Source organism: Corvus kubaryi, unplaced genomic scaffold, assembly GCF_017639235.1.
Source record: "Corvus kubaryi isolate FWS band 111438036 unplaced genomic scaffold, C.kubaryi_AGA036_p1.0 135, whole genome shotgun sequence".
In the NCBI taxonomy this organism is placed as follows: domain Eukaryota; kingdom Metazoa; phylum Chordata; class Aves; order Passeriformes; family Corvidae; genus Corvus; species Corvus kubaryi.
The window spans coordinates 1,836,654-2,125,011 of NW_024580669.1; the positions used below are offsets into that span (position 1 = coordinate 1,836,654).

At 46.4% G+C, this 288,358-nt stretch overlaps 2 protein-coding genes and 2 long non-coding RNA genes across 8 annotated transcripts in view; 1 reads left to right on the plus strand and 3 right to left on the minus strand.

Moving 5' to 3' along the window:
• LOC121676187 overlaps positions 1–1,934 on the minus strand; it is a 31,922-nt gene extending 29,988 nt beyond the window's left edge. The window contains exon 1 of the long non-coding RNA XR_006020386.1: positions 1,852–1,934. This is a non-coding gene — a long non-coding RNA (uncharacterized LOC121676187). The remainder of the gene's footprint in view (positions 1–1,851) is intronic.
• An 84,170-nt stretch (positions 1,935–86,104) lies between these two features.
• On the minus strand, positions 86,105–92,129 carry LOC121676192. The gene is made up of 2 exons (XR_006020389.1): positions 90,715–92,129; positions 86,105–90,631 (listed from the first exon to the last, which is right to left on the minus strand). It is a non-coding gene; the product is annotated as an uncharacterized LOC121676192 (long non-coding RNA).
• Positions 92,130–92,670: 541 nt separating this feature from the next.
• PODXL (podocalyxin like) lies at positions 92,671–137,745 on the plus strand. Of its 4 annotated transcripts, none has more exons than XM_042052410.1 (9): positions 92,672–92,793; positions 120,382–121,221; positions 123,349–123,503; positions 124,001–124,066; positions 130,293–130,449; positions 131,262–131,323; positions 131,415–131,579; positions 132,884–132,940; positions 134,157–137,745. In XM_042052410.1, exons 1-9 carry the CDS (start codon positions 92,748–92,750, stop codon positions 134,349–134,351), a joined length of 1,743 nt encoding a protein of 580 aa, XP_041908344.1. In that variant the 5' UTR covers positions 92,672–92,747; the 3' UTR covers positions 134,352–137,745. The 4 variants fall into 4 exon arrangements, with proteins under 4 accessions (XP_041908361.1, XP_041908344.1, XP_041908351.1 ...); XM_042052417.1 differs by having other exon boundaries at positions 134,160–137,745; XM_042052427.1 differs by lacking the exon at positions 132,884–132,940 and having other exon boundaries at positions 92,671–92,793.
• Positions 137,746–140,006: 2,261 nt separating this feature from the next.
• Positions 140,007–241,097, minus strand: MKLN1 (muskelin 1). 2 transcript variants are annotated; one of them, XM_042052384.1, is made up of 18 exons: positions 240,973–241,097; positions 226,881–226,950; positions 219,225–219,367; positions 217,719–217,807; positions 211,816–211,925; positions 207,810–208,002; positions 200,590–200,667; positions 199,374–199,439; positions 190,483–190,595; positions 174,855–175,067; positions 172,752–172,973; positions 171,093–171,222; positions 163,045–163,192; positions 161,944–162,058; positions 160,177–160,316; positions 157,841–157,943; positions 149,535–149,589; positions 140,007–147,631 (listed from the first exon to the last, which is right to left on the minus strand). In XM_042052384.1, the coding sequence occupies exons 1-18, from the start codon at positions 241,065–241,067 to the stop codon at positions 147,510–147,512; spliced, it is 2,205 nt and encodes a 734-aa protein (XP_041908318.1). In that variant the 5' UTR covers positions 241,068–241,097; the 3' UTR covers positions 140,007–147,509. The 2 variants fall into 2 exon arrangements, with proteins under 2 accessions (XP_041908318.1, XP_041908328.1); XM_042052394.1 differs by lacking the exon at positions 226,881–226,950 and having other exon boundaries at positions 240,973–241,033.
• Positions 241,098–288,358: the final 47,261 nt, after the last annotated feature.

Below are 288,358 nucleotides of genomic sequence, written 5' to 3' on the forward strand. Positions count from 1 at the left end.
TGCTGAACCTCCTTGGAACTTCATTTCTTCATCAATAACTCTCACAGAGGATCTTATTCCTTATTCCAGGCAAGCAATATTATATCATTGGTGAGATGGCACGAGCAAAGGCCAGAGTCATCATGCTCATGGAGGTGCCATTAACAAGCACAGACACAAAAATCAATGCACTGCACTTCATGCCTTTGTCTCCAGATCCACAGTGACCCTGTTATCTGACTCGCCCTTTTCAGCCCTCCCTGCCAGTGGAGACAGACACCTCCCAGCACACTGGATACCCCTTCCCACAGCCCCATTCCTGTAAAAATAAAAGCTCAAAAAGAAAAGAAATCGAGTTTGTAAACAGCAATGTGTCTGTAAGGCGAGAGGCACGGAGACAGAGGCTTATTTAAAATTAATGTCAGCCCCAAAGGACTGTCCTGTCTCTGTGGTCCAGGGTTATTGAGGAAATGCTGTGGTTCCTGTAGCCTTGTCGAGTCAAAGGGGACAGAACTTGTTCATATTTAGAGGAAATCACCATCTTTACCCTATTTTACTGTTCTTCTTTGTCCTTTCTCGTGTCAGGAAAAAGAGGCAACACTTCATCTCTCCCTCCCAGGTTTCATTTTTTGCACAAGAGTGAAGGGCTCTTCAGATTTCTCACTTGATGTTTTGTAGTTGGCCTCTTCTGCCTGGGCTAACTGCAAACCATTAAAAGTCTCAAGTAATTCACAACCAGCAATTGACAGAAATAGAGTCACCTCCTGCCTTCCATTTTCTGGTGGCATCCACAGTTTGCAAGTACAGCTAAAGTATTGCTTGATATGTCTGTCTCTCTCTTTCTCCTGCGTTTTCCAGGAGTTTTGCTTCCAGCGGATCTCTCAAATGTTCCACTCTACACCTACAAAGTGTTTATTTCTTTTTCTTTGCTCTAAGTACCGTGAGCTGTTCAGAAAGCTGACAAATGGGAATAGCTTGGCACAGGTTAGACTTTTCCCTTGGTGTCCAGATTCTCAGTACTGCAAAGCAAAGGGATAATGTGGGTTAATAAACTCATCCCAGATCTGTGGTGGAGGTAGGGATGCCCACAGCTAATGAGGAAGCATAGGGAGAGTGAGGGGAGATGGGAAACGAGTCATGAGTGATTGTTTTGGGAAGCTGAGTTGTGTTTCAGCAGAGAGAGGAAAGCAGATGAACTTGCCTTCTTCATTAAAGGAATACTTCTTAAAGGAAGAGTCCTGAAGAGTCACAGCTTCTTTCCTGCTCCAGGACCCTGTGCACCAGGTTTGGCTGGCCAGTGCATCCTCAGATATCCTGGCATGGAGGTCCTGGAGTGGGCAAGCTGCAGGTAAAGGCAACTTCCCTGTCCACAGGCACTTCAGAGACCCTCACTTATGGCAGGAAATACAACAGATTCTGTCGATGCTGCATTTAGACTCTCTCTGGAGATGCTCCTCGGTGCTGGCTTAAGAGAAGAAATTTGGCTGCATTAGGGAAAAAAGCAGGGAGAGGCTCTGGCTCATTTTAAACTCATGGTGAGGCAACAGCTCATTATCTCACCTCTGCCAAACCAGCCACAGGGATCAGGATTACCGCTAAAGCCTTGGGAGGAAAAAAAAAGGCTGCAGGCACAGAGTGGTCACTGCCCAGCCATGAAGACAAACATCCCCCAGTAATTCCCTCAGCTCAAAACCAGGAGCATCCCACTGGGCACCCAGACCAGCTTCACACCCACACCCAGTAACTTCTCGGGGAAGCCAAGTCAAATCACAGCTCTACTCAAAAGAAATAAAGTAGAAATGTACTGTCTCACCTCAGCCTAAAGGTATATGATGGTCAACGAGTCTAGGATAGAAATACAGAATGACTCACCAGGGCATCTGCTGCCATTCCCTCCACAAGGTCCCCAGCCTAGCCCTCATCCAGCTGCCTCCATACCTCCCTGCTTCCCAAACCCATCTTTTATAATGCAAAATAATAACAGGCCTTGTTCCCTGCCTTGCCTGCTTTTCATCTAAATTAAAACTCGGCTAATCTCATTAATGAGCTCACCCTGGTGCCACCGTGTTCTTTGGATGCCCCCTAACATCATTAGGGACTTATCCAGGGAAACAAAAGGGCATTACTCCATGCAGGGAATGAAGAATTAGTGCAAGGGTGGGGTGTGCTTTGCGATTGTCCCCCTAATCACTTGTTTGTGTGCAATTAGTGGCTGTAATCTCCATCTCATTGCCACTGTAGCAGCGTGCACGTGTGGGCAGGGGGGGATGCAGGGATGGGCAGGGACAGCAGCACACGGGGCAGAACGGCATCCAAAGAGGTGAAGCGTGTCCAGGTGACAGGAAAGTGGAGTGAAGAGGCCTCAGAGTGGGCTCAAACCAAAATATTCAGGCATTTCATCAGTTGGGGTGTCAATTGGTGGCAGGGCAAGGCTGAGAAGGAAGTTGCTGCGGTGTAAAGACATCTTGGAAGGGACAACAGAGCTGCAGACCATGCTCCCAAGGGATACACCTGGGAACAGGTGGGGAGGGCCACATGGCATCGAAAGAGAGGAGAAGATGAGATTTATTTATGTCCCTGTCCTCATGAAAAAAAAATCTGGATATCAAATACCAAGGAAAAGGAGGAAAACAGAGTCAAAGGAGGAAAATACTTTCCCAGATTCACCCGCGGAAGTCACCATCCTGATATGTCATTGAGCTTCCAGCCTTAATCCAGTTGGACAAACAGTTCCATTCTCTTTCATATAATTTGAGAAAGGAAGTTTCTTCATATCTCACCAGATTTGGAGCAATGCAAATGAAAATAGTTTTCTCTTTCAGGCTCTCCTCCTGAGGGCCATTACAATCGCTCACCTCCAAGCTTCTGGCTGTGTGTCCTTGGGGCAAAGACGAGGAACAAGGTCATGGTTTCTGCTGTTGGGATCCAGCCTGCAGAAGTGAGGCATCCAAGCACTGGTCCATTGCAAACCAACTCCTTGTTTCCAATTGGATCCTCCCAGCCTCCCTCAAATTAGATTTTTATTACTATTTTTAGGGCCTGTTCCCAGGACAGGAGCGTATTTGTTGCTTAGTGGGGCTGCCACCATCAAACAGTTCAGCACTAACGTTGTTTTGTCTCAGAAGTGCAGCTCTGCCGTGCTTGAGTGGGTTTCCTATTGAATTCCTGGGTTTGATCTGGCAGGGCTCTGTGATGAGGGGAGCGTATGAGGCTTTGCCTGAGATCAGAACCACAGCAGCACTTTGTGTATTGATTAACTGAGGGGATTGCCATGGTTTGGCTTCACAGCCCATTGCAGGAGAGTTTCTACTCCACAGTCTCATGCAGGTTTGCAATTTTGGGGTAGCAGCAATCAAAGTAAGATTGTTTTAGCCAGAACTTCAAATGGAAGATCCCCAACATCTCCTTCCTTAAAATAAAACAACATGGCTTTATCATTTTGGGATGTTTTAATCCCTGGGACTAACTTCTTCGGAGTTCTTGGTGCCATAAGAAACCCTCAGAGGTTTTCAGTGTAGTCATTTATGTAGATACACCCTGCAATAGTTTGTTAGTCAATGCTCAGCTCTTCAGGTGGTGTTTTATATTTTAAATCAATGTGAAGACGCAAATTTTCATTTCTTCAGTACAATGTTTGAGGGGTTTTTTTCTGAGAGTTCACGCTGCCCCATGAATCCAACTGAGAACAGATTTGAGAAAAATTAATAAAACCCCTAAAATCACCACCTTCTTCCTCAGGTTTCCACTCATTCAGGCAGATTCACAAACAACCAAACTAGAATTTGGCAAAAACAAAAGATCTGGCAGAGATTTTGAAGGGGAAAGGCAAGAGGGAAGAGAGGAGGGACAGGGAGAAAGATGGGTCTGTCTGCAGTGGGGTGGGATGGGCACGGCGGTGTTTGAGTACATGGTGAGGAGTTAATCCATCAAAACAAGGCTGGAAGTTGGAGGCAGGTCTGTTAATGTCAAACCTGCTCTGCATGGAGACCTGGGAGGGATTCCTGGGAGTTATGGAATGTGAGTGAGCACTTTAGGGTGTGTTTACAGGGGTGAGGATCAGTCGGGTGTGTGACACCCAAAGGTGACTGTGACTGTACAGAGCACAGCTCAGACACTCAGTACACAGACAAGCTGGAGAATGGTTTGGGGTTATTTTTCCTCCAAGCTAAATGATGCTGTCCCTTCCCAGCTCCTCTCCAAGCACCCCCTCCCTCCTGAGAAAACGCATTAAAGCATGGGAAAAGTGATACTTAACATTGAAAGTCATCATTAATTCCTCTGTCTTTTATTGTCGTAACATTAGCCATAATGAACTCCTCTTGCACTGATGTCGATTTGGTGTGTCACTTTCCCTAGAAGTGCTTCATAACTTAGCATTAATTAATGGTGACTTCTTGCAAATTGTGTTACAGAGCTGATAGCACTTCTGGGTAACTAAGTGTCACCAAGTGTGGCCATCAAACTTGCTGTGGTAGCCGGGCATCAGGCAGGATTAATTGCTGTATCACACAAAGACTTCACCCGTGGATCTTCCTGGGGAAGGAAGGAAAGTTCATGGCTTGGGAATTGAACTTGGTTCAATTCTCAGCTTTGTGATTGACCTCCAGCACTGGGCAAATCAATGGAGATGTTTGCACCATTCTGTGCTGCCACAGCTGGGGCTGCATGAGGACGGGGCAGGTGGAAATCCCAGGGACTGGGTGATCACTTCACGGTGTTTGCAAAGTTCTCCCCAGTTTGAAAAACAGACATCAAGGTGTCCCCACTTCACGGAGCTTTGACTTCCAAAGGGTCTGCCTACCTTGGCTCACCCAGGCTTTGTTATGTCACTTCTTGCTCCCAAAGCCAGCCAGGTGCAAGTCCTCCACTGGCAGCTTGGTCAGGGGAGTTTGCCCTGAAATTACATGACAAAACCAGTAGGATTTTATCCCAAAAGGCAGGAAGTCCCATTTGACTAGTTACTGAAGGAGCCTGAAGGGAAAAGCTCATTTGTAAACATCTACAGTTTTGATATCAAGGCTAAGGCTGGGGTCACAGATGGAGACACCCACATTTAGTGTCTCTCAGAAGTTGTTTCTTTGTGAGCTCCCTGTTTGAGCTCTTGGGGTGGAGATCTGGTTGATGCAGTGTATAATCTGACCACACAATCTCTTGCCTAAGACTAAAAGATAAAACGAGAGACCAACTTTCATCTGCAATAAGAAAGACGCTAAGAGGGAAAAAAAGTTTAGTTCATTATAAGCTATTGTTTATCAGATTGAACTGTGCCTTTTGGCTCAACAGGATGGGGCTCCAGTCCCAATTTTAGAACTCCTTTAAATATAATATAATACTAAACAGATTTGTTTTCCTTGGAGAAAAGACTCAACCACCTTCCTCACAGATATTAAAAATGCAGAGAGAGGCTGGTGTTTAATGAGTTCACTTGCAAGGTACTAAAGCCAGCTACCACCTGTCAGGATCTTCAGATGTGCTCCTAGGCCTTAATTAAGAGCTGTTCTTGGTTTAATTTCATTCCTTCTTTCCCCAGCCCCACGTACCTCCTTCCCCCCTTTTTGGTTTGCGTTGTTTCGGAAGACAGAAACCAGCCCCAGAGAGACACCTTCCAAAGTCAATCAAAAATTAATTTCAGGTGGCAGCCAAGTCACAACTTCTCATTTATTCATCAAACTCCAGTGACTTCCCAATCTCCTAATCACAGAATCATTGAATCATTCAACTTGGAAAAGACCTCTAGGATCATCAAGTCCAGCTATCATATTCCTGCTGAACGATTCCAGCTTTTCCAGCTCCTCCTGTTTGTTGCCTAGTGGTGGGACAAAAGCAGCCAGCCAAGCATGCAAATCAGATTAACAATTTGCACCTTTGTGAAAAGGATTAGCTGCTCTGCCTGGTGTGGATGCTCTAAGAAATCAGTCTGCATCTGTCAAAATCTGTAACCTTACTTGTGTCCCTGACTCCATACTTGGGTTGGTTAAGATAATAATAATAATTAATTAACAGGCTGCTTTAGATTGCATCTTCTCCCATATGGAATTAATCTTGTATTTCCTTAGGGAGCTGATTTTCCGGGCTGGCTGTGAATTTATTCTTTGCTGCTCTAATACATGATGGTTGTTTGCATGCTTTCAGGGTCACAGCTACAGCAGGGAAAGCATTGGAGTTAAAGCAGTGCAGCCAGTTTAGGATTGTGTCCAAATCCCATAAATGCCGCATGTGACTTCAGATAAGTCACTTAATCACCCTTTCTCACACCCTATATTTACCAGATCAGCCAAGGCAAGCGGATTTACAAGGATGATTCATCCCAAAAAGGGCCAAGGGACATCGCTTCTATTCCTGACTCCGCTCTGAAACTTCAGCGAAGTCACTTTTCTCACACCATCCCGATTTCCCAGCTGCAGAGAGAGGGCAGCATCTTCCTGGCTCTGAAACCTGACTGACAGCCCTCGACTCACAGACATTCCCAGCCCTCAGTATCCTTCAGGGAGAAGGTCAGCTCTTGGGTGGTGGCTCTTCAGTGGACACCATGAGGTGTCACCTGAGGTAACAACTCTAAATTATCAGCTCCCCTGAACAACGATTAGGTCTGAATTAAATCTTTTGGACTAAAAGTAGTGATAAGCCTGAACTTCCCCTAAAAATTGGAATAAATTCTTGTCTGAGAAACTGTCTGCTGCACACAGTAAGGAGGAAGGGATGAGTATAAAACTCACAGGAACACTTGCAATGCAGTCTTGGGATGCTGCGAAGCCTCCCCGAGCCCCATTCCCAAACAAAACAATGACGTCATTAACTGAAGTATTAGGGCAGAACAACCAACTTTGCAATACCAATGAGTTCTCCCAACTTTTGCTTCATTGTTGACCTTGGCAGACCAATCCCACCTACCTAAAGGGAAGAGAGCAGCCCTGCTTGGAAGGTGTAATCTCCTTTCTGTGGGTGTGACAGCCAGTTTAAGGCCAGCAAATGTCATCTTTCACACTACACCATCCCATACCTTGCAAAGCTTTCCCCCATGGACCTTCTGCATTTCCGTTCCACCCAGTGCAGAGTGGGATGGCAGAGAGATGCTGAGCAGCCTCTTTGGAGACGCTCTGGGCATAAGGATTGGTCTTGATGGTGGGGTCTGGAGCCTATCACCATCAAATTTACCCCGTGCCTGCTTTAGAGGCACTTTGGGTGAGGGAACTCTGCATCCCATTGGATGGGCACAGCCTTGGCCACACAGCAAGTTTTCGTTTCCAGTGTGTACATAACTCTTCCATTAAAAGTTAATTTTCTGTATATTTAAGTTTTCAGCCTTTCCAGTCAAGTTCTGATTTCCCAAAATTACTTGAACACTCCCAAATCCTCAGTTTTCTCTTTTTCCATGACAGCCTCCCCCAGAGGAAGAGTTGTTCCCAGCATCCCTCACACAAGGGACAGGGGAGTTCAGCTCCGTGATGCTGCTCTGCCATGCAAACAACACCCACCACCTCCTGTCTCAGTCAGACTATTGGTGACTTGATGTCCTCTATTTCCTCTCAGAAGGCTCCATCATCACAATCCTGACTTGTCTGGCCTTGAACTTGTGTACATGACAAGGACAGGAACATTGTCCTCGTACCACAGGCTGGTCATGTCAGCCTGGGATCAGCAAGAATCTGCTTCTTGGCACACACATGGAGCTCCTAAAATGTGTGTTCACCTTCATCTGCAGATGTAGAGTGAATCTGCGAGAAGAAACAGCAAGACAGGGTTGGGGTGGGGTGGAAATGCTGCAGGAAAAGGAGCCGAGCAGGATTTGTGATGAGCTTGTCAGGCAAAGTTGTAACTTCAATCAGGGAAGAGCAAAGGCCTGAGGGAAGTCCTGGGTGTGCTCACACACCAGGACCAGCAGTCCCTGGGACTATTTAGGTCTTGTCAAGCAGAGAGTGACTTCTCCCTCTGAGCAAATGTCCATCCCTGAAGCTCTGGTGACAGCCCATCCCTGTCCATCCATTTAGGGTTTTGTTTTTGTGACAGCTGACATCGTGATTGCTCGGTATGAATTGCAATCACAGCCCAAGCACAGTGAGTCTAAACTTAACAGGGGGCTTTAACTAACCAACAATTCTGCTCAGAGGGATGGGCCTCCCTCTGGGAGAAAAAGGCTCCTGAGGAGCTAAATGCTCTCTTCCAAAAGGGATGTGTGCCCAGACAACAGCAGGGCTGGGCTTTGTAGGGCAGGGTGCTCAGGTGTTAGGCAGAGAGAATACTTTTACTTGTTCCTTTGCCAATCACTGAGAGAAACAGGAGGACCCCTGGACTGGTGCCATCCCACTCAGTAACCCCACATGTAAACAGGGAAGGGCTCCCCCATACTGAGGGAACCAGATGCTAAAATCTAGTGGGAGCTGGAATAAATTCAGATTTTAAAAGAAAATTAAATATTATACTAAGTATATAATAGCTACATGTATTTTAATAATATTTTTTAATTACATGGGAGGGGTTTAAGTGTGTGAAATCTCACACCTTTTAAGTGTGTGAATTTTGGTGGTGCACTTTTTGGGTTTTAATCCTACAACATCTCCAGTCTCAAACATATACAAGGGTCACCCTTCAGCCCCTTTCTGCCAGCTTTCACTGCAGGGCACAGGAGGGAGAGAATTGCAATCCTGCAAAGCCAAGAGTCCAAGGATGTCCCACAGAGACACCCCAGAGAGTTCCCATATGGTCAGATAAGCTGCTGGAGCTGATTTCCTGGCAACAGCCATGGTGCACAGTTGGAACAAACCTGTCCCAAAACGTCTCACCTCCCTCGTGCGTGCCAAGCACAGCTGAGCCACGGTGGATGCCAGAGCTGGAGCTCATCAGGAGACCTGGAGCTGAGCTGGGAACTGGTCTGGCTGCACACAGGTCAATTCTCCAGCAGACGGGAAGGCTTCTTCTATGGACAAGACTTTCCAGAGCACAGCGAGAGTGTGGACATTGCACAGTCCTTTCTTGGGAAAACCAATGAAAGGAAGATGCATCCAAGCTGCCAAATGCACTCGCAGACATAAACTGTGCTTTTGGGCAGCACTTTCTGCTGTCCCAGACCTCAAGGCCTGAGTTTGCATCCCTTGTAGGAGTAGTGAGTCTGCTCACTGAATGGGACAAGAGTGGCAGGCCATTATCCCTGCTCTCTCTCATCCTGGGGTAGCCCCATATCACCCATAGGCTGATGCTGAAGGGTGACAGAAGCACTGAACATGGAGAAAGAGGCTGGATTTGCAACCTCTGAGTGGTTTCATTCTGCTTACCCCTCACTTCACCTCGCCAGGCTATTGCCCTTTGTCTTCTCAAAGAGCCACCTGAAGTTCTGTCCCTTCCTTCGGATGCTGTTGATGGCCATGGTGGAGATGGGAAGTGCCCAACCTCTGTGGAGCCTCTGCACAGCCTCCAGCATTCCTGGCTCTGCTTCACCCTCTGCCTCAGTTTTCCTTCCATCTTTGCTGAAAATACAATTCCTGGGGCAATAATTGCCAGACAACGAGTACACAAGAAGGTTTTGTTCTTCGGAAACAGCTTTTTAAATTCACCTCCCTCAACAACTCTTTCCAGTGGTTTTAACTGGCCAGACAGACAATTTTAACCTCTTTCTTGCAGCGTGCAAAGTCCACTGCTTTGATTTGTCTCTCGGGGTGGGATTCATCTCACCTAATGTTTGATGCACACCACGTTGATCGTCTGCAGCCACACTGGTCACCTTCAGACACCTTTAGAGTCTGCAGAGAGAAATAAGCCCTGCCAGGACATGAGTCATCTGACCTATTTGAGATGTCTGCTTTAGAATGAGATTAATCATGCCCTGGAAGCACCTGTTTTTCTCCAGCTAAAGCAGGAGTCTAGACAACCAGCTCATGAATTCAACCTCGGTGTCTTTTTAGGTGCTCATCTCCCCAGGATCATCGGCTCTAATGAACCCTCCAACAATTTTGTCAGTCGTGCTTTAGCTGAGTTGTACTTTGGCCCATGCTGTGTGATGACAGCTAATGATGAGCAGTGTGACCTAATGAGAGCAAGGGCTGCTGTTGTCTCCTGAAAAGAGAATTCTGCCCTTCAGAGAAGGTGGGAGAAGGTGTGTAAAGGTACCAGACTAGGCAGCCACACTCAGGTTCTGGATGTGGGTGGATTTGGGGGTATTTTTATACTGCCCAGATGGTGAGGATCCTGCTCAAACAGTGCAGAAGAGATATCAGAGAGCATAAGTAACTTAAGGATATGTTCAAACTGTGAAATGCTGAGCATTCTTCTTGTGCTCTGTCTGCTTTTCCTCACAGTGCTGGCTCTCAACCTTGCCAAAATCAGGGCTCAAACTGGGAAAAAGGAGCAAATCCAGAGTCGCAGAGATGGGGAGCATCTCCTTAGAGCACTCAGTGCCAGCTATGCAGCATCACAGGCCACAAATACCTACACAGAAAACCTTTCGAAGGAGCTCCGGGTATGAAAGGGGCAGGTGAAGAATTGTAGCCAGCACACGTGCCCATGAGCTGGGCAGAGACTTGCCCACTGTGCCCACACCTAATAAATACATCCAGGGCTCAAAATGAAGGGCTTGGACCCACACAAAAACTCACGTTCACTCATTGCTTGCTGTGTTTCCAGAGCTCCGGCACCATTTGTGTCTAAGTGCATTTGAGTCCTTAACAGTGCTGAGCCTGAGGTTGCAGAAGGGCTTTGACCTCGACTTAATTAATAGGGAAGATATAATCTTGATGTATGGCTTGCTGTTAGCATCCCTGGCTTGATACAAGTTAATTTAACTACAGCGGGATCTGTGCTGGAAGCAGGATCATGGGATTTGGCTCTGGGGAAACTTTCAAGTTTCATTATGCCACTGATTAATGGCCATCACAGAACCATGGAATGGGTTGGATTTAAAGGGGCCTTGAAGATCATCCAGTGCCAACCCCTGCTGTGGGCAGGGACACCTCCCACTGTCCCAGATTGCTCTAAGCCTCATCCAACCTGGCCTTGGACACTTCCAGGGATCCAGGGGCAGCCACAGCTTCTCTGGGCAACCTGTGCCAGGGCCTCACCACCCTCATAGTTGAAAAATTCTTCCCGATATCCCATCTAACTCTACCCTCTGGCAGTTGGAGCCATTTCCCCTTGTTCTGTCCCTCCATCCCTCACCCCAAGTCCCTCTTCAGATTTCCTGGAGCCCCTTTAGGCACTGGAAGGGGCTCTTAGGTCTCCCCAAACCCTTCTCCTCTCCAGGCTGAGCCACCCCCACCTCAGCCTTCCCCAATTTAAAACCACAGGGAGAATCTGAGCCCAGCGGAGTCTTTACTTGGTGGGTTTGACAGTCAAAAACTTGCAGCCATTCCCATCTCTGTCACAAAGATGAGATCCTTATCCTGTCAGTGGAGCATGAGCTTGTAAAATATACAACTTTTATTGCTCTTGCAACTAGCCACGACCAAGACAGCATAGGAAACATGCAGGGAGAAGTGAACTACTTCTTTCCTGGCACTCAGGGCCGTTGCTTCGTGGAGAGGAAAGGAATTTCCCTGAAGTGCCTCACAGAGGGCTTGTTCTCAGCTTGCAAAAACAAAGCTGTGTTTAACATCAGATGAAATCAGTGAGCAGGAGCACAGGAGTGGGGCCAAGGGTGAGATGATGTTTTGTGATACAGTTAAGGCTCGCAGCAATCTCAGTATTTTGGGAACAGATAATATGAGGTAGGAAGTCTCCCATACATTTTTCTTTTCAAGCATTGCTGTTCTTAGAGGAGTCACTAATCCATTAGGATAAAAAAAGTTATTTACACAGCAGGAGATGAAGAAGGGCTTGAGTCCCTCTGTCCCAGAACTTGGCTGAAGTTTCCATACAGCCTTCAATAAAAGCAAACCAGCCCTGGGGACTGCCTGATTCTTTCTCAGGGGCAATAAAACCCAAGTTAAATCAGCCAACTTGCTGCTGTGACAGTCCCCTATTGTCTTTTGCATCTCTCATTTCAGGCAGAAAGGGGAACATGAATGTGAAAGTGCCGGGAAAATATGGAAGAAAAGGAGGAAGAGGGTTCAGATTGGAAGAGAGCCAGTAAATGTTGTGGCCACAGGCAAGGTCTGAACCAGAATACTCTGTACTGAGCAGGAGGGACCACTCTGTCCATCCAAGGGCTGCAGTGATTTAATCCACTCCTCAGCAAGATACGGAGAGGAGGAAGGAGGGAAGAATATTTACTTTACCACAAGAACACAATCCAGGACAGATCGACAGCATTTCTGAGAGACTTTCTTCACCCAAAAAAGGCCTGCAGTACATCTGCTCTCTGCTCTATTTTCCCCACATTTATCAGAGGACTCCAAGCAAAACACCCTGGGGACTGTGACAGAGCAAAGGTATGCAAAGGTGAAGGCATTTGAAGCTATTTTTCCACTGGGAATATATTTTAAAGTTGAAAATCTGCACTGGCCACCACTCCATCCTCTCAAGACTCTTTCATCCACACCCACGTTTTCACTTGAAGATAAAAATTCCCTGTGTAGTGCTGACATGCAGGATGCTGTCTGACTCCAGCCTCTGTAGGCAGTTCCCCTCAGAGCCCATTAAAGTGATTTGCCTGAACCCCAGAGAAATTGGGCAGTGAGTCTTTTCACCTCTATCCTATTTCTCCAATATCCAATATCACCCCTTGGATCGATCCCTACATTTCTGTGCTTTTCCTCCCAGCACTGAGGTGTTGCCCCTGCCTTGGGGATTTCTGGGATGGTTCTTTGCACTCCCTCCAGATCAGGCTGCAGATGATGTTTACAAGCTCAGATCCTCTGCAGAAGCTGTGAATCTGTGGCTGTGCCCAACAGCATCCAGGTACACAAAAATCTGCCTTCCAGCACCATCCTCCTCCTCCTCTGCAGCCACCCTGGGCAGGAATTTTAACTGCATTAATTAATTAGTCACTGTTTGCACTCCCCAGGTCTCACATTATCACTGGAATACCCATCTAAATCTGGTGGCCAAACAAATTAGAGCTAATGAGGCCATCAGGGTCATATTAACATAGGAGGAAGATGGGAGAGCTTCCAGAGGAGGTTTCATTGCCAGACCAGGGCACGTGTGGTGCCGTGTGCTGCCGTCAGAGCCTGACTTCCAAACAGGCCTGGAGAGAACAGGAGCAGATGAAGTGGATGCAGGGATGATCCAACACCAAATCTGGGATGTAGCACGATGTTGCAGGATGTGGCAGCAGTTCCTTGCTGCCTCCTGGGGAGTTTGATAGTGGCAAACATGGTGGGAACAGCGGGCTTGGATGGGGGGTGAGAGGCAGGGTTTGGAGTGGATGGATAGAATTTGGCATATAGCTCCAGGGGTTCTTGTCTCAGCTCCCTACTCTTGACCTCTGCTGGTAAACGAACCTGGTGCTTCAAGAGAGACTTCAGAAAGGTCACCTGAATGATTCCCATGCAGGTGGCCACCCAGCCATGAAGCCAAGGGAGCAGAGGGAATGGGATGTGAAGCCAGGTGCATCCTTTCTCTCCCATGCCTTTGGCTACAGACAGGCTTCCATGGCATTTCTGCTGGCCCAGGAGCCCACCTGGGCGGAGGCTGTTGGAAGAGACAAATTCAACGGGAAGATGAGCAGTTCTAAAAGAAATACAGCTGACACAGAAATGGGGATGGCTCCTCTAAGGGGTAACAGACCCAAATAGAAAGCTCATCCATACTGAGATCCACCCTGTCCTGCAGGCACTCCCCTTTGGGAAGTGCCAGTCCCCATGTCTCCTTGGAAAGGGTGAGAAAATTCCATGCCACCCCTCTGAGACAAGAACCAGAGCATTCCTGCTCCCCCTCTGCCCTTGAAACACAGACAATGGGTATCACGAGGGCAGATGGTGCTTAAACGGTCACAAAATGAGGTTATTTGAGTAGAAGGGGCATCTCAGAACACACACAAGTGTCTCAGAGCCTTGATAAGAGCTTCCAGCCATCTCCTCAGTAGGTATTCTGTCCTTCCTCAGGCACCAGAGGGGCAACTGCTTAGGAGAGGCAGGACAGAGCCTTTTGAGAGAAGTTGGAATCTTCAGCAAGCCTCAGAGAGCAAGACAAATGCTTTGGTTAATACCTGTAAACTTGGCTGCTGCTTTCTGAGATTTATGTATTTTATATTTTTATTTTGCGATGAATTTCTTTCCTGATGTAGAGGTAGCACTGAGAAGAAATTATTTGTCGATCAAGCTGGTGATGTACCCAACACCACGGTGCCATTTCTGTTTTCTTGGATGGATGAGGGGCACTTTTAGGACCCCTTTTTGTAGGAACGAACACTTAAACAAGACATTTTAAAATGTATTTCCCATAAGCGTTTATGCTAATGAAGAGAGCATTTACAGAAATCTCCAAAAAGGAGCACTGAATCATCCCTGCTTGTCTTGTTTCCTGGAGATCATCCAAGACTGAGATAATGCTTGTGCTCCTTTGCAGGGTTAGAAGGTCTTAGAAACATCTCCAGAGGTTCTTCTGCTTTCACAGCAATACTTGAAATCTGTGTAACAGCCAATAAAGAGCAGTGATACCTTCTGATAATAAAATTACAGATAACTGAGGTGTCTGGTGGTGGTACCTTGGTCACAAAGCTTCACCTTGTGCTACTAACCCAAATGTGGCCTCAGGTGACCAAGAGAAAGCCACTGTCACCTCATGATACGAGAGTAACATTTTATGGGACACTAACCAGCTCTTAGGGTTCTCAGTGAAGAAGTCAATGATATAATTGACAATTAGGAATGAAATATTTTCTCACTACCAGAGGTAGATAAATGAACATTGAGGCCTAAAGATGAGCTGATACTGAGGGAGGAGTTTGTGACATTCTTTCCAGAGACACAGCAGGAAATACAGGACCCACACATACAGAATCTATGTCCTTCACAGAATCATGGAAGGGTTTGGGTTGGAAGGGACCCTTAAAGATTATCCAGTTCCAACCCCCTGCCATGGGCAGGGATGCCACCAAGGAGAGCAGCTCTTGAGAGGACCAAAGCCAGCTTCCCTCAACCATCAACAGGAAACACCTTTCCGGTGCTTAACTGGTAAAAAAGCAACACAGAGTTTAGAGAACCAGTGAGAGGCACAAACCCCTCCATCAGCTCTTCCACCACACAGAACAACCTCCAGGTGCCCTCAGCCGACCTCAGCGCACGGTAGGGCTGTGGGGAGGGTTTCACACCTGCCTGATCCCCCTGCCCCAGCTCCCTGGGCACTCTGAGTGCAAAGGAAGAAGAGAAAAGAAACGCTGGGACGGGAGAGAGAGTTAACTTTTAGGCTTCGTAAGGAATAAGGGAGCTGGATGTCATTGTGCTGCAGAAGTGACCTACTTTCTCTTTATCTGGCTTATCTCTGTTTGCATTGGTTTATTGATGGCAGGAGATACTGCTAAGTGAGTGGTGCCTCCAGAATACAAATGAAGGTTGAATGCAGCCCTTCTGCCTGGGGAAAACTCTGGCAGGGACCAGGAGCAGCTCCTCCACCCAGCTCCTGGCAATTAGCAGGCAGAACTAATGCAAGGAGATGATGGGCTCTGAGGCAGTGACCAGAGCAGTGCTACTGCTGTGCCTTCTAATGAACAGGCAGAAATTAGGCAATGAGCCCTGCAGCAGATTGTGACAGGGGAAATGCTGGTTTAGTCCCACAGAAAGCTTGGTCCAGCTAGGGTAGACTTTTCCTTGGTCATTCCTTGATTTCATCAGGCTGGGAGAGCATGGAGAGGAAAGACAACTGCTGGAGAGCAGCAGCTCCAAGTGAAATTCTCTCTCGGAGGGACAGTGAGCTGGAGAGCACCTGCATGTTTCTGCATGGTCACAGCTGTGTTAGCCCAGGGTTGCCATGGCTCTCCATGTGGGCAGGAGGCTGTCCTCCTGGTGTGCTCTTCATCCCCCTGCAACACCATCCACCTCTGAGGCTAAGCCTGTAAAAACACACGGTGCAGGCCCAGGGGAACAGCTGCTGGCACAGCCCCTGGCACAGCCTTGGCCACTGCCACCTGCACCCTGACAGCAGTGCCCTGGCAGGGTTGAGGAGATGGCAGGGACACCGCCTGAGCCCATCAGGCCACGTGGTGGAAGAGAGGAGAAGGAGATTTGTGGATATAAATAACTGTACTACGTGCCCTCAGCCTCGGAGCATGCGCCCTGCTATGTTTCATTACACGCGTAGCTACGCCTACGAAAAGTGTCTTTAGTCACACAAAAAACTTTCTTTAGCCCACATGGAGAGTATATGGACTGTAACACTCTTGGTGCTTCAACTCTCAGCATCCTTTTGCCTTTCTACAGTGACTGAATCCCTTTTCCAAGCCAAATCAGGCTGGCTGGCAACCACTGAGACCAGGGGTCAGCCCCACTTTCCCCCCTCTCCACGCCTTCCCTCATCTCTCTCAAGTGCCAACCTGGCTCCACAACTTGTATCCAGGATCCTGCTTCCCACCTGCACAGGGCTGGTGCCAGACTTGGAAAAATCTCCTCATCCTCTCCTCTCCTCCTCCCTTTTCCCTTGCCTGCCACACCTGTATTTGCTAATCAGCTCACAGCATGCTCAGTAATTGCCCACGAGAAAACATGGGTGCAGATGTGGTGGGGAGAGAGGTGCACGCACAAAATGAGATTCTTGTTTTCCAAACAGACACCAAAATTTAATTACAGCCTCAATAAACGGTTATTAAAACCCTCTTCGCTTTATTGTTGCTCTTCCCCCCATTGTCTGCTGGCTCTGCATTATTGAATCATCAGCTCCTGTTGTCTTGTTTGGATGCTTTGAGGAAAAGACACAATGCAGGAAACTGCAAACACAGTTTGGACCCACACAGTGTCTTCCCCTTCTCTCCTCCCTTTTCTTTTACCATAAATTTTCCCTCTCCTTCTGATAAAAAGATGTAGCAGAGAGTTGTCACCCACATTTTCTGCCTGTTTTCATTCCCTGTCAGGCAAATATTCCCAACCCTTGGCACAGGGAACAGAGAGAAGGAAGGAAAAGGGGAATTTTCTGCTGTCTGTAGGGCAGTGTGTCCCAGTGAGGTGTGTTGGAGCCCAAAAAGGGGCACTGCCTGCTGCAGCTCTCCACGATGAGCTGATCTCCTCATCCTCTGCCAAGACTAACATTCCCCAGGGGTCTGCATCCTAAGGGAACGTCCTCTAGCCTGAAGACAAGGGAGCATCTTCCCACCTTGGGTTTGTGCAGTGTCTGGTCTCCTGTTGTCCTCTTCTTTGAAGCGACCATAATGATCTCCTCAACCGTGTCAGATATCCCATGGAAAGGTCTGGATGTCCCTTTTCTTACACCCCTATAATCCTGGGGTAGTTGTGCACTCTTGGCTATTTGCAGGAACCCCTTTCAGCTTCCCTGGGGACTTGTGCTTGTTTTACCCTCAGGGTATGAGTGAGGATTGGCATCCCCCCTGCATTTCTTCAGGGTAAGGAGGACAAAGTTTTTCCTGAAGCTGGAGCCTGGTGCTTGGTATTGGTCCCTGGGAGGATTCTTTGCTGATTGTACCATCCCAAGGACATGGAGAGGTTGTAGGCTGTGTCTCCACAAGGGCCCTGTCAAATGGTCCAAAGCTGCACTTAAAAAGGTAAGAATTAAATCCTGTCCATGTCCATCTTCCCTGTGAGGCTGTTCAGGGCAGAGGGCACTAAGAAAGCTTTGCTACTACACCAGGATTCATTAGCACACCATGTTAGCCCTGGGCACGCATCAGAAATGTTAATCAGACGTTTCCCCCTTCCCTCCTCCCGGCTTTAATCCCTCTATCAGGATCCCTAAAGGTTTGACATATGCACCCCAAGCCTGCTCACAGAGCTTGGTGCTATCTCTGGCTCCATCAGGAGGAACCAGCCGGTGTTCCTAAGCTCCCCTGCTGTCTGCTGGGTTTTCATACTTGATTCCCTCTCCTCCCTGCATAATCCCTGCTTGTAATTACAAATATCAGGCATGGGGGGCCAGGGGGGCCATCTGTGGAGATAACAACTGCCCTGTTTGCTGACCAGAGCAACCAGAGATGGCTCCAGCTATTTGCCAGCTCCGTTGCATAAATCCAAAGGGCCTAAAATTGTGTATTTACACAGCTCCTTAACTCCCTTCTTGTCAAGGGCAGCCTTCCCACCCCGGATGGAAATAAAAAGGTGTTTATTTGCACAAGCCCTGAAGCCCGGTTTGCCTGTCACATGGGTGGCAGATTTATCTACATCCTGTTCATCCCTTAGAGCCAGACGAAAACACACGGAGATGAATCCTGAGGGTGGGCAAGGGGACCTGGATTCAGGTACACCCTCCAGAGAGCATTTTACCATACAAAAATGCATGGGGCAGTGCTGGAGAAGATTTAATCTGGCTGAGAAAATCCTGTATGAGTGGGAGGAAAAGAGGTCCCTGAAAACACAGTTGTGAAGCGAGGTAGGACCACCCCAATGTTCCAACTCCCCAAAGCCTTGGCTTGAATTCACTTCCAGGAAGAGGTGCCTTCTCCTCTCAACTGGGCTTTTAAAACCATGGCAGATTTGGCCCCAGAGGTTCTCCCAGTTACAAACCCACCAGCCAGGACATTTCCAATCTCAGTTACCCCCAGAGACCATGATGGGCCCAGTTTTGTACCAGGTTGCAGGGAGATACACCAGAACCCATTCCCCCATCACAAACCTCCCGTAATTCCAGCCTTTCCCCGGTGCTCCCCACACCCTCACACTGAGCCCCCGGTCACATGCCGGTACCTTCTTTCCCCACCCCGATACCAGACACTCCTTGAGGTGCTTCCCTGATGGACTACAGCACCTTCCCTGATTTCCCAGATGTGCCTTTACTTAGCTCTGCCTTGGAACCCAGACAGAAGAGAATCACTGAATCATTTAGGTTGGAAAAGCTCTCCAAAATCATCAAGTCCAACCATTAACCCAGCACTGCCAACGCCACCACTGACCCATGTCCCCAAGTGCCACATACAGTTGGCTTTTAAGTCCCTCCAGGAATGGGGACTCCACCACTGCCCTGAGCAGCTGTGCCAGGACTGGACAACCCTGGTTGGTGGTGAAGATCATTTGACAGGAGGGGAAAGATTCACCTGAGTGCCTTCAGTGCGGACAGCAGTGTTCGGGCAGTGGTTTCTCTGCCCTAGGAACCAAACTGGGACTGGGTGTGGTACCAAGCACCAGCCACAGCATCCACTTTATTTTGTTCTTAAACATCTTGCCACAGGTGAAGGGACCTGCTGGAGCTCTCACAGACAGTGCCAAGTGTGATTTAGACTGCTCTGTTTGCCCTCAAGGCTGAAGAGGGCAAATCCCTGGCCCATTTTATTTACCAGTACAAACGATGTCTGTGATCCCTCAGAGTCCCTGGAGAAGTCTCCTGTGCAGAATTCACAGTGCAAGTCGTGTCATCCTGAAACAAACACCCACTCCTGGCCCCGTGACTCACACCCCCAATCTGATGACAGCGTTCATTAGATCCCTCTTGTCTGCAGTGGGAACACAGCTCACAAACCACCCACGCTGGAGACACTCCAAGAGGTGAATCCCACCTGAGCTCTCAGTTCAAAGGGGCCCAGTTCTGCACCAGGTTTCAAGGAGATACACCAGAATCCATCCCTCCATCACCCAGCTCCCATTCTTGGCACAGTAAGTGGATGAGCTCTGAAAAAAAAAACAGATGTGAAGGACAACAGGAGCAGCCTAATGGGACGTTCCAATATCCCAAACAGGCTCTTCTTAGCACATCACAGCTGGGTCCTGGCTCTTGCTCCTGAGGGCAGAAGGAGACATAGATGGGTAAAAAAAACCCAACCAGGCCCAAGTTGTCCCCTCCATCTGCTCTGGAAACAGTGAGTTCACAGCTCCTACTCATGGCTTTTGGACAGGAACTGAAGTCAGAGTTTCTTCTCTTAGCAAGGGTCTTTAGTTCCTGGCCTTCCCCACACTCTTCCCTCCCCACTGCGCTCCCTGGCCTCTCAAATCTTTTCTCCTGCCTGTGCTGAAGGAAAATTCCTCTTGCTTTTGGAAGGGTCACTGTGTGAGCAGCAGAGAGATGACAGCAGCACTCTGAGCAGTCACCAGAGATGTTCCCCAAGCATTCCCATCCCCTTTCCCCCTCCCTTTCTCCAGAAGTTCCAGTCCTTTATCACACTAATTTCCGCCCAACTATTTATTGGGCAATAACTCATTACCATTCCTCCTAGGACACCTTTAATAACAGCCTATGCTTGCATATTAAATATTAAATTTATAAGATGTATAATCCTTCTAATTAAGTTGAATTTAATCTAGAGCTCTAAATTAGAAGGAAAAGAGTGGGGAGAAAATAAGAAGGGGAAGGAAAAAAATCAGAAAAGCCAAGCATGGCACAGAATATCTGTGTGTGCCAACCACCCTGTGGTGCCATTGTCTGAGAGCAAACACCGAGGGGCTGCCACCACTGAGATGAGAGAGGGCAGGGGATCCACAGAGCCCTTTGAAGAATCATTTCATGCCACTCACGGGCAGCACAGCCAGAGGCGAGGTGTCCACCCATCACAGAGCCCTCCTGGAGTCTGACAGACCTGGTTCCCTCTCCTGCTCCACCACAGACTCCCTGCCTGAGCCTGGGTGTGGGAAAAAGGCTCAGAGGCACAAAGGGGCTTAGGAGCTGGGTCTTGTTTGAAACAGGGCTTAGCCACCAGCAAAATGATTCTGAAAGCTCCTGACTTTGGGGAGTTTTGATCCATGTGGCTTTCCAGCCTTTGGATTTCATGCAATGTTTGGCTTCCTTATAAAAGTCAGAGAACAGAATCCCAAATAATTTGTGTTTTGTATCGGTCCTGAGCTGCAGTTCCTGCACACAGGGGTATTTCCAATTCCTCCTGCAGAGGTCCTGTGTATCTGCTAAGACCCTACAGCTTGAAAAGCAACGGGGTCATGCCTGGATTCTTCAGGAATGGAACCTCATGGAATCAAAGAATGGTTTGGGTTGGAAGGGAACTTAAAGACCATTCAGTTCCAGCTCCACTGACGTGGGCAGGGACATCTCCCACTATCCCAGGCTACTCCAAGCCCCGTCCAGCCTGGCCTTGGACACTTCCAGGGATCCAGGGGCAGCCACAGCTTCTCTGGGTACCCTGTGCCAGGGCCTCAGCACCCTCACAGGGAAGAATTTCTTCTGTAGACTCCAATTTCTCCTCCTTGGTTTTGATATGTTCTTCTAATGTCGAGGGGAGACAGCAGGTCTATGGGAACTGCCACTAATGAATGACTTTTTTACTTGTGAAATATCTTATTTTGTTCTTAAAACATCTGGATTTCCCATCTCACCAATCCCACAGCTATATGACTGCCTTTGGTAAATACAGTTATGAGTTTAACACAGCTCTTGAACACCCCTCCCAGACTTTTTCCATACAGAAACATGGGATATTTAAAAGCGAAAATAAGGTAACCATCACTCCTGGCCAGAGGCTGGAGAGTGGGGGAACTGTGCTGTTCTAAGCAGAGTGTGTAAGTGCCAGGGCAACTCTGCCCAAGCAAAAGCAGTTTTAAAAAGTGGTGGCAGGTTGAGGACAAGAGCAAAGGACAAGGCAAACTGAGCTCTCCACTGGGTTTACTGGATTGTTGGACACGAAGTGTCCTGACCTATCTCCACATCACCTGGAAGAAAACTCCCCAGGGATGTTCCCAGCACAGCTGGAAGAGAACTCCCTTGGGGTATCTCCAGCACTTCTGGAAAAGAGCTTCCAAGGGTTGTCCCCAACACCACTGGAGGTCACCAGAGCTCCTTCAGCACACCAGAAAGAAGAGGTGATCATGATATTCCCAGCATAACCTAGCAGTGTTTGAAGACAATCCCACCAGGACACAGTGGCACATCTGGTGCCACATTCTACCAAAATGCTCCGAGGCTGTCTGGCAGCACTAGAGGAGTTAAAAAGCACAAAAACTGGAGTGCTGAAAAACAGGAATATGAATTATCTCTCCTGACAACCTAATGTTCCTTCCTACCCCACTGGCTGAACAAGACCACGGCCTGCAAAGCGTGGAAACCTCTCTCCTTGTTGTCTCTTATACCCAAGTTGTGTTCTTGCCTTTTTTTCTGTCAGTAGGAGACCCTTGCAGGGCCATAAAGAAAATAACTCACTTACTGGCATTTTCTTCAAAGTCCATATTGTATGCATTGCTTTTCACAGGGAATTGGATTTTCAAATTCACAGGCTCTAAAGGTCAAGGATAACAGGCTATCAGCATTTAATATGCATTCCAGGGAAAAGGAAAAAAACTATAAAATTTGAAATAAAGGCTGCATGAAAATTCATTTCCAAAAAACTCAGATCACAACATCTCCCTTCCCTCCCTATGAATCGGCATCTGCTCTTTGTTGTTTTATCTGAAATGTATTAAAAGTCTCCTGCTAGCACCATGGCTTAAGTCAACATCTGCAGCATTGATTCCTGAAGGTGATCCAGTAAGGAGGGGGGTTGGAGCCAGGACTTTTGTTCAGCATCAAAACAACAGCAATGGCAACAAAGACCATGGTAGCTTTTGTGCCTGTGTGTGCACGTGCCTGCTAGAGATGCTGAGGTGGGTGAAGGTGTTGAAAGAGACTCAGCACGGATTTCAAACAGCTCCCTGCTGCTGGAGGGACAGGGGGGAGCAGAGAGAAAGGAGAATATGAAGCCCTAAAGCTGTCTCTGTTCTCATTTCCATCACACCAGCCAATCTCAGGAAGGGCAACCCACTACTCTGAGTTTTGCTGCGTACCCCGATAAATAAGATTGAAAAGGAAAGAGGAAGGAAATTTGCTCAGAATCCCATATTCTGACCAATTGGATGGCTGTCTTCTCCCTCAGTAGGTGCCACAGGTAACACCCAAAAAATGTTCCACATTTTCTTGCAGGTCTCCAGCACTGAAACAGCTCCCTCCTCACTGGAGGAATTCCCTTTCTGTTAGGATCCAACAGTGTCACCTAATTCTAGAATTCAGCACGGTAAGTGTCCAGGCTGAACAGTCACTGGTGTCCTTTGATAGCAGGTAGATAGAGATGGACAATTCCAGAAGGTTGTTAGCCCAGCTGGAAAGGGGCAGGACCAAAACCTTCCCTGAAAATGCATTTGTCTCTCTGCTGCCACCTCCTCCAAGAAGTTTAGACAACTTGCTTATACAAGAAGTTTCACTTTTCAACAGCTGAGAAAGGCCTCTCCCTTTGAGAGCTGCCCAAATCCTGCACTCCCACATCTTGCTTTCACCAGCAAAATCATTCCCTGCCTTTCCATCAAACCCCACCCTGTGACAGACCTCTCAGCACCAGTTTCCACCTGGATCACCTCATTCCCTGGATCAAGGCAGCAAGGACACAGGGACTCACACCCACACACAAACTTCGATTCCAAGAGTAGAGCAGGGCCAGAGCCCAAACCCTCATCAGAGCTGTCATGACTCATAGGGTCCCTCAGGTGTGGAATCATCTCAAGTTTAGGCAGGAACAGAAGCACTAGGAAAAGAATTCCCAAATTCCCCAACATCCCCATTCACAGCCTTATCTGTTGTGCCACATGTCCCATAAAGCCTTCAGCTGGAGGAAAACCCATCAAAAATGTGCTGAGTGACTTCAACACCACAGAGTGCTAAATAATTCACTGTGACTCAGTACTTGGTGCAGAGAAGGAGAGGGAGGAAAGCTCGATGGGAAAGATTTTGCGATCACTCTTTCCAATCATCTGCAAGGTGGGATCAGTCTGCCCGTGCTCCCCTTGTCTGAGCAATGATGTGCCTGGGAATCACTTTGGCACAGGAGCTGCTGGCACAGCTGTCTTTGGGTCCTAGAACAGGAACATCACATTCCTCCCCAATGTCTCTCAGGATTTCCCCTCCATCAGGTTTCTCCAAAGGCCCCAGTACCAAACCAGCACAAGTCCTGGTGTCCTCACACCTCATGGGCTGGGGCTGTGCAGGGCATGAGAACAAACTCTCCTGCAGGAGTTTCCCTTGGGGAGTCTCTGGGCACATCCAGCTTCCAGGGGGTGACAGCTGGATGGAGCTTTCACAGGAGTTTAGAACCTGTGGAAGCTCCCTGGTCCCACTCGTTTGAGACTTGGCAGGGAGCCCCTCCAAGCCATCTTGCAGTGATTTCTTATGGTCTACAGAGAAAACAGACCCAGATCCTTCTTGAGAGAGCCCAGGCATTACTTGCATAAGAAAGAGTGGGATCTGAACCAGCCTGAGTCCAGCTTGATTCATAGAATCAGAGAATATTCTGAGCTGGACAACCCCCAAAATGCAACCGTGTGCCTGAGAGCATTTTCCAAATTGTTTCTTGAACTCTCTAAGACTTGGAGCCATTTCCACTTTCCTGAGGAGGCTGTCCCAGTGCCCAGCCACCCTCTGGGTGAAGAACCTTTTCCTAATACACAATATTACTTGGTGTGGTGGTGCATCCTTCCCTCCCCAGCCCCGGGACACACCAGTATCAGGAGTTTCACCAAGGAACCCATCATCCAGGTGTAACCAATGTGCATAAGCATCTCCTGGTGTCCCTCCAGGGTAGCTGGCTGCCAGTCCCCATAGCCCAGGATATCCTGGCTGGCTTGGGTACAACAGGGACCTTGTGCTTCACTTTCCCTCCTGTCCACATGGATCTTCAGAAGGAGGCTAAGGCATTTCTCAGATTATCCACAACTGCAATCCAGGCTAGCTTTGCCAGCCCATCATCTCCAGCAGCCTGTACCCCACTCCCATGGAAAACAGCCCTTCTCCCTTCCAATGCCTCCCACCACGCCCAGGGCAGGGTGCTTGGAGAAGGGGTTAACCTGCCCCTCTCTGGGACAGAGCCAGACACCCAAAATCAATCCCTCAGCAGCTGATATGAATTAAGCCAATTTCTGCATGAAAGCCAGGGAAAAGCTGGTTGCTGTTAAAGGAGCATTTATGAGGGGTCTGGAAGTGTTATTACATTTGGAAGGTTTCTCCTCCCCCAAGATCAAGGACTCCTGGACAGCAAGTCTAGAGACCAAAGCAACACCTTGTTGTGAGGGAAAGAAAACTGAGACAAACTGCTGGGAACAGATTAGAAATCAGCTACAGCTGCACAGAGAGAAGGTCTGGGGGTTGAATTGGTTGGGGTTGTGCAGCACAGCATTCTCCAGTAGAGGAAAGAAACACCTGAGGCTTTCTAAAGGTCTGTCTGCTGAGGTGGACTGAAATTAATTTGACCTCACCATGCAAGGGCTGAGAGGTTCCCAGTGAAACAGTCAGACCATCACAGCTGAAGCCAAGGGAGCCTTTTTTTCCACAAAGTTCTTGGTCCACCAGAAGAACTTCTTGCCTCAGGATATCAGGTACCAGTAAACGTGCAACAGAGAGAGAGCCGTTTGCATCATCCCTCTGTAATTCTGAAACACAGCCAGGCCACTGCTCCATCTCCAGTCAGGCAAATCTGGCTGGATTCAGAGTCAACATTTCCAGACACTTGGAGGTGTTTGGATCAGGAAAACATAGTTTATTTGGGAAAAGCCATTTCCCTCCCTCACTCTCACCTGCTTTGAATTCTGCCCAGTGAGATAAGGACTGAAGTCAAGAGGAAAACCCACCAGTACTGCAGGGATGGTGCTGAGCACAGCGCTTCCTTTCCTCTTCCAGGACAACAGCTCACCAAATTTTTGCCCCTTGTTGCCAGTGCAAGTGGCTGAACTTATGAAAGAGAACTGGATATGTCTGAAAATGGGAAATGATGGGATAGGCAGAAATTTGGAACAGAGAATGGAGAGCACTTGGAAGTTGAAAGCAAATTCATTTTGGGAGGTACAAAGGAGAACATTCAGCATTTCTGTACTTCGTGCAGATAGGAGGACAATTCCTTTCTTTTGTCCCTGGAGCTCTCCAAGAAAGTCAAGTTGCTTAGTTTGCTTAATTTCCAGCAAGGGTTGCTGACATGAGGAAAATTGTCTTCACACCCAGGCTGTGAAACACTGGAAGAGGCTCCTGGGGAGGGAAAGCAGCATCATCTTTTGTCCTGGGGCAGGTTATTCTGCCTGCTCACATCTGCACAGACACCAGTTCCGTGGATCTCATGGGCACAGGCAATCCCATGGAGTGACAGTGACACTCATTGGGATTTCTGGACAGCAGAAATCCATGTGTTGCTCTGCCTGGGCTGGTGGATGGCCACAAAACTGTAGGGCTACCCAAAATGGCAAAAGATCCTGAGAAGCAACGTTTTCACCCCAGAAACAGAGACAGGAGGATGTTTGGGGAGATCTCTGGTAGGTGCAGAGTACAGGGAGGTGGGATAAGGTGTTTTCCCAGCCTGTGTTATCTGGAAGCTCTGGTTTCTTGAGGATAACAGGGAACCCTGAGATCCCACAGCCAGCTCATGGGCCATGGCACTGATCCCCTCTGACCCTCAGCTCCTTCCCTGGGAAATAGGAAGGAGAATGTCCCTTTTTTCATTCAACTCCCTTGTTTCCACATGGAATTTACAGGTGGGTGATGCTTCCTGCTGCCTTTGTCTGCCAAGTGCTGGGCTCCAGTAATGCCTGAGACTCTGAAGCACTGCTGTGATCTCTGCTGTTACAATGACTGCCTTGTGCGTGTGGTTTAGGTGAAGGAAGAAGTTTAACCCTTCCACGTCCACCTGAAAAGCCACCAATTCTAGTGAAAACTTGCAGGGTTTATGCTGGAGTGCCTGATGGGAATAGGGGAGGACCTTGGGCACTGCAAGCTGAAGGTTGGTGGCAGGCAGGTGGTAATTGCTCTGTGCTGGCCAAGAACCAGGTCTCTGCTCCCTTCCCGAACACAGCAACCACACAGCTTCCAGCCTTCTGCTTGCCATCTGCTGTGGAAATGCTCCTGGATGCTCTCCTGATTTCTCCCCTCTCAACATGGAGCAGACTGAACCAGACGTGATTTCCCTTGTTAATTCCTGAAGAAGAACAAGGCCCTGGGTAGAAGATGCCCCCTCATGCACCCCTGCGGCTGTGTCTGGATTCTGCTCCAGTTCTTCCCACACCAGGGACATCCGAGCTGGTTCCCATCATGTGTGGGTCGAAGGACACCAAGACGGCATCACATCTGCATTGCATAACCGACCCTAAACATGCAAACCTGGAACATCTCAGCTCCATCAGACCCCAGCACAGTCCTCGCTACTGAAGGGAGCAGAGAACCTGCCTCTCCTGCTCCATCTCAGGCTTCTCCATGGCAGAAGGCGAGAGACAGAGCCATTCCTTGTTCAGCCATCAGCAGAGAGCATAGCCCTGTTTTGGGACCAAGAACTGCCTGGTAATCCCTGCACAGACACCCTTCCATGGCAGCCAGAAGTGCCTCTGTGCAGAGGTTTAGCTTTCCTGAGGAAGCAGAGAAACAAATGGTAAAAAGTGTTTTTCTTTTGCTTGGGCAAATGGGCTTTTATTCAGTTGCTTTTTTTTCCCCCTTTCTTTTTTCTTTTTTTTCCCTTTTTTTCTTTTCCCCAGCAATAGCACAGCCGTTGCCTGCATACTAAGCACCCTGCAGCACTCTAATTATCCTGGCAGCACACACAGCCCCTGCTTCTGCTGATGGCTGCAGGGAACCACTGGGAAGGCAGGTGGAGATTAGAGGGAGACTGTGGGCAGAGGGAGCAGGATGCAGGACACAGCCCAGGAGGTCAAGCCTGAAATCCCTGCACCCTGAGTGGAGGGTTGGGATTGGAGTTATGCTGGGAACAGAAGGGATGCCCTGGGTCTGCTACTACAGTCTGCCTGGAGGCCCTGACTGCTCACTACAGATGATGCTGGATGATGATTTGATGGTGGCTGGAGGATTGTGGGCCAGTCCCACATCCCACTGGCCATTCACCAGTAAATGGAGGCTCTTAAACGCTGAGGACTGGGGCAAGAAATGGCCTCATCTCAAATACGGAGTTCGGTTTTTGGTCCCTCATGACAAGAAGGACATTGAAGGGCTGGAGCATGTCCGGGAAAGGGGAAGGGGCTGGAGCCCCAGGAGTGGCTGAGGGAGCTGGGAAAGGGGCTCAGCCTGGAGCAAAGGAGGCTCCGGGGGGACCTTGTGGCTCTGCACAAGTCCCTGACAGGAGGGGGCAGCCGGGGGGGTCGGGCTCTGCTTCTGGGGAAAAAGGGACAGGATGAGAGGAATACAATCATTAGGGTTAGAAAAGCCTTCTAAGATCAACCGTAATTGAGAAAATGGCTTCAAGTTGTGAGGGGTTTAGCCAGAATATTCAGAAAACTTAATTCACCAAAAGGGTTGTCCAGCCCAGGCACAGCTGCTCAGGGCAGTGGTGGAGTCCCCATGCCTGGAGGGGTTTACAGCCATGTGGATGTGGCACTTGGGGACATGGGTCAGTGGTGGCCTTGGCAGTGCTGGGAATGGTTGGACTTGATGACCTCAGAGGTCTTTCCCAACTCAAATGTCTCTACGATTCTATGGGGAGCCAGGAGGACTGAGTTGAGCAATGGGGCACCATTTTTTATGGTAACCTGTGAGAACTTTCCTATGGACAGAATGTGTCTGTTTTCGGGAACAACACAGACCTCCAAAACACCCAGGGGCACACATAGTGTGGAGCACTGGGAGAAACAGCCAGGAATTTCTGTTGGGGAATTGTCTTCTGACAGGTGAAAACCAAGTAAAACTGGGCCATTTTCTTCCCTCTTTCCTATTACTCAGCAAAAGCAAACTGGATTTCTGCAGTGATTGTTTCTCATTTAATCTGTCCTGGTTCCTAAAGCTTTAATTAAAGCCCTACTGGGGTCTCATAGGAGGCTCACTGTTACTTCAGTAGAGTCCTAATGTATTTCCAGATTCAGACCAAAAAAATGCTAAAATGAGGGAACTCAGGCTGAAACCTGATGGGATTTCAGCTGTCAGGACCAGAGAAGGGAACCCTTCTTTTCAAGAGACTCTAACTGTTATGGGTGTCAAGTTCTGCCTGCAAAGAGGCCATGGCCAGAGTCCAGTTCTGTGTGTCTGATGCCTTCAAAATGAAGAGAGATCCTGGCTGAGGGAACACAAGAGCCAACGGACTCAGTGGAACAGGGAATAATTCAAGGCTAAAAAGGACCTCTCAGATCACTCTGAGCTCCTACAGTGCCCACAGCAGGAAATCAGTCAGTGCTTGTTGTACAAACCATGTCAATCTCTCCAGAACTTCTTTCTACATCCACTTTTGGCTAGGGTACAATCCACTGTCCCTTCGGGGCACGGAATGCAGTGGCTCCTTTGGTAGGTTATTCCAATAGTTAATCTTAAAATGGGTTTTTAAAATAATTTCCCTCTATTTCTCACTTGTATTTGTCTATGTTCAGTTTCTAGGAAGCAGCAACTTTGCTTTGCTGTAAGAGAGCCCTGAGCAGGAACACTGCAGTGTTGTATTGTGTTCATTAGTCCATTTAAAGGCAAGATTTTCCACATTTTATGCCATCCACAGCTTTGATTTTGACAGTGAAGTCTTGGAGGAACCTTGAACTGTGTTACCACAAAGTGCCAAGCCTGGGCACTTCCAGACTCATGTGCCTCTAACCTGCCGTGAGATTACTCCAGCCCCTCCCAGACCATCTCCAGTGTTCCCTTAGGAAATGATTCACAGGTCATTACTTGAGCCTTCCCTGATTTTGTTGTAGAGCTGCAGAACTTCCTGACTCATCCCATGGAGAAGAGCACATTCCTTTCTCTCTCTGCTGGTCTTCTGCAGATTGAGAGGTGGTGCCATGCCCCCACCTCAGTGGATGAAACATTGCTAATCCTCCCACCTTTCCCCATGGACGGGGAGCCCTGGGATCGCTCTCCTCTTGATTTTTTTCTAATGGGTCCATCTAAATGTCATAACCAAGCTGAAGGCCTCACATTGATCCATCAAGTAGAAGAATTGCATCGAGATTAAGTAACCACAAACAAGGCCATTGCAGTCAATCTTCCCTCCACGGAGGCATCAGCAGGGGGAACTGTCAGCTGAAATGCCTCCAAGCATTTTAAAACCCAAAGAGCTGCGTGTTTTCATCTTCATAACCAGCCTTGCATGATGCATCCAAGCTACTGTTTATTACCCTGGCAAGAGCAATCTACTGCAGTCCCAACAAATGTAAAACAGACTGGCTTTTCCTTCTTTTTTTTTAGTTTTTTTGTTTTGTTTTGTTTTCGTTTTTTTCCCTTTTCTTTTCCCTTTTCATAAAAGCAATAAACCCTGAATAATCTCAACATCACCATTGGCTTTATTGGTTAATCAAAAGCCTTTTTTTCCCCCTTCTGAGCCTAAGCCAAGCTCTTAACTCCATGGTTAATGGGCAGATATTTTCTCCAAATGCTCTTTTCTCATTCTCATAAGGTAACTATGCAATGGATAATGGCTTCTTTTTCCTGTTGAAGTGGGCTCTTTATCTACCTATTGGTTCCAGCTGATATAAATCCCTCCTTTTCAAGATGTGTAGACAGACAATATTCCTAAGTGGGAGACTGGCTGCATCTGTCCTCAAAACCTCTCCACTGTCTGTTTTTCCTTCTTTTTTCCACAATCCATATGAAAATATTGGAATTGTTGTCCTTTAATAATTTCTTTGTATAATTATAATTACTTTATCTCTGTATTTATTTATTTATACACGGAGGGGGTTTTTTTTGGCTTAAGTTCTAGTGAGTATCCATCACCAGACCTGAAAAGACCAAGCTCCAGCCTTCTTGGTGAGGAGGGGACACCTCAAATGACCCATCTGCCACTTGAATATTACCAGCCCCACGGTGGGTGAGTTCACTGTGGGTGCCAACACCACAGGATGGGCTCTGGGTGCAGCATTTTAGCGCAGAGCAGGATGAAACAGGGAAAAGCTCTTCTAGACAGACATTCCCAACAAAGAAGTCCTGTGCTGCACATGGAGTTTTTGGGAGGAAGGGGTTGGATAAGGGCCCTTCCTGCTACTCCCAGTGCTGGGTCCTCATTCAGCTCCTTGCACCAATTTCTTTTCCTCTCTTCCCCCACTGTCCCACCAAAGCCACCCATGCACCTGTGAAAAAACATAAGAAAAAAAACACTGGGACATTCTCAAAAAGAGAATTGAAGGTTTGGATCCCCCAGCCTGGAGAGCCTGTGTCACTGCTCTGCCGTCTGCCCTGAGCCCATCGGCCCCCAAACCTCCTTCCAGCTTGGTTTGCCTGAACCACATCCTGGGAATTGTAGGCTCCAAGCTGTCTGACTCAGGCTTCCAGAGGCAATGAGAATATCTGCACTTTAGGAGGCTTCAGAAGCACTTGCCTTCTGCAAAAGAGCACTTCATAAATGGATGTTTTTCACTCACATTATTTTTTTTATCTCCCATGCTTGTGTTTTTTTCTGAGCTCATTACTGGCTTGGCTGTTAATCCCTTCCACGACTCTATCCCTCATCTTCAGGGGCAGTTTAACAGTCCCTCAGCCTGTGAAAGGGCCTTCAGATCTGGGATCACAAAGCATTAATTATGGATCTGCAGTATCAACTCCGTGCCACTTGCTACATTCACGAGCTGCCAGAAATCAATGGGAAGTTTGCGACAACTGCTGGCTGTGATTTAAGGCTCCTTCACAAGGAGGAGTTGGGAAACCTCTGCATGACTTTTGGGAGACAGGTCTGGTGCACGGGAGGTCACTGATGGCTTGTGACACCATTATTTCTAGGGGAAAGGATGGCTTTCCACTAACCAGCTCACTTGTGGGGTTGTCTTTGCACTTGAGCGTCCAGGGATGAGCAAATCCTTGGATATGACCCCAGGCAGCAGCATCCTGACCATGTGAAAATGTAGCTTCACTGCACCAGCAGAAATGGCCTAAAAATGCTCTGGCCTTGCCCCTTCCTCCCTCCGACCAAGTCCTTGGTGTCACTCTGGCACTTGCACAACACCTCAGTGTGTCAGTCCAGCCTCTAAAGGGGAATAAAATAAACTCAACTGAAAAAATATTTTGTTTCTGGCAGATTAATGTCTTGAACTGGTCCAACACAGGTCCAGGTAAGCATCCACACCTGATCAGAGGGAAGTAAATCTGTTAACACTTTTTTAATTGTTATTTATTGTTGTTGTGTCCCAGTGCTGCCTGGAGTCCTCACACAGCCCCTCCTGCCTTGTGCAAAATCCTGCCTGAACACTTCCCAAACTCCAATCCCAGCTCCCAAAGGGAGCTCACAGCCCTCCCAGATCACACTGGGAAAGGTGTTACAGCCTGTGCATGGCCAGGTAAAAAGCTAATGGTAAATGCAGGACCAGAGGACAAGTCTCGTGCATCCCCACCATCCTTGTCCTCCTCCCAAGTCTGGGAGGAGGTGGAGGAAGGTGCTCGATGGTGGCAGGAGATGCTCCATGGGGTCCGGCCCAGAGCTGCTGCCCAAGAGAGAGCAGCGAGCAACCCACAGACACTGCAGAGCACAAACCTTGAGGCACCCGTGCCAAGCCGGGCACCAAGTGCAGTCACACCGAACACAGAGGGTTCTGCTGCCCTCTCCTGCTGGGCTGAGCACCCACATTCCGCCTTGCCAAAGCCAAGGTGGAGCAGGGTCTTGGTCACAGACGCCCACGTCCCTTCACTGTGAAGCTCTCAGAAGTGACATTTCTCCAAGATCTGCTCCACACAAAGCCACAACGGCCTGAGCTTAGCAGCTGGGAAAAAGCAGGGGCCGAGCGACAGGAACCCCTTGGGTGCATCCTGGAAAAGGGGGGAATTCTGCTGCAAAAAGCTCCATTTGATGGAGATTTGCTTGCAGCAAGGAAGCAAGGTCCCAGCTTCTGTCCAGCCTGGCTTTCTCCTCATCACAGGGCGTAGGGACAGGTTCAGCTGCCCTCTGAGTGTTTCCAGCCCTAGGCCGGAATCTTTCAGGAGGAGGCTGAATTTCTGGGTGGGGGAAGCCAGCACCTTATGCCTGGCTGTGCTCAGCCGCAGCGCGTTGCTGCCATCGTGAGTCCAGAGGCGTGGACTGTCCAGAGGCAGGGAACAGAGGCACCAGGACACCTGTGAAAATCTTCTAAATAACTCCCCGGAGCAGGGACTCCTTTCACTTCACTCCTGGGGAAAGGCGCTGCAAGAAAAGCCTCGTTCTAAACGCAAAGGATGCAGGAAGGTTTTTACCTGTGCATCAGCTTTGCCTATGTCCTCCCTAATGCAGGCTCTGAACCACCCTGGTCTGGTTTAAATGCCCCATGGAGCAACAGAGGCTGTCCCACCACCCAGAATAAACCTCTAGGCAGCACTTCTGGTATCCCAGAGTTTCACCAAACAGTTTTTCCCTGCTTTTGAGGAGGGAGGAATTCCCTGTGTGGAAGAGCTTCCCCAGACCTTCCCATCCTTGCTCTGCTCTCAGCTCTGATCTCAGCTCCTAAACCAGTTCCTCCAGGCCATTCTCTTCTCCCCTGTCCCCTCCTGTTCATCATTGTCCCTCTCTCTGGGGACAGAGTCTGTGGTGGAGCACAGGCATCCAGCTACTGTGGGGGAATCCAGAGCCTCTGAAAAATCAACACATCCTGAATTCCCCCGATTTAAAAGGCCTTTGGAACAGCAACAGCAGTGCTGTGTCTGTGACAGGGAAAGGGAGGGAAATCGGAAAAGCCTGCAGTATGTGTTTCTGCTTTTAACAGCATTATTTCAATAGATATGCATTCTTTTCCTTGCTTTTCCAATCCTGAGAAAGAGCAGGGTGGCATGAAGATTTTCCCTCCCTGGGGGAATGTTCCTCTGGGAGGTCAAAGGCAGAAGCTCCTGATTCCAACCCAGCCCTTAACAAGGAGCCAGGGTGTTTGGTTTGTAGCAAAAATGCTTTTCCTCTCAAGCATCCCACGGGCCTTTCAGCTACATGCAGGTAAATGAAGAGTGCAAATTAAACCAGGGCTAAGAAAAAAATTCTCCACCCTTAAATATTAGTCCCTTCACACTTCTCAGTGTTCAATATTGCACCCTCATCAGTTTTCTGGTCACCCGTGGTATCTTTCAGGAGTGTGAGGCACATACAAACAGGATAGGAGAGGCCAAAATTATTCCTAATGCAAAAATCAAATGGGTAGAAAATCATAACCTTTCACATCAGTCTCAGACACCATAAGAAAGCAGCAAAAAAGGATTTAATTCAGTTCTGCTTTTCCTTCAGGAACAGCCCTTAAACATAAGCACTACCTGTGCTGATTTACCTGGGAACATCAATTAAGCACACTGATTTGCTGTTTGCCTGTTAATCCAATTACTTCATTAGACAGAAAGGTTTTAGTGAGGGAGCCTTGAGAGGTTCAGTACAGATAAGGCTGGAAAAGCTCACATGCATTAATGACAGGCAACCCCTGTTCAGGAGGCAGCTGCTGAGGAAAAGCCTCAAACCAAAGAGCAGATCCTGCCCCCAGCACAGAAGTGGGACTGCTACCGTCCCGTGGCTCTGCAGGGAAGTGATCATTCCCTGCTGAGCTGTGAAAGGATTCAGGAGGTCTTTCTTTCACACTCTCACTTGAATACCCTATATTTACCCATGGAAACTTCCAAGTAAAGCACCACTCTGGTTCCTATCAAAAAATCATGTCTGGGACACATGTCCTGAGGCACTTGAGCTTAAAGGCAAAGCCACCAGTCTGATGGCTGATCACTCTTGTGGCTTTCTGGAAGCCTCTGCTTCTGGAGTCATGAGAATATTCTCAGATTTTCAGAGTTTAATTTTTTAAAATTTATCTTCAAGTTTTTGCTCTTGTGGTTGTAGAATCATGGAATGGTTTGGGTTGGAAGGGACCTTAAAGATCATCCAGTTCCACCCCCCTGCCAGGGGGAACATCTTCCACTATCCCAGTTTTTTCCAAGCCCTATCCAGCCTGGTCTTGGACACTTCCAGGGATGGGGCAACCTGTGCCAGGGCCTCACCACCCTCACAGGGAAAAATTTCTTCCCAGTATCTAATCTAAATCTGCCTCCTTTCACTTTAAAATCATTGTCCCTTGTCCTGTCGCTCCATACCCACATAATAAATGAGCCCTCTTCCTCCATTAATTCCTTTAAGTTATGGTGAAAGGCTGGGAATTTCAATATTTACATAGGTAAAGGTTAGGTATTAAACACTGATAGTTTTTGGGTTCCAGAGCAGAGGATGTTGCTCTCCTTTAGCCAGAAATCCCATTGAGTGGCTGCTCCTACCAAAATCCCAGCGTGTCACTTGGTTCCTTCCCTCCCAACATGTGAGACTTGAGGTTCCCTGCCACAAAGGGGTTCCGGGCTGAGAAATTCCCTCAGGCCTCATGACAGGGAATTTGACTGCCTGCAAGCATTAGGACTTCTTTAATCACAGCAGCCCAGCAACCTTCTCCCACCTTACAAAACACCTGGCAAAATATCCCTGTCAGTACAGCGTGGATCTGCTCCCCCAGCTGTGTCTGACACGGGGTCCCAGAGCAGGAAAGAGGCTTTAAATGTATGTGGGGAGAGTGGGGAGGGGACATCAGGGGGTGTCCCCTGCAGGGCATGAGACTCAACTGCCTTTGAAAGTCAACCTGAGCAGCTGTTTAGCTCCAGCAGCCGATTTTTCCCTCCTGCTTGCACTTTCCTGGAGTGTTTGGTCTGTCTCGGCAGAGAGCTTTTATTGCTGAGATGGTTACTTCAGCCTTGTCTCAATTTGCTTTTAGACTAACAAGCAATGTAGCTGCAAATTAAAAAGATGGAAAACAACAATAACCAAAGCTCTGCCTCTCTCCCCATCCCTCCTCCCTTCCAAGAGGACGCTGCAAGATTGAAAAGTGAATCACTGAAAGACCTTTCTAGGTCACGGAGACCTTTTCCTAATGCGCTGTGAATAGAGGAAGGAAGGGTTTGTGATTGCTGGGCAGGGACCTGGCCTCAGATCCTCACTTGGCTACAGGCTCACAGTGTATTTTGCATCTATTAATTACAGAACTCCAGGGGATTAATTTATACAAAATGGGTAAACGATTCCCCTCTTTCCTGTCTGGCTGCTCAATTTAGAAGGTCACGTCTTTGGGGCACAGATTGCCTTTTTGGGGAGAGTACAACCCCAGGTACCCATCAACAGGCTGTAAATCACAGCCACAATGAGCAGCATGAACTACAAGAGCATAAAACACCATTCCCTGGCCCCAAACCCCCCATTCTTTATAATTTCAGCCAAAAGAAATTTCACTTTTTGGCATTGTGATCTCACTGCTTGTAACTGGGGTGGTTGAACTATTTTTGGCAAGGGCTCTTTTCTGAGGGAGCAAAACCCTGGTATCTAAAGGAAGATCATGTTTTGAGCACAGACTCTGTTCTTCAAGTCTGAAACAGAAATTACGAGCTCAAGGAAAGATTTAGTTGGGTTCCATTTTTGGTAGAAAAGGGAGACAATTTGAAGCTACAAATCCTGGCTTCAGGTCAGCTTTCCATCCCTGCAGAACCAAACAATTTTGGCCAAATGGAAACAACCAAGGGAACATCAGCTGAGCATGAGATGGGCGTAGGTTGGACACAGGAAGTGGGATTACTCAGGAAAACAAGAAAGGCATTAACAGGTTAATGGGCAGGAGTGTGGAGTTAAAATATTGGATGGCTGGGAAAAGCTCCCTAAACAGCCTCTTGGATATTTGACTGTTTTCAAAGGGAAGTGCTGGAAGCAGCTGTTCCTGGAGATATTTTCGACTTTGGGGAGGCCAAACACTGTAGGACATGGTGAAGGGAATATTTGCATTAGCAGGGAGGGACAGCTCTTTCCCGAGTGTTATTTTTCTGCTCTGCTCCTCTTGCAGTAACATTTCCTCCCTCCTTAGCTTTGAACACCGTGACACAGCAGACACCCCACTGTGCAGAGGAATGTCCCCAGGGAGATTCCCAACCTTCCACATCCCTCAGAAGTGGAATTTGCAGCATGCTGGGCCTCAGGACGGCATCTTGGGCTGGGCCTTGGAGATTGCTGATGGTTCCACAGCCTCTGTTCTCTGTACCGTAGGAAAGGCCAGAGAAGTCGAAGAACAAGAACCACAGAATGGTTTGGGTTGGAGGGACCTTAAGGCCCATCCAGTGCCAATCCCCTGCCATAGGCAGGGACACCTTCCACTAGCCCAGGGTGCTCCAAGCCCTGTCCAACCTGGCCTTGGACACTTCCAGGGATCCAGGAGCAGCCACAGCTTCTCTGGGCAACCTGTGCCAGGGCCTCACCATCCTCACAGGGAAGAATTTCTATCTAATACCTAACCCAAACCTACCCTCTGTCAGTTTGAAGCCATTCCTCCTTGTCCTGTCCTCCAGACCCTTCTCCAAAGTCTGTCTCCAGCTCTCCCAGATCCCTTTTAGGCACTGGAAGAGGCTCTAAGGTGGCACTGGAAGGGGCTCTGAGTTCTCCCTGGAGCCTTCTCTTCTCCAGGTTGAAATCTCCAAGTCTCTCAGCCTGTTTTATAGCAAAGGTTCTCCAGCCCTGTGTTCAACTTAGTGGTTTCCTCTGGACTTGTTCCAACAGGCAGGAAGGTTCCTTCTTGTACTGAGGCCCAGGAGCTGGATGCAGAGATGCCTCTGAAGGGGATCCCAATGAAAATGTTAGAGAAAAGGGAAACCTGGGAGAACAAAAAACATTCTCAAATCTTCACCTCTTCTCGTGCACACTCACTGCACAACCAGTGCTGTGTTCAACACACCCACTTCAGCATTTCCTCTCAGGAGGAGGGCACAGGTTTTTGAACCCTAACTCCCTGTGTCACAAAGAAGGAGTGCTTTTATTTTTCTGGCATGTTGACTGAGACATAGAGTACTGAACTCATGTTCTGACACAGCTTCTCTCCAAATCTCAGCATCAAATGGGGTCAGCAAAAGGAGGTTAAAGGGACTTGGAGATTACCTAAACCCTCCCCTCTGCTCAAAGCCAAGGCCCTCTATGCCTCTGTTATTCCCAGCTATTCCCAATATCAGTTGTTTATTGCTTTTAGAAGACCCAGTGTTAAAAGCCTCCAATTCTCCTGCATTTTCCCCCTATTCCTGGATTTTAATTGTTAGATGAGCAGCAGGTGCATTTCCTCTCACTTCTGTATTTCTCTATTCTTCCAGAGGATAGAAAAAAACAAGGAGAGACACAAGGTTTCTTAATTGTCCAAAGATGCCACTGACAAATTGGTTAGTTTTTACTGACTCTCAGTTTCACTGCCGTGGGCTTTTTTTTTTCCTACAGAAGAAAAGGCCACGCCAGAGGAATATTTATGAGCCTGCACAATGGGGAAATGGCTTGTAAAAGTATCTACAGCAAAGCACAGCACAGACATGTCTATTTGCTAAGGAGCAGGACCAAGTTACTGAATCTGGGGAGCCGCTGATGTATGCAGTAATAGAGTGAAATCGAGCTCCAGAATAAAATGTGCAGTCAGGCAGAGACCCAAATGAAATGCCATTGCTGGATACAAATGAAAAATTATCAAAGGATAAAATGAAACCCATCAAAACACAATGTCCTTCACTTTGTTGTTTTTATTCTAATTCAGAAACATTTGGGTTTCATCTCCAGCCAGGCCCTAAACAGAGGCAGACTTGCATGTTGTATTTCAGGCATTCTTTCCTCGCTCTTTTGTTCTTCTATTTCTCTTTTTAATTCAATTTTTTTAAAGCAAATCCTAAAAAGGAAAAAAAAAAAATTCTGCCTTTGTTTCTAATCTGAGCAGTTTGCCCTTTGCCTGCAGGCTCTGCCCTCAAACCCCAACCCATATTCTGACCTTGCTCCCTGACCTCCCACATCCCTGTGGCTTTGCCTTGAGCATCCTGGTGTTAAGACCAGAGCCTGGCTTGGGACAAGAGCATCTGCACAAGAGAGATATCCAGGTTTTCTTTCCTTAGAGGACAATCCACCTGGTCCCTATTATCTCTTTCTCCTCCTCCCTCCATCAGTACAACGTTTAAATAGTGTAATTGCCCCAGTTTTAAACACTCACAAGTGATTTTTTCCCTGGCCATGGATGCCAGCTGCATGGATCTTTTACTCACTGAATGGCCAAGCGCTCTGCTCTAAGAAATCATCCCCCTGCACCCTCGAAGGGAGTCGCAAAGAGGAATGCAGTGGCTTTTTACACCATCATGCAGTGGCTTTTTACAGCATTTTGTAGTGATTAGGCTGAATCCTTTACTGAAGCACAGGATTTCCAGGTCTGGGCACCAGCCCTGTAGCACTGACAGACATTGCTGCTGACTCCCTGGGGCAAGGAGAAGAAAACCGGCTGTGTTGTACTAACAGAGAAGGCAAATTACTTCCTAGAGGTGATTTAACTAATCAAGCGCAGTCAGAAGATGCAGATGTCCTTTCCTCTGTCTGTGCATCACCTGGGATGCAGGTTGGGCGCAAGCCATGCTTGAAATGATGGCAAAGAGCTCTGGTTTGGGTACTTTTCATAGGTATTTGGCTCTGTGTTACAAATGTTACCTGCTGCACCTGCACGTGCTATTCCTGAGATGATTTGGGCAGAGCCCTGCTGGGGTGTACCTTCAAACTCTGGTGCTGGTGAGCAAAACCAAAGAGACTGTAGAGATTTAGAGGGCAGGTTTAGATTGGATATCAGGAAGAAATTGTTCCCTGTGAGGGTGGTGAGGCCCTGGCACAGGGTGCCCAGAGAAGCCGTGGCTGCCTCTGGATCCCTGGAAGTGTCCAAGGCCAGGTTGGATGGGGCTTGGAGCAACCTGGGACAGTGGAAGGTGTCCCTGCCCATGGCAGGGGGTTGGAATGAGATGATCTTTGAAGTCCCTTCCAACCCCAACCATTCTGCGATTCCATAATTTCTATGGTCTGGGGCAAAAAACTCTCTGTTGTAGAATGTGGGGAGGTTTCCCAGACTGAGTGCTGAGGGAAGTCCAAAACTTGATGTCCATTTGACACAAGGAAACATTACAAGGATCTGATCAGCACATCTTGTTCCAACTCAGGCCAATCACACTTCAATTCACCACAGAAAATCTCTGTCGAAATCCAGGCTTAGAATATGCGGAGTTATTTCCCATCAAGGTTTTATCCTCAGAGCATCCTGAAACATCACCCCAGAAAGTTCCCAACAGCCACCTCTCTTTAAACGTGCTTCTTCAAATCTTATGTTTCCGTAGTTGTTTCCTAGCCCTTCTAGCTGAGACATTCAGATATTCTGCTCTTTTTGACCACACGGATCGTTTCAAGTACATGTTATTGCGTTGCTATGGTTATATTAGGATTGCAGTTTGCCTTTGTATTTGATTCAAACCCGAAATGAGTTCTTCCTACATAACCAGTTTTCTAATATAGAGATATCACAGTTGTGGGGGGTTTCTTTGTAGCCAGTATCAAACATCATTTCAACATTTCAATGCAATGGAAGGGCTGATGTCGATGCAAAATTCAATCTACTCTCTGAAGGAAATTTTGTAATCGGTTAAAATTTGGCTGCTTAACTTTTAGGTGAGTAAAATTAGAGAAGATGGATGCTGGTTGAAGCACTGAAAATACGATATTTCCAAGAGAACACATTTTTGCAAGAGCACATAAGATGAATGGTGAACTGTCATTGCAAAAAGGGGTCAAACTATTTAGGCCCCTTTCATTTGGGTTGATTTCTTAGTTAACACAAGTCCCAGAACTGGATTTGGGAGAAAGGCCAATTTTTGCCAGAGATTCAAAATTTTGTTCCTACCCACTAAGGTGAAAATACTCACAGAAGGTAGCTATGAGACTCCTGCAAACTCTCTGGAACAAAGCTGAAGGAAAATGTGGATTGGTAAAGCAATTTTGAAGATCAAAGATTAATCTGAGGGAAAGATAACTGATAAAAACACAAAAACCTTTAAGAGTCTGGCTTAATATTAAGGGTATAAGATCAAATTTTAAGTACCTTTCTTGTACGTCATCTTGGGAAGGGAAAGGAATACAGAAGAACCACTACTGACAGTTGTTCCCATCACAAAAACTTTACTCATTGCCTGGCCAGCATCCTTCCATTGGGAATAGGAGATGCAAGGATATCATGTTCCATCTGCCTGCCTGGAACTCATTATCCACCAGTTGCTGGGGTGGGATAGTCCCAGCACCAGCCTGAGTCCCTGAGCAGGGCTGCTCCATCTCAGAATTTTTGGAGAATGACCCCTGGGGCTCTTGGGGACTCCTCTTTGTGCTTGAGGGTGACGAGGCCCTGGCACAGGATGCCCAGAGAAGCTGTGGCTGCCCCATACCTGGAAGCATCCAAGGCCAGGCTGGACAGGGCTTGGAGCACCCTGGGCTAGTGGGAGGTGTCCCTGCCCATGGCTGGGGGTTGGAATGAGATGATCTTTAAGGTCCCATCCAACCCAAACCATTCCATTTTTCCATTATGACTGTGCAGTGCAAAACCCCAGCGCTCCTTCTCTTCCACCACTCCAGCTCTGGGGTGCTCAACACCACCACCTCCCATCTCAGCCTCCCTCCAGGCCCTCTTTTGGGATCAGCCTGAATTGTGGAGATATAAAACAGGGGCAGGAGGCACGCTGTAAGGCCGTGCCGCTTTATTCCTTCCCCCATCTCCCCCTCCTCCTTCTCAGTCAGGCTGCGATGCACGGGCTTCTCCTGCCCTCAGCTGGCTGCTCCCCGCAGTGCAAAATGCCCGGTTTCCAAAATCCCAGCCACCTCGAAGTCGGGAAGAAGAGGGGATTTCACCTCAGCATCCCTCCAGCACTCCTTGATGCCGCCCCTCTCTCCAAACCTGACGAACCTCTGAGACACAGCCAGACCTGGGAGCATCAGAGTGGAGGAAGGCTGAGCTTTCCATGATGGTCTATGTTAGCTCTTAATTACAGTGTCACAGCTAGCAGGGAAAGCACTGGAAATGCAGGAAGAGCTTAGAAAACAGAGGTCTGATTTGATGGTAAACAGGGAAAGAGTGATTTGTCCTTGATAAGGGGGTGTGAGGTGTGGGCTCCCAGAACACAGGGCACTAAAATGTGTGGGATCAACTCCTGGGCAAGAGGAAAGGGAAAATTCCTTCCACAAAACAAGATATTTAATTGAGTGACTATGGCATTGCAATCATAAAATCACAGAATACCCCGAGTTGGAAAGGACCTACAAACATCATCCAGTCCAATTCCTGGCCCTGCACAGGACATCCCAAAAATCCCACCTTGTCCAAGCACTCCTGGAGCTCTGGCAGCTTTGGGGCTGTGCCTATTCCCTGGGGAGCCTGGTCAGTGCCCCACCACCCTCTGGGGGAAGAAACCTTTCCTGATCTCCAGCCCAAATCTCCCCCGGCACAGCTGCAGCCGCTCGCTCAGGTAACATCCCTCGGACCATGACTGCATTTACAGCAGTGCTCTTATTTAACGTCACTATGATGCCATGTGTCTGAGAGGACATGGTGTGCCCTCCTGGCTGCTTGTGGGTCCACATGGAAATGAGTTTAATGATTAAAAAGTGTGTCAGAGATGCTTTTTTTAAGAGCAGATTCCCAGGAAAATGGAGGTGTCATTCAGGTGGGTTTTGCCATGCTGGGTTGTTTAGAGAATTTGCCAACTTTTGTTTCTGCAATAAAGCTTTGCATGGGTTGTGTAGTGGAAGGAACACTGTGAACTCAGCAGAGTCAAAAATCAATAATTACACCATCTTCAAACAAGCTCCTTAGGTCTCGTTTGTTTTCCTCACAGATCTTGGGGCAAGCCTTTCCCCTGTGCCTCAGTTTCCCTCCCCTGTGAAATGAAGGTGTTGTTCTGCTTCTCTTAGGTGCACACCGGGGTAACCAGTGGAGATCTGACCTGGCCCTGCCATTTGTAAGGACTTTAATGCCTTCTGCAGATGTGCAATGGATAGAGGCTCATCCCTGCCTGATTCTTCATTTCTGCAGAGAACTGATGTGTTTTCCTCCTACTCAGACCTCAGCTGGATCAGCCCCAGCAGAGTCTGACACAGAAGGGTCCCTGCATTCAGCTGTGTTGTTTCTTCATCCCATCTACCCCCACCAGGCATCTCTGCAAAGGATTGGGAACATTGCTGTGCGAGAAGCAGCTGAGATCCCTCCCTGCATCTTCTCAGTCTGGGATTGTCACCAAGGAGATTGATGCCTGTAGAGGCCACCTCAAACAGAGACTAGACAAGAATAAGGGAATAAAGGTAGGTATTTATTTGAAAGGCCTTCAAAGGTACACCCTGGGGAGCCAGAGGCTACTGCCAAGGTGGACCCCAAGATGGGCAACAGGTCAGGAGTTCTTCACACTTTTATAGGTTTGGTTCATTTGCATGTCAGGGTTAATTCTCCAATTAAAGCTTCAGTTAATGATGCAGTTTCCCCAAGCTCGCTCTCCTCTTAGGATGTTGATTTACACATTTTGGGCCTAGGACAGTCTGGGTGTCCTTGGAGAGCAGGCCCAGAGAGGCTTTGTTATGTCTGCCTAGCATGAGAGAGCAGAAATTAACAGGCCACAAGAAACTTCAGAGTCACACACCAGGCAGTACAGGATTTGAAAAAGGTAAAAGTTAAAACCATGTCCATCAGTACTCGAGGGGCCAGGGGTTATAGGCAGGAGTGGCTGCCACCAGTTTTCCTACAATTGTGTCCCTGGTCCCCTCTGCCAGCGCCTCCTGCTCTTCTGGAGATCTCACAGCTGCAAGTGAAGGGAGAAAGCTTTAAGATGCCCTTGGGGAAAGCGTGGCAGGAGAGGGCTGCTAAGGAGGGGAACAAAAGCTGCTCCACCTTGATAAGCAAAAATACTGCCTGGGGATGCCATGAGCATCTTCTTGGTGGGGACATAGATGAATGTTCTCCAAACCAAGGCTCCTCAGGAGCATTTTCTTCCCTGTGAGGATGGTGAAGCCCTGGCACAGGTTGCCCAGAGAAGCCGTGGCTGCCCCTGGATCCCTGGAAGTGTCCAAAGCCAGGTTGGACAGGGCTTTGAGATGGAGCTTTGAAGGTGTCCCTGCCCATGGCAGGAACTTGGAACTAGTTGTTTTAAGGTCCCTTCCAACCCAAACTGTTCTGTGGTTCTGTGGGTTTTGGAGGTTTTTCCCACATCTATTTCCAAGAGTACAGCAGGGCATAGCGAGGTACCAGCAAAAGCAGAGGCTGCACAGGACATTCAATACCTTTGGGAAAAAAACCAAACCTGTGACATGAGCAAGTTTCTTCATCAGAGGCACCTGCTGTGATATGATCTTGCTTTGCTCTGGAAAAATCCTCTGATGTTTTTGTTTGTGGTTTGGGGGTTTTTGGTGTTGGATTTTTCTTTGGTTTTAATTTGACCAACACTAATTCGGAGTGTTTCTTTCCTAGATTAACTTTGGGAGAAGGCTATTCCTTCACTCACCTCTTGAATCCCCAGTGCTTCTGGCTGGAATGCAAATGTGACCCAGGGAATGCCCCTCCAGAGTTTATCTTTCCCAGGGAATCCCCTGAACTTGAGAAACCCAGATGTTAGAAAAGGATGTTTCGTTAAATCTACCACGCGAGGGCAGCCTCTTCCACCGTCCCGTATTAAAAATCCTCCCAAATCCAGGATAAAAGGCTCTTTCGTTTGTTTGAAGTCCCTTGGTGATAATATTGCGGTGGTGACACCGGCTGCTGGATGATTTTCAACGAGAGATGTACAAACAGTTGGGCTCGATGATATTAAAAGTGCCTTCCAACCTAAATGATTCTATTATTCTATGAAATATTGTTCTATTATATTTAAAAAAAAAAAAAAATTATCACAGGTCTTCCAAAAGGATGCCTGGAGCTATAGGAACATTGCTTAAGGACAGGGTTGAAAGTACTCCCACACCTCAAACTGTGACCACTGAAAGCACGGGGTTAAAACAAACGTGATGACTGTAATCACTGATGAGTCCTGTGTGTGTAATGCTGAGTTCCTGGGCAAGTCATCTCCAGCAGGCACAAACCTCATTCTTCTGGCTCTTGCATCAAGAGCCACCACGTACAGCAGATAAATAAACGCTGATTTTTGCAGCCCAGAGGCAGCAGCAGCAGATTTATCAGCCGCTGTTTGACGGAGTCACTGCTGCGTGGGGAGAGAACATCCCACCAAAGGCAGTGAATTACACACATATTTTGCCCTGGGTTGTGTCCTCTTCTTGATTTGTGCACTCACAACCCAGTGGAGGTAACAGAGCTGCTTTCCCAGAGCAGAGAGCAGCAGGAAGAGCCAGAGTGGTTTCTTCCAGTGGTTGCAGCACTGCTAAAACCCTGCTGTGTCCAAGCTGGCAGCCCTGGGTGGGGATGCCAGCCTTGCAGTCAGAATCTCCGGAGAGAGGAGGAATAGCAGTGACTATCATTAAGTGAACTTGCTTCTGTGATCACTCCTTAAGGACTGGTCCCAGATTTCTCCCAGGGGTGCCTTTAAAGAATTTTATTTTTATTTTATTTTTATGCTATGCTTAAGCTCCGTGCATAGGATTAGCCTCTGGAAGATTTCTTCCTTCCCCTCTCCAGACAGAAATGGTGTTTTCCCATGGACTGAGCCTTCATCTAGCAGAGCACTTAGCATCCTCCCAGGCTTGCCACAACCTGAACACAGCAGATTGGCCAAAAAGACCAGAGCCCAACCTGATGAACTATCACAGCATGGTTTGGCAACCTGTGGAAGCTGAATTTGTGCAGAAATTCAAGCCCTGTGCTTGATTCCCCAATGCCTCAGCTCTGCAGACTGTCCCAGCAAGTTAATCAGGAAGATTATCAATTTACACCCACTATGCTTGAACGTGAGCAATTGACTATCAGAGCAGGAGTGAATTTGGCACCAGCCTTAACATATTAAGCAAATTAAGAGCTGGGATAAAAATCATTATATCTGACAGAGCAATTTGTGCATCAGAAGACGGTGTGCTTTTAATTCGTTGACAAGAAGGAGGGCGGTGGGGGGAACATCCATTCGCTGCAAACCCAAAGATAATTGGGTGTGGTTTATTCTGGTGCCAACCCTTCCAAATAAGAAATAAATTATCAGGCAACTGCCACAGACAGATAAACATGCCAAAGAGGAATTGGCCGTTTGTTGCAGAGAAATTCGTCCTCTTATCCTGGCACCATGCTGAGGGAAAATGTGGCATGGAATAAAAGCAGGTTAGCTCAGGACACCCCAGGGATGGTTTGTTCAGGCTGAAAGAAGAGCTGTGAAAACCTCTCCTACTTGACACCCTCATGGCTCAACCAGGTTAAAACCAGAGGGGCCCAGAGCACAGAGAGATTTCTGGGGTGGGAGTAAAGGCTGAGTGATGGAAAGATGAATATTGGCATTCCCTTTGATCCAGTCTGGGACCTCAAATGAGAGAGATGACACCCTGATTTCCACCTTACCTACCCTTCATCTGTGTGGGAGGACATTTATCAGCCTGAGATCACAGAATTCCAGAATCACAGAAGGGTTTGGGTTGGAAGGGACCTTAAACCTCATCCAGTGCCACCCCCTGCCATGGACAGGGACATCTCCCACTATCCCAGGGTGCTCCAAGCCCCGTCCAACCTGGCCTTGGACACTTCCAGGGATCCAGGGGCAGCCACAGCTTCTCTGGGCACCCTGTACCAGGGCCTCACCACCCTCACAGCCAAGAATCTCTTCCAAATATCATATCTAAATGTCTCATTTTAAAATGTTCCCCTTTGTCCTGTCACTATCTGCCTGTGCCAAACCAGTCTCCCTCTTTTCATAAGCCCCCTTTAGATACAACAAGCCCACACTGAGGTCTTCTCAAAGCCCTCTCTCTCTTCTCCATGCCAAGCAACCCAGTTCTCTCAGCCTGTCAAGATAAACATTGCACCTTTGTTTCAGCATTACGGAAGCAAATTTCTACTTAAGACCTATCTACGTTCACAGGTACTTCATGACATTGAATAGGTTCTGCAGGTTGGGGTAGATCAAGACAGAACAGGTAAATTTGAAGTGACAGGGAAAAAAAGCAAATTGATGGGTTACTGTATCACCATCGTGAAGGACGTGGAGGACAATTCATAAGGCTGCCCAGCAGAGCAGCTTCTAGACATCTTCTCTATTCCTCTGCCCTTTTTTCTGTCCCTTCAAGTCTGAGACCCCACTGAGGACTCCTTTGAGCCTACGGTGCCATGATAGGAAACTTCTGTGAGGCTCAATGCAGAAGTGTCCTCTGACAAAGAGGACACAGGACTCTGCCGTAGCATCTCTCCGTGCTACCCTTTTGATTTAGGGGACGAGATAACCCAAAGCTGGCTCAGAGGTTAATGTTCTTTCTGCAGGAGTGGCAAGCAGCACAAGGGCTTTGATGAAAGGGGTCTCAGAGCCTCTGCAGTACTGGGTGCTTTGAAGGAGCAGAGCTGAGTTGGACAAGACACCAGCAGAGTTCAAACCAAGCTGCCCTGAGGGCTGGAGCTTCCCCTCAGCTCACAGTGATCTGAAAGGTCTGAGCTGCTCCTCAGGGGTTTTCTCCTGCATTCAGGGCTTGTAAAATAAGGGACAGGCAGGGATGGCCAGGTATAGAGCAGCTGCTGAGATGTGATGCCTTGGAAAGTAGAGGGCATGGCCGAGGGGATGGGCAACCAGCTGTTTTGATTTTCCAGCTCTGAATAATGATCTTGAAAAAATTCCATCCACTGTTCTCAGACAGGCTGAGAGAGCTGGGGGTGCTCAGCCTGGAGAAGAGAAGGCTCCAGGGAGACCTTAGAGCCCCTTCCAGTGCCTAAAGGGACTCCAAGAGAGCTGGAGAGGGACTTTGGACAAGGGATGGAGGGACAGGGCCAGGGGGAATGGCTCCATGCTCTCAGAGGCCTTTTCCAGCATTCTATGGTATGTGTGGCATGGGCATTCCTGACACTCCCACTGCCTGGGAAGGGGTATCTGGAGGATGCTGCTGAGGTTGGCATGGTGGGACGGGGTCAGGAAGGGCCAGTTCCTGCCCTCTGGTGGACTGCAGCCCCTCCCAGATCTGCCTCCTCATGCCTGTGCCTGCTGAAGGATGGAGACTCAAACATCTCCATGTTTTTATAGAACCACAGAATGGTTTGGGTTGGAAAGGACCTTAAAGATCTTCCAACCCCTGCCATGGGCAGGGACACCTTCCACTAAGCCAGGTTGCTCCAAGCCCTGTCCAACCTGGCCTTGGACACTTCCAGGGATGGGAATCCACAGCTTCTCTGGGCAACAAGCAAGCCAAGGTTTCCATTTTCCTTTGTCTCCTGACACCAAAGGAGAGTTGACCATTTTTCTGCTTTTATAGCCAACATCCTTCTCTTCCCCATGCTGGCTCCTTGGATACATGAAGGCTGGGAGGAGAAGGCCTCTGGAGCTGTACTACTTTAGGAAGTATCTAAAGCCCCTCCAAACCATCTCAAAGACACATTGAAGCCACACAGGCCTCAAGACAGATCTCCTCCTTTTAGGAGAAGCTGGCTCACACTCAATGCCAAAGGAGATGGCAAATGAAGAAAGAAAAAAGCTTTAACTCCGTAAACTCGTAAATCACCAAAGTCCTGAAAGAGGAGGGGAGAAAAAAAAAAGGCAAGAACCCAACATGGCCTTTTTGGTTTGCAGATAAGCACAAAGTTTGGCAGGAAGGAGATTAGGGCTTTTTCCAGTGTGCCTCGCAGTCGATAATTCCCACAGCAACACAGCCCCAGGCTGCAAACAGCCACACGTGCTCCCTGCAGAAAATGGGAGAGAGCAGAGGGGCAGAGGGGCAGGGCAGGGGACAGCTCGTGACCAACTCTGCAGACACTGACTGATCCCCTCCACACTCCTTCCTCTGCCGAAGCATTTTTGCTGTCTTTGCTCGTTCCAAGTTTTTGGAAGCCCTGTGATGCTTCCTGGGAATCTCCAGCCTGACACTATCAGCTCTTGCCAGCAGCCAAGAGTCGTTATGATTAATGACAGTAGAAAACCATCAATGGCAGATGCGAAGAATTAAGTTGTCACCAACATTTAAAAATCAGCATTAGGCCATGGGAAGGATGGGGGAGGAAGACGACAGTTGTATGACATCTGCAGCTTCTCACTCTCTCCACAGTTCCTCCTGGGGTGGCCTAAATCCATCCTGAAAAGGAATTTTTTTTAAATCATTAAAGATAATAATTTTAATATCAAAACAATTTTATAAATAACACAAATTATTAACTTTCTAAATCATGCCTCGTGTCACCAGACATCCCCAGGGTCCTGCCAGGCACCAAACTGCTACTCAAAGGATGCATGGTCTTGTGTCACATCTGCCACTCCTGGATGGACAGTGGTGTCCTGGTGGACACTGCAGGACACTGCTCTGGGACATCTCCAGTGACATCAGTTGTGTTCAGGTAGCTTGGTCAAGTCCCTGCATTTCTTCCTGGGATACAAACACCGGAGAACCAAGTGAGGGAGAACAAATGTCACCCAGGTGCCAAGTGACAGGATGAGAGGAAATGCCCTCAAGTTGCACCAGGGGAGATTTAGGTTAAATATTGGGAAAAAAAAACCATGAAAAGGGTTGTAAAGGATTGGAAAAGCCTGCCCAGTGTAGTGGTGGTGTCACTAGCCCTGGAAGTGTTAAAAAACCACATGGATGGGGCACTTGAGGACATGGTTTAGTGGTGAGCATGGTGGTGGTGCTGGGTTGATGGTTGGACTTGATGATCTTACAGATCTTTTCCAACCTAAATGATTTGATGAAATGGAAAGGACTGGGGATGGTGGATAAACACAGCAAAAAATTCAAGCAGAGTTAATTGGAAGGAGATCCAGAGCAAAGTGTCCCCAGGCTCCATGAAACATCTTCCCACTGCCCACCAGGGCTGAGCCTGGAGATGCAGGAGGCCAAGGGAGAGGTAGCAAAAATCCTCTAAAACCAAGCATCTCTCTCCAGGCTGTGAGCTCAGGGCAGGGGAGATGGAAAAGACCTCATGACTCCAAGGAAGATCTCACTGTCTAAAGCAAAGGTGAGATGTTCAGCTGGAGCTGCAGAAGTTTCTTCCTTCAAGAACAGAGGGTGCTCCTCTCACTTCTGCAACTCTTTGTGCCTCCCACCCCCACAGTGAACACAGGAGGATGGACCCTCCAAAGCCCCTCCTGTCCATTCCCACATGCCCTGGCCATGGCAGAATTCCCACCCTTCCAGCTCAGTAGCCTGAGGAAGCTTCATTCTGTCATTCCTCACATCTCTGACTTCCACAGGTGATGGATGAAGCAGAGACAGGGAAGGGGACTGTGGACAGGCCCTCCCCTTCCACAGTGGGGGGTATTTTCCTATCAGGAGCTGATTAGATTTGGGCAGAGTGCTGCTTCCCACAGCATTCCTTGCAGGAGGGGTCTGTGGGAGCTGTGTGATGCAGCCAGAAGGGCGTGGTGGCCTCGGTGGCAGTGACAGGCTGTGGGACGTCAGGTCACACTCCATCCCCGGAGCAATCCCAGCCCTCCACGAGGCACAGATGGCTCCTTTCCGTCATCTGACCTCATTGTTTAATCTGACCTGATCCGGTGCTCTAATCTAACATCCATTTTAATCACCACTACGAAGCCGGGATTGTTTCCCTCGGCTCCACCCTGAGTTCCTTCCCTCCAAGGGCACACGCACAGCCCGGATCTATCGTCCATCTGAGGGGACATCCTCAGCTGCCTCCTGTGTGGGGTCTGTGTGGGGGCTGCTCCCAGCTGGCGTAGAGGAGATGCTGCTGCTCGTAGCCAGCACTGCAATAAAAGGATATTTCCACTTCATGAAGTCAGCAGAAGTTTCTCCTATGGATGCTACAGGTCCCAAGGACTTCTAAGACCTTTGACAATTTTTGATCAGTGCTTTTGTAGTGTTTGGGGACCTTTAACAGATATCTGCTTGGTCACAAGGCTGTAATTATAGAATCCCAGAATGGTTTGGGTTAGAAGGGACCTTAAAGACCATCCAGTTCCACCTCCTGCCATGGGCAGGGACACCTTCCACCATCCCAAGCTGCTCCAAGCCCCAGTGTCCAGCCTGGCCTTGGACACTTCCAGGGATCCAGGAGCAGCCACACCTTTTCTGGGTTTGCATCATGACTCTGCATGACCTTGGTCAAGTCACTTAGCCTTGGTGGCAACACCTAAACTTTTCCCACTTTCCTGCTCTGCATTGTGTCCTGGTCCTGCTTTGGCTGTCAGTTCAGACAAAGGTATCCAGAGGTTATTCCCAGCTCATTCTTGGGAGGTAGCAGAGAGGACGGCCCCAGGGAAGCTGCAGTGATCTCCATTTGGGTGTTTGCAGATTAAAACCTCCTCGCCTCAGTTCTCCCTCTTTGAAAGTCTCAGCCCAGCCTCTCCAGGTTGAAATCTGTGGATAAAAAGATCACAGCAGGCAGGCACAGAATGCAGCCAAACAGGGCTGCAGACACTGATGAGTTCCGAATTTGTTCACCCAAATCAGGTCTCAGCCATCTGTAGGTCTCATGGTGGGGCTGCCTGTACCCAGGAAAGGACAGCCACACACACATCCTTCCCTACAGCCAGAAAGGGCTTATTCCACACAGTCCCCCCTGCCCGCAGCCTCAGAGGGTGGGAAGGGGCCTGGAAAGGTCACGCAGTCCATGACATCCCCGCAAGGCAGGATCAGCTCTCCTCTGGCCCCGCTGACAGATGTTTGTGTAACCTGCCCTCGGAGACCTCCTGTAAAGGAAGGCCACGTCCTCCCCCCAGCCACCTCCTCCTCCTCTCTCCGGGGTAACTCCGAGGATTTTCCCACGCTGCCCGAATTACACTGCATCCCCCCGAGCTGCAGAGAGCCCCTCTGCTCTCAGCTGCAGCTCTTTTCCCAGACTGAACGAGTAGAAACAATTTGCTGCTACCTTTTCAGCATGGAAAAAAAAAAATTCATCCCAGGCTGTCTTTGCCTCACATCAACACAGAGCCCCTAATTCACAGCCCTTTCAGCACCTGGGAGAGGATGTGGCTCTGCCAGGATCTTCTGGCAGCAGAAGTGCTCCCAGCTCTTGCTCTCTCACAGCACAGAGGGAGATTCCCTGCAGTCTGATGGTGAGAAATGAGAATAAAATGTTACTTCTTTTCCGTCCCTACCCCAGGCTACTCTGAGATGACGCTTGCTCAGGTGCCTTGTTCTGCACACTTCGTCCCACTGTGGTCTCCCAAAATCTTCTGTTTCAATAAATTTTGCCTCCACCTCTCTCTACAAGCCCTTGTGAAAGGGCACTGACAGCTCTGCTCTGTGCTCCTGCAGGGAAGAGCCCTGGGTGAAGGTGGGCTTTGCACGGGGAAGGTCCTGCTTCCAAAACACCTCAGAGTTCTCCATCTTCCTTCCTTCCACCATGGGTAATTCTTCCTCTAAGAATAAAGAAGTTGGCAAGTGGAAAGCAAATATTTATGCCCAGACTGATGGCTGGTGGTAAAACTTCTGTCCAATGTTTGAGATGACCCTTTGGGACCTCGGTGTTGATCCCCATGTGCCTCTCAGGGGCAGCATCTCCTCTTCCCCCTGTTTAAGTTTTGTCACTGCCTATTTTAAAGACACTGCTGAGACCCTGCCCAAGAGGTTTATTTGCCTTCTGATGGGGAAGTTGTCCTATTTTGCCATTTTTCTCTGCAGTCAAGTGTGCTACAACTGCAGTGCAATTCTAGGAACTCCAAGACACACCAATGCTGCAGCAGCTGGGGCTTTACATCCAAAACACACATGTGATCAAATTGAAAGGCTTAGCAACACCAATTCTTCTATTTCCTCTGGTATTACATTGACTTTCTCGCTGAAACAATTTTCACTGCAATATCCTACCAGTGCAACTGCTCCCAGATGCCTGAGCTTAGGCTGCACATTTGGCTCTGAAGCCAGGTTTCACAAAATGCTCCTGGTGATTTTCTACAGAGCTTGGAAATCCTGGAAGGTTTCTTTTTTTTCTGTGTCAAGTTCACTTTATTTGATTTGGTAGGCTGAAAAGCAAAAACTAGATCTCTCAGTAGCCCTATTTAAATGTTATTTAAATGTGCTGTCATGTGAGCCTCAGAGCTGCTTGAGAAATACTCACTCCTCTGCCCCTTGGAAAGCTGTGGCTTCCAGGAATTGCAGACAGGAGGATGATTTCTTGGTGCAATGCACCAAGGGATTTAAATGCTATGTGCTCTTTTTGTTCTAAGGCACCTCCTAATTAAGGACTGAATAAACTTCAGGGATTATTTTGTAACATAATCCCTGTTTTGCAGGTACTGGTGCTCTGCCAGGGCTGGCTGCAGGGGTTACACCCTGGGCATTCAGGGATTGCAGGCATCTGGGGCCAGGTTCTTTTAAAGGTAGATGTGCTTCTTTTGCAGAAGGGGTTTTATACCCCTTGTTCATCTCTCAGCCCTGTGGCACACTTTATGTCCCAGATGTGGCAGGAAAAGCACGCTTTGTGTCCTAGGTGTAGCAGAAAAGCTGTGCTTAGTTAAATCAGAGAATTATGGGTTTGGTTGGAAGGGACCATCCAAATCCCTCTAGTCCAACCCCCTGCAATGGGCAGGGACATCTCCCACTGGACCAGGTTGGTCCAAGCCCTGTCCAATCTGTCCATAAATGTTTCCAGTTATGGGGCATCCACCACCTCTCTGGGCAACCTGTGCCAGTGCTTTACCCTTCTCATCGTAAAAAATTTCTTACTTTTATCTAAATGGAACCTCTTTTAGTTTAAAACAACCACCCCTTGTCCTATCACTACAGACCCTGCTAAAAGCTCTGTTCACCTCTCTCTTATAGGGCCCCTTTAGGCCCTGGACAGGGCTCTGAGTTCTCCCCAGAGCCTTCTCTTCTCTAGGTGAACACCCCCAGCTCTCCCAGCCTGTCTCCAGAGCAGAGGGGCTCCAGCCCTCCGAGCAGGTCCATGGCCTCCTCTGGACTCACTTCAGCAGCTCCACATCCTTCTGATGTTAAGAACCTCACAGCTGAAGGCAGCTCTGCAGGTGGGGTCTCACCTGAGCAGAGCAGAGGGGAAAAATCCCCTCCCTGGCCCTGCTGCCAGGTTTGATGCAGCCCTGGACACGGAGTTCCCTGGGTGGAATGAGCAAACCCAGCCCTGCTCCCAGAAACCACAGGAACAATTCCCTCCTTTTCCTGCCTTTTCCCATCTGATTCCAGGTCAGCCTGCCACTGCCACACCATCCAGGCATGTTCCTCACACCTGGGCTTGTCCATGTTGGATGGACAACAGCCACAGGGCTCCTTCTCCTCCCTCTGAGGCTCCTTCATGGCCTCAAATCATCTCCTAACCCACAGCAAATGTTTTTCTCTGCTCAGCCTCCTCCATCTCATCGTATCTGCTCTCCCATCGTGGTGTTTACGCTCTTCAAAGAACCCAAAGCCGTTATCCTATCTTCGCCTTAGTCATAACTTGGCCAGGACTTACACATTTCTTTCTCCTTTTATTTCCTAATCTGCCCTCTCAGGTCTCTCCCGTCAGGAGACTGCTCTCACAGGCTGCTTGGGTTTCTCTGTTTATCTTGGAGCAGGAACAGCATAGATTTTGCAAAGCTAGCTGTGAAGCAAGAGACTTTCACACTCAACAAGCTCACGGGTGGCAAAGTGCCATGGGACAGCTGTGGAATGAAAAGGGATTAGAAGAGCTAAGTGGATGCCCCTGGGACATAACCCCAGTCCCTCAAGTCCCTTCTCCAGCAGAGGGACTGATGTGGGCTGTGCTGCCCCACCCTGATACAGCTCGGCCGGCAGGATCAGAGCACGGATCTTGGCAAGAAACTCCTGTGAAAACTTCATGAAAAGCACATCATGGGGCTGTAATGGGAGGGCAGTGTCTGCTCTGCAGAACCCGGGCTCTCAGGGCCTGAGAAATGTGTCTTTTCCTGGGGCTTTCCTGAGGCTTTTCCTGAGCCTGGCATATCAGTTGATGGGGTGCTTTAATCTCACCCTTTGTCAGATGTGGGATCTGTCAGAGCGGGTCCAGAGGAGGTCACCAGGATGATTCCAGGGCTGGTGCACCTCTGCTGTGGAGACAGAATGAGGAAGTTGGGTTGTTCAGCCTAGAGAAGAAAAGGGTCGAGGGAGACCTTATTGTGGGCTTCCAGTACTTGAAAGGAGTTTATAAAAGAGGTGGAGAGGGACTTTCACAGTGCAGATAGTGATAGCATGAGGGGGAACATTTTTAAACTAAAAGAGGAGAGATTCAGGTGTTAGGAAAAGATTCTTCATTCAGAGGGTGGTGAGGCCCTGGCACAGGTTACCCAGAGAAGCTGTGGCTGCCCCACCCCTGGGAGTGCCCAAGGCCAGGTTGGACAGGGCTTGGAACAACCTGGGATAGAGGGAGGTGTCCCTGTCAGAACTGGGTGGCCTTTAGGTTCTTTCCAAGCCAAACAGTTCCATGATTCCATGATGTCAACATGCAAACAGGCTGGAAGTCACAGCTCACCCCGCTTGGGTCTGGCTGGTGGGGTTTTGGAGGGAACGACGAGCGGTTACAGCAGGAGAGAAGGAGGGCATCAGCTGTGCAAGGATCTCTCCATGCGCGAGAGATCACGGAATCGTAGAATCATTTAGGTTGGAAAAGATCCCCAAGATCCTTGAGTCCAACCATTAACACAACACTGCCAAGTCACCACTAAATCATGTCCCTAAGCACCACATCTCCCAAATTTGGCAGGTCGGGTCATTGACTGGTGGGAAGAACATGGGAAAAAGGCTCTTCCCATTTTAAGATAAGGGTAGATCAAACCCCAGAGGAGTTCATGGAATCAAACTGCTGCCAGAAAGCCCTGAACCATCACAGCCCTTGGGGCTTGGATTAAAGTTTTAGGCTGCCTGTGACATTATTAGTACTTTCTGTCCATGCAAACTGAAACCTCTCACTGTTCACAGCAAACTCCCTCAGGTTTGGAATGGATGGGAAAGTGAAATGAGAGCGAGTGGTGTGTGGAGGTGCCCTCTCTTGCCCTGCAGAGCAGTGACTTCTGGTGGCATCAGCACTGGGCACAGGCTGTGCAGACTTGGCATGGTTGTGCCATGCTGACTGCCCAACAAGAGTGGCAAAAAATGGCATAAATCTGGATTGGGGGAGGATTAGGCTGAATATCAGGAAAAAGTTCTTCCCCTAGAGGGTTGTGGGACACTGAGCAGGCTCCTCAGGGAATGGGCACATTCCAGAGCTCTGGGGGTGCTTGGACCATGTTCTCAGGGATGCACAGGGTGGGATTGTTGGGGTGTCTGTGCAGGGCCAGGAGCTGGACTGATGATGCTTGGGGGTTCCTTCCAACTCAGGATATTCCCTGAGTCTATAAAACATCATTCCTGTAGACACTGTTCGTGTTATAATCCTTGTAAAAATAAAGGCAGGCAGGGGAGCAATGTGATCCCAAGGGAAGAGCCAGGACAGGGTCATGGGATACCAGAAATCCCTCTCTTGGCTCACCACAGGCTTGTGGTGAGACTTTGGCCAACTCCGCCGCTCTTTTCCATTTTTCCCCCGCTTCCTTTTGTGTTGCTGCATTGGAAGTTCACGGGAGGGTTTCTCTGTGGGTGTGTGTGGGTGCCCACATGTGTGTGCAACATTCTGAGGTCTCTCAGTACAAAGGCAACATAAATTATATCGTGTCAAATTCTTGGAGTGGAGGTATTGGCACTTTCCTCCCTCAGAGACTTTGCAAAACAGCTACCTGTGAAATTAAATTAAACATTTCTTCTCCTGGGGTTTAAACAATACACTCCCTCTAAGTTGGGCTGAGGATTTCTTCATGCTGTACTACTTTATAGATTAATACAGTGCAGAAAATTAATTACCTTTTATTCACTAAGACACTTTTTTTTTTCCCTTTGCAGATTTTAGATTTTCAATTTGCAAAGAAAACTGAGGGGGGACCGCAGGAAATCCCACGTATGTGAGGAATGCAATCTTACGATCTGGTTCCTGGTACCTGGTCTGCTCTGCTCCTGGGATCTGCTCTGCCTCCCCCAGCTGATAAGAGCACTGCTGGGTCTGCCTGCCACGCTCATTCCATTACTCCTGACACTGCCTTTTGTCTCTGGTGGGCTCTGGACAGGCACAAATCAAAGCTGTCACGTCCTGCAGAGCCCTGGTTTGGCCTGGAGTGCAGAGATCTCTGAACTCTGCCTTGTACAACCATTTATTACAGGCAGGAGAGGTGCAGGGTAGAAATCTGGATGCCTCTTTTGCCTCTTTTCCCAGCCTCAAACACTGATCTTGAAGGGTGAGGTTTTGCAGCCCTGCGTCAACCAGAGCTCTTTTGGTGGTCCAGGGAGTGCAGCTGGGAGGGGAAGAGCAAAGCACCACTAAGATCTTATCGTAGCAAGGATTTGAAGGGCAGTAAAACATTTGTGAACACCCTTTTTGTCTTCCAGATCATCGGGTAGAGATCCCAAAGGATCTCAAACACACCAGAGGCACAAATTCCCAACATTTCCCCATCAGGGATAAATAAAAATCTCTCTGTCTCATTTTGCCAGGATTTTTTTCTGTTTGTTTCTACTCTGCTGCTATAACTTGAAATCCTTTTGGGACCAGCTTGATGCCCACCTCCACTGCCACCACAACACCTCTGCCCATGAATCTTCTGACCAGAGCTGGCAGAAGGCAGCCCAGCTGGAAAGACGGCCAGGGATGGATTTGGCCAGCACAGGTACCACCACATTCCAGAGGTCATCCAGCCACTGCCAGTATTTACCGTGCAGAGCTGGCTCAGGGAGGGCCTTTCTGAAGTGCAGAGGGCAGCAGTTTTATCTGTTGCAGCTGGCTATCTTTAGACAATTTTAATAAATAAGTGAGATTAAAAACATTCCAGCCTCCGCTGAGGTGTTTAACCCCGTCAGGCTGGGTGACGAGGAGGAGAGCTTTTGAAAACTGATTGCGTTAAGAAGGGAGATCTGGAGGAGTTTGCAGTTATATCCTCTTGAGCAAGTGCTAAAGGGATGCTGCCAGCTTCCAAACCATCCTCTGGGGTTATTCACACTTGTATCAGCCCTGATAAAGGTGCCAGAAATCACGCACAGATGGAAACCTCTGGATCTGTCCTGCCCTGGCTCCATGGCACATTATCTCCATTGAACAGTGGCAGAGACCTTCCTGTCATCTGTTAAGTGGTGTGAATCATTTCCACAGTTCTCCTCTGGAAGACAAGGCATTCCTTCCTTGATTTTGGCAGTTTGGGAAATTTTTCTGGGGACCTGGAGAGGAAGGAGGCCTTGATCTTCTGGTGAGCAAAGCAGGGGCAGAAACTGTTCCAGAGATGGCCTCTGACACCCATCCAAGGAAGTCCCTGATTATCCAGGTCCTGTCCTTCTGTGCCCCTGACAGGTCAAACAGGGCTCCGAACAACCTGATGTAGTGGAAAATCCTTCTTCCACTCGAGAAGTCCCTTCTCATTGCAAGAGGTTGGACTAAGTGACCTTTAAAGGTCCCTTGTAACCCAAATCACTCCATGCCTCTACGATTCCATGACCCAGAGGGCCTTGCAGAGTGTGGGAGCATATTTCTACAAAGTGGCCTGAAAGGAAAAATCCCCATTAATTGCCTTTGCAGGGACAGTCTTCAAGCCTCACAATTCCAAGACTTTGCATTTATTAGACCATGACAGAGGTCCTGAGCTTGACATTCCACATTGCAACCCCAGGGAATGCTGTCACTGGAGTGACTCTCTGCCATCAGGGTATTTGCAGTCTGGGTCCACACTGAGGACCTCCACAAACCATGACCCTAGGCTTGCCTGCCCATCATCAGGCATTATCTAATCATCCTTTGAGATTGTTCCCTAAGGAAATGGGTTTCTCTTCCCAGCAAAGCCTTTTCCACTGACAGAGATGGAGCACTGGTGAGCTGAGAGGTGCAGGGGTGGCTACAGAGACCTTTCACCTTCCTTCCTGGGTCTTCATGGAGAAAAGCTGCTCAGTGCAGCTCCTTTTCCAGAATTAAGCTACATCAGGGAAAAGTTCTGCTATTTCTGAAACAACTGAATGTTGAAAATTCACCGGTATTTTCTGCTCAGAATAGTCAGCATGTAAAATAAGGACAACTTCGACTTCCGTGGGATTTAGAATCTAATATTACATTCACTTCAATATTTTTTTCCTAGAAATTCTCAGTTCTTTGCAGACAAAACCCAAGAATCTCATACAGCAGTCCCAGTGGCTGAGGATGAACAACAAACGGTAACAAAGCACAATAAAATTTGCTGAAAACGTGGGATTGCTCCCTCATTTTTCCCTTTCCCATCTCTCAGGATACATGATCTGAAGTTCCTGACCTATGACTATCCAGTGGCGTGGAGCAGGTTCTGCCTCTGTTTGCCCCAATAAGCAACACCAGGTGAATTTTTCATGAGCTCAGGGTACATTTTGAATTTAAAATATGGTCCAGACATTGCCTCTGCAGCAGCCCTGTGTTTGTATTTTCCAATTAGCTGCAAAAGTGGATACAGCCTCGAAGGGGTGACTTTCCCTGTTGCTGCTCTCATACACATGGGGCCCTAAGCTCTGAAGAGCTGCAGCTTCAGTCACTAATGCAGAAGACAATAAAGAAGAGTTTTTAAATGGAGAAAGAGTTTGATCTCATAGCTTTATTTGTCTGTTCTTACTGTCCATTGCTCCTGGTTCCTGCTCAGCTGTTGATCACGTCTATGGGGGTGGCCAGATCCAGCTCTTGGTTTGGGTGCTCTCTCCAAGGCTGGTAAATGCCAAAGGTGAGGGTGCAGCCACCTCTGGGAATGCAGAAAAACAGTCACAAATGCATCTCTGTGTGTAACAAACTGCTACCAGATCCAACAAATATTAGCTGATTGCACCATGCAAACCCTGACTGCATGCAGGACATAAGCATCACTTTCCTTGTGGAACTCGGATGAGTCCCCAACATGGAGCCCAATGTGATTTCTGATTGTAGAAGAATCTCACATCCTAATTAAGTGAAGGAATGAGAAAAAACAGCTGCCTTCCTGAAAAGAGACCCTCCTTACAAATCTCGTGTTAACAGGAGGAGCAGGAAGATGCCAACAGCTGCACGGAATCACTATAATTAAAAAAAGGAAAAAAGAAAACTTTCCAGTAAGCAGAGAGCTGTGGGCGTCCTGCAGTGGGGAAAGGTTAATTCCAGCCTCATCTCCCAGCTGGCTCCATGAGGACAGAGGTTAAAGATGAAGCTGTAACATACACATGTCAACACAGCTTAGATCTCTGCCTAACAGTCACCCTCCCTGAGTCTGCCTTGAAAAAACCACTTCCCTCCTGTTTGGTGAAGAGAATCCACCTCCCAGCACTTTTTAATGGAGTTAAAAAATAAGTGTTATTAAATATGAATGCTTAAGAATCTGTGTCTCCACTGGAGACGTCTGGTCTCAGGCTGTAGAAGACAAGTATTGAAAAGAGAGGTCCCTTGGGGGCTCCCAGCAAGACAAACTTCTGAAAATAACTGGAAGCTGGAAAAGATCTGAAGGGGGATATTACATGTGCTTGCCCTGCCTGGACCTCTCCCCTGGGGTCTGCTTGCAGCCACACTTCTGTTGCCTTTCCTGTCACAGACAGGGTTAGCGTGTCCTACCAAAGCCAAACGCCTCTCCAAGAAGAGGAAAAAACTAAAGGAAGAGAGGGAAAATCTGAAAAAAATTAATGTTTAAAGCCCAGGAGCTGGTAGGGTGCCAAATGGTGCTCTGGTGCTCCTGGCTGGACAAAGGAACAGAAACTGCCCCTGCTGCTTCTCTCGCACCCTGGTTTGCTCCCTTGCTGAGGTTGTTCACAAGGAGATCCTGTTGTTTGCTGAGGCCTTGGAGGAGGAAGGTATAAATACAAAGGTGAAGGAGAAGGACCTCAACAAGGAGCTGTGGAAGGGTGGCTGCTCATTTCTGCACTGCAGAAACAACATGGGTCAGAGGGTGGTGCAAACCATCTTGTGACAACACCCACATGCCCTGCTGGAACATCTTCCCCAAGATAAGCATCCTCTAGGTTGTTCTCTGGCTGGCTGTGGTTAATAGAGATAGGTGATGGAACATAGCTGCGACTTCACTTACACATCTCTGTGGCAACTGATACAGAGGGTCATGGAATCATGGGATGGTTTGGGTTGGAAGGGACCTAAAGATCATCCAGTTCCACCCCTCTGCCATGGACAGGGACACCTTCCACTGTCCCAGGTTGCTCCAAGCCCTGTCCAACCTGGTCTTGAACACTTTCAGGGACGGGGCAGGCACAGTACTCCTGGGCAACCTGTGCCAGGGCCTCCCCACTCTCACAGGGAAGAATTCCTTCCTAATATCTCATCTAAATCTCTCCTCCTTTAGTTTAAAAATGTTCCCCCTTGTCCTATCACTATCTGCCCCTGTAAAAAGCCCCTCTCCCTCATTTTTACAGCCCTCTTTAAGTACTGGAAGCCTGGAAGGCTGGAATGGTTTTACTCCCTGGCTTTGAGCGCACCCTCAAAACCAATTTAGAAAGATTCATCACTCTCCCCTATTTTGACAGCAATTCCTTCTCTCAGCCCCTGTCCTGAACTTCGCTCCTCAAAAGCCTGAGGTGTGCCTCAGCAGAACCCCAAGATCTACCCTCACCCATAGTTTTCTCCATGCAGCCCCATGCTCCAGCATGCCAGAAGGCTGATGTGTTAAAAAAGTGATGTATTGAAGCAACAATGCTCATTCTCAGGTGTCAGAAAGTCTCTGCTGCTCTCCTGGAAATCAGGAAGCTGTCCTTGGAATGACTGGAAGGAAAACAAATTAAGCAGCCCTTACACATGTGTTTCCATGAATTTAACTGGTGTGAGCTGGTGCTGGAGTGCCCATAAGCAGATCCCATTCTCATCCCCTGCAAAAGTGTTTTTACCAAGAAAATTAAATGATTCCTTTACTACCAATCCCAAGAAATGCAATTTAAGTTTAGAGTTTGAAAATGGGATAGAAATGTAGGGTATAAAAACATGGATAGTCTGAGGAGAAGTGTGTAAGCTACAGAGCAAACTGAGAAGGACATTTACTAAATCCTTGGAAGATTGCAGAGCAACATAAACCTTACACCGACCTGAAATGTGATTCCCTGTATGGGGGGTCTGGGTGTCCTTTATCTCTGAAGGTTTCCTGTTGGCATCCAACCTCTTGTACTTTGAGCTTTAGACAGCACAAGTCAGGGAGTGGATTTTTAGTTCCTTCTAAAATTTTATGGAAAACAAACCAGTGTTTTGAGTGCTTTTTCAAGTGACCAAACTTTTCTTTGTTTTGTGGGTGGAAGTGTTTTCTTATAGTGGCTTTTCAGTGTGTGTTTGTTTGTTTGTTTGTTTGTTTTGTGGAACCACCAGAAGGGGAAAAACAAACAAAATATGTTTTTTGCCAAAAAGGCTGAATTCTCTATTTGACAGATTTTGGCAGGTTTTTTTTCTTTTGAGGGGGGAAGGTGGTGTGTTTAAATATTAGAAGTTAGAAAATTAGAAAGCTGTGGTGAAGTGTTTGCCTGCAAAGATGGGGACAGACTTTTTACAAGAACCTCTATTGATAGGACAAAGAGTAATGGTTTAAAACGAAGTGAGTGTAGATTCAAACTACATATAAAGAAGAAATTTTTCATGGTAAGAGTGTTGAAATACTGGCACAGGTTATCCAGAAAGGTGGCAAATGTCCCATCCCTGGAAGTGTCCAAGGCCAGGTTGGAGCAACCATGGCAGGGGGTGGAATGAGATAAACTTTGAAGTTCCCTTCCAACCCAAACCATTTTAGGATTCCATGATTCAACGAATGAAACTCAAGGAATGTTCTTGGAGGATTCCCTTCTCTATTGCCTTGGCCTGTTGGACCCATCAAATGGGATTGAGGACTTCCATGGTGGGGTTCTGGGACTCAGTTCTGTGGCTGGACCCTCTCTTTCATCCCCAAAATGTAGGACTGAAGGCTGACATGATGTAAAGAATGTAGGGGGACAATATTCCTGCAACTCCTCCCTTGCAACACAGCACAGACATTGAGTGTACACAGCTCCTTTTCTCCAACTCCTACCCTGTGATATCACAGCCATTCTCAGTTTTCCCTTCAATTCTGAGTCATTTCTGTTGCTTTTCTTCAAAATAGGAAATAGAGGGGGTGGGTTTGCTTTTAAAAAATTATTTATTATTAAGCACGTATTTGCAGCAAAGAAAGAAATGAGAATTTGCACCACACAAGCAGAGTAATGCTAAACAATAGCAAAAGAATTATTTCAATCCTTTCTGAGAAAACAAGTTTGAGGTGACCTCTGGGAATCAAATAAAGTGCACATACACATGAACAGCAAAAACCAAACATGCTGCATATTAATTCAAGCCGACTTATTTTACAGAGTAGAACTCGGAAAACATAAACAAGTTACTATAAAAACAGAGGAAATTGGCTGGCATTTCCCAGTCTTCCTTTCACAGCTTTTGAAGATGTTTGATAAGAGATCCTCTCAGTCTTTTGAAGCCAAGGACAGTCCAATTCCAATGCCAACCAAAAGGCAGAGTCATCACTTTCAAAGGAAGTTATGGATTCCATCCCTGCTGAATAAAGACCAATCTCCATCCTATGGATCGCAGCTCCTCCTCCAGTGGGACAAAGCAGATCAGAAGGTGTCTGAGAGCTCCCAGACAGAGTTTTTCTGATCAGGGGGACTTGTTAAAGGACAAATACCCAGAGGAAATGGACTCAGGCTCTGCAAAAGTGGCCCTTTCTGAAGACAGAATTTTTATCGTGACACATTCGATACTTAAAGCCTTTTTTCAGCCTCAAGTCCTGATGGCAAAGCCCCATTTTCAAGTAGAAGCCTGGTTCCACTGCTCAGCTCTTTCATTGATTTTCCTTGGCAGCTGAGTGGATATTCCAAGGACTGGGGTCACTGGGAAGGCTTAGCTCAGCAGTTCCCAAGTTGTAGAAAACCCTAAGGTCGTTCAGAGTGGTCTGCACGCACACAAACACACACACACACATACACACACACAGAGGCTGAACCAATGTGTGCAAATGGACAGATTTTTAAACCTGTCTTGGCATCTTTTCCTGGGGCAGCTCTTTGGGCAGCAAACACAGCTGGAGTATCTCAGCTCCTTCTGCCCCTGCTCACAACACGGTGCTGACTCAGGTGTCACTGCCAGCATGCCACATCTTCCTCCTCCTGGAGGTTTGTGTCCCTGAAAGCCACTTTAGCTGGCAGATAAAATTACTTCTGGCTTGGATAGAAGCTATGCTAAATCCTCCTCTGTGGCTCATGGAGGTACACAAGAGCTCAGCAGAGATATTAACCCTCCCTGTAACGAGCACATTGCTCTCCTCAGGGTGTTTGTGCTCCTGCCTGGACTGAGCTGAGTGACCTCCACTCTGATCCATGGAATTTCACATATTCAAGCCTTTTTCCATGGCTGTGTAGATAAAGTCTGTTTTTCCAAGTGTAGACAAAGCTGTCAGCATCTCCTCTTGAAGAGCATCTATGCTTGGCTACCCAGCCAGGAGTTCCTGGGGAAATCCATAGAGAGAGAACTCATAGAAATTTTCCAAACTCTTCCCAGGGATATCAGGCTCTTAGTTCCCATTGACTACGGTAAGAATATCTCTCAGAAAATGTTGGCTAAAACACAGCAGTGGACCTCCTTTTTATCTTCTGAGTAGGTGATGTGTTGTCCCTTCTTGCTGCTGGGTTAACTCTCGGACTTGATGACCTTAGAAGTTTATTAAATTTTACTAATTCTATAATTCTACTAAAGTCAGAAGCTCCTGGTGGTGGGAGTCTTTCTCTTGCTGGTCACTGATAAACATCAAGATCACCTTGAAATAAAGTGGTGGCCTTGCATGCCAATCTTTGCTGTCTTTGTACTTAACACACTAATGTGTTCCTTTTCCAGGAAGCTCAGCCCATTTGCAGTGCTCCTATTTTATAGGGAACATCTAAAGCTGTTAATGGCACAAGGATCAGAGAGACTCCACGAGGTCCCTTTCAACCCTTAGAGTATCACCCTGGGAGCTGGCTCCTACCAAAACTTGAGCCAGGAGCAAACTGTTTTGGACCTGACAGACCTGCTTCTCCCAAAATTGCCCTAAAACAGATTTTAGAGATTTTGCCTGGAAATTAAGGCAATCATCTAGGCTGCCAGCACAGGACGAAATGGGCAATTCCAGGACACAATTCATCTCCTTCTACACCAGACAGCCAAACCTGTGTGGGTAAGCAAATCCCTACAGATATCTGTTCCTCACCTTTAAATATTCAGGCAGCAAACATGAGCAGATCAAGTGGAGGAATCTGAATTTAGTGAAAGTAAACTCTTTATCTTTGTCCTGCCAAAACTACAAGCTCTTTTGCCTCCCAAGAACTCACAAGTCTCTTTTGGTCCAGCCCCTGGAGATACCTGTCAGAATATTTTTTCAGCTTTTTAAAAGACAAACAAAAAAAAAAAACCCAAGCAACTTTATGGCAGCTGCTGTTACAAATGCGCTTTTTTCTGCAGCTGGGGAGGCCAACTCACAAGTCCATTGGTATAAATCACTCTCACTCTCAGCTGATGTTTTGTCAGGAGCTGGTTAAAAGCACTTTTAAAGTTCAGAAAGAACTTTGTATAGGACAAAAAAGCCCTCACTGGGGTGAATCACCATCTGCTGTAATAGGGACACATCCTTCCCAGGGCTATGGGAGGACCTCTGCTCAGGAATGCTTTATTCTTGGAGGAAGCCATTTAAAAAAAAAAATATGAGGAAGGGTGGGGTCACAATCTCTGATGTTATAAATGAGTAAAATCTTTTTCATTAACCCATCATCTGATCTGCAGTAACTAAGGACCCTTAGTTGTCATCTTAAAACTTAGGGATTGCCAAAGTGAAGGGCTGGCTCAGGCCACTCCTACATTTCTCCAGGTGGGAAAGCCCACCTGGCATGTGCTGATGCTGATCAATAATCCTTCAGGACTATGGGTTTGTGGGCTTAGAAGAGACAGACAGGGGTCCAAGGCTGGCAATTTTTCTGTCACTGCTGAGTTGAGAAAAGGCTGCTGAGCTCTGACTTACAGAAACCAATGATCCTCTGCATCACCCAGGAGCACAGGAGGTGAAAGTGAGGTGCTGGGAAAAGGAGATTTAGGTTTCAGACTGAGCAAGTCTGAGGGAAGAACCTCTGGGAGCCATCAGACCTGGGCTCTGCTATTTACTGTGCATTTCTCGTCTAACTAATACAACTCCGAAGGCTGGAATGTGTAGTAGCCCGAGAGAGAGCATGTTTTCATTGTATATGAAAGCATAATAAAAGCAAAGCTTGCTCCCAGAGAGATTTAGAGACTTAGAAACAAATGCTGTTCATATTTGAGAAGACAGAAGAAGGATGAGAAGGAAAACAAAGACACACCCAGGAGTACACAGATGGTAGAAGTAGGCAGGAGATGAACCCAGGTATCCTGGCAGCCTGGTGCTTTGTCCTCCTGCCCTCTCTGACTGACAGAATTGAAAGCTGGAGGAAGAGAAGGGCTGGCACATGGCAAAAACAGGCAGATGTGATTTTTAGGAAGGACACCTGTTACCAGGAGCGGCAGATTTCCTTATCTCATTGATGCTTCTGTTCTCTGAGCATAATTATTCACTGTCCCCTTCTACCACCAGTATCAAAAGCAGCAGAAAGCCACTGATCCTCTTTTTCTGTGCTTCCCATCTCCATCCATTTTCCCCTGACGTTTGCTGTGGGCACAGAGTGTGCAGCCCAGTCACAGAGCAATGGCCCTCTGTGATGAACAGCATCTCCTTCTGTGACGTGTTTGCTCTGCCAAAGAGACAGCCCTGAACTGGGCAAGGAGCAACAAAGAGCCCATAAAGGAGATAATTTATCCCTTTCCCAGACACATCCATGAAAGCAACTTATCTTCCCCTTCATCCACCCAGAGCCAGGATGTGGCTCTTATCTGCCTGTAAACCAGACAGAGTGGAGCATGTTGCCCTTTAAGGTCAACCTGTTGAAAAAGGAAAGAAAAAAAAAAAAGAAAAAAAGGAGAAGTAGCAGCATTTTTAAGCTTTGTTTTTTTTCCTAGCGGCTTGGGTGTGTTGGACATGCCTGTCATCATGGCAGTCCCTGGGAAATGGGACCTGTGCCTGCTTTTTGTGCTCTTCTTAGAGTTCTTATCTCTGATGTTTGAGCTCCATTTGCTCAGAGTGAGCTCAGAGGAGGCTACGAAGATGCCCAGAGGGCTGCAGCACCTCTGCAAGGAGGAAAAGCTGAGGGCTTTGGGGTTGTTCAGCCTGGAAAAGAGAAGGCTCCAGGGAGACCTTATTGCAGCCTTTCAATGCATGAAGGAGGTTAAGAGATGGAACAAGACTTTTTGCAAGGACACATAGTGGCAAGACAAGGGACAAGAGATTTAAACTAAAAAGGGTAGATTTTGGTTCAATATAAGGAAGAAACTCTTCTCTATGAGGGTGGTGAGGCCCTGGCACAGGGTGCCCAGAGAAGCTCTGGCTGCCCCTGGGTCCCTGGATGTGTCCAAGGCCAGGTTGGACGGGGCTTGGAGCAGCCTGGGATGGTGGAAGGTGTCCCTGCCCACGGCAGGGGTGGGACTGGATGATCTTTAAGGTCACTTCCAAAGCCAATCATGCTCTGATTCCATGGTTTTGTGTACGGGGAGCTCGACAATATGGGCAGTGGACAATGAGGTGTTGCACAACCTCCGCTGACAGAAAGCTCTGTAGTGGGTGAGGTGAATCACATTCCTACCAATCCTGGCTCTCTGTTGACTGCCAGTGGAGCCTCAGTCCCCAGCTCAGGAGTGGCCTCTGGCACAAAAGATGCCCAGTTCAAACAGGGTGAACCCACTCTTAAAGCTCAGTCAGATGAATCCCACCCTGGTGACTCAGAGAGAAGGAATTGCACTTATACAGGCATGTGTGATGGAGTATTTCCTTTCATTTCTCTTCCAGTCTGACTCCTGGTCATTTTACTGGATGCTTCTTGGTTCTCATGTTATGAATAATAGTGAGTAACCACTTCCTACTCACCTTCTCCATTCTTCCCCACTGTTCATAGTTTTAAAATGTGATTTTAGAAAAAAAACCTAGAATGATTCCACACAAAAGACATGGATACAGTGCAGATTTAAGCAGCTGTGTGCTGTTATTCTCTGTTTTGTTCACTATTCCCTTCCAGTAATTCCTAACATTCAGTTCCCCTGGGCTCTGGTGCCAGGATCTCTTTTGTGAGTGGAAATAGCTACCTCAGAGACCATCACTGTGTATAAATGTTTAGAGCTGCACTTCCCATATGTGCATTACTCTGCATTTACTAACACTCAGTGTCACCTGTCTCTTTGTTGCCCGGTGTTGAGATGATCCTACAACTCCTGATGGGAATATTAGTTTCAATTTCCATGAATAATTCTGTGTCATCAGCAAATTTCATCACTCTTTTATTGTCAGTCGTTTCCAAATCATTTACAAGTGCGTTCAGAGCACAGTTCCCAGTGGAAAACCCTTCAGGACTCTCCTGGCAACGTTTTCCATCATCCAAAACAATCAATTCTTTGTTTCTTACCTTTTAATAAATTAATAATCTACAAGAATAATTAATCCCACAACTTCATTGTTTGACTGCTCTGTGAAAGACCGTGCTGACAACTCCTCCATTCCCACTACACCAGCTGGGTGGTTTTATCACACGTTCACAAAGTCCTTCAAAACAGTTTGATTTGTGGGGATTAATTCCTCTAAAAGAAGTGTTGCCTTTTCCCCAACGTGTTGCATTTAGCCCTGGGACTATGGGTGCTGCTCCTCCTTGCAGACCCCACCAGTGAGTTTAATTCCGATGGCAACATTAATTTCCCAGGTCCTGCATGGTGCCCTTCTCAAGAATTCCCAGCACAATTGTTATTTTACATTCCCCTGCAGCTAAGTCTGATTGAAGCAACAAGCTGCACACCATGATTAATAATACAGTAGTTTTGTATCTCCATTCCCTCTTGAATCATGTCTCCTTTCTTTTCATTGATTTTTTTTGTTATTTATTTTACTAACCCTTCCGTTAGGGATCATTCCTGTGATTGACTCATTCCCTCTTCTTCCCCAAGATGAATGTTGGTGTAGGAACCATCTGAAACTACTCCACATTTAATAGGATTGGAAAAATTCATCAAACCTTTCTGCTGCACGCAGTGACCATCTCTTCCTTGCACACCTCCTTTACTCCACTTAAAAGTCCCATAGAGTTCCAGACAGATTCTTGTACCAATAAATTGCAGTGAGGTTTTATTGATATTTCATTCCTTTAGTAAAATGTTTCTTCAAATCTTGTTGGCATAATTTATTGATGTTCTATGTTAAACTTCCAGATATTGACTTTTTCTATGCCTCATTTCTCATTTAGGTATTTTTAAGGATTTTGTTTTGCTTCAATCACTTTTAGTCTTTTACTAACCACTTATTTATCTAGATTTAGTCTTTTTCCAAAATCTTTTTAATACATGATATATATTTGTCCTCTGAGCATCCAGTTTGTTGCTTTCAAAGTATTTACTCTGCCATATATAAGAACTTTGCCATTTATTATATTTTCTTTTAAAAGTTTCCCCCTTTTTGAATAAGTTAAGCCCCTTTTGGAGCATAAAGTTTCTTTAGAGGACTTTTTTATCTTTTCCTCCCTTGCAAATATTTGTGTGCATTACTTTCACTGTCAAAGTACAGTGTAGGTTGCCTTTGGAAGCTGCTGGAAATTCCCAGGCTTCAGGAACAAGGAAATAAGATCTGGTGATCCCTCCTGTATCATGCCATTCTTTGCATAGCTTTTATTTAACCACCTTTATACCTCTGGTAGGGAGCAGGAAAAGCTGCACTCTGAGAGGTGAGAGTACACCAAGGATGATCCATCATTTAATCATAGCCTGATTATAATGAGAATTAATTTCAAAGTTAGATTTTGTTGTACAAGATCTCACCTAGTCCAGCTTTTAACCTCTCTAAGGATAGTCTGAAGCTGTTTCAATAATCAGTCATGCCCATGGTGAAGAATTGCACCTTAAAAACAGACAGAATTTCTTTTTCTGCATTTTTTTAACTTTTCTCTTGCCATCCCACTGCTCACCTTTGTCTTCACTGAGCAAAGCCCATCTCCTGCTGCAGCCTCACACTCTGTCCATCCAGTCCCCATCTCTCCAATCTGTATACAGACCTGTGAGACCACATCAGAAGCCCTGCTTAAGTACAGGTAGGAGACATCAGCTGCTCTTGCCTGTCAGCTCATCCCAGAAGTCAAAGAAGTAGTCCAAACACAGCCTGCTCTCAGTAAGTCCTGTTCATAATCCCTTTTTTTTTTTACTTCCCATGCTTGTAAATAGCTCCCAGGGGAACTTGCCCTGTTATTTTCCCAGTGGCTGAAGAAAAGTCAACCAGATTTTAGTTCCTTGGACACCTTTACCTGCCCCTTTGAAGCTGAAAGGGATGTTTTGCCTTTTTCCATCAGGAAACCCCAGGAGTTGCCACAGTCATTCAGACATTGGCCAGCTCCCTCAATCACCTCATTCTCTGCTGTCTCCTGGATTTGTAATTGCCTACAAATGTTCCTGATTTAATCCTCCTCTACTCTGAGTAGTGTCTCTCTTCCCCTGCCACAAGGCAGGTAGATCTGGGGAGTTTGGAGAAGTTTCTAGTAAATACTGAAGCTAAGAAAGCCCTTGGTTATTTCCTTATAAAGCATCTTACACAGTTTTGCTGCAACAGAGAAAGCAGCTGCCTCTGTGGCCTTTTCCTGGAGCACTTTCAATCAGAGACACTCTTTTGAGAGTGGCTTTTCTGTGCAATGCCATCATCATTAGAACAGAGCTATGGGATGCCTGATGATGATATCAGCTGCTTGTTTTGGAGCTAAAGCTGTTTTCCTCCACATGTTGTACAAGGCTCAGTAAATGCTAACCCTTCCCACAGATGTCAGGTATCAGCAGAGCTGTGATCAGAGAGCCCTACCAACAGGTCTGATATTGCTGAGTAGGGGGCAGGAGGCAGAGTATCCTCTTCATCACTGCTGCGGGACGCAGAGTCATCCATCCATCCATCCATCCACTGCTAACCCACAGTTCGGGATTAAAATCCAAATGTACAACAACCACACGCTGCCTGCAAAGCTGGGCTGCAAGAGAGGAGGAAGGAGTGTTGCTGTAGTCCATCCTGTTGGTTGTTTTTTGTAGGATCAGATTCTGACTTTGGTGTGGGCCAGTCCCTTGTCCTGGTTTGTCTCGTACCCCAAAGCAGAGTCCAGCTCTGAGTTTGCACGGGGTGAGTTGGAGGAGGTTGGACTGACACCTCCTTGCTCAGAGAGCCGTGTCTGGAGCTCCTGGGCTCCACTACTAATTGGAACACAGGTACATTTTCAGTCTGTTCCTCTTTCCCCACTGCCAAGCTCTTTCCTTTCCCCCTGCCCCACTGTTCCTTCCTTAAATCCAGCCCTCTCTTGTGGCTCTGGTCTGAATTCACACTGAAACCTGCCGTTCATTTCTCTGCCTTCCCACATGCCAGCTGCCCTTCCCTCCCTCTGCTCCCTGTAATTTACGTTCTCTCCCTTCATTGACACAGATGGGATTTCACATTTAAACAATGTTCCACCATGTACCATTTCCCCCCGATAAGCAGGCTCAGTCCCAGAGTGACTCAGCCCCGTGGCACGCAGGTAATTTCTCCAGCTCCCTCCCATGGCATTCCTCCCTGGTGCCTGCCTGTGAGAGATTCCCACATTCTGGATGTCTGTGTGTGCTGTAGGTGACTGGATAATCTGTTTGCAGTGCAAGAAGATGTAATGCACAGATTTAATAGAAATCTTCACAGCAGCTCTGTCTTGAAAACCTCTAATTGTCCTCATTAGGAGAAAAAGCATTGAGCATTCCAGGGATGGGGCAGCCAGAGCTTCTCTGGGCAACCTGTTCCAGTGTCTCACCACCTTCACAGGCAAGAATTTCTTCCTAATATCCCATCTGAATCTCTCCTCTTTTGGTTTAAAGCCATTCCCCCTTGTCTGTCTCTACATGCCCTCGTAAACCATATTGCAAAGTGCCGCATCTTGTTTTTGGAACAAGGATTCCACCACATCCCTGGGCAGCCTGTTCCAATGCTTAATCAATTTTCTAGTGAAGAAAATTTTCATAATATCCAACCTGAACCTCCCCTGGTGCAACTTGAGGCCGTTCCATCCTCTCCGTCCCATAACTACACATCCATTTTTGCTGATGAATTTTGAAGATTTCTCTGTGATTGTTTTTGGGCTGCCTCATCTCTCGAGTGGTTGAGATGGGTCGGAATAACACCATGAGGGACTATGCCAACATGGATAGACATAACCACAGGGAGAACCGCAGCTTTTTTCCCCCCAAACATATGTTCCTCTTGTTGCCATAACTGGAATCAGCCTGCTGGAGAGCCAGGTGGAGTGTCCCAAAATAAGTAATAATTCACTCTGCGGATCTGATGGGTTTGCGTCAGGATTATGAAGGCAAAATCCAAGACAGTTACAAATCTATGGAGTAATGGTGTGCTGATAAAAGCAAAGAGGGAGGAGGATCACATTCCTCCCAGCCCAGCAGGCTGACAGTGCAAAAAGAATAACAACATATAGTGCTCTGTACACCGAGTCCTCAGCCTGGCAAAGGGTGTGAGCCTTATCAGCTGGACAGGGACTTCATATCTCCCCGAGTGCCTCACTGAGACAGGTCACACCTCTGAGGTGTGATCCCCATCCCAGGTTTGTTTCTGCTTTGTATTTCTCAGCTGGGCACTTCCCCATCCCGAAAAACCCCATTGGATGGGCTAAATTAACTGGTTTTGCTTCCAAAAGCAATATTTTGGGGTTTACCCGCAAATGATAGGAGCTTTAATTGTCCGTTTTCCTTCACCTTTTTTATTCTGCTACCACAATGTCTAAAAATGTATCTTTTCTTCTTTATTTTCCCCTTCTTTTTTTGAGCTTTGAATACTGACTAGTCCCCTTTTTTCTAGTTGCCCAAGCGAGGTTTAGAGGGGTCAAAAATGTGCTTATTATAGGTTTTTCTCAAGGCTGGCAGATCAAGATGGTCCAATCTAATTATAGAGGAACATCCTCCTCCAGACTGAGTTGTGGTGGCGAGAGTCTTGCTAGAGGGTACCACAGATCTGCCTGTGAACTGCTCCAAGGAACACTGTCAAATAGGAAAAAAACCTATATGTGAATAAATAAATAAGTCAGAGATGTTGAAAAAACATTTTTTTACTCATTTTCAAACCGAAATGTTGAAGTGCTAAATTGCAAACCTGGCGGTGATTTAAGATGACCTTTCCTAAGAGCTTGCAGGGATAAGCAAAAAAACCCACCTGATTTGAAATGTTTCATTTTAGGACAAACCCAAAGTGATGACTCAACCTGATAAGATTTTTGCCTGCTTTTCTATTTCTGTGACAGAAAAAAAAAAAGAAAAAAAAATTCATTTTAGTTCAGCCAATATCCATATTTTGATTTTTGACTGACTATATTTTCTGAGAACAGCTTCTGAGCCAAAAATCTCCCAGATGAAGATGTAACACTCGTTCTGACTGTGAAGCAGCTGATAACCACCAGACACTTTCTCTGTTTTTATGGAGGTCACCTACATTTAGATAGGTGTTTCTGGCAAATATCTATGAAAACAGGAGTCCTCAATTCCCTGCATCAACAACAAAATCAGAAATCCCTCCCAAGTTCCTGGGACATCCTCCTGTGCTCAGTCTGCTGTAAATGACCCTCTTTGGACACATCAGAACATAGGGAAGGACCTTGAAAATGAAGATGTGCCTTGGATCCAACTAAAGAGCCTGACTGAACACCCAAAGAGCAGATATCCTGCTCTCTTTTGGATTTATTTCCCATCTGACTCTACTTATTAACTTTATTTCTAACCAGCCAATCTCCAAAGCTGACTCCCTTCATGCCCTGAAGATGCGCTGAAAACTGTGCAAGTGCTTAAGAGCTGTTTTCCATGTCTGCTCTGCATTCCAAGAGGAAACTTAGACCAACTCTCACATCCCAGCTCAGCTGCAAAGGTGAAGAGATTTTCAGGCAAAGCTTCAGAAAGAAAACCAGGTTCACCAAAATAAGTCTGTGCCTGGCCTTGTTACCTCCACACACACTTTAAAGCAGCTGAGAGAGAGCTCTGGGATCAAAGTTAGGGATCTGTTTAAATTTTACATTGCAAATCTGTCTGGAGAGCAGGAGTGTCATGATGGTGTCACCAACCCATGTCCCCAGTCCCTGAATGATAATAAATCATTCTCCCTCAAGTCCCCCTCAGTGCTTTTTGAAAACAGAATAATCTGAATGAATACTTTATAATATTTACCCCATGTGGAGGAAAAACTTAGTCTGCAGCACTACAGAGGGAAGATACAATCAGATTTTTGGGAAAAGATCATTAGATGATCTTTAAGGTCTACAAGATGATTTTTGGGGTCCTTTCCAACCCAAACCAGTGTCTGGTTCTATGAAAAGACGGTGTCTGCTCTCGCACTCCCTAGACTGGTACAGAGGAGGGGCACGGAAACATCGTGCTATTTGCCTGGAGGAAACACACCACCAGTGACTATTTGCTTTACCTTTGTGCAAACAAAATGTAGATTCTTGCTCTGAAGCTGATTCTCGGTCACTTCTAGCATCCACCTTGCACACAGTGCAGATGCAGTCCCTGCCTCATGCATTAGCACAGAGACAATAAGGTGGGACATGCCTTAGGATGGTCACGAAGAAATACCAAGGCCCTTGGGCTGAGCTTTCTCCATCTGATGGCTCACAGTCTGTCCCAGCAAGCAGCCAGGTCACTGCAGTGCTTGCCAACAATGCTTGGCACAGGAATGTGGTGCTGATCACACCCTCGTAGCTTCCTGCAGCCACGGGCACGGAGTCAACTCCCCTGTGCCAGGCCAGCACAGCAGCTCTGTCAGCCAGGATTGAATCTTTGCCCTCAAATCCTATGTTTCCCTCACTTAGAACCATGGACTGATTTGGGCTGGAAGGGAAATCAAAAACCATCTCGTTCCAAGCCCCCTGCCATGCACAGGGAGACCCTGGCTGTAGGGCTGCGCTTCTCCAGCTCCAGCTCAGCAAACTGGGAAGGATTCTGGTCACCCAAAGACTAAATATCACCATTCCAAATCTACAGAAGAGGGCTGGAGTGGGCACGTGCCTTGTCACAATCCCACCACAGCAGGAGAGCTGATCTTACCCAGCTCCTCAGCTCCATGTCAACCAACAGTATTCCTAGCAAGTCTTCCCACTGTCGCCTTTTGGCATAAAGAAATCTTTGTGGATCCCTCTGGATGTTTCCCTCAGCCTTTAATGCACGGTGTGGAATCATGGGAATGAATGTGTGGAATACATTATGCCTTGATTCCTCTGAATTTTGAACTCGCTTGGCTTTATTTGCCATGTTGCTGTGATTATTATTTCATCAGCCTCCCCCAAAACTCCTCTTCTGACCCCGTCTTTCAGCCACGCTGACTGTGCAAAGTTCATTCTGGCTTTGTGGCCTTGCCTCTGAGTCTCTCAAGAGGTTCTCCTTGCAAAGAGGGGTTTGTATAAGTGGGTATAAATTGTTTCCTTCTCATGAAGCAAATTTTCTTTGATTTCTTGAACAGAAATTGTGGAAAGGTAGACCTGGTTTCAGTGATCAGTGTGTCCCTTTAATTTTCACATACTCTTGTCCTAGGAAGGGCATCTTTTCAATTTATCCAGCAAGAAAACTCCAGCCACCACCTCTTAGTTTGAAACTTCTTTCAAGTAGCACCACTAAAACAAAGCTTTCACTTAACAATGCATTTCCTTATGTTCTTTAACTCTCAAGAGCATGGGAGCATATAATCAAAATCCTGGCTAAACAGAAGTTTATTTTAAGTAGAAATATCTATAGAAATTGTCAAGAAGGGTGTTCCGTCAAACGTCACCGCTCCTGCCAAAAATATATCTCGGCCAGTATTGTATGATGGCCTCAAACCCACGGAAAGCTCCTTGAGGATAAACAATGCACTGCACTGCACTTCCAGGCTGCAGGACAGATGGTGACACAGGAGCTGTTAGCTGTGGGTGAAGGAAAAGATCAAAGGTCTCAAGAACTCAAGATAATTGACGTGTTGGAACTTATAACAAGATAAAATATCTCAATTCCAATTCTTTAGCAGAATTAGGCCTGGACACACTCTTCATTGAAGGTTCGGGAGCCTGCCTGCTGTGAGAGCTTGTATGCAGAGCAAGACTTTTGGGGGATCAGAGAGGTGCCTCCAGTGGGTCAGATGATCTCTGCAGTCCCACTGCACAACTCGTGCTACCTCAGCTCTAACCTGGGCAATTCTTCCTAGCCAGGGATATGGAATACCCAAACCCTTTGGTTTATAATTCCCTGGCCCTGTTGGATGAGTTTAGACAGGTTTGAAATTTTGGGGGTGGTAGTTTTGCTTGCGAGCAAGTTCAGAATCCAAAATGTGATGTTCTGTTTGGCCATGAAAGCCAAACATGGTGTCATTTAGGTGCTCAGATTGACAGGAACATGACCCTTAATTAGTTCAAAGCAGCCTAGAAAAAAAGATGGAAAGGGACATTTACAAAAGCCTGGAGTGACAGGACAAGAAGGAATGGCTTCAAATGAAAGGGTTTAGATTATAAATTAAGAAAAAAATCTTTACTGTGAGGGTGGTAAGACACTAGAGCAGGCTGGCCAGAGAAATTTTGGATGCCCTATCCCAGAAAGTGTCCAAGGCCAGGGTGGAAGGGGCTTGGAGCAACCTGACCTAGTGGAAGGTGTCTCTGCCCACGACAGGGAGTGGAACTGGATGATCACAAAGTCCCTTCCAACTCAAGCCATTCTGTGATTTTGTGATTCTATTAAAATAAATATCCAGTGCAAGTGCACAGTTATGTACATACATATGGCAAAACATGGAATTTTTGCCCCCGTGACTGGAGTTTTCTTTCTGTGAATAAATAAACATCACATCAATAACAGGTATTACACCCTCATTGCACCAAACACATGCTAAATGAGTTTTGAAGCACATTGCAGCTCTGACCTAATCAGTAGCATCCAACTCCTGACCCAGCAGACTTTTGGTTTAGGATCCACCATGACAAAACCGTAACTGTGAGGCATTAGCTTCCCTCAGCAGGAGGGTTTGAAAAATATCCTTATTTGCCATAGCTCATCTCCATCACTCAAGATGGCTTTCAGTGTGACAAATACTCTGGGAATATCAAGATTTCCTTGTCTGGTGTCCATTAATTTCAGTGATGTTTCTAATTTAAGCCTAGAGAGAGAGTCCTCAATGACAGTGAGTTACCCAACCACAAGCAGATGATTTAAGAGCAGAGGCAACAACCTCATTCTCTGAAGTTTCCTCTCTGCCTGCCTGCCTGGTGAGTTCAAGATATCCCACAGGATGCCAGTAGATAAGTGCTTCCTTTGACTGGAATCAAAATATGCCCTAAAATTCTGCCCATGACACAAAATATGTTTGGGGTGATGTCTTTAAACAGATAGAGGGCATGTTTAGAATGGAAATTAAGAAGAAATTCTTCCCTGTGAGGGTGGTGAGGCCCTGGCACAGGGTGCCCAGAGAAGCTGTGGCTGCCCCTGGATCCCTGGAAATGCCCAAGGCCAGGTTGGATGGGGCTTGGAGCAACCTGGGATAGTAGGAGGTGTCCCTGTCCATGGCAGGGGGTTGGAATTGGGTGAGTTTAGGCTCCCTTCTAATCCAAATGACTCTTGTGATTCATTCTGTGATTCCACCCTTTTGAGCTGGGTATTTAAACCCCCATGGAAGTCAACAGAGACTGAGGGCTCAACTCAGCTGAGCTGTGGCACCAGCTGAGGTGCTCTAGGACGTCACAGAATATCCTGAGATGGAAGGGATCCCTTAGGATCATCCAAGTCCAACTCCTGGCCCTGCACAGGACACCCCAAGAATCCCACCTTGTGCCTGAGAGTCCTCTCTGTGGGATACAGAAATATTACAGATGAATCAGACACCTCCCAGAGACAACTCAGATGATCCAATAAACCCATGACAAGGCAGCTGAATCCCACCTACTGTGCATGGCATGGACAGGAGACCAAAGGGAAGCTCAGCTTGAGGAACAAGCAGCATGGAGGATACCTGCACTCAGTAGGAGCTTCTTCACAAAGGGAGCAGAGACAGGTCAGGAATACCAGACATTATACAGGATTAGTTTGCATAGCCAGAGACAGTTCCCAAAACAAAACTGGTCTGGATCTCATCGCTTTGTGGGGGGCTGGTCCAAAGCAGTGGCTAAAGGCATGATCAGCTGTGTGCTGCCCCTGTCCCCATCCCTCAAACCCCACCTCCTCCCTCCACAGAGGCAGCTCCTAAGCCTCAGGGACCGGGAACCCACCAGTGGTGTTTTGCTGCTGTTTGTTAGTGGCCAGCAGACCCCAGCAATGGTGGAAACTAAATATAAACTGGCTCAGGCTCACAGATTTCGTTATCGAGCTCAGAAGAGGAAACACCTGGAGCGAGGGGAGGAGGGGCTGAGCACAGCCAGCTCTGGAGCTGGCAGGGAATACCCGCCCCAGAGGCAGCGGCGTTCCCATCACAGCCTCCTGACAAACAACAAACAGATAGTGTTTTCCATCCTGGTAGCACATCCCTTCGGAGTGACTGTCCAACCTCAGGCTGTAATTACTGAGCCAGGCTGCTGCAGACTCCTCAGAGAGCTCTGCAGATCCATTGCTCATCGAGGGACTGGGGAGGATGAGCGAGAAACATTCAGTCCACCTGCCAGCCCTTCATCTTCTGCTGGCCAGGATTCCCCTCACAAGGGACAGTGATGTCTTGCACAGGTTGGATCCCCATCCCACTGTCCCCACCACCGCCTAACTCATGGCAGGTGCCTTTTCTCCCGTCCCAGCCTCCAGCTCAATCCACCTCCTCCATCCCTGGCCTCGACTCATCAAAGGGCTCTGTGTTGCCCCTCCCGCTCCCATTGAGGTCGGCACTACAAATTATCCTTTCATTGCTGCTGTCGTCCCCTCGGCACAGCACTGAAGTCCCTGTCCCCCCCTACTCTCTCCAAGTTCAAAGCTGAAAACAAAAATTACATTCTGTTTTTCCCCAAGAAACACAGTCCACCTGCTCTGATTTTTGTCCCCATCTCATTTTCTGCCCTTCCTTGGTGTGGTGCCTGTTCTTATGGGAAAACATCCACAATGGAAGGGATCAGAGGCGGTGGGGAGGATCACACAGGAGCCAGCATCCGTCCAGACAGCTGCTCCTGCTCCACCAGCCAGCAATAAAGATTTTGTTTTCCTCTCTCCCTTCGCATGCTAATCACCCAGCAGTGATTAGAGCTGCAGCCTGACTCCAAGGGAAAGAAACAGAGGCGAGGGGCCGAGAGGAATTTTTTCAGCTCTGAGTAGAAAGGGGGGAGAAATCGGGGAAGGGAAAACAAAACAAAGCAGCAAAACCAAGAAATGGGACTTGAAGAAGCTTCATTCCATATGGTTGGTCACGTCCATCCCTTTCGGCATTCAATCCCAAAGTGACCAGGCAAGGGACCTATTAAGATCCCTATTTTGTTATTAGTATTCCTCCCTCCCAGCCGGAGGAGGTGGCGGGGGGGGGGGGGGGGCGAGGGAGAAGGGAGCAGGTCTGGGGAGGGCGCTGGGAAATTCCTGGCATTTCTCTGCCTTTGTGTCTGGGGGCTGAACTGAAAGGGAGGGATGCCGGGCTGAATTAAGCCTCCTGCCCCCTCCAGCAGAGAAGGGATTGCGCTCCCAGAACTGAGAGCCTCTTTATCCCCTTCCTTAGACGGCTTCCAAGAAAAAAACCTACAAATTCGGTGGGGTTTTGAGGGAGAAATCGCTCTGAACGGAAGTCTGGGATCTCCATGCCATCTCACTTGGTAACACTGACTCCTTTCAATCCCCGTAGGAAAGCAGATCTTCTGCGTACATCCCTTCATTTTTTCGGCTGGTTTCACTTCATAATTGCTGTTTGATGGGGCTCCCCTGGCTCCTCTTTTGACACGATTCTACAGTGCTTCTTTTCACTGTCAGATCCCAGCTGGTCACACGCCTCAGGGAATAACAGCCACCACCCTGGAGCTCAGCAAAGCCTGGTCTGAGCCAGCACCGCGTCCCCAAAATAACCGGGGGTGGATAAAGGGGGAGAGTGGGAATGGAGGGATATTCCTAGAGAGCAGAACGAGAACTGCAGCAATAGGTGATCTCCCCAGGAACTCCAGCACGAGGGTGGTGGTCCAGAGCATCATGTTCATCAGCCACCAGTAGATTTGTCCTCCATGAATTTTTTTCAGCTTTATTCACGTCTCTGCTCTTCACAGCATGCTGAGGCAGCAAGAGCCATACCTGAGCTCTTCCTGGCTCTTGCTTGGCTGAGGGATGCTGCCCAGGTGCTGGAGTTAGGCGAAGGAGCTGATGCTCCTGCCTCCTCCCCCTCGCCCTCCAGGTGCTGTGACCCAGGGGCTGCTCTCCTGCTCAGCTTTCTCTGCTGCACACAATGGGGACCCAGTCTATTCTTACACAGGAGCCAATTTAGGGCCTAGAATTGTTCCTGGTGCTTTTACCTTTTCCAGCACTATTGTATCCTCCTGAGGTGGGGCATCAGCATTGTACCCACCACGCAAGGGGTCAGTGCCATGGGGGTTTTTTAAATAATATTCTTCTTGTCCAAACTCTAGACTCCTATTTGACCTTTTTGACTCTGGCTGAGTGCAGTGTTGACATTTCACTCAACACTTTCCAGGGACCCAAGGATGACACCCTGGGAATGGCTAATTTGGGGTCTGTGTATTCTCAGGCTGCTTTGTTTTCCATGTGCAAACTTTTCCACTTTTCAACATCAAACGTAGGCTGTCCCTTTTCCTGCTCACTTCCTGCAGACAAGGAAGAATATCCTTCAGCAGGTTTTCCTGGTGAGTTTTCAGTTGCATAAATCTCTGCTGGCTTCACTATTCAACCCCTTTGCCAGACCACCCCTGAACGGTCTGGGCAGAACAAGACCAGCATCATGACTCTTCTGGGAAAATCAGCCACGCATTCCTGTCCTTTGTTCCCCAGCTTTAAACATTTAATTAATCCACTGCAGCTTCTGAATAAGGACAGTAGGATAGCCTCTCCAGGAACTGGATCAATCCCATCAGATTGGATTCTGCCCATGTGCCAACTCACCCATGTTTTTGACAGGATCCAGCAAAAGAGGCCAGAAAGTCCCCAGTGGCAGGATGGCCTCACTCCTGAGGCTCAGACTGCTGCTTTTTGGTGGCTGTCAGGAAGAATTCCCGCAAGAGGCTTTCCTGTAGTCCTGTGAGAAGATGAATGTGCCTTATAGTATGAGGCTCAAGCATTAAGTCATAGAATCAGAGAATAGTCTGGGTTGGAAGAGACCTTCCACTAGACCAGGTTGCTCCAAGCCTGACCTTGAATGTTGCCAGGGATGGGGCATCTACCACCTCTCTGGGAAACCTGTGCCAGTATTTTTTCACCCTTATTGTAAAAAATTTCTTCTTTACATCTAATATCAATTGACCCTTCTTGTTTAAAACCATCACCCCTTGTCTCATCACAACAGGCTAAAAGGTTTGTCCGCATCTTTCTTTCAGTATTGAGAGGCCACAACCAGGTCTCCCCAGAGCCTTCTCTCCTCACTGAGTCCCCAGAGCTCTGCCTGGATTGATTTTCCCTGGGGAATCATCTCACTTATCCCACCCAGTCTACCTGCAGGACACATCTCCAATCCTTCTCCCCTCCTTCATCCTGCTGGCACCAGGAGGAGAAAATGTGCAGGATTTTACATCATGGGGAGCTATAAACTGTGTCCAGGTCTGTTGCATGGAAAGAATTACAAGGAGCTGAAACATCCACATGTCATCAGATAGCTAAAAATAGGAAGTGTCCACCAGGAATTGCCAAGCCCCACCTTGGCGTGCCCATGGAGCACCGGTGGGATGTGTTTGCAGCTACACAATGGGAGATGGGGAATGCTAAATATAGAGAGAGCTGTTCTTTAGCACAAAGGGGTGGGGTGGGACATGTGCAATGCCAGGAGAGTGGCTTTTGGCCAGTAAATAAAAGATGGCAACAGTCAAGGAGGAAGAACTGCATTTATTCCTGAATATGTGCTGTCTTGTGCCTCTGTGTCCTGCCAGGAGTGACCTCAGGGAAACTGGGAGCTCCTCACCACCTCCTGCTCCTCTCCTTCCCTACTCCTCTTTCTGCTTTGGACTCCTCTGCCATTCTCAGAAGAATCTCCCTCATTCATTGACAAATAAATGTCTCATATCAAACCCACAGCACACTGGAGAGGAAACTCTCCATGACTAATACACCAAGGGAGGTTTCAGGATTCCATTTTCTTCCTCACTATTTCCTGTGATTATTCCCTGTGCTTTTCAATGAAGATGAGCAGTCCAACCCTGCCTGGTGCTGTAGGAGCTGGGGAAGCAGATGAGGCAAACTCAGTGATGTCACATCAAAATAGGAAAAGGGAGATCCCAGCTTGGGGTGGTCACTGCAGTGTGGCTCTCTGGTTCTCATTCCTCTGAGGTTCAGGCCTCAAAAAGGACAACTAAGTTGGGAACCCACTCACTCAGTTTTGAGGATGAGGTCAGGCCTACCATATTTTGGTTTGTTATCTGTAGAATATGGCCATAATATTTCCTGTTTTCCATGTTTGCCCTCCTATGTGCAGGACTACATGCTGTTCTGTAATACCACCCATGCAGACATGTGAAAGAGAAAACAGTTTGAAGAGGACAAACAGACTCTTTTTGGAGAAAATGAGGGTTTTTTGTGATTCTATGTGTGAACTACAATGTTACAACATCAACCTGTTCTTTAATCCAGCGTCTTGAAAAGCAACAATAGGTGTCAGCATCTGGGTTTGTCATCTACCCTGTGAATTCAGTAGCTTTGAAGGAGGTGAGGCTCTTCCTGCAGGGAAGATTCTCACGGGACAGCAGCTGTGCTCACAGACCTTGTTTCAGAGGGGTTTCTCCACATTTTAAAGCAGGAAATTTGCATTGATCCAGGATGAAGCCTTAGACATTAACTAACCATGCTCCTTAAGTCTAAGGAAGAATTAATTTTGTTCTCAAGACCTTGGAGACAAAAGGGCTGGGAGTTCTTCCAAGGTTGCCTAACTCTTCCCAGTCCTGCAGCTCCTTTATCACCCTTGTGAGCCCACCCTGCTCCTTCCACTCTCTCCTGGGTGCTCCTGGACATCGTGGCTGCTACACATGGATGGGCAACCCTGCCTTCCCTGCTCATCTCAATGCTTGAGCCCACTGTCCAGAGGCTTAGAAATACAGAAACATTACGGACTTCACATTTTCCTAGTTGACTCAGGATCCTAAATATTTCCAAGTATGAAGAAAGTCAGTATGGCACTGCCTTCTGGGGTGTGTGGGGAAAACTGTGCCTCATCTCACATTTCCCAGAGGAAAAAGTGAACATCCATGTTAATCTCTCTCTGTTCATCCCACCCAGGGCAATGGAGGGAAACATCTCCATCCTCTCCAGTGATTGGAGAGACCCTAAATGGAGAAACACACTTGAAAAAGTCCAGCTGCTGCTGACCCAGGAGCCTCAGGAACTTCACAGTGGGACGTGGAGCACTTGCTAGTCAGGGGTCGATTGAGGATAAGCCTTCCCTTTGTTTCAGACCAAGATATACTAGATGGAGACCAAGAGTATTGATAGAGATCAATAGTGTCGATTCCAGTTCCACACTGCTCTTGGCAGGTGTGGGATCCAGCTCTGATCCTGGAGTAGGTCAATCAGACAAAGCATGGAAAGCACACCCTCCTTATCCCATGCTGCCTGGTTTGCCGAACCCACAAACCTGATCCATCATCAGAGCCATGGGACCTCTCCAACATGGTCACTGCTGGTGGTGAGCTGAGGGCTAGCTGTTTGCAAGCCTGTTGGGGAAGAATTGCACGTTTTCTGTGAGTGGATTTGCCATTTGCTAGCAGGAAAACCAATCAGGTTCAGCCTGGAGAGAGAGGTCAAAGCCTTGTGTGTCCTTTTGCATCTTTTGCAGATGTTCTCCTCAGTGGGCCGTGGCTCTCTCACACACAGGATGCAGCAACATAATGACAACTTCCTTTGATCGCAGAAATGTCAGCAAAGCTGTCCCCACAACTGGAGCCTTCCCACCATGTTTCTTATAGGAGCAGGTCCAGCCCAGCCCCCTGTTCTACCCAGAATTTCCTTTTATTGTTCATCTCAGCAGAGTGAAACACAGACCACATCTGGAGTGTTCTCCTGGACACTCAACCATCCCACCAGCCACCCTTCTTTGTGATGTTTATTGCCTTCTCTGGAAGGAGAGATTCAAGCTGCCCCCTTGGTTAACTGTTATTTTAATTGACTCCTGAGGAATTTCTCTGCTTTGCTGTGTCCTGCTGTGTACTTGGCACGGAGCTGAATCCTAAAAAAGTCTCCATGTCTCTCTGCAGTGTCTTCAGATCTCTTGCCCTTCTGTGTGCACCATTGCACAGCTTGCTTGGTATAAATACAGAATGTATTCACTCAAATGCAGAATCACCAACAAAGCAGCCACATCTTTCACCTCCAGGAGCACAGCGTGTTTCTCTGGGCCCTTCAGAAAATGCAGTGTCCATTTGAGAAGTCCCAGAGAACCCCCCCTGGCTTCCAGCTACTGCATCTGTCTCCTCTAGTTACTGGGACACACCTGCCACTGTGGGTGGGTGCCCAAAAACCTGACAATTTGAATCACATTCCATCCTTAACTTGTGCCCCAGAAGTGATCACATTTCAATACAGGGCAAAGCTGGATGTGATGTGCACCCTTCCAGGTTCCCAGATCCATATTGCAACCCTCGTGTAACTGCAAGGACTCCTGGAGAGAGGAGACCAGGCCACACAAACTGCAGATTGCTGGGGATTTATTAATTCTATTAATTTTCTTCTTTTTCTCTCCACTCTGGCTTTTAACTCTCCTCTTTTTATTATCTTGATAGAGCTGCAGCCCATCACACTGCAGAGCAGAGGGGAGTGGGGTGTGCATCTGACTGGTGCAAGTGTAGGGGTGCCCTTGCGGAGCACCCTCCTTCAGGATGCTCAACCTCTGAGCCAAAACTGACATTTTTAGGACAAAGCAACTCCCCTGCCATCACCCCCTGCATCTGTGAGCTGAATCCCTCCTCCTGCAGGTAGCAGAGAGCTGAGGCACGAAGCAGGGCTGTATCTGATGTAAAATACCAAGGTGGAGGGTTGTGAATGCTGCTAATTGTCCTTCACGAAATGTCAGCTCCCCAGGTACCTCATTAACATCCTTAACCCAGCCAAGAGGATGTGGCTTTATGCTGTGCTGGGACAGGGATGCTCTCCATGCCTGTTTGCACAACACTGAGCAAAAGGCAGCTTTGAATCCATTTGAGCTTTCTTAGATCAATCTGAACCACAAGAATGAGCAGTGATATTCCTCAGGTAGAAATAAATCCCATTTCATTGCCAATACCCCAGGCTAAAAGGAGAATTTCTTTTTACTCGTTGAGGCTGCAGGCATTCTGCCTCCAGGCTGGCTCGATCTCTAGGGGGTGAAGTGTTTGCACAAGGTCTCCTGGCAACAATTTCCCAGTGTCTGGGTAGTAGGTTTGGCTTAAGCTGAATCAACAGTGACTCCACAATTTGGGGTGATTCAGGTTAATAACTCCTGCCTAACTTATCTTAGATCTGAGTGCCAGAGAAGAAGTTAAAGCCATCACAGATCACCAGTACCCAACTGCAGCAGGGAAACACCTCATAAGCCTTCCCCAAGGTCAGCACTTCGCTGGCAATCCCAGCACTGTCAGAGGGGAGATGATGACAGGCTCTCACACCTTCAAAGTCTTTCCTTTCCCAGCTGCTTGGAAAGCCCTGAGATGCCTTTTCTTTTCAAACACCACTCAAAAATTGTCATGCTGGGGGTGCTGCTGGTGTGGGCACCTGCACAGAGCTGCAGGAATGGTGAGGAATTGGCTGGATGGAGACTTCCCCTGCTCATTTCCCCTTTTCCCCTGGCTATTTATTGTGGAAGATTCTTTTGCAGAGAGAGCTTAGGCCACATGTTTTGGTGCAAGCAGGAATTCTCCTGTCTCTGCACTTGTCCAGCAGGGAAATTTATCTCCATCTTTGTCAACCTTGCAACCAGCATCCTTCTGTAATTCCCATTACTGCTGATGAGAGTGACGCATTTCCACTAACTGGGTGAATGCCCCTTAAATTAGTCTTCACTGAGACATGGGAGCAGGGAAATAAAAGGGAGGCAGGGTTTCAATTAGCTCCTAGTTTGTTTTCAGCCTTGTCTCTAAATAGGAGAGCTCCACATAAAGTGTTTAAAAACCCCTCACTATTAAGGAAGAAAAAGAGCAAATTTGTTCATCTGTACAAAGCTTTAGTTTGTGAAAATAACAACATTTATTATTTCCACTGCATGTTCTTTCTGTAAATGTCAAAACCTTTCACAGACCCAGCCCATGACGATCTTGTTAATCTTGTTGAGATGCAGGATGTAACTTGGAGCTCGTGTTGGGAAACTGAGGAACTGGAAGGGAAAAATACAGGTTAAAAACTAAACCAGTGTGAACATTAGAAATGAGACTTAGGAGTGGAGTTCACCTCATCTGATTTCGAGAAATAACTCACCTGTCCTAGCCTGGGTTCCCACTGTACAAGTGAATTCCCCTGCCCAAAAGCCCATTTCTCACCTTAATCCACCACGAACAAACACCAGCATAAGGATGGGAGGTGCTGGGGTGACACGGGATTCACACCAACTCTGCCGTGCTGATATCCCAGGGAGGAGTTTTGGGGGTGGAAGGAAGCCATCTGAGGTGATTCACGTCTCAGCAACCCATAGTTTGCACCAGGCATAAGGGAAACTGCTCACAAGGGCACTGGGAGCACCAGCCCCACTGTGGACATTGGAGTGGGGAAGAGGAAATGAGATTTTTGATAGCGCTGGAGGAACTGGAGGGGTCAACCACTTCTCTGGGACATGAGGCTTTAATTTGACCCCTTCTTTCCTCTTTATTTTTTATCCATGTCTAAAAAAGCACAAGGGAAAGCAGGAGGACACCAACTGAAACACAGTCCAGGACAGGGACAGGGAGACAAACAAACAGGGATTTGCCCAAGGCTACCTGACCCAACCCAAGCCTCTGGCCCTCACTCCCTGCCCTCACTGTCCTCCAGGCACCCTCAGAAAGCCCCAACCACATCCTAAATGCTCCATGGAGGGGCTCCACAAAGACAATCCACAAGCTCCCTCCCATCCCTTTCCCCACTCCAGGCTCCGAACAATTCCCCTCATCTCTAATAATTCAACGAGCTTTGTTATGACAGGGCAATGCACTTAATGGAGAGTGAAATTGAAGAAGAATGTGTGGAAGTTGCAGCTTTTATCTCTAAAATAAATAGTGAATTCCTCAGGGCTGCTGCAGCTCCAAACAATGCTCCAGAGCTGCTGGACTTTTGCAGGTTGCCCTGGTAACTTCCAGGCTTTTTTGGGGGCAGGTCCTTGTCAGAGGGAAGACGTGGTGGCAAAGCCACTCCAAAGAGATGTGGAGTTGGTGTTGGGAGAGCAGTGTGGGCCCAAGTGGCAGAAGATATTTAGGTTGGAGAGGTGTGCTGCACCCAAGGATCATCGTGGGTAATTCTCACTGAAAAATCCAGATTGGGATTTCAAGGAGTTTCCTCTCCCCATGTTGAAGGAAGTATTTCTGGTCTCTTGTCCAGGAAAATGGAGCAATCCCTCCCAAATTTCTTTTAGAGGTTTCCTACTGGTCCTTCACATCCCACAGACCTCTGCAGGAGTTTGTGGGGAGGATGAACACAAGGGATTTTGGAGCAGCAGTGGCCACTCACTGTGGCCTTGGAAAAAGGGTTATCTGTATTGGTCTCTACCCCTTCCTGAGGAGGGGAAGTGGGGAGGGAGGTGCTGAGCTCTACTCCCTGATATCCAGTGACAGAACATGTGGGAATGGTTCAAAACTGTCTCAGGAGAGGTTCAGACTGGACATGAGGAAGCATTTCTTTACCCAGAGGGTGGTCAAACACTGCAACAGGCTCCCTAGAGAGGTGCTGCATAGGCACTGCAGGAAGGTTGGCAGCTTGCTGAAAATGAGGTTCCTTGCTTTTTCTCTTAAAAAGTTAAACTCAAGAGAATCAGAAATTACACCTGTCTGAGTGGTCAAGTGCAGAGAAAAGTGGAAGAACAGAAGTTCTTCAAAATAGGATCACAGCTGAGACAGGAGATTATTTCAGAACTGAGGGCTGAACCTGGATTTTGTAAGTCTTTGTCTGATACCAATGGGATTTTTGCCTCTCCATTCGCAGAAGTTCGGGAACAGACAGCTGGCATTGTGAGCAGTATCTCAGGCTGTTCTTGGCTTTGTCAAGACGATTCCTGCTCCTGAGGCTAAAAGCTGCATTTTGTTTCCTTCTTCTGGGTCAGGTCTAGGCTAAGGAGCAGATTCCCATGTGACATTTCTGACTCCCCAGCTTCTGAAACATAAATACAAACATCAGACCTCTGGTATTTTTGTCTCTTGATGAAAGGAGGGTAGTTTGGGTTTGGGTTTTTTTGCTTTCCTTCCTGGAATAGCCTCTAACGATCCTCAACCCAGGAGCCCACAGGCTGCTGCTCACACTGTTACTCACGTCAGAGGTATCAGCCCTTCATCTTCCCCATCGTAGCCCCAGATCTGAATTCCAAACATTATTACTTGGTGCCCAGTTGCACAAGGAGATAGGTGACGACATTCAATAAAATCGGATTACTGGCAAGTTAAATGATCCTAAGCTGGATCTCAGCCCGAGGATTTTTGAGCTGCACAGGCTTCCCTCGGTCATTTTCTGTGAGAAGAGGTAAATATTGCAAGGCTCCCTGGAGATGTCAGTCAAATGTTGTGACGAATTTGAACGCAGCCGAGAAGGAATTACAAGGTGCAGAGAAGATAAAACTGTCTTGGGGAATTTATCCCAGCATTGTGAAGCACAAGAGCAACTCCTACTTTATGTTTTCTTCTCCTTTGTCCAGTTGGCATTAAATTGCAGAGAAATGGGGTGTCTGTAGCCTTTGGGGAATCACAAAAACATCTTGGGATTTCTCCAACAAGGAAATCTTGTGTCATGTGGAGTCTTCCTCCTCCTGAGAGGGTTTCAGCCCAGCTGACTTGCATACCTTGAAACCAATGACTCCCTGTGCTGCTCTTTCACAGCCTTACGTAAATATTTGGCTGGAACACACAGACGCAGGTACATGTGAACCTGTGTGCAACCGTATTAATGTCAGGATTGAAAAACACACTTGACTGACTTAAGCCCATGAGATTTTAAATAATCATAATGTCAATAATAAATTTTAAAGTGAATTCTTATTTTTGACTCCCACTTCTCAGAGAGATGTGCAGGCCATTCTCCAAAGGGTTTCCCTACACCTCTAAGGCATTCATGTTTGGAGTTGAAAGCAAAAGCCTCTACATAATTTCCTGGCCCAGTGATTTTGGTATTTAGGAAAACCTCCAGAGCTGGGATACTCGTGATAAAGCTCCCAGTTAGCAATGCTGCATGTCTTGGGGTGTCAAAGACTGTTTCCATCTTTCTGGGAAACACCGATGCCTTTTTGACACCCCCAGAAAGTGCCCAGTTTCCCAAATTAGGGTTCTTTTCCTGGCCTTTCCCCCAGCTGATTGTTGGGATGTACTTTATCAGACACCCAGCTTTTGAAGCAGTCTTGCTAAATATCCCTTTATTTTTCCCTCAGCTGCTCATGATTCACAGCCTTGATCTGACACCCTCAGTAATTATCCCCTTTGCAGCAGAGGCAGATTCAGAGCTGGCGCAGGTGGGAAGGCGCCTGTACCCTGCAAAGCAGCAGGAATAATGGGAGACCTTCCTGCTGCCCTCCTGGAAAAGGAGGCTTAACTCCATGTTTCTGGAAGAATCTGTTTTTCCAAGAAGCGGAGGCCATGCCGTTGTTTCAGCCGCAGTGGCGATTGCCAGCAGCCGAGGCTTGAGGAGACAAAAGAGCATTGCGTCCAACAAGCCTCTTGAGAACTCACAAAACTGCCTGTGTAAGTGCCAGGGTGCCTTTTGTGATAATTAAGAGAAAACCTACGTCCCAACTCAGCAATCTAGAAGGATTTAGATGCTCAGGGGTGAGGCTCCTTCCTCCTCCTTGCCCAAGGCCAAAGGACCAGCACAGCCCAGATCTGCTGATGGGACCAACCAGGCAGAATTCTTCTCCTAACTCTCATTACAAACAACAAAACCAAATCCAGCCTGATTTCTAAGTGGATTTCAGGCCGTTCTGTTTTCCTTAGGTTGCTGCCAAGGCAGCTCTGTTCTTATCTGTTATTCCCACAGCCCTCACTTTGAGAGGACACCCAGCACACCTTGGGGAATCCCCCATCTCCCAGGCACTGCTACCCCTGAGCAATGAGCCACGGGATATTTTTGCAGTGTTTTAGGGGCACTGGTGCCATAAAGAGAGAATTTGAGGAGCTCAGCATCACCTCCCTCCTGTCCATCCCAACCTGTACTGAAGCAGCTCAGGTTTTTCCCCGGGCTGTCTTGGCTTGGCAGTTAACAACAAAAATTCAGAGAGACTGTGTGTATGAATGGGATCTGGTATTAAAAATACTCCTCAGGGAGAGAAGGAAGTGCCTCTCTGATACAGGCAGGATTAGCAACGTGCACCAACACATTCATTCATTTATTGCAACTCGAGTTTCACAGCTTTTGGGTGCTGTGTAGTGCAGAGTGGTAGCAAGAGGAGCTGAGTCTGGGCTGAGGCACCTGGAAAGTCTCTCTGCAGTGGCCCAGAAGTAAATCAGGACAAGAAGCCTTTTCTGGGGACAACATGTGAAGCAGGGAGAGCTGAGCCAGCAAACCCAAGCATCTCCTCATCTTCTGAAGGTGACCTTGCAACAAGAACAAAGTCCACCTTTAACTGAAGGCATCAAGAAAACCAGATTTGAAAAATCCTTTTTGGAGTGAAGGTTACCTTCACCACCTCTGGGTCCAGGCTGGGAAGGTTCCTGGATCCAGCAGAGCCAGGAGGAGGATCCAGTGCAAAGGTCTGACCTTATTTTCAGTCTCCTCCCAGCTGCAGTGAGCGCTCCTTGCCTGAACACTACAAAACAACTTTTGGTGCCTCAACACAAAACAATGCTGAGATTTGATCATAGTTTTGTCCTTCGTACTTTGGACACGTGGCTGCCTGTGAGACATTCTCAAACAGGAGCTAATCTTTCCCAGAAAACATCCTGGGAAAATGTACATTCTCTGGGGGGAAGAGGAGGGGTCAGTGTGTGTGTATATGTGGTGTATATGCAGAAGGTGATCCCAAATTAATCCCACCTTCTGATGAAAACTCCAAATAAACCCCCAGCCCTGCTGAGAATCCCAGAACTAACCCAATCTAGATTGAAATCCCCAAGTAACCTACACCTGGATGTGAATCTGAAATCAAACCCCAAACCCCCATCCAGATGAAAATCCCAAATCCACCTCCAAATGCCCATCCTGATAAAACTCACACATTTTTGCTGTGCAGGTGGGAATCCCAATGAGATCCCCAAGTCTGCATCCAGACAAAAATCCCAAATCCTTGGTCATGTGGGTGGGAATCCAAAATCAGTTTACAAAACCCTATCCAGATTAAAACTCCCAACCCCTCACAAGTCTTCACCATGACAAAAACCCCCAAATACTCCAGTGAAACCCCCCAAATCACTCCTATGTATGTTGAAATACCAAATCATCCTCACGCCTCTCATTCCAATAAAAACCCCAAATCCTCCCCAACATTCCAAATCCAACCAAAACCCCAACCACCCCCCCATAGATGGGAATGACAACAAATCCCCCCTCAAATGCCCACACTGACAAAACCCCAAATCTTTCCAAAGTCTTCATCCTGATGAATACTCCAAACTCCCTCCACGCAGGCAGGAATCCCACCACCCTTCAAGTCCCCATCCCATTGGAAATCCCAAATCCACTCCTAAATCAAATGTAAACCCCCATGTAGTTAAGAATCCCAAATCCCCTCCCCAAATTTCCACACATCTTCACCTCAATGAAACCCCAAAGTCCTCCCCAAGCCCCCAGCTCTAACAAAACCCCTGAATCCCCTGTGCAGTTGAGAACCCCAAATCCCAATAAAGCCTCTAAATCTTTCCAACCTCCCAATTCCAATGAAACTCCCAAATCCCTCTGTGCATTTGAGAACCCCAAAACTTAATCCCAACAAAACCCCCTAAACCCTCTCTCACCTCCTAACTCCAACAAAACCCCCAAATCCCGACAAAACCCCTAAATCCTCTCCAACCTCCCAACTCCAATGAAATCCCCCAAATCCCTCCATGCAGTTAAGAACTCCATCCCAACAAACTCCCCAAATCCTCTCCAACCTCCCAACTCCAACAAAACCCCCAAATCCCTCCATGCAGTTAAGACCCCCAAATCTCCATCTCAACAAAACCCCCTAAACCCTCTCCAACCTCCCAACTCCAACGAAACCCCCAAATCCCTCCATGCAGCTGAGAACCCCAAATCCCCCAGACCCCAATCCCACCAAACCCCCTAAACCCTCTCCAACCTCCCAACTCCAATGAAACCCCCAAATCCCTCCATGCAGTTAAGACCCCCAGATCCCCCCTCCCACACCTCCACCCTAACGAACTCCTTAAACCCTCTCCAACCTCCCACCTCCAATCAAACCCCCAAATCCCCCCCAGACCCCCATCCCAACCAACCCCCGCCTCCCCTCCGGTGCATCCCCCGCTCCTCGCTACCCGCTCCATCCCATCCCATCGCATCCCCATCCCACGGCGCTCTCTCCCCCCGAGCCGGGGGCGGAGGCGGGGGCGGGCCGGGGCCGTTCTGCGCCTCCCCCGGCGGCGGGGGAAGGGGGGGCCCGTGGCCGGGGCCGGGGCCGGGGCCGGGGCCGGGGGAGGGAGGGAGGGCATCGCCCGCCCGCCCCGCCGGGACAGAGCGCCGGGAGCCGCTCCGGGACGGCCGCGCCGAGGCACCATGCGGGCTGCGGGGCTGCTGCCGCTGCTGCCGCTGCTGCTGCTCGGTGAGTGCCGCCTCCCGCCGCTTTCCGTGCCTTCCTGCCCGCTTCAAGCATCCCTCGCCCTCTCGCCGCGCTCCGCTTTTCCCGTTGCTATTGGCGAGTTTGGCGGAAAAGGAGCTGCGGGGCCGCCGGGCGCCCACCCGGCTCCTGCTTGCAGCTTATCGCGCCGCTTATCGGAACCCCGGGCACATCCAGCGCTCCGCGGCAGCGCAACTTGGGGCGCGGGAGCCGCAGTGCTGCTTCGTTCTGCGGCGGGATGAGCCCGACCCTCCGGCACTTCCCTCCCGCATCCCTCTCCTAAAGCCCCCGCTCGGGGCTTGGGGCTCTTGGGAGAGCGATGCGCGGAGCGTCGAGCCCCACACCCCGCTTTTGGGGTCCCATCGAGCAAGGGGGGACCTTGGGTTCGGCGTGGTGGGGCTGTTCTTGCCGCGGTCCAGCGCGCCAGGTGCTGCACCCATGGAGCGTGAGCCAGAGATGGCGCGGGAGGAGAGGGGGGAAAACTGCTGGAGACAGCAATTCCCTGCTGGAAGTTGATGGTGGAGTTGGGAAAAGGTTAAACTGGAGACTTAGGGATGTGTCGTGCTGGGGAGGTTTGGGAGAGGAAACAGTGCCTGGGGTCCTGTGGTAGTGTTGGGGTTCAGGGGTGATGGAGTGGGAGTTCTGGTTCTCTGGTGGGGTGTTTTGTCGGAGAAGTGGCCATAAACCACATGGAAAAGTATCAGGGAAAGGAAATGCACCGATTCTTTCCAGAGTGAATAAAGGTAGGGAGGAGTGGGGCATTTCTTCCGTGTAATCAGGGAAGGCGAGGGAGGTGCGAAATGAAAGTAAAATTTAAAAAAATAAAATAAAATAAAAATTTAAAAATAGAGTAAAATAAGAGAAGGTGAAATCCTGCTCCAACCCATGTGCCACAGAAGAGCCTCTGCAGAGCTGAATGTGCTTTTATTCAAGGTAACAAAAGCTGGGGGATGCTCCGGAGGTAAAAGCACAAGTGGAGGCAGGGCCCTGGGGATTTAACTCTGGGGTGAATTCCCAGAGGTCTGGTTGAAATCTCTGCCTGCTCTGTTTTCTTTCCTGTTCCTCTCAGGACTCACAGGGTTTGGTGGTGAGCAGGTGTTAACCCCCATCTGTCCCTGATGCCAACATGGGCTTTAAAAGAGATTTCTCTTCCCATTAAAACTCAGGAAGCCCTGAGCATCGTTAATATTGGCATAAAGTAGGAGCTGTTAATGCAATTCTTCTTGAGCTGGCCAGAATTTAGCTGAGTTTAGCTGACTTTGCCTGCTCAGAAGGTTTTGATCTGTTTTCCAAAATGAGGTGATAAATGCACTGGGATTGGACAAAACGGGCTGTTAGTTGGAGGATGGTGTTGGGAACCTGTTTCTCTAACACTCTGGAGTGATCCTATTACATCTTTCTCAGAAATTAATTGATTAAATCCTTCCAAATGGTGTTTTCTGCTATTCGTTGCTGCCCTTAAGTTTTGAAATAAGCTCCTTAGAGACGCTTTTATGTTGCTCCCTGGGTATTGGCAGCAGGATTTTCTTTCTTAGGGGCCAAGATCGGCATCCCTATTTGCTGAGTGTTTGGGCTCGGAGTCCCAGCAGTGCTTAACCCCAGGACTGGTATCTGCTGTGATCATCTGAGTTACTCAAAGCCTAAAATTCATCTTTTTTTTTTTTTTTCTTCCTCCTTAAATAAGAAGTTGGGTTTGTAAGTGAAACTGTAAGATTCGGGGTATCTTAAGAAATAGAGATTGGGATGGAGCCTGCATGATTTGCTGTGTTTAAATTGGATGTGGAATGAGAGTTGGGATTTCAGAGCTTGTTTTTGGATGGTGACAACCTCGGTGCGTGGGGCAAAGCAGAACCAGCCCAAGGTTGATGAAGTTTTTTGAAAGCAGCTCTCTGGGGTAGAGCAATTTCCCCTGAAATACTGACTTCCAGGCTTGTACATCCCAATCCCCTGATTCTGGAGAGATTCCCCTTTATATCTCTGCTTAAATCAGAGGAAAATCAGCCTCAGACAAGGTACAGCCAGTGTGTACAAAGAGAGATGCAGCAAATATGGCATTAGGCAAAAAACATCTTTAAATTCCACCAGCCAGAGAGAGGCTCAGAGTTACCCACTACAGCATCTTCACGGGATATTTTATTTTATTTTATTTTATTTTATTTTATTTTATTTTATCTATTGTTTCTCTAAGTTGCATCTCGTATTCCCACAGGGGATCTGATAGCAAAATTGCATCAGGAAGAGACAAACAATACTTTTTATTCTCAGGGGATTCAAAAGAGCCACAGCTCAAACCTGTCCTGGGGGCAAAAAAGGGCAGGAAGGGCTTTTACCAGAGATCAAGCACCCGGCTCAAGGCAAACCACGGATTGATGGGTTTGAAATCCTTGTTGCCAAAACACCGCTTTTCATTCCCAAAGCTGAATTCCCAGGGCATCTCCCTGGTACTGGGAGTTCTCTGGTACTGGGAGTTCGTGTTTGTCCAGGAGCTGTCAAAGATGTGCGTTTAAAAAAAAAAAAAAATGTATCCATTGAATACTAATCCTGACACGGGCAGGAGGAGGCAATTGGGGCCATGTCCCTAGGAGGAGGAAAAACATGTTTAACCAGAGGGTTTTAGAATCAGCATCAAAGCTGAGAGCTTCTTCTAATATATTTTGTCTCGGAGGAACTTTGATAAGATTTTTGCAACACTTTTGCCATTTTAGCAGCGCAATGTCTTCGCACAGACACAGTAACACTACCCCGGGGGCTGTTTGGGAGGCTTAATTAAAGAATTGTTTGCAAATCATTTGAAGATTCCTGGATGAAAGGAACTGGAACCATGCAATATACCGATTTAATTCCAGGGAGTTGCTCTAAAGGCTTGTGACGAGGGTGATCATTCATGCTGGTGTGACGGGAGACCGGCTGGAATTATCTGCCCTCAGCATTTCCAGGGAGGCTGGGGTTGCGCTTTGGTTATTATTTTCCCTATAAACCATGCATTTTCTCTCCCCATCTGCACTTCTAAAAGGTCTAAAGCCACCAGCATGAGTTCTGGGGTATTTCTGGGGACTCAGGGAGGTCAGTTACAGACAGTGAGTATCCCTCTGGCTGTGCAATGCCCCCCTGTTATCCTGGGGGTTTTATCACTCTACAACAGCAGAGAGGAGCTGTGGGGCTTAGATGCCCTAAATTTTGCCCCTTTATCCATGATGCTGCTCTGGGTGGCCCTTTTGCCCTGTCCCCAAGGACCCACCACAACCCCCAGAGCCCCCTGAAGCTCTGCAGGGCCAGGGAGGATGGGGTGAGTGGGGTTTTATCCTTACAGGGTGATGCTCTGTGGAGGTGAGACGCTGCTGTAACATCTGCCTGAGCTGCTCTGTGCTACGGGGGCTCAAACATCAAGCTCAGGTGCCTTCAGCAACTTCATCTCCAGGTGGTCCAGGTGGGATGAAGCCCATGGCAAACCCACCTGGGGATGTGCAGGAATTCCTCCCTCCCCGCTACTGAGCTGGTGGGGAGTGACACTTAAAAAAATGTGCAGGTTGTGAACCTGAATATCCAGCTGACTTCCAGTGTTGTTCCCAGCCTGACAGCACTCCTGCATGACCAAGAACCACCCTCAGCTCTGCCCAGAGCGGAACAGCACGAGAGGGTTTGAACTCTGCAGGAATCTGGGTGGCCCGGTCGGGTCCATTCCCCATGTGCAGGCATGTGAAATCTCACCAGCCCTCTCCAGAGCTTTCACATGCTCCTGCCAACTTCCTGCTCGAGAGCCTGTTTACGTGCTCAGCTCCTTCCACAACTGGCCCATCTCCACCTAAGGATGTTGTTTCTGAATTCTTGCAATGCCTGCCCTTTCCTTCACAGAGAGATCCTGAGCAAACCTTGCTCTTTTTTTTCCACTCTCTAAGCGATGCACGCAGTCATCTGGCATTTGTTGTTCTGCAGCTACCTGTGCTCTGCTCATTGCAGCCCCCAGGGCTTTGCCAAATACTCCACGTTGCAGAGAGCAGTTCCTTTGGGCTTGGAATTGCCAAAAAAAAAAATCCATCAAGTCTTTCTCTTGCAGTTTGTGAGACCACCCTGACTCTGCATGGGGGTCTTGCTGGTCCTTTGGGGATGTGCCACCCATCTTTCCCAAAAACCTCTCTGTCTGCCATTGGGGCTTAATAAAAAAAAAGTCCCTATTTTTTTTCCCTGAACTGCCTGGTGGGATGGTGTCCCACACCCCAGGGTGAGGGTGCTTCCTCCTGTGCTTCGTTATTTGGGAGGTTTGGGGACAGTTTCTCTGAGCTTTGTTGGGTTTTAACTGCTCTGATAATGTACTTGTTCGGCTGAAGCCTCATGGTGTTGTGCTCTGGGGATCCTTGAGGAAAACAAAGACCCACTCAAAACAAGCAGGAGGGATGTGCTCTGCCCATATCACAGCTCCAGAGGTGCCTAAGCACTGGGGCTATCCAAAAACCTGCTGATTTTTATGCTAAAAAGCCCTGTCTGGAAGGCAGACAGAGCTGGGGAGAATCAGATAATCTTCCTTGTTGCTGTACAAAAATCATATAAGATTTTTTTTCAGCTATGAACTGAAGAGGTGAAATGCTGTTTAAAGGACTGGCTGTGGTGGAATTTCTCTCTGTATTTTTCTTGTGTTTGGTGGAGAGACCGTGCAGTGAGTGGCGAGGGGTGGGGAGATTCTCTCAGGTGGGGCTGCTGCGGTACAAATAATATCGAGAAACGTTCAAAAATGTAGATGTGGTGCTTAGGGACACGGTTTAGTGGTGGACCTGGCATGTTAGCCATCAAATGATTCCATGATTCCATGGGCAGGGACACCTTCCACCATCCCAGGTTGCTCCAAGCGCTGTCCAACCTGGCTTTGGACACTTCCAGGGATCCAGGGGAAGCCACAGCTTCTCTGGGCAACCTGTGCCAGGCCTCACAGTAAACCTGAGGTTCCTTCAAGGGTGACTAAGCCTGTTTCAAACCTGCTGGCTTTGAATTGCAAAAAATGCTGGAAATGGTGATTATTTAGGGGAATCTTAGAAAATGGCAATAGTAACCTTACTGCTTTCAGGGGGTGCAGAGCTCTGTGGTGGCTTATTTGGGGTGACTTTTGGGGGTTACATGCCTATATCCACTGGATTTGAGCTGTTGTGTGTCTTAGAGCCAGCCTGTGGCACTGAATATTGCCGAAATCCATTGGGAACCAGAAAATGCCAGGATACCCTAAAGAGAAAAAAAACCCCTTTCTCCTTCAAGAGGTGAAACAAAGCTGCTCCAAACTCCACAAGCAGCGATATCCTTCATTGCTCATCTGCCTGTTGGGTCCCAGGTCTTGCTGATGGAAGTTTCATCACCACCAGATGTGCCTGTTTAGCAAATCTTTGCATCCCTGCAGCTCTGCATGTTGCAGGCACCTTTTCTGCCCCGTAAATAACGTGCGTCTCACGCCTCGCTTGGCCGCAGGCCAGGCGCTCTCAGCAGACACCGGTGACAGTTTGGTGACAAAGCATTGCAAGGACACAGGGAGAATTCAGACAACTTATTAAAGTCAGCTCAGTGTGATGTCTCAGCACCCAGCAGAGAGCGGGAGGGGGAAGGAACGGGGGTGAACGTTTTTTTTTGGGCGATGGGAATTCCAGCACTGCTGGAACTTCTACTTTTAGATGTGCAACCAGCAGAGGGAACAGGCCAGGCTGAGATTTAGTTTTCAGCAGGACTTCATTTGTGAATAATGTCCAGGACTCTGTGTCTTGGGGTTGGGTAGCAGCGGGAAGGGAATGGGATCTTCTTTGGACAAACTGAGACGACTGGACTTGAGGAGGAAGGGAAAGTTGGAAGTCACAGTGTGACTCTTCTGTGTTTTCTTCCCACTGAGGGACCCAGGGTAAGGCCATGCAGGTTCAGATATTTAACTAAGATACTTAAGGTTGAAGCTGTGTTATCCTTGAATCCACCTGCATCTGAAGGCAATCCAGATGTGTCTTGGGATGAGTTATCCAGTAGAGATGCTTGTTTCCATAAATGATCCCCAACATGGCCTGATGTCACACCAAAAATATCCAGGATCTGCCCCTGGAAACATTTATGTTGTGTAACACTGTCTGTACGTGCTTAAAAACATTTTAAAAATTTAGTTTCGGGATTTGGAAGAACTTCTTGCTGGTGGGTCAGGAGTGCACCCTAAGGGCTGCAAAATGAACAGGCAAATAAGAAGAACACGGTCCTTGGGCTTAAAAACCAAATCTGTGCTTGCTGTCAGGTGCAGGACAGATCCTTAGAAATAGGCAGAGATGGGATCTGCGTTAAAAGCTCCTCCAAAATTGAAAATGTAGTTTTTTTAATTTCTGAGTCAGTCCCATTTTAAATGTTGCTTTGAGGTCCGGTTCATATCCTTATCATCCTTCATAAAAATTGGATTAATCCAGTGGCTTTTTCTCTGTTTCACAGGCTCTGTGTGCAGGGAGCTTTGGTCTGAGGCCGCATGGCTGACGAGGGTGGTGAAAGGGGGAAGGAAGGTCATTTTGCAGTGGAAGAATAAGGCCTCGGTTATTAATGGCAAAGGCTGAAATGTTCTCTCTCAGCCTTAATTGATTTTGGCAAATTTAACTGGAGGAGGAGGAGGTAGAAATTGGCTTAGAAATTAAGCTCTGGTACCTAAATATGTATCAGATCTATTGTAGAGAAATGAGGAGACTGCCTTGTTAGGCATTTATTCTAAGTGGCTTCTGCTGGATACAGGCAAAGAGAAAAATACCCAATTTCTAACTTGGACAAAGGGGACTTGAAAGGCTCTTCAGAAAGGTTTGGAGAAACTCTGAAGGAGAAAGTCCTTCTTTGAAACCTAATAGCAAAGACCACTTTTTTTTTCCCCTCCTCCCTGGAGTCCAAAGGCAGGAGGGCAAGATAAGACATTCCGCCACGTAGGCAAATGGGGGGAAAAAAGGGAAAAGTTTAAATGATACTGCTGCAGGCTGTGGAGAGTGGAGAGCTCTCAGGGTGACTATTATGTGCTGCTTATCAAAATACCGTGAGCCCTGACTGTGAGAAAAAGCAGAGTATTTAAAGAGATGCTCTGTGCCAGCATGGATCTGGTTAGCAGTGATTTTACTGGAGTAACACCAAGTAACCAAGGTTCTTGAGATATATCTATATCCACATTAAATAAGCAGTAAAGTTGTCCTCATTGGACATTTCTAATTTATCAAGCAACAGAAGAAATGTTTAAAGCACAGGTAAGGGGAGAAAGTTTTCTGAGACAGTTACTAAGGAGCAGCCTCAAAGAGGGATGTGATTGCTCAACTCCGAACCAATATTCTCATCATGCATTTTTTCAGCCACCTCTCTGCTGGCAACCTGGTTTGGTTTAGGAGCCTAAATGAATAAAAATAACAAATAAACCAACAAGAATTTGTTCCCGTGGGTTTTTCTTGGAGAAAGTAGCAGCACTCAGTAAAAGCATAAAACAGCCTCCCCCAGTTTTATTTTCTTCTCTGTTTGTTTTTGCTTCTAATATTGGTCTCATTTTTAGATGGATCAGCCCCCTGATCTGGTTGGACACAATGCTAAGAAGTGTTTGTTCTCTCCACTGCCTCATTCTAAGGGCACACAAATCACAGCAACGCCGTAAACACCCCCAAAATCCTGTGTGACGACAAAAAGCTGTGATACCTGTGCTGCAAATGTGATGAACAAGCAATTCTGGGGCTCCCAAAAATCCTGATCCAACTGAGAGACAATCACAGAAAAATATAAGCAAAATGGGACAGGGCATCCCATCAGCTGTGAAGCCAGAAAGCAAAATTCACAGCCTTGAGCCCAAATTTCAAGCGTGCAGGAGTTAATCTCCCCATCACCTCTACTTTCCCAAGCCTCAGGGTCATTCCCATGCCAAAAAGCCAAGGAGAGATGCTGATCTCTTTGACATAAAGAATAAATTTTCCTGCCCCGTGCAGCATGTGGAATACTGTGGAAAAAGAAAGTTTAGAGATTAATGCAACACCCTATTAGAGACAATTATTTTGTTTCCTTAAAATTTTCCCAGATGTCTAAAAAAAGCCCTCAAGGCTCTCAGCCCATGTGATTTTTTGGGCTTCTAAGACAGTTTCTGCCCATGAATGGCACCAATAAATCCCCATTAACCGTATTTAAAAGGAGAATGATCTTTTTTTCTCATTAAAGCCTCGCAAAGGGTTCAAAACCTCATTTTACTGGCAGGGTGCTTTGATTTAAATTGATGTGGCTTAAATTATGAATTTTAATCACGACTTAAAATACGGAAGGAGAAAGTCATAATTTGAATGATTTGATTTTAATCATGTTTTTCATTTACAATTCATAGCTGTATCTCTTAAGCAGGGCTGAATCTCCTCATTGTAAAGCTTGGAGATTTACAGCCCACTCTTGCCTTTCAAGTGTGTTTTCTAACCGGGCTGGCACACTCTGAACATATTTGTTGAAGGAATTTTATAGCCTGAGACCTCTCTATTTTGATTTCTAATTTATGCATCTCTGGAGCCATCCTTGGTAATGATGAATAAAACTAATTTAGGGTTTATTGGTGGAAATCACTCTTTGCTTGTAGAGGAAATTTATGTTAAATTGACAAATGCAAAAGAGCATTTAAAATTCCTCTGAGATACATCAAATAACCGAGGACCTGGGGACCTTATGCAATAAACTTTTCAACAAACTTTTGAGTTTAGTGCTAAGCAACTCACTGAGCAAATCTGGAGCATCAATCTGTGATGGAGTTAGTGACTGAAATGAATTGTTCTGTGTCTCTCGAGGGTTTCAAATAAACGGGAGTCGCTCTCTTAAAATTCACTTTTACTGTTGAAAATGGGAGAGGAGACAATTTTATTTTTTGGCTGCCAGTTTCCAGTTGTTTTCGCAGCTTGGAATTAACTGTTGGTGGAGCAGCTGAATGCACCTCTCCTTGACCTGCAGAGGGAATTTCAGTGGATAGCTGAGGTTTTTGCACATAACTTTTGTCTGTCTGGCTATCCCATGCTGAATGTCTGGATACCCTGGACATCTGCCCATAGCGTGGGCAGAAAGCAATTAAAGAGAAGCAAAAATTAACAAGGCTTTCTTTAATTGACTGCCCTGTTTTTGTCTCACATCCAAATCCAGCCCCACTTAGTGTTGGAAAATCCGAGTTCCCCAAGTGCCACGGGTGTCCTGGTTGGCTTTAGTCTCACTGTAATGTATTCAATGGGTTTTTTGCTGCTAGATGATAAAATCTGGCCTCTCAAAAGTTAGGAAGAGATTTGGCCTTGATGGATTGTGGCCCATTCCCCTCATCCAGCCTGTTCTGATGTGTCCCCTTGCTGATCCAACATGAGAGCATTTTCTCCAGAAAGCTTGACAAATGAAACTTCTCTGTTTAAGGCAACAGTCACAGAGGGGAGAAGAAGAAGGAAAATAAAATAATCCTGTGGTGATTGTGGTTGCCACTCCTGCTGTCACTGCTTTGCACGAAGCCATTCCAGTGGAAGGGATGCCCCTGCTTCTGCTGCAACACATCAGTTTAGGCTGATAAAGGTCTCTGATAAGCTGCAGTCTGACCCAGCTCAAGGTGGAGCATGCACTAACAGACCCTGGGCAGGTCCCTGCAGCTCTCACTCTGCATTTCCTTAGCCCAAATCCCTCTCAGGCTCTTGGGAGGAGCAGCATCCCATGATGGCCATGCTCCTGAGAAGCTCTTCCATGGAGAGTGGTTCCTAAAACCTGGACAATAATTCACCATCTCACCCCAAACATTATTTTGTGGGGAGTTTTCCAGCCAGGAGAAGGTTGATAGTGGATGGGGTGGTGTTAAGCAATTCCTAATGAGGACGAGGGTGGACAACACATCCCCCACTGTCAGCTGCCGAGTGAAGGACAAAGCCTGTCACCCATCACTGTCCATGCTCTCCATTCTAGGTTTCTCCAAATCATGGCTTCAGTTGCTGGGGGTGATTAAGGGTAGCCGGTTTGGGGAAAAAAGCTTTTATTTTGGCAAAGGAAGTGGCACAAGAAGGGCAGAGTGGTGGGAGGGTGGTGAAAAGTGGACAAGTGAGGTTGGGTTGGTGGCAAGAGAGGTAGGAGATGTCATGATCAGCGTGTGCATTTATGAATGCCCTTTACAAAGGGTTAGAGAGGGAAACACAGGAGTCCAAACTGATGAGCTGAGAAAGGAAAAAGATGCTTTTCTTCTTTAAAAAATCCACCTGTTTGTGTGCTCCTATTATGCATCTGGTCACGGGTAGCTGACAGCTGCACTGGGTAAAATTTTGGGGGTTTAAAGGAGTTTGGGTGTCACAGGAAGACCCCAACGGAGCAGTGCTCTTCCTCCCTGATCATATCAGAAATGAAAATTCCAGCATCTTGTCACCATCCCTGATGGAGGCAAAGTGACCTGTCCTGCCAGCAGCTCCTGCTCCTGCAGGAGCCTCTGCACTTAATCCCTGGCCAGTGCAGAAGATTCCAGCATTGCAGGACATGCCATGGACAGTGGGATAGGCCTCGGGATGGGTACAGAGCCCCAGCACGATGGTTACTGGTGAGAAATTCATGGGGGTACTGTGTAGAGCAGGTTATTTTGGACCAGACCCAAAGCCAAGCTCTGGAGTGGTCCCACTGCGTACAACTCTGCACGTCTCAGCCGTGCTCTCACAGAGAAAAATCCCACTGCCAATCCTGATAAAATAGTGCAAGGAGGGAAAAAAAAGAAAAAGAAGTCAGGAAATCACCTAAAGAAGCTGCGTGTGCCTTGGGGGTTTGGTGGGGGGACAGCCACGCCGAAGGAATGCCGCTGTTTCGGGCCGTGTTTGTGTTTGAGCGGCAGGAGGAGGAGGAGGGTTGCAGCTCCACACTTTGTCTGCCGTGAGAGCCTTTTGCATGTCTGGTAGGATGGCTCCAATCTGATTAGAAAGGGTCTTGATTAGGAGGGGTCCTGATTAGGAGGGGGCTCGCTGTGGGGGCAGCAGCAACGATGGAGGTAAAGCTGCTTTCCCTGGGAGCAGCAGCCAGGGGATGCCCTGAGCCCAGCTGGCCTTTTGGGGAGGGTTCCCTTCTAATCCAGCTCAGGAGCAGTTTTGGGGCAGGGGTTTATCTCTGTCTTGGCTGGTCAGATTGGTACCCTGAGGTGCTGGAAGAGGAGTGTTGATAAAGTGGATGGGAGAGGAGGAGCTGCACAAGGAGTGCTCTGTGGGGGAATTGGCTTTGAAGCTGGGTTTTGGAGAGCGCTTTTGGGATTGCACTTTATTTATTTATTTGTTCCCATCCTGAAGGCTGACACTCCTCACAGTGAGGGGAAGGGTAAGAAAAGTGCAGTCCATGAGCTGTTCCTGCAAGGATTTCCACTCGGTCTGAGCAGACACATTCACCCCGCAGAGGGACAGCAGAGAGAATGGGCAGTAAGATTTTGTCTCTGCCCAAATCTGACAAGACCAGATGCTTGCAGCCTATGTCTGAAGTAATTAGAAGCATTCCCGCCACAGGAATTTCTTCCTTAGAGGAATTTTTTAGAAAGGAAATAGAGGGATTATTGAAGGAAATATTTCTTAGAATTTATTTCTCATGCTCTCAGATCTCTCAGCCCTTGTTTTAAGCACCAAGACTGCTCTTTGCTGAGATGGACCGTTGTGCCTGTGGGCAGATTTCCCATTTTTCTCCTCACAAAAGGCAAGAAATGGCTTGTTACAGGAACCTGGTGCCACCTGCACCTCTCAGGACTCCCCAAAGCCAAAGAGTTGCAAATTTTCCCAGCCTGTTCAACCTATGGCTACCGTCATGAAACTGCCAAGAGTGGGGAAAGGCATAGCCCTCTGCTTGATAATCTAGATTAGGAATAATTAATTTGTTTTGTAGTAATAAGGATCAGCTTTTGAATCTGCTTGGATTTGGATTTGAGCCATCTTCCCAGGGGTGAGGGTCTAACATCCAAATGTCCTGGTACTGTAACTCATCTCCATCACAGGTTTGTGCTGCCCTCCAAGCATCAGGGATTTGCTCCACATCTTGCTTTCCTCCAACACTTTTCTGCTCCTGTTTGGGAGAGCGGATTCCAGTCCTGCAGCAGCCCAGGACCTGGCCATCTGCTGCATCATCCACAGTCCCAAAATGCAGTGCCTGGATTCCAGCATGTGTCCTATTTATTTGGCAGCTCTGCTGTGCACAAACTTACTGGGCAAAGGACCTGGTGCTGTTGGTTTGCATCACTTGAGCATTTCAGCCTCTCGTCAGTGACGCTGTTGCCCACATTGAGAGGTCTGGGCACTGCAAGGGACTGGTGATGGACAAGGAGAGCAATTCAAGGCCAGGTTGAATGGGGCTCTGGTCTAGTGGGAGGTGTCCCTGCCCATGGCAGGAGGGCTGGAACGAGATGATCTTCAAGGTCCCTTCCAACCCAAACCATTCTGTGATTCTGTGATGATTCTGTGCCAGTACCAGGGGCACGAGCATGCCTGCACCACAGAGTAGTGTCTGCAGTACATAGGCTTGCAAGTTATCAATTATTTAAAGCAATCAGCTGCTAAGAATTTAAAGCAAACCACAATCAATTACAGAGAATTATCAATAAGAATTGCTAGAAGTCGTCTTTTGCTTTTGATGGCTCAGCTCTTTCTTGCCTCCATGGTCAGCTTGGGGCTTAATTTCTGAGTGGTGTCCAGCAGCATTTTGCGCAATTACAATTTCCAGAGACATCAGGAGGAGATGGGGCTCAGGGCAACGAGAGGGTATTTTTGCACAGCTGATGGTGCTTCTCCAAATGCACATTTGAAATCTGTGGGGGGATTTTTCAGCTGTCTCTTCTGCCTTGCTGTAATCAGGGATGCTGTTTTCAGGTAGTTTTGGCAGCAAAGCCATGCTTTGATTTGGCCAGGGATCACTTGCAGACATGCCAGGAATGTTCATGTAGCTGCAGCCTTCACCAGTGTAGGGGCTCCATCTCCACTGCCCAGCTCCAGGATTACAACCAGCAGCACCCACTGAATCCCAGTTCAGTGCCCACTCTCTCCTCTGCTCTGCTGATGGATTTCTGTGGGTTCCATATGTCCCCACCCTCTCCTCCCATCTCCAACCCCACCATGACTTCAGCTCAGCTTCCTGAAAGAAACGTCCAAGCTGACATGTCAGAGTTTTCCTGCTGAGCCCAAAGCGGGACCTGGTGTCTGTCATCCCAGGAGCAGAGGAACTGGGATATTATCAGCAAGCCCAGCCCCACAGCTCCCTCCCGTATCCAAAGCTGCCACTCACCTCTGTGGATCCCCTCCAAGCTGGGAACTCAACCTGGTGTTTACAGACCTGATGGCCTCTTTTAGGAGAAAGAGGAGGATGATAAACAGCAGGGAGGGGATGCAGCTCCTTCTTCCTTCCTGCTTCCTTTGCTCCTTTCCCTTGCCCTGCTGTGGCCTTCCCTGCCACACAACCTCCAGGCACTGCCCTGGAGAGAAGGGTTTTGATGGCAGGGAGATGTTTTGGTGACAGAGAGACACTTTGGTGGCAGGGAGATGTCAGCAAAGCCCTGAGCTTACAAGGTGACAGGGCCTGTTCCATCCAGACCATCCTGGGTGCAGTTGCTGTAAGCTTTGCTTTCCTCTAGATACCATTTAGGATTTTCCTCCCTGATCAGTGAATCTCTTCATGCTCAAACTCACTACCTGTCCAGGCAGTTTTTGGGGAGCAGAGTATGACCATTGTTGTGTGCTGTATTTTTTTCATATATTACTTTTTTTTTGCTGGGGTTTCTCAGCACACAACTGTGCCATTGAAACCTACTGAGCGCGAAGCGCTACAGCCCCAACCCGGTGACATCCCACAACTTCCCATGCTCTTCTGCTCAGCTGTAACCACGCAGGAATCTCACTCCTTGCTGGGCTGCTGGGTGGACAACATTGTTCCCCTATTGAGTCATTAACAATGAGGTCATTGGGCTGGAAAGACAATGTCATTCAGCAGCCAAGAACCCAGCTGGCTGATCCCCGTTGTGTCTCATCTCCTATGACAAAGCCACTTTTAATTGACTAATTAAAGCTTTTGCAGGCTCCATCTTGGAAGGGATGACCAAAATACGCATTGCTCTTTGTCAGTATTAAGTCAGGCCAGTTGGCTGATTAAGAAGCAAGACCTTTCTTCCTTCTCCACTTTGCTACTTGCTATGAAGCCCTAAATTCCTGGTCCTGGCAATGGGAAAACCTCCTCAGAGGATTCCTCAGAGATATCCCACCATGTGTGTGAGCTGCTTGAACAAGGACCCATGGACCTCAAGAGAACTCACCCAAAGCCCACTCAAGCCACTTTGGGATGGCCTCTCTGCATTACCATCAAAGCTTTTGTTGGACACTTGTTATTTTGGATTCTCAGCTCCTACAGGAATTTGATATTGCACCTAAACCTACGGCACTGGGGTGCTTTCCATACCCTATAGACCTTACAAGGACAATTTGGTCCACTGGCTGTGGGCCAAGGGCATTTTTCTTTCCATTTCTGGGCCATCTTTCCCTTTAGGCACTTTTGGGGTGGCACAGTGTAGGCAGAAAGCAGGGGAAGTCCAAGCACTGGCAAGAGATGTGCCCACAGTAAATCCCTGCTTGCCTTAGCTGAGTGCTCCCACACTGCCAGGACCCTCACCACTCTCTGAATGAAGATGTTTTGAGCCCTGAGACCAGTGGGCACTTGACATTTCTTGCTCTCATTGCCACTCTGAGGAATATCATCCTGAAAACAGTGAATAAATGTGCCCTGAGGGACTCCGCAAGACGAACACTGCTCAGTGCAGCTACGTTGCTGTTTCCATTAAACCCTCAGGGCTTTTTCTGCCTGCACTGTGATTGTCTCAAATCAGATTTATCTCCTCTTTGCTGCCCAGGCCCAGCTGAGCAGGAACGCTGGGTGTGTGTTTACCAGGGCCGGTGTCCCAGCCCTAAAGCACAGCAGCCGCTTCTTTTGAAGAACACACAAAGCAAGGAAGAGGAGCAATTGTTTGGGAGGAAGTTGAACCATAATGTGATAGACTCCCATGGGATTTACTATTAGTAATTATTTGTATTGCTCTGGCACCTGACCAAGGTTGGGGCCCCAGTTAGAAAGGTGCTGGATCAGCCAGTAAACGAAGACATCTCCTCTATACAAAATCTGTCCACTCTTGCAGGTAGAGATGGGGAAACTGGGGCAGGGAGAGGTTGACAAGTGTAACGAGGGTTGTTTTGGAGAGTTGTGGCTGAGCAAGGAGGTGAGCCAGCATACAGTGCTTACAGGAGCATCCTTCCTCTCTGGGGGTAAATCCTGGAACATGGAGTTGCAGAATGGTTTGGGTGGGAAGGGACTTTAAAGACCATCTCATTCCACCCCCCTGCCCTGGACAGGGATACCTTCCTCTGGACCAGGTTGCTGAAATCCCATCCAACCTGGCATTGGACACTTCCTCTACTTGTGCTGCTCCCAGTTCCACGTAAGAGGCCACTCGGTTACAAATATGCTGTGCTGGAGATTCCTGCACTGAGACAGCACTGGAAAGGGCAATTTCTCACTGTTTGTGCCTTTAATAAGTGATTTCTGTGACCATGTGTATTATTTTAAGGAGGGTCAGAGCAGGAGCTGTCGAAGAACACAAGTTCATCAAATGGAAACTGAGTCCCAGTGCTCCTGAAAAACAAAATCAAACAAACAAACAAACAAACAACAAAACAAAAAGCTAAAATGGATTTTTTTTTTCAGTAAAACTGACTGTTTCAGGAGAGTTAAGTAACGAGGCAACTACAAAATGACCAACAATAGAAGCTGATCAGATTACACAGGCCTGTAAAGCCAGATCGTCACTGGAGTCATTTGGTGGGAAAGAAACTCAGTGCCAGACAGTCTTTAAATAGTATTGAATAGGAGGGAGGGTTGGCTGTGTCCTTCCCTTCCGAGGCTCTCCCCACCTAAAGAATAGCACCGAGCCTCCTGCCAAGTCCAGCATGTCCAGTTCATGCCCGAAGGCTCCGCTCGCAGGCCCAGTTATACAAATATATATAGGTGCTCGTGCATGCACATGTGTATATATAGAGCTCCCAGTTATCCGGGAAGACCCCACCCTGAGGGAGGTGAGGGTGTGGAACTGGAGAAAAAATAAAAATGGTGGGACCCAAAATAGCACCAACACACAAAGGATTCCAAGGAAATGTGGAGCTCTCCTCACGGCATTGACAGGAAACCTCCGGGCTGCTGGCTCAGTAACCCTGGCTAGCCAAGGTCATGGGGGACTGATCACAGTGGAGGGATGGATCCTGACATCCATCTTCTGCAAAAATCATGGCATGAGGGGTGTGAGGTGGAAGCTTTTATGTCAGTGAAGATTTGCCGGTGTCCCAGATGTGCCTGCAGAGGAATCTGTCTCCAGAACAGCACTGAACAGTGAATATTTAACCAGGAATCACACAAAGTTTTACTTAGAGAGGCTGGGATGCCTGAGGAAGTCACCAGTGCCTCTTGGCTTCTATGTCACTTGGCATCACTTGTGTGTTTCACATCACCTTAGAGTGTCAGTGGACCAAAGATCACAGAATCACAAGATATCTCCAGCTGGAACAACCCACAAGGATTATCCAGTTCAAGACATTTCAGCTCATCCTCTTTGGGTCCATCCTGACCTGGTGGTGGGTGGTGTGTGAGATGGGCTGAGGGACACAATGTGACTCATGACCCCCAAAAAGTTTAAAAGTAAATTTGCTGGCTGGAGGGCGTAAATTTGGGCTGATTTGTGACTCATCAGAGGTTCTGGGAGCACAAAGGAGGGTGAGGCTCTGGGCCTTATCGTGTCCCCACCATCTCTTTTCCGCTGGTGCGTTCTGTCCTCGGGATAGGCAAGCAGTGTCTGAGTGCTGCCCTGAGCATGGCCCCGGCAGACTGGCAACCTCCGCACGACAACCGTGGTGACAGGAGCAGGCAGAGGCTGTTGCGTGAGGGCGATTCCTGCTGTAAATCTTCAGGGGAGGTGGAGAGGAAAGGGAGGTACAAGAAGCAGGGGACAATGTGTTGCAGTGCCACAGCAGCACTGTGTGCCAGCACAAACTGACCTCCCACTCACCCATCTCCATTTTTTCCCCTTGTACCAGAGCAGCCTGTTACCAGGCCGAGGTCTCCTTATTCTTTTGGGTTTAGGGTCTCTCCTCTTGTTTTCTGCCCCTTAGGGCTGTGGCTTGGACCTCCTGCACGCTGGGCCTGCAGCTTCAGCCTCCAGCTGGGGATGGCATCCTTGGTTTTGGTGGCACAAGTTTGGGCATTAGAACTCAGATGCTAATACCAGCTCTAATGCCTCTCCATGGCCTGGCTTTGTCAGGCTGTGAGGTCCCAGAGAAGCCAGTAGTCCCTCTTTGGGTTTGAGGTTGATCCTTTTTCTTCAGGAAGAGCCCCCACCACAAGAGAGGGAATATTTCCTCCCTTCCTCTTCCTCACTGCAAAAATTAGAGTGACACTCCCAAAAAGTGAGGAGAGATTCGGCTACACAACTAATCCACAGGAGTTCTGCTCCACGAGAGCCTTGTGGCCCTCATTGCCCACGGATAAAGTCTAGACAGGTCTCCGATGCACAGCACCCAACTTGAGTGACATTGGATGTGACAACTCTTCCCCGGTGCCGGCCAGCTGGCAGAGGTTCAGCTGGCAGGACGAGTAGCTCATGGCCAGCTCCATCCCTGCCTTGCTCAGCATGAACCCAAATATGGACCCAGCCAGCTGGAGAGGAGAGCAAGGCGAGGAATTTCATCCCCCATGCCACCTGACAAGTTGTAGGGTGCTCTCTCCACTGCCTTCTTGTGATCCTGCCTTTCTCTGTGGCAAAAACTGAGAAAAACTGAGTTCCAGGGAGATCTGATTGTGGCCTTTTTGTAGTTAAGGGGGCTTATAAGAAAGATAAGTGAACAAACTTATTAACAGAGTCCGTTGCAGTAGGATGAGGAATGATGGTTTTAAATTTAGATTAGATACAAGGAAGAGATTTTTGATAGGAGTGCTGAGATGCTGGCACAGCTCTTCCAGTGAAGCTGTGGATGCCCCAACACTGGAAATGTTCAAGACCAAGTTGGACCGGGCTCTGAGTAACCTGATCTAGTTGAAAATATCCCTGCTCATTGCAGTGGGGTTGGACAAGATTTTAAACATCTGTTTCAACCCAAACTAATCTATGATTCTATGATGTGACATCAAATCTGACATCAATCAGAGCTTTCCATGCCCAGGAATTAGGGCAACCTCAGCTGGGGAGGAAGTTGTGCCCCATCCCTAATGTTTGGTCAATGCAACATTTAGGAGCTTGTTCTTGTGGGGACCATCACCAGATTTCTCCTGAATTGTATTTCTTAAAGTGCATCAGCTCCCCATCATCAGCTTTGAGAGCTGAGGAGACTTTGATTTGATTTAACCTACTTCATTTAGGCTAAATTAAATAGAGACTGATTTAAAGCTGAACAAGAGTGGCCACCTGGTGGGTTGTGTGCACTTTGACTAATCCACTCTGAAATCATACCTCCTTTTAATTTTAGATTAATTTTTTCTGAGTACCCCTGTGTAGACAAGCCATCAGGCTGAATAAAGATCAGTTCCTGTCTCGTGGGCTCACGTCCTCACTCCTTCCCAAGCTGTCTGGAGTGAAGTCCTCCAGGAAAAGCCAGCAAGGGATGATTCATCTTTCTGGGGTGAAAAGCAGGGGGAGGAACTTTTCCTCTGTCTTAATGAATAAATCTGTGTCCTCAGACACCCTCGATGGTGAGTGGCAGGGCTGGAGAAAGGAGGTCAGGTCCCCAGGAGGGGCTGCTGCGATGTGACAGTTCAGCCCTCAAGAGCAAAGCTGATGCTTTGGCCAAGCAGCTCCTTGTGTTGGCTTCTCCAAAGGTCTCCTTCCCACCACCTTGCAGGCAGCTCCATAGCTCCTTAGTGCTGGAATCAGCTTATGGCCCAGCCCTCAACCCCAGGGAGAGGTGGTGAAGTTCCTCCAACCCTTCTTCCACCCTGGAGAGAGGTGGTGAAGCTGGGTGGGATCCTCATGTGGTCAAGGTGGAACCCCCAATCTGGCAGCCCCAGTCTTTAGGTCCTTCCCATGGACCTGAGATTCCTCTCCAAATTCAGACAGATCGAGACTTTGAACGTATTTGCCTTTTCTTAAAAAAAAAAAAGGCTTTTTTAGCACTTGTTCACAGACAAAAGCCTGAAAGACCATCTTAAAGACTTACAACACTGAAGAAAAATCCCAGATATTCAGTGTGTAACAAAGTTCCTTGTTCTTATGGTTTTCCTGTGGTTTTCAATGTTGTGTTGGTTCATCGCCACTGTTTTGGGGCAGAAGCACCTGGGTTTTACCTTGATATAGAGAGACTTTTCTGGTTCATCACTCAGTGTAAACCTTGAGTTTCTTCCAAAGTCCTGTGTGACTTTTGCAGAAATAGAGGGGTGTCAGGGCTAAATGTACCAGACATCGTGTCCTTCAGCCGATGGGTGATTGATGCTCGCTTGATACAGGCCACAAATGGTCCTTCAAAGCAGCAAGGTCATTGTGGGATAGTTCCACTCCAGTGATATAAAGGATTCAGGAGCAGGACAGGAGCATGGCCACGCTCTGTGTTGTGGAGGGCCTGGTCAGGCTGGGACATGAGGCTTTTTTGGCTCATGCTCCTCACGTTTCCGCTCCAGCAGCTCCGGTGCCATTTCCTCCATGACAAGGTGTTTCTGGCTGCAGAGACCCCGGCTCGTTCTGCAGCCCAGGGAAGGGTGCAGGGCTGCAGTCAGGTCCTTTAAAAATACCATCAGCTGCTGATGGGAGAGGATATTTCCAGGCTTAGTCGTGAAAAATGCCTGTGGGTTGCATGGATAGAGGTGAGCATGTGTGTTTGTGTTTGTTTGCCTCCTTGACAACCTCCTGTGAAGGATTTCGGAGATTTCATTTTCCACAGTGGTCTTCCTGTCTCCTTCTGGTGGTTTTTTCATCTTTCCCTTCACTTCTTGGATAGCCACAGATTTTCCATGAGAAGAATTATGGAGACACTATCCTAAATAGGATGTCCTATGTTTATCCATAAGAGAGGCTGGACTTCCCACTGCTGGCATTCCTCACCTCTGGCCATGGGGTGCAGAACTGCCTGGGATGGTCCAGTTGGGTCCATTTGAGTGAAAAATGCCCCTGATCACAAATTTCTGGCAAACCCCAGACTCTGAGGAGAAATTCAGGAGTGGTCCAAGCGTGGCACAGAGGGCAATTCAATGACAAAGCTTTTGAGAAGGTGAGAGTGAGGAACACTGAGATACTCCTACTCCCTCAAATCCACTGTCTGGTTATTAATTAGTGCAGCAAATGAACCCATTTCTACCTCCCCAAATGTGGTGTTAAGAGGGATCAAGGGAGGGAGGAGGAGACAAGCCAGGGCTGCAGGGAAAGAGGAGTGTGGGGAGGTGTGCCTTGGGATGATTATTTTTAATATTTGTCGTACTTCCAAATGAAACAGCAGATGAGCTGAGCTGGCTCAAATACTTGCAGAAAGAGCTGATGGGGAATTTGTTAATGAAGCAGCTTTCTCATCAGAAAATGCCTGTTCATCAAAACCTGGGTTCTGGGGACATGTGTTGCAGTCCTGGCAGGAGAAGCATACCAGGCTGCGGGTGGGTTTCTTGGTTGAAATCAAGGAGGTTTAAAGGCTGTTGTGCGAATAAAATAAAGCCAGGCAGATCTAACAGAGAGGATGAAGCAGCCAAAGCTCGCGTGAAGTTTGCTTCAAGTCCTACTCTTTGGGCTTAAGGGTTACTTGTACTTGGTAAAAATAGGGACAACTTGAATTTTTCCCGGTTCTGGAAGCAGAGTGGCCTTGTGGCTACTGTAGGGATGTGACTCACTGCAAAATGCTGCAGACTTAGAGTCCTCAAGATTATGCTAAAATGCTGTGAGGACATGTCCCAGATCTCCTGCCGAGGGGTATCTCCAGGCTGGCAGTGGAGTAGGAAGCCCTGGATGCTCCTCTCCATCTGGAGATGAAGCAAATCTGCTTGGAGCTTGAAGTCCATCCATTCCCCCCCTGCCCTGCTCCAAGTCCAGACAGTAAGGGTTTATTGTGAAGGTTTTTCAGGGCAGAGGCTGTGGCTGCAGATTCCCTTAATTTGACAGCAGAGAAGAGGGCACTCGTCAGCATTATTGCCTTGGTCTCACTGTCACTTCCATGCACAATCTAAACAGCAGCAATTTGAAGAGTTTTTTCAAGAGTCTTTTCACAGCAGGGCAAAGGAGGTTCCCTGCTGACAGTAAACCCGGTGGCTCTAAATCACAGTCCAGGCACACTCGTTCCATAGAACCATAGAATGGTTTGGCTTAGAAAGGACCTTAAAAATCATCTCATTACAACCCCCCCTGCCATGGGCAGGAACACCTTCCACTATCCCAGGCTGCTCCAAGCCATGTCCAGTCTGGCCTTGGACACTTCCAGGGATCCAGGGGCAGCCACAGCTTCTCTGGGTAACCTGTGCCAGGGTCTCACCACTCTCACAGCCAAGAATCCTCCCCCCTGACCTGCTGCCCACACTTCTTTGATGCAGCCCCTCCCCAGGTGTTCCTGCAGCACTAATTAGACCCAGCCATTCCATCTCACCTTTAATATTTTGCAGAGCAATTCTATCAAAAGTGTTCTGCAGCAGCTTTTATTCTGGCAGGGGTTTGGAGAGGATATGTGTGCACTGGATGATTGGTCTGATGGATTAGAGGCTAATGCTCTGGCAGCTGATGTTGGATCTTTCCCCATTCTCTAACCCAGGAAGACAAGCTGATCTTTGGCCTGGGTGAAGCCATTTCATAGAGCTGATGGTGAGCCTGGCAGCAAAGGGGTTGGGTGATGCTCATTAGGAAATGCATCTTAAGACATGGAGAGTGCCAGGGTGTGTAAACCATCCTTGTACCATATCCCTCACTAAAATCTCCACCGGCAGCTCAGGAAGAATCTGCTTGGATCCCATCTATCCCTAAGCCGATGGAAGGGAAAGAGCCTCTGCACAGGCAAAATTAAAAACTCTGTGAAGTAACCATTTGCTCTGGTAGCCCAGCTTAATTCCAGGATAAATAACACTGCTCTGTGATATTCTGCCAATCTGATCCCTCTCACAGTTTCAAAAGGAGGTGACAGATTTCCTCTCCTCTGCAGCGACTGGGCTCTGCTGCACCTCAGACACGGCTGCACTGCAGCTGGTGGATAAAACCCTCCTTGCTCCCAGGAGCTTCTTGCAATGCAAAGGAACGTCCAGGAGCTTCCTCATTCACTTTGGCAAATGCTGTCTCCTAGGAAAGGCCACCCCCGGAGCCTCAGCCCCTGCTTTGCCTTTGATGAACTCAACCCGCTGCCCCTGTTCAATCAGGAAAGGCTGCAAAAACGAGGAGGAAAATAGGAACTTCCTCAGGGCCTGGCTCACATTCCTTCCCCTTCCCTGGGTTGCTCAGGCTCCTTAGCTTTCTCATCCCGCCTTGGGAGGAGCAGGAGCTGGCTGGCGTAAGGCTCCGAGCCAGGCTCAGCCTGCTGGTGTGGGGTGTGTCACCCACCATTTCCTAAGTTATTCTTTTGAGTTTCCTTTTCTCACTATTAATAGAATTTCAGCCAATATCTGAGCTGTTTCAACGAGGTGGACAGAGGGGAGACAGGGGGAGGCGTTACCAAAATAGGAAGCAGGAAGCTGTTGGGCAGGGAATTAATCAGAGAAGCTGCGTGGAGAGGGAATTAATTGCTGGCTTGGGGTGGGCTGCAGGAGGATGGACAGGACATATCCTTTCACTTTGCATTTTGAGCCTGTTTAATTCTCATTTTGTGGTCCAAGCCTTGACCTTTCCAAAAAGCTTCTCCTCTGAGTGCCTTCCCCAGCCTGCAAAATTCCACGTACTCGCTGCATGGAGGTTACAACCAGAGCATCACTCCATGGCATGGTTAAACTGCAAGAGAGTCACTTTAGGTTAGATATTAGTAGGAAATTAGATTAGATATTAGTAGGAAATTTCTCCCTGGGAGGGTGGTGAGGCCCTCAGAGAAGCTGTGTCTGGTCCATCCCTGGAAGTGTTCAAGGCCAAGGCTTGGAGCAACCTGGTCTAGTGGAAGGTGTCCCTGCCCAAGGCAGGGGGTTGGTCTAGAGGGTCTTCAAGCTCCTGTTTAAGCCAAACCATTCTGTGATTCCATGAGTCTGTGGTTAGAGGTGGTGCACAGCAGCTCAAAATTGTGTCTGTAACTGCTGTTGCGAGGAGCTGTGTTGGCACAAATCAGCTCAGCTTTCCTTTTATGTTTTGGGTGACTTTTCACATCCCACCAGCCCCTGACCAGAGAACTCCCACACCAACCCTATCCACGAGCGCCCACAGGGCCACTTCCAGCCTCCCACATGGGGCGAACAAGCCCACGTGGGTAATTAGCAATAAGGGAAAGTTCTCTCCCCTCCTGGCTGTCCCCATCCCAGACACACCATATCGCAGGCACAGTCATGGGATACACGTATCCGGACATGAAATCATGTTTTTGTAGCGGACTCATTTCCTCCTGTTTGGCCGCCGAGCTCACGGATGAGTGGCGGGCTCGCAGCCTCCTCCCACAGACCTACCCCACACCCAGCACCAGAGGTCTGGGGTTTCTGAGGGATACATGAAAGAAGAGAAGTGCAGACCAACCTTTAGACTCTCTGCAGCCAGTGCTTATCAAAATACCTTGGTAGCTGATGAATCGCTCTCATCTTCCCTAAAATGTGGAATTGGTGACGGTCCAGAAAAGTGAAATCAAAAAAGCAGCCTTGGTGTGCCAAAATGCAGCCAGGAAGGTCAGGGGCAGGTGGTTTTTTTCTGCCTTCTGGAAAAGAGGGTGAGGGACTCTGGTACAGTTCAAGTGGACTTTCTTCTGGAGAGGGTCTCCTCTGGGTAAGGGGAGTGATAACTTGGAGGATCTTTCCTCTACCCTCCTCCTCCTCCTCCTCTCTCATAGATGTGTTAAATCCTTTTATCTGTGGGGCTCACGGTGTGAAGGGATCACTTGTTCCCTGCAAAAAGACTTACTGTATCTTTTGTGAGTGATTTTCATGCTGAAGGGGCCCTGAACATTATCCTGTCCTGTCTGGCTGTCCTTACCAGGGGTTTTCTCCTCCTTCAACCAAATCCTTTTTGTTTCTTCTGTTGGGGACAGTTGTCAGGCAATACTGGCGACTAGCCCAGGCAAACAGGGGCTCATTACCAGTTATTACCCCTGGGTCCACCACTGAAATTTGGCACAGGTGGCCAGTGGCAGAGAAAGAGATTAAAAAAACATTTTCTGGCATTTGAAAGAGATACAGTACGTGTGGAAGGAAAACAGTGACTCCTGGGACTGTGGTGCTTGTTCCGTAGTTGTTTCTGCTTTGGAAATAAGTTTGCAGTTGGTTTGCCTAAGCCAGGTCTTCTGTGGGTGGTGATCCTGCAAGACACCAAAAAAAAAGCAATTTTTCTAAATGAAATACATTTTTTCCCAAACCTTCAGTGAGAGAGAGTCCCTGGACAAACAACAACATTAAGCTCAGAGCAATAAAACTGCTGGAAGGCACTGAGCCCCGTGACTGCAGCAGCACCTTGTGCAGCAGCAGTGAGAAAACAGTTTCATTTAATGGAGAGAAAAGGTAAATTTTGCTGACAGAAAGGTGCCCAAAAACCTGCAGGAGGGGTGTGGGGATGGATGCTGTTGCTCATCACCCAGCTGTAGCAGCAGCTTCTCTCCACTGGTGTGTTGTGGGTCCAGCCCATGATGCTTGATCCCACTTAAATCACTGGACCTGGCTTAATGAGGAAGAATAAATGGATCTTTTAGCATCTCTTGACCTTAGTGGAGAGGAACACTAGGAGTGGATGCAGAGATACAGAAAGACAAAACACCAGTGAGATTTTTGGGTGCCAACTTGAGTCTTGGTTCTTCTCCCAGTTTCTTTTTTTGGGCTGTGTCCCTGTGTGTGCCCCAAAAGACGCCCTGCTACCACCCCAACCAGGACAAGCCTGGAGGATCTCACCAGACCTCTCCATCAGCAGAACAACCCCTTGGTTTGGGCTTTTGCCCTCAGTTTTTGCTAAAAGTGGTAAAATCTTAGCTTTATCTCCCTGGGGTGGGACAGGGAAGTGCTGGGGCAGGGATCCTGGTTCCTTGGATCACAGGGTGGTCCCAGCTGGCCACCAGGACTGGCGTAGAGCCAAGCCATGGTCCTATCCCTTTCTCTTGGACTGAGTTGAATTGAATTGTCTTTTTGACCTCTCTTTGGAGCCTTTAATTTCTGCCCCTCTGGGATGGGGCCGCGGCATGAAGAGGAAACAAGAGCAGTGGGGGATTTCCTCCTTCCTTCCTTCAAACCCTTTCTTTCTTTATGTCTCTTTTATTGGTCCTACCTTCAGGGGATTTTTTGTGCCTCCTTTGTTGTCAACCCCCTTGTCAAACTTTTACACCCTATTTATGGGACAGACCCATCTTGTGGCTCACTGCATGCCTGGGCTCTCCCCAGCTTGGTACAACCATCGCCGACAATTCAAGCCACACAAATTGATAACACAACTAAGGAGGTGGGTAGATAAAACCCTCTCTTATCTTCTGCACCTGGGGTTTATCTGTCAGGTCCCTGTGATGGTGTTTTGCTTCCTTACCTGTTCTTCTCCTGCAGACAGTGGTCAGCCTATAGGAAATATGACTTATCTCCACAAAAGCTCTTTTCCTGCAGATGTAATGGAAATGTTTTCTCGCAAGCCAAGTGTTTCCTAAAATAATTCATGCTGCTACTTTCAGTTAAACTCACACCTTGTCTTTCCAGGAGTGGCTGCTCCCAGTGGCTGGTGGGGAAACCGTGTTTTGGGAGGAGGTCTGAACTTTTACAAGGGCATGGAGGGACAGGACAAGGGGGAATGACTTTAAAGTGACAGAGAGCAGGGTTAGATGGGACATTGGGAAGGAATTCCTGGCTGAGAGGGTGGGGAGGCCCTGGCACAGGATGCCCAAAGCAGCTGTGGCTGCCCCTGGATCCCTGGAAGTGTCCAAGGCCAGGCTGGATGGAGCAGCCTGGGATAGTGGAAGGTGTCCCAAGGGGTTTGGAATGAGATGAGCTTTAAGGTCCCTTCCAACCCACATCAGTCTATGGTACTGTGATTCCCCTGAAATGGTGAGACAGTTGTATGAGCTGATCAGTGTAGGTCCCTTCCAACTGAAATATTCTATATTCTATTCCATTCATTTCCATTCCATTCCATTCCATTCACTTTCTGGATGGCTATGCAAGGCCCAGCTGTAGCTCCTCTGCCTTCTCCAAACCCACTCTGTTCCCAGGCATCTCCCACAGGACCTCAAACCTGTTGCAGCCTCCTCATCCCAAATCCCACTTCCCAGGCTCTTCTCAAGCCAGATCCTGACATGGTGGAGTTAAATTTTCCCACCAGAAACTTGACCTTTCATCAGATCTTCCATGCACAACCAGTGTCAATAGACAGGCTCTGTAAGAGAAGATACTTTGCCTGTGTGCCAGCACAGAGGAACAAAGCAGATCTCTGGAGAGCAGCATTAGGCTAAAAATCAATCCTTGAAAGTGTGACTCCTGTTTTAGAGAGTTGGAAATAATATACTAGTGCTTCATGGGGAAATAAAAAATAATGGCATTTCTTCTGCACAGTTCCCAAATGGAAGAACCTTCTCCCCAAATCAGGTTGTTGCCTTGACTGCAGAGGGATCCACGGATAAAGTGGCTCAACGCAGCCCATGGTTCCTGAAAGGTGAAAAAGTGGTCAAACTTTTCCTGGGGTGAATTGGAGCAAGAGCCCAGAACTGGTGGTCACCATTTGGGGAAATTCTCCATGGCAATTCTGGAGCTCCTGCAGTGATTACAAACAGAAGAATAGACACAGGTTTTTATACTGGTTTAGCAGCGAAAATACCCCATTTTGGCATTGCAGCACATTGCAGAGCTCTCTGCAGTGGGAGAGTTCTCTCTTGTCAGGTGAGTTGTCCTTCAGCTGCATCCCCCACTGAGAAACAGGGTCATTATTTGAAAGTTTAAAGTATTCTTCAGAAGCCAACTGCACATCTCTTTGTGTGTGATAATGTGAGGTAATTGGTTGGGCTTAATGATCTTGGAGGTCTTTTCCAACCTTAATGATTCTGTGATTCTGTGTCACCTTACGCTTTCAGGGACGTGAGAGACCTTTATAACAGGGAGGGACAATTGCAGTCAGTGCATCCCTTGGCTGTCCCCTTACAAGGGCTGGATCTACTTTATTTTGGGAACCACTTGCAGAGCTCTGCATGGAAGCTGGTGGACCTCCCATCTGAGGGAGACCTCTGTCCTGAGACCCAGCAGGTCTTGTCCTCCTGCTCTTGCTCTGAAGTCCTGTGAGTTTGACTACATTTGGAGGTTCCTCAGGCTTCCCCCTCTTGTCCTCCTCTGCTCTCCTTCCTGCTGGACACAGTGATACCAGAACGTGGAATTTGATACGACTTTGGAGAGCAGGAGGCAAGCCCTGAGTGAATGACTCGTGGTTTATGCCAGTGTTTATTTCTACAAATACCTGTTCTGATGGGAAACCAAGGGCTGTTTCCTTAGTTCAGAGTTTACCTTGGCATTTTTATTTTTCCCCAGGTGTCAGGTCTCAGGATGATTCGGGCCTAGGACAAAGCATTACCACAACAACCATCACAGGGACTACCCCTGCAAACACTACAGGGATGTCACCAACCACCTCTGCATTGTCACCTACCAAACAACCCCAAACGACCACCACCACTACGACTGACAAAGGACCCACTCAGATCGCTGCGACAACCACTGCTCAAAGCACCGCCACCAATACCACCAACGCGGGAACGTCATCGCCCCCCGCTGCAATGTCACCTACTGCAGTGAGAGGGACCGCCCCCACAGCATCAGGGACCACATTGGCTAACACCACCACCACCACATCAGCCCCCACATCTGGGCAGGACAGCTCTTCACACAACGCCACTAACCCCACAGCCGCCCCTGCTGCAAGCGCCACTACTTCCCAGCAGCCCAGTAATACTACAGCCAGTTCGGGAATCTTGGGGACCACCACTACTGCAAAGACTGTCCTTGCTGGTGCCATCAGTCCTCCAGGAGCCGTAGGGACTGCTACCGCATCCTCTCCCAGCACACAGCCTCAGGGAAAACAGCCTTTGGATCATTCGTCCAACACCACTGTGAGCACCACAGTGCCGAGGACTGACCCTTCCCAAAGCTCCAAGGATTGTGCTGTCTCTCCTTCCTCATGTGCCACCAAGCAGCCTCCTTCTTCTTCCAGTTCTCCAGTCCAGGGACTAATCCCTTCCACCAGTCCTGGAAGCACTGGCACATCTGTTATCCCTCTGATTACATCCCCGTCCCTCTCCACCACTCCGACATCACAAGCTGGCAGCAAAGACACAGTCCGAGAGGCAGCCACCACAACAGCTCCTGGGGCAGGTAACCGAAGACAGGAACCTTGGTTTCTTGTGCTGGGGAGGCTTTTTTGTAGTCTCTTCCTCCAGCTACCCTAAACACCTCCTGTCATGATGGGCTGTCACTACCTTGTGTCATTTTAGGACTTTCCAGCGCACTTGTCTGTGTGACAAGCAGGCGTTTAGGTCCCTGTTGTCCTCGGTGGGGGTCGAGTCAATGCAGTCAGTGAAATTCAAGGAATGAATCAACTGGCAAAGCACAGGCATTGGCTTTTGGATGGACCAAACGGTGCCTGAAGCACCATCAACTGCAGCGACTCGATCCCCAGTGATGGCAAACGGGAGCGGCGGCGATGGGTTGGGGACTGACGCGGGAGAGCTGGGGAAGCAGCCTGACAGCCCCCGGAATGCTGCCCATGGAGGATCCCTGGTGCAGCTGACAGCTGAGGGAAGGCTGTCTGGGCATGCACAGAAAACGAGCTTTAGGTGACTAAGGAGATTTTGTGGCTAAACTCCGAGTTTACAACCCCTAAGGAGTCTGACTTTGGTAGGACGTTCATCAGTGCTGTGGGAGGGCTTTAGCTGCTCACGGCTGTCTAAGCAGCACTAAGAGTGTCCACATGCTGTTTAGGACCTTGCTGAACACTGTTAAGGTGTTTTCTCCCACCTCTGGAGCTTTACAGAGTCGTGCTAGTTCCTAAGTGTCCCGGTGAGGCACAGTTTAGCCTCCCAAACCAGCATTTTGTCTGGTGGCATTTACAAAGAAGTCATCACCCTGTGGGACTGCCAGGGCTCCATGGAGCCTTCCAGACTTGGCTGGGATTGTGGGTTCAGCTCACGTGGCTCTGAATAAAAGCTGTGATCACGCTGAAGCCCTTTATTATCTTCCCCTGGAAAATGATGTTCTTGACCCAATTTCCAGTTACCTGTAATTAGAAGCCACTCAAAAACCATCTCCACCCCATTCAGCCTCCCAGCTGTTGGCATCACTAAATGGGCCAAGGTTTTATTGCAGGCCCATCTTCACTGTCTTCTCTCAAGTCATGTTTTCATGTGTGGGCAGGAATGAGGTGAAATGGGTATTTTCATGAAGGATATTTCTTTTACCTTTCTTTCCCCTCCGGCTCCACAGGACTGTTCTCCAGTGAAGGACGATATATAAAATTATGTTAATTCAAATTTGACCCCAAGCATTAAGCCTGAAGAGGTCTAAAAAACCCTTTATATTTAATAAATAGCTGACAGAATGCAAGAGAAACAGATGGCTTTGGAATGAACTCTCTCCTGGAGCCCTCAGAATGTTTCTGGGAGAGAAATAGCCCTCATCTTTGCTGTGGAAGAGGCAGGAGTCCCAGAAGCAAACAGGCTGTGAACATCCTGTGGCATTTTAATTCTCTTTGCCACCACTTAAGGATCAATTAGGAAGCTGGGGATGAGGGTCCTTGCCTTCAAAGGGATCTGGGGAGGCAGGAGGCTGCTGTGCTCCTTGCACTACTCCTCTGCACAAATAATTCTACGATGCTACAGACCTTAACCAAGTCTTCAGAGGTGACCTCAGGTATCAGAGACACCTGCATGGGCCTGGCAGATTTGGGACTTGTGACCTTCTGGAATATCAGGCAGGACACCCCAGGCTGTCTCCTGTAGAACCAGGCACCACTTCTAAGCTTGGGACCCTGGAATTTTTCCGTGGAGGTGCAGTCAGCAGAGGTTATGGCATTACATCCCCTCCTAACAGAGGTGGGTGGCAGGCCCTGGAGAGCCAGGTCTGCCCCTGTTGAGGAAATTTCCCTGGAAGACATCCCAGATAAAGTGAAATGAGGGTCACTCCATATTTCTAAGTGATTGCCCAGCTACCCACACACAACAATCCAATAGCCTTTGATTCCTCTTTCCAGAACACTCTGATGGGTTTCAGCAACAGAAAATAAAATCAGTAATAATATTCTTTCCGTATCAAAGTTCATTTAAAAAAAAAAAAAATTAAAGAAACAACTTAAAGACTCTCCAGCCCTTGACACAACGAGCTTTGATGCAGGGCTAGAGCTAAAAACTGATTTTGAGCTGACCCCTAACAGAGCTGTGCCAGCTGTATCCTCTATACTGTGTCAGTGTCTCTCTGCTTGTTTTTTGGTGCATATTGGGGAGCCAGACCAGAGTACCCACGATGCTGGATCTGCATCAGCCAAACCCACCAGTGCCTCCCAGAGCCCTGCCAGTGCCCAGACATCGGCCCCAGCCCCGAGGGAACAGACAGACAGCTGCAGTCCTGGCCACCAGCACCCCAACATTTCTTCCTCAAACAAGGTAACAGCACCAGAATGCGAAGGAGGGCACTTGGCAGTGGGGCTAATTTAGCTGCCATCCCATGTGCACGTGAAGCCTGCGGCTCTTCTCACTGTTTCTGTGTCAGAGAGAGAGAGATCTGCCAGGAAAGTAATTCCAGGTTGCAGAATCACAGAACTGTTTGGGTTGGACAGGACCTTAAGAGGTCATTTACTCCCATCCATTTCTCCTGCAGTTTTCCAGAGAAGAGACAATGGGGATGGAGGTGAAGGGGAGCGTGTCCAGGGGAGGGGTCTGGAGCACCAGGAGCAGCTGAAGGATCTGGGGGGGCTCAGCCTGGAAAAAAGGAGGCTCAGGAGAGACGTTCTCCCTCTCCACAACTCCCTGACAGGAGGGTGCAGCCAGGTGGGGGTCAGGCTCTTTTCCCAGGAAACAAATGATGGACTGCTGGATTGGTGACCAGCTGTCCTTCCAATCTTTGTGCACCACTGAGAATTGCTTTTCTTCTGCCTTTCCAGCTCGTCTGTAAAGACAGGGTGCAACATACCGGGCCCACCATTTATCTGAAGGAACCCAGAACCTGTGTAAGTACCAACTTGTTGACTGCCATGGAGGATTAGCAGCTGTTGGATGTTCAGCTTTTAACCTCTGGTGCTCTGAGCATGTGAGAAAATGCTCAGAAATGAGGAAATTTCATCAAAGATGCAACCAGTGTAAAATGGCGAATGCAAACCCAGGCTCAGCAGTGTCACCAGTGGGGGATATGGCAGGAGGAGAAGAGGCTGGTGTGGTCTTCTTCAAGTAGAAGTCTCAGCTGAGCCCACTCAGCTCTTACAGAAAGATAAATGGGAAATTTTAAAAGGTAAATCTTTCCCTATACAAAAGCTAGCAGGAAAGCTTTTTGCCTAAATTGAGGGGCTGGAATTTTGTGCCAAAACTCAAGAAAAAAAATGAGGGGTTCTTCCACAGTTATTGTGTACTTTGTGAGATCTTGTAGCTCACACTGGGGTAGGGTGGCATCCAACTGCAGAGCAACTGGGGAGGACAGGAGCCCAGAGTTTGAGACTCACTGTGCTCCTCAGTGCTCTCACAGAACCCTAAAGTGAGAGGAAAAAACTCCATTTCACTTGTTTCAGACCCTCTACAAGACCAAGGAGAAGTACAATGTGGTGGAAAGTCTGGGGACAGGCAAGCCCAACCCATGACCACACACCAAGACCCCTTCTGGTGGGTGGGCACTGTCTGCTGGTGTTCCTGAGGGATATCCACATTCAGAATGGTTCTTGTGGAAGCTGTGAGCTTCCTGCAGTAGTGAAGATGCACTGTACTGATAAGTTCCAAATAGGAAGAAGTTTTAAGTTGGTGATAAAGAGGAAGAGACACCAGTAAATGGCTGGCGAGGTCCTGACAGAGTGATTGTGGGCAGGGCTCAGGGGTGGGTTTTGGCATGATAATGCTCTGGTTTCTGGCAGTGTAAGCAATGGAAAATTGGCACTTCAGGGACCTTCTCACAGCCTGTGCCATGGGCAGGGACACCTTCCACTAGACCAGGTTGCTCCAAGCTCTGTCCTGCCTGGCCTTGGACACTACCAGGGATGGGGCAGCCACAGCTCCTTTGGACAACCTGCTCCAGTGTCTCACCACCTTCACAGTAAAGAATTTCTTCCTAATATCTAATCTAAATCTCTCCTCTTAATTTAAAACCATTCCCCTTTGTCCTGTCACTCCCTGTCCTGTCCTAAGTGAACAGAATCAGCTGAGTTGGAAGGGAAGTGAAGCCACACTGTGTTCACAAAACCCCTTCAGACACACTGTCAGCACAGCAGCTCTTGAAATTCCCTGTCCCTGGGAAATGGCCCTGCCTGGCAGCCCTGGAAAGGGCTTGGACCTCCCAACATCACCCACTGTTCTCCTGGAGGAGGGAAAGCACCTGCCTGCTGCCTGTTGTCACCTTCTGACTCTGGCTGCTGCTGCGTGTGAGTGCTCCTTGCCCACACGCCTGCCGAAGTGGTGATGTCCATAGTGATGCTGCCCTTAATGCTGAGGATGATTCCAAGGAGGGACCTTATTTCCATGAAGCCCCAGCAGGACAGTCTCTCCTGAGACCATTCCTTTCCCCATGTAATGTCTGGACACAGTTGCAGGTTCATGCTGGGAAAGCTTCTCATTGAATTTTGTATTGAATATATAAAAAGATTCAATCAGATTGGACAAAATCCAATTTTGGAGACTAAAAGTACTTAGGACCATGCTGGTGTTTAAAGCTTCCCCCCTCCTCCTGAGCACTGGGATGCTCTGTCTGGAGCTGTCCTTCCCATGGAGCTGTGCTGGGAGGCTTTTTGGAAGCAGGGATGGTGAGGCTGGGAAGCACCAGTGAGCTGAGGGATGGGCAGACACCACATCTTGGCATCATCCACCACTCCCCTGTGCCCTCTCCAGGGCCGTGGAGCGTTGGAGCTGGCGAGCCAGGGAGTCTCCCACCCTGTTTCCCTTTGATTCCTCTGGGTGTAACAACGAGCCAGAGCATTGTTAGCACAAAATGCCAATTACGCCCCAAAACAGCCACAGAAAGGCTGCAGGGCTGCAAGGGTGCATCCTCCCATCCCATTGCCCTCCTCGGCTGCCAAAGCGCCTCCCACACGCTCGCCCTTAACTTTCCACTCGTATTCCTGAGAATTGCAGCCCATTTTGTGCCTCCCAAGCTGAGCAGATAACAGAGAAATGGCACTATCTGGTTTCCCTGTTTTGTAGGCCCGGTAAACACGTCTGTAGCCAAATCCTGACAGCAAAGTGAAAAAATCCTTTGCGTTTCACAGCCCGTGGGAAAACAGGAAAGTGTGTGCTATAAGGAGGAGTGTTCCAGAAACAGCTCCAATCCTGCTCTGAGAACAAGCCAGAGTCGGGGTGGCATTGTACTCAAAATTCAGATCCAGCAAGAAACCAGGGAAACATCAAGGGCAACGTGGGGAACCAGTGATGGGGGACATGTCTGAATCCCACAGGGCAGGGGAGAGGACACTGCAGAGCCACACACCCTGTGCACAGCTGGGCTGGTGGGGCAGCACCAACAATAGGGGGACACCAGCAACTGTTGGGACTGAACCCAGGAACTGCAGACATTTCACCCCACCACACCTCACTTTCTCCAGAAAAAAAAAGGAATTCAAGCCATAAATCCCCCAAAAAAGCCAAATACACAGTTGGCACTGCTTTGTGGACTGTAGGCATTTCACAGGCTGGTTGGTTCCCTGGATCCTTCCTCTTCAGATGATGCTTTAAGCAGTGCTGAACAGTTTGGTCCATGTTCCCCCACCTTCTACTTCTCCTTCCTTTGCTTACAGAAGGATCTTAATGAGTTTTTTCAGTAAGTCTTATTAGCTCAATGCCTCACGTTCCATAGGATGACTTCTCCCAAGGTCTGGCTCACAAATACATTTTCAGTTGGGTTGCTCCTGCCTTGGAAGGGATGGGTGGATGGATGGATGGATGGATGGATGGATGGATGGATGGATGGATGGACGGATGGATGGACGGACGGATGGATGCTCTGCTCTTCATCCCAACCCTAAAATAAGTTAGGTGAAGCAAGAAGTGATGATGGCAGAGGTGGTTGGTGTAGCCTGAGCTGTGGTTGAGCCACACAACCCCATGTCCCTCTCCCAGGGTTCCTCCTCCATCGTGTCCCCCACCTGGACACAAATGTGCCCAAGGAGCTGAGTCAGCGGATACTGGGGAGCACCAGAACCTGCTGCAGTGGGAGGTGCAAAAGCCACAGCAGGAGCACTCGAGCCCACTGGAATTGCTGTGTGCCACCCACTGCTCTGGGGACACAGGACAGTCCCTGGAGCAGGCAGAGGGACTCCCTCACCGAGCAGGGTCGTGGTCCCTCCTCACCCCGTGCAGCTGGCAGGGGTGGTTTGTTGACTCAAGTGCTGTTACCTCATTCGGGGATGTTGATTTTAGGTCCCCGCCAGTGTGGGAACCGGATCGGAGCTGCTCGGCAGCGCCTGTCAACTCCGGCCAAGGAATGCGAGCGGCTCCGGCGGCGGAGGGGGAGCTGCCAGGGGCATCCCTGCCTGCCCAGCGGCCTCACCCTGCCCCTCTCCAGCCCTGGAAAGGGCCAGTCCCTCCAGTGCACCCTCTGAAGGGCTTTAGGCACTGCTCACCAGCTGCCAGTGAAGCGGTCTCAGCGAGGTTTTAGCCTCGCATCCCATTTCCCTCCCCACCCAAAAACAGGGTCTTTTTTTCCCCCCCCATGGGATGGCAGAGGGACAAACAGGTTACTGAGGGCTGAGGAAAACAGAGCTGCGGCAAAGCCTGGGGAAGGAGGATGCAGGGGGGCAGCAGAGGCTTTCCCTGCCTCTGCCAAGCGGCAACTGCTGCACAGCCAGGGACTGAACACTCAACATTCCAAGCGTAGGAGCACAACCCAGCGTCCAGACGTGATAAAACCACCGCCATCACCAGGCTACAGCCCCTGTCCAGCTGGGAACCAGCCTTCCAGGGAATGCTGCCCTCCAGCTGTCCCGGCACCGGGCTGGGGGCAGACTCCCCACCCAGCTCTTTTCCCAGGGACGGTACAACCCCACAGAGGGGCCCCGGGGAAATTCTCCCGGTGCAAAGCGAAAGGACAGGCAAGGGACAGTGGCCTCACGATGCTGAGCTCGCCCTGGAACTGCACCCGGGGCCGGCCTTCCGCCCTGGCAAGTGCATCCTGTCTCCACTGCTGCTTCCCAAATATTTAGATAAGATGGGGTGAGATTAGGTGCGTCCCCGGGCCGGGCAGCTCCCATCCTTGCAGTGCAGCAAGCAGGGTGCTGCCGGCCACCGGTGCTGTTGGGATGCGAGGGGAGGGTTTGGGGTGATGCAGCAGGCAGGAGCAGAGCCTTTCCCAGCCACGTACTTCATTTCAGCATGGATTGAGGACTTTGACACACAGGAGCATCTGCACACGAAGGACTTGTGCACACAGGAGCTGTATATACAGCACCTCTCATACAGGACCTGTGAGAGCCAGGCTTGTGCACAGAATCATGGAATCGTTTAGATTGGAAAAGCCCTCTAAGATCATCAAGTCCAACCATTAACCCAGCACTGCCAAATCCACCACTAACTCGTGTCCCCAAGTGCCACATCCACACATCAGGACCTGTGCATGGAGAAGGGTGATCCCCTCTACCCTGCTGAGCTCCCAGATGCTATGAAGCATCAAGCAAAGAACTTCAGGAACACCTTAGAAGGAGTGTGGGCTCCATTCACCACTCTACCATCTCTCCAGGGATGCTTCAATTTGCCCAGAGAAGCTGTGGCTGTCCCATCCCTTGAAGCGTTCAAGGTCAGGTTGGATGGGGCTTGGAGCAACCTGGTCTATGGAAGGTGTCCCTGCCCATGGCAGGGGGTGGAACTGGATGATGTTTTGGGTCCCTTCTAACCCGAACCACTCTGCGATTCACTCTGCGATTCTATCCAAAAGCAAGACACTGTCTCTTGCTCTTCCCTACAGAGCTGTGGGGAAGCTCTAGGCAGGACAGGGACCTGTGTTGGTGGGGACAGAGGGTAGAAAGGCTGGAGATGCCTGTGGGCGAACTGTGGGGCTGCACAGCCCTGCCCTGCTCCTGCTGTGGCCCCCTGGCCTCCCCAGCCCCGCCTCGCTTCCCTCAGGGACCTGCTATTCCTGGAACACCAAAAGCTGCGGCTCACAGATAAGGCTGGTGCAGGGCCCTGGTGAGGAACGGCAGCCAAGAGCTCGGCTTCTTGTAAAGAAACTACTTTTAAACTTTTCCTGTTCCCTGGGAGGGCTGGCGGCAGGCAGGCAGTGCAAAGGGATGAGGGAAGATCACAGAATCTGTGTGGTTGGAAACGACCTCTGAGATCATCAAGTCCAACCTATGACCCAATACCACCTTGTCAACCAGACTCGCACGGTCCCTGAGGCAGGCTTCCCTGAGCCAGGACACAGCTGACATTGCTCAACAGTCTCGGAAATTAAATAATATTCACGAAAATATTCTCCCATCGGCATATATTTTGACTCAAAAATTAACTGTGTCCAAACGGTCTTCCAAAAGTCTTTGGTAAGAATTAAATCCCAAGAAACATAGAAAAAGTTCTTGAACAACCATGCCAGGAAGTGTTTCAGTTCCTTTTGAGCTTGAATTAAGCTAAAATTTACAAATCGTTGTTCAAGAATCTTTTCAAGTTTAAGATAAATGTCCATATGCGGCTCTGAAAGCCAAGAGTCTTCCCATGGTTCCTCCATAGTTTAGAGATGGAACAGCAAAACAAAAGCAAGAAGAGGAATCCACAGTTTCTAGAATTTATTCACAATCAGTCGCTGTAGGGATCAGGGATCATTCTGCTCACATTCCCCACCATTTGTTACAGTGGGGATACTGCAACACGTGTATCAAACAAGGAGGCCGTGGAAAAGAAATATATATGGACCAATTCTTGATAGATGTTTCAGAGATGTTTATTTCTCCAGCTGCATGGGCGGGGCTCTGCCCAGGAACTCTCACAATCCCCAGACCGAGGGTCCTTGCCCGCGCAGGGGAACACAAAACAACCACTGGGGAACGAGGCTGACCAGGGGCTCAGGAAACGCCATCTCTGTCCCCTCAGGGCCCCTCTCCCAGGGCTACATGGCAGGGGGAGGAGACCCCGACACCAGCCCGTGGCACTGAGTGGCACATCCAGTCTTAAAGGGGTCATTCTATAAGGATGCGACATCCTGCACCCCTGGCGATGGGGCAGGATGTTCCTGGGCAGTCCCTGGTGGGGAAGCATTGCTGACCCTCGCTGTCACTGCAGGCTGAGTGGGAGGCTGCCAGCAACGACACCACCTTCTTTGAGAGCTTCTGCTCCACGGCCCAGCACACGTTCGACACCAGCAGGGACAGGTGCACGGTGACGCTGACGGCCTGCGAGCCCCAATCCCACTGCTGGGCCGTGTGCGTGGTCCTGCACTGTGAGTATGATCCCACCCTCCTGCTGCAGTGGGACAGGGTGGCACTGGAACTGGGGACCCCAGAGCTGGAGGCTTGGCAGAGCCCTCAGGTCTACTAGAGCTTGGCCAAGGGACTCTGTTCCTGTGGCTGCCCCATCCCAGTGGTTGGGAGAGGTACAACAATTCCAGAAATGAGCTTTGTGCCCCAAGGAATGCACCAGATCCCTCTGCCATGTTGAGTCAAGGCAGGAACCAGTCTCCAGGAGGAAAAATCCCTCCCAGATGGTTAAAATCAAGTGCCCAGTTCAAATCCTCCCCCAAAGACCACAGAAAGCAGCTTCTTGCCCATGACAGAGCCCTGTTGGAATACCCAGCTCAGCCTGGGGGTGCCCAAATATTGCTTTAGGACTGGGGTGCTGGGGACATGGAGACATCCTGCTGCCCTAGCATGAGGGACAGGAAGGCCTGAGCTCCATCCTGCTCTTACTCATCATCAGAGCAGGGGTTGCATGGGTGGTCCAGACTCCACATCCATCCTCAGGGAAGGCACCCAGGCACTGGGGACTAATCCTTGAGGAGCAAAGTATGGCCCCTCACTGGGCTTGCTTGTAAATCACCCACTGGAGATGGATGGTGGGGCCTGGGGGCTCTGGGGCTGCCCCCTTCCAGAAGAGATCCCGGCTCCTTGTCTGGCTGTGGAGCACCTACAAGGGTTAGGTTAATCCCCACACATCTCCATCCTCCTCCTCCAGAGGATGGTGGCACATCCTCCAGGGGATGGTGGCACATCCCTTCCACACCTTGTGCTCACTAAAGCCTCTTTCTTCCCCCAGTTCGCTTGGACTCTGAAGAAGTCTTCAAGGGGCTGAAGGAGAAGAAGGAGAAGTTAGAGGAGGTAAGTGGGTCCCTGGTCACGGCACAGCTACCCCATGGCTGTTCCCCAAAGGTGGGTGGCACAGGAGCCTGACCTGTCCCTTCTGTGGCAGCTTGGCATCGTCAACATCACCTCTGACAAAATGGTGGAGGACATGACCATCAACGACGAGTTCAGCACCCCCCTGATCATCACCATCATCACCCTGGCCGGGTCCCTGCTGCTCATCGCAGCCATCTACGGCTGCCACCAGCGCTTCTCCCAAAAGAAGGACCAGGTGAGGTGGCAGGGGGGTGGGACAGGTATCCCAAGACTTTTTTCATCCCAGAGGCATCTTCAGGAGATGAGGATCATCAGTGTTGCTGTCTCTGCTGGTGGAGACATCCTGGCTTGTCCAGTGGGCACCACCCTCGGTTGTAATTTGAGTAAGAAAGGCCTTCTCAATCCAAAACCCCATTCCAAAAACCAGCTATGCCCCTCAAAAAATTTCTTGAAATACTTTTACGAGTAGTGGAGCTGAGTTGGGTGCTCAGAATCACCCCCAGGGGTGCCAGGGAGCCCCCCTGCGTGCAGGGAAGAAGGAGGGCATCAGCAGGAGGGGTTCAGCCTTTGCAAGAGCTGGGCCAGGGCCAAATTTCAGAGCAGGAGCAGCAGGATTTAAGGAAGAACCAACACAGAAAGATAAAATAATGTGAGTTTTATCTCAGGAAGCAATCCCGGGTGATTTTAGTCTACCTGCAAGGACTGGCCATTCCCAAGCCCTGGGGCACCGAGGTTCGCACTGGTCCCAGCTGCTCTTCCTGAGGATTTAGCTCTGGGACAGACAGAAACAGAAAGAGAAAATAATTATGAAATCAGATTATACAATCAGGGCAAACCACCCTTCCAATGGAGAAGCAAACCTACTTCACTCTTACTTCAAATCATTTTCCCCTGGACCAGCTCATCCTTTCTCAGTGATCCCAACATCTGCCCCATGGGAAAACAAGGAATACAGCTTTAAATATTTAGAGTGCAAGGTAGGTGAACACAGGAGGGAGGGAAGAGCAAACCAGTGCCAATGTCAGACTTGTTTGTACTTACCAGGCTTGATTTTTTTGGGAAGAAATAGGGGAAGATGCAAAACCTCAATAAATATTTGACCTGTGCTGTGGTCGTCCTGGAGCTTACAGGATTTCATCACCCCTTGGATGAAACCTCCCTGGTTGGGGTGAAAAACATCCCAGCAGGGACAGAGAACAGTACAACATGCCCCATGATTTTCAGAAAACAGGTAGAAATAAGGTATTTTTAGCGATGTCCCTAAAATAACCTGGTGCAGAGGAACTGGTACCAGTCCCAGCTGGATGTTCCCGAGGTAAATTCCCACCAGGCACAGAGCAAAGTAGCAAAACCAAAGCTAGTTCTGAAAATCAAACGCATTCCTCCTTCCTGGCTTTGTTTTGGGGTGGTTTCTTTTGTTCTCCTTCTGTTTCAGTTCCAAAAATGACTTGAAAGTTTTTTTCTATTTTTTTTTTTTTTTCCTCCAACCTTCCCTCCCCCTCACCTCCCTCCCTGTTGTTTTATCTTGGAAATACCCAGAACATCCACCCTGATGTCCCCGGGTTTGATGATGGACATGTGGCCCTGATCTTTAATGTGAGTTCCAACACAGGGATCGGAGGGGCGGGCGCCGCATCCGTAACACCCCCAGCTCTCACCTCCGGCGCTTGGTAGGGCCCAGGAGCTTTTAACAGGACTAAAGCCCAGCTTTACAGCCCCCTTCCCCTCGCTGCATGGCTGGAGGGTGCCTTGCCATGGTGGGAGACCAGCAATCCCACAGGGAAGCAGCCCTTGGGAGAGCCCAGATGTGTCCTCTGCTTTCGAGCATCCCCCAATCTCCACCCACACCCCCCCTGCCACGAGTGACACAGGGGACGCCCAGCAGTGCCTTTGCAGCCCCTCTGCCAGCACCAAGCCCTGCAGTTTTGCTTCTCCATCCCTTTCCTTCTCCATGGATTCCCTCCCACGCCTGTCTCCTGACATTTACTAGGAGCATTGTAATAGAGCAAGCTGTGAATCCAGGCAGATTTTAACAGGGCTCCCCAAAAAGGGCTGAGCAAGGACTGCAGTTCCCCACTGAATCCTTCCAGGGAAGGAGAGGCATGAAGGACCCACCGAGTGCCCTGTGCTTCCCAAAAAAAGGCTGACCAAGGACTGCACCTCCCCACTGAATCCCTCTAGGGAAGGATGGGGATGAAGGAGCCCAAGTGGATGCAAAATTAGGATGGGCTGGGGTTCTGCCAAGGGATGAAGGGCAGAGTCAGAGCCTGAAGCACATCACACCACAGGACCAGGGTGACAAAGTGCCTGATTGCATCTTTCCCTGCCTGGTTGTCATAGAGAGTTCCAGAATGAGGAGGGATGATGCTCAAGATCTGGCAGGTGGGACTACTCCTGAGTTAAGGAAGAGAAGAATAATAGAGCAACTAAACAAAGACAGAGGTGGTGAGAAAGGGGAGGGGAAGAGCAGATTTGAGGTAGGGAGGCAGGAGTTGGGATGCAGCAATGCTCAGCCTCTTCCCAACATCCTGGGTGGAACAAACTGAAGCTGGCAGCTGCTCCTGGAGGTTTTCCACATGTCTCTGGCTGCTCTTTCTTCCTTCCCATCATCAGCAGAGTCTTCCTCTTGCCAGCTCCATGCTATCCCCTCGCTGACCCCACCTCAACCTCACCACAAATGTCTCTCTATGTAGTTACATCAATCTATACGGGGCAGCTGTCACAGCTGGCTGGGAGGTGACAGCCCTGAGGTGATGCTCACAGCGAGGCCAAGGTGTTGTTCAGTGGGGTTCATGGTTTTCTTTCCTCATAGCAGCGCCTGACCGAGGAGATGCAGACCATGGAGAATGGCTACCACGACAACCCCACGCTGGAGGTGATGGAGACCTCCTCTGAAATGCAGGAGAAGAAGGTGAACCTCAACGGTGAGCTGGGGGACAGCTGGATCGTTCCTCTGGACACCCTCATGAAGGAGGACCTGGAGGAAGAAGAGGACACGCATTTATAAGATGCAGAAGTCCATCAAGTGAAAAACGACCACTCCCCCCCAAAAAAACCCCAATAAACCCTACACACATGCACACACAGCTCCAAAATAAGGCAAGATTCCCCCCAAAAGGCAGAAAAATCCCTTAATGAACTAATCATGGCCCCTTGTGCCACCACATGGGGTGCAGGATGGAAGAGGAAAGGACATGAGAAGGCACCTCTGGGGCACATCAACACAAGCCACTTTGGTGGCCACATCTGGCCAAGCATCCTCCATCCCCCATCCACCTCCCACACCAGACCTGATCATGGGCAAACAGGGTGGCTTTGCTCCTGAAGAGCTGCTGGTGTCTCCTCCAAGCATGTCTCCTCCCATCCCACATCCAACCACGCCAGCTGCAACCTCCAGCTACGGAGCGACTCAAAAATCAAGAGAAATGAAGTAAATAGGACGGGAGATGGAGCACGTCTGACAGCAAAGCAGCACCTGGCAATTACAGCTAGAAAAATCCTCTGGCCCACGCTGTTTAGTCATCACCCTGCCCTCCCTGACACCCAGGTATTGAGTGGAAAAAGCTGGAACAGCCTGTTCCTTTTTAATCCGGTTTCCATCCTCTCCTCAGAGCTAAAACGCACAAGAGCTCCTCGCTGTGCCATAGGCAAATGGATGCATCGGGACCCAGCGGGATGGGAGGGATGCAGCAGTGCCAAGTGATGCTCAGCCCTGCTGCCAGGGGCTGTGGAACAGATCCTGCACCCACTTGGAGACTGAGAGAGGTGCAGCAGCTTCTTGTTTTGAAAGGATGAGATGGAGGGAGAGGAGAAGGAGGAATTCCTTGAGTTCATCCCTCTTAGGAAGGGTGTGGAGAGCAAGAGTGATGCCTGGTCTCTAGTCCAGGTATGATGTTGGCAGTTTTGTGGTGCAGGAGTCCAGCTCTGGTGCTGCATTTCCCTATAGAATGCCTTCCAGGAATTACACAGCAGCATCTCACAGCCCTCATCCATCCTCCACGAGACTGTGGGACACACACACCACGATGGTTTGTGATTTTTGAGGGCACATTTTCCTGCCTGAGCAGCAGAAGAGGTAAAAGAGCAGCAGAACAGGAGCCAGGGAGCTTGGTGGCATTCAGGGTTTTCCACCAGTACAGCCCTTGGTGTTTCCTCCCCTTGAGGTTTAAAAGCTCAGTCCACGCCCTTGCGTTCTTCTTCACAAGCCACTAAGACAACAGAGACCTGCAAAGCAACTTCCAGCTCAGCAGCAAAGCTGGGACTGAGCTTTGTCCTGCAGCCCTTGGTCTGGCACCCAGGTCTCCCTTTGCTGAAGTCTTTAGAGGGGAGAAGAAAGACACGGCTGGACTGAGGCCATTTCTGGATTTTGACTGCCCACCACAGCTCCTAAATGGCTCTGAAAGGTTGGGGAGCGTTTCATGCCTTTGCTCTGGTGAAGCAGCTCAGCCCTGGCAGAGGCAGGGACCAGTGGGAACCATCCTCCAGCACATGAGGACCAGAAGGTCACTTGGCTGAGTCCTTCTCCTGACCTGAGGATGGTGCTTGTCCCAAATCCCTCTGCAAACCAGAGGAGCTGCAGATAAGAGCGATGCCCAAACACAGCCCTTCTCCCCTGCTTGCCATAAACCAAGGCACAACGGGGAGATTTCCTTTGGGCTCTGCCACCAAGTCAGCCCGACTGGGATCTGCTCCCATGGCTGCCCTGAATGAGGGGAAAAGCAGAGCCAAGCAATGGGAAGCTTGGAGAAACCCTGGTGGAGTTGGGAGTACTCAGGAAGGAGAGGATCGGGGTGGTTTGTTCAGCCCCATGACAGGCACTGGCAGAAGATACATGTGGCTCTTCCCCCTTCTGTCCTGCACCGAAGGGCAGAGTCTGAAGTGTTCAAACCTTTATATTTTTGTATGTAAATATTCCTGCTATTCATTAGCAATGTATTCTGCACACTTCACTTACCTGTGCACTGCACTATGGGGAAGTAATTTTGGAGGGGAGGGGAAATAACAAAATAAAATTAAAAAAAAATTTTAAATTATTAAAAATAAAAAAAAAATTAAAAGAAGAAAGAAAAAGCTAAAGGCCAGCCTGGTAGGGGATTAAATTTTGACATGAAGCAGGAAAACACAGCTCTTGCCCAGCTAACTCTATGCCACAACTTTACCCCTGTTCTAGCAGCATCAAGTTCAGCTCTTTAACACGGCCATGAGGCTCAGAGAAGCGGCCTCGGCATCCACAATTGCTCTGGTGAGGATTTTGGCCTCCCAGCTGCCCTGAAAGGTGAGCAGCAGGTCCCTGACCTCACACTTCTGTCCTTCCCAGAAATAAACACAGTGAAAACAGGGCGGCAGTGATGCTGTGGCCATGGGGGCTGGAGTTGCCACAAGGACACCCCTGGCAGGGCATCTCCAGGTGGTCAGGCTTTAGCTTGTGCCTAAAGATTCCCCCTTCCCAGCAAAGAGATGCCAAAGTGCTTTAATGAGTCAGGTCCAAAGACTTTCCAAGAGAACCCTACAGAGGCTTGAGATCAAGTAACCTTAAATCTTTCCGAGCAGAGACCAGTGAAGATATTACCTGCTCAGCAAGTGCTTACAGTGATTTATATTTGAATAGGAATTGTACATTTATTTATTTTTCCAGACACCATATTTTTAAACCACTAATATTTTATAGTAGATTTTCCTTCCCCTATTTAAAAGAACTATTTCCACAGGAAAAGAAAACAGTACTTTTTTTTTTTTAATGTTGAGAACATTCTTTTTCGGGGAAAAAAAAAATCAGGTAGGAAATGCAGCAATGAGCATCTTTGGCCTTAACCCTTCCCTTCGTAGACTGTAGCCATAACTGTCACACCAAAAATAATAAATAAAAAAATAAATATTTACCAAGGCATTTCCTTCCTCCCTGCCCCTCCTCCCTTCCCTGCGCTCCTCCTCTCTCCCCCAAAACAGCTTTAACATCCCACACGTTGTACAAAGAGATTCTTGCTCTTACCTTTTGGTGAGAGCTTTGCAAGCAGCTCAGATGTCCTTGCAAGAGACTTTTCTATTTTCAGATTCATGAGGAAACGTGTAAATACTTTAGGAGCATTTTATCTCCCGCTCCCAGTGCCGTGACCCAGCTGATGAGGTTGATACTGTGACTGCTGCCTACAGAAGACACACAGAAGTCTGTGAGGGACTGGAGAAGGAAAACCTGATTGCCCAGGTGGTTACCTGTTGAGCCTTGCACATATAGTAGAGCTCTTACATACTGTGTGTAGCAGCATCTCTCACGGGGACAGGAGTCTGATTTACACTGGAATTTACTGAGGAACTGGATTGTAAGAGATTATTCTTGCATTTTCCTACAAATATATTTTGAGAGCATCATGTATTTCTGTCAATAAACATTCTTATGTAAAAGACTCGTACCTTTGGATGAGTGAGGGGAGGGGTGGGCAGGGCAGAGCTGGTGCTCCAGGGCCACAGCTTCCTGCTCTGGAGATGCTCCATGGGAAAACACTGACCAGCTGGAACAAAACCAACCCAGACCTTCAAGGTAGCCAGCCATGGAAGAGCCTGTATTTTTCCTGTGCAGAAGCAGTATTATAGTGGTGGAAAACCTATTAAATTTAAAAACCAGAGGACTTGGAGGGGTGGGCAGCTGGGGCAATATGAGGGCACCCCCAACACAGCCAGAGCACTTGCTTAAGCTCTTGGTAACTTCAGGCTGACAGAGGGAAAGGCAGCTCACCCTTATTCCTGCATTTCACCCTTACTTCTGCATTTCATCCTAACTCACTCCTGGCCTGCAGCCCCTCCTCACACTCAGGGCAGGCTGTGGAGGAGGCAATCAAACCTCACACCCATAAAGCAGGAGAGGCATCACCCAAGGGCAGCAGAGGGGCAGCAGCAGCGTGGGCAGTTCAGCAGCTCGGCTGGCCTTCAAGTGCCCAAAATAAAACATTTTGTCCCACGTTAAGTTTCTGCTTATGTAAAGAAAAAAAAAAAAGAATTTGGTTGAAGTCAGATATTAAAAATCAGCGTTTTGCAGCAGCCTATGTTCTAACTCCGTGTTCCTCCCCAGTAAAAGTTCCTGTGAATGTTGGGAACATGCTGGATTTATGGGATACTGACTGAGCTCATCAGTGACATCAGGAACAGGGCCAGACATAATGCACCACTGGTTTCACAATTTCTCCAACACTACAAGACCTTCACAGGCATTTTTCCACTCTCCGAAGCGATGTGAGAACAAAAGGATCTTAAATCAACACCCTTGCTAGCATATACATTTTTATTAAGAAAAAAATGAACAAAATACATTCTCTCCTTATGTACATTACATACAACATAACTACATTTGTAGATATTCCTCGTATCACTCATTCATTTATGTACAGCATGGGGCTCACACACCAACCCAGAAATCATCAAAGATGATTTATGCCAAGGAAGAAAATTAACATTCCAGGCTGAACAAAGATCACCCATAAAGAAAAGGGTGGGATGGGGAATCACCAGAGTCCAGGGAAGATGCCTGTAACCACCATGGGCTCAGCACAGGAGCAGTCAGTATTTGACTTGCCTATTAAAACACATGAGCAGTTCACAGCTTTCATCACCCCGTGGATGCTCCTTTCCAGCCCAGGGCTGTCCACACCTCTCAGCTCAGCTCTCCTGTGCTCAGGTGTCCCAGACAACAACTGCAGGACAGACACCAAGGGGAATCCAGACGGACACCAGAGTCTGCAGGATTGCTGTGGAGGTGCAAACCCTTCAAGCTGGGTGCCAAAACAGAACAGAGAGGCCAAATTGTGGACAGGGGGTGGACACTCACACTTCCAGCATTAGGGAGGGAGAACCAGCTTTCGGGGGCCACACTGGGGTGTAGAGGACAAGATAATGAACACTGAAGGTCCAGACAAACCATCACACACTACAGTGATACCATCAGAGCAGAGGCAACAGCTCAACAAACAGCTCAAAACCCCACCCCAACCAGGTGATGGTGTCCAGCCAGCTCACCGTGTTTGACCCCAAGCTACCCGGGTCCTGTCTATGCCACCAAATCCCCTAAGAGGGGCAACTGCAGCAGTTTCAAAGGGCAAACATTTAACAAGGCTCAATACTCCCAAAATGAGACATGCTGCATCGCAGCATCTGAATGCACAACATGTACAATACCACCAGCCCACAAGGATGGGAATGTCACCTCCAATTAACTGGGAATGAGCCCACAGACTCTCAATTTCTGTCCCTCAGCAAAGCGGTCTGCGTGGTTCGGGGCCTCCAATTCTCAAAACTCTCATGAACACATTTGTTTGTATAATTAAGCTCTTTTCTCTGGCTGACGGTCTCCCCAGCACCCCCTCATTTCCTTCTGTGGAGGAGGGAGTGCTGGAAGACACAGCAGGAAATACAGCTTTAGCAAAGTAACAGCTACTAATAACGAGGGGTTTGTTTTCCTTTCCACTACCCCACACAGCAGCTTCTCAAGTGAGGAGTGTTTTGTACATCAAAACATCAATGGGAGGGATAGGAATGAGGAGGGAGAGATGAAGGCAATATTCACCCTCCACTGCTAGTTTGCATTCCTGATGACCACAGCAGACAGGAGGGGAAAACAAGTCAACAGCACAATAGTTCTCCTCCATTTTCCCCTTTTAAGAGCTGGGTTTTTGTCAAAACCTCAAAAAAAAAAAAAAAAAAAAAATCACGTTTTAGCCTCCAAGTGGCTTTTTAAATGAACAGACCCTGTTCACACACCGCAGCACTTCTCTGTTTAGTGAAACACTGAGTAATTGATTGAATCCCTTGGTTACTAAGTCAGGATATTTAAAGTATATTTTCCTGTCACTGGGGAGAAAAACCTATCCATTGCTATTTGGGATGTGGAGATGACTGCAACCACTGGAGCCACTGTTGTGGTTTAGCCTCCCCACCACCATATTAATTAAAAAGCACCTAATCTCCTTTAATCCAACTGGCAGCTTTCATCAGAAAGCTCAGAACACTTTTAGGTTTTAACAATCCTTTAAGGCACCCAGACCTGATCCAAAAGCCAGTGGTGCTGCACCACCTCCAGTCTGTCTGAGCAGGGTTAAGCCCAACTTGGCTTCCTTGCAATTGCTGTGGAGAGAATAAAATTGTATTATCCTCTCTTTGGGGTAGACAGGGGCCAAAGCTCGAGATGAAGCTCCAGGACTAGAAGACCCCAATATTACATCACTTCTCTCTGAAAAAGAGCCAAACAATCCAGCTCACATTGTAAAACCAGCTCTAAACAGCAACGCTACTGGTTAGGAGAGTTCCTCAAAGCTCTTCCACAAGGACAGACCACATCTTATGGATCTACTCAGTCAGGCATCCCTGTATTAACCCCAAGACTATTTATCTTCTCATTCCCTCTGCCCTGCTATGTTGCAGAAATAAACCAAACACCCCAATACTAGTGAAAGTTTTGGGATAACAAGAGCAGGTGCAGGAACCTGGGACAACTTGAGGGCTGGTACCATCACCTTTTTCTTCTTGAGGTCACACAAAATAAACCCTGAGATGGGAAAGAAGGAGTATCACAGGACTGAATGTGGGGCCATGGAAGGGCACAAGGAAATAAGTCTATGCTGCAGTGGGAAATCATCTCCCACACTTCCCTGTCCTTACCCGGGATGAGAAACAGCCCTGGAAAGAACAATGTTAATCACAAGGATCCTTCCTGACTGTTTCAGAGGCAGCAGGAAGGAGGTTTGCAAAGGAAGCAAACAGAGCATGATGTGGAGAAACTGATGCCTCAATAACACTACACAGCTCTAACCTTCAATTCCTCTGTAGGTACCCATTAAACTCAGGGAAGTCTGAAGCATTTTAATAGGAGTGAACAGCCACACAGGAAAAGAGAAGTCAGAATAAATGAAGGAATAACCAAGAGGTCGTGCTTTGACCATCATACCTGCTCGTGATAAGACTCTCCTTTCAAATTAGTAGCAAACCCAAAAATCTAACCTGATAGAGCCAGTTTTGAGCTGTTCACTCACATCTCTGTTTCCAGGAATGAACTGTGATGCCACACTGGAGCTGAACAGTCGAGTGAGTTCTGACAGCACTCACACTCCCCAGGTCATCAGTGAAAGCTGTGCTGACTTACAGCAAACAGCTGGAAGCCAAGGCAACGTGGAACTGTGTCTGCACCAAGTATAAATTGAGATTTCAGGGTACCAAGGTGATGCACTGACAGCAGCTCCACTGGAAGCAGAGCACTGAATCTGGGTCACAGCAATATCTGGAGTTCAGCCCCATCAAACCGAGTCCATGAAAGCAAAGCAGAAAGCAGCAATGTGTTATCCTCAGGACCTGTGCTTGGGCAAGGGGCTGCCCTGCAGAGCTCCACACCTCAGCCATACAGCTGGAGTTACACACAGCCCACACAGCCACCGCATCCTCCTCGGAGCTGTGCGGATATAACCGAAGCACACGTGGCTAATCCCAAACTCCAGCCAGCACTGTGACCTCTGCAGGAATGCCAAAGGGATACCTGCTGGCATCCTCATGAGGCTCTCCTCTGGGACTCTCCAGAAGCAATAAGCAGGTCATTAACTGGCTTCCACTGCAAAACCGCGTTTGGATCCATTGCCTACGGACAAAAGCATCTGGAGTCAATTTATCCAAGTGCTGAGCCATGGACTCTTATCCTGGTTCCAGTACAGTAAACCTACTTTTTCCACTCCAACTTTTCATTATAATAGAAGCTTTCAGTAAAAGAGGGATTTTGCCTATAAGCCATTACCACAACTTGAATAATCTCCAGTATAACCTTTTCCATGACAGGATATCATCAGGTCTCCCACTCCCACAGGCATTTAGATACACTAACAAGCTTCTGACAGCACATTTACATTTCAACAGTATTTACAGCTTATATACTACTAGCAATCTATATCAAGTCATATAGTTGTTCTTAAACTCTCCTCTCACAAAATAAGACCCATCTCCAAATTAACACATGTACTTATTAAAACAGGCCAAGCTCAGAGTTTCTATAATCTTCCCCCTAAATCAAAACACCAATAATTTTAATTTTCAACTGAGTCCACCTCTGTTTCTGTAGTACGAACAGCTATAAAACAACACAAGCACTTCCAGAGACATACATGAACTGCTTTTACCGTCAGGACTTCACTTGACAATAGCCAAACATTCCTTAACTCTGAGCCAACTAATAAGCTAAAATTCAAAGCATACACGGGGACTCAAGATTTCACAAGACATTTTTCCACTTTTAAAAACAAAGGGACTGAATGGAAACGTATCTACTCATTTTTGCCATTTTCCCCAGAAGTGGCACAGCATTACATCAGCAGAATTACTGCCTGTACAGAGATGGAGGTTGTACAGAAGTTACTCAAACCTAAAGTTCACTCGGTAAGTTCTACAAAAGTACTTATTTCTTGATTCTGAAATGCAGGAGGCAGCAAGAGAGCTGACAGTGTTTGTGTTACAGGTACCTACCACCCTCCTGCATTTGAAACAAGCAGCATTAGTGCTCATCTTTCCCACAGTAAGAGCAGCAAACAAGTTTGAAGTGTTCCTCAGGACACTGCTCTGAATCCATCACTCCCCAGAGCAGGTTGGCACAGCAGGGCCAGGTCAGCACACGACTTTGGGACAGAGAAAACTCCCTTCGAAAAATTTGCACACATCAGGAAAATGGTTCAGCAAACAGCTGTTCCACAAAGCCTTATGAAAAACTCTCTTCCAGAGTCATTACTCGGCTTTGGAAGGAGTTTCTTCTGGAAGAAGGAATAGCTCATGGAGCGCTGGACACTCGTGGCTGCCAATTAAAGAAACACACAGATGAGCTGTAGCAATCCCTGGCAACGAGCCCCACACCTCCGCCATCCTCCTGCAAATAGGTGGGTCCAGTTAATTTGCTTACTGACTTCTTAATCTTTAAACTCTCATCATTAAATCATTAAATTTTCAGGCTGGGTTATTATAATCAATGACCAAAAAGTTTCAGCAATTTCATTTAACAGTCATCCAGGACAATTCACAAAGGGAAGTTTTTCTATGCTCTTTAGGAAAATTTCTGCTTTCCCTCTAGTTGCCACTGCACAAGGCAATGCCTTAGAAAAGCTTTTCCAATCGGGTGTCCCCATACTGATTTTCCAAAATAAGAGTAAGATTTTGCTAACTGAAGTTCTGGTAGGAAGCTCCAGCCTGATCCCTGAGCCAGCGTGTACCTGTGCACACCCAGAGCCATCCCAGGCAAACAAAAACCTAATTCCAGAGGTTCACTTATGCAACTGGGTACGACTACCTTAACTACCCATGCAAGATGCCACCCAGGGAAAGGGCAAACAAACTTTTCCAAGACAAAGTTCTCCCTCCTCATTATGCTCAGCAAAAGGAAGAGATTATAATAATAAACACATCACAAGTATCTTTAAAACAGCCAGAGGATAAAACCTGCAACTATTTTCCAGGAACATTTTGCATCACCCTTCAGGCCTTCCCAGGACCAATACTAACTAATGGGATCCTCAAAATAAAAAGGCAAAAAAGTGGCTAAGGTGGCTACAATCTCATTTAACATGTAACAAAGTCCTTCTGCCACATGACAACATTTAAGGTCACACCCCAAGAGCAAAACATGCTTGGAGAGGTAATTTTGGGAGGACTCTTCAACAACTTCTGCCTTGTGACTACTGTGAGGGGTTGTGTAAGACAAACGTTAACAAACTCACTTAATTCTACCTAATCCAAGTGACCAAAAAAATTAATTCTGAAGGGCTTTATTTCTCTAAGAAAATGTGTCACTTGACAGGAACAATATAAAGAATAATTTCTTGTTATCCAAGGAGATGATCCACTGAAGGATATTGTAAGGGTCAGTCGGTGACAAACCGAACACAGGAATTTCAAAGGGTATTTTTAAAAAAGCTAAACCAAGAGTGAAGTCTGAATGTCTGTATCAAGTTTATCCCATCCTGACTTCCTCCAGTTTTAAAAGACACACCAGAACCTTGTAACTTTGGCTTTAAAGACCCCAATCATGATGAATGAGTTCCTCTCTGATAAGGAACGATGCTTTCCTTTGCAATACCTTATTTACAGGTTAACACAGAATTTACAGATAAAACTACTCACTGTAGTGCAAAGATTATGTGGCGTGAAGTTCCTACACAAAGTCGCTTTATAATCTAAAGGCAAATAGAGTATGTTTGTCTTGTCTAAGCTAAAGAGCAGCCTCAGACACAGCCTGCAAGCAACGATGGTGAAGTTTGAAGACTTCTCACGCACAGCTTGGATATTTATAACCTCGCATGCACTGGGCTGTGAAACGTTTTCAGGTGGCTGTTTTCAGATCCCGTGGGTTTCTTTACTGTCTGTATTTCGGGCTTTCTGTAATGAGCACGTCTAATGCTTTCCTGGAATATCACCAGTGTCTTTAAAGATCAGCATGCAATGAAAATCAGACTGCCTGTGTCACTGCCTGACAACAACTGGCTGATTTTGAAAGGGAATTTATACTTCACTGCTCAGAATTTTTTATTAGATTTTAAAGACTGTAACGTAGCATACACCAATGCAAAGAAATCATTTGACTCCTAGCCTTAAGGACAAAAAGAAGGAAAGACCCTTGGCAAAGCCACAAGAAGCCTTCCCTTTGGATTAACCTCTTTGGCCACATGGTGCCTCTGCTGCTCAACAAATAACTGCAGAGCTGAGCAAAGTTTCTGCTGGTTAATCACCAGCTGTAATCCATGAACTGTGCTGGTGCGAGCGGCATCGATTTGCTCGGGACAAAGGCAGGTCAATATTTGATCATCCTGAAGTGCTCTCGTTAGCTGGGACTGTCAGTCCTGCAGAAGCAACGTTCCCCTCGCTCAGACAAATCATTGATTTGCACGATGCTACAGAACACAGAGCTGGGGCTGCCGGGCCCCGCACACACCCCTGGCACAGAGGACAATGAGTTTGGATCGAATTCCTGTCACACAAATCAGACCTGACACGGTGCACTGCTCACCAGCAATGCCATTCACAGCTCTGGGCGTTCCTGAACTTCCCCTGCCTGCTCGCCAGGGCTCCTCCACCAAGATGTATCTTTTGGGTTCTTTTAGCCATCCAAGGTGGACACACAACAGTTTACAAAGAGCTTGGTTAATTAGCAACTGTCAAAAAGAGCATTTAATCATCTGACTGAAGCTGAGGATACACAAGCAATGGCATCAAGTGATAAAGGAGCACAGCAGCACTAAATTTAAGTACTAGAGGGTTGCAGAATTTTGGCTGGTTGCATTAAAAGCTCTCGGTTTGATCTCAAGGGAAGCAACACCTCAGCCATAATATTCCCCCAGTATGTACATTTGTACTGTATAAACTCTACGTTAGTTAACAAAGCCTCAGCACAGGTAGCACACCACAAAGCCAAGCAGTGATGTAAAACTTTCCATGCCAATAGGAAGAAAAAACCTGCCATGTTCCAAAGAAACAATTTCATCAGATTTCATTTCCCATACTGAGTGGATTCTTCCCCAGACATCTGACTTGCCATCCACTGAAGTGCACAGTGTCTGAACAGTCTCAAGTGACAGGTTAAAAACACTTCATTTGTACAGTCCTCCCTGAAGACAAGCCTGGCCTCTGACAACACTATTCCTTTCTAAGTGATTAAATACTAGTATGAGATTTTGAAATTTATTTCTAATGCACCAGGACTACAAAAGTCACACAAAGAACATGATAAAGAGGCAATACAATCAAAGCAAGCAGACACTTGATCTCTGAAAAAGACACTCAACTAACTCTTTATTTCAAGAGTCCAAATCATCTTTGCACACACAGGACTTCCACCAAGTTCAACAGGAGCCACAGCGGGTGCAGCAATGATACCCGACTGGCATGAATACTGCTGGACAGAAGGGTTTGCAGTTTCATATAAATATTTACATCTGCCAGTGTGTACTGAATGCTCATGGACACCGAATGCAGAGTTTCTAATGCTGGGTATGCGTGTCCTTCATTCCACCTCACAGTGCAGCACCAAGCCCTTACGATGTTTATAAAGAACACTTTCAGCAAAAGGGAGAATATATTTTCTATACATATGCATCAGCTCATTTTCAGAGATTTATGCTAAGAAGGCCTCCCTCACATTCAGATCTACGTCTAAAATGCATTGACAAGGGAGCTGCATTACACAGGAAGGAGACAAGCTGTTGGGAGCAACGCCCTGTACACGTACACATGGACAAATGCACAGAGAAGTACATGGAAACAAAGACAGTCTGCTTCAGAAATCCTACACCCAACCCAGGGTCAGGTTGCAGAGGTTGGGGGTGTGTGTGGTGGAAGACCCAGTTCTGCCAGGCTCGCCGAGGACCCGCAGGGTTTCTCAGTGGAAGAGCACAGCAGCAAAGAGATCAACTCCTGAAAAGGGGCCCATGCGGACGGCGACCGCACTCCCATTTTCCAGCGGTATCTCTGAGGTTCCCTCTTGCCTGCTAGGTTTAAGTGGAAGGCTCCAGAGAACAGGAGACAGGGATGTAGGTAGTCAGTTTAGATGGAGTCTCAGATGCAGTTAGACACGACTGTCAGCACGACTCTGGGACGAGGAGACAGACGGTTCAGAACACGCGCTCGCCTTCCCGCGACACACCGTGAGCACAAGACTCAGGACGTAAATTACATCACCTCAACACGTGCCAGTGTCCTGCCACCAAGTCATTCAGCTGCTGAGGATGGAGTTGTGGGATAAAAGCAATACATCATGACTAGCTACAAATGAGGAAAGAAAAACCTCTTCCCCCCTCCTCCTCAGGAAACGCAAAATAAAACCCATCATCTTTAATCCCAGACAACTCACAAATCTTAAATTTTCCCCCATAGGCAAAAAGATCTGGGTTTTATTTCTTTTTCTTTTCCCCCCACCTTTACATTTGCTAACTCAAAATCCAAAGTCAGAAAAAATATATATATTTAGTCAGAAGTACGTCAGTTACATTTTATTAACCTACTCCAAGGGAAAAGCTCCAGGGATTCACCAGACAAGTATAAAACCCCTTTCAAACACCTAGGGGTTACTATATTAACTTCATCCCAGCAGTCAATCAATGCAGTAAAAAAATTAAAATACTGAAAATGGATGCTTTTCCCCTCTTCCATGTGTCCAGTGATTGCTCCATTACAGCGTGATGAGGTCCACCAGGTTGCCTTTAGGAGGGGTCATGTTGTCTGGGAAGAAGTTGACTAACGTGTCAAACAGCTGAGTTCTCTGGGCATATGTGTGGTCAACGTCTGAAAATCCTGGGGGAGGAAGGAAAGGGAAAGTCAGTCCTCACAATCCCAAACATTCAGTTTAGTTGGGAATTGTCCATTTAGGAGAAATGTTAACAGTTTCCTCCCTCTGCCTCCACTAACAAGGCTGCCAGCTCTCCGTCCCACTACTGTGAGCACATATACAGAGATTATGTCACCCCAAGCCAGCACTGCCATCAAAATGCCATAGAAAGTAATAAACAAATGCCTGTCAAGCTCACTGACAGCCCTGAAGAAACAGGGGAAGCAGGAGTTCTCAGGGGACTGCTCTGATGTCCCAAAAACAAAATTCGTGCAGCTATTTTTATTTGGTGCCTCATTTCTTCTGTCCTCAGGCTTTTTTCATTATCTTCACTGCCATAACCAGAACTGCTCCTTGGACTGCTTGGAGTTTTCCTTGAGACAAGCTCTGCTGACAGCAGGAGTCCCAACTCAAGAGTTGGTATTTACTCACTCGACTTGCACCTGGTTGCATATTGGCACACAGGAGCTTTGCAAACTGGTTTCTGAAATGCTGCCCCCCAATACTGCAAGGTTTGGTTTGCACTGTTTATCTAAATCCTACACTGAAGCCTCCAGCAAGAACAACAGGGCAGGCACACAATGATTTCCTCCACTTTGGATTACTCCCATTGCTGCTATCTCAAAGGAATGCTTTTTAATTCAGTGAACTCACTCTTCAGTTAATTAGTCAACCAAGTTAATCAAATCAAGGAGGGCTGGGGTTTTTGTTTGATTTTCAAAGCACCCCTTGACGTACATATCCCTCCTATCTGTAAACCCAAAATCTGGATAAAATGTTGTACCAAGTGAAGAACTAACTCATCTTTAAAAATGCTTAAAACTAGGGAAAAGATTTGAGGGTGGTGAAGCACTGGCACAGGCTGCCCAGAGAAGCTGTAGATGTCCCATGTCTGGAAGTGGTCAAGGTTAGATTGGATGGGGCTTGGGGCAACCTCGGATAGTGGAAGGTGTCCCTCCCCATGGCAGAGGGGGTTGGAATGAGATGATGTCTAAAGGTCCCTTCCAGCCCAAACCGTTCTATGAGTCTACGAAAAATCCAACTTTTTTGAAACTTGGGGTTTCTTTCTTTTAAAAAACTTGATCTTATAGGGTCAACTTGATGTCTTCCAAACCACAGGAACTCAGCAGAGCTTCCTCATCCAGCTAGGCAGAAGTGCAGTGGGCTTTCTCTTTCCCTCAATTTCTCAGACTGGGAATTACGCCTCCATAAAAGCTGAAGTCATCCATTCTCTTAGCAAGAGCTCAGTGACTTGAGGACACCCCAGCATTACAAGGATGTAATTTCTGCCTGTAGCTTTCCTGTAGCTCACCCAGGACAACTCTCTGAGATCTCTTAAACAGTTAACTGGACAGAGCAGCGAAACAAATCATGGCTTTGGCTCAGCCCTCCTGTTTCCAGCCCTTCACGCCACTGTTTTCTTCGCTCTTGACACTCTGCCCAAAGAACTCATTCTGCAGAGAACAGAGCGAACCAAACTACTCCAGGAATTGCAGTTATCACAGCAAACAGAGCCGTAGCCATGCTGTGAGATTCCAAAGTAACATGACAGGAGGTGCTTTATTCTGACCAAAGCTTCTGTTTACTTGGGTAAGAGCGAAGGATCAGATGTAATAAGAGACACAAAATGATCCCAGGAGGCACTGGTTTAAAACCACTGATGTTGACAGATGTTTTAAATATGGGCTTGAGGTATTGGATGCTGGTCATTATAAATAACCTCTCAAATGTCTGGGTAGTGGCACTTTGCATATTGAAAAGAGCCTGCAATGTTGATAGGAACTATAACATTTGATATAAAAACCAGGAGAAACTAAGAGTAATTATCAAAGGGAACATCATGTAATTCCTCTGACACACAATACTCACCAAGAGTTGTGAAATCCGAGCCAGACTTAAATAATGCTGAGGCAAGAAGCTGAAACTGCAGAAGAAGAGGTAAAGGGAAAAAGAAAGACAAAAGTGTTATTAACCACACAGGCAAAAACCCCAAAGGATTCATTGAAGTCCGAGTAGCTTTAGAGTTGCTGTGTTTTCTCTACACAATCCTCAGAACTCCTGTGCCATACACATGAATAACAGCAGCAGGCACTTTCACATGAGCACTACAATTTGTCACCTTGGCACAAGCCAGATGGTTTTTCCTAGAATTAGAGCAGTGTTGATGCAATGAAAGGTATTTGACTGAGAGCTCTAAAATCTCATTTTTTTACATATAATTTTTTGCCTCTTTAGCAGAAGGTAGAGTCTCTTCCACACAATAACAATCCCAGGGATTAACATGGTACAGGCTCAGCAGCTGGGGATTAGATGGCACAAAAACAGGGTAACTGCTGGAGTGAGCATGAACTTCTTGAACACAGAGAAAACTCTGCCCAGAGAAGCTGTGGATGACCCAACCCTGGCAATGTTCAAGGCCAGGTTGGATGGGGCCCTGAGTAACTTGATCTAGTAGGTGGCACCCCTGCCCATGGCAGGGAGTTTGGAACTCAAGGATCCTTAAGATCACTTCCAACCCAAACCATTCTATGATTCTAATGACAACAATCTTTCTGAACTGCCAGAGATCTCATATCATGAATTTAAGGCAATACTTTCTTAACTAAAAATAAAAATTCTTTGTTTGGGAACATCAGGACCATGAACAAAAATGTTTTAATTAACACATTCAGGGTTTTATTCTCCCTTCATGTCTCACTGATAGATGGTGACCAAAGTGTCTTCCTCTGCCCCGACTGCTGCTTTCAGTTACCCAAGGAACAGCAAAGCTTAGTGCTTTGTCATGTGTAAAGAAAGAGTTGATTCCTTAAAGCCTTGGAATCTTGTGTCTCCTGCCTGTGTATCTTTTCAGCACACAGCTCGAAGGAAAGGAAGGGAGGAAAAAAACAGAAGAGAAGCAAATATGTTCAGGGAATGAGTGGGAAGAACAGCCAGGCATTACATACCCATCAGTTTAATTTCAATTTCAAGAAAAAAATGGGAACACAGACAATTTGTAGGCATGGAGGAGTGGAGAAGGTGATGAGTAGCAGCCAACGTGAATTTGGCAACAACAAGTTGTAGCACATCAATCTTGATTTCTCCTATGAGGCAGAAGGCCCTAGGGATGGGACTTGGCAATAGACCTTGTCCATTCTGACTTTCATAGGAATTCTAACACTTTTATATGATATTTAAAGCACATTGTCAAGGCATCACTTAGATTAAGCCAAGAGGGAAAGGCAAACAGGTGAAATAACTTGACTGTGGGTGGCCATCAATGGTTTGACATCAAAATGGAGCCTTGAATCAGGAGTGATTCATCTGTGCCCCAAGGTCAGCACCACTCTGGGTTTTCAGTGATAACCTGCTTGGCAGAACAGGGCAGGATCACCAGACCTTACACCACACTCAGACTGACTGCCAGCATGGAACAGACAGCCTTCCAACTGTTTTTCCACTTAATCCACATTATAATGATGGATTGAGGTGCATTTCACCAGGGCCAAGAGCAAACCAACATAAAGAGGAAAAATCAGCAATACAAAACAGGTGCAGAGGCTCTGTGAAAAACGCACTTAGGAGCTGCAATAGATCAGTACCACTTTATTATAAAACTGACAAATGCATGAAAAGGAGCAGAATCTTTAAATAAAATACTCTTGCTGTTATCAAGGTTTTAAAATCTCCTCTACAATAAAGTGCCCATTTTGGGATGCCCTGTATCAATTAGCAACATATGAGGAAAGCACTAGGAAAAAAATTAAGTGGTCTGAAAACCAAGTTCTATGAAGAAAGCTCAAAGGAGTCAGGGCTGCAGAGCCTCCACAGAACAACAGTCAAGTGCAAAACTGCCAGAAGTCACAGATGCAGAAGGCTGCTACAAAAAGTAGATCCACAACTAAGTGCAAGAAATACTTTAGTAAGATCAGTTTCAATGTGACATCAAGGGAAAAAACAGGCTAAAATAAGGACTGTAGTGTGCCAGGTAGGTTTGAATCCTTTGGGGAGGGTACGGTGGGAAGGTTTAAGAACAGGTTAGAAAGATATGGGATTGACAACTTGCAGAAGTGGGGGGAAGGGTGCAAAGTGCCCTCCTTAGTGTAAGGCCTAAGGTTACATGAAATCACTGCAGTGCCACACATGGATTCCGCCGTGAGCCTCATTTGTGACAGCAGCTTGGCTTCCCAGCAGCACCATACTTAAACAGCTGCCCAGCATAAATAGCTCCAAAAGTTCCAATAAAACCCGTGGCTAAATCTGTGCAGCTTCTGAGAGCAAATGCCATGCCCTGGCCATCCTTCCCTCCCACACAATTACCTCACGGGCCCGCTGCCAGCTGCCTGGTGGCACACAAAGCTGGGATGAAGCGGATGCCACGTGCTTCCAGGGGTTCCCGGGCTGTCGCAGCAAAGCCCTGCTGGGAGCACAAAGCCACCCTGGGGCTCAGGTGCCCGACTAAGAGGCCAGATGAGCAGGGTTCAGCCAGGAACTTGCTGAACTGAGACCAGAACCTGCTGAAAATGGCCTCTGCCAAATATTCCAGCCTGATCTGCACCAGGCATGATGGATTTTCACGGCTACGAGTTTCTTTGCAGCTTTGTGGGGAAGGAGGATCTTGTTTCCTTCTCCACTGATGGCACCGCTCTTCAGTTAACCTTAAGGGCTGTTGTTAGTTTGGTTTGAAATTAAATTTGTGTATCAGCTCACACTCGAAAAGCAGTTCCTGATGGAAAAGTCAAGCATGTAAGTTAAGAACATCAGTTAAGGACAGTGCTGAGCGTAAGCTGGTTCACGCTGCATTCGTATTACAATCCCAAACCCTACAATATTCTCCCAAAGGATCCCTACTTTTTTCCCAAAGCATAGGACAGTTACTGCTCACTCAACACCAGGTCTCCTACATAACTATTCACAGCAGATATCCAATGTGCTATTTTCTTCACAAAGTTCAAGCTCTGCTCTAAAGAAGGAATTATTTTCTTCATTGATTTTCTTATCATATTAATTGTTATTTTAACAGATGGCACTTCTGATTCTTATTAATTTTGGATCTATTTGAAACTAACAGTATCTGATTTTTCAAAATATGCAGTGTTATGCAACAGCTTCTGAATTCACAGAAAAGCAAAGCCCTCAAGCAAATCACACCTCAGATATCTCCCATCAGGCACCAGAATGAAACACCCAATTAATGACTATCTAGGAAAAACAATTTGCTTAATATTGCACAGCAACTCTGTTATGGAGGCAAGACCAGAATTCAATTATCCAGCAGAAGCATCCAACTGCTTTAATCACACCACCACCCATTTTCTTCTGACAATCCCTCTGGCTCACTGGCTTCATCCATTCCAAAGAAAAGACAAAAGACAGCAGTCCCCTTTGTTACACAATTAACTTCTCTCTCAGAGATCCAACCAACCTTCTGAAGAGAGGCAGGGGTTCCTTGCAGATAAACACATCTGGGTAACTAATAAAAGGTTATACTATGGCTATTTTTATATATTTGCTGCACACCTCTGCCTTTGAACAAACAAAATGGTTAAGGGGAAATGACTAACTCTCATTTGGGATACCAGGCAGGTTGTGTGAATCAGACACAATTCCTCCTCCTCCTCCTCTGTAATGTGTGTAAGTGCTCAGATCACAGCATAAACCAGTTCCTCAGCTTTGATCAGTCCTCTGGGGCTGGTGACTCCCAGCACAGGCTCAAAGAGAGGCTCAAACCCTTTGAGGACGGAGCTGTTGCTGAAATTGGGAAGGCTGAACGCTGTTTTTGTAGAGGCTCCTTGGCTCCAAAGCCTCTGCTCCTGCAGCCCTTGGGCTCTGAGGCTTTACAAAGAATCACAGCAGGACACAAAGAAGAGAAACAGGCTTTTCTCACCTCCTTCCTAGAACTATTTTTCCCATTTGAGCTTTAATTTTCCCAGAAATATCAGTCTAATGCAGATTCAAACAATACTTCTGGGCCCCGATGGCTTTATCTGTCAAATTTATTAAAGACAAGGTCTTAAGAATGGAAAGTATGAAGCAGCCTTGAACAGGGGCCTCCAGTCTCAGTCTACAAGCAAGTCAGGCCTCAGATTGGCCTCCAGGTCCTTGCTCTTTCTCCTACCATGCTCCAAGAAAAACATCCTGCGAGTTTTCCTTGCGCTTTGTATCTGTTTTACAACAATCATGGGATTGAGCTTCATCAGTTGTTGAATCTCCATGTACAAAATCATCCTGCTCTCCCATACTTGGAAAGCACTGGACGTTTTTGGTGTCATCTTGATTTCTACTGCAGCCCATTTAACAGCAGCAAAGTTCTGGGCATGATTACTGCAGTGTTCAAGGAGCATCTTTAGCTTTTGTACATGCACTACTGATGTTTCTGTGCTTTAACAGCACCTGCTTTTCTCTAAGTACAAAATCTGGCATTCAATTTGATATTTATTTTGACTGTCTTTTTATCTTTAAAAGCCTATTGTTGCAATCTACCACCAAATTCACATCTGTGTGTGACAGAGACCATCCATGCCAGCAGAAAATTTTACACCAACAAATGACACTTTTATACAACTTTTAACCTGTTAAATCATGGGCAAAATTCCCCATTCTCTAGGGATTTACCCTCCTTTTCCTACAGTGATGGGGCTATTAACCCACAGCCAGTAAGAACGATCCACTGACTGGAAAACACTGAACAGACTGAGGAGGTTTAAGGGACTTCAAGCAGAATCACAGTTAAAGAGAACTGGATCTGCATTTGTGGGCAGAGAAATTGCTGGCACACAGCCTGTGGCTACTAAACCAAGCACCCATGCAATACCTGTTACTTGCAGGCATCTACTTCACTTTAGAGTAATAAAAAAGGGAAATAAAAATCTAGTCCTCTTAGCATCCCTAAAATTCACAGCAACAGAATGAAAATCTTGGGGTATGTTCCTACTATCAATCATTCATGCTACTTTAAACAAAATTGGTTACTAAAGCCAAAGTAAGTTTCAAGAACAGTCTGTTTGTTTTCCTTGGCATCCAACTCCAAACAGCTGAACAGACTTGCCTAACTAAGTTAGAAGGAATTACTTCTATTACAAAGCAAGCAAGCCTCACCACAAGGGGAAATTCTGCTTGTAATGGTATATAACACCACCCAGATCTCCATCCATAAAACATGAAGCCATACAGGCCGGTCTCCAGAATTATTGCACAAAGTTGGGGACAAAACTACACAGCCTGGTCCTTCCCAAATTTAACAGTAACCCTGGAAAGAGGGGAAAACAGGCAGGAATTGATTCCCTAAAGTTCTGCCACACTAAGAAGCCTTGCAGCACTCAATGGCTGCAGCCAATCACATCTATCGCCTTCGGTATTAATCAAGATACAAATCAAATAAAGGCAGGGTATGGAGGTGTCTGGGCTGAGAGACACAATCAAACTGGTGCTTGAAATTCGATATGGAATCCAAAATGCCTGCGTCAGTCCTTTGGAAAGCACAGGAGCAATTTGAAGATGCAATGCCAGAGCAAAAAGCCAACTCGATGTGATAACCGGAAGGTAAATTGACGTCAACTGGAAATACACCCAGTCAGTACCAGCCCAGCAGCTGGCTCTGTGCCACCACCCTGGCAGATCTGGCCAGTGTAAAAAAGCTTTGGAAGTTAAAGCTTTATGACCAGCACAATGAATAACAATCATAATTAAAAAAACCAAAACAAAACAAAACCCAAACAAAAATAGGGTCCCAGAAACGGTTAAATGATTTTTGGAGATGGCTGGAATGGATGGAAGCTTTAATTGTGCTGAATGGTGAGTGTTGATCCGACGGCCCAGCATGACAGACAGAAGCTATTGGATTTTGTTTGGACCAGACATTAGGCCTGCAGAGAAAGAATCCACAATATATTCACTCAGCTGGATCGAGCTATGTAAGCTCATTCACTGGATCATTAATGTTCAGAACACCAATGTGCTCTCTGAAAAGGGGTAATTCTTTTTTTCAAACATTTTATTCTATTTCTACCTGGTATGATACAGCTACTACATCCCCCAAAATCTCAGAGGAGCCCATGCAGTCATGTAAATTCTCCATTCCTACAAGGTGGACAAGTTGAACACTGCACACTGAACTGGGAAAAGGAAAAGCAGGATATTAAAGGCTTTCTTGTGCCAGATGTGCCCAACGTGCAGCTTTTGCAGCAGCTCCTTCAGTCTGTCGGTGACAGGAGGCAGCAGGAACTAGGAGAGGAGCTTGCTCATCACACCACAGCTGTTTGCTGTTCAGGGAATAATAACAAGGCCCAGCCAGCCATGAGATGCACGATCTCCTTAGGAGTAACTGGCTGAAGAGAGACAGGCTACCAGCACACAGGTGGGACATGGAGAAAAAGAGACATCAGGGAACACAGGACACATCTTACAGGAGTGGGAGGTAGCAGGAGGGGAGAAGAGAGCATCAGAATGGGGGCTGTATAGTATGGGTTAGTACAGGCTCAAACAGAAAGAAGAAACCTTGAATTCTGTGTTCAGTTTCGGGCCACTCACAACAAGAAAGACATTGAGGGGCTGGAGGGTGTCTAGAGAAGGGAACAGAGCTGGGAAGGGGCTGGAGCCCCAGGAGCAGCTGAGAGAGCTGGGAAAGGGGCTCAGCCCAGAGAAAAGGAGGCTCAGGGGGGACCCTGTGGCTCTGCACAAGTCCCTGACAGGAGGGGGAAGCGGGGGGGGGGGGGTGTCACTCCCAAGGAGTAAAACATAGGACAAGAGGAAAGGGCCTCAAATTAAGGATATCAGGAAAAAAATCACCAGAAGGGTTGTCCAGCTCTGGCACAGGTTGCCTGGGGAAGTGGTGTAGTCCTCATCCCTGTAGGTATTTAAAAGTCACATAGATGTGGCACACGGGGACATGGTTTAGTGGTGGCCTTGGCAGTGCTGGGGCAATGGCTGGACTTGATCCTAAAGGTCTTTTCCAACCTAAATGACTCTGGAAGTGTTACCACACTGGGAAAATGGTACATATTGGGGGAAGAAAAAATCTCCTTTTCTACCTTATGAAATGCAGGATCATCTGTTGTATTTCCTATGCTAGAAATGACTGGAAATGATGTGAAATTACTTGATATGGGACAATTTGAACAAGAAACCATTTAAAAAGAACAGAGTGTCACAGCACTTGAATGTTTTGTTGGATCACATGTTTATAAAAGCTGATTAGAATTTATGACAGATGTGATCAGTTCCAAGATCCTGATAAGAGTAAACTTTTTTTCTAGTTCTAACCGTACAATCTCATCCTGCGCACACGTAAGAAGCATATTCTCCCCCAAGACCTTTCAGTGTCTGTGTAATCTTTTCTTTAGCTAAAGTAGCAAGTTAAAGCCACCAGATTAGGTGATTTAATCCAGGGACTCAGCATGGAATAGAACTGCCCCTCCTCCTATCATGATTTTATAAAAGGAGCTGTTGAATCCCTTCCCAAGTCATTAAGGAAAGAAGACAGCAAGAACCACGGACTTTTCCTTATCTACCCATCAGGAGCTGAACGCTGGCACAACTCAAATTCCATGTGGAAATTAATGCCAGAGTCAAATCAACCACCTTATCTGACACTTCTCACTATTTCTTTAATCTGTTTTGTAAAGTGACATGCACTGCAGTACTGGAATCAAAACAGGAAACGGGAACAAATTCCTGGAATAAATAAAGAACATGCCCACTGGATAATATTCAAAAGGCAAAGGACATAAGATTTTAAGGGTAGCAAGCAATGTATATATATAAACTACTTCCACAAATATTGATCATCTTTGAAAAAACTTTCCCTCCCCAGAGATGTTGAATGTTGAGAAGCCAAAAGGCAGCATGAGTAAGTTTCTATTCCCTTTCCAATGCACAACCAACTACAGACTGGTGACATTTCAGAGAGTTTACATTTCAATTAAAGCTCCCAAAATATACACCAGCACACTGGAATTAAAACAAAGGCTTAGTCTTCACTCTTAGGAGTACAAAAGCTATTTTATCTGGACCTGCAGTTGTTAAATGACTGTTTCTAAAACAGTGTGAACTTAAGTGCAGAGAAATACATGATACAGCAAAGTGTCTGGCACCTGCAGAGCTTTTATAAACTGAATAAAACCCAGGTTTAAGAGGCTCAAAACTTTCAATGAGAACACAGCTTAAATTTCTTTAGGACAAGGATCATTGATCCTCACCTCCTTTGTCTCCTCGGGGTCCGAGTGATCCACGGTTACATACAAATCATTCTGCAGGTACTTCAGTGCACTGAGAGGGTCAGTTTGAGCTTTCTCCTCAAACCTGCAGGGAAGAGACAGAAAACTTGAGCAAAGCCATTTCCTTTAGAACTAAGTACTACTGGTTCAACAAAGAGCAAAATCCTCATAACAATCACAGTATTTCCAAAGAAAACCATGTTAATGGCAGCTTAGCCTCGTGTTTCCTGGAATTTCAAGCCAGACTGAAACATGACGGAGGGTTTTTTTGGGGTGTAAAGAAGTTAAAAGGGCAAAGTGTTACATTCTTACTAAAAATAATCAAAAGCATATGCACAGGAACTTCTTAATATATAAATTTAAAATACTGAGTACAGCTTGTTTTCTGCTGAGGTGAGTAGCACCTCACAGATCAGACACAGCCAAGCCCTGAACCCTTCAGACCCTGGGATATTAATATCCCACCTTTGGAAAGAGCACAGCTCCATAAAAATCCTGTGCACCACCACCATTATTTCCTCATTTTCTTTTAATGAACAGGAACTGTAACTTCTGTGAATTCCCTCAAGAAGCGAACAGAGCCCTCAGGAAATGATTCTGGGCTCAGCATCCTCAGTGAGCAGAGGATCGACTTCCCTGCAGCACTGAGTTGGTTGCATAAACCCAGAAAAGATGAGGTTTAAAATGATCTTTTTCCTCCTCTCACCTACCACCAAGTGGAGCATCACACTGTTTGTCATCTTCCATATTGTTATTTTTTTATTTGCGTCATCTACCTGGCTATTTATACCACAGTGGACACGTGTAGCCTGAATTTTGCAACTGCCTAAAGATGTCAGTGACTGAGCAGCACAGGGAGCACAAAGACTTCGTCTGTCACCTGATGCACCTGACAGTTTGGTCACTAGACATGGTTTCAGTCACTGACATAGATTTTCTCAGACGACATCACCATGGTCCAGAGAGCTGAAGTGCTTTAAATAAGTGCAACGACTGCCACCTTGCTCTTTTCCACCTGCCCAGCTTGGCTGACTGGTACTGAACAAGTTCAAAGGAAAAACAGGGCCCCAGCTGATGCTGTGGGTTTGTTGTGGATGCAAGGCCAGTACCTGTTCTGGTACCTAGAGCTTGAGGGAGTGCAGGAAAACAGCAGCCAGTGATTGCACAGCAATTCAGCTCCAGCCAGGCACCCATCCACCATCCCTGGCTGCTCAGGTTTAGCTCCCTCACATGGACCCCAAAAATGGCAGCACGGTGCATAAACCCCGAATTTCTGCCAGATAACACACGGCAACATTTCCTTCAAATGCACTTTAAGCTAATAGGAACAAATAATCCAGAGCTGTCTCTGGAGGCTGCACAGCTGCATTTCCATACCACCACATCTGGGTTTAATAAGCCTCCCAGATAACCAGGCAAGGCCTTTTTTCATTCTTGTAGGTATTCACATCTACTGTGTGGCTAATGTTAGTGTCTCACCCAGCCACAGTGGCTGTGAGTTGAGTACAGCAATTTGCTGCTGCCTCAGAAATAAAAAACCATCAGGAAAACCTGACCTTCCAACTCTTGGCAGAGCCGGATAACAAAGTATTCTCCCCCGGAATGCAGGGAGAGCTATTTACTGCCTTCAAATGATTTCCTGGGTCCTGAAAGGCTCTCTTGCTGCTGCAATTTCTTGACTAAGGCAACACCATAAGCTTGATTCTGAAAAGCTGTTGCCCTAAATAGCAAATATCAGGCAGCTCTGAAGAATCCAGAGTGCAAGAAGCACTGCAGTGTAGCTGAATTCTGCCTAAGTGAGCTCTTTCAGGAGTTTCTGAATGAGAAACTCTGATGACCTCACCACGGTTGAGTCTCAGATGTGCAAAGCCATCCAGCCCCCAGACTTCATTAGCATCCTTGCAGGCTGTTACTATCTCCAAGCACAGTGTTTCCAAAACATACTCCATTTCCTTGGGAGGCGACAGCACCAAAACACATGTTGATGAGCAGCAGAGTGAAAAGGGAATCTAAAAATTCCCCATGACTCCCCACACAATAACCAGATTTTTCTAGTTCTAGAATAGCATAGGCAAAATGCATCAAGTTAATTTTGTAGTTTAGCCCGGCCCACTGCTTTTTATTAAAATAATTTTAAAAAATAACCAAGAAACTTGCCAAAGGTTTGGAAGGGACCTTGAAGATCATCTAGTTCCATATAACCAACAAAATGACATTTCACAAAAATGTTTATGAGAGATTTGAGTCTTAGCAGCTTTAAAAAAAAGGAAAAAGACACACCTGAAAAAGAAAATTGCAAACCACCTTTGTTTCTATACCTGTGCTTTCTGATGAGGTATTTGCAGTGTCTTAGCAGGTATTCCTTCGAAGGTCGACAGAGCTTCAGAGACCAGAAATCATCTAATCTCATCTTTGGAGAGCAGGATTTACCAGGATTCCCTCCAAACAAGTAGTGAACCTAAGGAAATGAGAGGCAGATCAAAAAATTGATTGTGTACATCCACTGAACAAAGACAATTTACTATGTCAGCAGCTTTGCAGAGGTTTATTCTGGTGGGACAAACTCTGCCTTTTAGACAAGTTGCTCCATTTTATTATTAGCCTCACTTTGTCCCCTTGGAGATGAAGAAAGTTCTCTTAAACCATTTACATTTTAAGATAATAGTAGAGTTGTACTGTGAGAACATTACCCTAGCATATACCTAAGAGACTTATAAATAAACATCCCAAATTTGTGCAAACTCTTTCTTTAGGAAAAACCTATGAGCATGATAAATCCTTAAGCACTGACAAAGGGAGTGGGAAGTCCTAAAGATGCTCAAAGTAAAGTGACAGCAAGCCCAGTCCAGCATAACCTAGACTTACAGAGAGGCAAATTTCCAGAAGACTGGAAGTGTCACAAAAGGACTGTTTATTTCTTCACTACATTTTTCTTCCCATCATGTGGTAATTTCAGACTCTGAATTGTTGATATTAAACATGCTACAAAGGACCTTCAAATACTGAAGTCTAACAAGTCCAACAGGCTACCTTTCCCCACGGCTTTAAAAATAATCACTCAAAACAATGTATTCTGCATCCCACTGCTGTAGGCTCTCCTTATTTATATCAGAGGAGTTTAGAAAGGTCATTGGAACAGAGGTTTCTAAAAATAAGACTCTTCAAAACAAGCACATCAAACAGCTCTTCAGATAAAGCTGGGCAACAGCAATGATTTAGTAACCTTCAGAGTAACTCATAAAATACTACTCTCAGTCTCATGTTGCCTTACACTTAGAAGTAAAGGCAGAACAGTATTTACTTATTTACTGTATCATTACAGTGAAGACAACAAGCAATGCAAATTCTCCATGCAGAATCTGCACCCATTCCTCTTTAAAATCCCCCCTATTGTCAAAGTTTTGGGCTAGTTGGGTTTCCCAAATTTGATTAACATCCCACAGAATGCAAGATTAAAATATGTTTTTCTTTAACTCAGACTGTTTCAGACTAGGGAGAATTTTTAGAAGAATCCATGAAAGGTTTAGTAAGCATGTCACAGTAATTTAAATTCATGAGTTAATGAATTTATGAACCCAATCTGCGAGTTTGTGCTTTATCGGTTAATATGCACAAAGATCTAAGTTTACTGAGCTGTCATATACACTAAACCCAATTTTAAGTCTATTTAAGTATGAATGTGTCCATTGGAGGCTGACAGTGCTAAAGAGCGTCAGTTGCTTCTGCAAAGTCAGGCACCTCTGGTTAGCTGTGATTAGTTCATTCGAACACACCTTTTCCTAAAAATGTGGGTAACTCTCTGTTCTCATTTAGTCACCAATAGTTGAGAGTAAATCCCTGAGGATAATGAATGAAGCTTTGTGTGTTCTGAAGCATGAGAGCAGCTCTCGTGTTTACTTCATATTGACATAAAAAGTAGCTTAGCACCTCCTTTTGAAATATGGGGAGTCAAATGGGAGCTACTCACCATATTAATCTGAACATTAACACTAAACTGAAAGCTATATTTATGGTACCATCTTTAAGGAAACAGCTATATCTTAAGGGCAAAAAGACTAAAAAAAAAAAAAAAAATCACCTCATACCTTGTGCAACTCATCGTACACCAGCTGATGGGCAAACCTTGGGCAGGGCTCCTCCTCCTGAAGGCTTTTACCTGGATTCTCTTTTGCTGCTTGGTCATTCTTATAGACACAAGACCTGAAATTCAAAGCAGTCAGGAATTATTAGTTGTACCTACAGGAAGCAGGAAAAGTTGCTGAAAGGCTGGAAGGTACAAATGATGTGTAATACCAAAGATTTTCTTACTTCTATGTTGTCCTCTATTATCCCATCCCATTCTTAGCTCTACAAAGAACCCAGCCAGCAATCAGAGGTCACCTTGGCTGAAAAGAGTCCTCAAGCACAAGCCAAACAGGAAAAAATTCTAGAAAATTATTTGTCACGAGCTTTGGGGGTCTCTTCAGACATTACATTATTTGCCTACAGAACTGTCAGCATGAAGTATTTTTTTATCATGGAAAAAAACCATCTTGCACCCAGTAGAGCTTTAGACCACGGATTACAGGAAAGGTGGCATTTCAGTCACTGATTTCCAAGCAGACTTAAGTTATAACTGAGAATTCACTTTTAAAAAACAACACTCACACCTTTTGAAGTGATCGACCCCACATTAGAAGAGGCCTTGAACACAAAAACTCTGCCAGCTCTGGAAAGGAACAGTGGCAACAAGCTACCAAGTACAACTCAATGAACAAACCAGGAGATACTTTCTCAGAATGCACGGGGACTTCTCCACCACCATTCACATGCAGCAGTTTCCTCAGTTTCTAAGAACTAGCACCATGTACACTGCCATTAACAACTTACACTGGACTGAATTTGCTGCATTGGTGCTGAACCCTGGCCTTGAACCCTTCCTTACAGGAAAAGCCTTTTATAACTGCTCACTTCCCCTCATCCCCTGCACCTGGCTCCAATAAAGATGTTGACATGATTTCTCTCCCTCATTTGGATTATTGCCATGGTGCCTCTAAAGACAATGGGAAAAAGAGGTGCCTTAAGGGAACTCAGCTGTCTTCAACAACTTTCAACAGTTCCATGGTTAACAGAGCTTACAGAGTTCCCTGGGAGACAGGATTGCTTTCTAAAGAAAGTCAGTGCGGAAATCAGAACCTAGGACTTACCAGCTGTTCCTCACAATGTCATAAATCCAGAAGGAATTCCTTACGTTCTCTTCCCGCTTTTCCTTGTCTTTACTGAGCCCTGACAAGACATGGATTTCATTCAGTTCGGGATCAATGGTGGCCCTTTGAGTGAAACCTGTCATTGGAACTGAGAAAAGAAAATAAAAGTTACAGGCTGGAAACAACGAAGGATGCAGGAAGGGATCCAATCATCAGGCAAAGAGTTTCCCTCCCCCTGCAACTGAGCAGATCATCATCCAGAGGCCAACTTCTTCCCTGCTAAAGCCAAGTCCAACGCAAATTCTCTTCTTCTCTTCCTATCTCTGACTCTTGGAAGGAAAAAAAAGGCATTCTGAGAGCTGCTGTTTCCTAGGGAAAGATATGGATAGAGCTATTTGGGAGACTACCAGCTCAGAAATGAGGATTAAGTGCCTAACATAGAACTAAATGACCAGATGACCCTTACAAATATGAATGGAGTGATTTTGTTATTGTCTCATCCATAAAAGGAAGCATTGATTCCAGAAAGCTTAATCACAAAAGCTGGGAAACTCCAAAAAATTCAAGATGACCTCACTATTCTATAGCTCACAACCCTGCAGGACAAAGATGTCAAAGAAGCTTTTTGTATTTTCTGAATAGTCAGGGTGTAATCACCAAACTTCTTCTGTCCCACCTTCAGATTTAGAAATATGGTGAAATCCTGCAGATTCCAACAGTTTTCATCATAATTCCCTGAAAAAAAGGTCAGCAAATTTGTTTGGCAGCCCTTTTTGTTTGTTGTATAATTCCCTGTTTCCTGTTTCCCTAGGCAACCATCCTTCCAAAATGTATTTGTGAAGGGCACGTGATCTTTGTTTACAGATCCTGTTTGTCTCCTCTCTCTTTCTGGGTCAGTTTACAAAGGCTGGTAAAGGTCCCTGGCCTTCGGTCAAGATTTTGGCATGAAAAATTCTCAGAACTCTTGTATTTTGCAAATTCTTCCTTGTAATTAACTCAATTGCACCCACAGCTTAGAGCCCTATGTTAATAAACCATTTAATATTGCTGTTGGGGAATACACAAAATGGTATTTTGGAAACCCATTGTGTAACTGGTTTCATTCTCACGCTTCACTCTTTTCATTTGTTAGGCCAGGAAAGCAATAAAGGAATTTTAAAATTTTGAGTAGAATTTGGTTTTCTACAACTTTAGCCCCTAATGAAGAATTTAGCAACACCACAAAACCTAAGCATTTCTGAAAAAAAAAATTTAAATGCTTAATTCTCATGTAAATTTAAATAGAAACTAGAATATATTTGGATAATTCATTTGCAGAGTCCCTTTGACAAAATCCTTCCTTATGATTTCACAGGAGGAAGAGGCTTTGGAGCCCTCATCAGCATAAACCTGTCTAGTCTGACCTCCAACTTTGCCACAAAGTTTTAAAGGAAAATTCATCTAGTTTATAAGGAAATGGGTAGTAAAAAAGAGAAAAAAAAAAAAATCAGGGAATAACACTGGCACAACAACTACACATCTTGTTTTACCTGCAAACCACAAAGAACTTGATTTTTAAATACAACAAATGAGGACTGTGAAAGTGATCCCATAAAGAAATTGAGAACAAAAAGACAATTATAGAGTAAAAATTGCTAATTTTTGAAAAGTATTGTGTAATGTGTTTGCTTGCATTGTCAGAGACTAAGTTGCTGACCCAAAAGGATTAAATTCAAGGCCTGTTTGAGACATTTCTGGCAGGAGAGCCACCTAAATTTGATCAGCAATGCTAATGCACATGGAAAATGTCTTTGCAACCCTATCTTCTGCTTTGAACATTTGAGACCATGCCGGGAATATTACATAAAAAAACTCCCATGCAAATCTTCAGAGCACTAATACCTCATTGAAATGAAAATTATTATAATCATGAGAAACATGGCTGCTCTGTTACCACTGATACCCAAAGCATCTGAAACTTGTCTATGGAAGTCCCATCCCTCCTCCTGAAATGTTGTTAAATAAATGAATTTTGTATCTCGTTTATGCTCGATTTCCCGAAGCTGAAATTATTATTTAAATAATGAAGGAGGGAAAAGCTGCCAAAGTTCAGTGCTGGTGGTTTTTTCCCTCTTGATATTAAGAATAGAATTCATCTGCAGCAACTGCAATCAAACCCAGATTCAAGTCAAGTAATTTCAGGCTTCCCTCAGTTGTAAATCAATCCCTTCTTGAGACTGTTTGAAATGCAGAATTTCTAGAAAAGTATCAGAAGTATAAATCCCCACATTTACTAAGGGCCTAAGACGAGGTGTAACTTACATAAACTCTGTGACCTATCTAAGCAACGGTGTAGAAACTGTATTTATGTAGTGCCTTAGGCTAGAAAAAGTTGACATCTGGTCTTTTGCAGAGGAGGACAAAATGAGAAAGTTGGATGCAGTATCATTAAAAAAACCCGTAACACAAATTTGATAAACAAGTCCCTGAAAATAAATAGACAGTAAGACAAGATACTACAGAGTGAGCAGGAGAAGCTGTGATGTTTTAAACCCAACAGAAACATCAAAAAGGTGTTTTCCAAGGAAGTCTGATCCTTGACAGAGCAAAAGGGCTCCATAAAAACCTCAGGACTGAAATACTTCCACTAGGGGGTAAGAGAGGTTCACCATCTGCAAGTGCAGCAGACTGGCAGGAAATGTTGGACAGAATTCACACGAGAATAGTTGGAATATTAGAGAGGGACACAGGATGGAAACATTGGAAAAATACTTGTGATATTTAGGTAAAAAAATTACACTGGGAAGGAAATCTAATTCTGCATGGGCAACAAAATGGAACCTATAAAAATGAGTCTAGTAACAGTGACAATAACTGATTGCTTAGGACATATCTTTTTTAATTTTAGGACTTGGGAGAAAAAAGTCAAATAACAAGGGGTGAGAACCAGAGCACTTCCAGATCTGTTATTTGCAATGTACTAGATCCAAAGGGTGAATGAAGTGGTAAGAAAGGCTCCATGCAAGTTCCCTCGCTTCTGCTTCTACACAGAGAGATGTAAGATCAGCTTTGGAGCAAATCTCCACCAATTCCACATCTTTCAGAGCACCTCTCAGGTTGGCCATGGGCAGCCAGCTCCAAGAACAACGCAGTGACTGAGGACTTAGCCCTGGGTGTTTTAAACACTGGCCCGTGGCTACGTGGTATTAACTTGGCTCCTATGACAATACATCACTTATTGAAGAGGAAAAGCTGTAGAGAGAAATCATTAAACACAACACAATCCCAAAAAGTCTAGGAAGATGGTGAATGCCTTTCCTGTGCTACTGAATGTTTTTTTCCCCCTTAATCTCATTAACCAGCCCAGAGTAGAAGGGCAGTAGCCACCTGAAAATAAGAAGTCTGAACCCTTGCTCAGGAACTCATTATTTTCATCCATTTTTACACAGTAAAAATTAAAAGCTCATGGCCTCAATATTTGAAAACAACATTCACCCACAGAGGCCTGGAGTTCACAGCCAGTTCCATAAACAAGCAGTAATTCCCGAGCAAGCTCCGAAGTGATGCTGTGGAGCTCTGTACAGTGTAATTTCCATTTAAATACAACACATGGGAAAAGCTTTTCTCCGAAAGTGACACCTAATCATGGAACAGCCACGTTCCCACTACCACGGTCCCTGCTTACAGGGGTTTATGGATCACGGTGATCATTTCAGCCAGCTGAATATTTTTTGGCTTGTGTGTGCGAACAGCTACAGTTGTTTCAAGCACAACCTTGGCTGCTGCCAGAATCAAAGCAAGAAAACAGCTTTTACACAGAGACAGAGCTTGCAAAGCAGGAAGTTGAAATTCATGGAATCCTAGGGTGGTTTGGGTTGGAAGGGACCTTAAAGACCATCCAGTTTCACTCCCTGCCATGGGCACGGACACCTTCCACTATCCCAGGGTGCTCCAAGCCCCATCCAACCAGGCCTTGGACACTTCCAGGGATGGGGCAGCCACACGGGCAACCTAAAGTCAAGTTTATGGTTACACAGACGTGGTTCTCATAATACTGGACAGAATTTCAGAAATTAAATCTCATCTCTTACATTTGAGGGGATACTACAGCAAATTTTTCACCATGCTTTGCAATGCAACAATGGCAAAAAAATATATACATTTATAGTCTATACACCACATCAGAAGGATAACATTAAGGATAAATAAGGGAAGCAAGTTCACTGACAGGGCTTTAGTGTCACCTGAGTTATGAAACCCTCAGAAAATGTGACTGCCAATCCCAATGCAAGTGATTTGCAAGTATCCTCCCTCCTTGTGATGCCTCGTGATTAGAGAATTGGGAGAAAGCTGCATCACATGGATACTGCTGCTCACCAGAACCTGGCACCTCCCGGTGGATTAATTTTTAAAAAGTGGTAGGTCTGCAAATTATTCCATGCCACTCCTTGTAATTCCTATAAAGCGGAAGCAGCACCGCCCCCAGAGTTTAATGGAGCAAGTCATGGTGAGTGATAGCACCAGGCCAGCTGTTGACACAGCAAGATAATGATTATCCTCTTGGATTTTTCCTGATGAGACTGCATCTGGCAGTCGGCCAAGGAGCAGCTAAGGAAACCATCTGAACAGTTTGGTTGTCATGTTGACAAAGCAACAATCCAATGTCCAACACTCGGCTCTCTCTTGAGATTTTGGAAAAAAACAGTAAATCTGAATGGAATTCTGAGCAAAGCAACTCTAGGATCTGGTGACTGCCTGCCCCCTTCCTCATCCTCACAGGTAGAAGAAAAGATTTGGGGATTGGTTCAGAGAAGCACCTCCCAAGATGAAAAGCACATAAGGTCCCTCACAAAACAAAATGCTTCCATGGCAAGGGATGTGCTGGCCACTGGCAAGACTTTACCTGAACACAGGCAAAACATGCCAGGTATCACAGAGAGATGATGAAAATGGGATACTCAGGCTGCCTGTCTGAGCTGGATCCCAGCCAAGCTGAGACAGCTGTACTATCTATTTTGATTCATGTTTTTCTGACTTTGCCTTGTTTCCTGGGCTGGGCTGTGTTGCCTCTGTCCGTGGTACTTATCCATGAAATTCTCCATCCATCAGGCACACAGTTCTGTATGTGAAATGAGCACCTGCTCAACAAGAGACCTGGGAGCTTCACCGGTAGCTTAAAAACTATCTGTAGGCTGCCCTTAAGAACCACTTCACCATTACAAGGAACCACAAGAACATTTAAGGCTTGCTCACATTTGACTTTGGAAGTTACTCCATGCCAAGGGATATAAGATGTTCTGCATCCTCTTGCAGAAGGAACTCCCCCTCTGACCAGGAGCTCTGACACACCACCTGAGTCAGGGCCAGAGGGGATTATCACAGGAACCTTGACCACAAGTGTTGCCATGAGCTCCCTCAGGCTGAAATGACTGCCCAGGATTAGTCACAGATTGAGCATGAATAGAGTCAGGAGAGCTCCCAGTCCAGCCCTTGGGGACACCCAGGACTGGTGGCATCTCCAGACCACCCATATGCTTCAGGTATGCACCATTTTTGTTTGTTGGGGGGGGAGGGTTTGTTGTTTGTGTATTGTTTGTGTGCTTTTTAAAGCAATTAAAAGTATAAAACTGCTCTAAAAGTGTCTGCCTGTCCTTCAAATACAAACTCGATTCAACAGTACTAAAATTCCTCCAATTTGTACCTCTGTTGTCTTCCTTCGCATCCAACACATCATCACAGTTGCATGTCTAAATTTGTCAGAATTATGTCTTTCGCTTCAAATTAAGAAAATTTAAGTGATACTTATCACCCATTATTCCCAAACACACCAGCCATCCAAGGAGTTGGTCACAGGATCAACATCAGAGACACAAACAAAAGCAAAGAAATGCTGAACAGCATAAATATCTCACCCAGAAGATGAGAGCAGCAAAATCAACATATCATTACCATGGTTTTATAGCACTGCAACAACTCTGTGTTACTGATAATCCTTATTATCCATTTCACTACTTTTTTAAAAATCTCCCTACTCCACGAGATATTTAAACAAATGCACAATTAAGTTCTTTTAGAAAGGGTAAAAATCAAAATAGCACCACTAAGAATAGAACTGAATGCCACATGCGAGCCAGGAACAAAATGTAATCATGGGACTTTATAGGAACATTTAGGTCAGGCATCCTCAACTTGACTCATCACACTGAGCAGCTTAAAACTTCACAGCGACCAGGCAGGCAATCACTTTGTTCAGACAGATCAAAATGGTGTATCACTACCTAACAAGAGCACAATAAAGACTTGCTTTTTTTGGGTGAAAACAGTGCTGTCAACATTTGCTGTCTGAACGTAATAAGCATTTTGTTCTCTTCCTGTTAAAATGCAAATTATCCCAGCATTTTCTTTCAAAAGCAATGGAAACGTTCAAATCTGTTTGTTTACTTTCTACACACAGGAGAACAGTAAACCAAAAAAATCTACTCGTGAATTATTTCCAGTGAGTCATTTTCTTATTTAAAAAAAAAAAAAAAAAAATCTTCTATTCATCACTTCAGGGCCTGTGGGAATGGGAAGAAGGGCTAAAAACTTACTTCATTTCTCTTTTACTTCACTGAACCTTGCAGTTCATGTATGAAAAGCAGAGCTCAGTGTCCTGACAAACTCTATCTTTAAATCTGAAGTAGATAAAGGTGTCAGCTTAGAACATGTTTTCAAGCTTCTGCCTATGAAGACACATAGCTTGAAAAGATCAAAATGGCAGAATGCTACTAATTTCCTGGGGAAAAAAATGAATCAATTCTTTAAAAGCTCTAAGGACAACAAAGGGAGCATGGGTGTGTGCACAGCAGCATCAGGCAATGTGCACCTGAATAAAGGAGACTGTCAACAATATGAGCTGGTTCTTTCTTGGAAGCACTTGAGTAAATAAATGACTCCAGAGAATTAAAGCTTGGGTACTTTTCTCCAGAATTGGCGTAACTAAATTAATGAGCAAACAATAACTCGTCACCATCAATAATTCACTTCAAAAGTTCAGCAAAATTATTTGCTAAAAGTTAAGCCTGATCAAAAGGAGAAGGGCAGCCTAAATTCAAGATTAATTACCTTCCTGGGGTTTTTAGTAACTGGAAGAAGAGAAAACAAGATGTGAACAAGGACTGAATATACATAAAATGAGAAATACTCATAACTTCTGTCCCATAGTGGTACACAGTGCAACTCAAATTTCAAATTCTGACTTGTAGGATGAAAATCAGGGTATTTGGAACAGGGAAATGATGTGCTTATACATGCAGAAATGCTTTTCAGGAAGAAAGGAACATTTTTCTCTGTCATTTGAGGAGAAAAGGTATGAAATCGGTTCTTTATGGTTATGTTACAGGCCTTCTGGGTGTTTTTGAAGACTTCTGTCATACAGAAGTACACATAGGATATGTAGCTCCAGTGCTATGAATCACACAGAACTGAAGCCTTGCTCCCTCCTCTTCCTTTTTTTGCCCCTTTCTGATATTTATTACAAATATAACAGGACAACAGATTGGTCTCATTTTTCTAGTCAAAATAACTTTTGTCCCTCCACTCCAATTCTCTGTCTCTGAGCACCCTACCTGCCTTTCTGCAGCTTACCTCTATCTTAGAGTAATTTTCACTTAGTGAAAACCAGAAAAATAAGAATTTGCTTTCTCCTTTCCAGGTTTTAAGACTTTTTTTTTTTTTCCGCTTTTTTTTTTGTCTTTGCTGGAGTTTCAGAAGAGGTATTTTTACTTCTTACTTTGCTGGGCTTTTTTTTCCTTTTGAGGTGCTATGTGGTTTCATGCATCAATTATTTGTACTGTGCTCAAGAAGGGGAGTGTCAAATGACAGAAAGAACAGAAGAGCTGGCATAAGTTTAACCTATATTCTGTGCAGTTTACTTGGGTGTGGAGGGTTAGTTAAGGATGCCAACCTGATCTCACAGGTTGACCCTGGCCTTTCACTTGCACATCTCTCCTTTTACAATATTTCATCTTTCACAGGGTATTTCTCATTTGTAAAAACAGAAAGAAATGATTATGTAGTTTTCCTCTTACCCATCCCTGAATCTTTCTTTGTGCCATCTGAGATAATGTCCACGTGGTCACTGTCCACATCATAGCTGAAGAAGTCATTCAAGTAAGTCTTCGATCTCTGGCCACCAAATACATATAAGCAGCGATTTTTCTGGAATGGGGGGCAGAAAAGAAAAGTCTTTTTAAGTTCAAGACAGTATGCTGGTCAACTGTGATCATTAACAGAAATATTTATCATAGAATCAGAAGTGACATTAAAGCCCAGCCAGTTCCAATCCCCTTCCACTATCCCAGGTTGCACCAAGTCCCATCCAACCTGGCCTGGAACACTTCCAGGGATGCAGGGGCAGTCATTAATGAATCAAAGAGGAACAGAGATATCTCTTCTAAGTTTAAAATCATTGCACACAGGTAACTGCTGCAGCCCTGCCTCATCCAGCTTTAACTGATGCTTTAACTTCACACCATTAAAGCAGCAGCACATCTTTCAAGTTTATTATTAAGGAATTAACAAGCCCTGTCTCTAAAAGCCATCATAAATTCATTGTTAAAAACACAATGGGAACAAAAGACAGACTGTAGGAGAAACCATCCAGGTACCAGCAGATTACTAAATTCAGTACAGGCAAATGGCAAGGAGCAAGCCAAGAATAACAGGTTTATTGCTTCTTTCAAGTCTGCCAAGTGGAAAGTCCGTAAGAGGCAGATTATTTTTCTTTCAAATGGTTGAGAAAACAGAAAAGGACTTAAACTTCCATGACCTGTGCTTACAGAAACCAGTATTCTTACATTTACCACAGGCACCTATTTGAAAGGTCCTCAAGGCCCTGTGCAGAATTTTGTGTGGCAATATGTTTTTCCACAAGATTTTAAAGAACCATTCAAAACAAAAATAAAATTGAAAGCTCTGAAAGCCCAGTATTCACTATAAAAATTCTGATCTTTCACTTGAAAGGGGAAGAGAAATAAAATCAGCAATTTCTTCAAATTGGTGGGTTTTGAATTGGTGGTATTAGTAAATATTTAAACATCACATTTATTTTAATTCTCCTTAATTCTCTTCTCTTAAATAGACATGTGGTTGATGGACACAGCTGGAAAGGCAATGGAAGGTGGTTTTTAATACCCAATACAGAGTAAAATGCTACATACACCCCACCCCTCTGCTCCTCCATGAGGCTCTGGATGGAGTGTCCATAACCCCAGCTGTTTACAGCTGCTCAGGACAACAAAAAGCAGCTTGATGCTCCAGCACCAAGGGCTCTGAGGCCTGTGCAACTCAATGCACACCCAGTAAGTCCCATTCCAGTAAAAACAAAGAGTATCTACCAGATCAGAAGCTTCTAAATTCCTCTACTAACTTAAAAAGAACACATTTTTGGGTCAAACTGAACCACAGCCTTTGGATCTACTCACTATTATTCCATTAAAATCAACTCCTTTAAATTCACCTTGATTTTCACTTGAAATTTTATTCAGTTGAGTCATGAAAGCTCCTAAACTTGAATTAGCACCTGCTGCACTTACTAAAGCAGCATCAGAATGTCAGCAAACATCAAATTAACTGAGACAACACATCGCTCAGGAGATTAAAGAGCTCAAAACTTGCAAGAAAAACCAAAACCAGATGTTCTCCTTCACGTCAGACATCATAAATCAAAGTAGGGTGTGGATACTCACAGAATGGAACAACATGCAGTGTCCTATCCGGGACTGGATATCCTCGGGTCCGGCGTTGCAGGAATCCTCCCTCAGAAGTTTCCACGTCTGGCACTGACAGTCGAAAGCAAACAAGCCACTGAACTGGGGCTCACTGGCTCTGCTGTCATCCACACTGCCATTGCAGGTCAGAATTCGGCCTCCAAAGGTGTAGATCATGTGTTTTTCAGAATCCATGCACATCTGCAAGAACCAGGGAAGCAGTTTTAAGCTGGCACAGCAAGACCTGAACACTCTGATCTAATCTTAAACATGCCTCTCCTGCAAGCAGTGCCTACTAAGCTAAGACACTGCTCTGCACATTTCCTGAGCCTCCAACCAACAGGAAAGGACACACATTTTCATGGTTGTCAGGTCTTAATCTCATAAAAGAAATTTAAAACACAAACCTAATTTCTATATGCCATTTAATATGCCAAAGAAAAGACTAAATGCACCCTTCATCACCTAAAAAACCTGCTGATTTCAGAGAAAAGTACTTGAGAGTCTTTCACAAGGATTCATAGGGTTCTTTTCCATAGATCCATAGTTTCCACAGAAAAAATCCATGGGGATCTTTTCAAGCTACATCCTTATAGCCAGAGAGTTAACAGAGTATATCACCTTTGGCAATGGCTGAGCAAGGAAGAAATTCAAAACTGCTGCTAATTCACTGCCACCACTCAACTGAAGCAAAAATCAGCCTGTGATTTGTTATTGTGATTCCATTCCAAGCACACATTTACTGTTACCCCCATTACTGGAACACAAAGTAGGGGCATAACCTGGCCAAAGATTCCTCATGGAATATATTTATATATTTAACCCTCAAACCTGAACTGAGCTTATGGCACACAAGAGAAGCACTGCAGCATAGATCAAACCAAACCAAACTCCCTGACTCCAGGTGATGTTTTCAGACGAAGTGCAAAGCAGAGGGTTACAGAACACCAGAGGAGGAAAAAAAAGGCAAACCAACAGACAAGATTACAGTAAGATAGAGATGCTACTCAGCAAAGCCTACTCAAAACACTTCTAGTGCAGCACATTTCTGAAGGTTAAATAAAAACTGAAATTACAGTAGGTGCTGAGGGAGAGAAGAGGAAGAGCTGTGGATTGAGAGAACTCAGTGAGGCCCCTCTTTCCTGAGAGACAGCACAGGATAAAAAGGAATCTTTTCAAGAGGAAAACAAGGTACCCAGAGTAGCCTTGCCAGCTGACAATTTCCTTGTGCCTCTTCCCCAACACCTGAGAGACTGGCATTGGTTATTAATAGAACAGAAAGACTGACTGGCTTTTGTTCTGCAGACATGGCGTATCTTTAATTTTCGGTGTCAGCAGAAAGGCACATTGTGCTGGCAAACAGCAGCTTTGGTTACAAAACAGCCAGTACCAATAAAAGCAGATCTTGGGCTGCTTTAAAAATGAGTACTGATGTGCTGTTTCTTGGCGATGCTTCATTTAAAAAAAAAAAAAAAAAAAATCAATTGAGAACAAAATACCTTTTTCAAGTAGACAAAAACCACTGAACACAACATAAGTAAAGAAGTTTTCAATTTGAACACGTGGACAGATGTGACTTTTTAAAGGATTAGTAGCCATTCCTCTAAGGTGTTTCAAGCTTTACAACTCAAGCACATTCTACAGTTCTTAAAGTAACCAGCTTGGAAAGAATCCTGCTCCTGTGTTGGCCTCATTCCAGCAGCTTGCTTGGAGTATTCTTCCAAAGGTACCAATACACAGCTTTTCAAGTTGCTCCCCAAGGCCCTCTGGGCAGGCAGGTCTGCAAACCCAGCTCAAGGAGACTGATTAAAACCAGATGAACTGTGCTTTGAGCTTTAATAAAACGTGTCTTAATAAAATGCATTTGTCTGCAAAGGTTTTTATGATTCTTCTGACTCAGTTTGATTAGAACACCAGCATCCAGTGGCGTTGAGCAGCAATGCTATTAGGATTTAATTGAGTGCTCACACCCTCCTCATCCCTGCTCTGTTACCTGGTGCAGCACCTTGAAATGGCAGAGACTAGATCGAAACTGACTTTTAAACACTGAGAACTTGCAGTAGGAGGATGAGTGTGGCTGACCTGATGATCAAACACCAGCTTGGGGCCTCCATCTGCTGCAGTGTCCTCGCTCAGCAACATCCAGGTGTTGGTGTCGATGTCGTAGCGATAGAAGTCGCTTTTCAGGGACTTGCTGTTCCTCACGGAGGAATCCAGGTACCGCCCCAGGGTGTATATCTGCCGTCGCTGGATGTCAATGCACATCTTGTGACAGGACCTGGCACTGGGACCACTCTGAGAAAGGAAAGGACCACAAAAATAAGGAGAATAATGGATTTAATATTGCTCCAGGTAGGTCGCTAAGGGAAAGTAAGTATTAGCAGCAACTAGAAATCCTTGGGGAATTCAGGAAAATCTGCTTGCAATCAAATACAGGATTAATATATAAATAGCTACAAGAGCACATCCCATAACTTCTGTCCTTTAGAAAGACACCAGCAAAAACCTTAATGTGTTTGTCACAACAAACTTATGATTTGAACCTCTTTTTGTCAGATTCCTTAGAAAACAGTCAGTTTCTCCCAGAAGTGATTCTCAGAGGCGTGTGAAAACTACTTGATCTTTTAAAATAACAGAAGTCGATGCACATGAGAGGCAAATTAAGATGTCACAGCCTATAAATAACTACACAGGAAGAAGATTAAGAAGAAGCTCTATTACAAGAGCCTCCGTTTTATTAATAGGCTGTTTTCTAACAGATCATAAGCAGACACTCCCCCAAGCATTAATATCCCGTAATGGCTCTGGGAAGGTAACAAAAGCACTCCCTGTCCTTCACAAATAGATATGGCCCTCCCAGCCTTCATCTAAAAGAAAGTTTCCCACGGTAAGCAGCATTGCCCTGAGTTATGATCTTCAAGAGAAACACACAGAGTGCCCCATGTCAAATTATTATGGGCTTAATCCATCCAGGAGTGCTCAAGTTAAATCATGAAGTAATTTATTCAATGACATTATGATGATGATACGCAGTCCTGGGCAGTTTCCTTTCTGCTTCCCAAATCTCATTCTAAGGGCCTTCATACTCTTTTTCTTGAAGCATGAGAGTGATATTCTGGTACTCCAAAACATTAGAAATGAAGATGTACAAAGCCTTATGTGCAAAATATCAGAAAAAAGAAAAACATCACATCCTGAGTGTAGATCAATTCTATAGTTTGACACAGTTGGGTGACAGGACACAGAGAATGGCTTCCCACTGACAGAGGGCAGGTTTAAATTAGATACAGGGAAGAAATTCTTCCCTGTGAGGGTGGGGAGGCCCTGGCACAGGTTGCCAGAGAAGCTGTGGCTGTCCCTGGATCCCTGGAAGTGTCCAAGGCCAGGCTGGACAGGGCTTGGAGCACCCTGGGATAGTGGAAGGTGTCCCTGCCCATGGGCAGGGGTGGCACTGGATGATCTTTCAGGTCCCTTCCCACCCAAACCATTCTGGGATTCTATACCAAAAAGTCTATTAAAAATTATTGAAAAGTAAAGATTAGGCAAGTAGGCAAGGATATAGCAAATTACTAAAATCATTATTGAAGACTTACAGTTAAAGAAGAGTAGCCATATCACACCAAATAATCAGCACAATAGTTGCTCCATGTGCTACCAAGTACTGCCTTATGAAAAAATCTGCATAATTGTACCCTTTCACTCAAATTCTACTGAAATTTAAAGTACACTAATGGAATGCACATCACTAAATCGCCTAAAAGAAGAAAGGAAGCATTACATCTTTGTTGTCAAAAGCCTGCACTATTCATGTTACAGAATTCAATTTCTTGATTAGGCAATGGTTCCAGGAAACTGTTTACAGTAACTCAAAAGACCATGTGAAGAGGTGAACTGAATTGTTCATATTTGGTAAATATGAAGCATTATGTCGGCAATGATTACAGCTTTGAGGATTAGTTACTTCATGGCAATTAAGATAATTTTCTTTTCTGAAAAAAAAAAGTACTGATAGCAGTGAAGTATTAGCATAAAATCCTGAAATGCAGCAAAAGCTCATTGATTGCCTTTGGTCACGTGGAAGAAGATGACACAGAAGGCAACAACACAATTTACTTTGTTCCTAGAAAATACAAAAACAGTATCTTGCAGAGGACCCTGTTCCAAACACACAGGGGAGTACCTTTGCATGTGAAGCACCAACCTGCACACACACAAAGGCAGCCCCTGGTTCACAAATAAGTCACCCCAGTGTGCAAAGTCCATCCCAAGCCATGGAGCTGGGACACTGAGGGATATGGCACCAGTCCTCTGCCAATGAGCACGTATTTGCCTTGGCACAGCTGCCTTGTAGGTGAGATGTGAGGACCCACCTTGCGCTTTCTGAGCCTCCCCTCTGGCACGTCACTGCAGTTTTTTAATTGAACTGGACAATTTAAGAATCATCCCCTACTCCCTGACCTCTATGTGGACTAAATTAAATCCTCCCAAACTCATTCAAATGATGTCTTTGGCACTTTCAAGAGTAAATCTCCAATTTAGCAATTTCCAGACCCTGCCTTGCCTCAAAAAGCTACATCATCAACCAAAATTTGTCTGCGCACAGACACAAGGCTGAGACACTTCACAACTCAACTCCCATTTCAAGGCACTGGCACCAACAACACAGTTGCTACACTAAATATACAACATACAGATTTCCTATGACTATTTTAAAATGAGAAAAGAATTCATGAAAAATACCTTTTTTCTTGAATTACATCCTGGCCACATCTACTTTTTTAAAGATCTCTTAAGGTATTAACATTCCATCTCTACAAACACAGAATCTTCATCACCTCAAGCTCACTCAAGAACTTCAGCTTCACCAAGTTGCAGAGCCTGCCACAGCATGAGCTATCTCTTGTAATACAGGAAACTTCATCCAATTCAAAATTCGTTCTCAAAGGAAACTGGAGTTCTGCCCGCACACCACTCACAAGATCACATGGAACCTGCCAAAAGTTTCCTCCTTAGCCTACATGTTTACCAAAATGAGTAAATAACTCCATTAACAATGGTACACGCTAGTTTGACATTTGAGGCAGAAAAGGGGGAAGGTCTAAACCTGTGTTCACTTCTGAGTTCAGCTTGACCATGGCAGTCCTTGCAGTTCGTATGTACTTCAAAGAGGGACACAATGTCCATTTAGAAAGACACTGCAAATGAGTAAAACGCTTCAAGGCACATGTGATGAATCAAGAGCCCGTGGGTGGCTATGAGTGTTCATGCAAAGCCGTGTGCTCCACGTGGTTACAACAGCAGCCTGTTGTTCACAAAAGGAACACACTGCCACAACTTGTCATGGACACAGCAATCCAGTAAATTCAAATGGGAAAGTTTGTTGATTCCACAAATGTTCAAAGAATCTGACCCTTTAAAAACAACTAGTGAGAAAAACTGGACCATGACAGAGATGACTCTCTAACCTAAGGCTGAAGAGATCAAGCATGGCTAGAGGGCAAAGGAACAAACTTCTGTCTCCCTGCCAGGATGTAGCCTGGTCATGATCCATGAGTTCATGTCCCAAGCTGAGCGGATCTTAATAGAGATCTCTACACCCTTCTTCAAATTCAGGCCTTAGCACCAAGTCACGGTTTTGATCAGTTGCTTCTGTGGTTACCTGAACTCCTAACAAACCCATGCAAGACTCCTCATCTCTGGAAGTGTTCAAGGCCAGGCTGGATGGGGCCCTCAGCAGCCTGGCCTAGTGGAAGGTGTCCTTGTCCATGGCAGGGAGGTGAAACTAGAGGGTCTTTAAGGTCTCTCCCAACCCAAATCATTTTGTGATTCTATGACTCAGTGCTTTACTTTAGATCTGGTTTCTTCTAAGCTGTTGACACATGAAATCTACATTTTTGCAGATGAAGTTTCACGACCTGATTGACTGAGGTAGCAGAGGTGTCCCTTCCCAAACAGAGCCCATCTTCCGTAAGACTCAAAGTCACATCCACCAACAGCACCCAAACGACCTGAACAAACACTGGCTCTGGGGACTCCTTCCAGTTCTCATCAGAAAGCTACTGGCAGTCATTCTGCACAATCCCCACGTGAAAGGGGCTTGTGACTGGGCTAAGATGGCAAGCAGTGCGTTGCGCTGCTTTGGCCTGTGCCTCAGCTGCTGCCAAGGCTGTGATGGCAAGAGGAAAGCATTAGCATATCACATTTCTAACCTACAGGACACCAAACAATACCAAAAACGACTAAGCACAGGCACTGCTGGGTTTGTGTGGGACTCAATAAATGCCCACACAGAGCCAGGACTGACCTGAACAAAGTGGCTCTGTGCCACCCAGCTCCACCATACAATCGGCAGAGCACAATAACAGCTAAAACAGATTAAACAGCATGTGCAGAGTCCCATTTGGAAGTGCTACAAAATACCAAGCTTTATGCCCAGCTCTAAGGCTCTTCCTCAAACAGGTTGGTGTTGATGCAACTTCTCTGGTCTCTACAACACAGATAAACGTCCTGGTGAGGGTGGGATGGTGGGGAAAGGAAGACAGTCTGTATGGTCAGGAGCACTTAAGACAGGCTTTCAATCCTTTAAGCACCCAGGGCCAAATAGGATTTTTAGGTTTCGTCAGTGCTACACGAAATTCAATTGTGCAATGCCAAGTGAATACACAGTATACTTTATGAAAAGCCTTCTCAACATGCTAAGCCACTTTATAAAATCTAATTAGAGCTTTCTTCATTTAACTTGCAAATGCTGAAAGCAATTATCCCACTTAAGGACTAACTTACAAAACGTTTTCAAAAAGCAACACAACAGCACCGAGAGACAACACCGCCTCCTTAGAATAATTGATTTGTTCCTATACAGGGGAGAAAGGATTGGGACTCAACTCCTTAGGGTAGGGTCTGCTCAAATCACTATTTATGCCAGAATCAGCAGGCATCATCTTAGCAACAGCATCCTGGCATGCTCCACTAAGGCACAAACATGATAGCTTTCATTTTTTGGTTTGTTTTTAAGTAAGTGTCCTATGAACCTCCTTTAATGTGAACATGACCGCAGGAAGGCGGTTCCACTGCCCATCCCAAACAAAAACTGGGGGAGCTTGGCTTCTTCTGGTTATCATAACCTTTTGCAAATAAAGGGGTTTCAGTTGCAAGAAAAATCTGTTTTATTCAGACCAATCCAGATGAAAAATCTCAGGAGCAAGCCTGGATCCTGTTCAAGAGTCAGGGAAATAAAAACAAAGAACAGCTGACTAATTCTCCGTTCTTGGTCCTGTAAAAGACTGAGAGGAATGTGAACACTGCCTCCAGTATGAAGTTCAAAAATAAGCATCATGAGGTAAATGCTCTTGTCCTAAAGCAAACTAGGACGAGGACATAAAAAGACACAAACAACCTACTTTGTTTCCAGTCCTGAGAGCAGCCTGTCAGGCAACAAATAGTCCCTCCTGCCTACACACAACTGCAGAGATTAATTGCTCTCATTTCCCAGTTTCAGAGTATAATTCATTTCCTCCTCCACCCCTCCCCCCCCCCCCCAAAAAAAGGGAAAGTTCTCCATAAACTTGAAAATGAAAGGAAATGCATATTATTCTTGGCATCAATTCAAGTCCATGTGCTTTAAGATTAGAGCTTGTTAGTGCTTTATCAATGCCGGTCTACAGCTAATAGCTCCCAAAATGTTTCATCTGAGCTGTAGCAAAGATTTGCTTTGCTCTAGCTGAGCACTAAATTCAGCAAGAGAAACAACTGCAGCCACACAACAAAATAAAACACTTCCATCCCATACAAGTTACTCACAGAAGGCATTTTAAGTTTCTCATAACCTAATGGCGCCAGGAACATAATAAAATAATTTAATCTGCTGGGGTTTTTATGGTAGCATGGAGGATTTGGATGGCACATCAGCCCAGAACACAAACCAGAAGGAGCTGGGAGCTGATGTATCGTTCCCATCACCCACAAAATCACCGATGATGTGTCAGGAGCACCAAACCACCAGAGCACACTCAGTCACACAACAGGAGCATCTCAACCATGCTCATGGACAGAGCAGCCCAGCATGGGCACATGGCAGGGCTCAGAGCCCTCTGTAAGGGTTTCTTCAACGTGAAAGACCCTCCCTTAAATAGCACATCCCAATTTCCTACTCTGTAGGATGGCAGAAAGCAGTTCCACCTGTGTCTTTTTATGTCCAAGACTTAACACCTCCAGCAGTAGATTAAAACCCTTTGGATGTCACACAGGGTAGATGCAGCAAAGGACTGAATGTTTCTAGGAGCATAAAATGGGAGTTTAGCTCCAAAAAACAGATTCTGGATGCTCAATGTACACTCCATTCATTTAATTACTCTGCAAATAATCCCTGGAAGCATCCAAGGCCAGGTTGGATGGGGCTTGGAGCAACCTGGTCTGGTGGAAAGTGTCCCTACCCATGGCAGGGGTTTGGGATTAGATGATCTCTAAGGTCCCTTCCAACCTTCAACATTCCATGATTCTTGCCACAGTTTATAAAAATAACAGATATTCCAATTTAATTTTAAGGCTGCTTTACCAGTTACAAAGAATATTTCTGAGAACATGCAAATTCATCAACCATGGAATGGTTTGGGTTGGAAGGGATCTTAAAGCTCATCCAGTCCCACCACCTGCTATGGGCAGGGACACCTCCCAGTAGCCCAGGTTGCTCCAAGTCTTGTCCAGCCTGGCCTGGAACACTTCCAGGGATGGGGCAGCCACTGCTTCTCGAGAAAACTGTTATATATAATTTAAATATTTTCTGCCAATAAATGTTTTAGGAAGCCTAACAAATAGACCAGAATCTGTCTAAGAGTCATGATGCTGAAAACTCCTCAGGACCAGTACTGGAAAGCCACGAATTTACACAATTTTTCACACAGGAGAGTTAAATGTCTTACGATAAATACTAGGTTTGGATATCAAAAAGTTGTAATCAACTATTAATAAGTCCAGGCACAGCCAAGACAGGGAAGGCACCCTCGGTCAGGCAGTTGACACAGAATTTGAGCTATGGCTAATCTGCTTACTGGTGCCCTCCTGCAGAGATGCCACGGGACAGATTTACCAGCAAAGTCCTCTCTGGGCATCTGACTCAGACATGATGGAGCAGATTAAAGTCAGAGGCAGCTTTTAGCACACACTTTTGTGTGCACATCTCTTCAGGATGGGAAAACAATAAAATTAAACAGGATGAAGATTTTTTTTTTTCTCCCCTTCCTAAAAGCACATTCACATTTGGGACAGTCCTAATTTCCCACTGTTGATGCTGCACAGCCTTGAGCTGAGTCTGCCACAAAGAGACTTTCCCTGCTTAAGTTAGAATTAAAAAAATAAATGGCCTGATGTTCTATTTTTGAAAGACGGTTCAATGAGCTTATAAGTCAAATGATCAGGCTCAGAGATCATACGACACGATCCTTATGACAGCAGTGGGCTGGATTTGATGACCCTTGACAGCCCAACCTTCCAGTCTGACATGAACTTGACTCCAAGTCTTTGCTCCATCCTTCAGGGATCAGCACAGGTTTATCACAGCACAGACTCAGTGCAGCACAGGAACACTGCTATGAAAACAAATAGATAATGCTCTATTCCCATTAAATTATTATTTATTAGCCTCCCTGCCAGCCTGCTTGCAGAAATAACTAATTTGAGAGTATTTTTATAAAGGAATGAATTAGTACATGATCTTCCGGCTTCTGATGTGCCCTGATCAAGGTACCTCTAAAGACCAAGTGTGTCCTCACAGCTGAACTTTCCAAAGCACCAACATTGTGCTTTGACAGCTGTGCTGCCTGACTTTTCCCCTACAGTGCAGAAACGGCTTTGGCAGACAATGCCAGAGGAACTGCCAGTGCAGGAGCCACATTCCTGCATCTTTTGAGCTCTCTGCTTTCATACCAAGGTACCATCAAGGCCTTCCAGCAATACATAACACCAGGGATCTCATGCTGCAGTACACCAAGACATCTTACCAGCCAGTGGACAGTGAAAAGGGGAGAAAGCTCCACATCTTCAAGCATGCAAAGAGTGGGAAATAATTTGTGGCCGCTCAGTACTTAAAAGGAGGTTGTAAAAAAGATTAAGGGGAACTTTTTACAGAGGCAGATAGTGACAGGACAAAGTGGAACAGTTTTAAACTAAAAGAGGAGACCTTTAGATTAGCTGTTAGAAAGAAATTCTCTACTCAGGAGGGTGGTGAGGCCCTGGCACAGGTTGCCCAGAGAAGCTGTGGCTGCCCTTGGATCCCTGGAAGTGTCCAAGGCCAGACTGGACAGGGCTTGGAGCAACCTGGGATAGTGGAAGGTGTCCCTGCCCATGGCAGGGGTTGGAATGAGTTGATCTTTAATGTCCCTTCCAACCCAAACCATTCTGGGATTCTTTCATTTACGTGAAGAAGGTTGAAGGAATGTGTATGAAGGTCTTGCACAGGCTTTAGTTTACAGTCAAAAATAAAAGTCATTCAACCTTTGTGATTCAGCTTACAAATGCAAACAAGAGAAGTACTGAGGGAATACCCCAGTACAAGGCAACCTTGCAGTGAAAGGACATCAATTCTGTGCTATTTCTAACAAAAGACACAATCCACCTGCAAACCAAGTGCTGCTCACACTGGTGAAATGTGAAAAAACATATAACTTCTTAAATTTTACCAAGTAAATTGTCAGTTTGTTCCACATTCACTCCTCAGCTTTGCTTTCAGCAACACTGATGAAATGTAACAGACGACCCACCAGAGAACCAGAGCTTTCACCAGCTCCGAGATGGGCCCTCAGGACAACATCCCTTGTGTGCCGAATTTAACTAACCCCATTAACAATTGCAGGATGTTGAATGAGGTCATTTTTGCATGCACCACAAGTTCACGCTGTCCTCTCATTACCAGTAACAATGGCCAACAAAGGTCCAGCCAAGAGAGATTTTTCCATAGACACAAACTACTCAGCTGAGCTACAGCCCCACTTGCAGACCAAAAGGCTGAAAAAATTTAAATGGTTGCTTATAAACTGTTTAGCCACAAAGGTGAGGATGCAGCAAGGTTACACTTTTGGAAATTGATTTTTTTTTTTAATTTATTGTCCCTGAGATGTCAGTGATAGACAAACATGAAATTCTAAGTCTAAATCCTTCGACAGACACAGGCTCTCAGATATTTCTGACAAAGTAAAGACAGTTTCAAACAGGTGACAAAAGAGTAGTTTGCACCCAAAGGAGTAAGCAAGTCATAAGAGTGGCTGTTTCATTTCCTAGAGCCCAATATCAGTAACATTTCCATCATATGCATGCCCTAGAAAATTCATGGAGTAAGTCCTATTAAACACACTAAGGTCTTTCAGGTAGGTCTGAATTCAACACATCACTGCACCACCCATTCTGACAGTAAGTTCTCTTGAGACACTCCAGAAAGCTCAATTCCTAATTACCTCCAAAATCCAGTGACTGAGATACCTCAGTAGTAAGGTCCACAAAAACTTACTACATTTTCAAGCATGTAATTATCCAGACAATTTAGCTACAGATTTGTAGTATTTGGGATACTACTCGAGACTGCTTCCCCTATGTTACCACCTTGGGATAACCAGTATTTCTTTAGGGATTTCTGTATTTGTACAGACTGAGGAATGTTAATGTAACATTAATGTAAAAAGTCTCTCAGTGTAGCTGAAATAAGACATTACTCTACTCGCAAGGCAAAGCAGACTGGTGTGTAAAGCTACTTTCACTCACTGGCAAAAGAGTAAGTTTTCCTTCTACCTCTACATATTCTCCTATTTCTTTAAAATCCTTTTCTTTTAATCCCTTCAGTGTGAAATGCAGGGGTCCTGACATTCCAGCTGGCTCATCTCACAGGTGCATATTTCTGTGTCTTTAAAAGCCAAAAGGATATAAATCAGAATTCCTTGTACCAATATCAACCTCTTCACTAAATCTTTACCTGACAATCCGGTAATGTTGTTTTCCCCCAAAATGCATCCACAGCCACCCAAGAATGACTCTACGCTGCCTCATCTACTATTCACAGGGAATTGCAAAATGCATTAGGATGATGCAATAATGTCCTAATAAAGCCATGTAAGTAAAATAAAGTTCCATTCCAGACCAGAGATCAGAGCATTAAACTCATCATAAGCTGCAGTTGAAGTGGTGATTTTTATCGGAACATAAATGCCACAAATCAACTCTGCCTGATGCATTACTTCAAGGACTAAAAGTAGTTTTACTTTGCAACTGAAAGCTTTATGATGACTTGGAAATTCAGTATAACCTGAAGACTGGCATGCACAAGCTCCAGGGCTGCCAAAGTTGTGCAGCCTCCAGAACACCGGGCACAAGGCATTTATTTAATGCCTCTTCCTCCACGAGACTGACTTGAACAGCAGCGTGTGGAGGAAAGGGACCTCCACACATTCAAACATCTGGTGTGAGGAATAACTGAAGTCTGGCTTGTTTTCTGGGCTTTTTTTCATGCTGGAAGCAAGAAATACAGGCACCCAGTGAGGGAACTGAATAACTTAAGACCTGGAGCTGTTTTCAACTATGGATGATCTTTTCCTTAAAAAAAATGTCAAAGTTAAAAAAAAAAAGACAAATAAACCAGTGTTAAGAGGACAGAATTGGAGGCACACATAAATTAGCTTTAAAAGCTGAAAACCTTTTCCAAAATGTTTACTTAAAAATAAATTATTTTTAAAAGCTGAGGTGTTACTCCCTCAACAGGGTCTTTGTGCTTTAGGCTGCCTAAGTGGAAATCACTGGGGATGTCAGTCAGGCATACGTGAAAGTCTCTCTCTAACATTCTGGGGAAAGAATACAGGCTTAGAACATTTTAAGCCATTATGCTACTAATAGGGAGGAAAATAAACCATTAGCCTGTGATATTTAGGATCAGCCTAGGATACTTTTCATTTGGTTCACTTCAGCATCTGCCGTCTTTGTCCCTACTTTTGTAGGCATTTGCACTATTTAGGAAGTTGGCTCCGAGGTACATCTGCAGTATCCAAGTTTCTTTCAGGGACAGCTGCCTTCTCCCTATGTGCTTTTGTGGCACCAGGCATCTCATACAACTGAGCATCTGTACCACTGGAACTGCTCAGCAGTAGGACATGGCACATTCACTGTATTAGATCTCAAGTCCGTAAACATCACAATATTTGAAACAAAAAGCCCCTCAAGTCACTTGAAGTGTCTTCCAAACTGTATCACCATCTGTGGGAAGAAGTCAATATTTGAGACTAGTTCAATTCCTACACTTCGAACAGCATAGGGTAAAAGCTTTACATTTATAAGCTCATGTACTGCTGCATCACACCCAAAAAACGAGTCAGAGGTGTCACAAACTCTTAACAAAATGCTTCTGTGGTAATACAACACTGAAAGCTTTGGGTAAATTCATCCATGTCAACAAATGTAAGGAAATGCATGCAGAGACTGGAGAAAATTTAACTGGAAATACAATAGCAGCTGAAATTCCCCCTGGCTCTCACCATTAGGAGATCTTTCTACACTTGTCAGCTTTTACTTTCAGCATCCTGGAAAAGCACTTGGTGTTCACAGCAAACTGTCACCTCACAATACACCCATTCTCTACATCATTCTGAACCTAAGGAACAGGAGGCACTTGTTGACCTACACTTTCCTTCATTGTGAGGAAAGATTTATCCTCTCAAGCAGTTAAACCATGACAAGACCTTCACTTCTACCTATGGCAAGAAAACACTTCAAAAATTTTTGAGAGAAACACAGTGTCACCTAAACCTAACCCATTTACACAATTTCCATGTCCTTCACAGAGCTGATTTGAGAGCAGGGTTTTTCTCTGAAGAAGCCAGAATGAGGATGAGTCAATGTATTTTCCAAGAAGCAGCACAGAAGGTACCAATCAGTGCAGTGACACTGTTTGAAGGGAGCTCCCCCCATCTCTGGTCTCTAGGAAATGCTAAAACAAGGTACAGGAATACCAGCGACACACAAAATATGCCAACTATCACACTACTTTAGTCTCATTTATCTGATCTCCAGAGGCATCAACATCCCTCAGCATTTTGATCCTATTTCAAAATCCCCACGCCTATCAATTTACACCAAACGAAGTCTTTCCTATGCTTAAAACTGTCCTCTGCACTGAATTTCACTAAATTACCCTTCAAAAGAGAAAGCTGCTGCTTGGAAACTAGAAATAGACATCAAAACATACACATTAACTTTCTCTATTAACTGACACTGGCCTAGAATAAAAATGTCCAAGGAATGACAAGGTCTGTTTTTTTAAAACTATTTATTCCCTAATCCTGAAGAGGTCTGTTGATCTACAGCCACTAATAAACCCTGAAGACAACAGCATCTGTCAGAACATTCCACCTTGATTTTCAGGGTAGAAACTCTTAAAGGCTCTTAAATGAAATATATTTTGGCTGGGCCTTGTGCCAACTTATTCACAGAGCTGTCACACACTCCAGAGACAGAAGCTGTGGGTAAGCTGAGAGATCCTGAGCTGCTCCATGGAGCATCTCCCTGGAAGGATTCAGGCTTGAGGACAAGGATTTGACAAGGACAGCAAGAGCCCTGCTGGAATACTCTGAAGGGATGGTGGGGTCTGTTTGTCCATCAGCAGTGGTGGTGTGTTCACCAGCAGGTCTCCACACCCTGTTTTTCAGGCTGTAAGTGATCAGCTACTCCAGCAGTGCCCTGAGCATATTGTCCAGACATACAAGACAGACACGGAGGTGGTAGAGCATGTGCAGGGAAGGGAACAGAGCTGGGGAAGGGGCTGGAGCCCCAGGAGCAGCTGAGGGAGCTGGGAAAGGGGCTCAGCCTGGAGCAAAGGAGGCTCAGGAGGGACCTTTTTGCTCTCAACAACTCCCTGACAGGAGAGGGCAGCCAGGGGGGGTCAGGCTCTGCTCCCAGGGAACAGGGACAGGAGGAGAGGGAATGGCCTCAAGTTACACCAGGCGAGGTTGAGTTTGGATATTTGGAAAAATTTCTTCACTGAAAGGGGTGTTCATCCCTGGAAGAGGCTGCCAAGGCAGTGGTGGAGTCCCCATCCCTGGAGGGATTTAAAAGCCCTGTAGATGTGACACTTGGGGACATGGTGTAGTGGTGGCCTTGGCAGTGCTGGGAGAACAGCTGGAGCTGATCTTAGAGGGGTTTTCCAACTTAACTATTCAATGATTCTATGAAAAAGAGCTATGGAAAATCAGCTTTGGTGGTCTAATTGTTAAAAAAGACAAATGCAACTTCAGGTGACAAAGAGACACCTCACTGGAAAACTTTGAAAAACAGCAGCAAAAAAGTTTTTAGAAAAAGGTCAAACAATCTTTTCCTAATGCAGTGCAACAGAAGCTGCCAGTACCTTTATCCCAAAAGCATTACTGTGCATTATCCCTACAATAACACTGGACAGGATGCAATTTTCACCATATTTTGCTCTTGTCCAAGTTTAATTATTGAGTGGCTAATTTAACCACTGTCACTGATTAATTAGAATAAAAAAGCCAGAAGCAGAACTAGCACAATACAACAAAGTAAGATTAAGCTCTACTGGAATCTACTCTGAATATTTTTTAAAATTCCATGTCAACAGACATTTCCTTTTTGCAAATTGTTTGTGAACAGTGATGTCCCTATTAGAGAAACATCTGGAGTCTCTGTTTTTGAATTTACTTTTCAACATTTGAGATTGACCTTTTCATTTCTAAATCAGGTTTCATCCAGATCTCTTTGGAAAAAAAAAAAAAAACAAACCACAACCCACTGCTGGTTTCCAAGTAGAGCTGCTGCCAGTTCACTGTACCTCTGAAAGTCACCAAAACCCTGGACTACACTTCAGGAGGCCTCTTGAACACTGCTGAATATATCACAGAATCATGGAATGGTCTGGGTAGGAAGGGACCTGAAACATCACCTTGTTCCAACCCCCTGGAAGGTCCATGTGCAGGACCTTGCACTTGGCCTTGTTGAATTCCGTGAGGCTCACAGGGACCCCACCTCTCAAGTTTGTCGCAGAGAGTCCTTCCAGAATTCCCCTTCTAAAGACACTCACGTTTCTTTACACTTTTCTCTATTAAGTACATCCCTTCTTCAAAATTCCTCATACATTCATAGATTCAACAAGTCTCCACTTACTAAAATTTCCTCTTTCTTCCTCTCTCCCCTAGACCCTTCCCATCTTCCACCTGAATTTCCTGAACTTCCATAACACTCTGTTAACATTTTTCCCTCCAAAATCCCTTTATAATCATTTAATCACATCAATTCCCAACTCTTCTACTGCGTCTCCTGCACAGCCCTCCTTTTGTGCGTCCCTCCTTCCTCCCATTCCAGTTTTATCCTGCTGGAGTCAGGCATGAGGAACCTAAAGAGAAAACATCCCAGCCAGGCCTCCTAAGCTTTACAGAAACTCAACTGGATGTGGCGTGACCCCAGCAAGAAAGGAAATGAATCCCTTAAACACCAGACTGACCCATACTGGTTTGTGCAGGAAGAAAACACAGTAGCCCCTTTTTGACTAAACACTACATAAATATAACAATTTTACCTCTCCACAGCTTTGTTATGACAGAAACCAGAGTATCACGTTGCCCATTTTGTAAAGGATGTTCCAATCAGTAAGTACATGACACAGAGATTTGAAGGCTACAGGAAATGCCTGTAAGATTTTATTCTTTTTTTTCAGCTCAGGCTATTTGTCCTACTTGATTACAACCTCTAAAAACCTTTGCCATGAAAAAAATGAGAATATTAAAGTGTTATTTAATCTGGTAAGGAAGCTCACAAAATTAACCATGACAAGAAATTGGGAAATACAAATGAGAAACAAGACATTTTTATACTGTTTTCAAACAGTTGAGGAAATCAACTCCCAAATTTGTCAAAAAGCGGAGGGATCTCAAACTTTTCATACCTCCAAGAAAAGGTGGCATGAGTTGTCCTCTGACAGACAACTAATGAACTCAAAACACAACAACCACACAGAACTTGAAGATTTCAGCGGACAGTGAAAGGAATTACACAGGCCAAAGGTCTTGGACTTTTTTTGTCTCGCCCTATAACCCAAGCTACATTCATTTCAGGTTTCATATTGTCAAATACTGAGCAAAATAGGCCAAGGAAAATGGTTCAAATGAATTCCACGAAAGCTCTCAGGGTTGTGTAGCCTTTGGCAGTAACCCCTGTCCTCTAGATTTCCATCTGGTAGTTGTCCATTTCTATTCATTTTTGACAGAAGCTAAAAAAATAAACAAATTGTTTCTGAAGCTCGAACACCAGGATCGGGTCTGAAATGTTCATTAGCAAGTTCTTGGAACCTTCCAGTGGAAGGTGTCCCTGCCCATGGCAGCAGGGCTGGAACTGGATGATCTTTAAGGTCCCTTCCAACCCAAACCATTCTGTGATTCTGTGATAAGTCTCATTGTTCAGCCACACTAAATTATTTAACTCGTGCTCTACTCACTGAGCTGATTTTTCTGCTTTTGAGAAATAAACTTTTCCCCTCCAGGAATCTTGAACACTTCAAAGCCACCTCCAGCTCACATTTTCCCCACATAAGCACTTCAAAAGTCTTCAGAACTTGAAGGTCTGAACTCTGTGGCTCTCACCTCATGCTGAACTTCAACACAAGCACTTTAGAAGGGGCATTTTTGTGGGCAACAACTGATGTATTTTAAAAAATACGGATGTTTGCAGAACTTACCTCTTTCTCAGTATCCCTGGATATACAGGTCCACTGGTTTTCCTTCACACTGTATGCCCAGAAGTCAGCCAGATCCTGAGTTCCATCCCAGCCACCAAACAAATAAACAGTTTCTATTATTTAAAAAAAAAAAAAGTTTTATTTTAAAAAGAGAATGTGTTTAAACAGTCTAATGCCCACAAAACATCTGTGACAAAGAGACTATCAGAAGAGAAATTTAAACTCTTTTTTACTGAAAACACCACTCCTCTTTGAATGGAACGAGTCATCAAGACAAAAATGTGGTTTGGTTTAGTAATGGAAGATTTTAGGGTTGATAGACAGCCAATTCTCAGAGTCATTTTCTATTTCCACATTTACATAAGAGGCAATCAAACCCACAGCCTTCTGATTAAAATTCCAGACAGACAAATGAACAATATTTAACATTTTGGATCCTGTGCATGTAGTCTGTCAATGACATCTCAGCCTGTGCCCCGCTTGATGCAGGATTTATACATCAACAAGATTTCTGAGATAGAAGCAGCAAATCTTTTCTGTTTAGTCCATCCCTTAGACAGAAAAATCTACTTCAACTACAAAATCCTCTTCAAGGGAAATGTCTTGCATGAAGTAACTTACCTGATGCCACGAAAGCCAGTGAGTAGAAGAGTTACAAGTTTAAGTCAGTGTTTCAGGGCTGTCACCTCAAACCCACAACTGCTCTGTGTACAACAAGTTCTAAGGCTTCCCAGAGTCACTGATAAAACCAGATGAAGCCTTTGAAGAGGGGAAGCATTTAAGAAAGGAATTTCTGTTCTGCCATGGAGAGATAACCAAACTGCTCCCATTATAGAAACAGCACTATCTGGTCTCAAATGCTAAATATACTTCATTTTTAGACTGCATTAAAACACAACACAAAGCCAAGTCCAAGAAGAACAAGCTCCTCAAGACTTGCAGAGCTTTGAAAAACTCCTTTAAAATCCAAAAACCACTTCTATTATGGAGGTAATGGCCAATTTTTAATCCAACACCAATTAAAGAGCAGGGTTAGAGCGCGATTATAAAATGGGACTAGTCCCTGACCCTTACCTACCATCAGGATAGTGGTCATCACCATGGAAAGGTTACCCTGGTTCATTAACTTTAATTACCCTTCCTCCTGGACTCAGGGCTCCCAGTGTTCCCTGCAAAGAGCAGGTCCCTTTGTGCGCATAAATTCTCACAGCTCACAAAACCCACATTACCACAACAGCCTCATTGATAGCCGAGAAAAATAAAAGATTTGGCACCAGCTAAAAATCCTACTGGGACCTTGCCAAAATGTCAGGCCTGCCTGGAAAGGCTTTGTTGGCTCACATGAAATTTAATAGCAAACCTGAATGACTCCGATGAAAACTCAGATTTTGGAAGTTACCTAACCCAGGCTGACAGAATTGAATGTGAGCACTGAGAGAGGAACACGAGCACCCAGCTGGTGCTGACCATCCCCAGAGCGACACCCTGAACACAAATGGACATGAACTCTGTGCCAGGCCCATTCTTCATCATGAAGTAAAACTGTAGCTCACATGAAAGAAAGGCTCCATCACTGTCTAGACCCAATGAAAATAATTTTTTACTTTCATGCCTTATTGTAGAACTATATGCATACTTTAGAGGAAGGTTCTGTGTTCTAAAAAGATTATTTCTTAATACATAAATGCATCTGTTGCTGGTAATGTCAAGCAAATAACTTGTTATGGTTCTCCTAAAATTTGGAAATGTTTTCCCATGGTATGAAGAAAAAAAATAGTTGTTTGGTGGTTTGTAGGATTGTTCTTGTTTGGTTGGGTTTGAGTTTGATTGTTTTTCTTTGGTTGGGTTTGAGTTTTTTGGGGATTTTAAGGATTTTTTTGAAGTCAAGCCCCACTCTATTTCCCAACCAGTATCACTGCTTGAATTCTAGCTGTTAATTCAGATTTTACAAGAGGGATTTTTTTTCACCCTGCATGCAGAGACCAACCAGGACAGATATCAAAGGACAATATTCAAAGAAGAGGACAGAGGCCATAAACCCCAGGCAGCAGCAGCGGGGCAGCTCGAGGGGGGCCCAGCAGTCTCACACCAATATAACTCTGGTAGCACTGGGGAACTCAAGGAGGAAAGGATCCTCCCTTTGCATCCAAGCAATATGGAACACAGCAAAATTGATGCTGCTTTATTAAAGCAAGTCTCTATTCAGCTTTAGGGGCAGAGAAGGAGAATTTTCAAACCTACCTGCAAGGCAACAAGAAAAAAACATGAAAGCAATTATATTTACCCAAAGCTTTTACCAGCTACGTTTAGGAAGTCAAATTTCTCCTCCAGCATCCTCAGCTTATTTCCTCTACATTTATTTCTGAAAACAAATTCAACACTTTGAATTAAATATGTTCTTTGAGTATTTCTAAACTGCTTGCTCAGTCAAAAATGTTTCTGTAATGTCTGAGTTCTTTTATTCCCTTACTCTCTGGATGATTAAAAGGTGCCAGAGAAGTCCTCAAATTAGAGAATGTGCATTCCCAACAATCAACATATTTCCTGTCAACCTCTCCTTAATTTCTGTTTTTCAGAAAAGTAGCAACACAGCCTTCTCTAACACATTAAATATCAAAATTCCTGGGGAGGCTTCAGTCCAGGTTCACACACATTCTCAAGGACAGTTCTTTAACTCCTGTTAACTCCATCTTCTCCATGTGGTGAAATCTTTGGTGGGATTCTGGTACAAGAGGCCTTCCTCAAGGAATGCACTCCAATCCTGGTGACATATTTAACTACATTATTTGGTCAAGTGGTATTTCCATGTCTCTGCTAGAACAGTTCTCCATGGAATATAGAAGAATTATGGATCTACAGCACCTCTGCAAGTCATCTGGTCCATCAGTCATCCCCCAACCCCCTCACAGGAGGGCTAACTTCAGCAGAGACCATGTTGGCCAGGGAATTATCCAGTTATACTTTGAGTATCTCCAAGGATGGACATGGAATGACTGATAAACTTCATTACAATTTTTTCACCCCTAATATCTAACAGGATTTTCCCTTCCTGTCCTTTATCCTATCCCTCTGCTCGCCCCAAAATGAGCCTGGCCATCTCCGTGATCTCACCAGTAGCTGAAGACATCTCTAGGATCCTCCCATGAACCTTTTTTCTACCAGACAAACAAAACCAGCTCCCTAAGCATCTCCTCACACATCACATGCTCCAGCCCTGACCACCTTGGTCAGTTCAGTTTGACACAATCCTTATTTTCCCAGAGAGCCCAAACTGGGCACAGCACTCCAGATATGTCCTCAAGTACCCAAGAGAGGAATATCACCCTCCCCTCTCCCTGCTGGCTGTGCTTGTGCTGGTACAGCCCAGCAGGAGAGGCTGGCCTTCAATGCCACACGGACATGTTGCTGACACATGTTCCGCTTCCAGTACCTTGCAAATCCTTCCATGCAGCAAGTCCCCAGTCTGTCCTCCTGCACAGCTGTCACATCCCAGGGGCAGGATCAGAACCTCTCAATTCTCTCCTGCAGCCCCTCAGGGTCCCCTGGACTCACCACCCTGTTCTCCAGTTCATCACCCACTGCCCTCCCAGTCAGCTGCCAGCCCAAACTTGCTGGGGCTATACTGGAGCATCAGTGTCTCAGAACTACAAAGGATTCCTCTCAGAAACAAAAAGATCAAGGTGTAAGATCTCACAAAAGCCGCCTACAAAAGGATGTCACTTCTCCACATAGCACCCACACCTTTAGTTATGTGCCAGCAGCACTGTCCACTTTGTGAGGAGCGTTTAAGACGACAAATACAAAATCAGCCTAAAATCTTCTTGCAGTATCACATCCCTTGATTTCTGAGCCACAGTTCAGCTGGATGCAAGTTGGCTGGATACAAGGGGTTTTTTTAAAGGATAGGCACACAGTCCCAAATGTGAAAGCACCATGAAGTTGAGTAACCTCCAGGATTCAGCAGCTGTTTGTGTTTCAGAGCTTAGAAGCCATCTGTGTTTTGTTTCTGAGATCCCTTCATCCTGTACACAAGTCCTGTCTTTAAATATCTTATGGATAGCAGTGTCTTCCTCAGGCAAAACAGCATCCTTCACGTCTGCTGCTCTCTCTTCATCTTTTTCATCTTTCCACGCTGCTTTTGAACCAGCCTTGTCATTTCTGCTGTGCTGCCCACATATACGATGGGCACGCTGGGCCCACTGCTCTGAATCTCCCTCTCTTCCCAACCCACAGATTTGTCCTCATTTATCTAATGGAAGGAAGCAAACAGAATTCCTTCTGACGAAAGGAAAAGCAAAATGATGTACAACCAAAATTACAGAGCAGTTGCACTTCAGTGAGAGCACAGAGGTACCACATCAATAAAGAGCATTTCACTAATGGTTTCCCTCAAAAAACTGTTTTGCCTGCCAAAGAGAAGAGAAATGGACACAGAAAAGAAACCATCCTGGTTGCTTTGCTGTTATTTCTAAAACAGGCTCATTGGAAAACTTCAGAAGGCTTCAGCTTTATGAACTAAAAAGATGAACACTTAAGAAAGCCTGACATGACATAACATAAAATATCCTTTTTTTTAATAGAATGGCTTCTACATGGTCTATATTTCTATTGTTACCAAAATAAATTACATGGCTTTATGGACTGCACTGTCATTCACTGTGTCTGCCCTGTAAGAGCAGATCAATTCCACCTGGCCTATGGAATTATAAACCACATCTCCAAAACACAACACACGGACTGTTCTTAAGTACCAACATTACTCCTGAAAACTTTGCTTTTGGCAATTCACTTACCCATTCCCACTTTCTTCCAGAATAAGCACTGGAATTTTGAAACATGTGCCATATCTGACCCATAAGGAGGCCAGAAAGGGCAGACTCCAAGAGCTGTTAATAAGGAACCAGTGGCAGATGCTGACACCCTCATCCAAAACTGCATTAGGGTTCAATTCCCTGGGAACACAGTTTTACACATGAACCTTTGTGTTACTGCTCCAATATTTCCCCAGGGCCTACACAAACAGCTTCTCATGTCTGACATTCAACACACAACACTGTGTTCTTGTGTAGTTTTGGGGTTGTTTGGGGGATAATTTTGTTTTAATCTATGTACCTGGGTTGCAACTACTCAAATACTTCCCCTTCCTCGTAGAAAAGCAGAGAGAACTCTCCAGCCTCCCACATGGAAAGCTGCATGAGAAATGCACCTTGCAGGGAAAAGCAAGAATAGCACAAGCTTTCTGTTTTTATTTGCAGCCTAAAGCTTTAAAGTACCTAACAGCTATAACTGTGACTTTCTCTTAGTTAATGCATCTGCATTTGTATAACAAATCCAACTTCCTAATTCTGCCATCCAGAGTCATTCCAGTCTGAATGCTAATGGAATTGAATGCATGGAGGACACTGTGAGAATAACTAACTTCCCATTTTTAATTTTTCTTTTTTTTTTTTTTAATATAGGAAGACATCAGGCTGCATTCTCAGTTCTGCATCCCACAATGCCTACAGTTCAATTGCAAACTGCTTTACGAGTTTTCCAAAGCATCAGGAACACTGCACTTACTCAGTCAGCTGTGGCAGTGTCAGAGACTGAAAACAGTTCATGCCTCAAACATTGATATAAAGTTTTGCTCATTATAAATAAGCTACAACTGAAGAAGCTTCCCTGAAGAGTGGGACTTTGAACTGAAAGTCAAACTGTTGATTAGATAAAGGGAAACCCATTGTTCAGTCATCCCAGGCTGAGGGAAAGGAATGCATCCACAAAAGGCCAAAGCCACCAGCTGCAACTGTCCCCGGCTGAGTTTGGGGTGGGGGAGAGCACAGCTCACAGAAGCCAGGTTTACACAGACTCCTCCCAACCGAGTGGGGAGGAGGAGGCTTTGGGTGCATGGTGCAGCCTCTGGTGAGAGGCAACAAACACCCATCCTCTGATTACACAAACCGGCCCAGCTGTGGAACCCCCAACCCCACAGGCCACATCCACAGGACATTCATGTGAGAGGCTTGGCCCCACAGGGCTGCATGGGATGCAGCAGACTCAGAGTCTGCTGTGAGAGACCTACCCCCGCCCCAGGGGGACATGGCCAGACATGCCTACCTAGTCTGAGCATATACACCCATGGGACTCTGTGCCTTCTGGGGGGACCTTCGCCACTGAGAGACCAGCTGGAGAGGATCAAGAAACATCGCTGGGATCCACGGAGTGGTGATACTTTCCTTATTCTGTCCCTGTCACTCTTTCTGTCCCCCCCACCTATTTTCTACATGTTTTTTTCTCTCTCTCTCTCTCTCATATTGACCATCAAATAAAACCCTTACTATTGTCACTGGCATATGGTCTCGTTTGCACCTTAATTCGGGCAGAAGCATTTCTAAGAACCTTAAAACTGGATCATAACAGGCAGGTATTAAGAACAGGAGTATCAGATGGAAATGAGCTCCAGCACAAGTTACTGGCTGCCAGCAGAGATGCTAAATTCTCTTTCAGTTACTTTCAGCCTGCTCTAAGTGAAAAGATAAACCATGCTGAAGTTTAGACCAAGTTAATCCATGTTCTACCTGAAACTGATAAACAAAGTCTCAGTGACTCTACGCACTATCAGCAACTTAAGATCTAGCTCAGCTACTCGCCAACCCATATCCTCTATCTTAACACCAGCACATGCATCCAGCAAGCTCAGTACTACTAAATTAAAATCATTTTTCTAGTCAGTAATATTTGGTTAAAATTTCCTTGAGGTTAATCAAAACACTGAACCATTTATAGTTCACTGATACCTACAGCAGGTCTGGCCATCAGAGATGAAAATTTGCTTCCAACGCTTATTCTATGTGATATGGAACTTCAGAATCTCCTTGTAAGTATGATCTTGATGTTTCACTTCATTTCCAAAAGATTCAAGTTGAAGAAAATACAAGGAGTGCGAAGTGAGACGATTCCTCTTCAGTTGCCAAAGTCTTCTAAAAAAAACTCACTCAGCAAGTGTGTGAGTAAGGAGGGAGGATGTCTTTGAAGGGAAGAGTACACCACTGGCTGCTCCCTTTTCCATTAACACTGGATCTGTCCAAGGTTAGCCAGGGAGCTTTCCAGCTCCAGTCTGTAAAATGCATCCTGACAGAACTGGCTAAATTCCCACCAGCTCGTTAAACTCTACCTATATCCAAAAGGAAAATTCCAGCAATCAGCAATGGGAAACAGCCCCAAGAACTTCCCCTGGCCTATCACGAGCCAAATTTAATGGCAAAAACTGATCATCTCAAAAGTATTTCAGCTCTTACATGCCTCAGTGGACCTGGATGCAAAACTAAGAGCAACTTCCCAAAGAGCCCACAGGGAAACTTTGGGATGGTATCCTACCACCTCTGAATAGAGCTGCAGCAAGAAAGGACCAGCATGAGAGAGGGAGGAAGATCCAGGACTCCACATCTGTGGGTGCTGTCCATCCACTTTTGTGCAAGTAAAAAACAAAAAATGGTATATATTTGATACATTTACAATACACATTATACAGATTTCCATAAATAATATAAACATTAATAGATAGGAAACATGCAAATATATCCAAAGTATATATAATACATATAAAATAATCAAGAAACATTGAAAAATATATGGATGAGTTTTACTGCCTTGTTAAAGCAGAGTGAAAGTCAAAGGCAGAGCTAACTAAGCCTTACTGGGCCTTAAGAAAACCAAGAGGAACGGAAAGGAAGGCTCACACTACCATGGATATTTTATTTTCAGGAGGTGTGCAGGACTATCATTTCCAAGTTGACAAGGATCATGTTTCTTCCACACTCTTGTGAAACACTCACTACTAATTCCTGAGGCCACTAGGGAGCGTTCCCAGCCTCTGCACAGACAAACACCGGCAAATCCTCCAGCAGCGTTTTGTTCTAATCAATCTCAAACCTCTCCCACGAAATGAAAAAAGTTTACTCTCATACACAGAATAACTCGAGTGCTTCCTCCAGAGCAGTAACTACTCTGAGCAAAAGCCAGAGGCTGCAGCTACTGCTGGATTTTTGCTTGTTCACTATGACTTAGCAAATTACTCTGGAAGGTCCTATCCTGTCACATGCTCTGTCCCCGTCCTGTGACCACAACAGATACGGCCACGGGCATTTTTCTGCCAACTCCTTCAATGCCACCCTACATTCCTGTCCAATACCCACACCCTGGTCTTGTTTCTCCCTTCCCAAGAACAATCCTTTCACTCACACAGCAAAGACTCAGGCAGACGCTTCCTTATTCTAGTAAGGACTGACGTACCAAAGAAATCTGATTAAATAAGAGACAAAGATACAGAAAATTATGCAGAACAACAATCACTGGAACTGTTCCTGATACACCACCCCACTTTCTTTTCTATGCAGGTTCTCTGAAACAGAGGCTGAACCATTCTTTAAACTACTACAGGAAACAATTTTGCAAAGGATGTCTAAAGAATTATATTTAACAGGAGTTTCTTGCACACTGTGGAAATCAGAAGCCACTCCAACCAAAATACAAGGAATGTTTCAACACATCAGATTTACTGCTTGAGCCTGTAATAGATAAGGGAAATTATTATCCCTAATTTCTCTTCTCGTTTGAACTCCTGCTCTAAGATGGTAGGAGGAACAAAAAATTAAAACCAATTGTTCTTGGTTTCTTAGTTAAGACAAGACAATGGCTAAGGCATAACGCAGAATTAATAGGGAAGAAAGGGAAAGGCAGCTGGATATGGATCCAGAGAAGAAGCAGAGCATTTAACCCAACTGTTAGAAAGTGCGATTTTTTTCTCAAAACCTGAAGCTAACACAGTGTCTGAAGGAAAACACATTTGCATACTAATCTGGAAAATAACTGATTAAATATTTTAGTTAAGAAATGTAACAACTACTCACCTGTCTGCACATCTATAACCATCTGATGGCCACCTCTCATCCCTGGCCGACTGTCTTCCCCGTCACCTTCACAAAAAGAGGGAAGGGAGAGTTTTCCATTATAAGATTTTTAAACCAAAGAAAGATACAACCTCAACACAGAAGCAGAGGAACTAAGTAACTCACCCTTCTTTCAACACTAGCACATCACTTTTTTTCCAGGTAACATTTTTTGTGTATTATAAAATTGTGCAAAGTTCTATATTGAATTATCTGGTGACTGACAGTACAGAGAGCAGAAGTGAATACTGCAACTCCCAGCGCCTTGAAAGGAGCTCCAGTGTTCCTGACACACTCGGTGCACACAAAAGAGCTCTGAGCTGTCCTTGCAGCTCTCCAGCAGGGAGGACACAGCCAGCCTTTGGCTCCCCTTCCATCTCTCCCCACTTGAGAGCTGCCTGAGGGCAGAGCTGTGAGAACAGATACTCAAATGACAGGGAAATGAACCCCTGGGATGGGAGCAGGAGGTGATGCAGAGGTAGAGCACAGCAGGCTTTGCACCAGCTATTTTCACATATAAGGGAATTCCAACTGTCCAATTAAAGCAGCTTTCCAACCACTTTATGTATCTTAAGCATTCAGGACAGGTGACATAGATAACCCCTCCCAAGGGGCTTGGTGACAGTGCTCCACATTTGGCAATTGTCACCTTGGATCCTACATTTGCTCTACGACAGTGATTTTTGTACTGCGTAGTCAGGGATGCTGCTACAAGTCTCCTCTCAAGGCAGAGAGGAAGGGAAAAGATTCTGCGACTTGGATTTACTGTGTAACATATCAAGACTTCAAAAGATCCACCTCATTTAAAATAGTCCCTGTTAAGATAATGTATTTATTTGTCAACTCTTCACTTTAAGTTGAAGTCACATCAATTCCATGTGCGAAATCCAGTAACACAGATAACTGATCTCATGTTTAACCAATATTCTGGGATTTGTTACTAAATGATGATCTATCCTTAAAGTTACCACTTGTATTCCTGCAGTGTTCCTTACTCAACCAGAGACCAGACTGAGTTTCACTGAATTTGCAGACAAATGCAATTTCTTCAGAGAAGAAACCATTCCCTAGAACTCTCCTAGAGGAGACTTTCTTGCATCATTTTCTTGTTCCGTATTCTCAAAGGAACAAGACAGAACTGGCAGTACATGAGTTCTATCTTAAGAGATGTCCTTACCTTTGGTGCTTTTGGGGATAATCTGCCCCCAGCGAGGTTTGTACTCTTGCTGACTGATATACTGATTGAATAAGCCATCTGCAAAACAAAAAATTTTGCTGGATAAAACATTTATCCTTCCATTATAGCAAAATCACTTTTAATGTGGGTAACTTCAACCTAACTCAATCCAGTATGCCACTCCAAAGCCTTCATTTTCAGTGAATTCTCCATTATATGTCAGTTAGTTTGTTAAACTTTTGTTAGTTTGTTAAACTTTTGTTAGTTTGTTAATGAACTAAATGTGCAAGCACTAAAATAAAAAGAATACTTGCTACTAGATCAATCAGGAATTATCCAGTTTGCCTGCCAGGTCGTGCCAAGTGTCTATAAATCTCCAGTGTGGTGTATTTAATTAAGAATAGAATCCCTCCCCCTTATTTAGGCAAAAGGAAAGTTGCCAGGGCATATAAAACTCAACCATTTTAGCGGACGTTAAGTTAAAACTAGGTCAGACAGCATCTCTGGAGCTTCATCTGAGAAGAGAAGGGAAGCAGACCAGATTGTTTAAATGCTGTGATATGGGACAACCAAGCACTGGATGAAAACAAAATAATAGTTTACATTCTCTTCAGAGAGTTAAGCAAGAAGAGCAACAGAAGAGGCGTTAGAACCCAGGCCAGATGTGCCAAGTGCAGCATTTCTGTGAGCAGCACCGCCTCCAGCACTTTACCCACACTCCCCTTGCGCCTCCCACCTCTTCAGCACCCAGAGGCCAGTTCCTAATCCTGCTTAGATGTTAGCAGTCTATCACAAACACCAATTTTTTGTAAAGGAGACTCATAACACCCACACTCCCTGGGACTGCTCTCCAGTGTCGGAAGGGCTTGGCACGTGAGGAACTTGGTGCTGCTGTTCTTCAAATGTCTCCTCTGAAACACCTACCTCACCTTCTGTAGCACAACAAACTAGGAGACCCCCTGAGCACTGTTTGCCTGGCTCCATCCCACCCATCACCCACCATCTCAAAACACAAGCTCTTCCTGACAAATGTTTCTGCTGTATTAATGCATTACCTAGAAACAAAACAATAGGAATTTAATAGATGATGAGCGCTGCCCCCGCTTATTTATACAAAAGCCCTTTGTAGGTATATAAAAATTGTCACCTTGGATCCTACATAGGCAAAAAAGAATGATACTTACTGAACACATCCCTACTTACTTAGAAAAAGGTAAAAATCTTTGTTAAGCATGACACAAAGTTCAGAGAAAATTTTAAAGTGTTTCCTGGCATCCTGTAGTTTGTCGTGACTGAAATCCAGGTTTTAATTAAAACCCAAGCCAGCAAGTATTTCCTGGGAGAAGATGAATGCTCTATTTAGAGACTATCTAACAGGAAAACAAGGGCACTCAAGAGCTCCTGAAAGGTGACGAGTTTGGTCTGAAAATATAAAACTTCCATAAACTCAGCTGTGCAAGTTTTTCCAAATAAATACTTTGGAAACAGGGCAGATTTTACTTTCACCTCAGAGCCAAAACCAGCAACTCTCTCCCCACATTAGGTAATCGAGGAAAGCCAGAAGTTTGCTCAACGTATATAGAAAGAAAAGTGGTTTATTCTGGGTTTAATAGCAGGGTTCTTAACTCCCACTTCTTCAGCATTTATGAAGTTGGGACAACACACGAGAGGCTTGAAGCTTGAGATCTCATAAATTCTGATTCAGAAAAGCCAGCCCTAATAGAACAAATGCATGTGCTGTAAGAAATCCCACAGTGACTCAGCCACAAAACCAGACAGAAACACAGCTTTTTGGTTATCGTTACAGCCTTGGGTCTGCAAGACAGAAACCAAAACCGTATTTATCCCGATGGCAGCCAATAGATAATTGGACATAAATAGCTCAAAAGGATGAATTACACCACATAGGATCTGAAAGGGTGATTTAACCTCTCTCCCATGCTCTACACCCACAGGCTGCACTTGTCAAGATATGACACTTCTCCCCTACTGTGCCTTCAGCCTCTTTTAATAATGCTTCTTGTCTTCCACGGGACATCGGTTTGGAAATACTCCAGCTTGCTTCCCAGAAATGTTTCCACATTCACTCTACTTGCGTTGCAAACCAGCAGCAGCTTGTTTTGGAAGCTGAATCACCACCTGTCTGACACCACCAGGGTAAAAAAAGGAGGATTTCTAGGTGGATTCTGTACCCAATGCCAGACCTACGCCAGCGCACTCCTTATGTTCCTTGTCAGGAGGGCACTGCTGACCAAAAAGGTCTCCAAAGCTCCTGTGAGGCACTGAGGATCAGACCTAGGCCTGCTCAGGTCTGTCAGCTGCTCCCAATGAATCAGGAGTTTAAAATAAATTTCAAGACTCCTGTCAAAAAAAAAAAAAAAAAAAAAGTGCCAGGTGGAAGTTTTGAAATGAAGCGTTTTCCTTTGCTCCAGAGACCTCTCACTTCAATGTCCATGTTTACAAAAATTACAGCCAAAAAAACTGACTTTGTACTATTTTCAAGCCCTTTGCAGCAAGTCGTGACGCATTTTGGATGTAACAACACCAAGTGCATGGTGGCTAAAGCTAAGTAAGCTCTGCCTCCCTGATAATCCAAGTCTTTATTTTGCCAGCCAATTGCAGGTTACCCAGAAAGGATTAGGACAAACACTGTGCACAAAAATATTTAACTTGCACAAGCCAATCAGTTTGGGGGTTTTAGACAACACACATCTCCACGTAGGGTTACTGAAATCCATTCACTTCACTGCTAATGGCTCAAAAACCTTCAGAGTGACATTTAGCCCATAATTTCTGGGAGCTGGGGTTTGAGGTTTTAAGATTTTTCTCAAACCAAAGAAAAGTAGCCAAAACACCCAAACAGTTTGAGCCTTTTTGAGTCATAACTACCTTCTAAAGAAAAACTGAAGGAGAGAAAGGTGCTACCAGATAAAAATCCAGCCATTACTTGACAATTTCCTCAAGACTTAGGAGGAACAAGGAAACGCGCAATTTTTTTTCCAGCTCAGAGCTGTAATATTTTCTTGCACTTTGTTTTTCATAAAAACGAGACAAGGTTTGCTCTCAAATCCATGTAAGTTATCCCTCTTCTACACAAACACTATGATTTACTTCCCAGAGGCTTTGGATCCCTAGCCAACCTCTCCCCTCCATATATCCCAGTATACAGAACACCTTTCTCAGAACCAAATCCAAACAATATTAAATGGCAAAATTCAGGTATACGTGTCTGTCTAGAGCTTCCAGGGGAATACAATTGTTCCTGTGCATCCTGTTCCTGTGAATCATGAGTTCTGGGAGACACCGAAGCCTGCAGGCTGCACATCATGACTTCTTGTTTGTCGCACAGGACTGACTTGTCACCAGATAAACACATGTCACATACTGACACAAGTGGTGCCAGAAGGAACACCTCAGTCCCTGGAATACTAATACGAAACAAGCAGCTCTTCCACCCATTCCAAGCAGCTTTCCATGTCTACAGGAGCTGCAAGCAGTTCAACCAAGCAATCTGCACTCCACAAACTCTCTGTAGGAATATTAAGCAGATTTTTTCCTTCGATAATATAGGGCTGAAAGCTATAAGAATGGATCCAAATGTGAAGCATTTGAACCGAGTCTGTGAACCAGCTGAGATTTAGGGAACCTTTTCTTTTTGAGAGGAAGTCAGGCAGCTGCCAGAGTTTCCATTTGCCCATTTTCTAAGTGTAACGCACAAGTCAAAAGAATCAGCGGGAAAAGTGTGGCTGCCTGCCACTGAGCTCTCAAAAGAAATCATCTGGTGATGTGAGGTGGAAGACAGCGTTCATCATTAGCAATGCAAAAGAACAAGAGTTAGCTCTGCCAGCACTAATTCTTGACCACCTACTCTTTTTCTACATGACTAAGCCTATGGAAATAGCCCGCAAGAGATGCAGAGCGTTGCACTTTGTCAATACCCACCACTGCAAATATCAGCCTCTCCAGAAGACATTTTAGGCTGAACTGAGTGTGCAGTATCTCTGTCAACCTCGCTGCACTTCTGTTTGTGCCTTTAAGGCAATGAACTCCCAGATCAGCAAGCGGTCAGGAGTTCACATATTCATGCCCAGTCTGCAACAGAACAGTCACTCTTTGAACAATTTCAGGGATAATTTAAGGATCTGTATGTCTCAATTAACTCTACACTTCTGCTACACTACACAGACACAGGACTAAAGTTAATCCGGTTTTACTTGGAAAAACAGCACATCAGACAGGAGTTCAGTGGTTAAGAACACCCACACCTTAGAGACTAAGCAGCGAGCTACTGCGACTTCACAACAGAGCTCCCAGGAAAGTAAAATGGTAAAAAAATCATCACAGAATGGCCTGGATTGGAAGGGACCTTAAAGATCATCTAGTTCTAACCCCAGTGCTGTGGACAAGGACACCTTTCACCAGACCAGGATGCTCAGAAAATGCTGGGGAGCTTGACCGATGCAGAACAGAATAAGGACAGGTAACTGTGGAAGACCACAGGGAGCAGGTAGTAGGAATACTGTAGGAGAACCTGCTGAAGGCTGAAAACCTCTATTCCCATCCTGCCAAGAAGAATCTAGCTGTTAAGCACCAGTAACATTCAGCACTTTGACTGCCACAACTTCAGATAAATTATTCCAGCTGCAGTTTTGGGGGTTTTTGTGGTTATCAGAAGAGGTTTATCCTGTCCTCTCCCCCACCCCAGCCTGATCAGCTCCCTGTCTGGGCTGGCCATGTGGCAGCACGAGCACCGGTGCCAGGGACACACTGTCCTGAGCAAGGGCAGGATTGACCCAGTTAGTGAAAACCCGCAGGCGTGTCAGCTTAAAGCAAATATGGGATGCAGCCTCGGTGTCTCGGGATAGATAGCACTTCTCTCCAAAGGGTGCTGGGAGGCGACAGAGCTTTAAATGGGTACATTTAAAGCTGAAGACAGCATAAAGAATGGCAGGAGGATGGGGGAAGGAAGGTTAATGTATTCCAAGACAAGCAAAATCATTAAGGATGACCAACAGAGCGGTGGGAGATGCGCACGCTGACATTTAACTTTAGCTAGCCAGGTGTGGGATTAAAATGAAGCAAAATAAACATCGCTATGCATATCTTCCTGTCCCTCAGAAGCAGTGACAAAACTTAATGATGCTCTTGGAGAGTCTCCTGCTAAATTATCCACCGTCTGTTACTACCAAGACTTGCTTCTTATACTTGCTGGAGCAAAAAAAGGGCTGATAAAACAAGCTACAGAGTATTTCTCCAGCTCACTTAAGTGATGCCGAGCTCCTCAGCCTCCAAAAAGGGACATGATCACAAAAACCAGGAAAGGAGGATTATCCACATCAAATCTGACAGGAAACAAGTGTCTGTCAGACAGAACAATACAAGACCTACAGTTTTCTACCAGGCCAGTCCTTTGCCAGTACTTCCACACTTGGAAAAGCAGAGCACTGCTGACAGCAGCCTCACTCTCAGCATACATTAACTAGTAAAGGAAATTAAGATCTAACAGCTCAAAATATGAGGCTACAAACATTCATTTCATTAGTGCCCAAGAAAAAAATTCCATTTTTGAGAATACTTTTTCAGCACATTCTAAGATTTTGAGTGAAATTCCATTCAAGAAATCATTTCCACTCCAGCCTGCAATGAAGTGGAAAGAGGACAGCCTCCAGGCACTGAGATTAAGCCGTGGCCAAGGCAGCAGAGCGAGGCAATGATAAAATCATCACCATCAGCACACAGCACTCCTCTGGCTGCTGCAGCATCGTGGTGGGCTCATCAGCTCCCTCCAGGCACTCATGTCTTTGAGACACAGACAGCACCAGCTCCCGGCTGCTTTTCCAGCCTGCAATCCTCCCTTGCCCTTACAATTCAGGAGGAAGCTGCCAGTTGCAAAATGCCCCTGCATTGCAGGAAGCTGTTCAGGCTCCCATCCCAGTCAACACTCCGCTGTCTCAGGAGGGTGAGGATGAACACGGCAATTCTCAGTCTCAACACTTGTAGCTGCTCATGGAGCTCAGCACAGGACAGGTCTCAGCCGCTCTGTCTGAAGAGAAACCTTGAGCCAAGCCCATAGAAAACTATTTACTGCAGTTTTGGAGGACCTGTTGCAATAAGCTCCTTAAAACTGTGCTCAGTTGAACAGCTTAGTCACAAAAAGATGGTGAGTTTTCATGGAAGACAACCCTTGATTTTCATCACATTCTGAGAACCACTTCCAGCTTCAGTGGTACAAACCACACTGATGGAAGTCAAGCAGGTACACCGGCATCCATCCAAAGGTATTACAAAATAACTGATTAGCCCAGAATTAGAGAACAACATCTCTGGTGCCAGCTATCCATGAAATTGGTTCACTAAGTCTCTAACTCTACTGGAATCAGACACAAAGTTTTTCTCTTACACCAGTACAAGTTTCCAATAACGAGTGACTGCACAGAGTCAAAAAGCTCTACACCCACAGCCAAGAGCGCCTCTGTTTTATCAGACTGCAATCCAAAACTGCTGCACAGATCTTGAGAGCCACTTCAGTGCAACAGCCCCACTCTTTCTGTATCCTATTCGATCAAGAGAGAGTATGTCTCCCTCCTTTTAGGAGCTGATAGCTGTTTATACACAGTGTTTTTAAGTAGGAAGCTTCCAAGTAAAAAATTAATAGCAGTTCCAATGAAACTGACTGCCCTGCAAAGGTGCCACTCTGCAAAGGAAAACAGGCTCTGCCTGCTGCCACCGACTTCCACACCGTTCTCCAAGGATTATTTTCCCCATAAGCAGAGAGAGTATCCTCATCCAGATACAGCTGAAAACTTCTGCGTGAACACCAATTCAGTGGTGAGCTCCAACCAGAAACCATGATCCTGATCACCACTGAGAAATCCAGTCTTCTGCTTCCCTACTCACCATTCCAGTGACTTTACTGACAGTTAAGCCCACCCTCAGCTTGCCAACACTTACATGAAGAACTTTTCTTTACCCACTCAAGTGCACCTCGCTGTCATCTCTGGGGGAAAGAGACTCCAAAAGTAGCAGTGGTAAGAGATTTCATGAATTTTTATCCTTCATCACATACACACTCACAAGTCCAAAAGCTGACAGCACACCAGAAATGAAACAACACATGGACCTGCCAATTCTACTACTAAGCACATTAACATTCAAAAGAAGGCAATATTTCAATGTGCTTTTTGTAAAATTAATGAATCAGATTCCTCTGATTCTCTTACCATTCACGGCTTTTTCTATCAGCTCTTCACAAGCATCGAAGTCCCCCTTCAACACCAGTTTGTCGTGCAGGTCTGTCAACATGGGGTGCTCCAGAGCAATCTTGGTTTTCTTCTGCAGCGACTCGAAAGCCTCGGTGTAGTTGTGCTGCCGAAAATGCTTTAGGCAAAGGCGAATGGCTTCCTGTTCACGGTACTACTGGAACACAAGAAAACCTCTGAGACATGGAGATTTTTCCTTTGACCAGCACTGCTGGCAACTACCTGTGAACCTGCCCAGAGACAGGATCTCTTATCCACACCACACAAATGACTCGCGAGCTCACGGAGGAACGCTGTGTGAGAGACATTACAAGCTGTGCAGGCATTTACTTTCCAACAGTATAGAAATTATACAACTTGGTATCATCCAATTTAATAAGCATACAAGAAGAGAGTGCCAGTGTCCCAGATCTCTGGGGTGACCATTATTTCCCCCCCATCCGCTTGGCCCTGCTGTTCGAGGCCTACAGGAAGCACAGAGCAAGAAAAAGCCTTCGCTATCAGCGTTACATAATTTGATTGTATGACTCTTACATAACAAAATAATTTAGAAGAGTAAGTAGGTCACAGCTTTTCTAGAAGCAGAAGGAAAAAAAAAGCTGCGAGAATGGGAATATTTGCAATGACCAGCACTCCTGCCACAGAAAGACAGAAGGCTGACCCCAAATCCTGCGGGGTCCTTTTGTGAGGATTTGGGATCAGCGGCACCAAGGATTTATGTGCACGCCAAAGTTTTAACTTCTAAATATTTCCCTGCATCTTGAAGCAGAACCTCTGCTTTCACACCACGGATGGAGCCACAGCTGCCCATCTCCCACTCAGCTGTGGGAAGGGGTGAGAAAGGTGAGATAAAACCCACGCGGGGTCAAACATCCTGGCATAGACACACGAGGGAGTAGTAAACTCTGAGTAAGAGCTACAATTTTCAAAGCTGCTAACAAGATGCATAAGAAACACAGATTTTTAAAGTTGATAAGTAGCAGAATCACTTATTTTAAATACACTTTTCAAGCCTAAATTCTAAGGCATTAAAGAAAAAAAAAAAATCTCAATTTCCATCTTTAACACACAACTACTGCGGTAAAAAGCAAATGTAACTTTAGGCATCTATAAGACTGATCAAATTACAGACAAAAGATTTTACTCCTAAATGGACACTTCTGGTAAAAGTGAAGTTTATAGTATTTAAATGAATAGAATCTTTATGAAAACCTGGAACTAACACTGATATTCAACAAAAATTAGTGCTCTTGAAATAATGGCTCAATAGCAAGAATCTCATAAACTGAAGCGGCTAAAAAGAAACACGGCCATGTGCTGTATTTTTAGTTCTTAATCCATCAGTATTTCACAGCTGCAAATAGCCAGAACTATGCATTTTTAGAAAACCAGTTCCCAGCCCACATAAAGGCCAAGGACATGTACCGATAAGAATGCAAGGCTGCAGCAAAGGAATATTAAAGCTAAAATAGTTTTACAGCACAACTGGCAAAAAACAACTCCTTTTTTTCTTTCCAAGAGATACCTAAGACATGCTCTTTAAGCAAATCTTCACTTGCATGAGTCAAGGCCAAAACCAAATTAGATTTTTTTTGTTCAAAGGGATAGCAAGCACAAGGAGAGCTGCACACCAGTAACTACCAGCTTCTGCATTTTCAGATCCTCCAGTTTAGAAATCAGACAAAATGCAGACTTGGGATAGAAGGTACCTCCTCCCCTCCTCGGAGCCTCTCATGACTGATAGACTTGGCTTAGATAGACAGGAATGACTTGGATGAAGTTTGGCCACTTGATGCTATAAAAGTTTATATTCAAGTGACACCATAGTAGTACCTCAGAAGTTAAATGTAAAAATTTGCTTTAAGCAAAAAAGTGTATAAAAAGCATATAAAAGGCTCCTTTTTAAATGCTGTCATACAGGTTTAAAGAGATGACAATCCAAATAATAGCTTTGATCCAAAGCTGTAAATAATTCCTATGGTTAAAAATGTAACAAGAGCATGAGACTAAGACATCAACACTGTCACACACTCATAGAATTAAAAATACTTAGATGTGTTCATTATCAGAAGTGGTACCCACTAATAAACTACCCCTTCTTAGGTGCTGAAGAATGTCCACTCTTCAGGAAAAAGGAGTAAAGCTTTCTGAAGGCAGTAGGCTGAGCTAGACAGCGAGGAGAAAGCACTGAGGAATGTTTCAGCCCTTATCCATTATCCTCCACTCCCCACAGGAGAGGGAGGTTTTGTTGGCACTCTACAAAAAGGAAGGGCAATATGGTGTAGAACCTTCCTCTCATCTGATGTCGCAGGCAGTGAAGAATTATTACACTTCAAAGCCTCTGAGATTTCCAAAAACACATATGAAAATATTCCCACCATCTCAAAGAACAGGAAGAAACAGGTCAACCTTTCTGCCTTTCCCTAAATAATGGGTCAGCACATCCTTCTCCATGGATCCAGCAACAGTGGCCTCTTCTCTGTGAGAGAGGAGAACATCAGTGACACATGCACTCATCACCAAAAACTTGGCAACAGATCCTAGTAGAGCCCAAACCATCGTGAGTCAGTCTCTGCACTGCTGCTTTGGGGCTCCAAGCTTTAGGAGAACAATGCTGGCACCCCTTGAAGAAGCTGTCCCTACACACAATGCTGACCAGGAAAAGTGCCGATTCCATGGGATAAGATGGAACAAAACAGACATCATCACTGCATGACTCCTGACCAAAAAACCATAAAATCAGAGCTTCCTGCTTGCAGCAACTGGTCCAAACTGCCAGAGACACTACCACGTGCAGAGCCAGCAAAAGGAAAACCATCAGCAGCTTCTGTCAACTGGACTTTTCAAAACTGGACATCCATCATCAGCTGACTCATGACCACAACACCACTTGGATCATAAAGCAGCTCCAGACAACTTCCACTGTGCTGGTTATTTAAATCCTCCACAAAGCAGCTTATGATGTCGGTACAAATGGGGACGAACCAGAAACCACAGTCACATGGTTTCTTCACCATTCTGGCAGCACCATGAACTGGTGTGGGAGTCTCGGTACCAATCACACACAATCTCTATCCCCTTTTAAGTTCTTCCTTCTGGAAGCAGAAATACACTGCTCCACTACTCAGTCCTATTCAGCTGGGAAGGATGTCTTCTCTGCAACATAGTATCAGTTTCATTAATTGTTCCAGAAGATTCAATGCACAAAATGCAGCAACAAAATGGGTTCTGGTTGTCAGTGTGCACTTCCCTCCAGCAGGAGAGGCATCTCTTACACTCAATTAAATACAGGTTATAAAAATAAAGTTTGAAACCCTTTGAACTTTCTGTCTGTTGAATGGCAAATGGCATAAATCATTCCATGTCACAGCTCAGTGGCACCAGCCCCACTCTGCTCCAGCGTATTGAGCATAAAGACAGTAAGAGGGAAACAGCAAAAGTTCAAGGAACCGCAACAGAAAGACACCAACTTGGATTCTCTTTCAAAGAAAGTCATTTTTATATGCTGTAACAAAAGCTGCATCTGTAACCCAAAAGGCTCTGGACTCCAGGCATGTTAAAAGAATGACTAATCAGAAGGCAGGAAGAGGGAGAAATGGAATCAGGTTTTGTTAAGATTAGTTTCCCTTCCAATACAAATACTACTTCACTAATATTGTCCCCTTTGACTCAGTGTTCCTTTCTTTCATGTTCTTCTTGTGACGTCCACCTGGTGGGTTTTTTGGGTGATGCTGGTGGTTTTGGGGGTTCTTGGGGCTGTTTTGTTGGTTTTTCAAAGAGAACAGATAAAATTCAGAAAGTTTCCATTAGAGTCAAAGTCAGCCACGTGGTTTCAACTGTGCGTGTTTGCTGTTTTAACAGCTGATACTCAAGGAATGAAAAGGTCACATCACTCCAGTAAGAGAAGTTTCACAAGATTCTGAGACTGGGAATCTTCAAACAAACGGCATCTAAAATGCAGGCCTACCTTGCTGTACCAGTTGAGGCAGGGCTGGACCACATCTGGATCATCAATGCCATTTAGTTCAACATACCAGATACTAAAATTGAAGCTAGGTCCCCAGGATAAGAGTGGAACTGGAGAAGAAAGGAAAAGGAGAAAAAGGATGCATAAACATCAAACAACCACTATTGCAACAGAATGCTTTTAAAGTTTACACAAAATTCAGTATTTCTGACTTAAGTTCTAGCTCATTTAACTTAGCTTAGCAAAATTACCAAACACATCACGTTCAAGTTGTCATTTAAAGCAACCTGTGCTGAGCAACATTAACACAGCAGATCATTACAAAGCAGAAGCTTGCTTTAAGCAAAAGAGCAAAAACACTATCATTAAGAACAGCTCCAAGAGGCAACAAGCTTTGACAAGGATGGGAATCACGAGCATACTAGTGATGGTATTTGTTCCTCATAGTACATTTATTTCCCCATTTGTCAGCAACAATTATTTCCCCTAATGGTGAAGACAAGAAGCTTGGGTATTTTAAATTTTACAAAATTAGTAACATCTGCAAGTTGTGGAGGAGGGAGGGAAGGATAACTGTCATTTTCTAATTTAAAAACTCCAATTTTTTTTTTAAGCTTTAATCTGTTCGGTTTTTCTGCTGATACTATTTTATCTGAATATTGGAACAAATTAACTTGAAATACTGAAAGACCCATGAAAAACACTACAGCCTCTCACCTACGGCTTCTCTACCACACTGGGTTAACATCTGTGGCCTTGCACTGATTTCGTGATTTATCTGCAGGTTAAGACTTGGTTCTGCTTTTTGAAGCAACTCCAACTCCCAGAAAACTTGTGTGTGAACTCTGACTCCTTAAAACTGCAGCAAAATCAAGTGGTTTCATTTCAAATACTTTTGTTTCCTTTTTATTTGACTGTAACTGATAAACAGGAAAAGACAGTATTAAAGTTGAATGAGCAGTTACCAGCAACAGCAAGGAGTCCACTACCTCCTCCCTTTCACTATTTTTGCCACAGAGAAATTGCTTGTTGTCTTTCAAACCACCATGAAATACCACTGAGATTAACCTGTTGAACTCATGTTTTTCTGACCTACTCCTTGAGGAAATAAAAACCCCAAACTCGTCATAAAGTTGTTCCTGAGCTCTTACAGGTTCTTAAGTATTTATACCTCAAACAAACTACATCTCTGACTGTCTGCAATGTGTTTGGGCACAAGGCACATGTTCAAACACATGATTTTTCTAAGTTTTAGAGGGTGTGTTTACAAACCTATTGCTAAAGACTCATGGTAACTTCTGGGAACAGTCAAGATCCAAAGAGACACTGTATATGCAACTCTTAACTGATTTTAATACCCCTAAGTAGGTACTTTCTATGTCACAGCTCTCAAATCATCTTTTCAAGAAGTTTTTTTCAACTTGATTATTCAGCACACAGTGTGATGCTTTCAGAGCATTTCCTTGTAGGAGAATGTTTGCAGAGACAAGAGAGAAGTGAAGTGGTCAGAAAAACCAAGAGTCACCTGTCTTTCATCCCCTGCACAAGCCGAGTGCTGCCAACATGGTAACTTAACACCATAAAACATGACTGCTTCTAAACCCAAGTTTGGTCCCGGATATCCTACCCATTACTGCAGCAGTCTGACAAAATACCACATCTAAGGTTAACACCTTTGGTCTGTCCTCAAGCCTGAACACACAGACCAGACCAAACTGAGGTTAAATTTGGTATTTGGTCAGCTATAAAGATCAAAGTCTATCCATCAGCTCACTGAACTGAAACACTCAACTAAACCACAGACCACCTCAAATGGGCCAAGACCATACATTTCCTGATGGTGAACCTGAGGCCAATTTCCTAACCGAAGTATTACCACCTTCTCTATCCACCTCTATTTCTTTTCAGCAATTCCCCTCAGAACTTACATAAACTTCTCTCAGAAAATAGTTAACAATTTGTCCCCTTATCTTTGAAGCCAACTGCAACACCTAAGAAGTTATTGGGATGCACAAAAGAATCCCAGGCAGCTCTCACCACAAGAAAAAGCAAAGCCAACAACTTACTGACGTTTGTCCTCCCCACAGTTAACTGGGAGCTTCCAAGTCTTTTTTACCAAAAGGAATAAACAAAACACCAGAAATGGTGATTTTAACAACAAGATTTCCACAGTGCAACCATATTTTCTAAGGAAAGCACATTAAGGTGTACAGGAAAGGGAAGGCAAACACTTCCCCAGCACTGCACTGGCAGAGAAAACTGAACCTGATCTCTGTAAACTACTCCATAGGAGCAGGAAAAGAAACAAAGCTGAAGGTTGAGACTGGAACGTGATTTCTATTCCAGTTAGGCAAGCTGAAGTGTTCTGCTGGATCATCTCCCCATTTTTTGAACTTCTTTCCTGACTCCCAGGAGACACCTCTCATCCCTTCTGCCCCCTCTTTTTTGAGGCTTCCATAGGAGTGCTCAGATCTTCAGAAAAATCTCCTTTTAGAGCACCCACAACCTGACTTCTACCTGGAAAGAGAAGGCACTAAGTACAGCCTGGAAGCACTTTTTTCTGCACACCTTTGAGATGGTAATACACTACAATCAAAGGTGTTGAAAGCCTAAAGCTACATAATTCCTCCAGTTTTTATCATAAAGCCACCTCACCAAGTTTTGTTCCTGCAGGTACCACAGCAATCCATCCTAAAACGTCTAACTGTTCGGAGCAGTTGAATTGTCACTCCACAGTGAGAGAAGCTCAGCAGAGGAAAAGTAATTTTTTAAAAAATCAATATTCTTCTGAGAAGGTATTTGAGTCACTTAAACACTTCTTAATCCACACAAGGATGATTTTAAGGGCTACTTCTCAATAATAGCTATGCCTAGACAAGGATTGCAGCTCTACAGCAAAGAAGATAATAGCAAAGGCATTAAACACAGTTATTTTAAATACCTCTCTCAAGCTAATTTCTGTGTCCCTCATCTACAGTCAGATATACAAACATGTACACTTGCAAAAATGAAGAAAATATCCATTAAAAAAGTATCCCTCATTTTTGTTCCATCAAAGCCTAAAAATCTTGAAGCCTAGTTACCAAGCCCCATGCTAGTAACAAACTTCAATGAGAATCACACCTGGTACTTTTCAAGCTCTTTCATGGCAATCAGTCTTTACACCTTCTGCTCTCAAGGACACAGCACAGAAAAATCTCTGCTTGGAGGAATCATGAGAACAGAGCCAGAAACAAAGCTCACAGACATGAAAAAGATTATTCTTCAATATTTTGTCAGGATAAATATCTTCTTCCCTCTCTCCAGTTCTTTAATGAGGTGCTACATGAAATGTAAAAATTACCTGTCAAGTAGGTCAAAAGCCTGCACAACTGGGCATTTCAGTGCTCAGGAACTGAAGTTGAAGTAATTAAACTAACAGAAGTGCAAGGCTTTTCTTGACAGAAGGAGAGAGGTTATTCTTTCTGTGTTTTATGAGCCTGAAAATTCCTCTGATACGTGAGCAATGGCAGCTGGAGCAGGAATTGTCCCCCCTCCTGTATCTCCCCATGGTTCCTCCTGCCCCATGCCCCCATATAAACCCCAGTGTTGTGTCACTGACAGTGCTGTTGTAGGTCCCTGTGCTGATCTGTGGAATCATAAAGCCAATTCCTGATGCAGGTGCTGTGAAAACTCCAAACCCAAACCTCACTGATAGCGGGATTTTGCCGTGTCAGTCCCCAAGAGTCCAAAAGGGCAGATTTTGGCCTCGTTTCCTGGCACTGTTACAAGGAACACAGCACGGTGCTTGAAATTTTGAGTTACTTTGGCTAGCAGCTTGGAAATTTTAACAAACTCAAAACATTTTCAAGCTGTGAATCTGAAAAATAACGGAATTTCATAACAGTGTTTTGCAGTCGTTTCACAGCAAAAAACGCTCTCACAACTTCATCAACAAAATGGCACCGGCCATCAACCAGAGGCTTTCATAGGTTTGGGTGACAAGATCATTTCCAGTTCTGTCCTAGCAAAGGAATTCCTTCATGGAACACAGCTTCAAGAAATGAAAGGCTATAGATAAGAGTTAAAGGAAAACTCACCTCAAACCACAACTAGTGAGGAAGTGACAGCTCAGTGCAAACCTCATATTAATGTACACAATAGGGAATGTTTATTCATGGAATGGTTTGGGTTGGAGGGGGCCTGGAAGAGCATCCAACTTCATTCCCCTGACATAGGCAGGGACACCTTCCACTCTCCCAGGTTGATTCAAGCCCTGTCCAACCTGGCCTTGGACACTTCCAGGGATCCAGGGGCAGCCACAGCTTCTCCAGGCAACCTGTGCCAGGGCCTCACCACCCTCACAATCAGGAATTTTCTCCTAATATCTAATCTAAATCTACCCTCCTTCAGATAAGGCCACTTCCTCTTGTCCTATCACTGCGTGCCATTGTGAAAATTGCTACATGAAGATCCCATCCCAAGAAAACAAGGTACTCATGTAACTTCAGAGGAAAACATCCTGGTAGTAGAAATTAATCAGTGTTTCACTTTCATAACAAGTTTCAACTCACTGCTACACTTCATTTCATCAGAACACACTTTTCTGGAATACAATTTACACATCCAGAGAAGCAGCCAGAAATCTTTCCATTGGCCCCTATAGCCCTCCAGGAACCACTTGATGGTTTTTAGCCACTGAAAAATAACATTTTCCAAAAACCTAATGCTGGAAGCTTCAGAATAAAAAATAAAAGTTTTTAAAAATTCATTTAACTTCCCTGATGTAGTCAACCTTTAACTCGATTCCTCTGCTACTCTTGAGGTTTCCTAAAGCCAAGCACTACAGTTGCTTCCAAAAGTAGCAGCCAGAAACCAGCCCAGTGAACAACCAAATTGTCTGCTTCTCTAAGAACAGGAAACCCCACAAATGATTACCGGATTCCCAGCCTGAAGCTTTCAGTTCCTGACAAACATGAAGAGATTCAGAAACAACACATTAGAGCAAAGGGCTCTGAGGGGAGCCCCTACACAGCCACTATCATCAGAGTCTTGGCAAAGGAATTACCCAACACATCAAAACACTCCTAAATTCATCTAAATTAGCCAACAGGATCTTATCTCATTTTTCAGCATCTACCTCCTTGCTCTATTTTTAACCTTAAACTGCTAGTTTAAACCCAGTCATTCTTGTACTATCTCAGTAGGTAGGAAGGGGAAGATAAATTTACTGAGCAAGCTGAAAGGCTCCAAATCCTTGGATTAAATCCAAGAACTGTAAGACTCTTGTTCTCTCTGGCCTGCAGAAAGCAAGGAAGAGACATCCTCACCTGCTCCCAATCACACGTCCCAGCACCCAGCCTTCAGGAGTACCCCCTCAGCCCCTGCCCCAGCCAAACCAGACATCAGGGGGTACAACCCTTCCCTGCCCCTGGGTGTCATCTTTAGCCAGAGGTGAGTGAGACATCGTGATTAGAGCAGCAGGGAGAGAACAAGGGAGGCTTCTGCTGTTGCTTTATGAGTCGCGAGCGTGTTTGAGAACAAAACTTTTCAAGCTTTTTCAGACTCCAGGGCTGCCAGTACTGAAACTTTTACTGCTATTTAGCTTAGTAATTTATTTAAAGCTCTATATAGCAATTCACAGGAGGACAGTAAGCAGCTTCTCCCGCAATTAGTTGACTCAACAGCTGTATTTCTGAAAATTGCTCTATTTTGCTTTCACTCTGCAGGATTTAAATTATGAAGCTACTATTTCTTATTAACAGGACTTCACTGTGTTCCAATCTAACCAGACTAAAAGATGATGAAATGGAACAGCTATTGTGGATACTTTGCCTGAGTACAATGAAGTCACAAGTGCCAAGACCGGCACAAGTATCAGAAGAGATTATTTTCTACTCAGAATGCTGAAAAAATGCATTTACCTATCTTAATGAATCGACAGGGGAACATCTGTTCATCAATTTTATGCTTCAAGGTGAATGTTTCTTTGTTATAATCATTCTTTAAGCCACTGTGGGAAAAAATAAATAAGGTTACTAAATCTTACCTTGTATTTTAGGACTAGCTAATAAATGCAATCTAGGTCACGCCTGAAACGCGAAGCTTGTTTCATACCACTCTGAATCATCAGTACATGTGCTGGACCAAGGCCTGGGCTGCTCTCCACCTACCTGTGCCTCCCTGGGAGGCAGTATTGGGATTCTGGGAGGGAACTGGCTTTGGATCAATGCTGCTCCTCTGCATCTGGAACCCTGAGACTTCAGCTCCTGATATACTGAACTGCACTCTTCCATTCTCAAGAGGGAGGTGGACCAGATCTCAAAATTATCACCCTGACAAAGTGCTTTGTGATTCATTTATGGGCATTACTTTATAAAAATATCAAATATTTAGTATAATTTATCAAAAATCTTAACTCCATTTTTACCGAAAATACAAGTACAGGTCACAAAATGAGGATTTTTATTGAACTTCAGACAAGTGAAATTATATTAAATGCCAATAATTACTATGATACTAAAAGACTTCTTCCCCCACAATTGTAACAGCAATAAAGGCAGATTTCAAGACTGATCTATCTAAGAGGGCAGAAGTGTGGGAAGGGTTGTTGGATAGATTCTATACGGTCTTGAATGACACCTGCAATGTACAGTTTCCCATGTTTCTCAATGGCTACTCTGCTTGACTACAGATGATGCACCCCATACATTCCCTGGAGATGGACTTCTCTTCTGTAGGCCTCCCAAAATTTACAGGTTCTTGCTAATCTTTTCTCTTGTACTCCTGGATATTTAGCTCTCATTTCCCTTTCTGAAACAGCAGACCCCTTAAAAGGCCCTTGCAAATTTATATTAGCAACTACTCAGAAATTCTGGATAACCTGAACAGCCAAAAGGCTCTCTCTTTAGTACCTAACAGTACAGCGCTACCAAATCCAACTAAACGAAGGAATATGCAAGTTTCCATTTGCCTGTTTGATTCATTTACCCATCTGAAAAGGCAGAGCAGCTGACTAGTTCAGATCTTTATGGCTGCAATGAGGTTTTTGACATGGGGAGGTTACTTGGGCTTTTAAAAATTACTTCAAAGTCCCCTACACCTGGGGAATCATTTCTACTGTGCCTCAAACACATGGAAGGAAGGAACTGCAATCCAGCAGCGCTGCACCCTGCGCTCAGCTCTTCCAAATCCCCAAGAGCTTGCTCTCCACAAATCCTCTGTGGTTAGAGCAGGATAAGGAAGGTTTCCTGGAGCAAGCGCTGGGACTGCTGTTCTCTGACCTGACCACAAACATGAGGGCAGCCAATGGCAGGGTCACAACCACAGCTCTGCCCCACTGCTGGCCATGTGTCTGCTGGGGAGCCAAGGGGGAAGAGCATTCTGGTCCAGCCTTTACAGTTCCCAGAGCTGATGGAATCACATCTTACCTGGATAAGAGATCTGTCATATTCTCCTCATTCATCCCACCAAAGACTTTAAACTTCTTTAAATTGCAGACATGTGTTTTCTCGTATTTGCCAAATGTGATGCTCTGGACTATGGCAGGTCTTTCAAGCTTCAGAATCAAATACTGCAGAAAAGAGAACAGTGAGTTTGAATATTAAAGCCAAGGCAAAACACACTAAGGGAGAAGCATTACAACCTCCAAATACTCAGTTTACACAGCCAAAGAATGAAAGTGAAGATGAAACCTCCCCGTTATGGTATTTTCTCATTTGGTCCTGGAATGAAGGAAAGATTTTTTTAAGAATATTACTTTAAAAGCAGTTTACCTAGGAAAAAGATTTGGTTGAACTACTTATTCCTACCAATTCTATTCAGAGATTACATACATTCCTTTAAGTTGGACGCAAGACTTCCTGAAATCTGGCAAATAGGATCAAACTACAGAGAATGAAGATTCAAACGCCCACTACAGCCTGAAATGAAACCTAAACGGAATACACAATTAGATAAATACAGTATGTTCCACATGCTAAGAGAACATCAAATTACTTTTCCTCTCTGGGCTGACGCTGTTTAACCACTGAACACTAAGTTCGGTGTGTGGCAAACATAGGAACCAACTGCTTATTATTAACCATCCCAAATAAAAGGGAGCCACTTAATGACAGAAAAGGAGCTTTACATGGAAAATGATGAAAATGCTCTCCCTTGTGAACATTTGCTCCCCTCTCACACTGGGTGGACACAATCTGTGTATGAGTAGTCAGATTATCTATACAAAGGCCACAGCTACCAGCTTCACCAGCACTGCTGGAGGAAGAGGTCTGTTCCCATGGAAAAGCAGATGCAAGGAAGCACTTGCACCATTCATCAGGGTCCACTGAGCACCTTCTCCTACCAAACAGGTCTTGGGGGGAGTCTGGAAACAGTTTGTTTTTCAGAATACATCGAGTTTTATATCTGAAAACAATATGTTTCATTCTCTTCCCTGATTTCTCAGAAATAAGCAGTGCACCGCAGAGGCAAAGCACAGAATGACAATTACTCATCGTGCTTGACTTTGTTACAAAACCCTGTCATCAGGACTCCAGCACGAGCAGACCAGCACACTGTAGGACACCTCCCACCGCAGGCTCTGCTGGTGGCCCTGTCCTCCACGCAGCAGCACCGCCAAGCCAGACATGATGCCTGAGTTTTGGTCTTTCAGCGACATCAAGTAGAGTTATTTGCATGTGTGTGGCTGCTTTCTGTAGAGACTGAGTAGTATCTCCTATGCTAAACAACTCCATCAGTAGGACAATCTTACCCTAGACAGGTAGCTTTTGGGAGAGCAGCAGAAAAAACTTGCTCATCCATTTAGTTCTCAGGTTTTGGGGCTTTTTTTGTCTCAGCCCTATAAAGCAACTAATTCTCAATCTAGGAACAGTACTGATATTGCTCTGGAGAGCACCAGGATAAAGGTATGATAAATAAAGGTTTGACCTCAATGGCTGGTTCCTACTACATTCAGAAAAAGCTTAGATTAAGAGAAATACTTGTATATAGAGCAGTTACAGGTGAGGATGTAGATTGGATAGGTACAAATAGCAGATTTACTGTCAAAGATGTTTCCAGCATCTCATTGTTTTTCAAAATGAAGAAAATCAACCAGTATCAGCACTGTGAGGGTACAACAGAAGAATGCTTTGGTGCTTTTCCAAGTACTTTTAATGAAAATTTTCTAGTTTTGTGAAGAACGCCATCCACCTAAATGTCAGAACCCACTGTTTATGCAGCAGCAAGCCATGCTGTTGTCTTGAAGTACTTCCCAAACTTCAGGAAAAGAACCCCACTAAAATTCTATAGAGAAAACTGATTTTCTAAAGCAGGAGAAAGGAAAGGATGAGCAAAAGGACGGTCCTTTAATGAGCAAGGCAGCACTTGATACATGGCACAGCCCGCTGCCAAAATTCCCATACAGAACAGACAGTACACAATGTCTAAGAACTCCTCCTACACCATCATATCTTCCCTGCAGATTTCTCCCAAAGCTGGAAAAGTGAAGCCAGCGCTACCAGCAATTGCAGTTCTTAATCCTGCTGGAATCCCAAACCTAATGCCTGGGCCATGAACACATACTTTCTCAAGTACCACACAAGATTTGCAAAAACTTGGCACAAACGTCACCCTGCATTATTCAATTCTTACCCTAAATTAAAGGAGAGAAAACCAGGACTGCAGTTAAGTCCTTTATGCCTGGAAGGGAGCAAGGCACAGCAATTACTCCACATGGCCAGCAGTGATTTCTTAACCCTACAGATAGGGAGGGAACTCTGCCGCCCTCCTTCCCTCTTCCACACATCCCACCATCTGCTGAGTCATGCAGACCTTACAGAAAATAGAAGCACAAAAACTAAAATCAACCTTTTTTTGTGAATTGTCTGCTGATTGATATGGAAACAAAGGACCGATTTGTTTTAAAACCCTGTGCCTAGGTACGTATTTTTCTGGTTTTTAATGAATACATAGACGTATCGAATTGAAAGACTTTCAAACTAAAAGATAAATTTAGATCAGCTATTAGGAATAAATTCTTCCCTGTGAAGGTGGTGAGGCCATGGCACAGGTTGCCCAGAGAGGTTGTGGATTCCCCACGCCTGGAAGTGTCCAAGGCCAGGCTGGGGGGCTTGGAGCAACCTGGGATAGTGGAAGGTATCCCTGCCCATGGCAGGGGGTTGGAATGAGATGAGCTTTAAGGTCCCTTCCAATCCAAAACATTCTATAATTCTATGGTGTATATATATATATAAAAATACAGAGATGTACTTTTTGGGTTTCTATACAAACACACACTACTGCCACTGTGTGGGTACCAGCTATGAATCCCACCGATGTTGAAAAAACACACTGCCTCAAGAGCTGCTAACAGCTGGCTGCATGGATATTTCTGGACTGCTACCAGGATTTTAGCTGTGACAGACTATTCTCTGTAGCTCTGAAGGATGTGACAGTAATGTCTGTAAGATCAAGTGATTTATTCAACCTGGAGAGAACAAGCCTATGAGATTTCAGGCAAATACATACACCAAGATATTTGACACTTTTCCATTTTATTGCTGTGAGCAACATCAGTATATTTAAGGTCCATGTATTCATGCAGTATTCCAAAAATCCAAACTATAACTGAAGTGTTTGTCCATTAGAACACAGCACACAGATACTAATTGGCATGACTGAGCAAAAACCTCAGCCCAGTTGTTAGGCCTCATATCACAACACTAACAAAAAAAGATGCTACAGAACATTAGAACAGCAAAACTTCTGGTTTCTGATTCAACACATTTGTAAGTAAATATGCACGAAGAGTAGAGTAAGTCACATACGGCACTTCAGCACCCCAACAGCTCCTTACAGTGCACCCCCAAAGAAAAGCAAGTCTAGCCCTGTCACACTGGGAGCTGCAGCAAATTCCAAACTTTTTTGAAGCTCTGGTCTGTGCTACCATTTGATGACAACCATATGCAGGCTGCTGCATCACACAACAGAGTGTAAATTTTATTAATGTACTTTAAATTAATTCCTGATAGAGCAGGATGGAAATCATAGGAAAACTGTTCTTCAGATGCAAAACTGAAACCAATTGTTTGGACACCACCATTAACTTTATACATATGCTCCTCAACGGTTCAAAATTCACATCTCCACAACACTGGAATGGACTGCTCAGGGAGCAGGTGGCAGAGTCACTATCCCTGGGGATGTCAAGAAACAACTGGATGTGGCATTTAACTGGACCCTGGCACTAAAAAGGTGGTGATTGGTCAAAGGTTGGACTCTGTGATCTCAGAGGTCTATTCCAACCTAATTGATTCTGCGATCAAATATGCTGAACCAGATTCCAAGCTGCACTACACAAACTGCTTGTACAATTAGAGCCACACTGTCTTTTATCAATTTCTTCCTCAGTTCTGCTGAAGCATTTTTTTTAATTAAGGAACAGTGAAGCTTGTACTGCATGTAAAATAAAACCCACAAAATAACAAAATAACAAGGGCTGCCCTTGTGCATGACACAAACATCTCAACTGCTCTTGCAATTAAGTTGGTGGCTAAATAAAAACCTATGCTTTTGTTCTACAGATTAATAATCAAGCCAGTCCAGGGAATTAAATACTGCTCTGCACAGTCTTCCACATCAGACCATCACTGGAATCATCAGGATGAGCCTTTCTGACACAGCTGTGGTCTTCAGCATCACCAGCCTCATTGCTTCACACTTCCTATGTAAGACGAGAACGACATTAAAAATAGAACCATCAGCCCTCTCCTGCCTGAATAGGTTACTACATAACAGGTTTGTTATTAAATATATAATTTCTGGGTCATCTATTTCAAGACTCAAGAAAGATATCTAGTTTAATAAACAGAAAAACAGCTGTCAGATGTATTTCCTTTCACTGGCACTCATTCATAACCAACTGGTGGCTCCCATGGCCACAAGAATTATTTAACTCTACCATACCCATGAAGCCCGGAAAACCCTTTACTAAATATAGTCACATGGCAACACTTCAAGGGACTACACTTCCACTTTCATTTTCTTTCTCTTTTTAAAAAGGTCTGGTATGGACTTTAGCACATTTACTGCATTTTCATTGTGTTACTGAACACATTTTGAAGTTTTTACCTATGTTCTTCTGATTCGTGCTCTGAAAGAAAAGGTGCCTGGAAAGGTTTTGTTTCACTCAGTGAGGGAAGGGAATAAACCAATGTTTAGGGACTCACTCATATTTTTACCTCTAAGACAGCACAGCATCATCACCTCAGCAGGGAATTGCTAAACCCTGGCATTAAGGTGAGGCACTGAGGAGACAAATACGAGCGATTAGAGCTGCAGAGCTTATTAAAATATCTCACATTGAACACGCTGGACATCAGTCCTTGTGTTGTCCCTTAGCCCTGGGTTCAGCTAATAAAGCTGGAAACAAGGAGAGCTTTTTTCCCCTGAGTTTTAGTTCACTTCCTGTCTGAATTATTATGGCCACCCACACATTTGAGCAAGTGCGTCACCACACGAGTTACCAGTTTTTAACTGAAGAGCTGCCAACACAACACCAATAAAATGTCCTGCAGCTTCATTTTCTATAGGATACGTGATGTCTATACCAGGGATTAAAAGTCATGTGTATACATCAACCTCTTTTGGAATATGAACTACTCGACTTGATTTTTCCCCAAATTCTCTCCTCACCACACTTCAGTCATCCACTGTTTCAACTGAAGTTTTCCAAACTAAAATTCTGCTGTAAGAAACAAGGAAGCAGAACACCTATATAAATGTTCTTCCTGCAGTTAATGGCAGTCTTTCAATGGACAAGGCACAAGAACTACTTTGATCAAAATGCAAGCAGATCTGGAGTTCTTTTGTCAAGTATGAGAAACACAAATGGGAACTGCTTCTATATACACAAAAGTGACAAAAACTGCACTCTTTGCACACAGGACTCTTCTGCAGATTTTAATTCCCCATTTCCTCTTTCCAGCTAATTTTTCAACAGGGAAATTAAATCATAAAAAATGCTTTGCATGAATAATTGAACACACAGATTACAAACACAAGAAGTAGCTGAAGTATATATTATTTTATGTAGTATAAAGGCACTGCAAATACATCATCCCTCTTACTCAGTGCTCAGGATTGGGCCTGCTGAACACATGAGCAGCTACACAGTACTTCATATTTTCACTATTAGATACAGAGATTCAAGCAAGAAGATCCAGCAGCATTGTCTTTTCCAGTTAGGCAGCCAGGTTTTCTGTTAAAGACAAAACTAAGTAATAGAATAAAATGCAAATACTGCCTTGCCAATCTCTGTTGCCACTATGAAGACTAGTTTTTTGCAAGCCAGGTCTTAATTCTGGATACCTAATATATGTCTCGATATGCACACACGGGTAGATAATGCCACTGTTAATTCATCTCTCTCCTACCAAAAAGTTTGGTTTAAATGTCTTGCTTAGCATGCAGAGCAGTGCCCAACTCTCCAGGGTTGGAGTCAAGTCATTCTGCAACAACATCTCCATTCAGGTCACGACTCACACACATGAAATTTTTGGAAGACATCTCTTTAACAAGCTCGTGTGGTTTGTACAGAAGTCTGCCACTCTAATTAATCCCTGCTTAATCTAAACGTCTGAGTATAACCTGCATCACTGCTTGTCAGCCTTAAGTATAAGTTGGGAATATTCTAAAGCATCCACTTACAGGAGGTGTGTTCCCATCCCAGAATCAGATTTTTAGAAGTACTAACTGTTCAGGATGGCTCAGAAAATTGAAGAGCAGATCTGAGCACAACTAGGAGCACATCTCAGATGAAAAACCCCGTCCAAAGACACACCATGAGCCAGCCCTGCCTTGGGAACAAAAGCATCTCAAGAAAAACATGTGCTTCCTGCATGAAAGAAAGTAAAGGATGGTACAGACTGGAATACAATCCATGCTCAATACCCATTATTCAGCAATCCATAGTTCCTAGACAGACTAGAACTGCTTCAGGCTATGGATTAAAATCCGATGTTGTTTATCAAAATATGAGTATGTAAAATAATCCAATTAAAAGAGCCATAGGTGCACAGAGGATCAGTATCAGTCTTCACATTCAGGTTTAAGGAACAAGTTGATGGAATACAAAGGATAGCTTTCCTTCTCCTCTAAAAAACCCAAAAACCCAATTTTACCGACACAATGCCATAGAAGGATTGATCAGAAAATCCAGGTGAAACCTCTTCAGCTGGAGCAGATGACCTGCTGCGCTAGGGAGCCACCAGTGCAGACTCTGGATTTTTAACAGAACTCCAAGGCAAAACAACAAAATTTACCTGGAGAAAAATCCTGTGATATTTCACTCATGAGGAATACTTGGATTAAATAAGTAGATATGGAGAACTTTGCATGAGAGAGACACTGTGCAAGTCACTCTGCTGTATATCAGTGTTTTAAACAAAGAATTTAAAACAAGCAACGTAAGAGACACAGAAGCTGATCAAACCATATCAGACTAATAAGGTACAGATCTAACACAGAGAAAAGGATAACATTCATTGGAGAGAGAAAAAAAAGTGGAAAAGCATTTTCTGGATAATCTAACAGCTTTAATAATAGTGAGAAAACAAATTAGATGCTAAAACCAATACAAATCTTATTTTAACAAGGTGCTTAACCAGTAGAAGAGGTGACATTCGTGTCTCCAACCAGAGGCCACCTTTCTAAACGTGCTGTTAGGAGGAACAAACACCAGCTCCTTAGATCTGGGATTCAGGGCCAAGAACCTACAACAGCCTCCAGTAGTGCTGACAAAGGGGGGGACCTGCACGCCTCATTAGCAGCTTAATCTCACCATAAGGTTTGATTATTTCCAGCACAACCACGATTGCCAAGGAGGAAACCTGAAACTTCCCCCGCAATGAAGCACTTCTAGAAGGATCACAAATTGCTAGAAATATAAGTATCTCATGTACCAACAACCTGCATTTTTCTCAGAGAAGGAAGCCTATAAATACATCAATGTCAATAGCAGCAGCCCACATTTAAAATAAGAACCCCAGTAGACATTAAATTGTACGACACAGCTATAGAGCAGCAGAGATTCAGGAGCTTACCTGGGGAGGATAATTGCTTTCTGAAGACCATCGTGAGGATTGATCATTTGGCCTATCCACCAAGATATTCCTAAAAAATGAGAAGCCAAAAGTAATTTAAATAACAGCTGCATAGTTTACATCTCCAATAAACGTGTTGTAGATTCAGATCAGTAACATTCTCATGCAACTACCTAAATCATTAGGTACAGACTCAGGTTCTCCACCTTCTTTAATAAAGATTTTCTACATTGCCATTTTACAGGACCCATCAAAATACACCCTCGAGCTTTGTGGTTGTGAAACGGAGCTCCAAGTTGCGAAATAAAAAAAAAGCCAAATTGTGAAATAAATGTAAAACAGATGAATTTACACAGGCCTAAGTCTGTAATGAAGTGGAAAAAATGGGCTTATTCACCTCAGTGGGGTAAGAACTTTTCAATAAGGTTAAAATGATGAGCAGGAGGGTTAATAAGCCAAAAACTCCTTTAATAGATAGGCAATACTGGAATGGAGAGAGAGGGCTGCTAACCTACTTAAGCTTTCCCGAAGCATGGAAAAATGACCACCTGAGTCATGACAAATTTTGACAAGTATTTTTCATGAGCTACAAGCCCAGAACAACACACAAGAAAGCAGAAGTTCAGCTCTTCAACCAGCAAAATTGAGTTGCTTTCTTCATTTTGAAATAGCACAATACTTCGGTATTTAACAAATTCAAAATAGGGGTTTTTTTGGCTGAAATTAAACAGATTCATCATGACAGTTACGTGACACATCTGCTTTCTCTCCTATAACCACGCAGTAAAGCTCACGTCCCAGATTAAACTAAAAAAAGACCCCTAAAAATCCCTAAAATATGTAATTACTGGCAAGGTGACAATGCACCACCTGCTGGACAGTGCTTGTGAGCTCTACCACATCCAACTAACGAACTCGTCAGCTCATAAAACTTATGTAAAAAGAAGGAAACAGTCATCAAAAGGCTTATGCCATCTCCATCTGCTGTGTAGGAGGAAAAGAACATGAGCATCTGGATTACTACAAAGGGCTGGAGGAAAAAGCACTCCAATGAAAGCACCAAAGGGAAGGAGGTTAAGTCAGAGGTTGAGCATTAACAGACAGAAATTAGCTGGCTCCTTCCACACTGGGCAGCCCAAAATCACCGCAGTAGCAACAGTATCCAAGCAGTCCCACGATGAGACAAGGGACACAGCCAGGAGCCAGACCAGGGTGGCCTCTTAAATCTGAACACTTTCGAGAGCTGGCCAACTGGCTGTGTCTATCCAAAGGCTTAGAGAACACCTCTGGATTTTCACACAGTGCAGGAATAAAACTGAGCTTTCCCCTCCCTTTAGCTGATTCCCATCATAACACGGTGTTTATTAACACAGCGATGCCAGCGCCAATCCAGGTCTGTGGCTGCTTTATTGACCCATCCTCACTTGGGAAAACACGACAGAACAGCACTGCCCCCCACTCCAACCCCATCAAACATAAAGAACGTGGCTCTACAAAATTCAACATCCAGCTAAGAACATCATTTGCAGTGCAAAGAGGCTCAACTCCAAGAGAAAACCTGGCTCTGTCTTTAATCACAATTGGGACAAAACAAACCAACCTAAGCAAAGGGAACAATTTGGGAACTGAGATACAGATTTCTAATAAAAGCTGCCAGTCTGAAGGCTAAGTCACCATTAGAAACCACAAGACACTTGCTTCTGAGAAGAATCACACCTGCAGTCTCCTGTACCATGTCACAGGCAAGATGTGGTATTTAATAAATTCTTAATACCTTTTAGCATCTGGAGAGAAAAAAATGCTAAACTTAAAGATATGTATTTTATATTAAATACTTTAGGGATGCAAAGGCAGATAAAACTAGATAATGCTATATGGCTTTTCTCCTTTATGGAACTTTATCCTAATCCTGGAACAAAAGAAGACAAGTTACCATATGGAATAAATTTTATTTATGATTCCATTACATTTGTTTAAACATTAGACAACAAACTCTTCAAATGCTGAGCAACACTTGCAGGAATTGGCACTGCCGCATGGTCAGATATTGCCCAGCTGGAAAGAGGCATTTTATACCTGGGACAGATCCCAAATATCATATTTTTAGAAGTAGATTTGTTTGCTTCTCCAGGTCAAAGATCAGTTTGCCACAACCAAGGAAGATCTCAATCAGTACAGCTAGACAAGATAAAAATTCTTTCGCAGAGAGAGAGAGAAAAGGGACAGGCAGCTCACAAAAAATACAGGCTAAAAAGAAATGTGAAAGAAAGAAAGATAGCTGTATCAATGGAGTTAGAAATGTTTAAAATAAATGGGTTATTAATTTATTAAAATTAAACAAACATTAAAGACAGAAGTCCATGTGTACAAAGGCAATTTACCATAACAGTTTAGGAAAATTTATGGACTTGGAGGAATTCAAGCACTGCAGCAGCCGTGAGGCAATAAGAAACAAACAAATGCATGTCCTAACAGCAGACGCCTTTTTCCGTGTAAAGCCCTTTTTCTGGACATCACAAAACTCCTGCACAGTACCCGGAGGGAGACTTTGCAGATATGACACCTAGATTAAAATCTGAAAAACTTTAGAAGTGAAAATTCCACTAACGCAACGACTTCCTATGTAATTTGCACAACACATTACAAAAAAAAAAAAAAAAAAAAAAAAGGTATTTGTAAGCCCTCGAGCTACCACAAGTACCAATGGTTTTACACAAGTTTCTCCTGTGAAAAAAGCAAGCCATTAAACGTGGTTTGAGATAACTTCTTATCATCAGCTGCGGATTCAAGATCCAGCCTAGCACGAATCTACAACACTGCCAAAGGGACCACCCCACGCACTCGCAAAGGATCCTCCCCCTCCATGCACCAGCAGCTATAATAAAGATTTGCATAAATAACTTCTTTCATCAGATCAGTTCTCCAGTTCAGCTCACACCAGCGCCAGCACAAACTGAGACTAAAAGATGAGCAGCTGGATCCGGACAAGGGGTTCACACTGGAGTGAACTCTCAATCCCCCCTTCCCACTGGAAAGAAACTACTAAAAAGATGAGATGATGTGGCACCTCTGCTATGAGAAGCAAAGCAGAAGGGGCCATTTTATTAACCCCACCAGCAATGCCAGAGGCAGCCCTGGTGTGCCTCATTTCCTAACCTGGCTGCCTGAAGAGCTATCAGCAGCTAAGCCTTTCTGTAAGCATTCCCATCGCTAAAAGGTAGACAGTTCCACGCAGAAAGCTCTTGGCAGAGCACGGTGCAAGTTTCTTTTTATTACCCAGGCAGACATGGGTCTTGCAACTGCTGGAAGGAGATAATTTTTCCTTTTACCAGCCCAGAAACCGTCATATCCTTTGTGCCAACTGTTGGCTGATCTCTGCTGGAATGACAGAGATGTCCCCATGTCTGGGGACTTCTCTGTGCAAGAAGCTCTGTGGGTTCAGACACAATAATCACTAAGGGAGAGTTTTCCCTTGCTCCAATGGGGAAGCGAGAAATAAGATGACTTTGCAGAATACACTGCAAATTAGTTTTAAGGCTGCTATAATTTGCATCTAACCTAAATATTTTCATGGAGCTGCTATTAGAGAAATCCATGACTAGGAACGAGCCTTTAAGAATAAACAAATCCCAAACTCTCACTTTGCCTGGCACATTCACATAGCTCTTCAGAGAGCAGCTGTGCAGGAAAGGGCACAGGCTTTACTAAGAGGAATTGGAACTCAGGCTCTCTTCTAGAAAACCACGGAGCTACCAGGCCATTACACTGCAAAAAGGCACTTGGAGTGCTAGGAAAACACAGGCTGGCTGGAAATGGACTAAGTACTTGCTCCAGGGTTGTCCACGTGATGATTCTTTCAGTTTTTCCTACAACCATCCCAAAAGAGATTGGGAAGAATACAGCAACCTGGAATATACGGACTAGAATTTCCACTAAGTCCACTGTAAGACGTGGTGGATCAAACTATTCCAAACATGTGGAACCCTCACAGCAGCCAGCAGAAAGCATCCACGGAGATAATCCTGCCCAGCCTAGACACTGGAATGTACACACAGTCTTAACCAAGAAAAACAGGGGGAAAAAAATGACTTACCACCAAAAAAACCAAAGGATCTGGAAAGAACTACAGGTTTTTTTTTTTCCTCCTGCAACTCGCATAACTCACTACAACTCATGCTGGTTTCAAACCACCTGGCTGCAATGTTTGAAAACCTGCATGTACCTATGGCTGTCCCCTAAAGCAGGTCAAAAAACACTTTTTAGGTTCTGCTACAGTTTCTCTCCTTCCCACTGGAAGAGTTCTCTGCTTAGAGTGGCAGAAGGATGTAAAGACGTGACAACATCTTGGTTGAAACACAGTAAAAACGCGAAGTTATTGTGAAGTTATTATGCAGGTTCATTTAGGAAAAAAGTGGGAGGTTTTGGGGTTGCTTTTTTACAACACAGGATTTCTTAACCTCTTGCAAAGCAAAACAAAGTTCGAGTAAAACATGTACAGAAGTGCACAGTTTTAAATATTATAATGTCACGAGATTGGCTAGCTTTCTGCTCAATTTTGTTTCAGCTCCTCAGCAGCCTCACACTATCATCCAGTATATTATAAACCTATTTCTATCAAAAATAAAATAGCTTAGTAAGTACAGCATAACAAAAATAAACTGAAGAATTTAGGAATCACCTTACAGAAATATATTCATCAGATCACAGCTGACTATACTGGACAATAAACACGGCATTACTTAGCTCTGGCCTAGAAACAGCCCAATTAAAATCAGTTTCACAATTTTTTTCAATTAAAAGTTTACTTTTGTTTTTTAAGCTGCCTATCATCACTGCCAGACCAACCAAACTGCTTCTTAAATGCTAAATGACCCTGTCGCAGACATTTCCAGTAAGGCAAGTTAGGAAGTTGTTTTTTTTTTTTCACTCCCCTCATCTAGTTAAGACTTTTTTAAACAAGATCTTTTGGATTCATCAGTTCTTCCTCAAGACACAATGGGAAATAAATAGTATCGATAGTGACTAAAACAGCAACGTAGTGCAGGAAATTATAGAATCACTTGGGGTTGGGAAAGCCCTAAGATCACCAAGTCCAACAATTAAACCAGCACTGACAAGGCCACCACTAAACCACGTCCCCAAGCGCCACATGTCTTTAAAATCCCTCCAGGAACGGTGACTCTACCACTGTTCTGGGCAGCCTATGCCAGGGCTGGACAACCCCTTTGGTGAAGAATCCCTTCCTGATATCCAATCTAACCCTCCCCTGGCACAACCTGAGGCCATTTCCAAGTTATCAGAGCTTGGTAAATAACTTCTATTCCAGTGACACTCAACGACCCTAAATCACGGATTAAACTTTTGACTGTATCACTGAGATTCAAATCCTTGGTGGCAAGAGCTCCCAGCTCCAGGCTGGGAATATCAGTATTAGCACAGAGGAAAAACAAACAGGAGAAAAAATAAAGTCAGGTTTATTTACTTATGTTGGTACCCAGAGTAACTCCATGCATCACAGATGATTACCAGCCTAATTGTCCCAACATTTAGGGATTACAGCTCAGATGCAATTTCATTGCTAAGTGATGCTGATAATCTTCTAAGCTTGAAAAATTACCAAGGTTTGTTACCTCCCTGCAAGGTTTGTTACCTACCTAACTTTGGGTTTAAATTTAAGAATTGTTAGATTACTAAAATAGATCTTTTCTATGTACTTTAATTCATGTCTATCTGCTTTTTTGTAAGAAAATAAAATGCCAGTGATATTAGTGAACTCAATGATTATGAGATCATCTGAAATAGTTTCTTTTGCTCATTTCTTACTCTGTCCTTTTGTACATGTCCAAGACAAGGATATTTGAGGACACAAGGTTATTTGAATTCCAGCCTTTTAACTAAGCCTAGGTAAGATACTAGAAGACTCCCTGAGTAGAAATAAATCCCTGGCTTAATAAAAAGACCAAGAACAGCAGGCATTCTGCCTTTCAACACTCAAGGAAAAAGATGAACAGATTAAACTCTTCAGTTCACTGAATTTGTAGCCAATAGATAAAATACTGGAGTAAAATCTTTCAGAGTTTAAAACATCACCACCCACAACCACTGGATAACAAAGTTCAGTTTTCATTTTGAGAAAATCTCATATCTAGCTTGAAAATAGTTTGGGTCTTATGTGAACATGGGGATTTCTACTGCCAGCAATCACCAGAAAAGTCACTGAACTTTGACTTTCCAAATTTTCCACAGTTCTGGTGGAGCAGCCCACTTCAGCACTGCTCACTTCTCATTTTCAAAAGCATCTTCTTAGGACAGGACAGATCCTTTTTAAGTAGATTAGAGGAAAGCAATGTCTAACACACATCTATGTAAATCCCCTGTGCTGCATTTTGGAAGCATCACAACCTCAGTAGAGTATTTTTGTTTGACTAATGCACATATGGAAAAATTTAACGAAGGCCAGGAAGTAGATTAAGGCCTTCCCCGATTTCACAAGAGCGCAAGGATGCTCTTATATTCCACAGTATCTGTAATAATTCCACTCAGGGGAAGCCACAAAACCAGACGGAGTGATTACATGTGAAGATATACATTGCTAATGTAAGCCATAAACACATCTTTAATAGTCATCAGCACCGTAACCTCACACCCAGTAGAAGTTCACCCAAAAAACTGATGCCTGTAAAAGAATTCAAAGCAGACAATGTTCAGTAAAACAGACTGAAGCGCCCTCATGCCCAAACTGATGTCAGGTTTGGAGATTTTTCCACCAGAACTCTATGGAAAATGCCTCCTGGTCCCAGGCGGGACAACTTTCACAGCACTCCTTTCAAAATCAAGCTTCTTTCACTGACAGTGCAACTCAGGGAATGCAGAAGACAAAATACTGATCTGGGAAAATGAGGAAGTATCAGCCTGTAAAGTGCTGGTTATTTGGAGAAACGTAGCACAGGTCAAACATTTGACCCTGGAGTTACATTAGGGAATAATTCCTTATTTTCGATCAATATACATAATTCACGCTAAAGGATACAGCCATTCCCAGGCCAAAATTACTTCCATATTTGGCAGCTTCCAAACCCTGTAGCAGAAACCAGGATTTTTAGGAGACAAAATTGAAAGCTAGCAATTGTACACTGTTACATAAGAGTGGAGTGGGAACTCATTCACCAATTCCTTATTCATGGGTCAATTTACCTAACCCAAATTTTTACCTCCAATTTTAACACTCTGCGCTAAGAGCATCTCTTTACTAATAAAACTTTCAAGTGCAGAACAGGCTAGGAAATTGCTGTTTAAATATAATTACCATAAGAGCCAAATGCTGCTTAAACAGAAAAGGATTCCAGAAAAATACAGGTCATGTCCCAAACAGAGTTTAAATGTTTTTTCAGGCACCTTCCCAGAGCTTGAGCATGACATTATGAACTCAGCCAGTCTCAGGAGGAAAGGCAAGGGAAGAACAAGGAAAACACCACCAAATTCAAATTGACCAGAGCACAATTTTTCTCCGTGATGAAGATCCTGTCCTTTTCCAGGAACAGAGGGTGCCAGCAGAGGAAGAGCAAGTGCTATCAGCCAGTCTGGTTCTGCAGTTTAAATTCAGACATGCAGGCTGCTGTCCTCAACTTAAATAGATGGTTGTGTTCCTTGATTTAAATTGATCCAGGAAATAATTTCTCAAGGATTATGCGCACCGAGTTGCAAGTAATGACTGAAATAGCAACTACCTAAAGCAACAAACCACTCTACGTTCTTCAGTGCTCCCTCCTCCCCTTCCAGTAACCAGTGTATTATGGAATTCAGATCCAGTTAACTTACAGTTCATTCTTCTCACAAAATTCAACAGGCAAAAAAAGCAAAATTACATTTGGGTTTACAAGTTTATATTAATATGCAATTAAAGTCAAGCACTGGCTTGCTTTGGAACAAGTCACCATCTGTGTAAGTCATGGAATCAGTGCTACCCACACCACTTAACCTCAGCAAAAAATCAGGATCAGATTACAAAGTCGATGGTGGTGATAAACCTGACCGTTCTACGAACAATCTGATAAAAACATAATGAATGTACACATTTAAAAACCTTATTCTTTGCCATGAAAATAAAAAAAAAAAACCAAACAAGCAGACTGTACGTGATGCCTGAGGAACAACATTTATCCCAAGGAAAACTCTGTTTCAAAAACTGGTTAGTCTTTAAACCAGTAATTAGTAATTAAGAGCCGGAAAACTTTTATTAGACTCATAGGCTATCCAGCCACATACACAGCAAATGATCCACCATCTGATGATGTTAACACCTCCCATGAAAATTTTACATTCTTAATGTTCCTGTAAAATGCCATCCCAGAAAAGGCTGAACATCAGAGCACTACAGGTTCTGCCAGGTTGGGCACACCAGGGAACCCGAGCAATTAGCATTTCACCTGCCAGTGAATAAACCTGTCTAATCTCTTAAATAATGTCTATATTTTAACTGGAGCCTAAAGAGATTTCTCCTGATACTACAGCACTTGTGCTTTTACCTGGGGAGCAAGAGTACCATAACTCATAACTCCTTATAACTTCATAATTTTGTGATTTTTTTTTCACTCCCTCTACCTCTGACATTTTTCTTTCTCACTAATTAACTTTATCAGACACCAAAGAAGCACCTAAAGGTTATGTATTCAGTCTGTAGGCAACTTTATTTTCTACAGAAATATTTTGGTTTTTAAGTACTGAATTTCAGCTTTCACAGAAAAATCCTAGGCTACAGAAGTGATGCAAACAAGAGGGAAAATGCCTGTCAGAACATGAGGCTGTCTAGAAACATCCAGAAAATCCACACAAACAAGCAGAGGGGGAAAAAATATTATCCACTGGCCACTGGAAAGGATGAAAAGCAGAACTGAGAACATTTCTATACACAGGGTTCGGCTGAGAGGAAAGGAGTGGGGGAGCTCACTGGTTAGCCAGCATTTGCATCCCCTGCTCATTTTAATAAATGTTGGAAGAATTGATCAATATTAAAAGTCATCAGCAGTTACAGAGCCAGCCCCTGTGCCTGCTCACCTTCCCATATCTAAAAGCAAAGCAGTTACAAAAAGGAAAGTGAATTGGCTATGTCAAAACACTGAAGTAAAGCTAGAAATGCTGACAACTTAAGCTGAAAAAATATATTAACACTTATTATTAGTGCAAAAAAACCTCCAAAGTCACAGTTCTACAACTCTTCCACCATTTGGGTCTGGTTTAGATGGCTTTAAACTGCTGAGATGTCAGGAGAAGACATCCTCACCTCGTAAAGGGAACGGAGCTTGGGCTCAGGGAACATAATATTAAAAATAAACCTTTTCATTAGTCATGACTGATCTCAGCTTGAACATGAGACTCTTCAAGACCTGGATGTATCTATAAGGAGATTTATGAACCTCTAAGGTACAGATCTGAGTCATCAGTTTCATGTGGTTGGGGGAGAAACCGAGAACCACGTTTCACTGGCCAGAAACTATGTTTTTTCCTGTTAAAAAAATCTCAGTGAGCACAGAAGCTGGACTTCAGGTTATTTTCCACCTGGGGTTTTTTTGTTTGTTTTTGTTTGTTTAGATCTGTTGTTTCTAATCCTTATAGATTTTACCCTAAAAAGTTTGCTACATGTGTTCTCTTCACCTTCTTACTAAGGTTTGGAAGATTTGAAAACATTAAAGAGTACACTTCTTTCAGAGTAAACCACACTACAGCAGTACATTTTAGTCTGGCCAGGAACTTGCTGTTACATCCTCATAACTAGAAAGCAAAAAAAAATTTGCATTCTCACTTTAAAAGCCTATGAGTCACTCGTATTTTACATCAAAGTATCTTTCACTAAGTTTAGTTCCCTTGGTTTGATGGAAATACAGAAAACCAATGAAAAAATAAAATTATTTCAAGTGTATTTTAACAAACCAACTGGATCTTTCCCTACTCCAGGACACTTCCTAGGAAAGGCACAACAGAGTTATTCAGACTTCAGCGTATGACACCGCTCAAAGCATCAAACTGGAGAAGACTGGAATTCTCTGAACAACTGAAGTTGACTGTGAAACAGGTAAAAGTGAGTTGCAGTGAAAAAGTGACACCACCTAAGAGGTTGTTAATGGCATTTAACTATCAGCTAAGAAACCATCTTAATTTATATTCTTAATAAAGACCGTAGCACAAGAAATAAACAAAATACTAACTAAAAATCCTGAAGTCAAACATAGGAAATATACTGATCCTCTACACAGCTTCCATACAGGAAAACTTGAAGGACTGAAAATTTGAGCAACAGAAACAGGATGAACCTTCCCCACAAAGGTATGCGAATAGAGTAAAAAAGCAAAAAGCTCTTGTTACTCTCTGAAGTGGCATTTCAGCCGTATAAACAGTGACAGAAGGACCTGAGTGCATTCCCAAATAAAAAATACCATCAGCCACGAGGCTGAGGCAGCCTCTAGAACCCACGGCCCCAGGATACAGCAATCTGGCAATAAAAAAGGGTACAGGGCTGCCATCGCACAGAGCACAGCACTTCACCTCTGATTCACTTCAGGAGGAAGTTCAAACTGGAGCAGGTGTAAAAACAGGCCACTAAAAAAGTCAGGACATGAAGTGCTTCTCTCAGTGTAGAGCAACAGCTTCTGGTTCTATTTCCTACCAAAAAAACCCCAAGTTGGAGCAAGGCCTGCATTACCTTCTATAAACTGTTTATTCCCTCCTTGTCCAAAGAAGAAACTGACTGAGCTCATCGCTTCCTACAGGAGGGCAGAGGAGGGACGGGAATAAAGTCCATCTCCCTGTCTCTGTGCATGTCAAAAGACACCAGCATTCCTTTGTGTCAGTGGTGTGAAGTGACTGCCGGTGGTGGGACAATCCCTAAGCCAGTCCCAGGTATCAGAGAGCCTCCCCTGAGGCTCCATTCCTTTGGGGAGGAACCTTGGAGAGGCACGGAAAGGATCTAACAGAGCAGTCTCAGGCGATGGATTGGGTTGGTCACTTTCCAAGTTGGATAAGCTGAAGCCTCTCAATGAACCAGTGCCTCTGCACAGGCAGAGCATCTCTGGGAACACCAGGTGTTTCAACACCAAATTTCCTCTTGGATCAATTCTCTTCCCAAAGGCACAACCTCCCCTACAACACAGACTGAGCCAGCCACTATTACCAGACCAATACTTTGACTTCTACCCACAGAGTTTCTAAAATAAATGTCCAAGTCAGTCTTCTTGCTGGTAGATACAAACCAAGAGACGACAACTCCAGTGGTTTGAAAAATAGAACTATTCCTTGGCAGACACGAAAAAGACTATCCTCACTTAATGTCTGGAAAGGTCCTTGCAAACATGCAGGTAGCTGCAGCACTGGTAAAATTGCAAGAAACTGGATTCAGCACTAACTAATCCTCCAGTACCACCACCAAATGCAAGAGGAAAGACACTGACATTCAGCAGAGGAAGCTTCTCTTGTCACTGAAAGAAAAGGGGTGTTTTTCAATAGATCCTGAACTAGAGCATGACCAGAAAGGCCTTTGAAAAACACTTTTTGTTTTGCTTTGTTTAGGTTTTCTTAATTAAAAGAGAGGTTATCAGGTGATTTCAGTATTCTGAAAAGTTTTAATGTCAGTGCGGCATCACAAAAGCAGGTGAGATGTCGCTAGACATCTAATTTCTTCCTTGGTCAGCAGTGATGAAAGCTTTATATTCCACAACTTTGTTTTACATTTAAAACCATACAGCTACTTAAGACGTGTTTAAATCATGCTTAACTGACAAGCTCCTCTGCTGCTCCTCCCCCAGCACTTTTGCAACTTCCAACAACAAGCAATAAGATTTAATAAGTTGTATACTCGTTCCTACATACATGAGGGCAGAGCCTCTTTTCTCCCTCAAGGTTCAAGTGGTTTCTTTCTAGTTATGCCAGCAAACTTATTTAAACTACAGTATTACCAGAATTCCCAATGTCATAGAATCATATAGGTTGGAAAACATCCTCTAAGATTGAGTCCTTCCAGACAAGCATCATTTTGTTCTACACATTAAGTACTAAGACAACTTTTAGCTCTGTGTGCATGTTCATCCCACAGGGTGTTATGATCCTGTCCCAGCCATTTTTAAGATTTCAATCTTCAGACCATCCCAAATAACCCACCCTCCCACATATTTCTTATTAAACTTTCTCTTTTTGAGAGGCTGATCTCCAGTCACAGGTCAAAGCCTCTCCTTTCCAATTCAGACTGTAGTCCAGCTCTCTCCCAGACCACGGGAATCAAAAGTTAGCAAGCAAAAACCAAAACTTCCACAGCAGACAGCACGTTAGGAGCAGCATCCCTCAGACCAAGGTCAGCACACCAGAGAACAACCCCACTGCTGGGATTACAGTGCTTAAAAGCAGATAAAATTGTTTTCACTGATGACAAGCACTTTTAAACAACATCTTAGAACAGCCAAATGCAAGGTCACGCGTCTGTAAAATACCAGCCCAGCTACAGGAATGGGAATTGTATCAGGAAAGGCATTAAGGACTTTGGGCAGCACTGCAGATGCCACGTGAACATTAATTCCTGACACGGGTCTGCAACAAAAGGGACTAATGGGAGCCTTGGAAAGGAATATCAAGGAGAAAGACAATACTCTGTGTCTATATCGCATCACTGAGATCAATAATGGACTGTCACCCTTCCGCTCAGGGACCAACATTTTAATAAGATTGCAAAAGCCAGAAATGCCAGTAGAAAGAACTACAAGACAATCAGAGACCTGAAAGAAGCACCCTAAAGTCAAGCTATTTTAACAGGAAAGGTAAAAGGGACGACTTAATTATCACCAAAGACTACCAACTACAAAAGAAACCAGTTCTTCACATCTAACAAAGACAATATACAGAAAAACAAAACAATTCGGAGTTCAGTTAAAAACCCGTTTTTAGAGGTTTGCTTCATTTTGGAAAGTGAAGATAATTGAGGATATTAATAATTAACAATTAAGGCAACACTGTCACTTGTTGATAGCGGGTGACATCAGGATACATCAATCAAAGGTCAGTACATGCACCACAATCGATGATCGGATGAGTCTCTACAGCCCATGATGACCCAGCTGTGCTGTGATCCCAGCAGTCCTCCCGAATTCCAGCACAAAGGATGACTTATCCAAAACGTGTACCAAAGACATCACGCCTAAACCATGCTGTGGTCACTCCAAACTGGACTGCCAGCAGCTAGCGGAATTCCACAGGCTGCAGCCCGATGCCTTTCAGCCAACTCTTCCACTGGGGATGGGATCAGTTGGTAGGTACAGCAGCACAAACCAACGGTTCTGCCAACCCCCAAACTCCTAAAGGCATGCGATTAGGGCAGCAGGCCGCCCCTTTCCCCTAAAACCACACACAGCAGGTGACACAGCCCACCATTCCAGAGGTCAGGGGCAGGAGAGGATGTCCAGCTGCCAAAAAACACAGAACCCACAGGCACCTGATATAGGCAGGGCAGGGAAGGAGGGACACTGACCCTTCTCCTCGTTTCACCCAGTAACTGACCAGCCTCTCCCCCACCAGCACCTGTTCTTCCCCCAAATCTGTGGTCAGCTGCTACTCCTTAAGTGCAACTTTCCTTTGCCCATGCCTCGTGCTAAAACACCCCCTAAACCTGACCCTCCAGGCCCTCCCCACTTAACTCACCACCCTAAACCTGCAAGCCCAGACCCTCGACCCAACACAACTCCCCCCAAAAGTCTTCATCAACCACTTTCCCAAACACACCCCCAAGTGATGGTGCCCTGTCCCTGAACCTCCAATCCTGCTGAGCAACTCCAGCCCACAAAGACACCAAGTGCCGCTGTACACAAACGCAACCCCCCCCAAACCCTGCTGTAGACATCCCTCTCATACACAGCCCCCCAAAATCTGCTGCACAGAGCCCTCTCACACACAGAACGCCGCTCACACACAGCTCCGGTCCCACTGCCCCCCGCCGCGGCCTCCCCGCGCAGGCCTCAGCGCGGGGCCCACGCAGGCCCCATACAGGCCCGGCCGCCCGGCCACCCCCAGACCCGAGCCCGGAGCCCGCTGCAGACGCGGCGCAGGGCTCGGCACTCACTCGGGCAGGTAGGTGGAGGAGAAGCTGCTCCAGCGGTGCAGGCTGTAGCCCAGCACGCGGCTCTCAACGCCCGCCGGACCCGCCGCCGCCGCCATCTTGTTGTCAGCAGCGGCCCCGGCAGCGACCGCGGGGGGCGGGGCCAAGCTCTTAAAGGGGCCGCGCTCTTAAAGGGGCCGCGCCGGCGGGGGTGGGGACGGCCTGAGGGGGCTCAGGGGGCGGCTGAGGGGATGTCCCGGGGGGCTGAGGGGATGTCCCGGGGGGCTGAGGGGTTCGGACGCTGCCCCTGGGGCTGAGGTGCCCTGAGGTGCCCAGGGGGTGTCGCACGGGGCTCTGATGGGCTGTGGGTCTGAGGGGATGCCCTGAGGGGCTCAGAGAATGCCCCATGGAGCTCGAGGGGTGCCCTGAGGGGATGCCCTGAGGGGCTCAAGGGATGCCTCAAGGGTTTGAAGTGAGGTGAGAAGTTTGGGTAATGCACTGTGGGGATGAGGGGCTCAGGGGGTGCCCCGTGTGCCTCAAGGGGAATGCCCTGAGGGGCTCATGGAGTGTTGATTGCCAAAGGAAATGCTCCTTTCTGGCGCCACGCAGGCGGGTGATTGGGAAAGGGATCTAGAAAAACCCAGGGAGGTTTGATCCCGCCCTGGCTTCTGGAATTATAAAATTTTTAAGGTTGGAAAAGACGTTTAAGATCATTAAGTCCAACCACCAACCCAGCACCGACAGAACCAGCACATAAGATGGGGATTATTTGACACATTTATCTCTCTGAGGTTGGTGTAGGGCTTTTCCTGGAGAATGGAGATGTGTTCACCCAGGGCTCCCACCAAAGCAAGGGTGAAGCTTGGGACAGCCCTGGGGGAGCTCTGGGCTACTTGAGAAAGCAGGGGAGATATTTCAAGACTAGGGGGAGAAAAAAAATAGCCAAACCAATAAACCGCTGTCTGTTGGAAATGACAGATTGGAGAGATATTATGAGGCAGGACAGCAGGATGCCTGGCTAGATTAAATTAGCACAAGGGTTCTTTTATTTTTTTTCCTCTTTATTTTAGGAAAGCGAGTGAGAATGTGGCAGCAAAATCTGCCTGCGGATGAAAAACTCGCTCAGCAGCCTTGAAGGCTGAACATCAACTGGGTGTTTCAAAAGTGAGGGGGAGCAGAAAACACTTCATCTCAAGACCCATTCCCAGAGGGGGTTCACTGTGTTTTCACTGGTATCAAAGCCACACGGCTCGGCAGCAGCACAACAAAATCCATGGATGAGGCACAAACATCCACATCTCCCTCTGCTGCTGCACTAACGAGGCCTTTTGAAGTTTGTGGCCTTCCCGTGGCACTTCAGACTTCACTTATCCCAGCTCCTGCCTGCAGGCATCCCCCTCCCAAAATTACCACAGGAGTAATAAAACGAGTACTTTACTAATAATGTACTCCCAACCCCAGAGAAAGAGATGCCACCTCAGTGTTCAGAACCTCGCTAACAACCAGCCCAAGAGGAGCGATGCCATGTGAAACCTGTGACCTCTGAATATGAAATTTAGGGGATTGAGAGTAGGGGTAACAACACTGCAGCAGCCAGGAGGAGGAGGAAAAGGAGGAAGAGCCAGCAACTCACTGCTGCACAGTGAAAGCACCCCAGGATTTCTCTGCCCAATATCCTGTTACCACTTGAATCAAGACCTGGATGCCAAGCCAGTGTATTTTTAGCACGTTTTGGACTTAAAGTGAAGGGAATGCTGGTGAAATACGCAGTACTGACAGCCCTGGAAAATCTTTATTCATCTGCAGCACAGGCGGCAGGGAAGGCTGTGAGGAAGCAGAGCAATCCAAAGCTGCAAACCGAGCCCCCTGGTCCCTCCAGCACAGCCTGCCCAGTCCTGTGCGGCTACCAGTGACTGCTGGAAAAGAGGCTTTTTCCCCAGTCTGAGTGGACAGAGCACGGTGGGGAGGAGCGTGATGTGCAGGGCAGTGTTGTGCTGCAGATTTGGACAGCCTGCAGCTTCCAGGTGAGCTCTCTGTATCCCAACCAGGGCAGCTGCTGGAGCCCAGCTGGTGACAGGGCCATAGAAGAGGGGGAGAAAACTCAGAAACACAAAGCATTTGAACCCCACTGTGCTGGTCCAGGCCTGTGCTGTGCTTGCTGTGCCAGTGTAATGCGGGATCTGTGGAATCTGGAGAGCCCAATGGCACCAACGTGCCCCATCCTGCCTCCAGCAGTGACTGAGACCCATTGCTCCAGGGAAGAACCGCAAAGAGGGCACATGTACGTAGAATCACAGGATCACTAAGGTTGAAAAAGACCTCCAACATCATCAAGTCCAACCATTAACACAGCAGTGCCAAACCCACCACTAAACTATGTCCCCAAGTGCCACATCTACATGATTTTTGAACACTTAGAGGGATGGTGATTCCACCACTACCGGGAGCAGCCTGTTCCAGTGCTTGACAACACTTTCAGTGAAGAAATTTTCCCTAATGTCCAATCCAAAGCTCCCCTGGGACAAGTTGAGGCCGTTTTTTCTCATCCTATTGCTGGGTGCACCCTCCTGTCAGGGACTTGTAAAGAGTGAGAAGTTCCCCTCTGAGCCTCCTTTTCTCCTGGCTGAGCCCCCCAGCTCCCTCAGCTGCTCCTCATCAGACTTGTGCTCCAGGGCCCTCACGAGCTTCCTTGTCCATATGAAGCAAACCCCGTGCAGAGTTTTCCTGCTTCTGCCCCCCTCACTTGGGACCTCACTGCAACCCTCCAGCACGTTTTGATGCCTCCCAGCCCAGAGCTGCCTGGGTGGATCCATGCTGCCTGTGGCTGGCTGCTCTCTGAGGATGGGGCCGCAGAGGGGAAGTGAGAGCTTTCCTAGCAGCAGAAAGGTCCCTTTGGCGTTCAGGGACCAGCCTGCCAGAGAGCTCGGATGTCCCTGGACGTGTGCCTTGGACAGTAGCTGGAGTTGCTGGGAAAGGCCAAGGTGACCACAAGAGATGTTCCCCACATCTCTTTGCCAGGAGGACGCACACACACCGTTCACGTGCTTGTCCATCAGCAAGCTGGAACTCCAAACACAGGAAACTCGGGGATTTGACAATTGTTTGTGTCAGCCTCGAGACAAATATCTCATCTCCCCCCCCCATCAGGAACTCGCTCCTCTACTGCGCGTGTGTTTCGAGTTTCCTCATGCAAAACCTCGCGTGGGCGTTTGGATATGTAATGAGCACATAGTTCAGGATGAAAACAAGTTGCGTGGAAGAGCCAAGTAACACCAGAAAAATGAAAGCAATACAAACAACAACATGGCACGCAGCCATACCAGCCAGCTCGTGGGCCAGCCGGATCTCACGTCCTCCCCGGAGCTGCAGAGCTGATCAGCTGTTGGAAAAAGAGACCTTTAAAGACAAGCGAGAGAGGAAATAGCATTGGCAGCACAGGCCGCTGCATGTTTCCTTCCAAAGCAGGACAGAGCCAAGGACATTAGGCAGAGCTGTAACATTTGGGGTCTTGTTGCTCAGCCGTGGAGCAAGGCAGAAACCTCAAGTGGGCTGCAGTTGTGTAAACTCCTATTGTGTAGGGAGCGGAAGCGGAGCGCTGGCCTGGCGGGGTATTGTCCTACCAGATTTTGGCGATGCTCACCTAACCAAGCTCCTCCTGCAAGGCAAGGGCCTCGTTTAACTCAGACATGGTGCAAAGAGAATAAAACCTCCTGCCTGCGCCAGACCCAGGCTAAGAGCTTCCTCCCAAACCAAACACCTGCTGCCTCCCACAGCACCTTCAAAGAAAAATGTCTCTGACCTGTGGGCAAGGCTGGAGCACAGCCAGGGGGAGTTCTAAAAACTCCTCAAACTGGCCTCACTCATCTTCATCTCTCATTTTGATGACATGATGGAAAAAAGTGGCAAAACTCATTGAGACCCATTTCCTGTGGGGCTGCCGTGCACATCCACACTGAAAAGGGATGAGAACAAGCCTCAAAACCAGATGATTTTTTATTTCTCTCTTTAGAGAGAGGGATCATCTGTGCCTCCTTACAGTGCAGTAAAACAATACCTCCTTCAGTGTAATAAAATACCTCTTCTGATCTAGGCCCTGATCCAAGCATCTGCTCCTGGGCTAAACACTCCAATACCTGCTTGAGTCCTCTTCACTGCCTCTTGCAGCATCCATCCTTTGGTTGAAGGCTTAAATCAGTGAAAGACCTCTCTGACAATCCAGAAGATTGAAAGGGTGCAAAATGCCAGCGCCTCCATGCACACATTGGCATAATTCTCTGCATAAAAGCCAGCTCTAAAAGGCTTGTTTTGCAAAGCACAAGTGTGCATTTTTTTCGAATCAAGGTCAGTAACTCAGCTTCATTCACCAGTCTCCAGCTGCAAAACACCATGCCCCAGACAATGGAGGAGAGTGTATCTGAGTCAGAAGATGCCTTTTAAGGGATGCAAATGGCTCCGAGCCACACTGGGGAAAGAAGATCTCCTTGGTACCCTTGTGTGCTCAGCCCTGTCTGAACTGAAATAGGGCACCCGAGGGCAGGGAAAGGACAGTGAGGTGGGAATGGTGGCACAAATCACGCTCACACTCTCCATCCTTTGGTAAAATCACAGAATGGTTTGGGTTGGAAGGGACCTTAAAGATCATTTAGTCCCAACCTCACCTGCCGTGAACAGGGATACTTTCCACTAGATCAGGTTGCTCCAGGCCTTATTCAGCCTGGCCTTGGACACTGCCAGGGTTGGGTCATGCACATCCTCCCACTGGTGTTCCAGTGCCTCACCACCCTCACAGTAAATAATTTTTTCCTAATATCTAACCTAAATTTTCCCTCTTTCACTTTGTGCCCATTACTCCTTGTCGTATCACTACAATTCCTCATGAAGGGCCCCTCTCCAGCTTCCCTGTAGGCCCCGTTTGGATACTGGAAGCTTGCTATGAGATCTCCACACAACCTTCTCTTCTCCAGGCTGAACAGCCCCAGCTTTCTCAGCCTGTCTTCCTAAGGGAGATGTTGCAGTGCTCTTACCAACTCTGTGGCCCTCCTCTGGACTTTGCTCCAACAATAGCACATCCTTCTTTTTTCGGAAGATGCAGTTTTCCTATGTCACCCCCATGCCACCCTCTCCGTGCCCACCAGTGTGACGCGCCACCACACTCGGCTCTGCTCCACAATACAGCACTTGTAGGAAGCAGACGAGACGCTCCCAGCTGTGCCTCAGGCTAAAAATATTTACTCATCTCTTCCCCCCCAGGCAGGTGTGTTCATCCCAGGCAGGGCTGCTCCCACATGGATGTGCTTCCATACCAGGCACACGCTGCTCATTGTACGCTGCAGAGCTCTGGGGTGTTGTGATGATTCCTCTGAATCACCCAAAGAGAGCTCTGTCCTGTGTTTCAGATGCAAAATGTGCCTTGGAATTCAATAGTTGCTGTAGTGCCTAATTAGAGATTTTATGGCGTACTTAGTCACAATGACTAGAGCTCTTGTTATTTGACTCGGACTCCTTCTGTTGCTTTATTTTATAGACCTTTTTGCTGAATGTTTTCTCCCTGCATTAGAAATAGTGTATTGTAGCATTTTCTCCCTCCAAAGATATCCCAAATTCATGGAGCACTGGTCATCAAATTGATAGTAGTGAGCTTGCAGCCCTCTTTCTGTCATGGTGTTCCACAATACACATCAAAGTCGGCTCAAATAACAGCAGCAAAACATTTCCCAGGATCCAGGAACTCTTGAGCACTGATCCTGGCAACACTGCTGTCTGTGGTTTGGAGACAACTCACACAGTCTGCTTGGGGCATCCACACCTTCCCTGGGCACTGTGGAGAAGGTGGACTCCTTGGGTGCTCTTCCCAGAGGATGATTCAGCCCACCACAATTGGACACGTCTTGTGCGAAGCTGAATCACTCTCCTGAGGTGCTGGTCTGTTTATGCACATTCTAGAAGGGCTCACTTTATTGCAGATGGCTGAGAAGGGTAAGACAAGCCCCATGCTCTGCATTCCTCCTCCAAACCAGAGGAGTTCAAGTGGAGTTGACTGGAGGATCACGGCCCACCTATAGTGCTGTGTTCAGCTCTGGAGCCCCCAACATAAGAAGAACATGGAGCTGTTGGAGCAAGTCCAGAGGAGGCCACAAAGATGCTCCAAGGGCTGGAGCAACTCTGCCCTGGACACAGGCTGGGAGAGCTGGCGGTGTTCACCTGGAGAAGACAAGGCTCTAGGGACACATTAGAGCTCCTTCCAGTGCCTAAAGGGGCACCAGGAGAGCTGGAGAGGGACTTGGGACAAAAGCATGGGGTGACAGGACAGAGGGGAATGACTTCACACTGTCAGAGGGCAGGGTTAGGTGGGATATTGGGAAGGAATTCTTCCTTGTGAGGGTGCTGAGGCCCTGGCACAGGTTGCCCAGAGAAGCTGTGGCTGCCCCATCCCTGGAAGTGTCCAAGAAGAGGCTGGACAGGGCTTGGAGCAACCCAGTGGAAGGTGTCCCTGCCCATGGTAAGGGAGTTGGAATGAGATGGTCTTCAAGGTCTCTTCAACTAAAACGATTCTCTGATTCAGGTGCAGGGATGTTCTCTACCCTACATGACAGGATTGGTCTTTCCCCTATTAACCTCTTTTTGTGCCTGTGTTTCTTCATCAGGAGAACAAAGCTAAGTACTTAATTGCCTACTTTCTAAGGAGTCAGGCAGGATAATTAACTAATATTTGGGTAATGTGTCATAGGGTAGGAGTGCTAAGTAGTGTTCTGTCAGCAGCACAGTGGGAAATGAAGGACTCAATCTTGTTTTTCAGCCGGGAATGTCATGGTCTCCCCGAAGTCCATTGTTCCCATTGACTGGTTTGCTGAGGGCAGGGAACTTGGGCAAAGTGTTTAAAGGGAGAGGAAGCCAGGGACAGTAGAGAGCTGTTGGTGGTCCACAAGAACTGTCAGAAAAACTGGTGAATTTTGGAAAGAGAAAACTGCCAATGAAGCCAAAAGCAGGAAATATGCCTGGGGCTGCACAGAAAATCCTTACATTTGTAAGTGTGGTGTAAATATTCAACAGCAACATCCTCTGAGTAACAAAAGTGCATCAGAGAAACTTTTCTTGCACTGCACTTACTGCACATAGGCAACACAGTGGGAATCGTGGTACAGGCACCCATCTAACTCGCCCTGGGGACTGAAGCAGACGCAGCCCAACAGAGATTTCACATCTTTAATTTTTATTACTCTGCAAATTACGTTATGGATGAACTTCAAGCCCTCCTCATGTTCACTGATCATAATTGATGAGATTTCAATCGCACCTCCTTGAAGTTAAACATCTGAGAGACACTTTGGTTAATAGCTTGCCTTTCAGAGCAGTGCATTAGTTCTCTTGTGCTCCTGTCTGCTTAATTTAGAGCAAGTGGCCAAGAGTGGTGCAATTAAGGAAGCAGGAATCTTGGGCTGAAGCTCTCCATGCTTTCAAATGACCAGCAGACCCCTCAGCGCCAACTTGTTTTTCACAGTAGCTGGAACACCACTTTCCATGACTCACTACTAATTGTGCTCTGGACTTGCAAACAAAGGTTTTTAGCCTATTCTTATTTTATATGAAAATTATAAAATTCAGTGCTCTCCCAGTGCCCTCCTCGAGTGTTCTGTCCCACCTCTGCAAGCCTGACTCTTGCCAGGCCATTCCAGGGAGGCACATTCTCCCCCTGCCTCTCTTCTACACAGCCCAAGGTTTCTCACTCTCTTTAGTTATTTTCTCTTCCTGAGGACAGTCTCATACTTTGATCTGTGCAGAAAATGACTTTTTTAGTGAGGCTGTTGGGCTCTCCCTATTTACTGTGGAGCGTCCAGCCACAGGCCACATGGAGATGATCCATCCCTTTTCTCTGGAGTTGCTTAGCCAGCTGCAGACCATCTCAGCAGCTTCTGCCAACTGCTCTGCATCCTGTGCAGACATCTCACCCGGGATCTGCACAGCCAGGAATAGGGAGAGGAAAAGCCACAGATAACCTGGAACTGATCCTCTCCACCACAGGCATTCTCTGATCTTTGGCACAAAGATCCATAAGGAGCACTAAGGCCTGACCTTTGGAAAAAGAAATCATCCTTTCACTTCCCCGGCCTGATGAAATGCAATTATATGGCCACGCACATGAAACATCCACATGCCAAACCCACCAACCCACCAACTCATCCCAGCACTCCCTGGGGAGAGGTTGTGCCCAGTCTCCAAAGTCTCTGAAAAGCTGTTTTATTCCAGAGCATTGCTTCCTGTTGTGTCTGCTCCTGGTTTTGTAGGTGGAAATACTGGCAGCAGTTCTGGGAAGGGCAGGGCTTAGGGAAGGACATGTCTGTTCACCAAGGCCACCCTTCATGGCCTTAGATGCTCCACTTAAGACCCTCTTTGGCACTCAGGCACAAGTGGAAAATAAGGAGAACACACTGCTCCCATGAAGAGAGATGAATTTTTCTTCCACTTAGGAGAGAAATAATATTCTGTGGAGGAATAAGCATTTTCACTCAGTGCAAGTCATTCAGGGATCTCCAGCTCCATTTTACTGTTGCCCCAGCAGCAAATTCACCCAAACAGACTCCTTTGTTCTGTCCAGACCTCAATCTTACTCCCACCAAAAGGCTTTTGGGAGGGGCTGGGGTGACACATGGTCTGGGGCTGTTTTTATCTACAGATCCAGAAGTTCTCAGTCTATTGCAGGACAGTGCTTCCATTTTTTCAGGAAGAAAGGAGAGCCACATACCCAGCGGGAGACTTGTTTCTTCCCAGGCTCAGCTTGTCCCACCCCATCAGAAGCAATTTCCCAGGAGCTGCAGACAGGCATGGACCGAGGCCTGAGCCCGTCTGTGCTCTGCTGGTCGCTGAGGTTACATAGGTTTGCAATCTGCTTCCTGGGAAAAGGAGGGAGGCAATGGTCCTGTGACTGCTGGAGGCTTGGGATGGACTCATGCTTACAGGCAGTCTTCTGCGTGGGCTTGGCAGGCAGAGCTCAGAGGTTTGTGGGATGTGAGAGTGCCATCCCTGCTACTTTTCCGACCTGCTCCCACATCCGAGGATTGGCTGTAGGGCTCAGGGGCCTCCCCACATTGCTGAGAATGAGGAGTCCCTCTCCAGAGATGCCAGAAGAGGATACACAACCCAAAGTCAGAGAAAAGAGGCAGGAATATGACCCAAATCACCACATCCTTCAACATGAGCACCTGGAAAAGCACAGTCCAGAGAGTATCAGCCCAACATGTGCTGGAATAAAACACGCTCACTCCTAACCTTGTCCAGCACAGGTTTTCCCTTGCTGGTTTAGACTGGGACTAAGAACAACATTCAGGTTGTGTCCTGAAGTGGTGCTGCATGCTGCAAGCCAGGCAGATCCCAGTTTCTCCTGGTTCTGGTGTAACAGGGGGAACACCACAAGGCAGGTGTTCTTCTGCTAAGTGCCAAGACTTCTCCAGTCTTGGCACTTAGCAGGGGACTTCACTTTCTGCACAGGTCATCCCACATTACCTGCTGATGTACTCCTGTTTGCCCTGACTTAGGTGTGGAAATTCCAGCTCCTTGGTCACTGCAGGTGGTGAAGGAGTTTGCTCTGCATAAGCCCCAGGTTAAGAGCCTTTGTGCAGACACCTTGTTCCTGGGATTTGTCTCAATGGGACCTAAGTCTGGCTGTGTCCTTCTGCAAGGTGAGGCCCTGATCCCATGGGAGCCCTCCAGCTCACCCTCTTTTTCTTCCCTGAGACCCTTAGTTCTGCCCTTTGCCTTGAATCCAGTCATCTTTGTCAAAGATGGGGAATTTGGCTCCATGCAAAACTAGAAGAAGCTCAAGACTGCGTTGTAACCTCATGGAATATGTCCCTACACATACCCCAGAACTACAGATTTGTTCATCATTCCCAGCTCCCTGTTTGTCCTGGATGTCTGGGGGGCACTTATCACCCATGAGAGCTGCAGAGCCCTAAAAATGAGCCGTGGGGAGGCAGAACAGCCCTGCCTCCTCCAGCAGGACAGCAGCAGCAGCAATGGCTCCCCCTGGGAATACACAGCTCTGAGGGTAAAAATAGCAGCTCTGGAAATGGAAAAGGGCAAAGCAACCAGGTCTGCATGAGAAAAGGGAAGGTGGGGCAATGAGCAACAACAAATTTCTGTGCTGGGGGTTGACCCTACAGAGCAGTTAGGGGGCACTGAGGCTCAAGAAGTACCAGAGACACAGGTCTGTCTCTGGAGGACGAGGGCTGGAAAATGTGTCCCTGCTCTGTCTCGTTGCCTGGGCAGTGCTGGAGGGGATGGCCACCAAAACCACATTCCCAGGCATGCTCTGAACCCTGTGCAAGGCTTTCTCCTCACAGCACCAGCCCCACTGAGCTCCTCCCCAGCTTCTACATGTGTTCTTCAGTGCTGACCCCATCCCACGAACTGATGGAGATCACGGCACTGGGCAGATTGGAGGTGCCAAACCTGCCCACAGTGGGTGCTGAAGTGCCTCATGTCATTCAAGCCACTCACTGGTGCAGCCTGCTTAGACCTCAGCTTCCCCTGCTGCCAGGGAGCAGCAGTCATTGCTTTGTGGGCATCCAGAGTGTGTGGCTGAATGTGGAAGCAGCGAGCGGCTAAAAAGAAAGTAATTCCAAGGAAAGGCTACTGTGTGGTAAGCAAGGACAGCGTGTTCTCCAGATTGCTGAGAGAGGAAAAGAAGCAACAGTGGTGACCTTTTAGAAATGGTGGAAAACCAGGCAGATAGCTGGGAACTTGGAAAAGGAAATGGAAAGAAGAACAATCCCGGAAATTTTTACCTGGCAATTCTGACTTCGGTCCTGAACACAGCAAGGGGGAAGGCAGGGAGTGACATCAATCTCTGATCGGCGAAAGGAGGATGGAATAACAAAAATTAAGGAGTAGGGCTATTGAGAACGCAGAGATAGATTTCTTATCATTGTATAAAATGAGTGGATGTGGGAACACTGTGAGGCAATACATCAACTCATCAGTGAGTTTGGTGAGTTTGATGTAGTGTCTAACAAAGCCTTTTTTTTTTTAAATTAATTTCTCTTGGCTTGGATCTGAACATCGTCACACAGGCTGAACATTGCAATCTAAATGTCCTCTCAGATGGCCACGTGGAATCTTGATTCCTCCCAGATAAAGTTTGAGTGTTTCTGTTGATGACCCCACCCCTCCCCTGAGGCCGGCGCTCTGCCGACATGAAACCACTGCATTCATCTGCTCCCTCCAACCTCAGTGCGGATAAGACTCGACAAAACACCACATCCTGCAGGATGGAGGCGGGAAGCGAGAAAGCCAGCGAGTGACTCATCCCAGCCTTACGGGCAGGAGTTGCCTGGGATCTGCACCGTGCAGGAGGCGAAGAGCTGTGCTAGGGGCTTGCAGGAAGCTGGTGCTGGTCCTGCTGGAAGCCTAGACCCTTCCCAAGGATCACCCTTGCTAGCATCATCATCATCATCAAAACCTTAATCATAGAATCATAGAATGGCCTGGGTTGGAAGGGACCTTAAAGATCATTCCAACCCTGCTGCTGTGGGCAGGGATACCTTCCACTGTCCCAGGTTGCTCAGAGCTCCATCCAACCTGGTCTTGAACATTTCCAGGGATGGGGCAGCCACAGCTTCTCTGGGCAACCTGTGCCAGGGCCCCCCTATCCTCCCAGGGAAGAATTTATTCCTAATATCCAAACTAATCCTACTCCCTGACAATTTGAATCCACTCCTCCTAGTCGTGTCACTCCAGGACCTTGTAAACAGTCTCTCTCCATCTTTCTTGTTGTCTCCATCAGGTACTGAAAGGATACAATTAGGTGTCCCCAAAGCCTTCTCCTTTCCAGGCTGAACAGTCCCAACTCTCTCAGCCTTTCCTCACAGGAGATGGCCTTCATCCCTCTAATCATCTTGGTGTCCCTCCTCTGGACCTGCTCCAACAAGTCCAGGTCCTTCCTGTGCTACATGCAGAACTCAGCAAAAACATGTGCCAGTAACCACCATGTCCTTGTCTCCCTCTCTTCTCCTGCAGGACCAGAAGCCATCTCTGCTGGCTCTCCATCAGGGAAGAAGTGTCTTCTAAGAGGCTGCAGCAGTGGTTTGTGGCCAAAATCCTAAGGGGTGTAAATATAGGCCACACTGCAAGAGAAAGTGGCTTTCCAACTGTGTGGTAAGAATGGCCCCTCATTAAGGAACCGAAACACGATCCATCAAGGCTGTCTCTTGCAACATGCCCAAGTCCTGATTATGGTCATTTTCCTCCCTGCTTCCACTGCATGCCTGGGAAAGGGCCGCAGTAATTAAAGTCTGAATCTCATTAAAACCCAGAAAGTGCTTGGCTTTCTGAGAATCCAATTATCACAAACGCTACGTAACGCCAGTCAGGGCACGGCTTGTTTTTGGTGTTGGGAATTATTTTTGTTAAACATACAAATATGGTGTGAAATCAATTTTTCCAGAGGACGTTGCAAATCCAAAGAGAGCACAGTTATAAAAGCAATTGAAGAAAAACACTGGAGAGGGAGGAAGAGGCTGCAAGGAGGAGGAAGTGGGGGGAACATAGTGGTGCTGCTGAAGAAGAACAGAGCAGAGGTGCCAGGCAGCAGGGATGATGCATATCCTGTCCAAGGCCCTCCAGGGACAATCTGTCTGGGTCTGCATCCCGTGGATGGGGCATGTCCCAGCTCCTGGCTGGTGACTTTAGGCACAGAGCAGTGGCCTGCTGTGGCTCAACTATGTCCCAACAGTCCTGACTCACCACACAGCTGCTTGGGTTTCATGGGGAAAGTCCTTGAGTCAATGGGTCCAGCATGTATCCATGGGATGGTCAGGAAATGGGAAATTATATGAGCTGGGCAGCAGGAGATGAAGCTGCTCTTCCTCTCCCTCCTCAGTTTAGCAAGCCCTACAAAAATGCACTGTGGGCAGCAGAACCCTGCCACTTTCCAAGGAAATTGATCTTTCTCAGAAGAGCTTGACTGTGGAAAGGGAAGAGATGGGATCTCCATCCTTCACTAGGATGGGAGCCTTTCTGAGGATACAAACTGTTTGTGTCAGCACACCTACAGCCGGTCCCTGTGGCCGTAGTGGGCTGCAGCATCTCCAGATCCCACCCAAAACCTCCTCCTCCTCTGCTGCCAGCTGATCCCTGGGCTGTGACATCCCAGGGTTTTGCTGACAGCGAGTGTGGCAGCATCCATGCAGCCAGGGGTTTTGGAGTGTCACCCCTAACTGGAACTGGCAGTGGAATTTGGGATGCCTGGCTTTGCTGCTGAGGCCCCAGGGAAATGGGGACAAGGCACTTCGCTGTTCTGTGCCTCAGTTTTCTCAGCTGTAAATGCACATTAAAACAATTTCCTGATTTGTCGGGTGCTGACAACCTCCGGCAGCGCCAGTGAGGAGCTCTGCCAGCCTGGGGGAAAGGTGCTGGTTCAGTGCAGAATAGTGTCATGGCTTTCATGGCACAGTGTGTCTGCCATACATTGCACTCATGTAACATTTCTTAGCACTCAGTCGGCACTTCAGGTCTTTAACTAATTACACACATTCAGACAATTTACCAGCGTGAATAGAAAAATATCCAATAATGACTGATCTGGAAGTGTTGGACTGATTTCCAGATTTCTCCAAGAGTGAGCATTTGCAGAAGGTGGGAAATAGGGTTTTGAAAAAGAAAGGCCAAACAAACAGATGCATTAAAAGAGAAAAAAAAATTGTATAAAAAGTGTGTCTGCATGGAAGGAATTGCAGGGTGAAACAGCCGACTGCAATTCCTTGTGGAAACACCCAGCCACGGCTCAAGCTGCAGCATCTCCAAAGTGCATTTAAAATTCACCTCCTCCTTCCTTTTGCAATTAAACACATATTCTTATGCACCTCGACATTTAAAATAAATAATGACAATTTTTAGTGCTGGCAATTAAAAGCGATGCTGTTTACATTTTAATGAGCTCCTCGAATGTGACTAGCTCAGCTTCTTTCAATCAGAAATGGATGGATTTAGAAACAAGACATCTTTAAATGCGCTTCAGATTTCTGTAAACAGTAGCCCAGCTCTGCTTTCAGGTTCTCAGGGTGGAGGGAACAGAGAGGCAATCTGCTGGATAGAGAACTCTGCACAGCTTTTCTTCCTGGTGGCGATTCTCTGTGGGAGTGCAGAAAAGGAAGTTTATTTTGGAAGTGAGAAAAATAAAGCAAGGTTTTGTTCCAGGAAAACACAAAGATAAGTAGCATCTGTGCAGCTGGAAGTCCTGTATGTGGCTGTGAAGCCCATATTTACAGCTGCAAAATGCCAGGTACATTTTCACATCCTGGTAAGACTTCAGAAGGCATCAAAGTGCTACTGAGCTGATTTCCAAGATGTATTTTCCACCCACCTTTGGCTTGTGCTTGGAAAACCATTAATCATGTTTCGGCTCAGAGCCATCCAAGGGTCTTGATTCGGCGTAGTGAGGGTGGATGAAAACTGTACTTCTGATTTCAGTACAAATAACTGTGTTGTTCCAGCCTGGGTAATATGGGTGGGGGACACTGGGCCCTAGGGCTCTGCAGATCAACACTGCTCCATCTGAGCCTCCTCCAACAATTCCAGGGCAGCAGGCAGCAGGTTGGAGCCGGCACATCTGCATCTCAGATGCAAACCTCTTGGAGAAGAGGTAGATGTCAAAACACCACTAGGAAAGCTTTTGCTGCTAAATAATTCCAGCATAAACAGCAACTGTGAATAAGTTGACAAAGCGGGCAAAGGAGAAGCAGGTTCAGAAGCCCAGCAATAATAGGAGCGGGGTTGGATTTAGTGCTGCTAAAGCAGTATTCTCCTTCCTGCACCCTCATGCTGCTTGGTGATGAGGTGTCAGCATTTCTGACTCACAAAGAGACTCAGGCTTGCACAGGGCAGCAGGGAAAGACTTTGGAGGTAGGGTGAGAATTTAATGCTTTTTTGGGGAAAGTTATCATAGAATCATAGGATGGCCTGGATTAGAAGGGACCTTAAAAATCGTATGGTTTCAATCCCCCTGCCATGGGCAGGGACACCTTCCACTATCCCAGGTTGCTCCAAGCCCTGTCCAACCTGGCCGTGGACACTTCTGTTCCAGTGCCTCACCACCCTTATAGTAAAGAATTTCTTCCTAATTTGTAATCTAAATTTACCCTCCTTCAGCTTAAGTTCTGCCCAAAAATCCCTGTTTCCCAGTGATTTCAGCCCTGGCAGGCTGTCAAGGGAGGTCAAGAGGCACCACAGACCCTGACAGCTCTAGCTCTGAAAAACACATTTACCTTGTCTCTGTGCTTCAGTTTCCTTCTACAAACAGCACTGCTTGGCATGGGGTTAATGTAGGGAAAATGCCCTATAAAGACCAACCATTGTTATGGAGTTGGGAGAGGAAAGGCAAATCGCTGTGATTTGAAAGATAATAGAGCATCCCTGCCACGGCTGAGTGTGTAAGAGGTATTGGGGGTTGTCTGGGATATTCCCGTGGGGAAATGACTCCTTTGTTCAGTGGAAAAAGGCTGTAGAGATCCCCCCTTCGGCGATTCCTGGTGATTCCCCACGGGGGTGGCTTCTGGTAAGTGAAGGCTGGTCCCTGCCAGCCCCCGGATCCCATGAGGCTGGGACATTCCCTCACTGCTCGGTCTCCTCCAGCCACACAATAAGCAGATAAAAGAGTAAGGGACCTCCAACGGCGTTGCATTAACTCGGGGACACCGCGGGCTGGGATCCGCCGGGTGCGCGCAGCCAGAATCACACCCGGGTACTGAGTCACTTTCAGGGAAATCCATTAACAGCAGGGCTCTGGGGAAGGAGAAGGACCTGGAGAGAGCCATTCCCTAGGGAAATGCATTTTGCAGGCTGACATCACCGCTCCTGTTTGCCCAGTGAGCCGACGACCACCGAGTCCTTATGATTTAGCAATTATTTCTCATAGCAGGGCTGAAATCTGACACTGAATTCTCAGTTTAATCATGATAATGATTAAAGTGGGATATTTTTCCCCATTTTTGGTGCTTTCTACATAGCAGGAGTGGTATTTCCGGCATAGATGGGCATCCCCCAAAATGCTTCTGCATTTGAAACTCTCATCCTTTCCCCTTCCACAGAAGCCCATCTGGGTGGTGAGTGTAGAAACACTGGCACAAAATGTGTCCCCCGCCAAGGCCAGCACAGGGGACATTTGACCCAAAGCCAGGAGCCTCCCAGCTATTTTGAGAGCAGCCCTTGCCAGTGTCTCTCCTCAGAACCCCGAGCTCCTGGCAGCCCAAGGTGAGGAAGCTGCCAGCAAGGACTGATTGCTCAGGGTGATGTGGCAGAGCCTGGAGGCAGCACAGCAAGTGCAGGAGAAATCAGAACTGTCACAGCTGGTTACGGCTGCGGCCCCGAGCTTGAGTCGCTGGTTCCTTGGATGCTTTGAAAAGAAGCCCGTGGTTCATTGGCTCCTGCTCTAAGGCTGGAGGACCACCCCAACCTCCCAAAAACTACTGGGTTGCTCTGTCTTGTTGCTTCGAGGCTGCACTGAGCTTTTACATTTTTCCAGCCAATCCTCCACCCAGTCCCTGCTTCTCTCCAACTCAGCTGCTCATCCCAAAGTAAGGATCCAATGCAAGGGTCCAGAGCATGCACTCATGTGATGAGTTATGCTTTGGAAAACCTTCCTAACCCTACTTCTTATAGATTGGGAGTAGAGGGGAATTCTTGGACATGCAGCTTGTGAAAGGAGCTCAGCTGGCCCACAGTGAGGATTGCATAGAGAAAGAAAGAAAATAAAACAGGGATTTTGGGGGTTTTAAGTCTCTGCTTGAAGGGACAGTAAAAGCCAGAGGTGAGGGAGAAGGCTGGAAAATCCCAAGGAAGGTTCTACCTAGGGATGAAGTCCAAGGGTTTGTCCAACATAAAAGTTGTCCAAGGCTGAGTCTCAAGAGGCTCTTCAGGGATGGGGAGCCCTGGACAGATGTGTGCTCCTTGATCCAGCTGTGCCACTGGACATGCTCCTCCTCCAGCCTCTCCTCCCCACCCCGCAGCTTCTCCAGCCCTTTCAACATGGAGCAGCATCGCTTGTTGGAGCAGATTTGGGGTCAGAATGATACTTCATGGACACCATGGGGCAGACTGTCCTGTGCTGCTGAGGATTATTGGCTGGGGCACTGTGACATTTCCAGCTGGCGCAGCCCTCTGCAGGGTGGACATCTGCCCATGGATGGAAAATATAGGGAGGTAACCATGTGGGAGCCTTTGGAGACAGTGAAGAATTGCTGGGAGGAGGACAGTGAGCCAGGCAGGAAAACAGATTGGTCTTCATTGAAGGATTAAGAGGAGATTTACACCCAAAAAGGAAACAGGGAGGTAAGTGAGGAGGAAAATGACACTACTGACAAGCCAAAAGAGCCAATACTCTGAGTGATCCTTAAAATCCTGTACTCCAAGTGCAGGGAGAAAGAGGAAAAAGGCGTTCTTGAGAAACTTTAAGAAACAAATCTGTGTGGGTTGCAGACATCCAGTATCCATTCTCAGCTGCTAACAATGGGATTCTTTAATGAACATATTGATCTTTGGGTGGTTACATTTTAAAATCCTTGGACAGTGTGATCTTGAGAGGCAGAAGAAAGGAAATGAGGTGGTGATTTAAAACAAAGAAGGGGAGAATATAATTATGGCAATCACCAGCATATAAAAGTAGCAGAACAAATATTTTCTAAAAAATCAGGATGAAATATTTACAGCTTGGTTCTGTCCACACAATAGTGTCAATGGGGAGAAAATTTGCAGAAGCCAGATTCTGAATAAAATTACAATGAGACAACAGTCAGACTCAAGGGATGATGGGCACAGAAAACTGCCAGTTTTCTTATTTTCCAACTTTTTTTGGTGTGAAGAGAAATGCTGTTAGAGATCGGCATGGCCAGAGGATGAAAGCAGTGCAGCCTTTTATGAACATGTGGTTTTGTTTTGACTGATGTATTTTGCTTCTTTGTCTTAGGAAATACGAAAATTAGGCAAAAAAATGCCTTGGTCTGAAATGTGGTTTGTACAAACTGAAAACACATTGGGATGCAGTCAGTAATCCTGAACAGGAGTGGGCTACACGGTGCAAGGCGCAGTTACCAGGGCAGAACAAGAGCCAGGCCTAAAGATCAAGTTTCATTAACATCTTTGCTAATGATCTGGAAGGGCAGTGCATAAAATGAGAAACACAGAGGATGGTAAATTTGAAGCAGTTTGGTAAATAATGAGGAATTGTCTCTGGTTTTGTTGCAGACACCTGGAAATTTCCATCCAATATCAAGTGGTGTTGAACACCCTGAAACATCTCCTCTTGCTGAGTGACATCTCCATTACTCACCACTTAGCCCACTCAGTGTCTCTTTTTAACCCTCCCAATTTACTTACCAGCGTCTTTCCCGGGTCTTGCTGCAGACCCAGCCTTGCGTTGATATTTAGAGAGACATTTCTGGAGCAAACAGAGCAAACCAGCACACGTAGCCGCCTTCTCCAGGTTCAGTCTCCTTTCCCCTCCTGCAATGAACACCGCTGGGAAGGATGATGATGATGAGTACTGTGCCTTCAACTGTGTGTCCCACCCTGCTTTTCGTCAAGTGCTCCGACCTAACGTGGCTTAAACTGGTCCCCCCAGCAGCCTCTGAGGTCTGTGCTGGCCTCAGGCTCCTCTGGCCGCCTCCTCTTTGCACTGTTTGGGTGATTCACGGCTGTTGCTCAAGACCTTTCCATCCGTGAGGGCTTGAGCAACAGCCGTGAGTCGCTGGAGTAGCCTGATCCAGGTCCCTGGAGCACTGAGCCGAGCTCTCTGGGACGTCAGGAGACAGGGAGCAGCAGAGGACAGGGACCTGGGAGCATCTGTGTCCTCTCTAAGCAGGCTAGAAGGACACAGGATGTTTCTGGGGAGGATTTCATGGCTTTTCTCACAGATCAAGCTCAGTGGTGGAAGGGAATCAGGTAGAGTGTTACCCTCAGTGAGGGAACCAGGTGTCACTGTGGGAAGGGGACACCTTCATCTGGCAGTCTTCTCAGGATCTGCTGGGATTGAAGGGAGAGAAGGAAGAGCTGAGGCTTGCAGCAGAAGTGGTTTTCACCTATGTTTTTTATGGTCCCAAAACCTCACTCTCTGTCCTGGCTGAGTCTGCCTGTGCAGAGGCCCTGGTCACCAGTTGTCCTTGGGGCTGCAGCACCGCGGTCTCAGACACCAGCACCACACAGGGAGCAGGAGGCCTGAAAAGAGGAGGGACATAAAATATTGACACCCTCTGGTCTGCAGATGTGATGAGATCTGGTCCTCAGGAGGTGCCTTTTGCAACTCCAGAGCTTTTGTAACTTAAAACAGGAGTTAGGGTTTGCAAAGTCTATCATCACCCACTGGAAGTCTTGAGTGCCCCTGAGATAGAGGGGGAAGAAACCTGGAGAGATCAGAAATGATGGCTACAGTGACTGATGAGCAAAATTACCAGGGATGGGATCTGGTTGGATCAGCTGTGGAGGCCGTAACCTGCACAGGGCAGGAGCAGGTGGTGTGGGGTAAAACCTTCTGGAGAGACAATATTTATCCAGTTTGGTTTGAGACTGAAGCTGCTAGAGAATTTGCTCCCAAACAACCAAACAAACAGAGGAAAAAGAAATGCATGTGAATGGATCCAAATGTCTCCTTATGGTGTGGGGGATTTTTTCTTCTTTTTTTCTTAATGAAATACATGGATTTTGCATTTGCAGCACATCAGGGCTAATTTTAGGAATGTGCAATTATTTTCTCAAAAAAAAAAATAGCCAGGGGGTTGCAAAAACCCTGCAGAAGATAATACATGGTCTTCAGCCCCAAAGGCTGAACCTTTGGCTTTCCTGCCAGAGAAGCAGCAATCCCTGGGGTGGGAGAGCAGGCTGTCAGCAAGGCCTTCCAACCAAGCCATGATCCTCGAGCAGGGCAGGGGACCAAAGAAAACTGCTGTCTTCCAAGCATGGGAAGCAGGGTGGCCTTCCCAGGGAAAGCAGCTCCAGGATTACCAAGAGCTGGTGGGACCCGCTGTCTGGTACCTCCTTGTCCCTCCCAGCCTCCAAGGGACCTCCTGGCTTAGCAGGAACAACACAAACCACAGCTGACCCTGTCCCCTCCCTTCATGCCGCTCTCCCGGACCATGCTGGAATTGGTTACGGACGCCTCGTTCTCTGACTCAGCCGTTATATCTGGGGAATTTATGGCTTTTCCTTCCTGCCAGCCTTAGTAAATAACCCTGTCATCTGACTGGCTTTTGGGAACTGACCAGAAGCAGGAGTCTTGCAGGCAGGCTGAGAGGAGGACCTGCATCCAAGTAGGAAGCAGCATTGCCACGGCTGGGGGGCTCCCAGCGGGACCCTCACTCGTGGCATCACCGTCCCCAGTGGGACTCTCACCTGCAGCATCACCATCCCCAGTGAGACCCTCACCCGTGGCACCACCATTCCTGGTGGGATGCATGGCATCACCATCCCCAGCAGAATGCAGAGCCACGACCAGGGAGTCTAACCCAAAGTGTGTCCCCATTCAGGATAGGGAACACTGGGCACAGCTGTGCTCCCACACCTGTGATGCCTGGCTGCGATTTGGCTTTTCTTTTCCTCTTTCTCGGAAGATTAGCCATGAAATTGGGAGGAGGACAGGAGGCAGCAGGAGGGCTGAGGCCATGGAATAAACAGGTCTCCATCAGCCACGTGCTTCAGCAGTGCTGGTACCTCCTCTGCTTTCTTATTCACCCAGTGGCAGCTGTTCCCCCAGCCCAGGTAAAAAGATGCTTTCACTCAGGGCATCCAAAGAGCCGGGGGCTCCAGTGGACTGAGCAGAGCAGGGAGACCTGGGTTCTGCTGGAGGGACACCTCATTGCTCCAGGACAGACCAAAGTCACCTTCACAGATCCTCTATAGTAAATTTGGGCATCCTGGCTTGCCCCCTGGAGGCAGCCCCAAGCACTTGGATGGAGGCAAGGAAAACGATGCAGCAACAAATATGAGGATGAGCTGATGGAGAAGTTCAGGTACATCTGAAGGGCTGCAGGGAGAAATATGCACTTTTGGGATGTTGAAGCAGCTCTTTTGGATAGATGGAACCATGCTGGACTGGGGATGGGATGAGCCAGAACCCAAATCCAGTGTCTAAGGTGAGGAGTGTCCCAGGACGGATGCTCATCCATCCCAGAGCACTTTCTCCCATCAGTCACCTCAAAGTTAATGGGAATTTTGAGCAGGAAGATCAGAGAGGTATTTTAACTCCCTGTGGTGAGGGAGGACAGGCTGAGCCTCGGGGACTGCTGTGGAAACTGCCATCCGTGTGCCAGGAATTACATGCTGCATCCTCCTGGCATGGGTGCGGGAAGTGCCTCTTCCTTCCTGGCTTTCCTCTTCCCTGTCATCGCCTCGGCAGGCTTTGAGGACTGCTCCAACACGGGGTCTCAGCTCCACATGGCATTTCTGGAGCCGGGATGCCCAGGAAATGCCATCAGGCAATGAGTGCCATCTCTCCACCCCCTTTCCAGGAGTCTGCCCTTTGGAGGGTCTTCCAAGCAGCCCCTCCTCACACTTTTCCCTGGTGCCTCCTTCACCAGTCAGTTGCCTCACATTACCTGCCACTAAGGCTGCCCTTCCCTATTTAACAGCCCCACAGCTCCCAAATCCCTCTCCTCACTGCCATGGGGCTGCACAATGATCTCAGTTGGGGAACTGATCCAGCACAGAATAATCCATCAAATAAAAACCCTCCTTTGGACAGCACAGCTGCCGGAGAAATGTTCCAAGAGACATTAGGAGTGGAGCTGGTTTGATGACCAGGCACATCTCAGCATCCGTAGAGTGGCAGCGTGGTTTGGGTTTGAAAGGACCTTAAAGATCATCTACTTCCAACCCCTCTGCCATGGGCGGGGATGCCCTCCACGAGAAGCAACCCTGTGTTACTCCTACAAGGCTTCAGCACATGGTGAGCTGGAAGAATAACATGGAACAAGAGCCGACCTCCAGGCCTTGGAGTACCTCTGTATACTCTTGGGAGCTGGGCTGCACAAGGTGTAAAACATCCTCTGTCTCATGGCTGGGCATTATTTTACCCTCTCATGGATGTCGAGCAGCTGATAATACATAATTAGTTTCCTGTCCAGTGTGCACTTATTGTGTCTGTGTGTTCCGTGCATTGGGTGGAGAGTTCATAAATCAAAAGCTCTCAAGAACTCTTCTGTCCCAAAGTGCTTTCGTGGGCAGGCAACGCCCAAGAGGCCCCAGAGCAGTGATTAATAGCACCCATCTCTCTGTTTGGGCTGGTTTAGGGCAGCCTGAGTTACTGCTCTCGCTGAGAAATGTGCAGGTTGGCAGAACTTCTCACACCCAGAAAGTGCAAGACAGCAAATCCCTGTGAAACAGCAGAGTCAAAAATAAGTGAATAAGTAAAAAGTGCTGCTGGGAGCCTGGTGGAGACCCCGCAAGACAAAAATTGTAAAGACAATCCGCAAATTGCCTCTCTGGACAAAGCTGTGGAGGCAGCGTCTAATCACCATCCTGATGTAGGGCCACCTTAGTCATCCTTTATTGATTCCCTTTTCTGTGAATCATCAGCTCCTCGCGGGGAAGGGCTTTCCAGCTCCCCGGCTCGGAGAGACACAAATTACCAGGGAGCAGCACGTAAACAGGAGCAGGAGAGCGGAGATGCCGACGGAGATGCCCTCGGTCACGTGCCCGGCAATTTGGGAAGGCGATTAGAGCTGCTAACCAGGAAAAAAAATAAATTGAATTTTCTATGGGAAAATGAGCCGGGTGAAAGGTAGCAGGCACGCAGAGGAGGCTGCCGGTCTTCTCCACGAGAGAAAGTCACCTCCTGTTCACTTTCCAGGGAGAAACGGGGAACGGGTTTCTCCCTTTGATCAAACACTCTCAGCTCTTATTTAATCAGGTGAGAGGCTCCTCAAGTGTGAAGCAGCAGGAGCACATCGGGAGCAGTGATTTGAGGTCACGTACATCTCTCCAACCTGCTCTAAACCCCTTTGAGTCATCCATGCCCTATCACACCTGACCCATCCCCTCCCCTGCTCTTCCCAGGAGATTGTTCAGCCGCAGGAGCCGAAATTTCCTCTGCTTGCCCCGTGGCCACCCTTGCTCTCACCGTGCGCGGAGCAAGGGGGGACCACTGAGGAAGGATTTGGACCTTCTTGCGGGGACCACAAGGAGAGCAGCCCTTGAGGCAGCTCTGGTCGGCTCTGCTGGCACTGGCGCTGAGCACAGCTGGCCTCGGGAGCGGCTGCAGAGCATCCCTGGCGCTCTGCAAACACAAACTGCAGCAACAACACGGCTCGGGGGGAGGAATGAGGGGTGCCAGCCAAAAATCGGGGTGGCTTCCTAAACGCCCAGGGCTGTGTCCTTGCGATTAACCCCCAGGGCACGGGAAGGGCTGGAGTCCATCCCTGCTCCACCCTGGGTTTATTCTCCTGCCTTGCCGGAGAGGCAGATGCCGCTGCAAGAGCGAGGCAGGCGGTTCCCCTGCAATCCAGAGCAGAGCGAAGGCGAGCAGGCGCTTCCGCTGCCAGGGAACGAGCTTGAAAGGGATCCAGCGGATAAAGAGATATTCAAAGTTCAGCTAATGAGTGAGATGAGTCACTGGCTCAACGAGACAAAGGTTAGGCTGGAAAATAAAAGCCCTCGCTGCAAGGAGCGGTGTTGGTGGGGATGCAAAAGGCAGAGGATGGGGCGTAGCTAAAAGCAGGAACTGCTGACAGGGGCAGAGGGGCAAAGCAATGGCTGTGGATGGGTTGTGACCCCGGGTTTGCCCCAGATTTGGCCCAGGATGGGTACAGGGAAGCAGAGACAGTGGCCGTGGATATTCAGGCACACGGCAGCTCCCTCCAGCAGTCAGCAGCCCTTCTGCAGCCCCACCAGCCCCTCTCTGGGGTGAAGCACGGCTATTTGGGGGCCCAAGGAGATGCTGTTTGCAAAGGAAGCACAACAACCCTTCCTTCACTACCCAGCGCTGCTGACAAGGGACAGAGATTGGTCAGACCTCAGAAAACACTAATTAATCACTGAGAAGCATCAGCCTACTTCCAATGCTCTCATTGTTACCACCGTGCCCAAAGAAGAGAAATACTGTGGTAAATGTGGGTCCTGCTCCAAACCATCCTGAAAATGAGGACTGGAAAACCATCACCTTCCTGCTCCTTCAGGATGCTGGCTTGGGGTTACCCAAAATCCCTGTTAGAGCACCCCTGTGTCAATGCTGAGCAAAAGAGAGGAAAAATTCTTCTCTCCCCATGGTCTTTTACAGTCCAGAAACCAAAAGTCTGCAGCTTGTAGACAGCACAGAAGGGGTACATGTGGCATGGGGCAGGTGCAGTGCTGAGGGACTTTTCTAGAGATCTCAGGACTTAATTTTTGGATGCACTTTTACTTCCTTCACTACTGGGCTCAGCCCGGGCCAGCTGAGTTGCCACCTGAACTGCTCCTCTGAATAAACATTCCTGTCCTCCTGAGCAAGTGAGAAGAAGAGAGATGGGGTGTTAATTTTCTCTGGGTTCCAACAATGGGGAAGGATGGAGCAGCTTTTGAGCAGCTCTGATAAAAGGAGCAGTGGGCAGGATGCTGACCCTCTCCCTTCTCCAGCTGCCTTGATTTCCATGTCTGAGGGATGGATCCCCGGCAAAGGCACCACGATTGGCCAGAGATGCTGATGGAGGACTGAGATGTCTGTTTGCTCCTTTCCCAAATCCACTCTTGCAGCTCCAAGCAGGCTTGGTTATGGTCCCCAAAATCCTTGTGCTGCTCTTTAATGAATTTATCTGGAAACTGTGAGCAGCACAGGAGGGAAGAGAGAGGCATAGCAGATCCCAGCTTCTCTCCTCCCAGGGGATCCACAGCACAGCCCAGGCTTTCCTGAACTGGCTGCACCAAACCCCTGGAGTTCAGGAGCTCAGGTACAGAATCCATGAAATGTTGTTTCCAGAGTGGGCAGATGCCCTGGGTGCCACACCTGGACCCTGTGTGCCTGCTCTGTATGTGGGTGCCAATGTCACTGTCCCCAAGGGGATGAGACAACAAGCTGGTTCCTGAAAATGTGAGGTTGCTGATATTTATTGCAATGTGGAACAGGGATTATTCCAAAGGAAGCAGGATATCATGCAAACATTAAATTGACTGCACTTGGAGACTTTTATGGTCCTTAACGTGCTTTGGAAGCCTTAATTAATCACGTACTACCTTTGCATACTCGCCCTGGCTCTGCTTTGCCAGGCCACTGTCCCTCTGCCCACCAAGACCTGTGGGACAGGCTAGAAACAGTGGGATGCACATAAAAATCCCTGGCACAAGGGCTGATGGTTTTAAACTGGAGGAGAGTTGATTTAGATTAGTTGTAAGGAAGAATTTTTTTACAGTGAGGGTGGTGAAACACTGGCACAGGTTGTCAAGAGAGGTCGTGGACCTCTGGAAGAATCCAAGGGTCAGGTTGAATGAGCAGGGACATCTTCAGCTAGATCAGAGCTCAGAGCCCACCCAGCCTGGCCTTGAGTATTTCCAGAGGTGGAGTCACCTCTCTGGGCAGCCTGTGCCAGTGTCTTACCACCCTCTTTGATTTCAGAGCTAAATGTGCAACCTGGGAATTAATGTGTGAGCTGGGCTGTCCCAAATGCACCACCTGCATTGGCAGTGTTAGAAAAGCCAACTCAAAGAGGTCCACAGCCTCCTGCAGCCTCAGATGCTGTCACTGCCAGGAGCTGGACCTGCTGCTGTCACCAGAGCTGATGGAAGCACCTCACAAGATGTGAGAAATTGGGTGGGTTGAATAGAGACAAATGGATGGAGTCATCAGGGAGTTCAAAGAAAATGGTGACAAGTCAAATTGTTTTTAAAAATTATTTCCACTCTAGTGGTTGAAGGCTGCCACGGATTTCTCTCAAAAGCCCTACTGATGGAGAGTGACTCAAAATAATGCCTTCTGATAATCAGAGCATTGGCATTCCTAAGGCTGCACAAAGAGAGCATGACAAGATTTCGATCAAAATAAAACAATCCCATGACTGATTGATGTTTACAAAATAAAAATGTGGCTAAAAGGCATCAGTGGGGACAGAATAAGGATCCTCACACCAAAAATCCTCCGAGCACGTTCACCTCCTCAGCATCACCAGTGGCACACAGGGGAATCCAGCCTACAGCATGGAGCAGCCATATCCCACAGGCTCAAATCCTGCCCCCACCTCTGCTCCTGTGCCCCTGTGCTGTGATCAAAGACCAGCCAAGAGCTGTAGACTGCAATGGTTTGATTATTTTGGTGACAGTCCTACCCAGGGCTTAAATAACATAGTAACTGAGTAATTGCCCAGAGAAGCTCTGGCTGCCCCATCCCTGGAAGTGTCCAAGGCCAGCTTGGACGGGGTTTGGAGTAACCTGGGATAGTGGAAGGTGTCCCTGCCCATGGCACGGGGTTGGAACTAGAGGGTCTTTAATGTCCCTTCCAACCCAAACCATTCTGGGATTCAATGATTCCATGAATGTGCACAAGGGGCTTGGAGAAAAGTTTCATTGCAACAAAAAGTTTTGCCTGTGCATATTTTCTTGTGCATCTTGAGCTAATCCTTTCCCAGGGTGGTGCTGAGGAGCTTATTAATTTTACAAGAGTGAAAACCTACCAAAATACCCTATTTGTTTTCAACCATTGGTCTGAAATGCCCGTAATTAAAGTGGAAGTGAAGGATCTTCTGCACAAAAGCAATGCAGCCGAGCCCTCAGCAGCTCATGGTGCTGGAACAGCATCATCCCAGCTGCCCCCTGGGGACACACTGTGAACAAAAAACACCTTCTGAAAGCATTGAATAAAACACCACTTGTAAGGATGTGAAATACAAATGGGTTTGTGTCTGTACAGCCAGAGTAAAAATGAGACAAGGAGGCAAATGAAAATAAACAAATCGGGTTTGAGAGTGATTTATGCCCAAGGGACGAGGTGAGGGCTGGACTTTGAGAAGTCAGCACTGTGTTTTTGCCGTGGGCTTCAGGGCAGTGAGTGTTTCAACAAACATTTACCCTTTGCATGTGTTCATCACACTTTTTCCACCTTCAAGCACAACCTGGAGGAGACTGGCCTTTCTGATGATGGAGGAAAACCCTAAATTTGTGCCAGAGAGGTGTGAACAAGGGGGGGACCCGATGCAGGGAATCCGCTCTGTATCATCTCAGGCACCTGGGAACATTTAATTCACCCAGATGATTCTCCCAGGCCAAACAGACTCATCCCTTTAACGCGACATTATCTCGCTGCTGCTGTGACTCCTGCTATTAGCTTGGAAACAAGCTTTATGATGGATTGCCAAGGGGATAAATGGGAATCCCCATTTAAATAAATTTCACAGGGGTGACGTGAAGAGAGGCAGTGTTTAAGTTAAATGCTGATTTTTCTCCTGGTGGAAATACAGTGAGTTGCCTCCAGCATGTACACTTGGACAAGGCTGAAGATCAGAAAATAAATAGAAAAACTCTACGCTGGCAGAGATGAGGGCTGGGTGAGCTCACATATCTTCCCTCTCTCTATGGTCAGAGCAAAGATTTTGCTTTAATTGGCTTTAAATCATCTATCTAAGTCACTCCCAGTACTCTAGAACCTGAACAACAGCCAAGTTTTTAATATACTCATCCTCATGCAGCTCTGCAGGGGTACGAAAATACCCAGACCTGTTTTCAACATGGAAAACTGAGGCAAAGAGAGACCAAGAGCCTTAACCACAGCTTCCAGGGTGGGATGGCTTCACCATTGGGTGGGATACAGTGTCCCTTCCCAAGAAATAGCCAAAAGCTTGGCACATCCCTTGGGATGCAGAGAATGGCACTGACTGTCGCCAGCTTGAGAGAGATGTTGGACCACTGTGTAAAGCACCATTTCTTGACTAAGCTGGGTCTGTCCTGGCCAGATTTCTGTGGAGAATTTGGAGGTGTTGTCTGCTGGGTGGGTTCATCCAAAGATGCCACATGGGCAAGAGTGTGAATCTTCCCTCCAACACCTGCACAACGCTGCCGTCTTCTGAATCCTGAAAGGTGCTCAACTCCACACAATGAACCAACCACACTCCAGCACAGCAGAAAAATACTGATGGCAACTTGTATGAAAAACCTGGAGCTCCTGTGAGTCACATCTCACATCTTCCTCTCAATGATGTGTAGTAGGTCTACAACTGCTGGATTTGATGCCAATTTACGGCTTGTGTGACCCCATACCCTCCTCAGCAAGGCCATCAAGGGCATGGCTCTCCAGCACCTCCAGCAAATACCTGCCCAGAGATAAAGACATCCTTCCTCCTTCCCTCAACAGAGCAGCTCTTCACTTGGATGTTCTGCGTGACTTGACCTGCTGCCAGGCTTTGAGCTTTGGTCTTCATCCAGGAGAGGCAGAGACCAAATTCATCATCTTTTGCCTCAAAGCATCCAGGCACAGGTTCCAGGTGTAGTGCTGACGAGCTGGCGGGAGCCAAGGTTGGCCAAGGTCACTTTGTTGCCGGCAGTGACTCTGGAGTGATGTGTCAGCTCCTCTCCAGCCAGTGGCACAGCACAGGGGGATCCCAGTTTTCCAGGCTCCTGCTGTACTGCGGAGTCACTGCCCCTTGTCGCTCGCGGCCTCTTCCCTCGTGGTCACATGAAGGCAATTCCTTGGTGAGATCCCAAGGCAATGGAGTCACGCTGGGCAGGGGAGGACTTTACTCCTGCCCTGTCCTTGCAGCTAGTCCAGGACAAGGTTCAGTGTCTAGACGCGAGTGACTGGCAGCAAAACAGGATAATTCTGGGCACTCTTTGCAAATCAGCAGTGGCTGGGTTTTGGCAGAGACAGCAGGGACCGAGCCTGGCGCGGGAGCAGGCGGTGACACGGTTGGGTGGCATCCGCTGCAGCCCGAGGGCTGGACCTTCTCTTTTGCGCAGTGAGGAAGGATTGTCCTTCCTCATCCCAGCAGGACTGCACCAGACTCCAGGGAAAGGGACAGCACTCATCTTCCCTGACTTTGGGGATAAACAGGAGCCTTCTGCTGCTCTCATCACCCTCTGCTCCCTTCATTCCCCCGCTAAGGGAGAGACGCAGCTGCACCTGGAGGTTGGTCTGTCAGTTTTGATGTCAACCTTAAAATGAAGCAATTCAGCCCCTGCTGCTGCAATTGGCATTCGTAATGTTATGATCTTTGTTTCTTGTGAGTTATAAAGGTGCGTCAGTGAGACACTCCACAGCCCACCCACGAAACCTGACCTTTCACGTAAATGGTTCTGTTTGTCCTCTAAATATGTCCAGGTCTTTTAACATGTCAAAGCCTGGCATCCATTTAAGGGGTACCATGTTGAGATCAACGGATAGTACCAAGTTAATCCCTACAACAGCTTTTCATTCCTTGGGGAAGCACCATCTCTCATTTAGTATGACAACGGTCAGCTCAAAATCTGTGGATGAGGAGCACAAATCAGGAAGTCCATGAGCCAGTCCTGCCCTGACTCACCAGAGAGCTCTCTGCAAAGCACATCTCAAGATCTCATTCTCAGTATTTTGCTCCAAATACTTCTTATAGATCTTGAATATCCTTCAGGGCTTTGTTTTTTGGCTCTGGCACAGTGGGTCCCTATGCAGTGGGGGATCACCAAGAGGATGGATTTGTTAGCAGATGTTCTGCTGCCATCTCTCAATTTGGCCAAGGCATCCTCTGTATCGCAGTGATGTCAGTCCTGCATTTCCACATCACACAGGGAGGAAGGTTGTGGACCTTGCAGGACTCTCGTGGGCTACATCCGACGTGCTGGGAAGTGCACAAAGATGGTGGTTTTTACAATCAAGTTTTAGAGCTATAGTAGCCTCTAATGGCTTTATTCAGACAATCTATAACACATCAGGTGCCCCTTTCATTCAGTTTTCTTTTCCTTAGTTAATACATTTATGAAAGTTTCTCCCTCCAAACAGAGACCCTGCACTGGTGAGATTGCAAGAGGTGTGGAAAGACACAAGGCGTTTGTTTCCGTGCTTATCATGGGTATTTCTAATTTCAGTATTTCCTCATTGTCCTTCATCTCATCAGGCTGAGATTATAATTTATTGTTAGTTCCATAATTATTTTTTGTCTCCCAAACTCTTCAGAAACCCTAAGAAAACTAAATGCCATGGTTTCCTGGTATCTTTGATGGCTTGTTTGTTTAAAAGACTTTTTGGGGAAGAACAAGGGAAACATCCTTGAGTCTAATCTGGAAACTGGGTCTTTCTAAATGTTCCCCTTCCTGCTTGGCACTCAGTTGAGCTAAGCTGCTCTCTGGAGCAGTTAATTCCACTGACTGATGGAGACACATGATTTTTAACTTCTAGGTAGCACTCCAGGATGGGTTAGTAAATCACCCAGAGCTTCCCACTAGAAGATGTATTACCTTGCTTTCAACACTGTGAACTCTGGAATATTTGGGCAGAAGTTTTCTGTGCTGAGTGTTTTGTACTAATGCTCAACCTTCAGCCAAAACCTGTCAGCCATTTCTAAGAACAGGGGTAGGGAAGAGTGAGATGTTTCTTCCTTTTAAGAAAGTATCTGTGGATTTGAGCTGTGGAGTAGGATTGATTGTCCTTTGGATTCCTGTGAATGCCATAATCTTCAAAAAGGGCCATTGGCCAGCGTTCAGATGAGACATCTTCAATGGCAGCAACTGAAATCCCAGCAGACTCAAAGCCCACCAGGTGCCTCCCTGCACCTGGAGAAAGAGCAGGAGTGTCCCTGTTCCATCGGGGCTGCCAGGTCCATCGGCTCTGCGGGGTTCAGCCTGGAGCAGCCAAAGAACAACACTGATTAGCTGCTCATTAACTGAGCACGGCACATCCTGAGCACTAAAGGAGGCAGCAGCTCAGTGCAAAAAATAGCTCAATTAAGGGCCATCAGGACTCACCCACACAAGGGGGATCATTGCAGGTTGCAGGGATATTTTTAAGCCAGGGTCTTCCCAACTTGCGTTTGATCATCTTTGCTTGTTGAGGGTGTCCCACCACAAGCATGCCTGGAGTCTTTTCTGCTGAGATTTTAATCTAATTTGTGACAATAAGTACTAAAATTGAGCAATGATTTCTTCTTTCCTACACCCCAAAAGGACCTTGCATCCCCTGGTAGGGCAGACCCGAGAACAGCCACACTCCTTTACCCACGGGAGCAACCACTCTCCGTACTCCCAGTGGGCACCAAGACAGAGCACATGTTTCAGAAGCACATACCAAGTGTCTGCCCTGTCCCACCAAATATTTGTCACGGATCCATCCATGGTGGCAGGAGTAAGGTGACCCTGCCCTCACCCCACAGGGCCCCCGTGTCACCTCCCCTGCTCCAGTTTCGGGGTGGTCACAAGGTGCTTACTCAGAGGGGATGAGGTAACACCCCTGTCAGCAGTGACGCCATCGCCTTCCCCGTAAAGCACTCTTCTTATCGCCTTCTCAGTCATGTTTTCCTGGCTGGCAGCCCAGCCAAGGGATATGGTAATCTCCAAACGCTATCAGACAGGGTGATCAGCTGAGGCTGGGATATCTCCCTGCAGTGGTTGTGGTGATAGCATCCATCCCCATGGAATCAAAGAGTCATTCAGGCTGGAAAATGTCCTTAAGATCATTGAATCACACAACCATCTAGGTTGGAAAAGACCTCTCGGATAACCAAACCCAAACATGAACCCAGCACTGCTGTGTTTACCACTAAACCACGTCCTCAAGTGCAAGAGTCTTCTGAACACTTCCAGGAATGGTGATTCCACCACTTCCCTGCTCCAGTGCTGGACAACTGCTTCAGTGAAGAAATTTTTCATAATATCCAACCTAAACCTCTCCTGGTGCAACTTGAGACTGTTTCCTCTCATCCTGTCACTTTGTTACCTGAGAGCGAAGACCCCCCCGGCTGCCCCCTCCTGTCAGGGACTTGTGCAGAGCCACAAGGTCCCCCCGGAGCCTCCTTTGCTCCAGGCTGAGCCTCTTTCCCAACTCCCTCAGCCACTCCTGGGGCTCCAGACCCTTCCCCAGCTCTGTTCCCTTCTCTGGACACGCTCCAGCCCCTCAATATCTTTCTTGTCATTGGGGCCAGCAAGACAAGACAGAGATTCCTGGCTCCCTCACGCTCTCTCCCACACCTCCTGTCATTCCCTTCCTGCTCTTCCCATGGCTCTCTCCTTGCCCAGCAGGCTCTGTGCCATTCTGGTCTCACCTCTGCAAATGGGATCATCCTGGCGCTGTCTCCTGGCCCTTCCAGGGTCATAAGCGGGACTCTCCACGGGGTTCCTCATCTGGAAAGGAATCCTAGGTACCAAGTGTGGGTTGTCCTAAGGCGCAGCTCAGTGTGGATTTTAGAAATCCACTGTTTTTCCCCTCCAGATGGCATTCTTGTTTCTTGTGGTACGTTTCAGCATTGATGACTTATGTAATTTTATTATAAATCTTGTGATATTTCATGCCATCAGTGACGCAAAGGTGGCCAGAATCACATGGCTCTGTGACAAGGAGCTTTTATGAGGGGCAAAAATAGTCCGGTGTATTTGTGCTCCTCATGCTATGAGGGAAGCAGGAAAATATGCCCCCTAAAGGTTTGGAAAGCAGACACAGAAAGGAAAGAAAAACCAAAACACAGCCTAAATTTGGATGATCATTTAGAAAAATCCCATGATTTTTAACCTGCTGTGATTTTTCCTGGTGCTGGTTCGCAATTCCTGCTCTCCTGAGAGCAGCTGTTGTGCTGGCTTCCAAGCTGTTCCCTGAAATGTGGAAATCCCCCTTACACAAACAATGGCACTGTTAGTCTTGCTGATTTTCTGGAAGCACAAAAACATGTTTGTTTTCAGCCATGATCCTCTGAGGGAATTTCCTCCCTGATTTGGAATATGGGAATTTTTTTTTATTCCTATGAAAGCCATTTTCCCAGTTTCCAAGATCCTTAATAAACTACAATTACCAAGATTAAGAGCATTACGTGGCTGGCATCAGACACAGACCCTGAATTGTGATTGCTTTGGTGGAATCTGGCCGGGATAACTGAGTGAAATGATCCCTTCTCCTGCACAGCGGGTGAGAGTGTGGAATTGATATGCTCCTGTTTGGGATAACAGGTTGCCCGTGGCAGGAATTTTGTGTCCATGGAAGCTCAGGCACCTGCCTCAAGCGCCAAACTGTGGAGGAAAGGCAGGGAGGACCTGCTGGCAGCATCAAAACATGCTGCTGGGGGCTTTGCAGGTTCGTGGAAAGGAGGTTCAAGGGCTTTTCCCAATAATGTCTGAGCCTCCAAGGATCCAGCATCTCATTTATCAAGGGAATAAACACACTGGAGCCCCAGTCTCCACTCAACATGCCCCAGATGTTGCTGGTGGCCAGCACATCCTGTGTGTCCTTTCCCACTGCAGCACTGTGCATTGCTCTCAGCAGGAATTCAATGGGGGGATGGATGAAGGACTCAGGTCACCACCTGGATGTGTGACAGGGAGGAACACACCTGTCCTCAGGAGGAGCATGGGAGTGCCACTCCTGGAGCTGGTGCTGGGTTTGAGGGCAGGGAGCCCGTGACTCCTCTGAAATGATCCATCCTGGCTGACATCCCGGCACGTGGTGACACGAGGAGGAGCTGCTCCATGGGAAGAGCTTCTCCATTGGCATCGCTAGCAAATGGTCTTGTAGTTCCTGGAACTTCCTGCTGCTCTTGCTCCAGCTGCTTATGTGCCCTTGTCTGGAGAAGTGTCAGCAACACCAAATCCTGCCCAGACCTTGCAGGGATGGCTGAGTGCCACCAGCAGGGAACAAACGCTGACCCATCCCAGGGAGGCTTTTTGGAGCCAGATGAGCTGCAGCACTTGGAGCTGCCAGTGCCGCCCTTCCTTCCTTTGTGTTTCACTGACTGTGGCCACCCTGTCCCTGTGCCCCGAGCCTGGGTGGCACCTTGAACTCTCTGATCCGTGCCACGAACCCGGGCAGTGCCGTGCGGACACCGAGCAACGCCCGGTCGGCTTTGGGAGAGCACGGGGTGCCTCAGCTGAGGGACCTTTGGCAGATCTGAAGGGATGTCTGATCCTCCCGGGGTCTTCAGAGGTGGGTAGTGCCACGAAGGCTCCACGCACATCCCTCCCGTGGGAGGAAGAAGCTCCTCTGCCGGGTACGCGTAAGATCTTCCCAGCAGGGAAGAGGCAGCTATTGAAGGAGGAAGTCTTTGAAACTGTACTCTGCTGCAAGTAGCTCAGACATCCTCAGTGACCCCTGGATGAGTAAGAAAGGACCTTTTTTTTCTAGACTAGGTTGAAGGATATGTGGGATTTCCTAAAATCCTTCTAGTTGTGTGGCCACGTAGCTTTGATTCCAAGCTGCCTGGCACGTTAGCAGCTCAGCACACCCTTTGGAGGACAGAAACTCCTGTTGACCACTGTGAATCTTTCCACCACAGGTACTCAATGGAGACCCAGGTGATGCCAAAAATTTGCCAACATCCATTCTCAATCAGGCACCCACAACAGGCTTTACAAAGACATTCAAATCTGCCCTAAAAATTGTTCCAAGGGAAGTGTTCTCTCGTCACATCTGCAGCTTGATGGTGGGATTGCAGCCAGTGCAGGAGGATGAGGAGCCCTCACCCCTTTTCTGGCTGTGTGGGCTGACCCTGAGATATTCAGCACTGAACTAGATCCTGATGGGCTCAGGAGAGCATCCCACAGATGGATGTGCAGCACCAGCTACACCCTGGTGGGCTCAGGAGAGCATCCTGCAGACAGACACGCTGCCTTTCCCACGGCGGCTCCCCTGCAACGCTCCACCAGCATGAGAGCTGCGAGGGAGGCAGGACTTAATTAGAGGAATCTGGAGAAAGGCAGATTTTGTCATGTAAATGATTCCTGTCATAGGACACGTTCTAAATTTGGATTCTGAAGCTGGGGCTGAGCAGAACAATCTCTGCCGTAGTGTGGCAGCTGTCAAAGGTAGGGAGAAGCGTTGAATGCCTACAGGAGTGATGGCTGGTGCCTTTTATTTCACTGCGGGGTGCTTTCAACCTCTGAGCACATCAAATGATTTCATATTGCTGGACAGGAATGATCCTGTGAGACAGCTTCGATCATCCCCACTCCTTTTAACTAAGGTAGCCAAACCCCCAAGTCCATGTGGGCAATAAAAGGAGTTGTTATCGCAGACGTGATTTGATCCTGGATTTCCAAACCCCCGGGCCTGTGCTGAGGCTGTCAGCCGATATCACAGCCTGTTTCTGTTTAATATTTTCTTTCTCCATTGCTCAGCCCCGCACAGCATCACAACGGGAGGCAGCGCTTTCTGCTCGGCTCCACCTGCTAATGGTGCCTCTCACTGTGTTTTTCTTCTGATGCTGCACCACAAGGTACTTATTCCTTTAAAATAACAACTTTTAAATAAATTTAAAAACTCCCTAAGGTAGGTATGGTAGCAACAGATAAGGTTCCTGATAAGGATGCATTTTGAGTGTGGATTCTCTTGTGCCTCATGGGGTTAAGGCTCACCTTGCTTGCAGGCAAAGGTCTTACAAGAGTTCATTTCTCTCTGGATTCCCAGGGGAGCTGCAGTCAGCCTGTAATCTTTCTTTTCCTTGCTGTTTCCCTTTGCTTGCTTTCATTAAACTTCCAAAAACGTTCATAGAATCACAGAAGGGTTTGGGTTGGAAGGGACCTTAAAGCCCACCCAGTTCCAGCCCCCTGCCATGGGCAGGGACACCTCCCACTATCCCAGGTTGCTCAGAGCTCCATCCAACCTGACCTTGGACACTTCCAGGGATGGGGCAGCCACAGCTGCTCTGGGCAATTTTCACATCTCCATCTATTACATTCAGATGAAGACGCCCACCAAGTTCAATAGCTCTGAGAGGTGCTGGAGAGACAGGTAGGGAAGTGTGGCTTCAAATGCACAGTGATTGAACACGTCAGCCTCGCTTCCTTGGGAAGCCAAAATAACAGGGAACAGTAAAAATTCTCTTTGGAAAATGGCTGGAACAAATCCTGTTGAATGTATAATGTGGATAATGTTCCAGTGTCTGGGAGAAGTGCTAAGAGAACCAGAGCAGAGCGGTAAGTGCATCATTCATAAGCACCACCTCCTTTAACAAATGTGGCTCCTTATTATGCTCATGAATTATGCATGGAGGAATCACAATTCCTGACGATGTTTGGCGCTCACAGTCGCTGGGTTCAACCGTGTGACTCTGCACGGACCAGGCACCGGCGCCGCTCTGGGGCTGATTCCATTTGGATGGGACCATCCTGGCTGGTCAGAAAGCATGGCTGCTCCCGACTGACTGATTATTCCAACAGCTTCAGCCTCGATGTAAATCTCTCAGCTGTGAATATTCAGTTGTAAATTTGACGTACAGTTTCTATAAGCCGGTAAAACTTGACCTAGACTGGCAAAACTGTTATTGAGCTAAAAGGCCCAGCCCACTCAAATACAAATCTAGCAAATCTCTTGGATTATGGAAGGGAATAGAGGCAAAACACTATTGGCAGAATTTGCTGAAGATTCTTCATCAGGTTTCAGTTTTGTGACCCATAAAGCATGTCCATATCGTATTAAATCAAACAGACCATCCTAATAAATCATTTTCAGGAATAAAGCCCCTGAGGAAGAGGTCTAAAAGTCACATTGCCTGCTATGCCATCATGGACAGCAGCAATCCGCCCTCCTCTTGCCCTCTCCATCTGCAGGGAGCGAGAAGCAGCAATTAGCCAGCCTGGGGGTGTGTTGCCTGCTTGGGGTGAATGACACCCTGAGCCCAAAAAATTCAGGTGTGACCCTGTTTGGTGGCAAACCTGGCTTGGGTTCAGGCAGCCAGCGGTGAATCAAGCTCTAAGGTCAAGCTGAGTTCACAAAGTGGAAAAACCCAGTGAGCAGCAGCCTGAAATCACGCCCTGAGTGCACCGATCCCGGAGCGGTGGCCCAGCCGTGTGCCAGGCTCCAGGACACCAGGTCCTGGGCTCTGGCTCATCTCCCACTCAAAGACGTGGTCCTGATTTTGGAGACCTGATCCTGAGCTTGGCTCAGCTCCAGGACGGAGGAAATGACTCAAGTGACACTTTGGCAGCAGCCATGAAGAGGAAATAATAAAGAAATCCTTGAAAATAAAAATATACCATCATTAGCAAAGGACAGTGAAAACCAGTCAGAGTTTTTATGGTTTTTTTTTTTCCCAGTTGAACAACCAAACCCAGAGGGAAGCAGCACATGGTTCATATTGTTCCTGTACCTGGGGACTGTACATATGGACCAGGACTGGGCTGTGCAAGGAGTACAGACCCAGGGTAAAGGACTCACCTCACCCCAGTGATGGCTTCCACCTCCTGTGTTTGGCACAGGAGACAGCAGATGGACTCGGATTGAAGGACACATAAATGAATAGGAGATCTCAGTGACAAAGCCATCTGTCTAACCAAAGTCACCCACTTTTGTAGTCTGTGAGGCTTGGATCCACCCACTTGTGTTGTGGAGCCAGACTCTGAGCTCAGTAATTTTGCTTATGGTAGAGTGTGGTGTCTATTTTACGGGGAGATGGGTTGTGCCCTAAGGGTTTGCACTTCTCTGCATTTACTGCAAGTGCAGAGCAGGATTTAGTTGTTGTTTTGTCATCTATAGTCAACACATCCCAGGCAGACACTCAACAGCTCAGCTCTTTCCCTATTAGAGATAACTTGTTTTAGTGTCTTGGTATTTAGGGCTTAAGTGATGGAGAAGCAAAGAGGGACTTCAGGATACTCTCATGATTTGACCCAATGGCAAAAGGATTTGTTCTCAGAAGGACCAGTCCTACCTCTTCTCACTCACTGACACCTGACCACATCTTCTCCTGGACTAGGAAAAAATTAGAAAAAATTTCTTCACCAGAAGAGTTGTCAAGCCCTGGAAAAGGCTGCCTAGGGCAGTGGTAGAGTCGCCAAACCTGAAGGGATTTAAAAGATGTGTACATGTGGCACTTGTAATGTGGCTTAGTGGTGGCCTTGGCAGTGCTGGGTTAATGGTTGGACTTGATGGTCTTAGAGGTCTTTTCCAGCCTCAGTGGTTCTGTACTCAAAGGGCCCTGCAGGAGCACAGCTAAATAAAACCTTTGATATTTTGGTGCAGTGATCTGTTCCAGCTGGAAGAGAGGTGAAGTTCCGTACTGTGCCACGAGTTTGCTTTTTGGTTTTGTGTGCTTGGACATGAAGAACTGACTGCTCACCCAGCCATTCATCCCAGTTTAGTGTTTCCTTTGAGATCCTACACACTGGGAACTGGCAGGAACATCTTGAATGCACTTGGGAGCACGGGGCTGAAGGGAGTAAAAACCTTTTGGGGCATTAGAAACAAGCCAGCCAAGAACTCCCATTGTCTTTGGATTAGGCTGGCTTTGTGCAGGTGTTTGTGTCTGCACTGGCCCCACAAGTCCCCTGTGGAGCAAACCCAGAGCCCCTGGTGCGGGGCTGGCTCCCTCCCTTCCTCACCACCCCTGCTGCTCACCAGGAGCCTGACAAAATGAAGCTGCAATGTCTCCATCTCCATGAATCCCTAATTTCTGCTTAATAAATAGTCCAGTGGGTGATAAAATCAACCACTTCTGCTGGTCCCACTGGATGGAGGGGGCTTTTCATGCCAAGGGATCTCAGAGCTTGGTAGGATTTTGTTTTCATGTTGTTATTTTGAAATTTCAGGACTGCTTTGCATTTTGCTGCAAGACCTTGGCAGGAGCCACCCCACCATCCATATGGGACAGGACAGGGAACAGGGAGCTGGGTCCAGCCCTGGCAGAGCCTCAGCCTGGGAGAGATTTGCAGAAGCCAACCCGTAGCCTGTGCAGAGTCTCAGTGCTACAGCCAGGAAAGGCGGCAGCGCTGCTTCCAATGTGTTTCCTTTGCTGTCCTCCCACCCTCGCTCCTACAAGCTCCTCATCATCATTTTTACAGCACAGCTGACAATTCCCTCCCATATTTTCTGTCCCTCAGAACTCTCTGTTCAGAGCACCGGCAAGAACTACCAGGTATTTAGACCGAGGGCTCACACAGGTTCCCCTTAAGAGCTGTTTCTCCACTATTTACCTGCTTATTTCTTGTGCAGTGTGCAAAGTATTTGAGGGGGCAAAGGCAGATTTGCCCTCTGGGCTCCTGGGCTTTTTATGGAAAGAGCATCAAAAGCAGCTCCAACCTTTCCAAGCTGTGCTGCAGAGCTTCTTGCAGAGTCATTGCTGTCCTCTGGCAGCGACCGTCTCGTTAAAATACAGGTTCCCATTATCTCTGACTCGGCCAGGAGTGTTACAGGTGCCTTGCTAGTCCTGCACGTGTTTCTCCTGCAAATGCATCACTTTCCTCTACTCAGGCTGATTTTTCCAACCCTTCCCACAGCCACTCATTGATTCTTTAAAGCCAATTGCAAAGCAAACAAAGAAAGAGAAACAAACCAAACCACAACCCCCAAATACAACAAAAAACACAAAATAAACACCCCAAGGCTCATCAACCTGTGTAGTTTAAAGCCAGAGAATATATTAAAAATTTCCATCATGGAAATTTCCTAGCTCAGCATGGAGATTTCCCGGTATATTAGACTCTTCTGTTTTTCAGGGCTGTAAGCAAAGAATGGAAATTTCCAATTACTGCATCAAAGGCTGCTGCTCTCCTGACAGTCTGCTTAGCAGGGGTCATCTGCTCCTGTAGGACATTAAATAATTTAAGGGAGGGACAGGGAGGATTTGCTCAGCTACACCATTTCCTGCACGAGGCACGAGCATTTCCTCTGCTGCTTGGTGGAAGAGAAGGATCTCGGCAGCTGAGAAGGACCTCAGGGTCAGGATTCTGGGAAATACTTCTTCCTCATCCTGGCAGACCTGGTGTGCAGAGGTGGGACCAGAGGAGTCTGGTTACCTTTGCCTTGACTGGAGCTGTCCAGCCCTTAACCTGTTGCACAGTCGAATTCCCACCACTGGGATGCACAGGCAGAAAACTTCTCTCTACCAATAGATCATTATTTTTTTTCCTCTCAGGGCACTGGACTGGGAGGAGGGGGGAGGAGGGAATATGCCAAAGCAAGAAGGAATCACACTCCCTCCATTTTGCAGCTGTGCCCCACCAGCACAGGCTGACAAAAAAGCTTCACTGGTCACCCCCAGCCAGGGTTTGGATGCAGGGAGTCAGAAAGGCAGGAGAACCAGTCCCTGCTTTCTTCTCCCACTCCACCATGGGACCAGCAAAGCCCACCAAGCCCTGGCGTAGTGGTTGGCAAAGGGGTGCCTACCAGGCAGTGCACTGTGGGGTTTGATCAGTTTGTGCTTGTGGATGGTGCTGGAGCTCCCAGTGCAGGTCCTGTACAAAAGTGCCAAGTAATGCCATTACACGGGGATTTTCCTCAACAAGTCTCAGTGCTGCAACATGAGAAATGCTCGGGATGATGCCATTAACAGTAACCAGCTCCTTTGGCAAAAGCAGTGGGAAAGGAGGAAGGGGAGGGAGGGAGGGAGGAGAAATGAATACATATGACTCCTAGGAGAACTGAGATTTGAACACGGTGTCTGATTTTTCACAGGCTGTGTCTTATCTGTCTTTGTAAATCTGGCTCCAGGGCATTTAAAGGAGCTCTTTTGTACTAATGCTTCTTCTGAACTCTGGTAGTTAGACCGTGGTTTTTGTAGGTCCCAGCTCATTACAGAGGTAATCATGTGAGCCGGTTTATTTAAAAGGGAAACTAGATCTGAATGTTCTCCAAACCCAGAACACCTTTTACGAGCATGAGTCTGCAGTAGTAACTGCCTGTACTTCTGCAACCTCTCTCATCCAAGAAATTCAGGACTTTTTATGAAGCAGAGTTGATGTTGTTTCCCTTACAGTGACGGGGAAATGGAGAGAAAAAGGGGTTTGTCTCAATGTTTCTTTCTGATTTATTGGCAAAATATGATTAGAAGCTTGTTCTTGTTGGCTCATATACCTTCTCCACCCTCTCAGTTTTAAAATCAACTCAGGCTAATTGTAGTCAAGCCTAAGAACAGGTATTTGTAGCATCTCACAATCAACATGGGTCACAGAGTTGAACAACAAAGTCAAACGAACTTTTCTATGAGTTCATCTTCATAATACATTACAGAAAATACAGCTGTTGTTAAGAGGAATGTCAGCATGAGTCAGGTATAAGACAAGTTTCCTGCAGCCAGCAGAAAAAAACATCACCAAGCCTTCTCAAAATTAAGGGAGATCATTTCTGACACAAATGGTCTTGCACCAAATGTGAGCCAACTGGTTCAAGCCTCATTATGACAGACAAAATTATATTTATCACTGGGCTGGAGGCTGGTGGCTGTTCACAGCCTTGTGAACATCACCTGCAACAGCATTTGGTATGAACTAAGAGAGAACAGACCCAAAGAGAGACACAGCAGCTGGTGACACAGTAGGTTTCCCAAAGCTGTGGAGAGAAATGGGATAAAACATTGATATGGAGCCTCCTGCACGGAAAAGGCAAGGTTGAGAGGAAGAGGTTTTTTTTAGAATGTCCAAAAAACTCAAGTGTTCAGTGTGGTGCTCATCTTGGGTGAACAGCAAGATGAAAGCAGCAAGAAGAAATAAAAAGCAGAATATAATCAGCAAAAAGCAGGGGAAGAAGGGGATATAGACAATGGATAGGAAGTGTCATGCAGCAATTAATTAGGTGAACTGTAACTTCAAGAGGCAACATGGGAATAGTTGGGCTGAGAGGCACAAGGAAGATAAGAAGTAAATGAGGAGCAAAGGGAGTGCTTGCAATGGAGATGTTAAATCACTGCCGAAAGGGAAGAGGGCTACCAAGCCTCAGTGCCTGATGCAGCCGCCTGCTTTGCCTTTCTAAACAGCTGATGGAGAGAGACACCTCTCCTGGAGAGTGATTCAGTTGTTCCAGAGATGGGTGGGATGAGTTGCTTTCTAAAACTGCTTCCCTCCATTGACTAGAGAGGGGGAGGCCAGACTTGGCTCACACCGAACACCTGACGTTTTGGCAGCTAAAATTAGGTGAGATGAATCTCATCTGTTGGTAGAACCAAGGAGGATATTGGATATCTACTACAGACAAATATTTTTAGATTAGCCATCGAGGAAATTTGCATCAAGGGGTCCTCAAGAGCTGCCTCCATAGGCCTCTGGATGGCTTGTGTTAATATTTCTGCAAGCCTTGGCATATGGAAGAGCTCCTGAAGGCCAGGAGAAGGATAATCATAGAATCATTGAATCCTAGAATGGTTTGGGTGGGAAGGGATCTTAAAGATCATCTATTCCAACCCCTCTGCCATGGGCAGGGACACCTTCCACTGGACCAGGTTGCTCCCAGCCCCATCCAGTGCTGATGGATGACAAGGCAAGCAGGACAGCACAAGTAATTATAGGCATGACAACAGTCCCATGAAAAACAGTGGACATACAACTCAAACCATATGGTATCAAATGACAAGAATATAATCAGCATCGATCAAGTTGGCTTTGATAAAAACCCAGCATTTTCAAATGAGTTCGGCTTGTCGTTCTTGAGTAAAATTACAGGTTTGTTTGATAGAGGCAATGATGACAGCACAAAATGCTCAGACCTTTGTCCTTGCACCCCATACTCCATACTCACTCGCTGGGGACATATTTCCATTAAAAAACTGGCACTGAAAATTATCACAAATTATTATTTGCAAAATGGATTAAAAAGTGGCTGCCTGGCAGACCTCAAATTCCAGCTTTGGCTGGGAATTAGCACCAAATGCAATTTGGAAGGTGAGGTGTCACAGGGATGAGGAGTCTGGTGGTAAATACAAAGTCACTGCTGCTGATGTGCCTCTTTCTGATCACACATGGTGGGATGAATACTCTGACTTGGGCTCCCCAAGCAAATTCTTCTCATTCAAATACTTGCTAATTCTCCACCAAGGGAGAAGGATGGCCAGTCATCCCTGTCTGCTGAAGGATTATACTCTGAAAGATTAACTGTGGGAATTATTCAGGAGACAAGAAACTCAATGTGGTCTCCCAGTGTGAGACTGTTCGAAATGGTTGATGAAAACCTTCAGTAAGAAGCACATCCTTCTTTCTGCGCATGGTGGGGAGCTCTGTCCTGCTCCTGATTGTGAGAGGGTGTTGGAAAAGGGGTAAAAGGATCATGTTGGGGTCTCCCCCTCCTGCCATGTGGTCCTGGGAGAGGGGCCCTGGGGGGGAGGCACTGGGGGTTTCCCTGTCCCTGGTCAGCCTCGTTCCCCATTGGTTGTTCTGTGTTCCCCTGCGCGGGCAAGGACCCTCGGGTCCCGTGATTGAGCAGTTCCTCGGCGTGTTACAGTATCCCCACTGTAACAAATGGTGGGGAATGAGAGCAGAATGATCCCTGATCCCTAAGGACAGCGACTGATTTGTGAGTAAACTCTGGATTTCTCTTCTTGGTTTTGTTTTGCTGTTCCATCTCTAAACTATGGAGGAACCATGGAAAGACTCTTGGCTCTCCAAGCCACATATGCACATTTATCTTAAACTTGAAAAGATTCTTGAACAATGATTTGTAAATTTTAGCTTAATTCAAGCTGAAAAGGAGTTGAAACACTTCCTGGCATGGTTGTTTAAGAACTTTTTCTACGTTTCTTGGGATTTGAGTCTTACCAAAGACTTTTGGAAGACTGTTTGGACACAGTTAATTTTTGAGTCAAAATATATGCCGATGGAAGAATATTTCCGTGAATATTATTTAATTACCGAGACTGTTGAGCAATGTCAGCTGTGTCTTGGCGAAGGGAAGCGTGCCTCAGGGACCCCGCGACCCAGGCCATGTGGACCGAGCCCTCTCCGAGCAGCAGCGAGGCAGTTCCCGTGCACGGGCAGAGCGACACGAGCTGCAGTGTCAGCAGCAGAGCAAGGCGCGGTGGGAGCGGGGCGACCCCACGGTGCCCGCCCAGCCCCACGCAGTGTGTGGTGGAGCGAGCCCCGTGAGAGGAGCGCGGGCGGTGGTGGCGGTGGAGCAGAGCCGTGCCTAGCTGAGACTCGTGCTGGAGCAGGGCACGGGGGGTCGTCGCTCGGGGGCCCGGCCGAGACGTGGGCGCGGCCCCAAGCAGCGGCAGCGCAGCTGAGAGCAGAGGAGGCGGCGGCACGCGGGGAGCTGAGCAGCGCAGCCCAGCTGGGCTCACGTGGCCCCGAATGCAACCCTGGGAAGAGTGCGCAGGCACGAGCAGCCCCGGTGGCCCCAGCAGCCCTGACAGCTCCAACACGGGAGCGAGCGAAAGCGAAAGAGAAAGCAAAAGCACAGTGAGACAGAAAACAGCAGCCACTTGGAAAAAGGAAAAAATCATCGTAGCTAAGGTTTTAGGAATAGTAAAATGGTGTCATGTTAAACAAAATTATGGATTTATAACAAGATGTGGCAACCAGGAAGACATATTCGTTCATAGAACTGCTATTAAAAAGAATAACCCTGAGAAATACATCCCAAGCTTAGGAGGTGGAGAAGTAGTAGAGTTCAAAATTGTGCAAGGTAGAAAAGGGTTACAAGCTTCAGAGGTCACTGGGCCTGATGGTGTTTCTGTAAAGGGCAGTGTATATGCAAAAAATCGTAGTCATGTTAGACAATATCTCCATTGTAAACCCCCCCTACAGTCTCCCTTTCCTAATCCCACCTTTCCCTTTAACCTATACCCAATATGAACCCTTTCCTAAGTCTATCCCACCCCCAATTTATCCCTAATCTGTTTTACACCCCATGGTTTCCCTCACAAAACCATGCCTTTACCAATTGTTTCCCCAAAAATCCCTTTCCAATGCCAAGTGGGGGATGAAGAGTGGGAGGGAAGTAATTAATTACAGTTGTTTAGAGTTCCAACAGGTACAAATGGAAGAAACCCTCTCCTGCCTCAGTTTCCCCACAAAGCATGCTCGGAGAGTCCTGTCTCCCTTCTGTCAGCCTTAAGATGTTCCACAGAATCTGTTTGGACATTTAAAGACTCAGGAGGGTGGCTTGTATTGTTCTAAAACTGTTCTTGTTATGTTTATCCAGTTGTTTTCAATGTTAAGTTTTAAATCTCTTTTTGTTAAAAATAAACGGGTGAAATGTCAGGGTCTCCCCCCCTGCCATGTGGTCCTGGGAGAGGGGCCCTGGGGGGGAGGCACAGGGTTTCCCTGTCCCTGGTCAGCTTCGTTCCCCATTTTGTTGGTTTGTGTTCCCCTGCGCGGGCAAGGACCCTCGGGTCCCGCGATTGCCACAGTTCCTCAGCAGAGCCCCGGCCATGTGGCTGGGGAAATAAACATCTCTGAAACATCTATCAAGAATCTGTCCTTATATATATCTTTTCCACGGGCCTCGTTGTCTGATACACGTGTTGCAGTATCCCCACTGTAACAGGATCAGGAGAGAAATACCACATCTAGAGAAGGCAAAGGAGCTGTGGAAGGGTCTGGAGCACCAGGAGCGGCTGAGGGAGATGGGAAAGGGGCTCAGCCTGGACAAAAGGAGGCTCAGGGGCACCTTCCGACTCTGCAAAGCTCCCTGACAGGAGGGGGCAGCCAGGTGGGGGTCAGGCTCTGCTCCCAGAGAATCAGCAATAGGATGAGAGGAAACAACTGCTAGCTGCACCAGAGGACATTTAGACAGGATATTAGGGAAAATTTCTTCACTGAAAATGTTGTCAAGCACTGGCACAAGCTTCCCAAGGATGTGGTGGAGTCCCCATGCTTGGAAGTGTTCAAAAGGCATGTGGATATATCAGCTGGGGATGTGGGTTAATGGTCGTATTTGATGATTTTAGAGGTATTTTCCAGCTGTAATGATTCCATGATTCTGAGATCAATGCCTTGGGGTCTGGAGGCAAAGCTTTGGAGGGAGTGGTCAAGAAGCTCTGGCTTTTAGTGGTGATAAGCTGGGCAGGAGTTTGCCCTTCCACAGGATGTGGGACAGCAGGCTCTCATGGGCTCTTTAAACATCAGTCACAGCAAGACCCAATGATTCCAAGTGGAAGCCAGACAAGTTCAAAGAAGAGAAGAGCTTCAAGATCACAGCAGGAAACCTGATCTACCAGTGGAATGAGTGGTGAAGTGACTGGTGGCACCTTCCATGTGTGATGCTTTCCTGGCTGGAACACTGGGCATGTCCAGGGACCCCTGCACTGGGCAAACCAGGGAAATGCACCAGCTCACCCCCTCAGAAAGGCCCAAGCAGATGATCTCACACACCGCTCATGACTCTGATTTGAACTCCCCATGTCTCCCCAGGCCAGGGCACTCGCCAAGCCCATCTCCCCTCGAAGGGGAGCTCTGCCTCAGAAGAAGGAGCTGTGCAGAGCCAGCAGTGCCTCCTCTGAGCCAACTGTGCACCACTCACTGTTGGGATTTGCTCCAGGACTTTGGGCTTTTTATCATGTCCCTGCTATCGGTCACACGGCGGTGACAAGGCCCTGACTCATGAGGGGATGTGCCATGTGTGCATGACTCCATCTGCCTCCCTGACCCACTGCTTGTGTACCTAATGCCTGCTTGGTGATTTCAGGGTTTGGACGTTTTCCTTGAACCAGCTCCGATGACTTCAGCCGCAATATTTCCCCGAATGCCGACGGCTGCTTTTGCTGCAGACACTTAACACCGGCAGCTGTTTGGCAGCATTTTGTGCTGCTGCATTTGGGATGGAGGACAATGACTACACCAGCAGTGAATTTTGGGATTTGCAGCCTGTGGCCAGGGTGGTGACACCCCAGTGGTGCTGCTGGCACTGGTCTCATTGCCAGCCATATGATTCCCCGTGACTGCTCAGCTCAGCAGGGATGAGCCGTGCCACCCACGGCCTGAGCACAGGCTGGGGAAGGAGGATGTTCTACACAGGGATCTGCCTCAAAAACACCTTCTCTCCCAGAAGTCTCCCACCACGTGGAGAACCAGACAACTAGAAGATGGTAGCTTTACCAGGTGCATCTTACGAAGTGGGATTTGGCCTCCTCACAACCTGGGAAGGAGACTGGCAAGGAAAAAGCAGGTGCTCCAGGAAGTGCTGTGTGTGAGCTAACAGGTGATGCTGCTTGCCTGTGTGAGAGGGATCTTATGGAGCAGAGGAAGGAGATGGCGTGAGGTGCCCTGGCCATGTGGAGGAAACAACCTCCATTCTATGTCCAACCTGTTGGGTGATAGCAAATCTGTGCACTCATCCCCCTGCATGTGCCTCAGTTTCCCTGTTTATAAAACTCAATTCCATAACCTGAGCAATACAATGATCCCCAGCTGCATCCTACATGTGAGGTGAGAAAGAAATGTCCTGGCCATGGACTGCAGAAGGCCTTGTTCTTCCAAATCTTCTTCTTGGCTGAACCTGCTAATTTTCTTTAAAAATTCTTCCCTGTGAGGGTGATGAGGCCCTGGCACAGGTTGCCCAGAGAAGCTGTGGCTGCCCCATTCCTGGAAGTTTTAAAGGCCAGGTTGGATGGGGCTTGGAGCAACCTGGGATAGTGGAAAGTGTCCCTGCCCATGGCAGGGGGTTGGAACCAGATGG

Coding starts and splice junctions, on each gene's coding strand:
- MKLN1 (XM_042052384.1), bottom strand. CDS start 241,067: ATGGCGGCGGCGGCGGGTCCGGCGGGCGTTGAGAGCCGCGTGCTGGGC. Junction 175,068..190,482: donor CCAGGGATACTGAGAAAGAG/GTAAGTTCTGCA, acceptor TTCCTTTCTCAG/AGTGGTCCCAGTGCCAGGTC. Junction 162,059..163,044: donor GACATTGTGAGGAACAGCTG/GTAAGTCCTAGG, acceptor TTTGAATTTCAG/GTCTTGTGTCTATAAGAATG.
- PODXL (XM_042052410.1), top strand. CDS start 92,748: ATGCGGGCTGCGGGGCTGCTGCCGCTGCTGCCGCTGCTGCTGCTCG. Junction 121,222..123,348: donor CACAACAGCTCCTGGGGCAG/GTAACCGAAGAC, acceptor TTGGGGAGCCAG/ACCAGAGTACCCACGATGCT. Junction 132,941..134,156: donor ATGTGGCCCTGATCTTTAAT/GTGAGTTCCAAC, acceptor CTTTCCTCATAG/CAGCGCCTGACCGAGGAGAT.